At 46.2% G+C, this 283955-nt stretch overlaps 15 protein-coding genes and 1 long non-coding RNA gene across 23 annotated transcripts; 5 read left to right on the top strand and 11 right to left on the bottom strand.

The window, feature by feature from the left end:
- Positions 1-25606: 25606 nt before the first annotated feature.
- Positions 25607-33797, bottom strand: YTHDF1 (YTH N6-methyladenosine RNA binding protein F1). Of its 2 annotated transcripts, none has more exons than XM_053453291.1 (5): positions 33528-33797; positions 31801-31825; positions 30965-31083; positions 28805-30349; positions 25607-25687 (listed from the first exon to the last, which is right to left on the bottom strand). In XM_053453291.1, exons 1-5 carry the CDS (start codon positions 33555-33557, stop codon positions 25661-25663), a joined length of 1746 nt encoding a protein of 581 aa, XP_053309266.1. In that variant the 5' UTR covers positions 33558-33797; the 3' UTR covers positions 25607-25660. The 2 variants fall into 2 exon arrangements, with proteins under 2 accessions (XP_053309266.1, XP_053309267.1); XM_053453292.1 differs by having other exon boundaries at positions 30965-31044.
- A 3220-nt stretch (positions 33798-37017) lies between these two features.
- On the top strand, positions 37018-40903 carry BIRC7 (baculoviral IAP repeat containing 7). The gene is made up of 8 exons (XM_053452743.1): positions 37018-37777; positions 38321-38420; positions 38525-38606; positions 38743-38788; positions 39202-39396; positions 40099-40167; positions 40310-40521; positions 40643-40903. Exons 1-7 carry the CDS (start codon positions 37102-37104, stop codon positions 40507-40509), a joined length of 1368 nt encoding a protein of 455 aa, XP_053308718.1. The 5' UTR covers positions 37018-37101; the 3' UTR covers positions 40510-40521; positions 40643-40903.
- Positions 40904-42080: 1177 nt separating this feature from the next.
- NKAIN4 (sodium/potassium transporting ATPase interacting 4) lies at positions 42081-51867 on the bottom strand. Of its 2 annotated transcripts, XM_053453528.1 has the most exons (7): positions 51605-51867; positions 46969-47106; positions 46614-46694; positions 45550-45747; positions 43967-44027; positions 43370-43454; positions 42081-42299 (listed from the first exon to the last, which is right to left on the bottom strand). In XM_053453528.1, exons 1-7 carry the CDS (start codon positions 51656-51658, stop codon positions 42290-42292), a joined length of 627 nt encoding a protein of 208 aa, XP_053309503.1. In that variant the 5' UTR covers positions 51659-51867; the 3' UTR covers positions 42081-42289. The 2 variants fall into 2 exon arrangements, with proteins under 2 accessions (XP_053309503.1, XP_053309504.1); XM_053453529.1 differs by lacking the exon at positions 43370-43454.
- Positions 51868-55318: 3451 nt separating this feature from the next.
- Positions 55319-61707, top strand: ARFGAP1 (ADP ribosylation factor GTPase activating protein 1). 3 transcript variants are annotated; one of them, XM_053453340.1, is made up of 13 exons: positions 55319-55419; positions 56743-56807; positions 56908-57017; positions 57218-57389; positions 57501-57601; positions 57719-57808; positions 57940-58051; positions 58210-58266; positions 58424-58456; positions 59529-59585; positions 60171-60230; positions 60957-61030; positions 61161-61707. In XM_053453340.1, exons 2-13 carry the CDS (start codon positions 56748-56750, stop codon positions 61495-61497), a joined length of 1263 nt encoding a protein of 420 aa, XP_053309315.1. In that variant the 5' UTR covers positions 55319-55419; positions 56743-56747; the 3' UTR covers positions 61498-61707. The 3 variants fall into 3 exon arrangements, with proteins under 3 accessions (XP_053309315.1, XP_053309316.1, XP_053309317.1); XM_053453341.1 differs by lacking the exon at positions 59529-59585; XM_053453342.1 differs by lacking the exons at positions 59529-59585; positions 60171-60230 and having other exon boundaries at positions 60963-61030.
- A 2911-nt stretch (positions 61708-64618) lies between these two features.
- Positions 64619-68369, top strand: LOC128470883 (DEP domain-containing mTOR-interacting protein-like). Its single transcript, XM_053452742.1, has 9 exons — positions 64619-64704; positions 65456-65634; positions 65923-66046; positions 66274-66452; positions 66680-66865; positions 67424-67540; positions 67679-67749; positions 67991-68095; positions 68244-68369. Exons 1-9 carry the CDS (start codon positions 64619-64621, stop codon positions 68367-68369), a joined length of 1173 nt encoding a protein of 390 aa, XP_053308717.1.
- A 1587-nt stretch (positions 68370-69956) lies between these two features.
- On the top strand, positions 69957-92827 carry COL20A1 (collagen type XX alpha 1 chain). Its single transcript, XM_053453748.1, has 38 exons — positions 69957-70054; positions 70828-70913; positions 73826-73936; positions 74023-74166; positions 74406-74525; positions 74721-74888; positions 75391-75546; positions 75717-75836; positions 75983-76147; positions 76235-76399; positions 76651-76823; positions 77841-77970; positions 78181-78323; positions 78439-78562; positions 78645-78778; positions 79118-79250; positions 79885-80024; positions 80328-80460; positions 81116-81160; positions 81563-81610; positions 83513-83651; positions 85092-85234; positions 85323-85432; positions 85625-85783; positions 86868-86945; positions 87435-87521; positions 87641-87694; positions 88148-88243; positions 88389-88442; positions 88557-88610; positions 89393-89446; positions 89528-89599; positions 90174-90209; positions 90440-90506; positions 91524-91712; positions 91811-91888; positions 91991-92146; positions 92780-92827. The coding sequence occupies exons 2-38, from the start codon at positions 70838-70840 to the stop codon at positions 92800-92802; spliced, it is 4077 nt and encodes a 1358-aa protein (XP_053309723.1). The 5' UTR covers positions 69957-70054; positions 70828-70837; the 3' UTR covers positions 92803-92827.
- Positions 92828-94160: 1333 nt separating this feature from the next.
- CHRNA4 (cholinergic receptor nicotinic alpha 4 subunit) lies at positions 94161-108457 on the bottom strand. The gene is made up of 6 exons (XM_053453749.1): positions 108313-108457; positions 104417-104568; positions 101441-101485; positions 101137-101246; positions 95112-96492; positions 94161-94670 (listed from the first exon to the last, which is right to left on the bottom strand). Exons 1-6 carry the CDS (start codon positions 108410-108412, stop codon positions 94545-94547), a joined length of 1914 nt encoding a protein of 637 aa, XP_053309724.1. The 5' UTR covers positions 108413-108457; the 3' UTR covers positions 94161-94544.
- Positions 108458-133513: 25056 nt separating this feature from the next.
- KCNQ2 (potassium voltage-gated channel subfamily Q member 2) lies at positions 133514-154968 on the bottom strand. Of its 3 annotated transcripts, XM_053453564.1 has the most exons (16): positions 154570-154968; positions 148365-148455; positions 148146-148272; positions 147736-147911; positions 147256-147381; positions 146851-146961; positions 146453-146548; positions 145334-145428; positions 143390-143458; positions 142583-142612; positions 139824-140050; positions 139444-139549; positions 139054-139185; positions 137482-137589; positions 134910-135033; positions 133514-134651 (listed from the first exon to the last, which is right to left on the bottom strand). In XM_053453564.1, exons 1-16 carry the CDS (start codon positions 154860-154862, stop codon positions 133935-133937), a joined length of 2628 nt encoding a protein of 875 aa, XP_053309539.1. In that variant the 5' UTR covers positions 154863-154968; the 3' UTR covers positions 133514-133934. The 3 variants fall into 3 exon arrangements, with proteins under 3 accessions (XP_053309539.1, XP_053309540.1, XP_053309541.1); XM_053453565.1 differs by lacking the exon at positions 137482-137589; XM_053453566.1 differs by lacking the exons at positions 133514-134651; positions 134910-135033; positions 137482-137589; ... (3 more) ...; positions 142583-142612; positions 143390-143458 and adding an exon at positions 144893-145064.
- A 5158-nt stretch (positions 154969-160126) lies between these two features.
- On the bottom strand, positions 160127-167717 carry EEF1A2 (eukaryotic translation elongation factor 1 alpha 2). The gene is made up of 8 exons (XM_053453697.1): positions 167562-167717; positions 165313-165492; positions 163337-163516; positions 162891-163187; positions 161947-162097; positions 161375-161631; positions 160664-160898; positions 160127-160479 (listed from the first exon to the last, which is right to left on the bottom strand). Exons 2-8 carry the CDS (start codon positions 165454-165456, stop codon positions 160352-160354), a joined length of 1392 nt encoding a protein of 463 aa, XP_053309672.1. The 5' UTR covers positions 165457-165492; positions 167562-167717; the 3' UTR covers positions 160127-160351.
- A 3709-nt stretch (positions 167718-171426) lies between these two features.
- Positions 171427-176353, top strand: PPDPF (pancreatic progenitor cell differentiation and proliferation factor). Its single transcript, XM_053453028.1, has 5 exons — positions 171427-171566; positions 174925-175014; positions 175282-175359; positions 175547-175643; positions 176018-176353. The coding sequence occupies exons 2-5, from the start codon at positions 174960-174962 to the stop codon at positions 176124-176126; spliced, it is 339 nt and encodes a 112-aa protein (XP_053309003.1). The 5' UTR covers positions 171427-171566; positions 174925-174959; the 3' UTR covers positions 176127-176353.
- Positions 176354-178765: 2412 nt separating this feature from the next.
- On the bottom strand, positions 178766-182958 carry LOC128471402 (protein-tyrosine kinase 6-like). The gene is made up of 8 exons (XM_053453343.1): positions 182417-182958; positions 181423-181544; positions 181074-181237; positions 180561-180732; positions 180297-180455; positions 179912-180093; positions 179673-179826; positions 178766-179369 (listed from the first exon to the last, which is right to left on the bottom strand). The coding sequence occupies exons 1-8, from the start codon at positions 182650-182652 to the stop codon at positions 179140-179142; spliced, it is 1419 nt and encodes a 472-aa protein (XP_053309318.1). The 5' UTR covers positions 182653-182958; the 3' UTR covers positions 178766-179139.
- Positions 182959-185316: 2358 nt separating this feature from the next.
- On the bottom strand, positions 185317-191256 carry SRMS (src-related kinase lacking C-terminal regulatory tyrosine and N-terminal myristylation sites). The gene is made up of 8 exons (XM_053453462.1): positions 190843-191256; positions 189962-190083; positions 188195-188361; positions 187489-187630; positions 187237-187392; positions 186774-186955; positions 186242-186398; positions 185317-185997 (listed from the first exon to the last, which is right to left on the bottom strand). The coding sequence occupies exons 1-8, from the start codon at positions 191184-191186 to the stop codon at positions 185816-185818; spliced, it is 1452 nt and encodes a 483-aa protein (XP_053309437.1). The 5' UTR covers positions 191187-191256; the 3' UTR covers positions 185317-185815.
- A 3990-nt stretch (positions 191257-195246) lies between these two features.
- On the bottom strand, positions 195247-205992 carry LOC128470882 (peroxidasin homolog). The gene is made up of 21 exons (XM_053452741.1): positions 205724-205992; positions 202952-203023; positions 202721-202792; positions 202557-202628; positions 201970-202041; positions 201633-201704; positions 201362-201531; positions 201034-201151; positions 200614-200783; positions 200198-200470; positions 200017-200133; positions 199531-199689; positions 199344-199446; positions 198965-199122; positions 197224-198727; positions 196891-197025; positions 196263-196471; positions 196055-196169; positions 195890-195974; positions 195600-195688; positions 195247-195457 (listed from the first exon to the last, which is right to left on the bottom strand). Exons 1-20 carry the CDS (start codon positions 205990-205992, stop codon positions 195614-195616), a joined length of 4020 nt encoding a protein of 1339 aa, XP_053308716.1. The 3' UTR covers positions 195247-195457; positions 195600-195613.
- Positions 205993-207244: 1252 nt separating this feature from the next.
- PCMTD2 (protein-L-isoaspartate (D-aspartate) O-methyltransferase domain containing 2) lies at positions 207245-210360 on the bottom strand. Its single transcript, XM_053452907.1, has 6 exons — positions 210245-210360; positions 209082-209410; positions 208745-208847; positions 208198-208369; positions 207902-208025; positions 207245-207630 (listed from the first exon to the last, which is right to left on the bottom strand). The coding sequence occupies exons 2-6, from the start codon at positions 209386-209388 to the stop codon at positions 207245-207247; spliced, it is 1092 nt and encodes a 363-aa protein (XP_053308882.1). The 5' UTR covers positions 209389-209410; positions 210245-210360.
- Positions 210361-213740: 3380 nt separating this feature from the next.
- LOC128471065 (uncharacterized) lies at positions 213741-215924 on the bottom strand. Its single transcript, XR_008346089.1, has 2 exons — positions 215733-215924; positions 213741-215684 (listed from the first exon to the last, which is right to left on the bottom strand). It is a non-coding gene; the product is annotated as an uncharacterized LOC128471065 (long non-coding RNA).
- Positions 215925-216717: 793 nt separating this feature from the next.
- On the bottom strand, positions 216718-247752 carry MYT1 (myelin transcription factor 1). Of its 2 annotated transcripts, none has more exons than XM_053452905.1 (23): positions 247692-247752; positions 234179-234279; positions 233795-233849; positions 233042-233075; positions 229583-229839; positions 228668-229501; positions 227812-227946; positions 226954-227044; positions 226336-226446; positions 225433-225647; positions 224129-224337; positions 223651-223920; positions 223269-223423; positions 222562-222663; positions 221500-221562; positions 221310-221378; positions 220585-220647; positions 220141-220224; positions 218440-218661; positions 218164-218255; positions 217893-217996; positions 217439-217582; positions 216718-217009 (listed from the first exon to the last, which is right to left on the bottom strand). In XM_053452905.1, the coding sequence occupies exons 1-23, from the start codon at positions 247714-247716 to the stop codon at positions 216869-216871; spliced, it is 3576 nt and encodes a 1191-aa protein (XP_053308880.1). In that variant the 5' UTR covers positions 247717-247752; the 3' UTR covers positions 216718-216868. The 2 variants fall into 2 exon arrangements, with proteins under 2 accessions (XP_053308880.1, XP_053308881.1); XM_053452906.1 differs by lacking the exon at positions 247692-247752 and adding an exon at positions 244430-244666.
- Positions 247753-283955: the final 36203 nt, after the last annotated feature.

Raw genomic sequence — 283955 nt, 5'->3', positions numbered from 1 at the left:
GCCGCAGATTAATGACTGACACTTTGCCAAACGTGGAAAAAAAAAATGTTGCTAGGCAACCAGCCAAGGGTTGCTATGGCATTTTAAGTAGAGCGTTCGGGGCGATGGTGAGCGGCTGCGAGCTGCCGGCGGCTGACTGCGGAGTGAGCAGCTCCGATTCAGTTAAGGCATGCATGATACGGGACGCGTGCCGGCTGCGTGTATCCCCAGAGCACGGACCGGGACACATCAATATTCATTGGGCTAAGCAAAGAAAAGGCAATTAACTACCCCAGCGCATGGGTCTACTCATTAACCCTTTGCACCGACGGCTGCTAACCTGCCGCCAGCTCCGCACGCTCTCTTGGATGCGCAACTGGCAACAAATGGGTTAAACAGAACCCCACCCTGAACCTGGCTAATGAAAGAACTCCCTCATTGCCCCAAAAGCCCCCCGTCCCCCCGTTCTCTTTTTGATGCTGTATTTTTATGTCATAAAGGAGTAGTATCGGCCTCCGCACTCCGGACAGTCGGGGATCTTTGGCGTGGATATTTATTCTGCCCATCAATAAATATAAATACGCACATTCATGACGTAACTGCCCTTCTCGGGGCAAATTCTTAAGTACCGGGGTGAACAATGATCAAAAAGTCAATGATAATGTGTCACGAGCGCCCTGACGCTTAGCAGCGAGTCCTTAAACGCTCTTCCATTTTAGCGATCCGTTCTGCTTATGACACGTTTGTGATGTAATGTGTATAAAAGAAAGTACGTGTCTGTATGTCACGTTCCGCCCTGCGCACTCATATACACAGAACATACACGTGGTGCGTTCGCTTTCACCGCCCGTTCTTTGTATCCCCGTCTCTGCCTCGCCGATCGTCGTTATAGTCATCCTCGTTAATCACTGCAGCGAACATTCGTGTCCCCAAAGGATAACTTTTTTTTGAAAAAAAGAAGCATAAAGGACAATTCTCTGTTTTATGAGTAGAACGCAGATCGATACGTTAGAATTCTGTGAGTTCCGGGGGATAATTTTGCCGATGTTGCTGTATTGAGTGACATCATTGGTGACCTATGACATGTTTTTCAGGTGAAAGCTCCTAAAAGCGTCTTTGGGATAAAAGTCATTAGATCATAAAGCTGGGAGCAGATCCGATATATAAAGAGAAAGAGAGAAGGAAAAAGAGAGAGATAAGGAGAGAAAAAGAGAAAGAGGGAGAAAAGGAGAGAGAAAAAAAGAGAGAAAGAAAAAGAGAGAGCAGGAGAGAGAAAAAAAAGAGAGAGAAGGAGAAAGAGAGAAATATATATATAGAGAGAGAGAAAGATGGAGAGAGAAATAGAGAGAGAGAGAGAGAAATAGAGAGGGAGAGATAAAGAGAAAGAGGGGAAGAGAAAGGGAGAAAGGGAGAGGAAGAATGAAGGAAAAAGAGAGACAATGAGAGAAAGAAAAAGAGAGAGAAAGAAAGGAGAAAGAGTGAGAATAGCAGATTAATTCAACATCTGATTAGAATATTTGGGATTTGGAGGGGGACAGAATCATGAGATTAAAACGAGGAAAAAAATCCAAAATATTTAATTAAGAAAAGGTTTTGTTTGCCAACTTTAAAAATCAGCGCCATTTTCTAGAACCAATACCTGGTTATTCACGACCCATACATCCCAAGTGTCCCCGTTTATGTTTGCTAGTCCCTCTATTGGTTGCGCTTTGATCCCCTGATGTTTTTAGAGAGTGCGAGTATCCTGAGCACATTTACAAAGAATGAAAACCCGCCGCGTTTGCCCGCCTTGTGCACAGTTTTTTTTTTCTGTGTGTTTTAGGCCTGACCTAATTTCTTTAGTATTTCTACATTCTTGTAATAAAAAGCCTGTTTCTTGACCCAAATTGGTGAGTCGCCCCTGGCGCTCGCTCAGCTCGGTGGTGGGAGTTAGCTGCGTGCTGCTCTTGTGTTTCTGGGACAGGAATTGCCGTTTTTGGTGGATTTTATACAGAAACCAGGACATTATAACATGCGCGGGGTAAACGTTGCATATTAACCCCTTCCTGCCTGGAATCTTGTCTGTATCAGCTTCTCAGACTGGAGCCTCGCACCTTATCCGCTCATCCATGCGCATGATTGAGAAAACGGTCATTATTATGGGATGCCGTGTGCCTTGTATGTCTGTGCGTCAGACACATGCCCCTGTTAAAGACCCTTTTTTAATTACCCTATTTGCCCCACAATCATGCATTTTGCCCCTTTTTTGATTTGTTGGAGGACTTTAGGCAATATGTGCAAAAATTTAAATTTGACATTTTCAAAAAAAATCTATTAACAACTCAAAGTTAAAAAGAACCAGAAAGAGGGGGGCAGAATTCTGCCGGCGTGGGGGGGGTCTCCATGATGAAAGTAATTAATTATACGCGGTCCGTCAGGTTGGAATGATCCATTGAACATACACAGGTAGGTAACAGAAGGGGTTTGGTAGAGTCCAACTCAGTCCAGCTCCGCTATTACGACATATCGATCTTTATGGCTCTTGCCGCAGAACGTTGATCATTTAAGAGATCCTTTAAAAAGCAATATTTTTGCGCTTAGAAATAAATTAAAAATTAAATTTAAATAAAATTAAATTAAAAATGTAATTTTAAAAAATAAATTAAATTAAAACTTAAATAAAATTACTGAAATTAAAACGAAGTGAAATATACTCAATTTAGATGAATTACCAAATTAATCAGCAATCTCCCAAGACATGAATGGAGGGGGGTAAACTCTCCGCTCGGAGCAGATCTGAGGCCACGTCGGTCCACTACTGAGGACTACACGTGCCCGTCTTGTCATTGGATTTGCCTCTCAGCAGGTGACAAAGGGACAGTCCATCCAGAGGCACTTCTCGTCCCGGCCCCGAGGAGATGCAGAACGCCTCGTTAATCCCCCCTTCTCAGGAGAGGATCGGATTAGGGGGTGAGACCTTCCATCTGCTTCAGTAAACGCAGGTTGGAAGCAGCTACAGATGGGGCTGGGGGTCCCGGAGACCCTCTCTTCGCTCTTTATTTTTAGAATGTTCGTAGACCACTAACTCGTTCGGCCCTCAAATGAATCTCAGATATTTAATCCAACGATACAGCGCAGACCCGTGAGACGGTGGAGTGGGTGCCCGTTATTACCCCTCGGTGTGGGGAGGGAAAGAGGCACACAAGGGTTAAATAATATGAAACGGTCGGCCGAATTACACGCGGATTATGAATTTTCTCCCTTTTTTGTTGCAGGAAGTAAGTTTTATAGAAAGCGGGTAAACAGGGATGGAGGGAGAGACACCGAAAGAAAGAAAAAAAGGATCGACGTGGCCCTAAAACCGGTATAATTCCCGATCCACCCACTCTTACGGCAACAAACGGGCAATAAAAGGGATTCACAAAGTCAAAGCGGGCAAATAATTGGGTAACGTTATAGCCCCGGGGCCCAGGTGGGTGCACAGCGCCTGGGGGCCGACAGCAGAGGAGAAAGGGGCGCCAAGTGGCTCGGCGGTGAAAACATTTTAGCGACCGTCTCCTCGGCTCCTGGAAGAATGGCGGACGATGGTTTGGATGCCCTGTTCGATGACCTTTGTAACTGTATAGATTGTAAGCTCCTAGGAGCGGGGCCCCTCTTTCATATCGGTTACATTGTCAGTTTTAGTGTTATTGTTGACGGAATCTGCTGGCGCTATACAAATAAACGTCATATAATCAGTACAATCGGCCGTATTATTTCGCCGACACTCCTGTGGGGTCCGACAGAAAGTGGTGGGTAAAAGATAGACCGATTAAGCGTTCCAATGCCGCAGCGGCGAGCAGCGCATGACTTTGGCGCCAGCGACGTTATTCCGTGCCGAAGGTGCAGTTGAGGTCATTAACCTGGAGGTTTCGGCAAAGTTAGTGCATTATGGGGGTGAGACGAGGTGAAGCGGGGACGCTCTCATCCCTCTCTGACCTATTTTAAACCCATCACAGGATCGTACCGGGGATTGGAACGGCTCTGATTGGCTTCCAAATCCCCGGCCGCGAGCTGTCCGCGGTGCTGAAAGCCCGGGGCTGCAGGATAAGCTCTCTGTAACTCTTTGCTTGCTGGGGATTTCGTGGCACCCAGGTTTGCCCTTTTGTTAAGAAAGAGTTAATTGTTGGGTATGTTCCCTGTACCTTGGATTTCAAGAAACGGGTTTCTATTGGCAGCTTTCCAAGCAGCCAATGGATGTGCAAATACCTGCTTTACCACAGGCGCCAGCGGAACATTTATTACTTGACAGGACCCAGTATACCCCTTTACCCAATAGACTCCCTGCACCCAGTATACCCCCTTCACCCAGTGTACCCCCCTACACCCAGTGTGCCCACTATACCCAGTATACCCCTGTACCCAGTATGCCCCTTCACCCAGTGTGTCCCTTACACCCAGTATACCCCTGTACCCAGTATACCCCCCTTCACCCAGTATACCCCCTACAGTCTGCACCCAGTATACCCCTATACCCAATATTCCCCGGTACCCAGTATACCCACTGCACCCAGCATACCCCCTACACCCAGTATACTCCGGTACCCAGTATACCCCTGTACCCAGTATACCTCTTCACCCAGTGTACCCCCTACACCCAATGTACTCCCTGCACCCAGCATACCCCCTGCACTCAGTAAATCTGTCTATATGGCTAGAGGCAGCTAGCTGTGTGTGGGGCAGAAAGCTGTTTGGGGGGCAGATAGCTGTATGGGGGGCAGATAGCTCTGTGCATGGTGCAGGGGTATGTTAGGGCACATTCTTTGTGTAGAAACGTATCCTCAGAGTCAGCTTGGAGACAATAAGGGGAAGTTATTTCAGGAAAGTGAACATTTGGAGGTGTGGGGGCTGCGATGGGGGCGCATATACATTCACTGACAACTGACGGCTGCTGACTATATCCCAGGCTGTCAGAGGCATCTCCTGTAACCATAGCAACAGTCACCGTACTGCTTTTAACCCATTGTCGGCCAGGGGGTAGAAATATTCCCTTTTATCTCAGTTAATCAGTGTGACACGTGCAACGACTTCACACATCTCACGGAAACACCCCATAAAACGCAGCGTTTTAGTAAAAAAATATAATTTTCCTGAGTGAAAATCCCACACACACTCTCTCCCTCTCTATCCTTTCTCTCTCTCTCTCTCTCTCTCTCTCTCTCTCTCTCTCCTTCTTTCTCTCTCTCTCTTCCTCTCTCTCTTTCTCTGCCTCTCTCTATCCCTTCTCTCTGTCTCTCTCTCTTTCCTTCTTTCTCTCTCTCTTCCTCTGTCTCTCTTTCTCTGCCTCTCTCTATCCCTTCTCTCTGTCTCTCTCTCATACAGCTATATGGGGCAAGCATGTGGCTTCTCAAGCAGGCCCCATTTTAGGACAAAAATAGATTGCAAGCTCCTAGTATCAGGACCCTCCTCCCTTTCTATAACAGTTCATCTCAACGTGCATTCATCTTACTGTCCAATCGATATTGTCAGCTTTAATGTTATTGTTAATTATTACCGTCCCCTTAACAGCGCTACAGAATCTGCTGGCGCTACACAATTACAATGTAACGGAATGTTACTCTATCACAAAGATAGTGGGACTCTCAGCAATCAGATCTTCTAGAACGTTCTTCTCAGCTGTTTCCATCCATACAGTGAATATGAAACACATTTCAGTGTCATGAGAGAAACAGAAACATGGATAAAACCCCATGGCTGCTCACAAAGTAGGGCAATAGGGGTCAATTCCGTGAGCCGATTTTCCACCCTTTAATCCATAGCTATCGATGGCTTCAATGTGACTTTCACGGCTCACAAGGCATCGGGATCCTTTATAATGTTTAATGTCCGGGGATATCTTCCATGTCGTCTCTATGATTCTGTATTTGCCCCCCCCAAGGAAAAATTGCCAAGGGCAAAAAGCATGGGTTCCAGCTGAATGTGGAATGTGACGTATAGATCTATAGGTGCACATCGTACGATAATAATTACAGTATAGGCTGTGAAATGGCTCCTGTAAAGAGGATTTACTTGGTTGCCTTGGATACAGAATAAATCAGAAACTGCGGTTGAATAAATGTATAGATAGATAGATAGATAGATAGATAGATGATAGATAGATAGATAGATGGATAATGATGGATAAATAGGTAGATTGTTATGTCCTGTCTACCCATTGTACAGCGCTACGGAATTTGATGGCGCTATATAAAGCAATAAAAAATAATAATAGATATATATAATGTACATATATCACCCGTCCCTCACGTTTACAATATTTTATTTCTCCAGTTCCAAGCTTTACTGTTTTTTTTTAAAAAAAATCTTAATAAGCAAGAATAATGTTTCTGTTATTTTGTATAAAATTCTGACCCCCTACGTTAACCCGTGTCCGCTTTTCTCCCTGTTGCTGTCGTTTTATGGTCCTGCTATTGCAGAGGTTTTAGACAGAGGTCATATAGTCCATGAAGGTATATCTTCACAGCGATGGGGCCGATAAGACTTTGCTGTCCATAAATAAATTATGTTGTCCAAAAAAAAAGAGACCAAAACACTAAAATATTAGTAAAGAAAACATTCAAAAGCTATAAAGGCCCCCAAAATGCTGAAGCTCCATTTGGAATGTTGGTGATGATCCACTAATTAATGGAACCTTGGGTTGTATTTATTAGATTATTGTTCTTTAGAAGACTCAGGGGGTACTTGCACCCCTTTGCCTGCTTACCCTACAACCCCAAAGTGTTCTCATCCACCCTGCATCACTGATGTGCCATGGAAGTACCCCAGGTACCACAAGCTCTGTATGTACCCCCAGAAGAGCCCCCAGCCTCATTTGCACATTGGGGGCCACTGACCCCATGGCAGCTCCCAGACACCACTGGCTGCACATGGGACACAGTGAAAAGCTGTCCCTGGGGCTGACTGGGGAGGGGGCAGGCTGGGAGGGATGGGGCTGTTTGGGTTGGAGGGGGATGGAGAGTGAGGAGAAGCAGGGGGGTGTTGAGAGCCCTCATCAGGCTGGTTTTGTCACCATGTGAGAGGGGCCCCTCCATTGTCCACAAGCCTGACGGACCCTCCCAGATTGTTCTACTTTTTTGGGAGCTTTTCTGCCCCTTTCACTGCTGAGGGTCCTCAACTCACAGCTCTTCACAAAATGTTTGCAAAATCAGCACCGAGATGTTAGGATAAGGACAACATCATTCAATAGCCCCATGTGAAGGGGGAGAGGGGCAGATGGGGAGAACACAGAGACAGGCAGGGGCTGCTTCCTCATCACCCGGGACCCTCACCTGTAGCTAATGGGGGGTTCTTTGTTGTGTTGCAGTTGTGTTCCCTGTGTGTTGTTTTGCAGTGTGTGCTGCGTTGCAGTTGTGTTGCAGTGTGTGCTGTGTTGCAGTGTGTGCGGTGTTGCAGTTGTGTTGCAGTGTGTATTGTGTTGCAGTTGTGTTGCAGTGTGTGTTGTGTTGCAGTTGTGTTCCCTGTGTGTTGTTTTGCAGTGTGTGCTGTGTTGCAGTGTGTGTTGTTTTGTAGTGTATGCTGTGTTGCAGTTGTGTTGCAGTGTGTGTTGTGTTGCAGTTGTGTTCCCTGTGTGTTGTGTTGCAGTGTGTGTTGTGTTGCAGTGTGTGCTGTGTTGCTGTTGTGTTGCAGTGTGTATTATGTTGCAGTTGTGTTGCAGTGTGTGTTATGTTGCAGTTGTGTTGGCTGTGTGGTTGTGGGGCCTGTGATCTGCCTGCCGGGGGCAGTCTGTGCTGAGTGTGACCCCGTCTCACACGGGTGACTGAGTCCGGACCCCCGCTGGCTGAGCTCAGATTTCCAACAACATCTCAGAATTTGTTCTGATTTTCCTGGGAACCCGACGATCCCCGACCAACTGGCCCCAGACCCCCCAGGAACAATGCACCAGGGAGGGGGCCACATACCCCATAACTGCCAGGGTATATACATTGCCCCATCCCAGGACAATCACTGCTGGGGAATATACAGAATCAGCTGCCCCATCACAGTCACCGATGATATATGCACAGGATTATTTACCCTCTCTTTAATTACCTATATTTCTTCCCACCACAATTACAGATAAATAACTCTAAATACCGGCTGCAGATCAGATAAACAAAATTATTATTCTCTTTAAATTAATATTAAACATCAGGATAAATTCCCAAATCATTGTATATATATATATATATATACATATATATATATATATATATACATCCTTATAATTATAATATGATCCTTGTAGTTTACTAACATTATATCCAATATTGGGTATAGAATTGAAGTTTTAGATAAAATAGATTTACAGAATGCTAGAGAAATTCCCACAGGCAATTCTAATACTGATTGGGGTATTACTCCGAATATTACCCCTTCCCCTGTTCTGTAATAATAATATATTAAATATATAATTGAATTATTTAAATATACAGACCCAGAACCCATAATTATTACATTTAGGGATATGTTTACAATGATATATATATATATATATATATATATAGATATATATATATTACTAAGGTATAGAATGCCTTCTAAGATTAATATTGGCTATAAAGGATGTTCTCCTTATATATCTCTATTAACTCCATTGCTATCTATCTATCTATCTATCTATCTATCTATCTATCTATCTATCTATCTGTTTATCTGTATATTTTCTATATAGGCAACGATATGAAATGTGTCCATAAGAATAGGGGCTGTGTGTCTTATCCACCTTGGGAATAAGGACTGAACAGGGGGCTTCTGATACACTGGAGGGAGGCAAGAACCCCCTCTGAGTTACCCCCCCCCCCAACAACCTATGTCTCCTGGGGGGAGCAGGTTTGCTGTCAGGGGCCCCAAAGCTGCTACTGACCTTCCAGACATAGGGCTGGGTGAATAGATTTATGGGGCAGGTTTATAAATTAACCTTTTCCATTAGCTCATTTACAAACTGGGGGGCTGCCAGGCAGGTGGAGTGGTGGGGGTCCTGTCAATGTACATACCTACCCACCTAGAATTGTAATTATTGGAACATATGGATACACATATATAATTATTTCCTAGTTAAAAGAGATTCCTACAGCGAGTTTCAAATAAATAAGAAAAAAAAAACCCAAATATACTAAAAAAGCCTAAAACACAAAAAAAGACAATTATTTGGCATCTGGATTCGTTTCCTAAACATTTCCAGTAAATGATTGAATGGTTTTGATTGTATTTATCTAAATATATTTTATATGTTAGAATGTGTCGGTCTGTGTGTGCAATGTATATATAAGGAAAATTATACAAATGATAATAATAAATAAATAGAAACGAAATCAAATATTTTTAAATACATTTTATATCTAGTTGGTATTAATTGTAGATTTTTAAGGCGATATTCGGTAAATATTTGCTAAATTGGAGATTAGAAAAGCTGAGGCATTTTCTTCAATGTTCCCAATATTTGAGCTTTAGATGGTCTATAAAAACAGTGTGGGGGGGCAAAATAACTCCATATATAAAAGGAGAATCATTATCGGGCCATGTCGACGACATATAATGCACAGAGCAGGGCATTTCGTAAATCTATTTTTATTGGCCCTCCCCTGGGTCATATATTCAAATAGAATGCTTAGAAATTCCTAGAACACAAAAAGTATCTTATTTTAGAATGTTTCTAGTTTAAGAGATACATTAAAACTAACATTAAGGAAACAATATCACGATATTGGGAACGCTGGAGCTATATATATATATATGGTATATATATATACATTTATATATATATACATTTACTAAATGTAGATTTTAAATAAGAAAATACTTTTAAGGAACAGGTATATTTCTTATATAAAATATGAAAATGTTGACATTTTCATTGTCATAGAAATCGCTCCAGAATATATATATATACATATATATATATATATATATATATATATATATATATATATATATATATATATATATATATATATCAGTTGTGTTTAACCCTTTAATAGCCTTTCTAGCAAACGTTGCACCTGCTTTGGAGGTAAAAACACAATGTATGTTCCGCGAGGAAGGGGATGTGTTGCATCGAAACGTTGACTTTGCTGCAATGCACTTAGAGGATGAGTGAAAACTGATTTTAAAAAATCATCGAAAAAAATAGTTACAGAATCTCACTGAAAACACGAAATCTTAGCTTTTTCCAAAATGACATAGAGTTCCTTTTCTGATATATAAACCATTCCATGCCACTCAATGTTTCTCAGTGTGCTGCCCTCCTTCACCCCCCCGCCCCACTCACTGACTTTCTTAATCTTTTATATTTTTTTTTTATTATGCTTTTTACCTAAACCCAATTGCCCACTGCACCCCTACTTTTTGAAAACGATCCCCCTTCACTACAATGCAAGCCCAGGAGGGTGTGAACTTGTTTGCCCCCTTTGCCCAGGCAACATAGGGTTAATGCATACATGCTACATGGTGCCACTGGGAGATCCCCTGAAGGACTGGTCTGATTCAGTAACGGTTGGGCTGTGAACTTCATTCTTTGTGAGGGTTTGGGGGTGTGTGGGGAGGGAGCTATGACCCCCCCTCCAATACCCCCCACCACCCCCACCCCTCCTGATGCTGTAGGGTTGCTGTCTGTTAGAAGAAGGGATGAATAGATATAAATTAGATTGCAAATCAGTGGTCTCAGCCTCCTCCTAACTGCCCCCTCCCCTCCCCCAGTCCCCCCCTCTCTCCTTGTCCTCTAGAAGATGTGGGGGCAGCAGAGGCTGGACGAGAGGCACAGTTTGGCTGCAAACCCCACTGATCCCACACTCACCTTTTATTCCTCCATATCTTGGAGGGTCTCAAGCAACCAGGAAGACAAGAGCCTTTTAAACATTTGGATGGACCCCCCATCACCCAAAGAACCTGTGAGTTTTCTGCTGGATTTCAATATATTCTACAATTAGAGGTATTTGGCTTTTCTGTGTCATAATGACCATTTTTGTGTATGTTCTGTGTTAAGGGGTTCTGTGTATTTATTTATCTCTGATGTGATGGGGTTGCCCCAGTCTTGTCCCCCATTCAGTGTTTTCGTTAGGGGCAAGAGGGCAGCTTGATTTGGGTCATCAGACTGGGACAAAGAGCATCCTCCTGCAGATCTGGGCCCCTTAATGCAGACCTCACTCACCCCCTGCCTGGATCCTCTTCATACTGACCGAATTGGGGGGGGGGGTACATTCCTGAAAGGCATGGAAATTAGGTATATTCCTTAAAAAGGGGATTTTTGCACATTAATTTCTACTATCCCACTCTTGGATGAGCTGGGGGGCTCTTTGCAGCCCAATTCCCATTCATTTCACCTTCTGCTTTCTTTGTTTAAACCATTGTTTGGGGGTCTCTCCTTCTGGTCCTTTTTAAAATCACACGTAAGTATTTAAAATAATAATAATAAAATGTACGAAACATCCTCAAAATAAATACATTTTAAAAAGTGGCAACAAATACAGAGGGTTACCTTTATTGTTTGGCTTTAATTGTTAATATTTCGGTTTGATTTTCTTGCATGTCAGTTTCCTAGAATTTTTGTTTTTGTAAATTGCCCTTTTTTATTATTATTTATCCCCGAAATGATAAAAACAGAGGGGTGTCTCTATTATAACCTGGGATTTGCTGGGTGGTCCATAGAATTATTAACCCTTCCATATCCAGGTTGATCATCTGGTTTGAGACAATGTTTAAATGTTTCTATAATATTTTAAATAATGGAGCTATAGCTCATTTGAGTTCCTGAGGTTAAATTACTCTAACTCCCTTTTTAATCTTAAATGGGATTTGGGGTAAATACTAAAAAGGGGGGGTTTTTTAACAATGTACTGTTTTTGCCAGACATACTGTATGTCTGCCTGTGATGTAATGTGTGCAGACAGACCGAGGGACAGACAGACAGCTGGAAAATTACATGACATTCTATAAAATTAAACATTTCTTAGACATAGTAAGGACTGGGCAGTATGACCCCCTGGGGGGCAATGGAAGGGGGTAATTATTAGGCTCTAGAGGAATAGCCAAGTTTAACCCTGTCAGTCCCAGCAGTCATTGACATGGTGCTGCAGTAGAATTGATATTGTTGCTGGATCAGGGGAAAAGGACAGGGTTTTCTCTCATGTTAACGAATTAGATAGCTAAGTAAAACATATTTATTGGCTGATTAGACAGACAGAGACATCCAAGAGAGAGAGACAGTCTGATAATTTGTGGGGATTCGGTGAGTGGGAGATATTTTCTGTAATTTATGCAAAATTAAATAAATGCAGCTTTCAATACCCTGGACAGCGACAGATCAGCAATTTAGCATTTAAAGCCCACAGGCCCCTGACACCTGACTTCAAGCAGTTACTGGGGTCCCCCCTGCCTACAGGCCTCACACACACACACAGTGTGACACCCCATTATCACCAGGGTTAATCATGTCATTTAAAGGTTAAAGGGTTTCGGTTCCAGCTGCACCCCCTATATCTATATGTGTGCATGTAGCTACATGGAATAAATGCATGTTAATATGTATGGATTAGGACAGTATGCAAGGATTTGTGTGCATTAGATAAATGTGTAGGATTCACTTTAAATAACACATAGGAAATAGGTATAGAGCTAGTATAGAGCTGGGCTTTGCCCCTATATGTCTTTATATTATGGATAATGCATAATGACTAACACAGGCAGCCCAGGGGGGGGCATGTCTATAAGGCTTTATGGTATGCAGTCTGGGATTCAGCAGCCGATGTATACATCTATAGGGTTAATGTGTAAGAATAAAGCAGAATCCAGTAGGATACAATTATCTATTACATATTTAGATACATTATGTTGAGGTGTGTGTGGGGTTATAAAGAAAATGCACATATGGGCATAAATAGATTTATTAACACATATGTAATATGGCATGTAACATGTATGTGTATTGTGTGCGCCTGGAACGAAACGTTTCAGAATGTAGATGGAAATGGAAGAAATCCTTAATACCCTGCCCATAGACAGACAGACATCCTTAATACCCTAACCATAGACGGACAGACATCCTTAATACCCAACTCACAGACACCCTTATTGCCACAGAGAGACAGATAGATGGACACCCTTTGCCCCCTGCTTAAAGACAGATGGACAGTCTCTGCACTCAGACAGATGTTTGGGTGAGGGTTCTCTGTAGAGGGCACCATATGACATGAGTGCTGAGAGTAGCCCTGTGTGTGGGGGGGGGGGGGTTGGTATGAGCTGCCCCCACCTCCTGTACCAAGGACACATTTCTCTGATGGGATTTGGGATCCTGTCGGTGACGTCACCAGGTCCCAGTGTAATCCTCTCCTGGTCTGGTGGATGGCAGAGGAGGCTCTAATCCCTCAGATAGGATCAGCTGAAGCCTGGGAGCAGACCCCAGACCCCCTCTCTGGAAGGAAGATCAGGAGGAGAGGGATAAATTCTCTCAGACCCCTCCCAGTCTCTTTATAGAGGACAGCAGGGAGGCTGGATAGGAGGAGGAGGAAGAGGAGGCTGAAGCTCTGCAGACTCCTCTGACTCTCACCATGAGGAGACCTCAGTCCTTGGCTCCGCTTTGACTCTGGTTTCTGGGGATTTGACATTTGGCTCTTGGTGCAGAACTGATCATCTCAAGCGTGGATACATGACTGGACCTCCAGGCAGGACTCAGCAGGGGCAGATGGGGTATCTTCAAACCTCATCCAACGAGGTCTCTCTGATTCCATCTTCACATCTTTCCTTGTTTTCCCCTCACATTCCAATTCCCCCTCTCCTTTTCCTATTCCCCCATCGCTTATCCGTTCTTCCTATATTCTATACCTTCTTACCTCCTCTTCTGTCCCTTCTTACCTCCTCCTCTGCCCCTTCTTACCTCCTCCTCTGCCCCTTCTTATCCCCTTATCAGTCCCTTCTTACCTTCTCTTCTGTCCCTTCTTACCTCCTTTTCTGTCCCTTCTTACCCCCTTATCTGTCCCTTCTTACCTCCTTTTCTGTCCCTTCTTACCCCCTTATCTGTCCCTTCTTATCTCCTCTTCTCTCCCCTTGCCCCAATTCGTGTGCCCCAGTTCTTTATGTGCTTTTGGGGTCTCTCATCCAGGTTTCTGTGTTTTTTTTATGATAATTCTTGCTGTCTGTCCTCATTATATAATTCACTGATTGACATAAATGCTGGATGGGGAGCAGTGAGAGGATGGAGGAAAACGTCTGTTATTTATAATGTGTAGAAGAGGGAAAATATTTAGGATGCATTTCGTGGGACTTGTGACGTCATGAAGATGGTATGATGTAATACTAGCAGTATAAATATAAATATTACAATGTATATTGATTATTTTAACTATGTAACTTGTTCGTTAATACAAACATTGATGATGGTATGATGTAATACTAGTATGATGTAATATATATATATATATATATATACTGTATTTGGTTTTTTTCCCACTTACTTTTGCATTAATGTAAACATTGTATTGTAGGTCTGGATACCATTTAAAGCTGAGTTTATTATGTTTATCAGTAATGGGGGTCTGGTTTACTCTCTTGTTGATCAGAAATGGGTCTGTATAGTAACTGGAGGGGTTTCTGTTGCCCCGGGTGCATTGGGTCTATGTCAGCTCTGGTCACAGCATCCCCCGCATTGCACTAATCCTAATGCACATACTCTTTACCCCCACCTTACCAATATTTAAATAGCACCCACCCCAATGCAGAAGCCCTCCCTTCTCCCCACTAATCACTTGTATTTTGCCCCCTCCACTCCTTTATGTTCACCTGGATCCAGGACCACCTAAAATCTCTGCATCCACCATACTAGAACTTAATCTTCTTATTTTTCAGATGTGTTGCTGGAACCCAGAACAGCTGCCTCCTGTTCCCCCTCCCCACAATACCGAGCCCCCCTCTGCGTGTTCACAGCGGACCTTGATTTAATGTATATACAATTAAGGCACGCGGTGAATGCCAAGAGAGGAGCCTCTGAGCTGCTACTGGAGGGCCCTGGGGGGCTATTAGAAGGTTTCGATGGTCTGGCTTGATCCCTTATGTCACCCATTGGCCCTCATGTCTGGATATTACTGATCTGTGGAGATCTAGCAGTTGGTTCCTACAAAAACAACAGGAAAAATAACGAAGATCACCAGATTTCCAGGTCACCAACTCGCTGCTCCCTCTCTGAAAAAAAAAATGGTAGCTCTAAGAAAAAACTTCCCCCTTTCGGCCATTTTAAATGTTAGTCGGGCTGAAGGAATGCGGTGGAGCGACGGCAGGTCCCACTCTTGGTCTTGTGTCTTCCAGGAGGACCGTCCACCAGGGGATTTCAACATTCATCACGTAAACATCTTCACACATATAATAACACGTATGATTTAGGCTCTTCTAGATTTATCCCCTCAACCAAGAGTGTAGGTTGCGTTGCCGTTCACCATGACCGCCCCACCACACCGTCCTGGTCAGTGATGAATCCATCTCTGATTTATGACTGTTCCTCCAGCTGATGACCTCTGCAGACTTATGTCCTTCCACCTCCCGCGTGAAGTAGCCCCCCACCATTTTTATTTGTGTCATCAAGCAGAAGGGCCACCCACGAATGATGGGCCTGAAGTCTTTTGCGGAGATATGGGTTTCGGCTGTTTGGATGGTTGGTACATGGACGCGATGGAGGAAGCGGGGGGCTCTGCGAGACGTGGGAGTGCAGGATGCGTACATTATAGGACCGTTAGCGTGAGTGGTAGGAGCGTATATGTGGAAAAGAGAATGACTCAATACAAGATCTAGATCTTCGAGAGATGCTGGAAGAGGAAGCGTGTAAATTACACACATGTGCAATGTGTATGAATGTGTGATATGGAGATTCTGTGGACGGCGTGTAGGTCAGAGAGAGGGGTGTTGCAGACATGTTGGAGGCACAGAGCGTGTATGGGTGTTTGGTGCAGAGGCTTCTATAGAAGATAGATCAGAACACAGCTAGAGACCTTCACGTAGGATTTGGCCTCGGGGTATAAGTAGGATACCTTCAGAATCTTCTCAACAGAAGGCGACCATAAGGACTTAGTTGGATACATCATTTATGGTGGAGAAAGAGTCATATAGTTCAACTCTCTACATAATTAGCCCTTTACCGGGAACGGAAATTGCAGCCCCTTCAAAGTACCGGAACGTAGGAGGGACCATAGCGCCAGCTTGATGGAAACGTGTGGCCTTTTATGAGAGATTTGTGCCCATGTTGGCAGAACTGCCTGTAGAAATCGGCGTCATTGCTAATTTCACATGTTATATGCACAGGGTGACAGATGTTTGCACGAGTCCACAGGGGCCGGTTCATGGGTCTGCGTTGGGTTGGAGCTAGGACTAGCATGGTGTCTCCATATTCAGACACAACTTTACGTTCTCCTCTTAAATTTCTGACCTCAAGGACTTTGGACACAGTCCCGAGGAATGATAACAAGGGACAACATGCAAACTTAACCCCCCAACCAATAACCCCAAAATATGCCTTCCCATGACTAGAGCCCATTTACCCCCAACCTGCTAACATCCGTGGTACTAGACGCCGGTTCCAGGGAACAGTATCTTTCACAGTCATGCCAAACAAGGACAATCTTTTGGGGTCAATATCTGTGACGTGTCATAATCGCATGTATATTGTATGTATTACGCTTTGGCGTAACATGGTTAATGGTCCGGCTTTTGGTAGCCAATGCAAACATTTAGTGGAAATTGTAAGCAACAGAACACAATCCATATGCTCAACTTATGTTAATTACTCAGGGGTGGGGGAGGGCCCTTATATCCCCCCCCCCGATTCATTTTATGGAAGTGTTTTTCTCGCTTTCAGAGCCGTCACAATCTGTATTTTATTCAACATGTCTCCCCCCCCATGTGTCAGCTCCAGAAATAAACCTTCATTATGAACCACATTTTGTGCTGTGCAGGTGTTTTTATTTTTCTCTCTAATCTGGCTTTTCAGAAGACTTAAATATTCACGCTCCCCACTGATAATACGTATCACGGTATCGTGTCAAAACAGGCTGCGGCAGGGTTAAAACATACATCACATAATGCAACGCAGCACAGATATCAGGAGATGCGGCGGATCGGTTCTTCCACTGATATAATAAATTACAATATTCCTATATATATAAATTAGAATATCCCTATATATGTGTGTGTATATATATATAAATTAGAATATCTCTTGCTATATTTATATATATATATATAAATTAGAATATCCCTATAGATATAAATTAGAATATCCCTATATATGTGTGTGTGTATATATATATATAAATTAGAATATCTCTTGCTATATATATATATATATATATATAAATTAGAATATTCCTATAGATATAAATTAGAATATCCCCCCTCTCTCTATTTCTCTTTCTATATATTAGAATATTCCTATATATATATGTATAGAAATTAGACTATTCATATATATATACATAAATTAGAATATTCCCATATACTGTATATTAATTAGAATATTTTTATATATATATATTAATTAGAATATCCCTATATACCGGTATATATAAATTTGATTATTCCTGTATATATAAAATATAGTCCCATAGTTGGGCAGTTATAGAGGACATGAGACAAAGAGGAGCGAGTCTATTAGAAAGCAGACTCCACATAGGGGATAACCCTTTTCTTAGGGACAATTGGCAACATTTGGGGAAGTAAAGTCTCATTACTTTTAATAAAAGTTAGGTTTTTAACATTCTTTTCTTGTTGTGCGGCACACAGAGATGTTACTTCTCCAATTCTGGTAAATAGTTATAGGGGACTCATGAGATTATTCTGCCCGTCTTCATCATTGTCTCCGCCGTCTCCAGAACCCTTGGGCTCTGATTAAACATCTAGCCAAAGACAGCCCCACCATCCAGTAAGTCAAATCCATCTGTAACGAGAGCGAGGGGTCACCAGAGACTGCAGATTAGGAGACTTTGTGTGATGTGGTGGCCAGGGTCTTCATAAAGAACGCTAGAGGAACAACCCCAAGATTAGCCCAGAATGAATGAGTAGCGTTAGAGCCATCAGCTCATGTCCAACGAATCATAGGATAATGGGGAAGATTTGCAGGTCCTACAAGCCTTCATAGAAGAACGTTGTTGCTTTTTTAGTGGAAGAGCAGTAAAGATACGGAATTCACTATAAATTAAACAGGAATCTTCCTGAGAAGCCAGATAAAGTTATATCAGAATAATGCCGATTAACAGGATGAAACTGTGGCCAAGAATGATTGACCTGTCCCTCAACCATTCATGATGAAATTAGTTACATTTCTGAAAAAATGTAGCAAGAAGGGCCAGCTTGCCTCGTGTTGAAGGAGAAGCTCACCGAGGATGACCCTCCATAACACGGAGTGACTACTCCATCTCATCTAAACTTAGTGAATAAACCCACCAGGTACCCTTAGCACCTAAAACATATATATTAGGCATATAGCATAACGATAGTTCCGTCTGCTATGAGTATCAGCTTTGTCCTCACTTTGCGGCTCATCAGAAGACCCTCAGTAGACAAGGGACTGAAGAAGGTAATGGTGGGTGACGCTGGAAGACGTCTAGCATGACAAGCTCTTGAGTGAATTGTGCAATAAAGATGTCACTCAAAGTCACCACAAAATGAAACAAATCACGTTTTTGAGCGTGAACACAAATAAACATATTATGTGTCAAATATTACACATTAACACATTACGTGCAAAGCCGTACATCGGCCTCAGTGATGAAATAATAAAACCTATAAGGTGAATGCGACAGAAAATGGACCGTATAGAAGGAGCCATTATGGACCCAACGCTGGGGCTCCGACTGACATCTTGCTCCAGACACAGCACTCCTGCCACCCTGTGGCCATAAATGAGAATGCAAGTGAAAAAAAACTAGAGAGCCCAAATTCTTTACATTACCAGTTATTAATATTTTTTTTATTGTTTTATATAGCGCTGTCATATTCATCAGTGCTTTACAATGGGTAAACAGGACATAACAAGTAGTGTGTAACATAACACTTCTATGGCCCTATACTTCTATGGCCCCAATACTGTGTATAGAAGCAGCAGGAATTGTGTGGGGCTACAGCAACACCCATTAAATCAAAAGTGCCCCTCTTCGCACCACAGACGTAGCGGGGGGGGTTGTGTGTTTTATATCCCAGCATTAAACATTAAGACAGGCAGAGTGAGCCAATGGGGGCTTGTGTTGAAAGGGCAAGGATGGAGCAAGCAGCACAAACATCCCATTTGGTTGCTACAGTAATAAGACCTCTTGAATTGCTCTTTATGAATAAGATGCTTTCCGGTAAATACATAAATTCTGCACTAAAGCTTTATTTCCTTGGATCGAGGAGCTTGGCTTCCAGGTTCACCATTCACATGTTGGATCCATTGCTGGCCTCTGGCGCCCCCTGCTGGTAACTGGCGTGACTCACAACACAAAGGAACAGTTACACATTTTTACAAGAAAAATACAAACCTCACAGGTTTGTTGTTCAAAGAGCTTTGACACTTCTTTAATGTGTAGAGTCCCCCCCCCCAAGTCTTGTTCACATAAGTAACGGACGCACAAAAAGCGAGTTTGTTTCGGACCCTCCCCTTGATGTCTTTAGCCGGATGTGATACCTTTTATCGGGCCAACGGAAAACGATGTAGCCTCACATGAGCTTTCCAGACCTCACTGGTCTCTTTTTCAGATGTAATGAATAATCTGTGCATTGCGAGACTCAAGGCTTTTTTTGTACCATAGGAATTAGCTACTGATTATATATATTTTATATATATATATATATATACACACTGGTTCTAGACATATACCGTATATACCGTATTGGCTCGAATATAGGCCGCCCCCGTATATAGGCCGCACCCTAAAAGTTTGGTGCTTTTTTAAAGAAAATGTTTTTTTCTTTAAAAAAGCACCAATAAAACATGCTGCCACTCTGTCCCCCCCAAGATATGCTGCCATTTCCCCCCCCGAGATATGCTGCCACTGTCCCCCCCCGAGATATGCTGCCACTGTCCTCCCCCCCGAGATATGCTGCCACTGTCCCCCCCCCGAGATATGCTGCCACTGTCCTCCCCCCCCCCGAGATATGCTGCCACTCTGCCCCCCCGACTTACCAGAGCAGACTCCCGGGTGTCTTGCGGGGCCGGCGGGGGACATCTACGCAATACGCGTATACAACCTCCGGTGCCGGCACTCAGCGGATGTGCCGGCACCGGAAGTTGTATACGCGTATTGCGTAGATGTCCCCCGTCGGCCCCGCAAGACACCCGGGAGTCTGCTCTGGTAAGTCTTGGGGGCAGAGAGACTCCCCCCGTGGGAATTCCCGGCAAGGGAGATTGTTAAAGCACATCGTGCAGACGTGCCAGACCGTCCGCACGATGCGCTTAGACAACCTCCCGTGCCGGCACTCCCCCCCCGTGGAAAGTGCTGGCAGGGGAGGCTGTCTGAGCGTATCAGAGAGTAGGATGCAGGTCCCCTGCACCGCTGCGGGGGATCTGTATCCTAACCCCTCTGCCTGCCCGGCGCCCGGAACTGCATGTCCCGTGCGTCGGGCGCTAGACTCCGAATATAGGCCGCACCCCCACTTTAAAGACTTAAAGTGGGGGAAAAAAGTGCGGCCTATATTCGCGCCAATACGGTATATATATATATATATATATATATACACACACACACACAAGATGACAGCATAGGAGGATAAAGCAAATTAATTCTTTTTTTTTCTTCCACCATTTAAATGTTTTTTTTTTCTACATTAGTTATATTTTCTGAAAGCCAAGCAGTTTTCATAAAAAAAAAAAAAAAATCTTCTTGGAAAGTCAATGCCGCCCCCTGCTGGTGAACGAGACGTCCGACTTCCGCAAACCAGCCGTCTGTATTGAGAACATACGATTATTATTTATTGTTTTATATGGCACCATCATATTCCGTAGCGCTGTACACATGATTATTTATTGCACATAATGTATATATTGCCCCGACGGCTATTAAGAAATAATATGTGACCCTTTAACACTGGAAAAGGTGCCGATACCCGGGGCATTTTTATGTGGGGCAGACTTACCAGGCTGCCAGTCACCCGACTGAATCCTCTGAGGACAGCCATTACGCCAACAATGGTGTTCCTTAGAAGTTTAGAATTTAACCCAATAAAGTGTTTTCGGACAACTCAACAGCATAATGGAGGATATCGGGGTCCCCAACTTTATCCGAGGAGCATTCATGAGTCCTGGTTCCAGACTGACACACATACAGCCATCATACACACGCTTACACGCTAACACCCACACCACGGAGAGCGGTGCTGTACCGAGTCCTAACCCCTCAGTAGAGACATTTATTCCAAAATACTTTCTCTCCTTAACATCGTGAGCTGCTAAGCCATACTTTACACCCTGTAGCCGGCCCTCGGGGGCTTCCATGGACTGGAGTCTATTGATTAGGGGTGTAAGGATTAAATAAACATGTTTGGGATCTTGCCTGATTGTAAAGTGCGGCGGAATCTGCAGGCGCTTTGTAAATACCGTATTGGCTCGGATATAGGCCGCCCCCGTATATAGGCCGCACCCTAAAAGTTTGGTGCTTTTTTAAAGAAAAAGTTTTTTTTCTTTAAAAAAGCACCAAAAAACATGCTGCCACTCTGTCCTCTCCCCCTCCCCGAGATATGCTGCCATTCCCCCCCCCCGAGATATGCTGCCACTCTGTCCTCCCCCCCCTCGAGATACGCTGCCACTCTGTCCTCCCCGCGATATGCTGCCACTCTGTCCTCCCCGCGATATGCTGCCACTCTGTCCTCTCCCCCCCCCCCCGACTTACCAGAGCAGACTCCCGGGTGTCTTACGGGGCCGGAGGGGGACATCTATGCACATCATGTATACAACTCCCGGTGCCGGCACTCAGCAGAAGTGCCGGCACCGGAAGTTGTATACGCGTATTGCGTAGATGTCTTCTGCCGGCCCTGCAAGACACCCGGGAGTCTGCCCTGGTAAGTCGGGGGGGTTAGAATGCATCGTGCGCACGTTCACCGGCAACGGCGCATCGCCGCTGCCGGTGAACGTCCGTGCGATGCGCTTAGACAACCTCCCGTGCCGGTACTCCCCCCGTGGGAAGTGCTGGCAGGGGAGGCTGTCTGAGCGTATCGGGGAGTAGGATGCAGGTCCCCTGCACCGCTGCGGGGGATCTGTATCCTAACCCCGCTGCCTGCCCGACGCCCGGGGCGCTAGACCCCGAATATAGGCCGCACCCCCACTTTAAAGACTTAAAGTGGGGGAAAAAAGTGCGGCCTATATTCGGGCCAATACGGTAAATGTCATGTAATACAGAGCAGGGACCTAACGAATGCTGATACATGTAACCGGACGGTCACCCCCCCCCCAGCAGAGGCGGCTTCGGATAGCACCACACGAAGCTCCTGCTCATTGAGTGACCTTCATACTTCTACCAACAGCAGCAAATATCTGCCGAGTTCCTCATGGAGATCCGACCTGCGACGGACACCATTGTGATGACTTTCCTGGGGTAAGAAGCAGCTGGGGGCAGATCTGCAGGGGGGAGGGCTTCTTTTAGAGGATTATTAACACAGCCGCCCCCCCCCCTCCAAGATCACGACACTAAATATTATTTTTGGAATAGCGAATCGTGTGTTGAGTGCGAGTCCAGACAACCCCCTCCATTTTTATACTACACCCCCTTTCTGGCAGAGTTACCCCCAAGACCATTTCCGGCCCAGGACGGCCCCCCGACAGCAGATATTCCTTGCGTGCGGCGGCTGCCTCCCCAGATGGCCTACAGACCCTGGAAAAGCTTTGTACAAAACGCGGCCCCTCCGTGAAGCTCATTGACGCTGCTCCTCGGAAAGCATAGCGGGGTCCGTGGGGGTCTCACCTGTAACCTCGCAGCTTAGCGAATAAACCCTCTAAAATAAACCCCACGCCTTAAATGCGGGTTCCATTAAACACACATTAGCGCACAGTGTGTTAATAATCTATGAGGGGTCACAGCGTAGGGGTCTATTCACTAAATGGAGAATGCCAGAACTGAGGTTTTTAACTCTTTCACTTCACTACTCCTGATAAAGGGCCATCACACAAAGGGCTGAGCTGGCCAATGTATAATTCAATGGCTGATGAGACTTTCAAGATTTAGCTCTACATTAGCGAGGGACAACCAAGCTCTTCTACAGCAGAAGCTCATTGGTACTGGGCCTTCACAATGTATAGGGAAGCCAACACCCCTGCAAAGTCTCCTCTCTACCCACCCTTTTGTGAATAGACCTCGTGGATAACATTTACATGGGTCGGAGGACGAGGCTGATACGTAGACCTTTAACGCGGACCCCGCAAATAATTCAACCCGATGGAACCCAGTGTGCGAAACCCAAGGCCGGTAAAGTAAACAAGTTACTCGGCATTCACCCCCCCAATAAACAAAAGAAAGCAGGAAAAGGAATCACATTATTTAATATTTATTAGTCTACACAAGCAGAGCGGCCAGTGTGGGGCCGGCTGGAAACGTACGATGAAAACAAATCGGGAAAGAAAGATGCTTGTCGGCTACATTCAGAGTCAAAACTGAACCCCTCTTATAACCAGCGAGAGAGGGGAGCCCCCTACTGGCATCTCTGCGCCCCGGGGCAGCCCCACACGGAGACACCAGGAGGGTACAGATCCCTGCCGCGATGTGGTGATGGACGAGCATGCGCAGAAACGGAGGTGATCTGCAGCCGCGGAAGGCCTGATATGAAATGTCTTAACAGAAAAAAAAGTGGAATCAAGGGAGGGTTTGGGGAACGTGTCCTTCCAGCGGGTGAACTACAACTCCCATTATCCTCAGCCTTTACTTACACATTCCCCATCCCGGAATTAAGTTCTGCTGTAACCGGCGGAGCCGCTCCCCAGAAAACACTAATATTCCTACCGATAAAAGTGAAATAATCAACGCCAAGACCTCCCCGGGACTGACGGACAGGAGGAGGCCTCCGATCCGAGCCCTAGAAATATCCATTCGCTAAACCCGAAGGCTTCCTACTCCACGGCTGTCGCACTTTACATGGGAGAAACGAGTGCCCAAGACCCCCCACAAGCAGGAAACCCATGGGGGGGGGGTCTCCAGTGACCCCCATGTGTCTTAGAACACGTAACCTTACCCCCAAAAAAGCATCGATTGTGAAATATTAGGAATTGAAAGCCACCGCGGTCTCTAATTTGCGGTGGTTAGGTGTTCATGAGAACTTGTCCCCAACTTGAGTCACTTAGACCCCGGGTGACGCGATGCAAGCGGAACCTCCCTGTTTTTGTCCCAAAAGCTTCAGTAAGGAAAGTTGGTAACTTTAGACTTTTCTCTTTATTTTAGTACCGACGACCGGGGAACGCTGCCGCCGCGTGGCACCCGAGTAAGGAGCTCACTAACTAAAAGGCTGAGGTTAAACAGCAGACACAGCGGAGGGTTAAACAGAAGGACCAAAGGCTTTTATTCTGAAAGACATGGCATTAATATAGAGTCGAAGGCTGCACATGGAGGGGGTAATAAGGGGCAACTTTGGTTAAAGACAGACAGTGAGCAGTTATATCCCCACCTCTGTAACCAAAGCGCGTACGGGGTTAACATGCATGACGACGACTTACGTGACGTCTGGTGAGTATGTAGAGGGCAGATGGATGATTTGGATGCTGCAGACAGGAAGGTGTTAATCTTTCCCAACACTTAAGTATCTTCCTAACAAAACCGTACCAGACGCTATTGGATGGGCGACCGTCTCACCGGAGGGGCCTCTTGTACGTTACATGGAATCCGACAACACAGGCGCCGAAGGACCCAGTGACAACAGCCAATCAAAACGGACTCTTATAAGCGTCGTTCTGAAGGCGACCAATGGGATGCCACCTTGTTGGCTGGATTGTCACAAAATCCATCGGATTTAACCTTTCCAAGAGCCAGAAGGCGGCGTCAAAAGTACGTCGTCAGTCCTTTTGGCCTCAAAAGGTTAAGATCAAACCAAGCACAGGTAACAACGGATCCCTCAGACCCCCCCGGCCCTCCGGAACATGGTTTAAGAAAAAAATAAAATAAAACCAAAAAACGTGTAAATAGACAGAAGCCGTTACGGTTTAAGTGACATTGATTACGAGTATTTGGGGGGGGGGGTTGCAGAATTTGCATTTTTCTCATTTCACAGGATGACACAACGATCGTTTCTGTAATGAAGGGGATTCATTCAAAAAAAAACAGGGGGAAAAAATAAAAAGTATAATAAGTCCTCAATCTTTGGAGTACGTCCTGCTTATAATGGGGCAGTCTGACTTTTTTTGTGTTTTCAGGGCAAATACAGAGAGTACGGAGGGTAAGAGGGAAGGGAGTCGGGGGCCGAGTACACTTGTATAAACTACGGGTGTATAATGAGGGAAATTGATGTAAACTGGCCAGAATAATAAAAAAAGGGACAAAAAATAATAATGATGAGGGAGGGAGGGTGACAGGTTGCTTGTAGCCTGCGTTAGACGATACATAGATGCTCAAAGCTTCGATTCAGTCCCCAAGCCTACAGGCTGCACCACAAATTTGTTTTAAATCTTGAGTTCTTTTTATCACTCCCCAAAAGTTACTTTTTTTTTTCCTTTGTTTTTTTGTTTGTTTAGATCAGTTCTAATCATAAAGATGAAGCGGAATCCTTATTGTTTGCTTCGGGTCTGGCGTTCCTGCAAGGAGAGAAATGACAGGCCGTTAAGACAGGCGGACGCAGAGCATCGGGATAAAAGAACGGGTCCGAGAGACGGCGCGGGGGGGGGTCTTCAGGTGGAAGGGATATCTTTTGGAGAAAAACACAGGGGGTCCCATAAGCTTTCAGGACTCAGGAAGCCTCTTCTTTAAGAGGAACGAAGTCCCAAAGCTTATGTGATGATTCATACCAATGAAAAAGGTATCGCCTTCCACCAAAGACTCCATCGGAGGACAGACAAAACTATACGATGACAGCAACTCCAGGCGGGTAACAGCGGGACTCGATTCGTTATCCCCCCGATCATCCCCGATCATAACGGCTCTACAACCAGTACGATCACCAATTCACCGCATAAACTGGTTCCTCTTGCATGTACTCGCCTGTTACACGCAAACTACCCCCCCCACCCCCGTGTGATTGCAGCTCAAAAATGCATTGTACGCATACATGTTCCGATCTGCTGCATGTTTGGGCCCCCCGACAGCTTTCCCCTTATAAAATACAGCATTGAGGCTTTAAGAGACTTGGTTCCATCGCAGCTCGCTTCATTAATTAACCCGCAGCGGTCTGCGTTTCAGGGATAATAAGAATTAATCTCTAGGAAGGCGCATCTCTGCCCGTGGCAGAGCCAGCATTATCAGGTCATCTTACGGGCTGCCTGAACCGCTGAGTTTAACGTTAGCGGGGAGGAATAATCACACAGCACAGGAACCAAACACTTTTCTCTTTACACAGATAAGGTGTGATTATATGTTATATTTTATATGAAGCGTTTGGCTGCCAAGAACATCCGACCGCATTATCTCACATTTCTATTACAAAGCTTTATTTTTAATAGCTTTATATTTCTATAAATTCAACCGGCCCCCCCCAACTCCCAGCATGACATTTTTCTCATTGGTATAAAAAGCATTCGCGTGGTGTCTGTTACACGAGGAGGGGGGGGTTGGGTTGACCACCGTATATGCGGAAGGATTTGTGTAAATAGAAAAGTAACGGATTCTATAGACATTTGGTATTTGAAAGATTTATTTGCTAATTAACATATCGCATCAGAAGATCAGATTAACAGCGAATCTACCGACGGCCGCGGCAACGTTACTCCAAGAGCTCGCAGAACATCATTGAGCTGAAAGTTTATTGGGGGGACGTCACGTTCAATAGAAAGAAAATAGTAATTTGATGGAGACTTTAGGCAAAAGCCACCAATATAACATGAAGGAGAAAAAAAAAAAAAAACATTTTTAGATGGGGGGGGGTGAAGCTTTTTGACGGCAATTACCACCCGGCAGAGAACAGAGCCGCTTTCTTAACCAAGCCCTATGATAGAGGGTACGTGCCAAGCCCCGAAGAGGCCATTTATGTAAATCTGGGTCAGAAACACAAAATTTAGGAATAAGCAGACAAAATAATAAATAAGTCACGGATAAAATAAAAAGGTGGCGCTATGGCTCAATACTTCCAAGGAGTTTAACACATCGGGCGCAGGGGACTATCACATGCCACATCTAACATGCCACGCAAACGGGCTACCTGCCAATAATCCGGACGCCGGGGGCCGGAGAACAAAGAGCAAGACCCCCGAAAGCTCTGAAACTCATGCCAAGGAGTCACGTGACGCAACAGCTCAGCTGCCAAACCATACGTTTATTTTATAGGCTTTATTAATAAAAAAGGGGTACAGCTGACTTGGTTAACTCTTTCAGAGCCGGAAACAGACGATCTGGTTTCTCCGGAGGAGCTGCCGGCCTCGACCTACACTGAAGGCGTCGCGATCTCTCTAGTTCCGGCAGGATTTTTTCGGAGACCCCGACGCTTAATGCAAGAACAGCGACGCTTAATGTATTATTTCCTGTCCGCTCTGGATGTTGGGTGTACATCCGTCGTGTAAGCTCAGAGCTAAAAATTATAGTGGTAAAATGATAAACAGAGCAATATGTAAGTTATAGATTTTATTTTTTTGGTTATAAGTGTCTGGTGGTCTCATTGTATCGTTTGGGGGTCAGACCTCACACCCTGGCTGATAAAAACCCGATTATATAGGTTTTTCTAACAAAAAAAAAAATGGGGAATTTCACAATTAACTAGAAACAGAGAAGCCTGAAGATGTAGGAGAATGCAGGGTTTTCCCCGCTTAGGCTTCTGCGACAGCCTTTAAGAGAAAGAAAGTTACAGGAGTTCCACGGGGGGGGGTAAAAAAAAAAACAGCCAATCAGAACGCACCCAGAATGGAAACTACAAAGCTCAGGGATGGCAATACAATTAAAAGTCCCAGGATTTTCACCAACATATTTCATCATATGTTTAATAAAAAAAAAAGCCGGCCCTATATTTAAGGATTACTATCTTTATACAGGAGGGAACAGTTACAGTTTCAAATATCCACCTAAAAAATGTTGAGAAAAAAAAATAAATCACAAGGGAACGCAATACACAAAGGAGGAGTAAACACCGTCTACCTAGAAATATTCTGCTGATTTACTGCGCTACGACAGACACCATAAGAACAGCACTATTTATATTATATGCGTATCAGAGTCCATTTTGCATGGACAGCAGCGGATTTCACTGCATGAGAATTGGTGCCGCCGTTACTTCGTTATCTGGAGTCGGGAAACGAGACCCGTCTTACTTAGCCGCTCCCACAGCCGCCTCCGCCGGTACACTTCCTGCACGTGGCCAGCAGAACGTCCATTCTAGTCATGTGACCAGACAGCCAATCACATGTACTGATGTTTTGCTAGCGTACGTGTGATTGGCTGCTGTCTTGGTCTTCAATTAGAGTGCTGCTGAGCATGTGCAAAATAAGTGTGCAGTACAGACAGCTGGGAAAGGGTTTAAAAAAAAAAGTGAAATCTAATTTTTTAACAATAACAGAATGTTTTCTCCAATCTGCGGGTAGTAAGAACAGAGTCCATGCAAAATAGATGCCAATATGCATTAAAAAACAAACACAATTTGGGGGACTATATTGTTTCTTTAAGCAAAGATTTGTTTCCCGACCATATTCCCATTTCCCGTGAAGGAAAGAATTGGCACCGCGTTTCTCTGACACCAGAACCCATGCCTAGCAAGAGTCGGGTTTGGGAATTACCTTGCGCACGACCTCTTCCTCTTCTTGCCGTTTCTCATAATGAGAAAAGTCATCAAAGATGGAGGTCGTGTGCTTGTAAGTGGCAATGATTTTAAGCACCAGTTTTGCTTTTTCTAAGGGCACCTCCTGCGTGTCTCGGGAGTTTGTGACGGGTTTGTTGTCGTTGTTCTCAAGGCGGATGTGCCTGAGCTGGTTGTTGGGGACGTCCTTGACAAACAGCCACTTGACATCGAACTTGCCCTTCCACTTGTCCTGAGACCAGACGCCAGCACTGGTGCCATAGTCCACAGGAGACCTCATCTCTGCCACCCCACAGAAGTGTCCACTGCCGTTGACGCTAAAGAGCAGGTAGACAGGACCTTTGCCGTTCATGGAGCGAAAAGCGCTGTCCAGACGCTTGTTCCCGTGCTCCGTGCTACACCAGATCGAGTACTTGATGGAACGATGGATGTCATCCTCAGAATAACTCTTTATGATAAACACGCGGCCATTTTTCAGGTTCCAGTCGAAGTCCTTAGGGTTGTAGCTGTGGGCGGCTTTCAGCTTCTCCAGAACTGGGTGCGAATCGCTGCCAGGAACAGAGTGAGGCTGAGCACCACCCAACGGGTTCCCGTCGGAACCGCCACCTTGCCCATAGACAGCATTCCTGTTGCGAGGGGCAACCCAGCGGTTCTGCGGGGGCTGCGGCTGCTGAGGGGGTGGTGGAGGATTTTGGTAAGGGGGCTGAGAAAGTGGAGGGGGCTGAGCAGGGATGGGCTGCAACAGCTGTTGTTGCGGTTGAGGCTGAGAGATGGATTGAGGGGACGGTATTTGTTGAGGCATGGGGGGCTTAGTCACGGGCCCCTTGTTGTCCCAGGTACCTATGTCCATGTTATGTTTGATGGGAGGCGGTGGCAGGGCCCCTCCGATTATGGTCACGGGCTTAGTTTTTGTTTTGGGCTGTGGCTTGGCAGGTTTACTGGCTATGGCTGCCCAGGAGGTCGGTTTGGAGGGTGGCATACTTATACTGGTGCCCCCATTGCCAGTGAGGGCACTTGGCATCCCTACACTGTTGACCACAGATCCTAAAGTCTTCACCGCAGAAGCACTGACGTTGCTGCCAATCTTAAGACCCACCATGCCCTGCTCAATGCTGTTCATACCCGGAGCTTTATTGAGAGTCTCATTGTGAAACCCAGTCTGTCCATCGACTATTGTGCCCCCCAAGGAACTCGGTGGGTAGCTGTAGCTGCCCCCATAGGCAGAGTTTTGGGTCTGTTGTCCCTGAGAACCGCTAGTCCCCCAGGCAGAGAAGGCAGGGTTTTCCGGGAAGAAATTGAAGCGATGCTGGTAGATGTTGTTCCCCAGACCGCCTGGCTGGCCGAAAACGGCGTCATGCATGAAGTGATGGTCTCCATTGCTGAGTTGTCCATACGGGGTGAGGTACGGGATTGGAGGGTCTCCACCAGTTGACCACGGTGCCTCACTGAGGGAGTACGGGAAGCCAATAGACGGAGGATAGTAACTGGAGAGATACGGGTCCGTCATGGAAGGGTAGCTGTTACTCTGACGGGAAAAAATATATAAAGGATGGTCAACAGCTGTATGAACAAGATAAAGAATCAGGACAATGAGAAATATTAACGTCCATAAAAACAAAGATCCACCCATCACCCCCTCGGATCAATGAGCAGTCTAATGATTCCACTCAGCATTGGGCAAATTTATAAGCGAGAACGACAAAGGGTTAGGAGACAGCATCAAAAACCAATTGGTATCTGACCAAGCTTGCTACTAAAATTACTGTTCTCCCTAATTAACCAATGATCAGGTTCATAGAAATACATCCAGGAATCTAAGGCTCTGTCATGTAAACAGCATTTATAACGTACCCAGTAGTGTATAGCACAGAAGCGGCAGGGGTAGCAGCTCGAGGCTTTCAGCATGAATGAACTCCATGGTATTTATTTTTTTACAGGGCCGAAAATTAATTTCTCTCTTTGGGATCCTCAAGGACCGAGCTGAGGTCTCCTAATACAGTCTCTGCTAGCAGCGCATGCGGGGAAACCGGTTTAAATACGCGGATCGCAGGCAATGCTGTACACAAATTACTCTCCATCACAGGATTTGCAGAGCTGGGCGGCTAACCCGGCATTTAAAAACATAAGACAGAAGAAATACCTGGTTGGACTGTCCTGAGAGATACTGCTCGAAGTCATTATCATGGACGCTGTCCTTCTGGTGCAGGGATCCGTTTTGAACTGAAATAAGATCATTGTTTGAGCGCCCTAGTGGAAAAACTTTGGGGGGGGAGAAATTGAGTTTGCAAACTAACTCAGTGATAGCAATGCTTAATTTCACACAGAAGACCTGACCCTCAGTTTTTCACTAGAATACCCGCATCATGTGACTTAGTGACGCTCTGAACACCCCCTGTGTGTCAAACTACAGCGAAACGCGTGTTTAGATATTTACATTAAAGAAATAGGACCACCAAACATCGATATAGAGGCCGTTTCACGGGTCCATCTCTCCCACAGGAGCGGAGAAGGGCCCGTCGTGGAACATACGCATTAAAGAGCCTCTTGGGTTATGTTCCCTGCTAATTGGCAGCCATGCTCGATTTCTTGGTCTTATGCAAAGCAGTCCTGCCATTAAAAATAAAAATGCTGATCACAGTGGAAAATCCTATTAAACGTGACCGAACGTTTGAGCCGAAGCAGCCATCCATCACGCCGTACCCCGGACAGGTAACGTGCGCTTGCTATTGCTGAACGCCACATTTGAATATATGGAAATGAGAAACTGTTGATGCCTTCCAAGGATCTTTTTGTTAGTCGAATGAATAATGTATTACTTCCAAACCAATACAATATTTTTATAAACCCAGTATTCAACTATTTTAATGCCAAATTCCTGGACAATTAAAGGGCCCGCCATTTGCATGATAACTCGGTTTAGGGGTCTGCGGCTGGGGGTTTAAGGGGCATTATAGGGAGAGATGATCAAAGTCTTACCTTTACTGTCTTGTCCTTTTGGTCTCTGTTCAGACAAAAGGAAAAAATAAATTAGGTCAGCACTAGAGAAAATTCTCACAAATACCACAAGACAATTCCATGAAGAAATATATGTTTGTGCTGCGGCCGAAGAGCCAGGAATGAAGGAATAACAACGGAAGCAGGACTCTCATCCCCCGCCACGGAATGGTATATGGGGGGGGGCTGATAAAAGTGAGGCTAGTTGGGGCAGAAAGGATAACACTTGTTGGGTGCCCACCTTCTGACTACCGTCCAATCCTATCATTTACCTGCCCTTTGCCCCGCCCATCCAGTTTCTATTTGCTCTCCGGTCCTTCTAATTCTTTATTTGGCTCCTCAGTTACTATTCTCTCACCATACTCTATCGTTTGTCTCCCATGCTCTAATCACCTGAGTTTTGTGTCTCTTTCGGCTCTCCATCCCATACCCTTCCCACTCCCCTCCTGAGCCCTGTTTGTACTCTATGCCCCTCATCCATCCCATTCTTCCTCCATGTTTATTCCACTTCTGCACCCGCTACACCAGCTTCCGATCTGAACCTTAAAACTCGCTCATTCTCTGTCCATCCAGTTGCTATCTGCTTACGGCGATCCTCCCTTAAAAACACTCCATTCTTTCTTAAAACCCTCTATGCACTCTCTGGTCAGACCCATGTACCCTCGACACTCACAACTCCCCGAACACACGTCCCCTCGTCTACCGCATCCTCCCCCCCAAACCCATGTCCCCACGCACCCTGAACCCTCCGCCCCAAACGCCTGTCCTCTCCCACATCCTGCGCCCCGAACCCCCTGTCCCCTCCCACATCCTCTGCCCTGAACCCCCTGTCCCCTCCCACATCCCCCGCCCCGAACCCATCCCTTTGAATCCTCTGGACTGCTACCCTCTCACAACCCATGTTCCTGCCTCCTCTTAACTGACCCCATCTCCTACACTCAGACCCCCTCTACTCTCGAAGCCGCTGGTCGGACCCATCCTTCCCCCTTGTTCCTGCATCCTCTGGTCTGACCACATCCGCTCTCACACCCTCCCGCCCCCGGACGAACCCACTCGCTCCCTCATCCTCTGGTCGCCCTCTTCCTTTGTCCTCTATACTCCGACCGGACCCCTCTTTTCCTGCATAATCTCTATCCCACTATTCTTATAAAACAGGGAGACTAAAATAAAACTGGGGTGCAGAATGTGAGTGAGCAGAACCCCGCGTTAACAGAAGATAAACAGAACGCAGAAGAAAAGGGAGAACAGGGAGAGGAGCGAAAGGGCCGGCATGTCACCGGATAGGCATAAAAACCTGCGACTACCAAGCACCAGACCTGGGGAGACAATCAGGGGGAGGCACTCAGCACTGGGGCAGGTGCCAGCATGGGGCAGATAGTGACGTTACAGATGGGAGGCATTCTGGGCAAATATAGGCTTACCCCGGGAGGGGGGGCAGAGATGTGATGAGAAGGCGGCTCGGGGGGATATAAAGGGCAGGGGTCAGCTTAAAGCGGGTATCAGGGGCAGATGCGATGAGCAAGCCTCAGTTCGGGGTAGCCGGCTTGGCGGGGATGTAAAAATCACTTGCCGGCCTGTGGCAGATGTTGAAGGGAAGTAGAGAAAGGCCCAGGCTAGATACACGGGTGAAAAGCCGGCCTAAGGCAGATGTTTAATGGAAGCCGCCAGATGCACAGGGGCCGGGACTGCGGCGGATGTGGGGGCCTCACCTGCGGGTCCACGCTTGTGGCAGACATCATTCATGTAGAGAGGGGTGGGAGCGCTGGGCAGGCCGGGCTCCTGGCTGTAGGCCGCGGGCGGTGGCTGAGGGCAGGCGGCTGGAAGCTGTCGAGATGTGATTAACTGTGCCGGCTGTGGGAAGGCCGCGGTCCGCTGTGTGGGCTAGGGAAGGCCGTGGCCCGCTCTCTCGCTCGGTTCAGGCCCGGGACTTAGCAGGAACCACTCTCACCAATGGCGGCGAAGACTGGGTAGAGTGCGGCTGACGTCAGCGCCCGCGCAGTGCACGCCGGGAACGGAGAGGAGGACGCATGCGCCGTACAAGACAGCGGCCGTGTGCGCGGCATCTGAGCGGATGTGACGTACTCATGGGCGAGACCTACGAGTGTGGGGCGGGAAGTGACGCCATTAGAGGGCCCTGTCACATGGTGGCTGCTGAGCTCTGAAGCGGTGATCACCAGGCTCGTGTTACAACATAAATACGACAAAAAGCGGCCGCATACTATCATGTCGTTCCTGACACAATCAACCAACAATGTCTCCTTAACGTTCACTCCACATAAGAGCCCCACCATGGGCAAAGTGCCTTAATAACTGTGATATGATGGGGCAGATATGTAAATACCTCTGGGCAAGGTCCCCTTTGTCTGCTTTTCCTCATTGCTGTGCATAAAAGGCCCTGAGTGACTGTTACAGTAGGCAGGTGTGATCTAGAAGGCAGATATAATACCAATCCCAAGGGTCTCACTTTACAGCAGGTGCTGCAAAAAGAGAAGCGGGCGGCAGCCGAGTAATTGCTCCGTAGGAAATGCTGCACTTTATTGAATCGATAAATACGAATTGATAATGATGGCGCAGGCACAGCCAAGAAATGATTAGTCGGTGCTACATAAGTGGGGCTGTGGCTTTTACCCGGGGTCCCCACCCTACCAGCATTTTACTGACAATTGGGGGTGTGACGGCCCAGGGTTAATAAGTGCTGCCTGTAGTAGCTATTGTTTCATTAGTCTGTATGTGTGATTATTGTTGTGCTTTTTGTTCCCCTCATGTACTGCCCTGTCCATATTCCACATGCCCTGGCCACGGACTTTAACCCTGTATTGCCTGGACACCATCAACCCCACTGGAGCACCCCTTTCATGGAGTTAACCCACGGGGGGTGAGGTACAGACCAGGGGGGGTGGTTCGGAGAGGGGGACTCCTACAGATCCCCGGTTGCCGGGACTGCCAGGAGAGGGACGCACACCGGCTATCTCGCGGTCCGTCCAGGGGAAACTTTGAACTGTTGCCGCTCGGGGGCCCTTCGAGACGCTCTTTGGACATAATATGCCCAAGACCCTGAGCTATCCATCGGTACCCCGAGAACGACGGCTAAAGTTATACTAATACGGACATTGCGGGGCTCGGTGGCATAAATGTGGTGCTGGGTGGGGAGATGTGGACATGATTTATGGTTTGTTTCTCACCTAACCTATATATATAAGCCCATGTGTTTCCCAAATAAACAGTCCCTATTTTACCTCAAGCCTCGGTGCGGTAGAGCTCTGTATTGCTATACTTCTGTATACTACAGCGCCGCCGAGGTTCCTGAAGAGCTGTGGCTTGTGCTATGATCACTTATTGGCCTTTTCAGGACAATAGCCACCCTGTGTAGCTCTGCTCCGGCCAGCATCCTCTCTTCTGTAGTGCTGGTCTTGTCTGGTGGTGAAGGGGTTAATCACTGGTGGCCATGGGGCGGAGGAAGCAAGGTTTGGCGGGTGTACCCAGTTGGGGTACAGGTCGTTCCCATCACGGGGGGGGGTGATAAACTGTATAAAAGTTGGAAACCTCAGAATACTGAAATCCAAGCATATGAAATATACCATATTCGTTAACGTACATTATTAACTGGAGCCAATGTGCGAAATATTCTACAGGCCGTTGTATTTTTTTTAAAGCGACAGACACTAATTTTTTATTATCTATTTTTTTTGGGTTTATTTTTATCATTTAGCATTGCTCTGAGGCTCAATGGGGTTCAGTCCTCAGTCCTACCGCAAAAAAAAGAATGCCTCAGTGGGGTCCACATCATGCTGACTATCCCTTTAATACCCGCCTCGTCAAATCATTATTAATATTAAAGGGTTGGATGTTCCATATGCAGAACGTTAAGTATATCGCATTTTAATGTTCCAGCGCCCTGCGTGTTTGGGGATATTCTACTAGAATCTTAACGTTACTATGTCCGGAAAACGTCATGTGATTACGTCATTGGTTATGCATGTTCTGTCCCAGTAGAATAATCAAGAATGGCAGCCATCAGAGGGCAAAATCATTTACGTGGAGTGTCGTCGAGCAGCACGCTAAGCGCCGTCCTGAAAACCTGGTCTGTCCTTTGAGGACATGAATGTAGCAGCCCTGGTTTGGGAGTAAATGGACTGCAGCCAACATGGTCTCATGGGATAACGGTGTGAGCCTAGTGTGGACTGGGACCCCTTTTTCTGGCGCGCCCTGAAGTGATGGGTCCTCCGATTTGTATAAACGCTAGTACAGTTATCTATCGGTTTCTGGAGATAGTAAATGGACCCCTGGAGGCGAAGAGTTAATGGTGTCTAATTAAGGAATATATCACACATGGGTGTGCAAAGCTGATATAAGAGTCCTGTAAGGAGGGCAATTCCTATTCTACAAAGCGAGGGTTTGTATAGTCTGTTGTTGGGTGGTGTGGGGGGGCTGTTAGGTGCCTGCCTGGGAGTGGTGTGCGCGTTAAGGGTTGCTGTTTATTTGGTAGGTGGCGTTTGGTGCTTGTAAGGCAGAGGTATATTTGGCTGCCAACTAGGAGACCAGGATCTGTTTTTTTCCGCTCTGGCTTGAGGATTCTTGGTCTCTGCTGTATCAAAGCTGGGGGTTAATACGTTCTTCTGAGGGTATTGTTGGTCCGGCTGGGTTGGTTATGGTCCAGGTAGTTAATCTTTATTAAGTTTAGTACTTTCTGTGCAGGTTCTCGGTTTACTGGAAACTTGGAACCCGGTACATGCCAATCTCCTGCTAGCCGGTGCTGTATAACCCCTCCTTGTGCTGGTGAGTGTCCCCTTACGTGTAATACCCCATCCCTTGGTGTAATGATCATATCTGTGGGTGGGGGGTGCACAGCTTTTATGGCGTTATCTGGGAGCTCTGCAGCATAGATCACCACCTACCAATATTTAGTGTCTTAACCATTTGATTACTGCAAGTGGAGTGGTGAGATCTGTGCACTCAAGGCTTTCCAGTGGGATTCTGTGTTGGGTCACTTTTAAAAGTTCCCAGGTATGGTGGTCACTGTTCTGAACTTGCCCCAGCTGGGGTTTCACTAGCCTACCCTGATTGGTGCCACCATCCGGCTTGTTAGCTCTGGTTACTTGCCCTGATCACGCTGATGCACCCTTTTGTTTTCTGAACGTGATCCTGCCCCTCCCATCGCCCTGGGCTTTGTCACATTCTATCCCGTCTCTCGCGCTCTTTTAACCGTTCCGGGCCCCCTCCCCTGTCTCTTGTGACCCAGAGGTCGCCCCCCTCCCCTGTCTCTTGTGACCCTGATGTTGCCCAATGCCTGGTCTGTGTCCCCAGCTGCTGACTGTCTCCTGTCCTGTTCCAGAAGCCCCCGTGCTGCTGAGGATGAACCGCTGGGACCACCTGAGCAGACACAGAGCTCTGCCCAACCGCTGCCTCGGCACACTGACCATGTCCGGCGCGGAGGATGTGATCAGCAGGGTCCTGGACTCTTGGAGCCCCCCGGGGCTGCTCCCTGAGCCCCCAGCTCTGGCAACCCCCAGCATGCGCAGTGAAACAAGTAGATTACGGAGCTTCAGACTGTGGCCCGCGGGGGCCCCTCACCTGTCCCTGGCAGAGCTTGCCCGAGCTGGCTTCTATTACCTGGGTCCTGGGGATAGGGTGCAGTGCTTCTGCTGTGGTGGCGTGCTGAGAAGCTGGGAGCCTGAGGACCGACCCCACGCTGAGCACCGCAAGTTTTTTCCCAACTGCCCTTTTATCCATGGCATGGAGGTGGGTAATCTGCCCCAGATGGCGGGTGTGGACTCTGTGGATGGGCAGATCCTTGGACAGTTTCAGCACCTCTCTGAGGGGGAAGAGGATGAAGGGCCCTGGCAGGCGATATACCCTGAAATGATGGAGGAACGTGAGAGACTGGCTACCTACAGGGACTGGCCCCCCAATGCCGGGGTGACCCCTGATCAGCTGGCCCGGGCAGGTTTCTTCTACACAGGTAGGTAGTGGTCCCAAGAGCTTGCAATCTTGTACAGGGCACATCAATCGCCTGTGCTGCACCGAAAGGAGCGATTCCCCCCCCCCCCCCAAGGAGTCTCCTTGGTAAAGAAATATTGCCGAATACTTGTGTCTGGCTGTCGGCTCTCTGTGTGTGTCGTGAAAACACGTCGGCGTCCAGAGTCCCTGCGATGTGCGGCTTTTCGGCAGAATCCTCCGCCCTGCGCCGCCGGTTTATCGTTAATGACACAGAGTTGTGTTTGTAGCTGGAATTTACCCTGTAAGGTCGCTGTTGTCATTCGAGGTGCTGAGAAAATACCAGGCGGTGATCAGCTGGTGAATACAGAATAATCCCAGCTGTGTTGCTGGCTTGGAGAGAATGTAACAAGAATCCACCAGAACGGGGCAGGTGGGCTCTCGGCTCGCAGGACCCCTTCCTATCCTCCGCTTGAAGGCTGGGAGCCCCGAGAGGTGCTTTATCAGGCGTCAAAAAAGGAATTTAACCCGTGACTGGCTTGTTTCCCCCCCCCTGTGCTTTTTGCAGGTAACAGAGATAAAGTCAAGTGTTTCCATTGTGATGGGGGACTGTGGAACTGGGAGAGGGGGGATGACCCCTGGAGGGAGCACGCCAAGTGGTTTCCAAGGTAAGGCTCCGTAGGGATTTATTAAACTGATCCAGGAGGACGGTGGGTAAAAAGTGGTAGTTTTTTTTTTTTTCAAACAAACAATTGTTTGTTTTTTGTTTCAGATGTGAATTTCTCGTCCACTCCATGGGACAGGAGTATGTGCGCCGTGCACAAGAGTCTCATTTCAGTAGCCCCGAAGCTTCTGTGAGTCTTTTTATTTAAGTCTGTATTTATATTGATCAGAAGAGAACAAGCCCGGCTCTCGGCTGTTACGAGGTTTGGCCAATGCCGGGGGCCGCGGGACGGTATCTCTCGGCTAATTTATTTTTCTTTTCCACAGCCAGACTTCCAACACCCCTCCGTTTCGAGTCCTTCTTCGCTGGCTGGTGAGTTCTGTGTTTGCTGGGGGGGGGGGTATGGGGCACGAAGGCCAACGCTTTGCACTGGTGACGGCTCTTAACCCCTTCACTCCCCACACTCCAATCAAAAGCATGAGTGTGGTCTTATCTTCTCACTAGACTCGTATGCTAGTCCAGGCTGGTTGGTACAATGTCCTGGAATATGATATTCCTCGTGTTAAGGAACACTCTTAAATTCCCCACCTCTGCTGGAAGGCTCTTCCACTTGTTTCTGGTGGGGTCTGGATTTGCCCCCTTTGTGGCAGCACCTCTAACCCATAAAACAAAGTCTGGTCTGGACTCTCTCCCTGGGGGGGTCTCTAATAGTTCTATCGCTGCACCATAAGCTCCTTTCTAGCTGGGCTTTGGCCGACTGACCCCTCGCCTGCGGTACCTTGCAGATTCTCCTGACTGGGATGCCTTCCTTCGGTCGTCCATAGTTCAGGGTGCTCTACAGATGGGGTTTGATCAGAGCTTGGTGTCCAGTTTGGTGCAGAGCAGGGTCCTGCTGACCGGGACCCCATACAGCTCAGTGTCTGAACTCGTTACAGATCTAGTTCAGGCAGAAGAGGAGGCAGCTGCAGCGCACCGCGCAGGTACACAGAGCCTGAACTGTTCAAAGGGTTGGCCTGGGTGGGAGCTGGGACTTGGCTGTTGTATAGCTTAGCCCTGATCGTGGGTTCAAGGAGCCCTTACTGCATTCCTTCTTCGGCACAGGTGATCTAGCTTGATTTGTAAAGCCATAGTATCCTTTCCCGTTGCTTTTGTTGGGGTTCCTGGGGTGCTCTTTGAGTTGCATTATTGTTCCGTAACTTTTTTTCGTGGCTTTCTGTGATTAACTCCGCTCCACGTGTGGTGCTTAACCTGCAACGTTTAAAACTTTCTTGAACTTTGAGCAATCGCTTGATTTTAACTTTAATCCGAGGCTGCTGCAGTATTGGGGGGGTTTTGAGGCTGGTTATCTTTTAAGGTTACTTGACGGCTGTCAGGATTCCAAATGACCGCCTTAAACATCTGGAGGAACATCTGCAACTTTCAAAAAGCACTTGGATAGAACTTGTTGGAAATTATTCAACTTAGTCCTCGGTTCTTTAATATGTAAATATATAAAAGCTGAACCTTTCCGTAGAAGCGGATGTAGATTAGAACAAGTTCTTCATTCATGGACCGTCATTTAAGTTGATTTAAGACTATAGATGTGCAATAAACATGGCTGTCTGATCCCAATACCGAAGCACGTTACCGGGGTGGATGTTCACGCTCCCTGTAGCCGTTGTTTAAAGTCAGACTCTTTCCAGGACCTGCCAGGATTACTGACGTTCCGGCCCAGAGGGAACGATCCGATGTCCAGCGCCAAAAGGAACCAGGTAACTCTCCCGTAATACATTCCTAATTTACAGACCCTAGTAGACCACTGCCGTCTTCAATGGCGTAGGGGTGAGTGCGCACGTAACAGGGCTACTAGCCCTACCTGGATATCCACCGCTGCCTTATTCCGATTCCTTTCAGAGTCCTCTCAGAGTATGGAGGAGCAGCTTCGACGGTTGAAGGAGGAGAGGATGTGTAAAGTCTGCATGGACAAAGATGTGTCCATGGTTTTTGTGCCATGCGGGCACTTGGTGGTCTGCACAGACTGTGCCCCTAACCTAAGGCACTGCCCTATCTGCCGGGCTGTAATCCGGGGCAGCGTAAGAGCCTTCATGTCCTGATGCCCTCTACAGGTGTGTATTAGGTGGCCTTTCCAACAGGACCTCTTATAAAACACTTTTCCCCCAGTTACATGTCTGCTCCCATGTATCTTTGAATGCTGTGTATAATGAGCGTTTCTCTCCCTGTCCACAGATCACTGGGGCCGCTCTCTACGCAACTTCTTTTCGTACCATAGGTCGGAAATGGACACCCTGTGATCCTTCCATTTGGTGGAGTTTGACACTAAACCTGGCCAGCGAAGAGTCCCTGGCTGTTGCATCTCCACCCTTAGTGGTGGCTGGTTACAGTATTAAACTAAAATAAAAAAAAGAATCTAAGTTTAAGAAAATAAAAAATTTATATAAAAAATGTTGCTGTGGAATATTTTGAAATAAAGTATATTTTATTACGCTGCTTCTTGGAGTTTGTGATGATAGCCGTCTGTGTTGCAGTAGAAGTCCGGACTGTTAAAGGCAGGCAGCGGTAGTTGTGTAGAAGCTGCAATACACCACCATAGCCACAAGAGGGTGACACTGAGTGCAGAACAAGTCCATTGTATAACCCTGTTGATACCCCACATGGGGCTGCTACAAGAAATATGTAGGTCAAGCATTTAATAAATGTCTGGAGAGTTCAACTGCCCCCATTTATTACAATTTGCTTTTATGGCGGTTGCCTATGCTGTTGCTGCCTTTAAAACATCTTGTATACCTAGATATCTTTAGCAGAATGACATGTCTAATAGTTAATGTACATATCTGTAGGGGTATAATGCCCACCTCTACTACTTTTTACCCTCCACCCCATGCTCGGCAGAGTTTGAGGGGGTAAAATATATTGAAATATGTGCTCCCCCCCCCATGCCCTAAAAGAGAACACACAGGGGGAGACCTCCTGTCTGACGCCACCAAGAAATAAAAGTGAGTTTTTTCTTTCTTTTTTTTTTCTAACTTTTATTTACATATTTGAAAACTTCTAAATGTGCTTTTTAAACATAAGAACAATCTGTGTTAAAGTATTAATGTCCCTTTTGTCACTCAGGTACTGCAGACTCTGGCTCGTCCTCTCTCTCTCTCGTTCCACGGGTACATAGGTCTCACCAGTAGGTCTTCAGGATCGCCTCAACTCAACACCTGGAAAGTTATCTGAAGGATCCACGCTTGGTGGGGCTATTGTGGGCAACAGGAATGGAGTGTATATTTTGAGTATCAATAACCTGGGAGACGATGGCACCAAGGATAGGTGCGTTGAGTGCCTCTTTGATGTTCACCTATTGTTTGGTATAACTCAACTCTTTAACTCAACTCGTTTACCGTTCCTTGTCAGCACCTACAAGGTGGCTTTACCCTAGATCTAATGAACTTTATCAACATACAGTGAATGTGACCAGTAACCCCCCCCCCAAATACCGGCTCAGCTTAAGTCCCTGAATTTTTCCGGTGTAGTATGTGCCATGCCCTGCCGACTGGGAGACCTACCCTGCGTATCCTAAATATGTAAGTGAAGATCGCGCAGCTGCAGGGGCATGTACAGGCAGAGCTGGAGTGAGGAATTCCACGATGGGTTGAGTAAGGAGAGCCTATTAAGAGTTTTTTTTTTTATCCTTGAAGCTGTAGGCGTTCAAGGTTGAAATCTCCTGGTCACCGTCCTTCAATCCAAAGCGTTGTCCTCTGCTTCCCCTGATATGCGTTTGGTTCCTTGGGATGTTGGGTGAGGGTCTGTGAGGCATTTAAAGAAAGAGGTGAACCCTCCACCGGTCTGTAGGAACCTGCTTGAGCTGATGGACTCTCCTTCCGTCACTTACGCCGGCCTGAAGGTAGAGAGGTATGTAAACACCGGTGTAGTAACAGAAGCGTCTGCCATTGGGGTGCCCCGAATGTATTCTGTGACCTTAAATACGGACTACTGCCCCATTGCCTCATTTTAATTTAATGCTTTTAGTATTTGGGGCAGTCCCTAGGGGTGCTCAGTTCTATTCCGACTGTTTCTCCAGTCTAAGGCCGAATGTGACTGGCTCAATCCCTTTAAGCCCAAAATGTGGCTCGTTATGTCGGACTTGCCCACCCCAAGCTGCACAATGAGACACGTTGTCTCCTCATCTGACCTCACAATGTAAATCTAATCTGAACACAAAATCAATTCCCATTAATTAAAACTAATGAGCATCAAGCCCCATTCATCCGCTAACAAACAAAAGCCTCCCGTACGGTGCTTTTTCATTAAAATACTTCTCTAATGGGGGTCCAGCCAGCCCCCTTCTTCCACTTATATATTGTATACATCAGCAGGTCTCATTCAGGGCACCATATTCAATTTTAATTTTGAAAAGAGCCATTGGGTTCAACCCAACTTGAGATGAACCTGCTGGCACGTTCCTTCTCGTTTGGGTCTTTTTTTATTCCATGCATGGCTTGCTTACAGCCCAGTGTGGATCCTTTACATCATTAATTTCCCCAAGGAATAGGACAGATTTGCATATCACCCCGTAGGGGGAAGGAACCCCCACGCGTGACCACTATCTCCCTATGTGTTTATTAGTTTTACTTCCACTTCAATCTGCTGATTGATTTACAAAAGAAAAAAGAAACTGATTCAGATTGATTGTGGATTATAAATGCAGACAGATGGAGTGAAAGGCTCGTTAGTGACAATTAAAGGTGAGATCAATGTGTAATCTCCAAACAAGGGGCTCCTGATGGAGTAAGATAATGGAGGAAGAAGAGCTCCTATATAACATGAAGAAGCGGAGCTCCCGTATACTGAGAGTAAATGGAACTTCCGTATAACGCGAGGAAGCGGAGCTCCTGTATTATATGAGAAGCAGAGCTCCCGCATACTGTGAGCTCCTGGCGTTTCCTCTCAGGTCCTGCTCATACTTACAGGTAACTCTGCTTGAACAGCAGGTGGTTGGACTTTTCATTGACATGGTAGAGGGGAAATGGATCAAATCCACCAATGAAATCAACTGAAAGAAATAAATTCCCAAAAGAAAAGTATAAACAATGAGATGGAGGGATAACATGCAGGGAGTGGGGAGAGACCAAGTCACCGAATGCGCACGGGGGAGCTGGGGAGAGTGTACAGGGAGTGCATGAAGGTTCTGATGGAGGTAGGGAGGGCATTGGGTGGGGGCCCGGGGTATGATGTGTAGAACTGAAAAACATGCCTCATGATAAAAAAAGAAGAAGAAAACCTCAGTATTTCTGAACTGTAAGGTCCAGGGTATGTACCCCAAACTACCCCACTAACTAGATGAACAGTGCATTCCAGCAGTATGAGGGGGCAACTAAAGTACATGGGACTATGGAGGGTAAATACAGGGGCATTGCCCCCCAGAGTACTGAAGCTAAGGGCCCTGTGGCTAGTGTCATTGACCGAAAGACAGACAGGGTGAGACATCGTCCCCATCCACCAGGGGGAGCCCCGGAGCGACGCGGCACATATCCGTTGTATGCGTCACCCGGCGAGGATACTCACAGCTGTCCTCTTCCTCGGTGAACACGCTGGTGACGTAGCAGGCATATACAAACCCCAGGAGCTGCAAGAGAGAACATGGCATGTAACCAAGCCGGTACCGGGAAACCAAAGCCAGCGAGTTATCTCGCCACATAAAGGAGCCGGCTCGGTTACTCTTGGTGGAAAAACACATTGGGGGGGTCTTTCACCTTCCCAAACCCAGGCATCTTTTAATACACCATTCATAGTGTTTGTGTGCTAGAGTCACATAGTGTGTCGGGCCACGCATTCTCAACAGGTGCCGGGATGGGTTCTTGCACCACCCAGCCTATAAATGCTGCTTAGAAAATATTGCAAAACCTTAAATTCTTTTAACTTTATCGTAGAAGATGAACTCGGGCTCAGGGATCCCATAAAATAACATTTTGATTTTTTTAATGAAATTCTTGCTTCTGAACATAAGAGTTAAAAGATTATTCTATATTCTACAGCATTTTACTCGTCAGCAGAACACGCCGGGGCTTCAGAGATAAATAAATATTGCATGGTATGGGGTATTTTGGTTTCCAGGAACTCCCTTGACATTTAGAGGGGGGTTTTTCAGCCCCCTGCAGCCCGCCTGAGGGCTCCTGACCTCCGCACATCTGGACGTGGGTATGAAGGGGGGTATTAATTTCAGGAATTCTGCAGAGTCAGGCAGTATCAGGAGGCGAAGGTGGCTGCCTGGGAATACACGCGGGGGATATTTAATACGGAGCGCTCAAGCGATATAACAGCGAGTCACTTTGTACCATTCGACAGATGTTACTAACCCACCTGGCTCTGAATACTTAACAGATATATAAATTGCATGTGCAAGAGATTACCGGCCGCGTTATACACAATGCATATTTAATTACCCCTCTCCGTGGGCAATCATTTTTAGAAATATACAAACAGGTAAAGCTGTCTTTCACAGCTCTGTATCTGCATATTCAGAATTAGATTGTAAGTTCTTGGGAACAGACATGCAATTTTCTTTGTTGTATCCGGCATAACTTGGTGACGGCACATTGTACCAGTCAGGATCTGCTCTGGGCTTGGGGGTTTATACAGAAAAGGGCAATTTGCTAAGGGATGGGTGGGGGGGGGGGCAGGGAGTAATCAGACACAAAGGCAAGGAGGAGCAGGAGGGGGGAGTCCAGACAGAGGCTGCAATTCTAGGTCATTTATCTGTGAATAATTCAACAGCTGCAGACAAACAGAGAAGGGGGGGGGCATATAAACTGCACAAATCCAGAACAAAAATTAACCCCCTTCCCGCTAAAGGGGTGATTACGACATGCAGTCTCCTTCCTGATCCCCCAGTTATCTTACGCTGACCAATAAATGGTTAAAGAGTCATTCATAGTCCCTTGTGAGTCAGGGTAAGGCAGTTTATGGCCCAATTGTCAGGTCAGATAAGCCATTTGGTGTTGTTGGCTACTGACCAAGACCTCTGTAGTTACCCCTATACCCTTATGTACCCCCGAACCCCCCACCCCCGTGATGCTGTGAACTGATCAATCACATGGGTCCTAGTCTATGGGGCCATGTCTATTAACCCAGACATTGAGTGTACTCACCGCCAGTAGGATCTGAACAGCACTGTGCAACACCTCGATGTATTGATACTCCACGGCACAGCCGACCACCGACACATACGAGTGACTCTCCAGCCCGGCCATGCCTGAGATGGGTGCCTCCTTCCTGACACAGCCCGGTCCATGTTCGCTCCACCATGACTGATGCTGCGACACGTGGAAGGTTAGGAGGTCGCTCTCCTGTAACGAGTGAACACAGAATCCATCAGTGAGCAGATCGGACGCGTTTCAGGAGGTCTATGGCGTCGCTCAACCTCTAATCTCTCCGGTGGCCACCCAAAAATGTATATTTGGAGCTAAAGTATTGAACCTTGATACTTACCAACTCTGAAGTTCTATGGCTTAATGTTAATCATGCCCAAAGTAGCTGGACTTCTTTGCCCTACAAGCCCCCTCAGCAGCCACATCATCTCACAGTATTCCCAGTCTTGGAGAAGAACTCGGTAGTTTAGACCTTATTGTTATATCTGAAGAAGGTACCTTGGAAGGTCTTTGAAGCCCACAAGTCATCTGTGAATATGTTGCCTACTAGAAGGCATCACCAGCTATAAGGCCAATTCAAACTAAACTAATGCTCGGGATAGGACTCTGACCATTTTTATAGCCCCCTCGACAGTCTCTTCCACCTAAACAGGGTTAAGAAACTCTTTACTAAGTCGTAAGGACCAAAGTAGAGGAGAGGGACCTTCTGACACCTTTCCCGTCTGCCTCGGTCCTTGTTGGGTAAGGAGCAATCCTCGATTTTAGGCGTTCTCAGCATGGCAGATGGGAGAGTTTTGGTAAACAGTAGTAACGAGAACCAACTTCACCAACAAGCAGCACGATAAGTCTTGGTTAGTTTAGTTTATAACAGTGTCGATGATGAAGAATGATCTGATACATAATGTATCCAACAACAGGAAGGTAACAAAAATCTTAAGGAGAAAACAGGGGCCACCAGGACTGGTGCATTTACAAGCCACGTGTCTTCAAACAGGGTGGGATTTGGGGGTCATTCTATAGAATTTCCAACAACCCTTCGCTCCCCTGTCTCAGTCGTCACTTACCTTAGACAAGTCTCCCACTTCAAGGTAGAAACAGATAATGAAAACGTTCCACGTGACCCACACCGCTGCCCAAATCGCGTACTACCGCATACATGGAGAGAAAAGGTCTGTGTTACACGCAGTGACACCTCAGAAGATCATCTCAATCTAAATGCATCCAAATTTAAAGAAAGTCAAAGCTGTCTATTCAAGAGAAACTTCAGAACTTTCACCAAATTGAGAAAGTCTTCTCCAAACCCCTATAAAAGCCAATAAATGGTATGATGATGATGTAACTATTGAGCTAGATTGGTTTAGGTGGAACAATTGTAACAAGGAAAGAAGCCAACAAAGAAAGGACCCAAAGTCAACTTACCGCCACCACGTAGCGGGGTCTGTACTGCAGGGTCCCGAAAAGACCCAAGATTATGACGATGATGTGAAGGAAATTGGCCAGAATTGGAGCCCATTGGTAACCAAGAAAGTCAAACACTTGGCGCTCTAGAGCAAATATCTGGAGAGAGACAAAAAAAAGAAAGAGAATTAAGAAAAGAGTCAGGGATGAGGTGAGGAGGTTTCAAGTATCTGCGAAGAAGAGAGAGAGAGGAAAGAAGGACAGAGAGAGAGAGAGAAGGGAAGGAGAGGTGAAAACGAGGATGAAATGAAGGACGAGTAAAAGAAATGGGACGGAAGGGAAAGGAATCCTTTACGCCGTATTCATCAAGTCAAAACTTAGGGAACCAACACTAACGGCAAAGTACCGACCGATCGGCGGCTCCTGCAGAAAATGTCCTTCATTAATATGAAATGATACTTTTTCGGGGTAGATATGGTGTCGGGGGGATGGGAAATAATTTAATGGGGGTGGGGAATGATCATTTCCGTATAAAGCAGCTGCTCCAGACAGGCTCATTGTCCTTATTTGCGTGTTTTCTCCTTGATCAGCGCCGGGATCCGCCGCTCGGCGATGCTTCCAGTGTCCGGCTGGAGGTTGTGTCCCTGGACGCGTTCGCACATGATGGATGCCGTTTGCCCCGCACTATCCGTCTCTCTGACAGCTCCATCAATCTGTCCCCGTGCCCTTGTCCACATTCAGGGTAGATTCATCATACAGCTTTCACCCCCCGGGGTACAACACTCACACCACCCACCCGAGTCAGAGGAAGCTGCAGCCTGGCACTGCCACCCCCACCCTCTGCAAATGTGGCCGGAATACCAATGCATGGGCCTGGGTGGCAGTCCTGTACCTGCAAACTCTCCCGATATACACAGTGCTGTATCCGTACACTCTCTCTATATACACAGTGCTGTACATGCAAAACTCTCCCTATATTCACAGTCCTGTATCCGCAAACTCTCCCGATATACACAGTGCTGTACATGCAAAACTCTCCCTATATGCACAGGGCTGTATATGCAGAACTCTCTCTATACACAGTGCTGTACATGCAGAACTCTCTCTATATATCCACAGTGCTGTACCTTTGGTGTATACACTTTAATTGGTTTGTCACCCGCTGAGGTTGCTATGGTAACACTCACTTGGGGTCTTGCAATTTATAGATTTTTTCCCCAACACCCTCTCCAGGCTGCCGTTGTCACATGTGATGGATGCCCCGAGCTGAGTGCGCTTTAACTCCGTCCTGCAGGGGGCGCAGCTATCCCGGGGGGGGTATAAACTAATCTGATGCCCCTCTCCCCTCCCCTGGTAAATACTTTTCTTTCTTCCTCTAATGCCCCTCTTTTCCTCTGCTGATGTCCCTCTGTATTAGCAAGCGGCAGGCGGTAAACCACGTGATACACGTTATCGGTGTCATAGCGTGTGACCTTTCCACACCTCGTTAATCCTCTGCTCATGTTCTAGATACCAGCCCCCCCCCCGTACCACCTCCTTCCGACGCCGACTGAGATTTCTGCAAATCTTATTATATAAAGGCCGGCGTGTTAAAGGGGAACGCATGTATTCCAGAGACACGCCAAGCTCGTTAATACCGTGATCGAGGTCCGTGGCCCCCGTATTCAGATTCCTCGTCAAAGGGCTGACACTCTGCCCAGATAAAAGGCTTGCGGTGGTCAGAGTCTTTAACGCGATAAAGAGCCCACGCCGCTTCTTTGTGCTCGTTATATTTAAAATCAGGGGACCCTCAACCTTACGGAGAGAAAACCCCACCAGCCCCCCCCCAATCCCACTTTGCCCCTCTACATCTTTTGTTTCTGGAGCACCTGATTCCCAATTGATCACGTTGGAGCGACGAGACAGACGGCGAAAGGGAACCATCTGTTGGGGCGTCCATTTGCCGGATAGAATGGGCTATTTTGGAAGCTGTTTTCTCTGCTGCCCCCCCGTGCCCCCTCGTACACCCCACATGTTCCCCGGCGCTGTATAAATAGTTTTGTTTAAACAGGTTCTGTTTTGGAATGATTAGATTTCATCGTGGAAGTACCCTGCGGTACAGAGCTGCCGTCAATGGACCCCCGTCCCAACGGACCCCCGTCCCATCTGGAAACAATGAAATGTGTATTAATGACTTGGGAGACAGGCGGCTGCTCCCGGAGGGGCCAAGCAAATTATCGGGTCAGGCCGTGACCTTTGCAGTGACGGGGTTAATAAACTGCCAGAAATCTTACTTTTAATGATTTTCTTTTTTAATTTATCGCAGAAAGGGTGGGATACCCTCAGAGCCGAAGACCACCGTCAATGTAACATTGTAACATTTTTTTAGGGCCCCCATAGAGGTGGTAGGGCAAAAATTTAAAAAAGATAGTTGTAATAATCTGACTATTCTGGTTCTGATGTATCTGTACATGATAAAGAATACATTGTCATCACAAAGCATGGATACATTGTATATATATATATGTATATATATATATATGGAACATATATGGAACGTTATTGATTATATCGGAAGGTACTGAGCTGGCGTATTGTCAGAGCTTTCTGATGGGCTACAACCCCCCCCCTGCACACAGACCCCTATGGAACAATAAAAAGGGGGCAGCAGGGGGGTGTGCTTGTGTGGGGGGTTGTTGCTGTGTGGGGGCAGGGAGATCAGATTGTCCTTTTCCATGACAACCCATGGTGACTGCAAGCGGAGGGACCGGCAGATGAAGCCAACAGATCCCAAGAGCTTTGGCAGCGGAGACAAGCTGCAGCGTATAGCGGTACTGACGCCCAATGTACATCCACAGGCTCACTTTATTATAAAGGGTTTGGCGTATCCATAGTAACGGGGTCTTGCAAACAAAACCACTTACAATAAATAAGGTGGCATTCTATTCAAGTTCCATTCATATAGTAGAGAGCCTAGGATGCTGGAAGCAAAATGGTTGATGGCAACCCCTCCACTTTAATGTTCCCCCTGGAAGTCAACCTCCCAGAGCCCCCCATTCTCCTTACGCCTTCTCCAATACCCCCCATCCTCACCACCCAGAAGACAGGGTCTCCGGCGTCTCCGTGCAAACAATGGAGATGTCTAGAAACCGGGACCTTATCCCCTTCTCTTAAAATTACCTGATCAGCAAAATAAAATGAATGGAACCTCCACTGTACAGCGCTGCGGAATATGATGGCGCTATATAAAACAATAAACTAATAATAACAATAATAGATCTCCATGTGGTCTCCGGCCACCAAAACGCAGGTAGAACACGTGGAATCTAAGCTGCCGGCTGACATGGTAATTGTACTCCGCAGCAACCAGAACGCCAAAATTACAGGGAAGAGAGTGGTCTTTGCCAAAGGCCCCCCGTCCCACCATCAAGAACCTTGTGGCCCAGAAGACAACGCACAGAACCCTAAAACGTGACACGGAGAATGAATGCAGAGATCAGGAATATCATCCAGGGGGGCAGATGAAGCAGATTTACCCCTCAGTGGTGTTTCTGCAGAGATTTTAAGGTTTCACCCTAAACCACGTCAGCTGGACCCACATTATTATAAAGCCTAACATTTCTGTCGAGGGATGAAAATGCATTCTGACATTCCCCGCATGCCACGGATCTCCAGCTCATCCCTGGGAACGTGTCGCGTCTACCCCAGGAATGTTAGAATATTGTCTAACGCCACCTCCGGGAAGCCACTCCATGTATTAACCACCACGCGTAGATGGTCCTGTACGGTGATAAGCCCCTCGCCTTGGACCATATAGTTTTGTGTACCTATCATAGTTCACGGTGGTCTTTCTGACCCTAGCTGGGGTGAAGTCATTTTGGGTGGCCTTTTTGTGCACGTTAGGAGACCACCAGTTGTACTGCGCCGCGGAATATGACGGCGCTATATAAATCAATCAATTATAATAATAATATTGGAAGCGTACTTTTTAACCATTTGATGTCTTGCATTAGCCTAACCCCATTACTTAGCAGGGAGGTTTTTAAATGCCGGACTCGTCTAGCACGGATTATCTTCGGTGACCCCCCGGAATCAGCTGACGGTCACGAGACAGAGAAAACTAAACTGGGTCGCAAAGTTGTAAGAAGGGATCCCCTCCCCCCACGCGTCCTTATTGTCCCATTAAATAGATACGCGTGAAATTCTCCCAACGGTCCCGAGAAACCGGATTCCTCCGACCACCTAATACCCAGACGGGGTAATGGCATAAAAGCCCCCGGCGCAGCCCGACACACGCAACAAAAGAGAAATCACACAAAAAAGCAAAATTTTTTTTAAAATAACATTGAAAAAATGTAAATAAACTTCTGCTCTTTTATTTATTTTATTTCTTTTTGGCTCCGTCCCGCATTCAGGGACTGGTCTGATGTGGCCGTTCCCGGGCCGTTATCATCTCGCACCCACTTTTGAGTGTAAGCTCTGCAGGTTAGGGAGCGGAGCGTGTGGGTTTATGCAATTCTGGTGCAAAAAAGTGGTAAAAGTGGAGCAATCGGCAGAAGCCTTGCACTGGCTGCGGGGTTAAGCGGATCGAAGCCGCGTGTGTTGTTGGCAATGAAATGGTTAATAATAATAATAATAATAATAATAAAATAATAAAATAAGTACCCAGAAGACTCACCAGTTGTACAGCACAGAGCAGAATTAAGGTGCACCTCCCGGTACAGCATCCCATCCTCTTGCTGGGGGTACAGGGTATTATACGTACCCCCTTTCCCTAATTTGCAGGCTGTGAGTATGAGGGTCCGCCGTGGACCATGCTGGGTGCAAGCTGTGTGAACGGGCACTGATGGCTAAGGAGTAGTGGAGCCACAGACCAGCCTCCCTCCCTATGATGTGTAGGAACAGATGCTACACCGTCAATGAGAGCCACTGAACTACTACCCCCCCCCCATCATCACCAGTTCTCACCAGTAGACTCAGGAGGGAGGTGGTTGGTCTTAAAGGAGCCGCGTCTTAATTATCACAAAGAAAAGCTGGTCTGAGCTCAGACAGCCCAGTATCTCTCATATAGTCACCGAAAGGTTAAATTATACTACTATATGCTACTGTCATTTATACAGCACAGTCTGCAATCATGCTTATCTTGTAAAAGCCCTAATCTGCAGAGCTTGCCATCTAAAATCAAATGAATGAATTGGACGCCCACTTTTAAACCAGACTGTCCAGAAAGCGCATGTTCTGTTCTGATACATTGTATCTTATAGCCACAAGCAGTATTATAAAGCATCCAGCAACCCTAATAACCACCTCTGCTGGAAGGCTGTTCTATGCAACAATATCATTCCCTGTGAAAAATAGTACTGATTAATATTACCCATAACCTCCGAATACATTATGGTTTCCATGCAAGATGCCAACCCCGTGTTTAGTTTTGTTAACAATTTTGCTCACAATAAATATTGTTCCCTTCATTCGGGGTAACTTTATGACATGGGGTAATATCCAGACAGGGCAATAAAAATCAAGGACTACTTTTCTTCTATTATTTTATTTCTTGATTGTCCTATTTGCCTGTTGTAAAGTGCTACAGCATATGATGGCGCTATATAAAGCAATTACTAATGATAAAAGCCCTTATGGAATGGATCTGAAAAGACTTTTCTAAAAAACTTGGCTTTGATGAAGATTATATTGGGGCAATAATAACTACCCCAACTCTAGGGCAAAACTGCTAGGAATGCCTCTGTCTCTCAATAGGGGCACAAAGAGGTTGAAGATCTGGGCTGGACAGAGGTGGCCTCAGTCTGACAGTGTGCTCCAACATGCGCAGCCCTCTGCTGGCTGCTATGTATATGTGTCAGAAGTGCTGGCAGATGATGTACTAATGCCTCATAAATAATAATATAGCTAATGCCTTGTATATAATAATATAACTGATGACGCGTATATAATAATATAACTAATGCCTCGTATATAACAATATAACTATATATACACCGTAATAATATAACTAATGCCTCATATATAATAATATAACTAATGCCTTGTATACATACCGTAATATAACTAATGCCTCATATATAATAATATAACTAATGCCTCATATATAATAACATAACTAATGCCTCATATATAATAAAATAGTTAATGCTTCATATATTATAATATAGCTAATGCCTCGTATATAATAATATATCTAATGTCTCGTATATATACCGTAATAATGTAACTAATGCTTCATATATAATAATATAGCTAATGCCTTGTATATAGTAATATAGCTAATGCCTCGTATATAATAATATAACTAATGCCTCGTATATAATAATATAGCTAATGCCTCGTATATAATAATATAGCTAATGCCTCGTAAATAATAATATAACTAATGCCTCATACATAATAATATAACGAATGCCTCATATATAATAATATAGCTAATGCCTTGTATATAATAATATAACTAATGCCTCGTATATAATAATATAACGAATGCCTCGTATATATACCGTAATAATATAACGAATGCCTCATATATAATAATATAGCTAATGCCTTGTATATAATAATATAACTAATGCCTCGTATATAATAATATAACGAATGCCTCGTATATATACCGTAATAATATAACTAATGCCTCATATATAATAATATAGCTAATGCCTTGTATATAATAATATAACTAATGCCTCGTATATAATAATATAACTAATGCCTCGTATATATACCGTAATAATGTAACTAATGCCCCATGTATAATAATATAACTAATGCCTCATATATAATAACATAACTAATGCCTCATATATAATAATATAGCTAATGCCTCGTATATAATAATATAACTAATGCCTTGTATATAATAATAGAACTAATGCCTCGTATATATACCGTAATAATATAACTAATGCCTCATATATAATAATATAACTAATGCCTCATATATAATAATATAGCTAATGCCTCGTATATAATAATATAACTAATGCCTCATATATAATAATATAGCTAATGCCTCGTATATAATAATATAACTAATGCCTCGTGTAACAGACTTAACTCTGTCATTTATGTTATAATTTGTTGTATTCATGTTCTCATAGTTTTTGCAAGTTTTAAATGTGGATAGGGTTTACACTGTCCATGTTGCAAGGGGAATGTGTTTGGGGTAGGACTGTTACTCAGAAGGAAATGGTCTTGGGATATACTGGTCATAACAGTCATACTGGTCATAACTGTAATACAAGAGAGCCAGCATATCAACAAGAATTATCAGAGTCCATCCTCATATACAAGGTTGTTTAGCAAACCCCTGAAAAGGCATAAGGTCTGTATATTTTTTACTTTGTACTAGTAATATGCAAAAGATAGATAATTTAGGGATAAGTCATTAATGCATATTATTTGTATTTTGTTTAGCTCTTAAGGTGAATTTTTGGAGTTAAAGGAAAGTTTACAATAAAGCTTTTAAAAATCATCAGTAAAGTTTTGGCCATCATTCAGACGGGGTCTGCTACACCTCGTATATATATTATAACTAATGCCTCGTATATATACCGTAATAATATAACTAATGCCTCATATATAATAACATAACTAATGCCTTGTATATATAATAATATAACTAATGCCTCATATATAATAATATAACTAATGCCTCATATATAATTAAATAACTAATGGCTTGTATTCAATAATATAACTAATGCCTTGTATTCAATAACATAACTAATGCCTTGTATATAATAATCTAATGCCTCATATATAATAATATAGCTAATGCCGCGTATATAGTAATATAACTAATGTCTCGTATATACGGTAATAATATCACTAATGCCTCATATATATTAATATAGCTAATGCTTCATATATAATAACTAATGCCTCATATATAATAATATAGCTAATGCCTCATATATATAATAATATATATAATATATATAATAATATAACTAACGGCGCATATATAATAATATAACTAATGGCGCGTTTATTATAATAATAACCATAGGTCTGTATAAACCATATGCAATACACACTAATGACGCATATATATATTTATATATTTATATACATTTAATGAGTAATGTAAATAATGACACAGATAGATGGATATATGGACAGATAGATATAATGGGTAGACAGAGAGTGGGATGCATCTGATGTACTGAAGCTCGTGTGACCACACCCCCATATGACGTCATTCACGCAGAGCTTTGGCACACGTAGAGTTAAGGCTTCAGCGCTCCCATAACCCACTGCGAAGATGCAACGTAGCCGGAAGATGGCGGCGGAGTGAAGGGGAGCTGGACAGCGGCAACCGAGACACCGGGACCGAGGAGAGAGCGGCAACCGAGACACCGGGTCCGGGGAGACAGCGGCAACCGAAACACCGGGTCCGGGGAGACAGCTGCAACCGAAACACCGGGTCCGGGGAGCAGTAAACGAGGAGACCCCAGGCTGAGCGCTATCCGACCATAAGAGAAGGTACCGGCCGGAGAGAGATGCCATCGCCCCCCCCCCGCCGTGGCCATCGCCCCCCCCCCGCCGTGGCCATCGCCCCCCCCCCCGCCGTGGCCATCGCCCCCCCCCCCCGCCGTGGCCATCGCCCCCCCCCCCCGCCGTGGCCATCGCCCCCCCCCGCCGTGGCCATCGCCCCCCCCCCCCGCCGTGGCCATCGCCCCCCCCCACCGCCGTGGCCATCGTCCCCCCCACCGCCGTGGCCATCGTCCCCCCCCCCCCGCCGTGGCCATCGTCCCCCCCCCCCCGCCGTGGCCATCGTCCCCCCGCCGTGGCCATCGCCAGCCCCCTCCTGCCGTGGCCATCGCCAGCCCCCTCCTGCCGTGGCCATCGCCAGCCACCCCTGTGGCCAATGCCATGCTCCGCGGTCTCCAGTGGCCATTGCCACCCGCTGCTCTCTGCCGCCCCCCTCCTGTGGTGGCTGTCGCCGCCCTCTGCCGCCCCCCACGTGGTGGCTGTCGCCGCCCTCTGCCGCCCCCCCCCCCCCGTGGTGGCTGTCGCCGCCCTCTGCCGCCCCCCCCCCCCCGTGGTGGCTGTCGCCGCCCTCTGCCGCCCCCCCCCCCCGTGGTGGCTGTCGCCGCCCTCTGCCGCCCCCCCCCCGTGGTGGCTGTCGCCGCCCTCTGCCAGCCCCCCCCGTGGTGGCTGTCGCCGCCCTCTGCCGCCCCCCCCGTGGTGGCTGTCGCCGCCCTCTGCCGCCCCCCCCCCGTGGTGGCTGTCGCCGCCCTCTGCCGCCCCCCTCCTTTGGTGGCTGTCGCTGCCCCCTGCTGTGGTGGCTGTCGCCGCCCTCTGCCGGCCCCCTGCTGTGGTGGCTGTCGCCGCCCTCTGCCGGCCCCCTGCTGTGGTGGCTGTCGCCGCCCTCTGCCGGCCCCCTGCTGTGGTGGCTGTCGCCGCCCTCTGCCGGCCCCCTGCTGTGGTGGCTGTCGCCGCCCTCTGCCGGCCCCCTGCTGTGGTGGCTGTCGCCGCCCTCTGCCGGCCCCCTGCTGTGGTGGCTGTCGCCGCCCTCTGCCGGCCCCCTCCTGTGGTGGCTGTCGCCGCCCTCTGCCGTCCCCCTCCTGTGGTGGACGTCGCCGCCCTCTGCCGCCTCCCTCCCTCTGGAGGCCGTCGCCGTCCTCTGCCGCCTCCCTCCCTCTGGAGGCCATCGCCGCCCTCTGCCGCCTCCCCCCCTGTGGTGGCCGTCGCTTGCCGCCAAAGCGCCACCCTCCGCCGCACCATCCCTGTCCTCCGCCGTCGCCCCCTCGCCATTCCCTGTCGCATGGTGACAATCTGACGGAGGTTTTCGTTTTCTGGCAGTAGCGATGGCGAGCCCAAGGACCAGGAAGGTGCTGAAGGAAGTCCGAGTTCAGGATGAAAACAACGTAAGGGGCCGCTTTGTGCGCTCTAGTCACGTTTTCTAAGATGCTTTTACCAAAGCTGTGTAATTCAGTCCCGGATATTAACCTGGCTCTTCTCTTACAGACCTGCTTTGAATGTGGAGCTTTTAACCCTCAGTGGGTCAGCGTGACCTACGGAATCTGGATATGTCTGGAGTGCTCCGGGAAACACCGAGGACTTGGAGTTCATCTCAGGTGAGATTTACCTGCCAAGAACAATCTTGATCCCTGCCAAGTGGTCCTCTGATGGTTATCGCTGAGGCTTCTACCTTTCTGATTCCACAAGTCTCACCTGGACTTTATTTGGGAAATTAGGAAAAAGTCCACACCGGGCTCTCGCTGGTTTGTCTTGTGTTTGCTGTTCCCTCCATAAGTTTTGTCCCCCCCCTTCTCAGTTTCGTGCGTTCTGTGACAATGGACAAGTGGAAGGATGTCGAACTGGAGAAGATGAAGGTCGGAGGTAATGGAAAGTTCCGACAGTTCTTGGAGTCGCAGGATGACTATGACCCATGCTGGACCTTACAGGAAAAGTACAATAGCAGGGCTGCTGCTTTATATCGTGACCGGGTGAGTTCACATGGCTATACTTGCGTAAACATACGTGGTGGGGACGCCGTTTGGTTGCGGTGGACGCATCGATCGAAGCTCATAGAGTTGATTGGCTTCCTTGCTCTCCAGGTTGCTACGTTGTCTGAAGGACGGGAATGGTCTGTGGAGACCTCACAGGCTCGGAATTGGACTCCCCCTCAGCCAAAGATCCTGGGTGGTTCCTCTCACCGGTATGAGATGTTTTACCCCAACTCCCCACCATGTTCCTCAGCGGGTGATGCCTTGACAGGCACAGTGGAATGAAATTGGCCGAGCTGACGTTTTGCTAACGGTCATTCTCCTTGCAGCTCGGCCGTAGGATCTGGCCAGACGGGGGTGTCATCAGGCGATAAAGCTTTCGAGGACTGGCTGAACGATGATGTGAATTCCTATCAGAGGTAACTAGATAGTCTTCTGCGTTCTGAGAACAGTTATGGCCACCTCAACGAGCTTCAGTGGTGCAATAATAAGGGGGCTTAAGCAAGTTTGGCGTAGGCGATATGATGTGCTCAAACCTTTCTTATTCCAGTGGCGGAGGTACTGGGGGCCAGGAGAACAGATATGTGGGATTTGGGAACACAGTCAATCCCCCGAAAAAGGAAGAAGATTTTCTGAACAACGCAATGACTTCTTTATACTCGGTGAGAGCCTGAACGGACTCTTGGGTTCTAGCCCCCTGTCTGCCTGCTGCTCTGGCTACTGCTAGACCCGTCAGGTTGGCCTGCGTTGGTCATGAGTTATCCCTCGTTGGAGGCTTGCAGATGGTCTCGAGGTAACTGCGTCACGTTTTCTCTTCCAGGGTTGGAGCAGTTTCACAGTCGGGGCCAGTAAATTTGCGTCTGCGGCCAAGGAGAGCGTGAGTTATGCTCTTTGGGATAACTTGCTTTTTTTTGGTTGGTTTGGCCCATTTGTGCGATAAAACATACTTATGACCTATTCAGTCAGGAACACGTCTCCTATTCCATCAGATTCAATGACTTTTTTTTTTTTTTTTTTTTTTTTTTTTTTTTTAGGCAACCAAATTGGGATCCCAGGCATCACAAAAGGTAACGGCTTAGAGATTTCCTTATTTTGATTATTGTGGTGGTGGGGGGTTATTCGCAAAGTTTGGTTACACTGCAGTACTCTTTTTCTATATATAATATTTCTGCTGGGTATTAACTCATGTTGAAGATTCGGGGGCTGTTGGGGTCGTTTAGGAACCGGAGTTTTCTGCTGTAGAAATTGTTCCTGGTTACTGTGGTTTTGCGGAACCGTTTGAGGGGCTTCGCTGTCCCACAGCCCACCAATCTGATAACTGTACTCTAGATTTAAAGAGTCTTTTTAACCAATGAGGAAGAACATAGCCTGCGGTAAGAAGAGCCTTCAAAAAAGACTTTCTAACAGATTGTAAAAGCTTTTAATCAGGGCAAGTAAGCCCGGGTCACGTTATATGCAAACGGGTGGCCATTGGAAAGTTCTATAGCATCAATGAAACCCATGTTACCTGCTACACAGGAGCGCAAAGAGTTCACCCCCCATTCCTAACTAAAAAGTGATTTTTCTCCCCAAACTCTCCCTCGCTGCCCACGTGCAGTTTTGGGGAGGGAACAAGCACCCCCAGGACTCGGTAATAACTCTTGGTGTACCCCGCGTGCATGGTCCATGCGTGGTGGTCCGGTGCCGTTGTGACGTGGCAGCTGTTTCGTGGTTTTGTTGCGTCGTAGTTGTGATGCTTGGCGTAATCCCTGCCCCGGGAGTCCGTGCCGTCACGCTCCATCGTGTCATCCGATCATCACGCGCAGCTCGGTGTCCGGTGCATGGTGCTAGGAGGCTGAGAATCCCAACCAAAACTTTAACTACTCGACGTGCTTTACATGATTTCTAACCCAAACCTGTTAAAGGTCCGTACCTGGTCCCCCCCCCCGTTACCCCCGGCCCTCCCTGAAACGTCCTCTTTCCCTCTTTCACCTGAGCCTCCCCAGCCGGCTGTGTCTCGTTTCCACCATTGCCCGTGCTTTGACCTTCGCATGTTCTTAGTCCTCGTGAAGCTGAAATCCTATATATAAAAGTAAATCGAAGCCTTTGACTTATCTTGAGTCTTCTGAACCCTCTATTGTTCTTTTTTTTCCTGGATAGGCCTCTGAGATAGGTCAGACCCTTAATGAAACTGTTGTCAAACCAGCCCAAGAGAAGGTAACTTTGGCTCCATGCAGATCAATGAACTGACTACCGAGGTTAACGCTGTGGGTTTTACGGCTGGATTTTCCAACTAACCGCTTTCAGATCAATGCCTTCCTCCACGCACCGCGTCTTTAGTCTTAATTCAGTAGCAGCACATTCTGATTGTCTTTGTTGACTAATTTGGGAAAATACCTATGTAAATTTTTGGTGGATCCCCTCGCAATGTGCCCAGGATCTCATAAAGTATTGGAATGATCTGAAGGGTTTCCGCCAGCGTCATTTCCATTCTAGAGAAATTTCCCCGCCGTAGGGACGGTCAACCTACTTCTCTACCGTTCTTGAAAATCTACACCTGGGGGATAATGGGAACTGTAGTCTTTTAAAAAGGTGCTCCCCCCCCCCATTGTTAGAGCGCTCTTTGCTTGGCTCCTTTTTCCAGGCGTTTGCTCTGCCGTAATCACCGCGCATGTCGTACTCTTCACTGCTATTCTTGCGCACGCTACCTGTTGATTGACGGGTCCTTCACCCCGCTCCCTGTCATGATCTCGCCTCTGACCGCTGCTCCTCCATGTCTCCCCGTCTCCTCCTGCCCATCAGGTGAAAGAAGGGCGAATCTTGGAAGACGTCTCCAGTGGAGTATCCCAGCTGGCAGCCAAGGTAGGGGGACGCGCGGTGCGGCCGCTCTCCATACTCGACTCGATTGTGGGGGAAACCGGCACTATTTGCACAATGTGAACAGTCTCCGTAATGTATTTACGCCTGGTTAGCGATGAAGGTCCCGGCACTGGTTGGTTGCTGCTGGCAGGCGGGTAAAGGATTAAATACGTTGGAGGCTGCATAGACTGAGAGCCGCCGGTACCCCAATCTTGCCCTGTGGTATGGAGACGGCTGCCATGTTAAAATTGTGAAATTGTCTTGTAACAATGTTTTGTCTTTTTTTTTACCCCTCTTCCACATGCTGCCCTTTCTGGACAACGTGGGGTGAGTGGAAGCCACACCGCCTGGTCTCCAGTTAAATACCCATTGTACAGCGCTACGGCATAGGATGGCACTATATAAAACCATAAATACCTTTCTCAGAAAGCTTTGGAAAGGTCATATTGCCCACTAGTGGAGAATCCGTATATTACGCTCCATTTCTATGTGCCAAAATTCTTTTTACTGGTGGCTTTTATCCTGAAGAGATGGAAAGACCGTGGAGTCTGGCTCCCAGAAATTTATTGATGCCTGAAAATAAGCCAGATGGGCTCCTTTTAAATTAATTTTTTTTAATTTGAGCAGTTTTATAATAAATTATCCTAGCCCATGAATGGGAATCATGAATTTCTGAGTTTGTCTAATGAGATGTGACTGTTTAATGTAACCCCCTTCCTTTCCATTTAGGTGCAGGGAGCTGGTACTAAAAGCTGGAAGGATGTTACTACATTCTTCTCTGGCAGGAGTGAAGATACAGATGGGTGAGTGTGTGTGTGTGTCACTGTGTATCGCTGCGTTGAGTGTTTCTGTGGCAGGCGAGCGTGTCACTGTGTATCGCAGCAGGTGCGTGTATTTGTTAACAATGTGTGTCTCGCGTTGTCCTTTGCCCAGCTCTGCCCCAGGCGACGGCTTCCAGCAGACAAGTGGTGACGGCTACCAGAACGCTGGACCCCCCAAGAACTTCTGGGAAACATTCGGTAGCTCTGAGGACGTCCAAAAACCTTCCAAATCTCCGAGTGGGGACAGCTGGACCTTCCCGGAGAACTCCACCGGGCGGAAGAGCTCCGACAGCTGGGAGGTTTGGGGCTCCGGAACCACCTCCAACAACAAGAACAGCAACAGTGACAGCTGGGAAAATTGGGACAGTCACTGGGAGGGCGCGGAGGGTAAAGGCAAGAAAGGCCAAGCACCGGCCACCGATCCTGGGTGGGAAGACGCTAACTGGTAGGGTTGGGGGAGCTTGACTGAGCCAGACAGGGGTATGAGGGCAGGAGTCCCAGCTTCTAGTTGCCCGAACAGTCCTTGACCATTCTCCATTATATGTAAGCAGAGAGGTCCCTGTGCCAATGGATCTAGAGGTGGGAAATTTGCTTGGCTGTACGTTTCCCCCAGGGGGTGCCATGGTCCTGCGGACCTTTCCCAATATGTCTAAAGTCTGGCGGCAGCTCTTGCTCTATGATTAGTGGAGTCAGGAGGGACACGTCAGCCAAGTATCCCACTCGCTTAGGTTTGGGGCTGGCAGGGTCCGTTCGGGGGGGGATTCAGTGGGCACCTGCATCCTCAGGACTCCTCATCTGTCATCTTCTGCTTCATCTCACCCTGTCTGCCTTTCAACTATACATGACTCGCCCTCTTTCTCCAATATTTTAGTAGAAAGGGATTTGGCGGAAGCCTAAGGGTGCCCCTGCCCTACTCCTTCCCCCTCAGAGTATTGAAGTGCAGAGGTTTATCGGTGAGTCTGCTTCTGTATGCTATTGGCCAACGTATTTTTTTATTTTAAGAGAAGGTTAATGACTTTACTGCCCAAGGGGTAATATCCAGTGCCCCTTCTCTCTTTGGCATTGAGTTTACTAAGGTACCCCAGCTCCCCATATACCTCCAGAACAGCCTTCCACTCATCATGCTGCTGAATTGGATTACTGACCCTCCAGCCTGCTACAGCTGCAGTCCCACTGACTTCACTAAAATTTCAAACAGTCTGGCAGTATTGTGCAAAAGTATATATTTTAAGTAGGCAGTGACCGGCTAACGTGGTTGCCCCTAATTAATCATATTACATGCCCGTGATATTATTTGTATGAATATGGAGCAACCATGTTTTTGCTGTGATAAACAAACCCCTTTGTTACTGTGAATAATGCGAGACGTATTCAGTGGTAACGCACAGTACGCAGCGCAGGTTAGTGCCCCGTTTGGCTGCCCGTGTGAGGCATTGCCTCCTCGTCTGGCAAGCTGTGGGGTAGTTGTGGATCGCAGGTCGTGGAATGAGGGCAGATTTCCTTAAATGCTGTTTTATCTCTTAAGGGGTGTGTTGCGGAACGGGCTTTTCACCCCGGTCTTAAAAGCAAACAAACTTTTAAAATAGGTATTATCAAAGATGGATATTTTGATAGGATTAGCTAGGATATCACTCGTTTACAGAGTTAATGAAGTTTATTTTATGTTAATTATTTAGCCGTAGATAACGTTGCTTCTTAGAACATTCCGACAAAAGGCAGGTTTAAAGACCAAAAGGGTTTATGAGATGTGAAAAATATTACACATCGATAAGATCTTTTAATATGTGGCTTGTCTTAGACCCTTTGGGGTGTTAAATTCACCCCTAGGTGATATCATGCTAAAGGTTAAAGGTCCTGTTGTTTCATCCCTGATCACTGAAAGGGGAGTTGAAATGTTTTCATTCTCACTCCAGACCCTTATTTATTGACCCCCTTTGCTTATTTTATTGTGAAAGTGTTTGCGGGGTGGGTTCTGGCACTCACGATCCGTGTTCCTCTCCCTATCCGGTGCCTGAGTTTCCGTGTATGGCGTGCTGTATCATGTCCCTCTTTGTGATCCTTGTGCCGTCGCACGTCGAGTAGCCTGTTTCTAGGGATCATTACTTGGGGAAAATTAAAAACAATGGAAGAAGCTTTTCTTTTTGTCGTGTTTATTAAAACTCATACAGAAGCGTTCCTCGTCGTACATACACAGCGAAATTTCAGGCAATACCGTACATTTTACATGAAATCAATGAAGTTGATTAGAGTGTGCGAGCAGCATCTCTTGTACCGGCCCAGGGAAGCATATAGTTAACGTAAATAAAGCGGGCCCTCAGGAGTGCTGTACGCGTTATTATACCCTATCGCTGGGGTAACTGGGTGAAGCCGTCCATGAACACCCCATGATTTCATCGGGATGCTAACAGCCGTGACGCCAGCGATTACACGGTAAAGAAGAACCGGACGCTTCGCTCAACAGAGCCAAAAGATTCCAGCGGTATGAGGGGGTTACTGCGACTGCCCCCCAAACAACGCGGAGATCATTGCTTGGCCCCCGTCCAGCTCATACAGGTACTGGTACCAGTCACTACATGGGGGGGGGGGGTCTCTGGATTCGTTACACGGTGGGGGCAGAGACTTCTAGAATATCTCATGTGCCAATTAATATGGCGGGGGGGGGGGTTACTGGCTGTATGAAGGAGACACACGGTGACGCCTGCAGGTTCTGCTCACCCAAATTACAGCTAACCCCCCCTCCCCCCGGCCAATACCAGGCTGTACGGGCCACACACACTAACATACATACATATGTACACGCTAACATACACACACTAACACAGAAACATACATACACACGAATACAGTAACATACTTCTACGCTAAAATATTAACATACATGCACAATAACATCCACAGTAACACATACATACACACTAATACAGTAACATTCATAGACAGTAATGCACACACACAATAACATATTAACGTACATCCACACATACACGTTAATAAACCACACATTCACTGTTAATTAAGCGCCCCTCCCCCGGCCAGTGACAGCACTTCCGCGGGCCTCACGCGCGCTCAACGCCTGGGCGCCAGGAAATGACATCATATTCCTGGGCTGAGACTGAGGGAGTGCGGCTCCCGGGGATGGCGGGAGGCCTCGGTTACGCCGGTGCTGCCCCGGCTGTTATATCGGATTATAATACAGACCCTCCTCTGTCGGCAGGAAAAGGTGTGTCCTCTCCGTGTGGTTTGGGAATATGGGCGGGGAATACATTAGGGGCGGGTCCTGAGTATTTTGAGGGTGGGTGTGGTCCTGTATATTGAAATGGACTAATTACCGCTTAGGGTCAGGCCTGCTAACGCTGCTGGGAGGCTGATGCATGCTACAACCTGCTTGCTCCATTTGGAATCCCAAAATAGGCTTATTCCCAGAAAGCCTGCTATCTGAGTCCTCTTGCTGCCATCTGCTGACCTGGAGTCTTAGGCTTTGTAAATGTTTTGTTGCTCGGGTTTAGTAAGGTCCTCTTTGGTTAAAGTGTAGGGTGTAGTCTACCATCCCTGCTGGGTGGTGAGGACAAGATGGAACTCCTGAGTACCAGTTTAAAGAAGAAGGCTGAGGAGCACCAGCTTTGGGTGGAGGTCTGTGTAACTGGAGAGCAGCTCAGGTGAGTGGCCACAGCAGGAATCCAGGGGTTAATTACCTTCTTGGGTCTTCCCAGCCTATCTTGCTGACCCCATGAAGCCCCCATGCACTTGTAGGATTGTAAATCCTATTATCCTCAGCCATCTGCTGATGTTTATGTAGTGTGGGCTGTGGGAAGCCTGTCCTGCGTTACTTTACGTGGTGGAGGCTAATGTGAGGGTAACGTGGAGGCCGGGATTTCACATTCACCCTGCCTGATCACAGGTGAGTCAATCAACACGAGTTCTGCTGCCTGCCTTGGTGCTGGATTACCTAACAGACCCGTGATGACCTCTACGACGCTCCTGATTGTGCTTTATTATTATTATTATTATTATTTGTTTTCTATAGTGCCGTCATATTCTGTGGTGCTGTACAATGGATTAAACAGGACATGACAATTAGTGCACAACATAACAATTCGAGTTACAGAACTACAGGAGGGGCCTGTGCACAGGAGCTTACAATCTGGAGGGTTGAGACTGGTCTGCAGACCACAAAATATTTGCAACGGAACATGTTTTAGGCTGTGAAATGTTTTAATTTGTTGCCTAACAAATTGGAATTGGCTTCAACTTCCAAAGTATAGTTGTAAAAAAAAAAAAAATCTGCTTAAAACTGTACTCCCCTAATTTTTTTTTTTATTATTTATTTTTTTTACATTTTATTTGTTGCCGTCTTATATCCGGGTTCCCCACCGTGGCGGTTTCTGCCCAATCGTTTCCAATTCTCAGGCAGCGTTTGCACAACGCCAAACTGATCAAAGACCGCTGTAATCACATGCGCACCTACCCCAACTGCTTCGTGGCCAGCGAGCTCGTCGATTGGCTGCTGGAATGCAAGGAGGCGCCGGATAGAGAGACCGCCGTCACCATCATGCAGAAATTTGTGGATCATAATGTTATCCATCATGGTTAGTAGGATAGGGGGGGTTTGGGGGTATCTGGCATACTATTAACCTTTTCAGTTCTGGGTACAGGCATTAGACCCCCCAGCTTGGTGCCCCCATACTTGAGTTGTTGGGTGTAACTAACGTTAGCTGGTCCTGGGACATCAGGGCATTTCTGGCCTGTGGCCCCAGTCGATCCTGGCTGTGAATTTGCCCCCCCCGGGTACAGCAGGTTTTCTGGTAATGCCTCAGCGACGTGGTCACGTTTCGGACGCCTCTTCCCTCTCTGTTCCTCTCTCTTTCTGTCTTTAGTTTGTGACGAGTACTTGGTGTTTAAAGACGCCAGGCTGCTCTACCGCTTTCGGGATGATGACGGCACTCTGGCCCCCGACCGCCAAACCAAAGTGTTCAGGAGAGCCCAGCGCCTGTATGAAACGTGAGTGTTTCTGATTGGCCGAGGGAATGCTCCCCAAAAGTTATGTGGGTTCAGAAGACGTATATATTGGGGGGGGGGGTGCTCCTATAACACTTATACCTATACATCCGTGGTGATAACTGTCAGGCAGGACCACTTAAGGCTGAAGTTCAGTTTTCGAGGTCCTGCTGCATCCTGATAAGACTCTGTTGGATAATCTTGCCCCCCCCCCCCTCTGTCTCCATCAGGATGATGAACCAGGAAGACTCCATCCTGCAGATCCGAGAACACGGCGCTGAGCGGTACCGACGGGCATTCCTGGGCAGCCAGATGTTGGATTGGTTGGTCAAGAATCGGGAGGTGGCTTCCAGGGTAGACGGGGAGGAATTTTGCCGTGCGATGCTGGAATATGGAATCATACAACATGGTACCCTTAACAATGTACAGAGCTGCCGAATATGATGGCGATATAAAAAAAAAAAAAAAGCCCAAGTTTGCTATAGCTCTGTGTTTAACTGGATAACTTCATTAAATTGTCTCTAAAATACTGTTTTGCTTCTTTTTATACATTTTTATTAATATTTTGAGTTTCTATTCCGACCCGGGGAAGCTGCGGTCTGACACAGACGACCCCCCTTCTTCATTTCTCCTTAGTGGCCGGTCGCCATCACTTCTCCGACTCTGACCTGCTCTACCAGTTCATCATCAACTTTCGCCGTAAGAGGAGGCTGATGGAGGTCCTGGAGGTCCAGTCCATCGGACCCAAGAAAGACTCCCCCGACAGCCCTTTCTGCCTCCGAAAACTCAACGCTGAGCTCCCGCCGGGCAGCTTTGTGTGCGGTGAGAGCGGGATTATACCCTATTTAATATAGAATTACAAAAGAGTTTGGTCCGGAACCGCTCCGATGATTACAGGACTGGTTCTGCTCCCGAAGCCTCCCGCTGTACAGACAATATAAAGTCCTGCTCTTGGCCACTAGATGGCAGTGTTGCGATTACCATTTTGGGGTTTGTGCATTTAAAATAATATAAATTGTAAATTTAATTTAAAATGCTGTTACATAATTAATGGATAGAATGCAGGTACCGTCTTCATGTTTTAATAATCGTGATATAGCCACTAATTGGATTTACCTCTCTTGAAATCCCGATTGTGTGAACATTTCTATCTCTTGGTACGCCTAGAAGTGTTCACAAATGTAAGGCTCTGATCTGGTTCCAAAACTGCCCAATTCCTGCTTCTGAGAGATCATTCCCTCTCCTCTCTAACACAATTAGTGCAAACTGTTTTAGTAAACAGATATTTCCCATGTATTTCCCCCCCCCCCAAACATGTTTGGAAAGCACCCCCTGTGCATGCTGCATAATCCAAGCTGAACTCTATGAATTCACCCCCAGCTCCTGTGACTGACCCAAGGCCCCCAACTCTGATCCGGAGAAGCGGCAGTACCGGAGGGTCTGCTGCCAGCTACAATTACTATTCGCCCAACAAACCACTGCTGGGACCCCCTTCGGGTGAGTTTAAACAACCTATCCTACTCTCGGGGTAACGGAAACCCCTAGAGTAGGATACCCCTTCCGATACGGCGCGGGAATATACAGTTACGGACGCTGGGCATACACCAAATCTTTCCTTTCTTGATTCTTTCGCAGTTCTTAAGAGGCCGGTGTCTGTGGAGGAGCTGCTGGCGCCAGGAGCCCCCTATATTTCAAAGGTCCTAAACGTAAGAGGAGACGCTGAATGTGGCAGCGAGACCGGAAGGGGTTTATCTTTTTATATTTTATTTAAGACGAGGATAACCGATATGTCTTAACATTTCTCTAGGATGGTTATGGGATGACGTGGCTTTAGAAGCTACTTATTGAGGCTCTCGGCTTGCATACCTTTTGAGTGGGGGGCTTGTATAGGGGAGGGTTGGTATAAACTAATACGGAAGTCTGTCATCTCCCCGAATTCTTTCTCAGATTCTAGGAGATGATGTGGGTTGGGGGTTCGTGATCCGTGGAAGTGGTCCGTGTTATGTTCAGGCTGTGGACCCTGGTGGTCCAGCGGCGGCGGCTGGCATGAAGGCGAGTCCCATCTTATTTTTAATCTCTATTACTTAGAGGTGGTGGAGGATTTATGTTGCTGGGTCAGATCGAGTTGCTCAATCTGGTGGGATTTTCAGTTTCTGTTGATTTTAATATTTTTAACTAAAAATCTGCTCTTTCTCCCCAGACCCGCCAGTTTCTGCGAACGGTGAATGGACTCTGCTGCCTGCGAATCGATTATCAGACAATCAACAAACTCATCGTGGCCGGTCCTCGAAGACTCATCCTTGAGGTTCTGGAGCCTTTCGAGTGACCGCCCCATCCTCGTGTCCTTTTACTCTGCGGTGATGTATTGTCTGTCCGCCCGTGAGATTCTTCCTGACGTCTAAATGATTCTGTCTGTATGTCTGGCCGGCGTTCTCCACTCTGGGGGGGTACGAGGTCTTCCTCTACAAACTTATATAAAGCCCACCCAAAGAGCTGCCTCCCTCTCCTATCTGGAAGTTCTTCTTGTCGACTTGTAACTCCGTATACGGGTCCTGATTGTAAACGTTCTTAATTCAGTATTTTGTGGAATGAAACCCGTCGGTCGTGTTTTAATTGTTTTACTTGGGCGTCTGTCCGTTCATCTGTAGAAGATTCCCCGTGCCTGAGGTCTGTTGGAATATCTTGTAGATTCTTAATAAATAAAACATTGTTGGACTTTTCTTTCTGTGCAGTGACTCCATCTCCACCCCCCCCTCCAATTTGTCTTTAATTAAATAATAAATGAGTGGATAACGTATAGAAATAAATGGGAATTTTATGTTCAGGTCCTTTGTCTCGGGAATGGCTGCTCAATCATCTTATTCCTTGGTTTGACAATTCAGTGGCGGGTGGGGAGAGCTTCGCGTCACCGGTTTGGGTGAAGTCTTCGGTGTTTCTTACATGGACTGACCTTCAAGAATCCTCCCTTCCTCGGTCCATCCATCGCTCGGGCCCTTTATGTGCGGGCTGAGTTATTAATGTGTATGAGAACATTAAGGTATTCGTGGAGTTGGTTAAATGTCTGCATCTGCCTGGAGGTCATAAACACCGATGTAGTCTCAGCACCCCGGGTGGCACCAGAAGTCCAGGCAATTTTGGGGCTTAAGATGGACCCCCCCCACCTCTTATGCAGAACCTCATAAATAGCTGAGGAATGAGTTAAAGGGGTGGTATAAAATATATATGTAATTATAAACTAGTATTCAGCAAACTACAAGAGTCTGTGACGTTCTTTAGGTAAAGTAACTGTACTGAGAGGGTGGTAGATAAGTGGAGCAGCCTACCAGCAGAAGTGGTAGAGACTAATACATTGAGGGAATGCAAACAAGCATTGGATAGACGTATGGCTACGACAAGGACTGATCAAGGCTTTAGTATTTACAGAAGGAACTAGATGGGGCCCAATGGGGCTGATCTGCCGGCAAATACTATGTGAAGGGGTGAGAGTCATTTTGGTGTAGCATTAGCATGGAGTAGACTCCCAGAAGAAGAGGCAGGGGCTGGCAGAGTTGACAAATGCAAATATTTGGAGCATCAAATCAAGCGTGAAGGTACGTACTGCGGCTCTAGATCGATACAGCGTACATCCTGAGTGTTTTCATACCTGTCTGGTTAGTAAATCAGCATAAGCGTGTTCCCAGGGCAGAGCGATAAAACATTTATTACACTAATAAAAAGAATTTGCGCCAAAAAAAAAATACAGAAATTCCTAAAAGTAGAATGTTTTTGGACCCAGAATTCCAGTTTCTAAACTTAGTGATCTGCGTCTCTCTGTGTTCCGTGGAGTTATGGAGTGTGAATGATTTTGGGGACGGGCCGAGGGAGGTCTTCATAACCATCTGTTTCATCCGACTGACAGTCCCAGAGAGGAGCCTGGAAGCTGCAGGCGGCGGGTGACCCCCTGACATCATGTCATTCGGCTGAGACCCACCCCAGCGAGCTACCTGCGCGACACCCCAGATCCAGACGGAGGTAAGAACTCAACGCAGAACCCCCACAGAACGGGAGGAAGCCCAGAAACCATTCGTGTTCTATATCGCCATCGTATGCCGCGGCATGGTACAACGGGAAATAATAACTTTTTTGTTTTACTCTAAATGAAAACTAAAACAGGGGCTGTGGTACGGCACGGCTGTTTCTTCCTTGGGTTTTTAGACACCCTGCTCCAAGAAGGACGTGTTTCTGAAGCAGAAGGATCCTTAGACAAGCCCTAGACTTTTCTGTCTTTATCTTACTTATAAAAAGTAAAATCTATCTATAATGTTAGAGGACATCGTATAGAGGGTAAGAGGTTTAAATGTAATTTAAGGACTTTTTATTTTACAAAGAGAGAGGGAGATAAGCGGAACAGCCGCCCAGCAGAAGTGGTAGAGGGTAATACAGTGAGGGTATTAAACATGCATGGGATAGACATACGGCTCCTGAATCTAAGACGAGACCAACGACTGATTAAGGTTTGAATCTTTACAAAAATAAAAACGGCTCTGATTTGTAATAACCGCTATGTAGTTGGCGACCGTTACAATGCTGTCCAAGTTTTTATTCGGTATTTTTTAATTATTTTTTTTTGTGGGAAAAGATGACGGATGCGTCCAGTAAGAATGCTGGATTTTGTGAAGCCGAATTATGTCTTCCTTTTAGAGAGCCGGCCAGGTCTTCAATGCCTTTATACCTGATGCTGAGCACCGGCCCTCCATGGGTTAACCAGAAGTTAAATTCTTTATGTCTGTCGTCTGTCCCCGCAGATCCCTCACCATGAAGGTCACACGTTTCTCCACGATTATGTTTGCGGTGATTCTGACCCAAATCATCGGCCGGGTCCAAGCACAAGGTGAGAGGTTCCGGGAAGCCCCTGTCGGAATCTTACATTGTTCTTGTTTTCCGCTTTTTGGGGTGGAAGATTGGGTTTGAAATAATTAAGTTTTTTTTTTTATCTTTACACCTCCAGCATTTAAAATTAAGAATCGCTCGGCTCAGTACGTGGCCCAAAAGCAAAATCGAAAAATTTACATTTTTAACAGGTTTTTACAAAAAGGTTATAAAATTACACCGCTGGTATCCAGCTGGAACAGAGGAAGCATTTTTCTGTTGCACTTGCTCTCAAAATCCATCTGACCTGGGTTTTTTTTTTATTATTATTATTTTTTTTTATAACCATATCACCTTCACGTGAGACCACCAAACCCCCTCTTATGATGGTCTTTGCATAGATACCTGTATACAATGTCACTGGAAATTCAGGGATTATTCCTCCCCGGTTCTGTCTGCGTGATTTCACCAATTTTATGCTTAGCTTTGTTCTTCATTTGATGCTGATTGTTTGTTTTTATGCTGAAGTATCCCGCCACCCTTTGAGCGCCAGGGTTGTGCTCGGATCATTGCAGAGCAGCATGTGTTGTGATACATTCTTGCACCCAATGTGGTGGTGTCCACGGTAACGGGGGCGCAGGTTTTTGGGGACGGATGTGGGGGTCCCGTGAATTCGCTTGTTGTGGTTCTTGTGTCCTCTCTGATTTTGACCCCCTGGGCAGGGTCCTGCATGTGCACCCCAGCTGTGACACAGAGACCGCCGATTCCGCCCTGGGGATGAGACGTCGCTTTGTTCTAACCAGACACACAGTCCTTGTTCTGTGCCGAGGATCCTTGTCCTCGGAGGGTACGTAACGGAAATCCCTTGGCAGACGTACCCACCCCAGACACTCTGCGGACCCCCATACGCCACGGAACAAAAGACAGAAATAGAGCAAGTCTTTGCTGTGAGGCTTCCTGCAAATCAAAGGGTTAATCAAACAGAATGTCTCTCCGCAGACAATGGCTTCAGTCTGTCTCCAGAGATAGCAGGAAGGCCTTTGGGTGAAAAATCATTAAAAATAAGAGCCTCTGAGGGTTCATTTTTACGCATAAATAGATTTTTTTTAACCATCGCCTGTCTCCTAAGGCGCTGCAGAGTTTAACTCCTTCCTGACCCTCCGGCCATGAAAAGTTTAAGACAAGCCGGTAAGATGAAGTAATTAATTCACTGGTCCCGCTGCGTTCTTCAGGGGATACGGAATTTCCGCTTGGTCACTCCGCCGCTGTGCGAAAGAGACCCGAGATTGATGGGAGTGGAAGTCTAAGTTTAATTTCCCGCGGCGTCCTGTTTATCCGCCGGTCGCCCCAGGCATGCTCCACTATCTGAGTGATTCCCTCCTCCTCCTTGCCCTCCTCTCCGTCTCTCTATTTCAGGTGCACGTTTCTCGCCTCTGTCTGACGCTGTCATCACTCCTTATTCACGCCTCGCTTCACAGCTGGCGGCTGCGTCGTCCAAGCTGGAGACACTTGGCTGCGGGTCTGTGACTGTCTAAGTAACTCTCAATAACTATGTATCCGAGACCCAACACAGACACAAGGGTTTGTGTATCTGTGCGCGGCAAATACACAGGGGCGCAACCTCATTGTGTATGCAGCTAAACTCCTCTGCAGCCTGAGCTTCCGCGATGCGGTAAAGCAGATCGCGCACACAGGGGTCTGTATTGTTTCTCCTCTAGACTACAAATCTCTACCAAAGGGAGTTCCATCCATATTTTCTTACGACTCCTTGAAATGTGTTACTTACGTTTATTCAACCGCATTTCTTATATCTTGGCTCACAAATCTATTACTTCTAGCGACTATTTTTACAGCAACGAGTTCAATAAATATCTTCTTTTTCTGGCCCGACTACTGGATTCTAAATGCTTAAAATACTTGAACACTGAATATCGTTTCAAGACGGCGTTTTTTGAAACGATATTTAATGTTCAAGCATTTTAACCAAAATGTATTTTTAAATGTATTTTAACCCGGCTCGCTCTCACGATATGATTATTACAATATAAAGGAATGTTTTATATTATTATGATTATTAATTCTGTGCGTTCCAAATAGTTACATTTTTAAGGGATGATTTAATCTTTTCCTATTAAAGTTATTTAAATGTTTGATAGCCGCGTGTTTCACTTTTTTTTGTTTGCCGCAAGGAATACTTTTAAGATACTGAAGGTGCTTTTCAAAATAGGGCAATAAAAGTGATCTGGGGTTAAAAAAATAATAAAAAAAGGCACATGTCTCTCCCGTACCCCCTAATTTCCAGATTCCACTTTATCGCTGGCTCAAAATCTCACCTAAATGCCCTTTTTTGATACCAAGGATATCATTTTAAAGTACAGGGTCATTAAACCCCTACATTCCTGAACCTGCCTTCTGCAGGGCGACCACTAGGGGTCACAGCGGCTCCACGTTCACCCCGCGGGTCGTTCTAACACTCAGCGGGTGTGAAATTCCGCATGGAGCATCAAATGGGTTATGATGCATAAGAGTGGTTCTGGCTCAGTCTAAGTGTTCTTGTTACTATAGCAACCAATAGAATGGCCCAATGAATGAAAACATATAATTGGAATGTTTGGTTACGAACTTTGAGCCACAATCGCTTTTTATACCTATTCCCCGTATAGATTAATATTTAGGGGTGTTGGGGGGGGCGTGTGCTTTGTCGGGTGTTAAATACCTCGTCTAATTTTTTTTCCTGTAGAAAAGTTGACTTTAAAATATTCACAAGTTTGTGCTGACTTCTGTATCGGTTGTTGCTTATAATATGGTGCATGTTCTGCTGGTGGGTGGGGGGAACCTCCTAAGAGCCAGCCCGAGAGTATATTACTTCCCCCTACTTGTGATTTGATTGATCGAGGCCATGCGAGTGCCGCTGACCTCCGATTCCTCCTATAGGTTCTGGGCGGCTGAGACTTGCGGTCCTTTCAGAGGACCGAGTACAGATGAAGTGGAAGGAGTCTGAGGGACTCAGTAATGGCTACAAAGTGCTAGTGAAACCCATCGCAGGTGAGTATGAGGAGGTCGCTAGGTTGGTCCCTTAACTGATCTCCTACCGACATGCCTCTTTTTTTTTTTTTTTTTTTTTACCCCAGGGGACCCTGAGCAAGAGGTTATGCTGAAAACTAAAACCCCCAAGGTAACTGTTGGAGGACTGGACCCAGCGAAGGAATATATTTTGCAGATTCATGTGATTCAGGGGGCAAAAGACTCTTTGATTGCCAAGAGAAGATTTATCAGTGAGTAGTGGGCAGAATATGGGCATTTGGGGTCTTGCTTTGGTTTCACGAGTTCCAAATCTCTTGACTTTGTATCAAGTTTAGGTCAAAGCCAACGAGTAGCTCCAGAGATCCTTGTAGGAACCAAGATCCGCCATAAGTCGTAGAGCTGCTTTCTGGCAGTTCTTCCATCTAGGCAACAGCTATAACTAATCATCTATTAAAGTCTCCTGTGTGACTGTCTCTTTTTATCCCTGCAGTAGAGGATTTGAAAACCCAGACCAGAAATAGTAGGAAGAAACCTGATGAGGGGACCACTGAGTCCATGGCCAGTGATACGGAGCCCACCACGCCTTCAAACATCAGCTCAGACAGCACAGGTCTGTATGGGGAGTGCAGCCAGGTTAGGGTCTGTCTAAAGCCACAGCGAACTGCTATGGACCCTGTTAACCCTTCCCATAAATCATTGTGCGTCTGTGTTTAGTGGCTAATCCCATGTTCTGCCCCAAAATACATCACATTTGTAGTTAATTAATGTAATGCATGCAGGACTAACCCCAGTGCCTCTTTTCTAGAGAAGGGAGCTAAGGAGCAGCCTGTACCTTTTGGTACCAGTGGACCCCACGTGTCGGACACAAAGAGGTCTTATGCCCCACATGGCACCCTAGCACCCGGACCCTCCTACCGGAGTCCCTCAAAGATACCGAGAGCAGTTCCGTCAACTCCCAGCACCCCTAGAAAAGGTAAAGTTACACCGAGGCACGACGGGCAGGTTTCTCGTTTGATGGTCTCTTTATTCTCATTTCTTTTCTCTCTTGCTGATAAATCTTTCTTTCGCTGCCTCCATCCCCTTCATTGTTTTCTTGTTCCTTGTTTATTCTATTAATTTTAGTCCTTCCTCCCTTCTCTGTATTTCTATATCCCATTCTCTCTCTCTTGTTGCGTTTCTTGTTGTTTTTGTCCTTTGATCATTGTTTTGCTCTTTTTTTCCTTCTCTCTTTTCTTTTCTCTTCTTATCTATCTGCCCCCTAGTCTCTACTCTCTATCCCCTGCTTTATAGTTTGACTCGTCGTCTTCTCCATCTCATTGCTGTATATGCTTGTATCCTCCCTCCTTGTTTCGTCTTTGTTCTTCTTGCTCTCCCTCCCATGTTGTTGTTTCTCTTTTCTCCCTCTCCCTGTTATTTTTAGACTCTCCTCGTTGTTTGCGCTGTTACTCTTTGATCGTGTCCTCTCTGCGTTTTAGCCCCTTCGTATCACTGTGACACGACGTCTGAGTGGGACGTAATGTTGCTTGTGGACAGCTCGTGGAGTGTCGGCCGCTCCAATTTCCGGCTCGTGAAGAACTTCCTTGGAGGGATACTCGGCCCGTTCCACATCTCACGCGACAAGATCAGGATTGGTATACAGATCCGGCTTCATTTTGTGTGGTTTATATGAAGAAAGCTAAGATTTAAATAATATCTAGTAGGGTTTAATGTTAAGTACATGTGGGGCTGTATGTGTCTGTAATGCTACATGTATGTGCATATGACTTTTTACGTGTCAGCCTCCTCCTTTTTCCTCTTGCAGGTTTATCTCAATACAGCGGCGAACCCCAGACGGAGTGGGACCTCAATACGTTTACCACAAAGGCTGAAGTTTTTGAGGGCTTAAAAAGGTTAAAATACAAAGGAGGGAACACGTTTACAGGTACGTCCCGTGGGGGCTTCAAGTACACGTGTGTTACTAGAGTGAGGGGTGATGGTTCAGCTCCATGTGCTCTGTATGCTGGGGGTCCAGGCTTTATTTGGGGGGTCCTGTACGTCCGGTCACCGGTCCCCGATCACGTGTTGCAGGTCTGGCTCTAACCCATGTTCTGGAGGAAAATCTTCGGGCAGCGTCTGGAGCTCGCTCTCAGGCTGGCAAAGTCCTGATCCTCCTAACAGATGGGAAGTCGCAGGATGACGCCATAAGAGTGGCCCAAACGCTCAAAGAGGCCGGGATATATATATTTGCTATTGGTAATTACGCTAAAGCTCCGTGTTAGAGGGACCACCGACGTCTCTGAGCCCCCGACCCACTTAACATGCTTTTATGTTTTTCCCCAGGTGTTAAAAATGCAGACGAGTCCGAGTTAAGGGAGTTGGCATCGGAGCCCTTAGACCTGACTGTGCATATGGTCCCAGACTTCCCTATGCTCAGCTCTCTGGTGGGCGATGTCGCCCGGGCGCTTTGCATGAGACTGAAGGAGAAAAGAAAGCACCAGGAACTAGGTGGGTCCAAAACAAACTTAAGAGGTCTTTTGAGGGCCCACAGAACCCCCAATATCCCACAACCCCTGAACGTTTGACCCTATTGGCTCTTATGCTGAGAGCCTTAACCTTTTCCAGTTTTTCACTACAGGTGGGCTGTATCCCCCCCTCGTTGTACGATATTATGGAATAGGTTGGTGCTAAAAACCTATAGGGATCCTAATAAACTCATAATGATTAAAAAATGACCTTCTCTTTCTCTCTCTCTCCAGCAGCTCCGAATAAAGGTCTCCAGGATACCCTGGACCCCCACCCTAGCCCGACACACCTGGTGGTCTCTGACGTGACAGCCAAGAGCATGCGTCTTTCCTGGACTCACCCGCAGCAGCCTGTCCGCAAATACCGCATTGTGTATTACCCGTCTCGGGGTGGCAACCCCCAAGAGGTAGGACGTGGCCTGAAATCACCACCTCCTCCAGAGATGTCCTTGCTACAGATTATCAATTAGTAACTACCTGCAGTTATCTTTTCTGGCTGCAGTTCCGTGCATGGCCACAAGGCATCGTGGAGACATTGTTTGTGACATTCAAGGTAGTCCGCTGGGAAATATGATTTACCGCCTGGGTGGTCTTGCCCCGACTGGGGGCTTTATATTTCTGGTCCACCCCTGGTGGATACGTGGTTTACGTATTCTGAATTTTGGCAATGTCAATATCATGAAATGACTGATTTTCTATAATTACTGTCAGGGTGATGATCTATCCAGACGGTCACATTTAGACAAATTATCTCTGGTGTCTCTGGTGGAACACTTGGCTTTTTCTCTGAATCCGCCACATTCTTCACCTGAGTTCCTATCTCATAAATTTCAGATCCCATTCTCTCAGAAGACGGAGGAGGTATTGTGTGAAGAGAATAATTTGCTGCTGAAATAGAAGTCTCTGTAAAAGTTAGAATTTTAGTCAATCTCCGGGTTTCCTGAGATGTTTTATTCTGTGACCAGGGATTAAGGCCAATAATTCTGTATTAGAACCAGAGATTAAATGATGGATTTTGAGGTCCCAGAGCACCTTGGGTGTAGCACGTGGGAGTCTCTTGATATTTTGATGCCTTATTAACGGGGAAAGACCATTTTACCCAGGGGCAGAAAAGTAGAATTCTGCCCCTCCCTGGAGCGTAAACCAAAGTTAAGATGTTAAGGTCACCGGATGAGTATGATGCCCATTTCTTGCTTTCTTGGGATAACCCACCCACGTCCCGGCTCTGTTGCCATCCTCCATCCATCTGCTGTTCCCGCTTCGTCATCGTTTTGGTCATATTGCCCGGCTTCCATCCAGAACCAAAGAGGGATTTCCAGTTATTGTGGGAGCGCATCTCCCTGACTTGGCAGGCAAAGGATAATGGGAATTGTATTCCAAGGACATCTGCTTGTTAACATTATTGTCTCCCCTCGTGATTTTAGGTGGTGCTGGATGGCTCATCCTCATCGGCCGTCCTTACGAACCTGACTTCACGTACGGATTACCTCGTGTCCGTCTTCCCGATCTACAGCAGCGGCGTGGGCTCGGGGCTGCGTGGGATCACCTCGACTCGTGGGTATCTTCTTTCCTAATAATATGGCCTTTGTAATGATAATGTATACGTTCTTTATAATGCCTAAAGCTCGGCGGTGTCTCAAGTCCATCCGTCATGCCCTTTGGCGGAACCCAGACCTCTTTTATGACTTCTCTGCTGGAACCGGGGGCTTGTCTTGAGTTTCGGCTTTTATAATATCCGAATCCTCCTCTTGCTGTCCCATGCAGTGCCCCTCTCTGCGCCCCGCTCCTTGTCCGTGGATCAAGTAACAGATACGGCTATAGACTTGCGCTGGCAGCTGTCTGAAGGGGCCGCACAGTACCTGGTGGTCTACGCGGCAGAATCTGAACAAGAGGGGCCGGTGAAAGAGGTAACTTAAAGGGCGCGCATGTCACCGATGTCCCCTGTAGTTCTTTGGGTGTCTACTGTCTAGGGGGAAAGGTTTATCCCATGACCAGGCTGAGGGGGCTCTGATTGTCTTACAGGTTAAGGTTGGGGGCACGAGTGCCCACCTGTCCGGTTTGACCCCGAACACCCTGTATAGTTTGACCGTGTATGCTGTGTCTGGGAATGAAACCAGTGACCCTGCCACGCTGCAGCAGAAGACAGGTGAGCATCTTACAAAAACCCATTTACAAAACCCGAAGTCCATCAATAAATATTGTTGAGGCTCATTCTCGATCTCGCGTAGAACCCGCCATCACCCTTTGGAACCTGCACTTCACCGATGTGAGCCACAATAGCGTCACCGTGCGCTGGGAGGCATCGTCCCCTCACCCCGCAGCCCACCGCATCACCTACACGAGCAGCGCGAGCAGCGGAGAGGTTTGTATGTAGAGTGTTAGCTTTGTGACACCATCGCCTTCCCACGGCACTGTGAATATTTTCAGATTTATGCAAATGGAACTGAATGAAATGACACAAAAGCCCAACAGAGGCAGAAGGATAAAAACACAAGGGCCCCCGGGGACTTTGTCACATTTAATCCTAGGGAAGGCAGGCTTAGTGTTCCGACGTTATTCTTCCCCAAAGGTGATACTATTTATAATCTGAATCATGAGACCCGAGTGTCCCAGAAAGTGTAGACAAAAGTAGAAGTGAGTCCCAGGGGTCCCCGTACACCCCACTGAGTCACACTCTGCACCCACCGGCTCTCCGCTGCAGGTCGAAGTCCCGGGGGACGCTACATCTGTGACCTTGAAGACCTTGACCTCTGAGACTCGGTACACCGTCGGCGTAACCTGCCTGACGAGCGGAGCAAAGACTTCAGCCTCGCTGACTGGGAACGTTACCACCTGTAAGTAATATAAACCAGCGGCTTGTCCGGTGCTGGTGGGGTCGGTCCTGGGTGGTCTCAGCCAGAAGGTGACATTGTCCTCTTGGCTGCTGATGAAGTTATTTTTATTGTTTAATTTTGGGAGTCTTTGCCGCCGTATGTTTCTCAGTCTGAAGCTTCGGAGCTTAATTAGTGTTAATTACCAAATGGTAGAATGTCACATTTTAATGGCAAGTCCGGTGAGTGCAGATCAGCAGCAGATATTGACTTAATGTGGCAGCTGACGTACGGCTGTGTGTGTTTATCCCCGTCTGTGTGAGTATAATACGCATGTGAGCGCCGCTTTCCATGCGATGAAATAAAGCGGTGTACATATGCAAATGAGATACTTTCACATGCAGCATGCAATTTGCATGTGAGAGCAGGGGGGTGTCCGTTCTGCCCATCTCTACCTTTTCTCTCTGTATACCTCTTCTCCGTATTACTAAACCTTGTTTTTTTTGCTTACACTGCTGCCCTCTGTAGGTTGGGTTTATATTGCAGCCGGATATAAATAACGTGCAAAACGCATCGTGTCTCTGGGGATTTTTGAGTCCTTGTTGGCTTCCTGGGCCACCAATTAATGTCAGTTACTCTGTATCGCCTCCATTTCCAGCGAAGGTTCCGTCTCCAACCGGTCTGGAAGTGACCGATGTCTCCGGAGACAGCGCCAGCGCTACATGGGACCCCGGAGCCAACGATGTGTCGTCTTATCTGATCCGTTGGATCCCGCTGAACGGAGGAAGACTCAGCCAGGTGACGCGTTTATAGAGCGCGGCCTTCGCCTACAGACCTCACCCGAATCCAGACAAACTGGGATCCGGAAGGAGTTACTGGTTCTCCTCTATCGCCTCGTTCGTTAAAAGATATTCAGGGTTGGGGATCCCAGGAGATCTAACGCTTCGGGATATGAGATTCATTTCGGAGGGTCCCCAAAATGTCTTCACCAGTATTAGTGAAAATATATCCCCAGCGGTACAGGTTTCAAGAGGGCCGGGGGGGCAGGGGGTTGGTGTCGTGATTCTATTGATCAGAAGTTGGTTCTTCATCTCCCGGTAGATCTCCGTTTCTGGGTTGGAGCATAAAGCACTGCTGTCCGGGATGGTGTACAGCACCGAGTATCAGGTGTCCATCTCCGCGCGGTATGCAGATGGGGCGCAGAGCGACGCGTTGTCGGTGAGGTATAGAACAGGTGAGGACGCCGCTGATGGTGGGGGTGAAATAACAGAGAATAAGGAGAGAAATTAACTAAAATCAGGGGATTTTGGCATTGACCATGGAGCACGAAATAAATATCTTCAACAATGTCTCCCAACGTCGGGGGGGGGCTGATCTTTCCCCTCTGTGGGATTCCATTTGTGCTTCTACATACGTGTAACAATGTAACTGCGTCCTCTCCAGCGAGGTCACGTGGCTTCCAATCAATGAAGTGCGAGTCTTATCCCTCCATCTATTAGCCGTGCTCTGTGGGTAACGTAACTCCCCGGAGTATTCTTTCTTCGTTATCAAAAGCCTCCGCGGTGAATCTCATGTCTTCACTGACCCCGTTTTGAAGCTCCACGCCGGCCGTCCTTCGCTGAAGGTGAATCCGGCTTCTCCAGGGATTTTCCTTGTTTGATGGCAGCGTCACCGCCGGTGTTTGTTCGCTGACCTGGAATGCGTTCCCCGCAGCAAATGGGACAGTCGTGTAACAAGAAGTTGTAGATAATTGATCGTTTCTCCCCAGGAGTCTGACGTGACGTCCGACCTTGCGGGGAGTTGGGGGGGTTTCATTTAAATGGATAGGTAGGTTTTAAGATGCTGAGTTTATTGCTATGTGTGTGAAGTGTTGCGTGTTTGTGCTTTAGGTCTACCCCCAGCACGTGGTGGATTTTCACGGGGCAAGATGACGGGTGAGTATATCCCGTACATTTTACTGTCACACTCAGAACATGCGCCCTACACCTGATGGTCCCCACTCACACTCAGTTCGCACCCTTCACGCTAGACCTCAGATTTAGGATATTGTGAGAAGATGCTCTTGCTTGGTTGTAACATTCTCAAAGTTCCCAAAGACCCCGGTTTGCCGTTGGTTGATTAGATAGAGGTCAACACTATAAATAAGATCTATTCCCCAGAACCCAAATCCCTGAAACCCCGTCCCCGCTGTCCCGCTGTGTGATCGGCGACCCGCTCGTGTCTCGCTGGCTGGTACTAAATCCGTCACCCGCTGTGTTCGCTCTCGGTTGTATCGCCGATGACCGGGGAATCGATTCCTGTCCACCGTTGGCACCGACACGTGTTTTGTCCTGCAGGGACGTGTCCGCAGCTCGAGGCCACGGATGACGGAGACGCCGCGCTGGGTAAGGGGAAGCGGAGATCTTTCTGAGGTTTTCCGGATAACATCCAAAGGGATTGAAAGCAGAAGAGAACGTATCCTTACAACCACCAAACATTGGAAAGAAACAGAACTATGCGGGGCGTGTGTGCGATCAGAGGTACAGATATCTGCCCCGTGGGGGGTATCACTGCGCTGGGTGGGGGGGTTGGGTTGTAGTTCTTCAGGCAGGAGACCCGGATTATCATCCTTTTATTCACATTGTGTTACTTTCTTTTTCTCTTCTTTTCTTCATTGGCGTGACGGAATACAGTTTCAGTGTCGCCAAAGCTATATAAGGTATTTGAGGTATCTCTCTTTTCTCTCCTTCTTTTTACTCACTCTCTCTCTCTCTCTCTCTCTCTCTCTCTCTCTCTCTCTCTCTCTCTCTCTCTCTCTCTCTCTCTCTCTCTTTCTCTTTCTCTCTCAACCTTTTTTCTCTTTCACCCTCTTTTTCTCTTTTCTTCTTTTTTTTCCTCTCACCCTCTTTCTTTCTCTCACCATTTCTTTCTTTTCTCTCTTTCTTTCTCTTTTCTCTCTCATTTTTTCACTTTTTCTTTTTTTTTCCCTCCCTCTTTTCATGCTCTCTGACTCTCCTCTTGTCTCTCTCTCTCTCTCTCGGATCAAGAAATCAGACAAAACCATCCTTGGCAATAGTGTTTAATTTTGGGTAAAAAGGAGCAAAGCCAGCACCTACTGGATAAGTTCTTGTTGAAAGTTCTGCGATTGTCCTCTAAAGTTTGGAGAGGAGGCCACGCTCTGAGAGTCCGATCCTATTTTCTGATGTATTTTCTATATTCTCTGATGTAATTTATCGGCAGAAATAATTGTTTTATCTTCTTAGTCATCCTTTGGAAAAACACAGCCGTCCGTTCTTTTCTCTGATCAATTGTTCTCTGCTTGTTTTCCTATTTATTTGTTCAAGGACGGGAGACGGAGTAATATGAGAGAACGCGGTCGTCCGATCGCTCCGTAGTGGAATTTTTTTTAATTACGATTGAGTTTTATTAATTAACTTGTCTTTGGCTTAAGATGAATTCAAGAAGTCATTAGACGCCGTCCGGGCCTGAATTGCAGATCATGCTGGCAGCGAGTGGAATTGCTAAACGGGCAGGCGGTTTCATAAACCAGAGTTAACGTCATACATACAAGTCTTGTTTGGGAGACCTGGCCCGTTTCCCTGCTAGTATCGTGAGCTTCGGGGCTATTGGCAGCTTTTGATACCCCGAGTCTGAAAAGGTCGCTGAGCGTCATTAGGATTAAAGATTAGGGTTCTCGGGTCACTTGTCTAGCGACATCATGTATTGTGGATGGGTGGCCTCGTGTGTTATGTCTCATGGCCCTCATACATATAAGGTAAGTATATAGGTGAGTGCTGCACATGCGCAGTTAAGGTCCAAAGTATACCTCTGAGTGTGATCAGTTCTAATGGACCAGCGACATATTGTGACCTTTTGAACATCACAGATTTCCCTCGATGCTTCGGCCAAACATACCTCCGCTCCCCACGGGGCTAATTGATGCGGCGGCGCTTGAATTGAAAGGAAACGGAACCTATACACACAGATACGAGATACAGGACCTCTGGCAGGGAAGGGTTAAAGGGAATTATCGAGTAACCTGGCTGTGTGTATATTCTGTATATTATACCGATACTGGGACTAATATGTGTATGGATAACCACGTGCGTACCAGTCACTGCACGGCGATCGTGGGGATGAAGTGTTATCTGTCGCGTGCGGAGTGGCGTGTGTCTGGCGTACGCATGGCGTTGCACGTGTGAACTGGTTTGACTGTTGCCAGTCCCTGTAATCCCAGTATCAGATGCCCCGGGTGTCTGCTGCCCCATCTACTTCTTCCTAACACTCCTTGTGCTCCTCTCTGCCAGGCTACGACATGATGGCTGCTTTTGGCCTCAGCGAGAAGTATTACTCGTCTGTCAGCGGAGTCTCCATCGACGCCTTTGTACTGGGGAGAGCCAGGATTTTTACCGTTGCGGAGGACGCCCAGCTGACCATCTGGACCAGGTACCTGGCTGCGGGCCGGACACGTCCCATGTACTGGGAGCCTTTCCACAGAAGGGAGCCTGGAGCCGAGCCCAACGCTGTCTCTGGCTCTCTACCTCTGATCCCAGTCCAAACCCCCCGTTTTCCATTGAACTCCAACCTCCTTACACCGCGAGCCGCGTATGGACTACTCCTGAGACACGGACTGCTGGCCAAGACTTATAGTTACTTCTAAAACCGATTCTTCTATTGCTTGACAGCACGTCCAGGACTGAAATGAATTGCCCCTGTCGTACCACCCGGGAAAGTCCTCTTCTACGACAATAAAAAGTCCTGGCATATTATTTTTACACCCTGTACCTCGATTAGGGCCGGAGAAAACGGGGGAGAAATAATACGGTGCAACATTGTGATCTTATTACCATAGCAACCAATGTTCATGCTAATTGGACCCTTCCCATTGGTTTCTAAGGCAATAAGACTACTTTTCAAACCAGAATTGCTCATTATAAATAACTCCCAACGTTCCCTCTGATTGTTTAATATATTGCAGCCTCTCCCTCCTTCTTCTCCTTTTTTCCTTTTCACCCCTGTCTCTGCTCCTCTTTTTCGATCCGTCTCCTTCTCATCTGCTCTGACCCATCTTTTCCCCTCGTTTCCAGCTCGATGCGTTTTCGCTTTTCATCTGCCGAGAAGCTGAGAGCGTCTCGTTCTCTCGGCCCCGGCAGAGACCAGCTTCTTTCGGGAAAAGGAACTAATTGGGTGCGTGGGCTGCGAGACGTCTCGCTGAGGGGAGAGATTGGGGGGCAGCCTTTTTTCATTCCTTCCTCTTCATCCCACGAAGCCCGGATAATAATAGCAATAATCTCCTTTATTCGGGGAAATCTGCTAAAAACCTCCATTTTTGATTTGTGCAAATCTGTGACCTCTGTCCCCGGGTGCATCACGTATATTTGAGACATTACTCTGACTTTTAAATATTTAGATTACCAATAAGTTAACTATTTGAGGTATATGAGCAGAAGTCCTCCAAATCTGTTCTAAATCTTTAATCTAGAATGTTCTGGATCATGCTTCTCCCCATTGATGAAGACCAATAGCTCCCCAGAGTTTAAGGCATTATGATATAATTTAATTAACTTTGGAGCCCGAGAACCTGACCCAGGTACGTACAACATCTGATCTATGTGAACATCAACGTAAAGTATCTTCAAGGATCCGCAAGATTCCAGAGTTCTTTAAGAAGCTTCCATAATAATTTTGTAGACCCAGTAGACCCCACCACTGGCCTACTCCCTACTCAGCTCACCAAAGTGTGGGGTTGTGTAGTATGGGGGAGTCCGTAGGGGTATTTATTGTCTACATTCAAAGGTTTAGGGGCCGCAGACCTGCCGCCATCTTGAACTTGTATCTGTTGAATGGGACTTCTGACCATGGTATCTTTGTCCCGCTCTTCTCCAGGGAAATCCATCCAGACGGGATCCCAGCGGAGCACACGCTCAGTTTTCTTTTCCGTCTGCCCTCGCCCTCCGCTCAGGAGCCCTTCGCCATTTGGCAGGTGGTGGATGAAGATTTTCAGCCGGTGTTTGGGGTCATCCTGGACCGTAAGTTTCCGAGAAACCATATCTGAAAAGTTTTTGTTGCGCACCCCGTCCCGCTGATCGCAAGATGTTAACGTTTTATTTCTAACAGCAACTAAAAAAGTCTTGACCTATTTCAACCCCGACTACGAAGGAATCTTGCAGGAGGTCACCTTTAACCAAGAAGAAGTAGAAAAGTTATTCTTTGGCAGTTTTCACAAGGTATTTAATATTTTCACAGCTATTTCTTATAGGTTTGTTGCAAAACTAATTGAAAATGTTGGCTCCCGAACACCAAGGAGATGAGCGGTGGCCACAATAAGGGTCGGTGTCCTGGGACGACATTGGGGTTCTGTGGCTCTTTAAGTTGTCGTGATGGGTTTTTTGGGGTCATCTTCCACTTCTTGTCGGCAGGTACAGGTGTCCGTAAGCAGCGGGACCATCCGCCTCTATGTGGACTGCCTGCGGGTAGCTGAAAGACCCATCGGGGGCATGGGACGGGTGACGACCCAGGGGTTTGAGATTCTGGGGAAACTGACCAAAACCAGAGGACCGAGAAGCGGTTCAGCAGCAGTAAGTAGATCTCACATCTCCATCATCTCTGGATCATTTTTATTGTTCAAAGGTCCTCTGGCCTGATCGTAGCACATGGCTTATGACCATTAGACGCCAATTATGGTCCATTTTATCACCATGGTAACAACTTCTTTCCATGGTTCCAACCTCTGTTAGGGAAGAAGCATGCGCAAAATCCTCCAGCGTTTTGTTGAGTACCAGCGTGGCGAGCGCTACCCGATGACAACGCTTGTTAGGATGCATTGAAGGGGCTTCTGATTTGGTACCCTTCGGAGCCCGATAATGGGTTAAATTGACTCCCTTCTTGTAATTTCTTATCTTAAAAAAGCCAGAACAGTCTCTAATTTGTCTTTATAATACGTTGTCACCCCGGTGTCACCCGCGTCCGCTCGGAATATCTCACAGAAGACGGAGTGCCTCATTTTCATCAGTCATCAGGCTTTACTTAACTTGAGACACTTTAAATTTCCAGTGATCAATGGCTTTCATTTGGAACAGATCTGGCTCTCTGCATCTCGCGGAGCGGAGAAGAAAGACTCCGGCTCTCCAGAGGGCGTTTAAAGAGAGGCGATAACATCTCTCTATTTATAGCTGCGCGGGTCGGCCGAAGAGTTAGCTGCCGGGGACACAACCAGAGCTGCTAGTCAACTCAACGCGTTCGTCTAATTGTTAACCGTGGGATCCGCCTGAGGGATGCTTTCTGTCCCTAAATACGTTTGTATTGTGTGCCGGTGGATGCATCTGTAACCGGTTTTGTGCCAGGGCTTAGAAGCGGCGGTCCGCGGCCCGTGCGCCCGTTCGCTGCGATCAGGTGTCTTCGTGTTTTGGGGTACAGAGTTTCTCAGTCTTCCGTTTTGATCTTTAGAAGAGGTTCTTGTGCCCGGCGGCTCCTGGTGGCATGTGGAGTATACTGGTGGCACGCAGAGTATACTGGTGGCAAGCAGAGGATACTGGTGGCTCTGGCGGTCCCTGGGATTAAGTGAATTGAGCAGATAGTTTCATCTTCTATGCGTCTGAAGTGGATTTCTTGAGCTGCCCCCACAATATATGTTGGGTTAACTATTTGTTTCTTACCCTCCAGCTCCAGATCCAATCTTTCCAGATTCTGTGTGGTGGGGAATGGCCAGAGAAGGACACGTGCTGTGACGTTTTATCCAAGGTGACCGCTTGGCGGTGACTCTAATGCTACCTAGGCGGTTCACGTAATCCGCTGCTATTCCGGTGCTGTACATAGTACCGTTCACGTAATCCGCTGCTATTCCGGCGCTGTACATAGTACCGTTCACGTAATCCGCCGCTATTCCGGCGCTGTACATAGTACCGTTCACGTAATCCGCTGCTATTCCAGCGCTGTACATAGTACCGTTCACGTAATCCGCTGCTGTTCCGGCGCTGTACATAGTACCGTTCACGTAATCCGCTGCTATTCCGGCGCTGTACATAGTACCGTTCACGTAATCCGCTGCTATTCCGGCGCTGTACATAGTACCGTTCACACTGCACCTCCTGCACTCACCAATTGGGGCGCTGCAACCCTATCTTCTCTTCCGCACCATTGCACCTCTGTATCTATCACCCGTGCGGTAGTATGGCATTCTATGCCCGTCCTCAGCGAGTCCTCCATAACTCTCTCGTCTCCCCTCTCTAGAGACATGAAGACACCTGCCCTGCTCCACCCTCGGCCTGCGTTTGCAGCTCAGAAGTGCGAGGGCCGCCCGGGCCCCCAGGACCTCCTGTAAGACCCCCCTGCCCTGGTAGAGAGATTCCCCTATTTGGGTATATTATAACTGGTCTATACAAGTCCAGAGACTAACCCCAACCTGATAAAATATTGTTTTATCTTTATTTCAACAGGGGCCCTCTGGAGCTCGTGGGCCGAAAGGAGCCCAGGGAGAAACCGGACCCATGGTAACGATGCACAAAGCTGTTAATCCATCACTTTAATTAACTACTGACCTCTTTACTAATGGAATATCACACAACATCACACAAAGCCTCCAGCATGTGAGCCTTAAACGGTGTCCCCTCCAGATCCATCACCAACCCCCCCCGCCACAAATAGCACTTTCTGTTAAACTATTTTCTGAAGAAAAAGTTTTCCTAAAGTTCCGTTTTTTGTCGGATAGTCTCCCAAATGCTCGTTTAGTTACAAAACAAGATGGAAGTCACCCCGAGTGGCCCAACACAACGGGCAGGGGGGGGTTTTACATGTTTGTATTTAAAACGCTTGTTTTTTCAACCAAAATGGCAAATTCTGTATGCATTCCGCACATCAAATGTTTTGTCTGCCGGTTGCTGTGAAAGAAACGCCCGACGGACCGTTATTGTGAATGTTATCTCGGGCTTCTTCTCTTTCTGTAGGGTGAACCCGGACTTTCTGGGGCGTGGGGTCCGGAGGGGCTCAGTGGTCACACGGGGTCACCAGGAAAACGTGGACTGACAGTTACCGGACTGATGGTATTATACGCCACGTGGGGGGGGGGGTTCGGCGATAAAAGCCTCTGCTGTCGGCAATCTTAGGGTTAAATAGTCGTGTTTCTCGCCATGTTTAGTATCTCGCTTGTTGTTCTATATGATGCTGAAGCCCGTGATTTTGTTTCAGGGCCCCCCGGGAATGAAAGGAGAGAAGGGAGACGTCGGAAGTCCCGGCTTGCAGGTTGGTATTTTTGGGGCATTTAGAATGTTTCAGTCTTCCTACGTTTTGATACATTGTGCCAAACCCCATTTCAGAATTATTCTGACTTCACTAACCTTTCCTTCCCTGCTTTAGGGTCTTCCTGGTCCAGAGGGGACGCCAGGAAGAGATGGACTAGCCGGACCCAAGGTAACCAGCAACTAGTTACCAGACTGGGCTTGGTTATAACTTGGTGACAGAGGATCTGGCAAGGGGGCAACTTTTGTAATATTTTGTCAGATCCTGACACATTTCTCATTCCACCCATCCTGAGACCCCATTTACATCCTCGGTCCTACCTCGTTCCACCACATCCCACTGCCTCCCACCGCGTCCCATTACATCCCACCACCTCCCACCGCGTCCCATTACATCCCACCACGTCCCACTGCCTCCCACTGCGTCCCATTACCTCCCACCGCGTCCCATTACCTCCCACCGCGTCCCATTACATCCCACCACGTCCCACTGCCTCCCACCGCGTCCCATTACATCCCACCGCGTCCCACTGTCTCCCACCGTGTCCCATTACATCCCACCACGTCCCACTGCGTTTTGCACCGACTTCACCGTCTTTTCCGCGCCTCCATATCCAATTTCCCACGTCACCCACCCAGCCCTCCATTTGGTCATTCGTTTTCAGGCTCTTGATGCTTTAATCACTTGGATATTTTCTGCTCTCGGTTCCGCTTCGTTATCAGCGTTTGCAGATATTTTCCTGGCCCCTGACAGCTAATTATACTTCAGAAATTTGTCAGACAAATGTGACCTTTCAAAATTCACACGCATTTTTGCTTACTGCGGAGAAAAGGCATCCATCTGCTTAATACAACAGAAAGTCTTTGCGTGCAGACAGAGATCTTCTAACGCATTTGTACATGTCAAAGAAACATGGCGTTCAGAGACGTTTTCTCTCCCTTTTCTGTTTTCAGGGGATACGGGGTGTAGAGGGACCGTCGGGTCTTCCTGGAAATCCTGGACCGCGGGTAAGAAAAGGAACCAAACTGATAACACGTAGAAACACAAGAAACACATGAAAATAAAACCGTCGCAATTATTCCCTGCAGGGAACACAAGGAATTCCAGGGGTTAAAGGGGTCCCTGGGGACAGAGGTCCCGTAGGCGACGTGGGGCCAACGGTGAGTATCTTGCATCTTAAATTTCCGCAAAACCTTTTTATTCCCTTTTTGAAATGTCTTCCGATAGAGCGATGAAGCTGAAGTACAGACGGTGTCAATATGATGAAGGTGTAAGCGAGTGATGATGGTGGGTGGTTGGGTTTTTCAGGCTCTAATGGGTTAATTTATGTATAAAAAGGGATTCTGGTTTAGTTTTATTGGCCAGTGGTGGACCGATCTGATTGAAGGTCCATGTGGCCAACCGGTCCCATGTTGAGTAGCCTAATTCATCACTTTATTAGGGTCCCTTTGGACCCATTAGAGGTCCTGATTGGAACTGAAGTCGCCGGTAAACGGTACAAATGATTCCTCCCCAGTGAATTAGACATTCCCTCCCATGTACAACATCATTTACTGATCATTAGTAAACACGTAGAGGTCAATGTCTGCTCGCAAACCCATTTAACCGAGTGATGATTGAGTAACTATCCGTGTCCAGGCAGCGAAGCGGACTCGTCTTACATTTCAATTACCCCCCCCCAGGTATTTCTTATTCAATGATTTCTTCTTCTGTTTTAATCTCTCGACTTCTCAGGGTCTTCCGGGCACCCGAGGAGAGAAGGGGGAAAAGGTAAGTTGGGCACCTGCTTCATCTGGCGCTAATTGTATGCAGATGGATCGGAGAAAGATCCCCCCCGTCGGGTGCAGCCCCGTCATCCAGAAGGACAGAAAATCATTACGTCCCGAGCGGCCGGGAGCTGCGCATGACGCTAGCTGAATACTTAACGTTGTCCGGCGTAAGACTTTCAAGGACGGCAATCATTGCTCGGGCTGAAGGTCAAACCTTTCTTCTGCTTGTAGGGCGAGCCTCAGTCGGTAGCCGGAATTTATCATCTGGTGAATCAAGTGTGCGAACGACTCATTCAAGGTAAGAGAATCGCGCGACTTTCGTTCAAAGATAAACAAAATATAAAATAAGGAGGCGATTAATATGAGGAACGTGTACTCTCCCCCCGCGTGTATTCGGCACCAAAGTCACCGAGACGGGGCTCCAGGGGCCGTTCCCTTTGCGCTCGCACGCCGTCCTTCTTTCTTACTAAACATTAATCAGTGAAATTAGTTTTTTTTACCCTTTAGATTAAATTCTCTGCGTGCCATCGCTTTATCCTTTTGATAAATCACAATTTCAAAAGCACTAAAGGAAAAACTAGATGTTAAGCTTTTGAACAAACTTTTACTGCTTTCGCCGGGAGATACAGTGTAAGGAAGGGGGAACGTTGTGTCTCTGAATGCTCCTCACGGTGAGTGACTTTGCCGAGGGCAGCGGTGTTACTATGAAAGTCACTGTAATCAGGGGGCTAGAAGGCCCTGGTAGCCCCACGTCTTGGTGGTCTACTGCAAGAGGTCAGTTCAGAAAGAATATCTTCTCAAATGATTCTGTAATTGGTAGAAAGCGAGGAGACGGGGGTTACAGATTCATACCCTGGTGTCCTCGCGTTCAATCAATTATAAGGAGAGCTTCTGTGCACCGAGAATGCCGGGAGATTATGAGTGGAAAACGTGGGAATGTGTTCTTTTAACCATGAGTCACGACTAAGAATATATTCTAGTGATAGAAACAAGGTAACCGTTTCTTTTTCTGATTAAACCGCCCTTAACTCGTTCCATTGCCATCTAAATTCTATTATGGAAACACACGGGCTTCAGTAAATCGTTGTCAAGATTTAAATCCCAAGGCAGTTAATATTGAGGCGTTAGAAGGATAGAAACGGCTTCCACCATCATCACCCCCAAAAATTGGAACTGCGTAGAGTATCTTATGGGCTGTCTGGACATTTAAACCGAAGATGTTCTCTGTTGAGTTTGTCGTACTTTAGTACTTTTCTCTCCGTGTCTAGACAGGTTACAGACTCCTTGATCAATTGCCTTCTGTCTCCTTTGGCAGCTCACATGCTGAAGCTGGACGCAGTCCTTGGTGAGCGAGAGATGCATCCCGTTCCATTACGAGATACGGATAGAACGAGAGGGAAGCCTGGGGTCCCTGGGCCACCAGGGCCCCCCGGGGAGAAAGGAGAGCCTGGTATGAATGGTGGCCAGGGAGAACCAGGCAGGAGGGGATATCCAGGAGAGCGAGGTACGGATCCTGATGCATTTTACTGCTTTCCACATATTATGTCCCATTTACCCCCTTCGCTACAATATACACCATCCACCTTTTATATCCTCTCCTAGGAACAAGTGGACCTAAAGGAGATAAGGGAGGTCCGGGATTCAATCAAGAAGGTCTAACGGGGCCAACAGGAGTACCAGGTCCACCACATTCTTGGACCCATCTTTATCCTTTTCTCAGGTCTCTTCTTACCTGCTAGTAGTCTGTTCCTGCTCATAATTGTTCATTTTTGCTTCACTCAGGAGCTCCTGGAAAGGAGATGTTCGGGAATCCTGGTCCCTCCGGCTCTCCTGGACGTTCTGGTGTTTCTGGACCTCCTGGGATCCCTGGTCAGACAGGACCTCCTGGACTACCTGGGACATGTGAGCCATTTCCATGCAATGTGGCAAATGCTGGAGGTATGTACACAATGTGACACCCTGTCCATGGTCTATAATCACTCGTGGTTAACCATATGCGTATTTGGCCTTCTGAGCTTGCAATCAAGTTTACTTTACATGACTATGTAAGCAACTAGAGGAAGACGCTGATTACATCTACTATGTGAAGGGCTTATCTCAGCGTCTTCTACCCTAGTGTGATCCATCTCCAGGAACGTTTCATTCCAGAACCCTTTGACCATTTAGGAGGTCCTCGTAAAGGTTTGAATATTTCATCTTTCGGAGCTCTCTGTTCAATATGAAGGACCGGCCCCCGTGAGGGTCCTCGGCCACAAGAGTTGGGATGGCCCAGGAAGATCTCCCCGGGGTTGGCCCTCATAATCCTGAGTGATGTCCGTCACATGAAATGTTCATCCTGCAGCCTCCTGGGTTGGTGAATAAACACGTAGAGTCAGACTGTGCATATTCACAACACGCTTATCAAATGTGGTTGAATGGAGAGCCCTTTGAGTGATATGTAGGTAAGTAAGAAAGACCTGGCTTCGTGTTGTCCTGGAAACCCTTGTACCAAGATATTCAAATGGGATACAGTTATTTCACCCTAAAAAGTATCAGATCAGGTCTTCCACTGAAACATTTGTTTGATTCCAGGTGATCCAGAGATGATCCCCTGAAAAGCTCTTGAACCCCGACAAGTCTCCCTATAACCTCGACGAGAGGTCGCCCGTCTTGGAATCTCATTGACTGAATATTCTAGAGCGTTCCGCGTTGCTCGCCTCCAGAACCAATATGGGAAGACAGGTTGGTGGCCGTTACTGGGCATCATTTCTGCTCCGAAAAAGTCTTCCGGTAAACCCAAAATGCATCTGTGATAGATATATATATTATATATGCAACTTTCCCAAAGAGCTTTGATTTTTACCGTTGAATGTAAAGGTTTAACCCACTATGTGCCGATGCGATGCTTCCGTAAGTGGCACTTCATGGATTTAATACACCTGCGCGGTTATATCCAATGAATGAATAATTAATACGCGGCGCATTTGCAGAGTGTTCTTGCTGTTTATTACTTATTGCAAAAATAAAACCTGTTTTTTAATTATTTTAATATAAACACTCTGGTCCCTGTTTTCACGCGGAATGATGTAATTCACACTAAACCCTCCTGTGTGTTTCTATATCAGGAAAAATAATTCAGTGTGAAAATGGCCCGTTCTTGGCGTACGCTGACATGCTGTGGTCTAGACTGTGATGGTAACGCATTCTGTCACGAATTTAATGTTATTATACGTGCTGTCTTTGGGGGGGGCATTTTCGGTAGCGCACGACCTCCTAACCAGGAAGTTCCCGTACGCCTGCTGGAAGTGGAATAGTCCAACAAGGTATTTTTTCATGGATATATTTTTAAACATTATATAATCTGTGCTGTAAGGGAGATTTTTCTAATTTAATTTAGGTTTTGGCTACTTATTAGTTTTCTGCATCTTGTTACAAAGTGGATTTCTGGATTCTGATAGTAAATTCCCCAATCATGCTTCGCCCCATCGCAGGGTCCGGTATTTTGGGGTACAAAGCATCAGGAGCCCAGGCATCGTTTGTGTATCATGGCTCTCTTAATTGGCTAACGTTGGGTCTGGAAGGTAATGTCTATCTAGCAGTTTGAGGACAGCCGTGTATATATATATACACACATATATATATATATATATATATATATATATATATATAATATTATATACACACACACGGAGATGCGGTTAGTCACGAGGCTTCGCTTTGAATGTGTCTTTCACACCAGATGAGCTGCTTTCTGTACATTCTCTCCGCTGCTTATTAAAAAGAACAGCTCTGGGAGACCGGGGGCGAGACGCTCTGCATAGCAGGGGGTTTTATATATTTAAAGGGACGGCCACGTGTTATAGAGCGCAGGATGAGCGGGGACTTGGGAAAGGCTACGTAGTGAGACACGAGCCATCAGAACATCTTTACCTGTCAGACAGAACAGTGCGACGTACAGACGACAGACAGCTCGTTTCCAGCAGACCCAAATCATATTTATTTTCTGGTGCATGTTTCGGATACACACAGCGATACTCGTCTGCTAAAAAGAGAGGATTCGTGGCCTGGAAATCAGGATTCTGTCCTCGGGGAGACCCCTAGAGACCTGCAAACCCACTCATGCAAACCAAATGCAGACTTAAATATTTATAAATTGCAGGGACTGTCACATGCACCTCCCCACCCCAACACGCCCAGGGGCTTCTCTTCTCCCCGCAATCCCTATTTCTTTAGTCCTTTGGTTTCAGGTCTGTAGTTACATATCCTTCATTCACCGTCTGTGCTCATAGTTCTTTCGCTCGCTCCTTCCCGTTTACGCTGCCGGATATTAAACCTCTCTCTCCGGCAAATCGTTTCATTATATCATCCCTGCCAGCCAGGGCGGGAGAAACAGTCCAACCGTGCCAAGAAGGCAGACGATGATAAACATCCAGAGGAAGATTCGGTCAATCACCATCGCTACGTATTTCCAGTCCTGCTTCACCTATTGGAGAACAGACAGGGAATGAGTGAGAAATCCCGACACGAGACACGGGCCCTCTGCCGACACCCAGACGCCGGGACACAGGCCCTCTCACCCCCTCCTAATACCCAGACGCCGGGCCACCCGCCTCCTAATACCCAGACACCGGGACACATGCGCCCCTCTACTAATAACCCAGACACCCGCCTCACACCCCTCCTAATACACAGACATGTGCCCTGTAATACCCAGACACCAGGACACACACGCCCCTCTACTAATAACCCAGACACCCGCCTCTCACCCCTCATAATACACAGACATGTGCCCTCTAAGACCCAGACGCCAAGACACGCGCCTCTCACCCCTCCTACTACCGGCCTCTCTCACCCCCTTCTAGTACACTTATGCCCTTCTAATACACTTTATTAATGTAGCGCTTTAAGCTATTTTATTACTCACTGAGAAGTCGGCGTCTTCGGCTCTCAGATGGTCTGCAACATACTGGACTCCCTCTATGGCCAGCTTGAGAGATGGAGACATCAGCAGAACGTGCTGCTCTTTGGCACTGACAGTTTTGGCAATTTGGCTGGCGCCGGCCGGCTTGTCCGGGTTTTTAGGCTTACACTTGCACTGGGAAGGTTGGCTTCCCGACTGCCCCTCTTGCAAATGACCTCTTTGGGTTAGAGGGGAGCTGCTTGACTGTCCATTACTCTGGGAAGAGTCTTCATGAAGGTAGCCGTACTGGATGCTCCTGGAGCGGCACCGGATCGTAGCCTCATTTATTTCCTTGGGGCTGTACATCTGCTGGACACTTACAGACCGGATCTTGGGCATTAGGTTCGTTTGTCCATCTCCTAACAGGTGGGTCTGAGCCTGTGGTGAAGGACAGCTGGCTAGCGTAGATTCCTCACACAGCATGGAGTATTGTCCCGATGGGGACTTGCAGATCACTTGGGAGTTGACAGTTTGTTCCAGCTGGTGACAACAAGAAGATGTAGGAGATGGACGCTGGCTGGTGGGGCTAGCAGACGACGAACTGGGAAAATTTGGTTCCATCGCCGTCTCGGACCACATCCTAGGCGTCGGGCTGAGTCTTCGGATGTGCATGGACTCTATAAGCTTCTTGCAGTTGTCTTTAATTGGTCTTTTCATGAAAAGCACTCGAGGAACAACATCTAAGAAGATCCGACGAACCCAGGCAGGCATAGTGTGAGTGCGTGGGGAGCGGTGGTGCACATTCAGCACGAACACAGTGATGATGATGGAGAGCGTGACAAAGATCATGGTGAAGAGAAGGTACTCCCCGATCAATGGGATAACCAAGGAGGTGGATGGAATAATCTCCGTGATGAGAAGGAGGAAGACGGTCAAGGAAAGTAGGACCGAGATACAGAGGGTGATCTTCTCTCCGCACTCGGAAGGCAAGTAGAAAACCAACACTGTCAAGCAGGAGATCAGCAGGCACGGAATAATGAGGTTAATTGTGTAAAATAAAGGCAGTCTGCGAATGATAAAGGAATACGTGATGTCCGAGTAGATCTCCGTGCAGCATTCGTATTTTTTGATGTTGTAGTTGCCCACCGCGTTGACAATGACCCACTCGCCGCTTTCCCAGTAATCCAGCTGGTCTACATGGCTGTGCATGCTGATCAGGTCGATTTTAGCCCGGTCGTACGTCCACGACCCGAATTTCATGGTGCAGTTCTGTTGGTCGAAAGGGAAGAAGGTGACGTCGATACTGCACGAGCTCTTGTAAATGGCGGGGGGCATCCACTTTATCTGCCCGTCGTAGAAGAGGTGAGCTTTGGTCAGGTGGGTTACTGCAAAATCCCCATCAGCACTTGTGGGGGGGGGAGAAAAAGAAAATTGGTATACAAATGAAAACAGGTGAAAAAAATGGCCAATTTTCCACGACTAAATACATTTATAAGGAAAATTAACTAGAAGAAGACTTCTTTGATTATGTAGATACACCCAACAGCCTTTCAATGGACTCGAATATGGCTGGAACACTTGTGAGACTAGATACATGGAAAAGCTGAGTTTAACTAAAAGGACAAGGGGGCCGACGCTCTTAAAATGTAGCCCCCCCCCCAAGCTTACAGATAACACTCCATCCCTCATCAGACGTCATGGACAATGGACTGGATTCGTTCTGGGTCACCTACTGGATTATCTGGTCCACCAGTGACCACCATCCTTAAAACCCTAGACAAGTCTCTCCGAGGACGCCAGGAGGTAGGTCTCAGGATGCCGTCAAACTCCTGTTATTTGTGGCCTACGGGGTTAATTTAAACCATGCGCAGCAGAGACCTACCTGTTGGACTTCCTTACCTGGAGCATATTGTAATTAATCGCATTATTTCAGTTCTACAAATTTGACATTTTTAGCAGAATTAAAGACCCTGATTACGTCTGTAAGGAGATTAGCCGCAGTTGGTACCTGTGAGACCGACCGATTTAATGTCTTAATTTGAGGCTTAATTATTTATTAGCAGCTAAAATTAAATTGAATCAAACACTTTGTTCTTCCTCATCCTCCATGCAATTATCCCTGATCTGTGATAGCGGGACACGCTCTGATCTCCCTACAAATAATGATATGTTTATTTATTCCAAAAGTGTTTAAATCTATACCGACGCGGATACGTTCCCTTCGCACGAATGAATTAAAGAGGGGCAGCGGGGTAGAAAATGCAAGATTAGCAAATATTTCTTGCATGTAAAGGCATTTATTTGCTATATATTTATATATATATACGTAACCAAAGAAAAATGGGTCTTGAGAAAGGACCGGAGGTGGTCCGAAACGTTGGCCGTGCTGATTGAAATAAACTAGTGTTTAATGCACTTTACTACAAAGACCCGTGAGTGCCCATTTTTCTTTGGTTACGTATATCTGGCTATTTTTGGAGCATCGGGGCAAATAAAAGCCTGTGTATATTTACAATATTTCTGAGTGTGCAGCCGCTCCCTTTGGTTTGTGTATATTATATATAATTTATTTATTTATTTATTTTTTTACAAAAAACGTCATTACGAGTCCCCCAGGCCCGAGACGCGCGGAATATTCTGAACTAATTAGTTGGTTTTCATAGAAGGTTTTGCGATTCCCGTTGGATTTGAGTCGAGGCTTTGCATTCTGCGAATGTTACGATAAGCCCCGTCGATCCTTAGCTGTTGGCGTATTAAAGCTCTGACGGCCTTCCTTGTTTAAACAGTTCAATCCGAAGCTTCCAGTAACCCGGCGTGGGAAGACGACGCGCTCTTAGACCTTTTCACTCCTTGATAAAAGGTGAAGTCCGGCGCCGACCGCTCCTTTTAGCCGATTAACAGATAACTAATCGGAATAATAATAATTATTATGGAACCCTTGTAACAAAATATCCGGCTGATAAACCAAATGGTGGCAGAATTTACCCCCCAACCCCCTACGAGCCGACCGGGGGTCCCCAAATCATGAAAGGTCGTCTGCTTTAACCCTTTCAGTGCCTGTTGGGTGAGCAATCGCTTCAAGACCAATTAATCCCACAAATTTGACTTGAGCGTAAAACCAAACGATTTCTCGGAGGGAATACGGATTCAGTCGACGGTTTTGAGACTCACGGGGTCCTTCAGGCTCAGTATAAAAATTGATTTTGATGCCAAGTGGTCTTATCGCTATAGTAACCAATTTCCTAGGACTCTTTTCTTTGGTTGCTATGGCGAGAAGACTACTTTGCAAACTTTATCAGAAATTACTTTTTATACATAAAAATGTGTTCATGGAAGAGTCTAAGACAAATCTGTTAATTGTCTCCAGCCCGGTACGCAAATCAAGGTCACAGAGTTGGCGTACTGACAGCGTCCATCCATTTAACGAACCTGGGAAAAAAAAAAATCTTTCAAAATGTTTCCCAACAATACCAATTAGATTGTAAGCTCTGCTGGCAAAGCCTTTTGTCACCTAGAAGACCAGAACCCATTTTAGGTTGAGTCATGTTTCTTGTGCTGCGTTTCTCTGGCGCTACATGAAATATTAATAATAAATGTTATTTATAGAGCCGGCTGCAGTTTGTTTCTACCTTCTCTTCCTACCTGCGGATCAGTTCTGCCTTTAACCGAGGGATCTCTCTGTTCTTGTGCCAGACAGCTTGGCATTTTCCCTCCTCTCTCCATCAGCGCCCACATGAACCCGCTGACAGCTGTGAGCGCCGGGAGACCTGTCACCAGCAGCTTCCCTCATTTCCAATTAATGCATGCGCGGCCTCCAGCCCTGTGACTCCTAAATCAGCCCTTTCTTTTGGACCCCGGAAACCGGGTCTGCAAGTTCCCTGTCCTTTACATAGGCAAAGCAATGTCCAACAGTGCAACTCCTACTATGCTCAGCTATACTACCCCTCCGCCAGGCATACCAACCTCCTCTATAGCTGCCACTGCAGCCTCGTGGACTAAAGCCCCTATCATGCTCAGCCAGCCAAGTCTCCAATCAGCAGCAACTATCTCCAGCTGCTGCGAGATTCAACTCCCAGCATGCTCAGCCAGCCCAAAACCATAGTGAGTAAGTATTATACTATTAGGGTAACGAAACCCGTTATTTTTCTAACCTAGAACTCACATCAGGGAGCGACGCTTCCACTCACCTCTTATTACTTTCCAAGATGTTCCGCGAATCCGGAGCTTTATGGGTTAATCCCATATCGAAGTGAGTAGAAGCGGCAGGTATCGCGGCTTGGCGCTCTGCTCGGGGACAAGGAGAAAGCTTTCCATCCCGCGCCGGCCAAGCTCTTTAAAAGGTCCTTCAGATAATCGCACAAGCCTTGGCGATAAGTGCTAATTCCCTCGCTTACACTTATCAGAGCAGGCGGCCCTCCCTCCCCGCGTCCCCCACGTCTTCTTAGAGAGCCCGAGCAAAACTCCTTCCACTCCAGCTCTCGCGGTTTTAATTGAAACGCGCCTTCAATGGCTCAGGTGGTCTGAAAGATTATATTACGGGGTCTCGTGGGGGGGCTTGGCGTTGGCCCTGGTAGTAGGTGAATTACTGAAATAACTTTTGGTACGAATGGAAGCCAAGAGCAAGGAAAACTTGAAGGGAAACGTGCCGGCAGAACCAGCTACACAAGCAGCCGGCGAAACGCATCGACATCCAAACGCTGAATCCACCGTTCTGGTCCCAATAAAACCGCTCTTAAAATCTACCAATAAAACCCCCCATGAGAATTACAGCATCCAGTCAAGACCATCAAGAGTCCTGTTTTTATATATGATTTTATTTATTTATTCCGGGGTTTTTATTGGTCAATTTAAAGGGTCATTTAAAAATATTTTGCACATTAAATGAGAAACTAAATCTAAAAACTACCCAACTGTAAGTGCCAAAACACGCTCAACAACCCTAAAAGGTGGGTTACGGCCAATTCCAAATGACATTTATTACACGTTAAAAATATTTTAGCAAGCGGGAACGACGCTCGGATAACGGCTTCTCATGTGAAATGTCACAGATTAAATAAAAAGCACAGAAATCACTTAACATTTTTGGCTTTTCAGCGATCTAATGATTAAGGTAAAAACAATATTTACCCTATCCACACCAGCGGTCTTAAAACTGCCTTTAAAGAGTTTTTTAATGTTGCCGAAGCCTACAATGTACTACCAAATTCAGCCAAAACCAGCTATTTTTTCAGTTTAACTTGTCTGACCTCGCCCTCGACATATGAATGCCAAGCTTTGCTAAAATTATATTTTGGAAAATATATTATTTTGACAACTTTGTTTCTTCGAATAAACCCCAATTTCCCAAGAAATTGTTTCACTTTCCTATTAAAGGTCATTTTTAATTAAACACAAACTGTGCTGAATAATGTAACAACATTCGGCTCATTCCTCCACACATTCACAAAGCATAAGGGCAATAAATTGAGCCGTATATATAACGCCGTATACTGTTTGGCCGTTATTCGAGTCACATTTTGAATTCCGAGTGAATGGGTTGTCAAGGTGATTTTTGATACATTGTTGCTTCGGTATTCCCATCACATTTCTCATTCGCATTGTTTCCAGGCTGAATGTTAATTCATCGTATATTACGCGGTTGTTACATTATTCTAGAGACAAAAATAAAAAGTCGGGCAAAAGGAAACATGAAAAGAATAGGTTTAAGCTTTTTTTCCTGAACAGGATGATGTGTGAAATTTTCTGTACAATTTGTTAAATCGCAAGAGTTGTGTGAAATATGCGCGTTTTCCAAGGTGAGAAACGGCTGCTTTTTTTTTTTTTTCAGAATCTTTTTATTGACTTCATTGTTTAAGATGACCACGCGTTTTTCTTCGTTTATACGCGGCTACGTTGGATTATTGCCAAGTGAAACTTTTTACTTTTTGGGGTGTTTATTTAAATCTTTGGGCTGACGCTCTCTGTCAGGTCTTCGATATAATGTATCATTTCGACATCACTAAAGATTTGTTCTCCTCCAAAAACCCAAATGAAACGTTTATTGTCTTACTTGTTGTAGAGGACGATGTCCGGCCTCCAGATCAGCTCCGAGGGGATTCGAATCGATGTCACGTTCTCGTATTCTAGTGGATCCCAACGCAGTTTATAATCGTTCCATTCCTGGAATGCGGGGGGAAAGGGGTGAGAGAGGGAAGAGGGAAATAAAAGAAGTGAACAGTTGGGGGAGGGGATAAGAAAGACCTATAAACCCACCGCCCATTACCCCTTATAACCCCTCCCCAAAACTCCTATTACCCCTTATGACCCTGTTCTCTAACCCCCTTATTATTATTGCCCCCGTCTGCATAACCTACTTGTTTCACCCAAACGTTGGTCGTCATCATCTGGTTCTTCTCATCCTACAGAAACGAGGAAAAGTCAGCGTAAGATGAGCGACACGTTAATCGTCTCTCCGCACAGTTACCCCTCCCAGGGGCTCTCCGGGTCCCCCCAATTCTCTGTCTATTCTGTAATTACTTTTAATTTAGGAGTAAATGCTGTGTGAACATTTCAAGAAGCCAACGGGTCTCTCTATGCGATAAGCAGAGCAGCTCTTCTAAAACTGATGTTTTTTTAAAGCAAAAAAAAGTGTAAAAAAAATTATGAAACATTTACCCAGACCCGGCCGTCGTGGCTTCTGATGCAAGAAGCAAAAGGTTCTATATCAGAACCTCTCGTGAAACGTGTTTGCTAAACACGTCTCCCATTTCTGAGCAGGAAGAGTGAGATTTAGTTGTGGGAAGTTCTAATCCGGGTTATGGAAATCATCAGCGCCTGCACGGGATTTAGTTATTGTCTCTGGTAAACCCGTCGTTCTGGTGGCAACATTAATTTGCCCCCCTATAAAAGAAATTAATGTGCCTCCATCCCAGCCCCTCCGCCCGTCCCATGCATCTCATCCTCCATGTGTCCTGAAGCGGCCCTCTCGGATATTTGGTGCAGCGAGTGGATTTGTTGCCAGCGGAAGCCGCGGTGAGAAATAAAGCTGCGTCTCTGTGCTCCGTGCCAACCCGGCATAGAAATAACGGATTATCCGGATAAAACAAATAATGGAAAACATACACGGTGCCGGGGGCAGCGTTAATACCATTAGCGGCTCTTCACTACCACTATCAATAATTAAGGGAAACAAACATCGTATATAACGGTTCTAAGACGGCTCATCCTCTCAACAAAGGGAATGCAGACCATTAGACTTCTTATGGAGGGTTCTATGGGGTTCTCTATTGGTTACGATGGGGACTCCAGGGTTCTCTATTGGTCACGCCGGGCACTCTAGGGTTCTTTATTGGGTACGATGGGTTCTCTATTGGTTACGCCAGGCACTCTAGGGTTCTCTATTGGTTACGCCGGGCACTCTAGGGTTCTCTATTGGTTACGCCGGGTACTTTAGGTTTCTCTATTGGTTACAACGGGTACTCTAGGGTTCTCTATTGGGTACGATTGGTTCTCTATTGGTTACGCAGGTACTCTAGGGTTCTCTTTTGGTTATGACGGGTTCTCTATTGGTTATGACGGGTTCCATTGGGCTCTTGCTTACTTATGAAGGGTTCCATAGGGTTCTCCATTGGTTACAACGGGCACTCTAGGGTTCTTTATTGGGTACGACGGGTTCTCTATTAGTTACGATGGGCACTCTAGGGTTCTCTATTGGTTATGACGGGTTCCATTGGGCTCTTGCTTACTTATGAAGGGTTCCATAGGGTTCTCTATTGGGTACGATGGGCACTCTAGGGTTCTCTATTGTTTCTGAAGGGTCCTGTATGTTTCCGTGGTCATTACAGAGACCCTACAAGCAGATCTTGCCTTAGAGCAGCTCTGACGAAGGCTCGCAATGCTCAGGATATATTGACGTTTCTCTTCACATATTGTATAAAAGGGCTGGTCTGTAAAATCCTGAAACGGTTACTTTTTATACCGATACGGAATTCTTCCAGCCCCAGAGCTCTCCGCGGTACAGATACAGAAAGCCATTAAATAATGAGACAAACAGCATCATGCGGAAGGCGGATAGTTACGTTCTTATTACTGCTCGCTTACGGAATTGCAGAGAAGGATTTAAATACCCGATCTACGGATGGAGTCGCGGGGATCGGGGCTCAGGTGGCAGATTATTTTTGGGGCTCAGAACGAAACGATTGCTCGCTTGTCGTAATTGCAGACGCATCGTAACGAGCCTCTAAGCGCCTGCTGAGATCCTGGCTGCTCGCACCTGCCTTGATGATGATGTTGATTAACCGTTAAGGAGTCACGGATTCTGCAAGAAATTATAGAGCTGGGATTTGGCAAAACGCACCAAAAAAAGTTGTAATTCTTGACCGAATTTGACTGCATCTACAGAGCCGCATCGCGCTGCGACGAGAGGCAGGAGAGCGCTGGGGGCGATGGGGGCTCGGAGGGCGTTAAGCCCACCTGCAGCCGAAGAAAGATTACGAGAGCGACTCGACCTCTTACATACCGAGATTAAATATGTAGAGGAAAGCAAATGGAAATGAATAATTAAAGCGATTGCTGGGCGAGCGCCGCGCGCGCTCCGTCTCGTGTCCCCCGGCTTAGAATGGGCTCTGCATGGATTTACATTCTATTGAATTAAGGGCTACAGAGACGCGGGGAGCAGAATAAACATTGAGGGAGCGTCACTCACGCGAGACACGTGCGATTCGATGGCTGATATAAAGGAATTGTCAGAGCGGCAAAATCAGGACTGTCCCGCGCAAAGTGGGACAGTTGGGAGGCATGTGTTTGGGAGGCAGCGAGTCAGCACTTACTGGAGGAAGATTTATTTAGGGGGCCAACAAGTAGTTTTTGAAATCCAATCAGGAGATCGGCCGCGGCAGAGGAAATCATAGCGAATGGATTGACGCGGCTGTTTTAATTACCCCGCGCTGCTGCTAATTACGGCCCCGGGGGGCAGTTTCCAAATCTTCTTAAACAAAAAAAGAGCAGATTTTTTTGTTGCGAGCGGATGGGGGGGTTTGGTTTTCCGCGGACGGCAGGTGCCGTGACTGGTCTGCGAAGGAATTAACGGGGTTAATTAAGTCTGAAAAAACTCCAGGGAAATGCGAGACAATCCTAATTCTGTTTACGGAATGCGACAATTGATCCGACGTTTAACCTCCGGGCCGAGGTGACGCGAGGAAATATATTATTGGAATAAAAAAAAAAAACTCATTCTGGGGCTGAGATTAAAGGTTTTAAATTCCTGTAGAGATGTTTTATTTTATTTAAATATTATTATTATTAATAATAACAATAATAATAGAATTAATTCATCAAAATGGTTTACTTACCACATCTATGAGCTGGGCTATGGAAAGTCCAAACCGAACTAGAACGGCATCTGAGATGTTGGCCACGGGGCGAGACCACTTGTTGTAACCCTTGAAAAGTCTCTTGAGAAGTCTCTCCTCTGCATGCGCACGGGTCTCCGCGTGACAACAGCCTGTGGGACGCAACAAAAAGAATAAATCACGTCAACATATGTCTGGACGGTACATTCATCCAAAGATCCGGGAAGGAGGAGTCCATTCAAAGTCGGAATAGGAAACATGGGATTACGGACCGGTGAGTCTGACCTCAACTGCAATAAGCTTTTATGAGATCGTTTTTCTGAAAAATGTATTTAATAAACCGACGCCCGGCAGCATTGCAGCCGCTGAGGACGGAGAGCGACCCCTCCGAGCCAACAGACCCGAGAAATCCTCCAACCGCATAACAGAATGTGCAGAAATACAGCTTTTTATAATTCATTTTATTTAGGAGATTCTGGGTCTGATTCTCCCGGGTGGGATTTTATTGTAGAACGCGATCATTTTAAGACCACGGAGGAGGCGAAGGCCGAGTCTCCGGTAATCTCCGCAGCCCATACTCCTTCGTATCTGTACCGCGGCTGGGGAGCGCAGGCTGCAAATGTTTATTAAAATTACCGACGCGTTTCAGACCGAGATTACGTTACAAATAAGCATCTTTATAGCCGCCTTTAATGTTTTAATGTCTTCAGCAGGTTATTTACACGGATCGACCACGGCTGCTCGTCACGCGTTCCTCAGGCAGAACATTTTACCCCGCGGTGGGGAGGTATAGGTGAAAGAGCAGTTATGGTTGCCGAGGGGGTATTTACTAGGAAGGGCTCTGGGCTTCATCGGGGGTATCAGAAGTCATCCGAAAGCAGATAAGCTGGCGGTTTGGAGAGGGGTGTAATTTAAATCTTAATTTAAACGCTTGCCTACTTTGAAGAAAAGAAACAGAACGTTTCCAATCAACACTCAGCGGAAGCGCAACGTTCAGCGGGATTTACATCACAACAGAGCCGGGGATTTATCATCTAAGGAAGGAAACAGCAAACAATGTAACAAGACAGCTGGATCGGATAACAGAATGCAGGCATGATTAGCGAGGAAAGAGGTAGTAGCACCACTTACAGAAGACTGATGAGAGGGGGGTGGAAAGAGGCTAACTTGAGAGGATGGTAGATCAGTGGAACAGCCTCCCAGTAGAAGTGGTAGAGGGTAATACAGCTAGGGGATTAAACATGCATGGGGTAGACATACGGCTCCTGAATCGAAGACGAGACCAACGACTGATTAAGGTTTGAGTCTTTGCGGAAAAATAGCAGAAAAAGTACATAAACTCGAAAACTGGTCAAAGATTCAAAAAGTTCCAATTCCACAAAATATAATCAGGATTTAATTTACGTCAAAAAGTAAAAAATGATGCAATTTTAGGTCTCGCGGGGAAGATCGAGGCTTTTTGCCCCAATGACCCCCGTTTGCGGCAGCTTCCGTTTGCATGGATTTCTACAGATTACGACCTCTTTGCGATATCGTACAGAATGTGTGTGATTTATCCCGGTGTTCTGCATAGCAACTACAAATATGATTTCCATAGCGATCGCGCAGGGAGCACCGGGGTCCGACTCGAGCAGAGATACAGAATAACCAGCGGCGAGGGTTACATACGCCCGACGATACGATCCAGAACTCCGTGAGTGAGCGGGGACGGAGGCGGAATGTATCAGGAACAGACACGGGACAATCTTTGATCAAAGGCTTGCGTAAAACCCCGGACCCTCTAATGATTAATCGATTAAAGCGTATGACTTACCGGTCCGCAAACACCAGTCAACTTAAAACCAAATGAGAATCACCAGAATATCCATCACCTATAAATTTTATATATATATATATATATATATATATATATATATACACACACACACACACACACACACATATATATATACACACACACACACACACACAGCAATTCCTACTATACATTTTTGACATTCTGCAGGATATCCGAGCAGCTTCAGGCAACGTGAAGCAAAATCAACACTCCGAGGAACCTTTTTAATTCCAAACACAGACCGCTTATAAAAAAGCTGGAATTAGGAGGTGTTTTTTGTATTATTTGGCTTAGCCATAGGACTGCATAAAATTGTAGGGGGGGGGGTCCTATGGCTAAGCCAAATAATACAAAAAACACCTCCTAATTCCAGCTTTTTTATAAGCGGTCTGTGTTTGGAATTAAAAAGGTTCCTCGGAGTGTTGATTTTGCTTCACGTTGCCTGAAGCTGCTCGGATATCCTGCAGAATGTCAAAAATGTATAGTAGGAATTATTTATACGGAATATTTATGTATATACCTCGGTTATTCCTCCAGGTCAATAATGAATTGGAATTCTTGAGCTTGACGGATCCCTGTCTTATCCCCCAAAGCCTCGTCATCATTCACTAAACCCCCAGCTCATTCCATTACTAGAATTTCAATGTATTTTTTGGATTTACAATTTCTCCTTAGGTGAAGATTAAATAATTTCTGGCTGGACAGGGTGTCCCCCAACGGGCAAGACGTCTTTAACCCTCTTGGTGCTGGGGTTTGGGGTGAGGCCGATATACCCTCATTTAGGACTTTATTATCATAACTGTCACTAAAACACTTGTGTCTGTACTGCGTCTATGCGCATGCATCACACACTATATATGTTACATACAGTATGGGGGGCGTATAATAAATCACAGAGTGGGTTTGGGGAGTCAGCCCGTGGTCCCCATATGGGTAGGAGGGGCATTGAATCTCTAACGCCATCTGCCCCAAGAGAAGAACATCTGAAATGAATTGCCCCAGGGGGGGGGGTGGAGATGCCAAGCAGGAAAATAACTGCATCATGACACTATGAGTGGGAGCCCCCCCAGCCATAAGGCGATCTGAGAAGCCCCCCAGCCACACACTAGCTCCAGCGGTGACATGGTAAAGATACACTGTAACCCTCGCCTCGCCAGTGCTGTTACGGGTCGGGCTGACACCGTACACATTTATCACTGGAGTTTGCAGAAGTTTATAAAACAATCATTTATCCTAATCACCCAATGATATACCATGTGGGGCAGAACTGTGCCAATTCCAGTAAGTAGGAGGGTTTAGGGTTAAGTATAAACTCTACCCTCCTGTCTGCACATTATCTAATCACACCATACTCTCCTCATCTGCCCTAAATCCACTGCAGGTGGCATCTCCTGCCCATACACTGTCATGAACATGCATTATCTGTACATTAGAGACACGTCCTATGCATGTATGTCCATCACATCTGTCCAATCACCCCAGTCGGCAGACTGATCTACCCCTGGATTCTCAGGGAGCCCCTTATTGGGGCAGGTTGGCACATGGATCTTGCTAGGAGGCATTGCAATGATGGGGGGGTCCTGAAGACCGCTGATGACACTTTTTCTGCCCGTTTAATTCTATGTCACATTTTTCATGAACTAAAGTAAAAATGCCTGCTTTATTTATCTGCCCTGCTCTATTGCCCCATCCCTCCTCAGCCTCGAATGCCCTTTTTTTCTACCGCACTCAATCTTCACCATCATCTTTGTGCCCCTGATGTACCAGTATCTGCTCATTTAACTGCCCCAGCCCGGGTCAGACCCCCTCCCACAGGATCCTATTATGCCGGACGGGAGCTGTCCGTGGTGCTGAACGGACTCGCTGACCACAGCGGACTCCCAGACCACAGCGCAGCAAGAGTCCGGACACCCCGGGGCTGATTGAAGGGGCGGTGGGGGGGTCTCTTCCACCATTCGGCATGTCTAAACAGAAGGGTTTTTATAACTTACCCTGATAGAAGTTTAACCTCCCATGTCCCATAGCCAGTGCACTGAGAGGGGCAATTAAATTCACTCACCTGGGGTCACAGAGGATCCCACGAGGATCAGGACCGTCACTGCAAACCCACAGCATATCATGGTGGCATTTCCACGAGTCTGGCTTCCCCTGCGTGTCATCCTGCCGTCCTCACCCTCAGACCTTCTCGTTGCCCCCTCTGTGGGCTGTCAGGGCAATAAGTAGGGCAAACTTCCTCTGTGTGCTGGATGCCTCCATGTGCTGCCGTCTCCTCTGTGCCTCCTCCTCTCCAGTTTGCATTTCACATGCTCAGCGAGTATTGCCCCTCTGCCTCTGCCCCTGGGTGTTCTGCCTGCCCCTGGGTGGGTGGTTATGGTGCCAGCTCCCTGCCAGATGCTGGTGTTAACTGCTCCAGGCAGGGAAGGGGGCAGAATATTTACCCTGCAAGACCTGCCCACCCAGCACAGAGAGAGGGGAGGGGTGGGGTGGGCTGGACCACCCTTTACATGCCACCCACTCCCACAGTCACTCCTGTGGATCCACTCCATAAACTGTATTTGCTGTGTAATTAAATTGCAGGGGGGGGGGGATAGGTGTGCATTAGGGGCTATTCACAATACCCCCAATAACAACAACTGCAATCCTTCCCTGGCCTTTATTAAAAGTCTTAATAGGTAACCAACCCCCCGCCCCCCGCAGTGAATAAACTGCATTATTACCACCTGGACACGTTGTAGTAACATAGAAACAGACGGGGCAAATTGTGCAGGGGCAGATCAGGCGTCTCTGTCCCCGATACCATGGAAACGGAGGGCAGAAAAGAACCATTCAGCCCGTTTCCATTATTATTATTTCTATAGCGACATCACACACTGCAGCGCTGTACAACAGATCTAGGCTGCTCATTTAAAGACTCGAGGTCCTTGGTCTCTCTCGTCTTAAATTCAGGAGCCGTATGTCGATCCTATGCATGTTTAATACCGTCACTGTATTACCCTCTACCACCTCTGCTGGGAGGCTTTTCCACTTATCCACCACCTTCTCAGTAAAGTAAATATGCTTAAAGAAAAGATGTGCAGGTTTTGAAAGCATCTAAAGAAGTCATGAATTTATGATGTTTTTTGCCCGGAGCAGAATATCTCCGGAACGGCTGCCAAATGCCCACAGAGACCCCGGGGGGTATTAGATTATATTGTATTAGAGACGGAGAGTCTGACGTGGAAAACACTTCTTTCCTAATGAAAAATACATGCTTTGGGTTCCCTTAGAATTCATGTAAATAGGAAGTATTATCACCAAAGCATCATAACAGGGGGGGGCTGGTAGAGCGACAGGATGGGGGCCACAGGGGCCCATCTTGGGGATCACTTTATGTCTGGGGCAGATAGAGGGTCAGGGACTTCTATGTTTGCTTCTGATTTGTGTTTCGGGGGTCAACAGGAGAGGCAGTGAAAACGTGGGGTAAATATGGGAGGGGGGTGGATGGGGCAGGAAAAGAAAAGCCCTGAAATGCAAAGAAAGTGGTGTTACAGAGAGAGGGAGAGAGAGAAAAAGAGATGAGGAGAAGAGGCAACTGGGCAATGAGAGAGGGAACAGAGAGAGGAGAGGCAATGAGATGGGGCAGCAGAGAGAGGGAGGAGAGAGAGAGGAGAGGCAATGAGAGAAGGAAAAGGTGAGGAGAGAAATACACAGGTTGGGGATAAAGAAAGGAGAGAGGAGTCGGGAGGAGAAAGAAAAACGGGAGTAATCGTGACACAATCAGAAAACATTCCATCTCTTGTTGCCATGGTGACTGCTCTAAATGTAGCCCCTTTCTGCCCCATGATGGTGATCATTGTGTGTAGAGGGGAGATGGGGGCATCTGACTATTCCCACCCCACCAGGACCCACCACCTGCTGCCCCCTAAGATGTCTGATGGGACAATAGTATCTATAATACAAGAGAGACCCAAGGGACCGGTCCGGCTGAGCTCTTTGAGAGCTGCCCGTGTGCCGTGGATTGGGTTTTCTGGGGGGGAGGTGTTGTGAATGATCCGCCACCCAGTAGCCTCAGTCATCACAATCATTCCCCTCAATCTCATCCCTTATCATTCTGCTGAACGACATCTCAGAAAGTCTCATTACTCACGGACGTGACATCTCCGAGACACGCCGGAGACACACGCAGCATCGATGCTCAGAGAAAGAGCTGCCATAAGACGGGGGTACGAGGGGCTGCAGGGTGGGGGAATCGGCGTGTTCGGGAGCTGTAGGGACGGTGAGGCGGGTATAAAGGTGGGGGTAACTTACATGGGGGGAGAATAGAGCCTCATTTTCTGTCTCAGCAAAGTTTGGGTTGGTTCTCGTTATATTGGTCGGGGGGGGCAGTTTAGAATTGGGGGTACACGCTTATACCACTCCTTCACCGCTGGCACGGGGTACCACGGGAAGACAGAAAGAGTTAATCCTCACATCCCCCGCTAACCGTCACATCACACAACATCCCCAAATCCCACTGTTTCCTACGTGCGCCATATACATATTAGAGTGTAAGCTCTGCAGACAATTCCCCCACACTGCAGATGTACGTTCACGGACGTCGCACGAAGCCGCAGTGGAAACGCCGACACATTTACGGAAGGCCTTTCATGGCGGTTGGCGTCGGTGTTCTGGGACGGAACGCTGTGGAACGTCAGGCGGGTTCCGGAGGAGACATCGGACCCCGAATGGTAATGAGGAGAACCGATTGACGCCATCGCTAATCCGCCTTAATCTCTTTATCCGTCGGCGTGTGGAATCTGACAAGTTTGGGGTAAGAAGTCAGTAAAGCAAAACTGATTTGTATCTACAGACCGCGGATTAATTAACCCCCGGGAGCCGGGATCGTAATAAATTATTGAGGATAGGCAAAAAAAAAAAAAAAAAAAAAAAAAATCAGCTTCTGCGTCACGTCACCAAATCGCATCAATTTTACAATTTCTATCTTTTTTCCGCCCCTGCCCCAAAATGGATTTTTTTTTTACATACTGTGATAATGCTCATAATCATCCTTCCTCCCCCAAAACCATAAATATTTAAAGCCTATAGTTCATTGAGATTATTGCGCATCAATAACATCTATTTTTCATTAGTTTTTTAAAAAAAATTATGGATTGGTCTCTTTCATACGTCAAAAAACTTTTTTTTTTTTAAAAAGTGATTTTTTTTCCCCTACAAATTTTGAATAAATCCATTAAAAATAATGAATTGAAATAATATTCTCACTGGACGCTACAATTCAAGGTTCCGTCTTCGTACAGAAACAGTGAATTAGGACAATAAATCTATTTGGGGCTGATGGAGACGAGGAAAGAAAACGGGCTCAGAGCCGGGAACAGCAGCGGGGAGGAAATATTCAGCAGCCTCACCTCTCCATGAGTACTTAACGTGCATTCTTTAAAGGGTTAATTCCTTAAAAGCTCCCAGCCTCTTCCATAGTCTGACAATTCTTACTGCTGGAAGGGAGGGCTTTCCGTGCATACGCACAGGTGGTCATTAGACCCCCCCAAAAGTGATGTTTGCCAAGCCAGTACTGGAGCTGATGGGGGGGGGTGAGTATGTCACATGTCCTGTGGCTGCGGGGTGCTGTCAAAGGGACAAATTCCTATGGGGTATTCTGCAAGGGGGGCACTAAATTTAAAGGGTCCATTAAAGTCCGTATGATGCCTGGAGACCCCCTGAAACAATGAAAAATTGCAATTATAAGATATTTGGGATAAGAAACGAGTCCCCCCCACAGGGCGCTTTAGATAGTTAATCATCTTGATAACTGTTGGCGTCGATACAGTAATTACCCCCCCCCCATCCTGACGGGAGATCCGCGATGTTCCTGCACAAGAAGCAATTCGGTCCGCCGGAGATCGTTTGTCATTTCGGAAGAGTTCTCTCTCATTAATGTATCCGCGACTCCGTATATCGAGGCCAGCAGCCTCCTCTGCCAGCGCCTCTCGCCCGTACATGCGCCTGCCAGATCACTTAGCGGTGCCAGGCGTCCCGATAACTGCAAAAACACCCTGCGGCAGCGGCATTGGAGACCACGCAGCGAGGGGAACCACGCAGAACGGGGGGCGGCGTACATTTATAATCCATTGTACAGCACTACGGAATATGATGGCGCTATATAAAACAATAGCAGCAGCCAACGGTGTGCTCCGATGAACCTTTAGGTTGTGAGTTCACAAAGACAGATCGGAGGCCAATCCGGCGACCGTCTATTTAGAACAAATGTAGGCGCCGCCAAATATCTGATTGATTTCGTCCATTCTACACTATACATGGTCTGGTGTTTGGGGTGACGCGGGGAGACAATAGCCTAGTGTCTGCCCTTCTCCATTATACGCCCATCACCACCATCACACCTCCATCACCACCATCACCACCATGTTGGGTATTGATAGTGAATATATAGCTCGACATTCTGTCCGGATCATTAGTTGCGGATGAAGTTACAATGTATCTTTGGGTAACCAGGCTGAAGTCCTCTAAGAACACGCATGGCCTGCTGCTGGGAAGAGGGACCATGGCCTGTATGAAACACGCGTGTCCCCCGTTCTGTGTTCTTGATCTTCCTTTGACGTGTGTTAGAAGGTGAGGGAGCGGTTCGTTGGGCTCAGAGCTCTCGGCGTGTCATTCTTTGTGATCCCGGGATGCTGACAGCTGCATCCGGGCTCCGAACCGATCACACAGCGACGTAATTATGGCTACAAAGGAACATCTTCCAAAGCATCCTGCACCTGATAAGCCCCCTCTCCCCGGTCTTCTCCCTCCTCTTCTCTCCCCCTCCCCTCCTCTCCTCTCCCCCTCTCACTGCATTTTGCTGATCTAGGGCTTTTTACTCGCAGTTCCTACCATTTAAATAGAAAAACTGAAATAAACCGACCGAGTCGGAACTCGCAGAAAGAGATTGAATCACAGAAACAGCCGGGCTGCGTCGGACGGGTAGGAAGGGTTAATAGCTTGATCCTGGGGGCCCCAAGTCAGAGCCACTTATCCTTACTATTGTTTCCAACTTTTTATTTACAAGACATTAGAGGATCCAGTAAGGGGTCACTATTGACATTGGAAGAACATACGTGTGACATCACTGGCCGCTGAAACACACAGACCGCTGGCGAGTAGACATTATAATACCGGACTAGGGGTCCGTACCGGCACATCCCACCACGACCCTCCCATGCATGTTTAATACCCTCACTGTATTATCCTCTACCACCTCTGTTGGGAGGCTGTTCCACTTATCTACCACCCTCTCAGTAAAATGTAAGTGCAGCAGAGATATCACAGAAACAGAAAGTCATAGACAACCATAAAAATAAAATTGGGTTGACTGTTTTCTGCACCTAATGGACTTGGACACCCGTGGCGCATGTTAGTTTGAATATTCTCTGTCCTGCCATATCAGCTCAGTGCCTCCGTTAAAAGGAACCCCCGCCTGGATATCAGTGCTTTTTATTTATATCTATACGATACATTCTCCTGTAAAGCTGCCCCCACTCCCCTCTGCGGCACTCGTCTGGCCCCCCGGACTGATAATGAATCTGGCTCGCGTCTGATCCCCCGGCGTCGCTTCGCACGTACGATGTCCCCTTTCTCCCACCAGATGAAAGGACTGTCTGGAAGTGTCCCTCCGAGTCACATTTCTCCGTGTCACCAGCCTTTTATCATTCAAGCTGCAACAAGACAGAAGCCACCGCGGTCACCCACTCATCGAGATCAGACCGTGTGACAGAATCAGCCGCGGGGGCAGCGTGCGCGGAGTGGGGCAGCTTCTGCATGTGCAGCTCCCCGGACCCCGGCACAAGCAGAAGCTTTTAAACGCAGACTCTGCATTTAGTCTCAGCCTCCGGCATAGTGATGGAGAGGCAGCCACCGGGACTCAATTTAAGTCTCTGCCAGCGACTCCTTTTACAGCACGCCACATCTGGCTCCTATACGACCGGAGACAATAACCACCGAGGGTTTACTTTCTAAAGAAAAAATCTTACGTTAAAAACAGGGGAAAAAATGAGAATAAAAAAACATATTCTGTAATGTAACTATTTTATTTCTACAAAAGAAAATTTAAAAAATTCTAAAATAAATAAAAATAAAAAATATATATTCTGTATGTAACAATTTATTTTATTTCTACAAGAGGAAACGAAAAAAATTCTAAAATAAATATAAATAAAAAAAATATATTCTGTTATGTAACAATTTATTTATTTCTACGAAAAAAAACTTTAAAAAAATTCTAAAATAAATAAAAAATATATATTCTGTTATGTAACAATTTATTTATTTCTACAAAAGAATACTAAAAAAAAAAAAAAAAAAAAAAAAAATTATAAAATAAATAAAAAAAATTCCAATAAATGTTGCTTTCTATGTCAATTGGAGCCGCCGGCATTTGCAGCATCAATAAACCGATCAATAAACTTTACATTAAGACTCAAAACTGAGAATGTTCCGAAATCCTTAATAATATCAATTTGTCTTATTTAATAAGGCAGATTGACGGGAAATATTTCTTCTCCAATCCCTGGTGACCTCGGTTAATTTAAAATGGCTAGAAAAACTTTTTTAACCCAAATAATATTTCTGCAGGGCATTTTTTTTATTATTATTATTATTATTCATTTGACATAAAAAATTGAGATTCTAGGAAAAAAATCAATTATTTATTTGTAGTTCATATATATATATATAATTTTTAAGAAGAATATTAAAAAAAAAAAAAAAAAAAAAAAAAAAACAGCCCGGAGACCTAAAGCAGTTTTCTCCTCCATCATCTCGGTCTTGAAAGGTTTCATGAACTATATGGTTCTTCGATAAATCTGGAAAGTTTTAAGAAAAAATTCAACCAAACTTTACTGAAATTGAGATTTGAGATTGTTTTTGACATTTTCCCCCTTGTAAAAAAAGTAAATTATTAATATTTTTTAAATGTTTTTAAATTTATAAAAATTATGCCGAATGCCTCCGTTGATCTGAATTTGCCCCTATCCCGAGTATTTACAATCACCGCTTACATTTTTCATAAATAAATAAAAAAAATGAACAACATTACATCACATCACAATCACATTTTTGGATCGCAGGTTAGAAAAGTAAAGTTTCTGAGCTAAATTTAGATGCGCGAGACACGTGGCGAAAACACCGTGGCTTAGAAGTAAAGGGCGCCCTTCACGCCGATCGTGATTAAAAGGTGAAGACGTCGGGCAATTACGATGCCTGAAGGGTGTAAATCACACGATAAAGAGGCATTTTCCGGTTGAATGATTTGTACACAGCCCCCGCGGCGCGTCCGACGTTCCCGCCATCCCTCATTCATCTCTCGGTTACGGTTATCGAGTCGCCGAGCGGCACACACGCGACTGAAGTCATTCCGGCTTTTTGCCGACGCGCATCGATCGCCCCCGAAAGGCACCTTACTCATTCACAGCCGGGGCCACAAATAAAACGCCATATCCATGGCAGCATAGGGCCACCTTTAACCCTTCTAGGTACTTAAACAAGATAAGCATTGGCGGGTTTACTTAGTAGAGAGGAAGAGGCTCCAGCTGCTGCCGACTACAAAGCCCAAGGAGACCCAGTAATGGGATACGGCGATGAAAATTATCCAAAACGGTTAAAATTAGCAGAAAAAGTAAAAAAAATGTAATTTAGATAGAGATACTCCGATACATTTTGCCGGCTCCCATTTAAAGGCCCATAGACGTTAGGCAGGGGTATTCAGGGCCTGCGTTACTCTGATAGCTCAAGGTTAGGAATGGTCTTTGCACTTCCCGCATTAACTAGCGAGCGATGACATCATAAAACGTTCGGCTTCCTATCGACATCAGACATTCATCCTTTCGCCCCAGACGCAGAGTCGGTAAGAAGCCGGATGCTTCGCGTCTCAGGGTAACTTTCATTTACCCCCCGTGACATCCAGCGTTATGTTACGGAAGATTTCTAAATATAAAGCTCCCCGGCGCTGAAAGCAAACAGGGCACCTTGGCACAGATCGCACGCGGCCCCCGCGGACGGGGACATGTCTGGGAGACGCAGAACTGAACAACCAACATTCATATTTATTATTGAGAAATGAACGAAAGGTTCTTATCTGATGTCAAATGTTGCTATTATTTTATTTTAACCCCTCGTGGGTACACGTGTGGATTGGAGACGTAGACTTGATACATTTTAACTATTTGGAATCAGGAGGTTTTTAGCTCCCCGGTGACTTATGTCATTATCGCAGGGTATTTGTGTAACCGAGCGGGGTATTTAGAAGAATAATGGGGTTTATTTGCCCCGTTTAATTTATAAAGCCGTTTCCTGCTGTTTCTATGCACATTATCGGGGCTTTTAGGGCTGTAGAACCCTGCGATTCCCTCATACCCAGCAAACATTCTGACCTCCTAGAAAAGAGGGGCATCGGGGGGGGGGGACTGGACAAAGTAAATATGGACATATGGGGGTAATTGGCAGAGATTTGTCTTGGGCCATGTTGGATTAGAGGGCACCCAGGGGGGCAGCGATTAGCCCACCACATCACCTTGAAGTTATATACTCGTGTGGAGTGAAAATCGTTGCGTTCCTTTGGACCCGCCACTTGTAATGGATTCTAGGAGGGGGCAGCAAAGCGAGAATCCATTGATTGCTCTTCTGTCCCCCGAGGGAGACCTCGATAATCAAACATCTGACTCTCTGAAAGCGGCTCCGGCTTATAGAGAGACAAGAGCTTTGTTCTAAATTGATTTCTGTACTCGCTATTAATATACGTTACAGCTTGTCCGGGTGACGGAGAACCAGTTAGCAAGAATTGCCCGACTCCTAGAAGGGAATGCGCAGGCCGTCCAGTGATAAAGAGGCTAATGATACCCCACCTGGGCCTGCGCGGAGCTCCCCTCACCTTCTCCTCTGATCAAGGGTATTTACACCAGGTGTTTAATAAATCTTAGGGGCAACCCCAAGATACAAAAAGACTAGCAAGGCATTTGTTACAATGTTTGACAAAATTCTATTTATTTGGCTCTGTAGACCCCCCCCCCCCCGAGTCACCAAAGGTATTACCCACCGACACCAACTGGCGGCTGTAAGTCCGTCCGGTACAGTAAGGTGTGATGGTTCATACGAAACCAATAAGAAATCTTCATCGCGCTCATCTCTCATTGGCAGCTCGGTGATCTAATTGTGACAACACAGACCCTTCTGATAAGACGTACGTGGACACAAGTCGGACAACCCCTACAAACAGGACACAAGATACCCTCGGCCCCTTAATAATTAAATTGTGTTATAACACCACGAGTGCGGGGCTTCTGACGCACGCCGCCGTCTCTCCCACTTGAGCACGGATGGAATTATCTGCGGTTTTGGCGAGTCAGGAGCAGCCATCTGCGCTCGCTTTGGAGAAAGGACAATCGAGCTCTGAGGGTGTAAGCGGGGGCCGCGCAGGTGTTCAAATGATTTCATCTCTGCTCCGACCCGTCACAATCTGGCAGAGGAATTCACATCGAAATGGATCAGAGGACAGCTCTCCCGGCGTCAAAATAATTGGCCAGATTGTGGTTTGTTACAGTATCGACTCGCGGCCTTTCAATAGATTGCGGGGAATGCGGTTGGAGCCGTCGAATATAAGATGTCACAGATAAATTACCGAAAAATTATTAAAAAAACAACAAAAAAAAAGTTGTACCTATTGTAGATATAACGGGATGCCACTACTTCATAATGCCTGGAACTTATAGGGTTAAAATTATAAGCCTTCTGCTTTTAGTTTCTCAAGCCATCTACAAAAAATAAACAAATAAAAATGTTGGGACTTGTTGGTAAGAAGGGGGGGGTTAAAAAAAAAATTGAATGAAAAAAATCCACAAAAATTTGAAAGAAATTCCTAGATTTTACAGGAAATATATAAAAATATTTTTTTTTTATTATTATTATTTAAAATACATTTCTTACTTGTTTCTTACTCTGTGTAAAGATGGTTAAAGGCATCCGCCACCCCCCGGTCCTATTATCTCTTCTGTCAAAGATTTTGTTTTAAACTGAAATTGCTCATAAAAAGTAACGCGAAACAGAAAGCGAGACTTTTATGCCAAATTCTGCTGCAGAAACATATAATTTGACGACAGATTGAAAAATCAAACCTATCTTTTTCTCCCCGTTCTCCATCGAGCTCGGATTCTGTGGTCAACTCAACACTAAGTCCTATTATGTCTTTTAAAATGATTGCATCTGCAATGCCGCTTCAACTGGGTGGCTATTCCAGACACCAACCACCACATACAAAAATATAAAAAAACGTTTAAACCCTTTGACCCCAGATGTTTTAGAGTTCTACAAATCGTTCCATGGTGGACCCCGAGCATGAGTCCGTATTCACAACACCATAAAGCATTCCCTTTATGATGAATTATAGGGTATTGTACATGTGTGGCTCCTGATACGCTCTGGTGCATGGCCATCAATGGGTTAAGGCAAGCTGCATAGTTACAATGTTACCTCATATACAGGTATTTTGGGGTCGAGACAAATTAACCAATCAACCTCCCTTCGGATTGGGATTTTAGCTGCAAGGAACAACCCAGGGGCCCCTCATACAGGAACCATCCAATGGCTGATTGGATATCCAAACGTGGGGGTCCCGAGGCAGAAAACATCATTAACCCCCCCCCCCGGCTGTAACAAGACGAGAAGAAGCAAATCTTTAACCAGTTATTGGAGAGTCCTCGGGGCCGGTGTAACGGTAAATAACGAAGCTAGATATGCGGGGAGCGAAGCGCGTTGGGGTTGTCCTGCGGCAGCCTCATCGCGATCACATTTTCCAAACAGGCTTCATTTTCGGGGCAACAACTCAAGAAGCACTATTACAATAAAAAGCTATTCCTTAATGCCACAGCCAGGAATGGAGCTTCCATAACAGACCAGGGCCTATTAGGTCCCCAAATCCCTGTGCTCCTTTCCTCCCCTGATGCCCCTCTTTTCTAGGAGGTCAGAATGTTTGCTGGGTATGAGGGTATCGTAGGTTCTACAGCCCTAAAAGCCCCGATAATGTGTATAGAAACATCAGGAAACGGCTTTATAAATTAAACGGGGTAAATAAACCCAGTTATTCTTCTAATAAATACCCCGCCCAGTTACACAAATACCTCGCACTAGGGCACAAAGTCACAGAAAGCGAGAGCGCGCGCTAGAGATATCTGGGTCAAGAAAATGTAATATACACTTTCAAAATGCAGATCTATAGGACTCCTGCCCCCCGTCCTGAAATCTCCGCTTCTTACCCCAGCATGTGATTACATATAATATATACAGCATATATCATATATTACAGATCTGGGGCCGCTGGATAAATGAGGAGACATCTCCGTACCGTTGCCAAGTCACATTACCGAGCTCACGCGTGACATGGTGACACGGGACCCAAGGCCAGCTCTCACAACCAATTAGCCGGCATCGGAGCGCGAGCGGCCAGCTCGATCCGCGTCCCGTCTGCGGAGGCATCGCTGGCAGACGGTGTGGAGACAAAACAGACTGTGGACGTTGCTTTCAATTAGTAACAACTAGGAGCCGACGGCGGAATAAACAAAATAAGAAAACAGAACATCCCGGAACCGTTCCTTCCTCGTCTATAAATGTATTTTTTAAAAATAAGTATAAATATTGTAAGTAACTTTGTAACTATTAGGCGATTACGAATGATTTAATATCAGATACGTGCCTTTTCAGGCTTCGTGTAACTCTAACCATTCTTGACCCGACGTTCCTCCTCCAGAAATCTTACATGAAAGAAAGATAAAGATAAAGAAATTTATGAATAAAAGTTATTTTTGAGGAATAAATCAGATATCGAGTCAAACTTCCAGAAAGGTGAGAATTTAAGATAATGAGAGTTCCGGCAATGGCCAACATGGATAAGAAAGAACCGCGTGAAGACCATGAGGATGATGAGTTTGTATCTCCTTTATACGGATCGTCTTTATTTTTGGCAATTAAACCTAAAAGACAAACTGAAGGTTTTACCAGAAATTAAGATTTTGTGGCGTTCTGGAAGAAATAGATGAAGAAATTTAGAACGACTTGCTGAGCCGAGCGGAGGACGTGGAGCCTTCAAGTTGAGGTTGTGGTGGCCCCGTTGGTGAACCTGGTTGTCGGGGTAGACGTCGGGTTAATTAACAAAAAAGACAAGGTGAGGAGGATCGCAAGACGTCACTCATCCGCCAACCGAGTGACAAGTTGTCACCAACAGAGCCGGCTCTCTCCAGTCTGCGCTCTGATACACCATCTTCATTGTTATTCAACGCGTCACCAAGCTGAAGAAAGTGGCAGCAGAGAGGACACCCGGAGAGATGATTTATAGGGGGATATTAATGGGTCTTTACCTGCCTTAGTGCTGGGGTTGTCTGCGAACACAATGCTGACCAACGAAGGTCACAAAAGTAATTCCAATTACTTTAAAAACCAACTTCAAGAAACGCTTCCCGCCAGGCGAGCAACAAACAATTTCCCGCCATCAAACCCGTCCTTTATATAATTCCGAGTATTTTAGAACGGTTTAGGGACGGTTTCAACCGCAAGAGACCACAATCTATACGCCAAGAAGAGGACATTGCGGAGATTGTTTGATTGACTGGGGGCAAAGAACGACGACGGCTCATCCACCCCAAGTGATTCTGAATGAGGCTCAGATAAGGATGCGGAGAGATTTGTTCCAATGCTGACACGCGGTTGACCGTGGATTTAGACTATTTTTTAATATAACCTCGTGGATCTGTGTGGAGAACATATGGGTTCTGTTTTATTTAAGTCCCATTAGGTTCAGCTGAAGGGTCCCCCTTGGACCCAACTGGAGAAAGGTGGCCAGATCTGCGAGATGCTCGGTATCTATCCGTATCCGGTCTGCGACGGCACAAATTATAACTAAACCGTAGCCAAGGCAATCGAATTGCGGACTGGATCCTTTTTGATCACTGATAGCCATGGGAACTCTGCAGGGGGGGGGCATTAAAACATTGACAGGAATTTTACATGTTTGGTAACATTGTAGCTACACTTTCGATCACTAGATCTATCCCGGATCATGCTTTATTTTTCTTAATATTGCTTTCCTTTCCGGAACCAACTCCAGTAACTGACCATTGCGTACACCGACCCTTCCCCCAAACCCGACGGCCTTTGCCTTACAGTTACCAAAACCATGCCGGTGTTTGTCTGGAAAGAGTCGGTTCTTCGGGTTCCCCTGTCCTCCGCGCGCCGCCACCTCCGCTGAATTAGTATTCCGGACCACAGAGGGATTCTCCAGGTGGAAAGGAGATAATTTGAACCTCTATCCCGTCCTCAGCGGGGTCCGAGCGCCTCCATTCCCAGTGAATTTCACCTCATGCAGAGCGCCGGTGCTTATCCTGACGGAACAGCCAACAAGGCGAGGAAGATCTTTATTTATTACTCTTTTCTGGCTCTACTTATTATCTATTCCTGCATCTCTCAATTTACCGGTTTCTCCCTTATTTAGACTTTTTGTTGACATGTGATGGTGGGGGGGCTTAGGGGTCTCAGCAAGTCTCCAGTGTTTGGGCAGAACCGGTCCCTCGTCTCCCGTTTAATTGTCTCTTCTACAGCGTCCAAAACATTCTGACGTCGATCTACATTCTAGGAACACGCATTCTTTTAACCCATTATGATCCAGACGCATTTTATTTTGTTGCTATAGAACAAGAGGAACAGTCGTAACATTTTCCGTGACCTCGGAGGTCTCTCAGTTGAGAATCTTTGCCTTTGTTTGAGATTATTGTATGGATTTTCCCCCGGAACACGGACATTCTTTATTAATAAACGATAACATTAATAATATAAACCCAGGTGGACTTCGCAGGAGAGGCAGATATGATAAAAGGTGTGGGGGGGGAGTGATATTATTGGCGTTATTTCATGAAACGGACACAAAGTCTGTTTCCTCCAGATACCCAAATCCAATTTTTTTTTCTTCTTCCAGAATTCATACAAATTCAGAATCGGAGATTGTAGCCGGTGGGAGAGAAGAAGACGCCTCGAGCATGAAACTGCCCCAGAAAAAGGACACGATTTTATATTTCTAATAAAAAACGATTTATTATTTTTATTGCTCAAAATAAAGTGCGGAGCGAGTACTAAATACCTTGGAATTTGGGTCTAAATAAATAAATAATAATAAAAAATATTAAAAAAGAGCCGTTTGTCTTTTTAGTGCCCCCGGTACACGAGTTACACATCGGGCTTCAGCCTCGGGGCAAATATTAGAGTCTGATTACCATGGAGAATATTAATCAGGGTATAACTGGAGCTGCGTGGGGGTAAAACCCGGATTTACTAAATAAATAAATCGGTGGAATTCTGGTAAATATTTTGTTTTCTCCAATAATTAGAATGCACGTGTCTGGAGATATAGGTGACCGAAGGGAGGAGGAAAGACATATAGACGGGTAGTTAGTTATACCGGTGGGTAGTTATTTTGGAACCAGCTCGGTAAATAAATGGGTAGTTAAGTCATGCAGGCGATGGCTATGCAGAGAGACCGGTAGCCGGCGATGCAGACTGGTAGCCATGTTGCTAGTTAGGCGGGAAGGTACGTGTTAATGTTCAGTAACAGATGTGCTCTCGCATCCTAAATCCTCAGATTAATTACCCGCATCACGGGCTGTTAGTTGGTGGGAGTCTGACTTTGATTAATGAGACGTGTCTGCCCCCCCACCCACCGCCGTCACACCGAGCCGGTGAAAGCTTCCATCACTCCTAAAAAACAAAAAAAATCGTCCTGCGCTAGCGAGACGCCGGCCGGGCTGCCCTGACGGTGAGAAATGGGAGACGGGGCAACAGTGTGACCCCCACCACATTACACGGCAGCACCCCCTGCTGGATCACCCTGTAGCACTGGGCAGGGCACCCCCTATGGGCAACACTGGGCACAGCACCCCCCATAACACTGGGCACAGCACCCCCCACAGGGCAACTAAATAAAACTGGGCATGGCACCCCCTATGGGCAACACTTGGCACAGCACCCCCTACAGGATGACTTCATAATACTGTCAAACTACATCATCATTTTCCGACGACCCAGCGATACGGTACACAGCGCCTCATAAACCTGTAACCCGCTACGTGTAAATACTACATCTTTAGGCTGGTTTTATATCAGAGGCGGCGGCTCGGAAACAGAATTAACAGAAGTCATATTGCGCATGAAATCTGCATTTTAACCGTCTGTATGCCAGATGAATGTGCAGACACTGAACCCAATGAAAGATTTCCAGCAAGCAGGAGAGACGCAGCGGCAGAATGCGCTCCACAGACCCCTCCGCCCGGCTTTCCACATCCCACGGAATGCTAATCGCGGCTAATCACGGCTAGATAATCATCCGGGGCCCGTCACGGCGGAGACTATGAACAGACCTGACACTCAGCCCCGAGGGGACACGCTTTGCCGCGCGTGCGCGTCAGGGAGCTCCGTGCAAAGTCATTTCCAGGAGTCTCCAGTACGATATCTCGCTAGAAGGTCCATAATCGGGGAGGAAATAGTCCTCTGCATTTAATCTTCTTAAAGAAGAGTAAGAAAAACAGCCACACGTACATTTCTTATTATATATGAGAAAACGTACATTATAGATAACGCTTTATATAGGAGAGTGCGGCATTTTAACCCCCCCACACCAGGTTTCTGGGGTCTTTTAATGTTACGGTGGGGGGGGGTTCAGGCTTCAAAGAAGTTGTTGGATACAGTGTATATATCTCATTAACCATGATGGGGAGACATGCGCTCGTCAGGTTACCAAGGAGATGCTACACGAAAATACTTCAATCACAAAAGGAACGGAGCCGGGGGGGGGGTATAGCGGGACTGAAGCAGAAGTGCCTCCACCATACCTGAGAGCGATCTCAATGAGAACCCAGGGGTATTGTCGTGGTGGCAGCAAAATGGCTTTAATAACGGTCGTTATGGAAACCATGACTTGTCAGGAGGTAAATGTTTTCTGAATTAAGTCACCTGTGTTCAAGCAGAGATTACAGCTTTGATAGAGCAGGGAGAAAAGCACCAATATCATTTAATCAGAGGAGACTGTGTGACCCCCAGAACCTACCCCTTCACCCCAAGACTGGGGTTAAAACCCTGAGAATCTGCCCATTTACAGGGCAGGTAACGAGCCGCCCCACAAACACCACACTCCCACTTCCACTCACAGCAACAGAATTAACGAGTCTGATTTCAGCTTAATTACCACAGTTTTTATCAAAAAACTACAAAATGAAATTTTTCCTACCTTCTCCTGGGGGTCGGTTCAGTGAGCAGTTTGGGTATCAAATCTTCCTTAATGCGGCAGAAACAGCCCCTTCGATCTCCCCTGGGGAGGGGTAATTAATTTTTAGGTGGAGACGCAGGGCCTCTAGATCCAGCCAGGGCTTTAGCCTGCATTTCCACCACAACTAGAGTTTTTGTAAGGTCCTTCCATGTCCCACAACAGCCACTGACCAGTAGTTTCATGGTGTACTGGTGGAGATAGTCAGGACTGCTGGCAGCTATGACATAATCCATTCTTGGCGGGGAGTTTTTGTGATTTTAGTAAATATTTCCACGGTTTGGGGGTTATTCTTGGGGTCGGCTTTAGGGTCCTTCTCACCGAATTCTCTAATTGTTGTAACATGCGGAGTATCCCCTGAAACCCCCATTATATCCAGATCTCACCCGAACAAAGACTTTGAACTGAGGCTTTTCCTGAAATTGGGGCCAAGCCGTGCAATCATTGTCATGTGCCCCGGGGGGATCTGCCCCTTAACCCTTTACTAGCCTATATGTGAATGTATGCCTGAGCTTAAAGGGGTAATTCCTATTTTCTAATTGATTCCTGAGTATATGTATCCCGGGTGTCAGCCAGTCGGGGATGAATTTGATAATCTCTGGCTAATGAAAGTCTATGGAGGAGCGGACTTCATTAGCATTGCCGTAAAGCATCAGCTCAGTGTGGTGTTTGAGCCAGGAAAGTCACCCAAAATATCACTTATTAGATAAAACCAGACATTACTGTATACAGCGCTGGAGGTTATATTACTGTATACAGTGCTGGGGGTCAGTAGCGTACCTAGCGGGGGGCGGGGGGGGGCGGTCCGCACCGGGTGCCGCTCATCAGGGGGGTGCCAACTTGCCGGCACCCGGCACCCGGCACCCCTCCAGAGACGGACAGTAATGTCCGCCGCTGGAGGAGAAGGCTCGCGAGGGAGCGGTATCGGAGGTCTTTAACAGACCTCCGGCTCCCTTGAGTGATTTTAAGCCGGTTCCCTTGAACCGGCTTAAAATCACTCAAGGGAGCCGGAGGTCTGTTAAAGACCTCCGATACCGCTCCCTCGCGATCCGCGCGGCAACTGCTGCTGAAGCAACAGTGAAGCCGCGCCCACCGCCGTCCGTGCCCTCTGAACCGGAAGAAGACAGAAGAAGAGGAGCGAAGAGGAAGAAAAGGAGCTGACTGCTGTAAGAAGAAAAGAGGAAAGGTAGGAAATCATTCAGTGAGTGTGGATTGGTATGTGTGGAATATGTGGATTGGTAAATGTGGATTGGTATGTGTGGAATCTGTGGATTGGTATGTGTGGATTGGTATGTGTGGAATCTGTGGATTGGTATGTGTGGAATCTGTGGATTGGTATGTGTGGATTGGTATGTGTGGAATCTGTGGATTGGTATGTGTGGAATCTGTGGATTGGTATGTGTGGAATCTGTGGATTGGTATGTGTGGATTGGTATGTGTGGAATCTGTGGATTGGTATGTGTGGAATCTGTGGATTGGTATGTGTGGAATCTGTGGATTGGTATGTGTGGATTGGTAAATGTGGATTGGTATGTGTGGAATCTGTGGATTGGTATGTGTGGATTGGTATGTGTGGAATCTGGATTGGTATGTGTGGAATCTGTGGATTGGTAAGTGTGGATTGGTATGTGTGGAATCTGTGGATTGGTATGTGTGGAATCTGTGGATTGGTATGTGTGGATTGGTATGTGTGGAATCTGTGGATTGGTATGTGTGGAATCTGTGGATTGGTAAGTGTGGATTGGTATGTGTGGAATCTGTGGATTGGTATGTGTGGAATCTGTGGATTGGTATGTGTGGATTGGTATGTGTGGGAAGTGTGGATTGGTATGTGTGGGAAGTGTGGATTGGTATGTGTGGTAAGTGTGGATTGGTATGTGTGGAATCTGTGGATTGGTATGTGCGGAATCTGTGGATTGGTATGTGTGGAATCTGTGGAATGGTAAGTGTGGATTGGTAAATGTGTGAGAGTGATGGGTGTTATGCTGTACCATTTCCAATGTCTTTTTCATTATATAATTATGCTCTAAAGTACATCATAACTCCCATCACTCTATACTGTTCCATACAGTGGCAGAGCTGGGAGGCAGAGGCCTTGCACCCCCACCACAGGACTCCTGAAAGCTAAGTGAACTTCAAAGGGGGGAGAGGGTAGATAGTTAGGAGGGGTTAGATAGGGAGAAGAGAGTGAGACGGGGGGATAGGGGGTAGATAGGGAGAAGGGCGTGAGAAGGGATAGATAGGGCAGAAGGGGGTGAGAATGGGTAGATAGGGAGAAAGGAGGGTAGCAAGAATATTGAAATAAAGAGTCAGAATGAGAGCGAAAATGAATGGATTAATGTGTGGATGAATTGTGTGAATGAGTGAGAGAATTAATGAATTTGTGAGAATGCATCAATGAATATGTGTAAATAATTTGTGTGAAAGAATAAATGATTGTGTGAATGAAAATGAATTAGTGAGTGACTAAAAAGTGTTTGTGTTAATCATAGGTGTATAGTTGATTTGTCAAAAAGGCAAAGATGGTATAAGCAGGGTGTTTATGGGACAAAAATGGCACAGGCAGGGTGTTTATGAGACAAAGATGGCACAGGTAGTGTGTTCATGGGACAAAGATGGCGTACACTCGGCTGTTTGGGAACAATGCTGACTCATGCTGGGCTGTTTGGGGGCAAAGATGGCACGTCCTATGTGTGTGTAATTTGGGTGCTGGTCAGGTTCTATGTGGGCAATGTGGACGCTGTTTTTTTTGGAGGGTTATTAAAGAAAGCGCTATTATATGTTCAGTAAATGTTATTTAAACATATTTATTTTACTTATAAGTTATTAATTTATTTTTTTCAGATTTCTTGTTGCTTACAGTTGACATACAGTTTACAAATTGGTGCAATAAATATTCTTGCCAACATAATTTTGTAGATGTCTTTACATTTGGGGGGGGGGTGCCACTTACAGGATCCGCCCCTGCTGGGGGTTATATTACTGTATACAGCGCTGGGGGGTTATATTACTGTATACAGCGCTGGGGGTTATATTACTGTATACAGCGCTGGGGGTTATATTACTGTATATAGCACTGGGGGGGTTATATTACTGTATACAGCGCTGGGGGTTATATTACTGTATACAGCACTGGGGGTTATATTACTGTATACAGCGCTGGGGGGTTATATTAGTTTGTACAGTGCTGAGGGGTTATATTACTGTATACAGCACTGGGGGTTACATTACTGTATACAGCACTGTGGGGTTATATTACTGTATACAGTCGTGGGGGGTATATTACGGTATACAGCGTTGGGGGGTTATATTACTGTATACAGCGGTGGGGGGTTATATTACTGTATACAGCGCTAGGGGTTATTCTGAAGGAGAGAAATATCTCTTTCGCGTCTCCTTTCATCCTCCTCAGAAGCCGCTTCTCTCATATAAAGGGTTTGGTCACCGTTTCTGTCCTCGCGCTGCTGGAAGGAATAGGAGCCGTGGAGATAGACGCAGCGTTAAGGAGATGAGACACTCTCTGCGCTCCCTCCGCCTGTAAAATGTAGAAAGCTCAGTGACCCGGTCGCCATCTCCAGATCATACGTCACCGGCTCCCATGGGGTATATGGGGGGGTACCAGAGATTCAGCAGCTCTCTGCGTGGAGCGGACGCTCAGCCGATTAACGCCTTTTGCCGCTTCCGTGAGAGCAGAGGAATTTCTTCAATAAACCGTAAAATAATCTCAGGTATTTACCTCATCCTGTCACATTCCATACCATCCCTGGCCCTGATTTTCACACCTGTGTGCAATCAGGGGGATAACGTACCATTTTTTCAGATATTCATTTTAAAAAGTTCCCTGTTGAGCTGTAAGCGGGAGCCGCCATCTTGCTGCCCCATCACAGGGTATAAATTGCCCGTCGCCCTGAGATATCTGTGATAATAGTGTTACAGAGGGAGCTGCTGCGGCTGGAAACAATCTCTAGCACTAGAGGCTCATGCGCCGTCCGCTAAAACAACGCGGGGAGAGAACAGGAAGCAGCTTCCAACTTCCTGCTCGGGCTGGCGGGAGGGAGAGAACAGGAAGTGGCTTCCAACTTCCTGCTCGGGCTGACGGAGGGAGAGAACAGGAAGCAGCTTCAAGCTGGAAAATTGTGTAGTTTTTTTTTACTTTCCACCAAATAGAGATCTTTCAGTCAGCATGAACTTTTACTTCGTTGCTATAGTGATAAGACCATTTTCTTCCCCACTCTCCCATCAGTACCCTCCTTTACCTCCCCTCCTCTTTTTATATCCCCCTGTATGCATTTACTTTTTTACTTGCCGCTCCTGCTTTTTCCATTCCCCTCTCCCCAAATTCCTTCTGCCATCCGCTCTCCTTCGTCCTCCCTCCACCCCCACCAGCCTCCATCTCTTTCATGTCGGTCCCTTTTTTTTTTTTTTAACCTCTTTCAGAGCTTTTTACAGTAATTTGCGCGAAAGTAGAAATGTTCCTTTTTGAGAGGTAACCCTTCCTCCCTCCCACGTCATTTCACCTCCCGAGGGAAGATTACCGGAAAAATACAAAATTAAAAAGACACTCGTCCTCGACGGGACCACCGGACCGTCCGGAACGAAAGCGGATAACTGCTTCTAGAGAGAGGCTCGTCTATACCCCGCCTGAGATTATAGAGACAGGTGGATTGGGGAGATATCTACTAAGCTATGATATGCCGCAGACTTTTCACTCCAGCGAGAGGAGACCCTCCAGCTACGATATAATAGTATGACATTGATAGGTTCTAGAAAACTTCAGAACTCGGGGTTCTACCAGAGCTTAGCTTCTCTTGTGTCCGGACAGTTGTCGGAGAGGTGGGAACGAGGGCGAGTTCAGACAGTTAGGAAAAACGGTGCAAAAGGACCCTAAATATCTAGAGATTGTCCCCGGCCACCACTTTCTTTTCTCCCTTCGGTTCTACGGCATTGGGTTTCTCTGACCTAGTTAGACAGAGGACGTAGGAGAGGGCAATAAAATCCAGAACCACCGTCAAGTGGCCAACAAGCCCTCTTTGTAATATTGACGAGGTCAAGTCTGTTGTCTTTGCTCTGAATGGCGTGACGGGCCGGCTGCCGAGCTCATTACGAACCCAGGACGCGGAGCAAACATGTGATCCGGCTGCTTAATGTGCATGTTCTGGAGCTCAGAGCTCTTTAAATATGCAGGAGCCGGTCTGAGCGTCTGGTGCTCGCCCTCCCGGGTCGGTTCCTGAGCGTTAACCAATTCATTCCTTGTTACTACCATATCCCTCTATGTTCTATAGCATCTAGACGGACTGTAGGCATCTCACCAGCCTTACACGAGCCTTTCATATTTACCAACCACCCACCATAAATAACAGATCCCCCAGCATTGGCCGGCTGGTTATTATTTGCGCCGGATCTGCCTCTGACAACCTGAAAAGGCAAATGAATGTATCATCACAAATTGCCATTTGTCATTGATTTATAGGAGAGAGGGGAACGGAATGTCATGTTGTCATCCCCCCCCCCCCCGATGCCATTGTCCTTTTTTTTTTTTTTTTTTTCAGGCAATTGGTTTTAATTTATTTCAGAAAAAACTATCTTCCATTTTTGCTTTTAAAGCACAAATAGAGTACAGAAGTCATGCATGGGCAGGCTGGGCGTCCCTGGTGGTAGATAAATTGATTTACAATTTCTGTTTCAACCCCATACAATAGATTTGAACGGTTTGCTGGCTCAACAGTGAGGTTGAACTGTGGGTCTTTTTCCAACCTAAATGACTAAGTTACTACGTAACACCTTCCGTTTATTCTTTGAAAATCCTTGGCTTCATTGTAACAGCGGAGGGCTCGGCGAGGGTCCGACCACCACAACTCCTATCTCTACCTATGGCCTCCTGGAGATCTACTCCATAAAACCAGACACAATGTTTCAGAACATTCCAGATGTGGCAAGCCCTACAGGCAACCAATTCCCATACAACTGGGTCATATATGTGCCTCTTCTCTGGTTTTCACGAGAAGACCCTTCTAAAGAGTTTAAGAAACGAGTTCTCAGCACCAGCCAATATTATTCGAAGATTTGTCTGCCAAATTAGCTGTCTTTGGATTTCCGCTCGCTGGAAACATCTCAAGTAAACAATTTGTCCGTTTTGCCGCTGAGTAAACAAAAACATTCGGCGTAATTTTATTTTTTCTGTGCCTCCTGGCAGCGACCCACCAAGCCCTCCTCCTGTCACATTCTAATATTATTGCTTTTTTTGGCAGAGATTCTCACCGCTTTCTGAATTTTGCTGCCTCAAGGCAGAATTTAGTTTTTTTTTTTGCCCCAGAAATTCAAGTAAACAATGCTAGAAGTTTAATCAGATTCTGGAAGAAAATTCAATTGAAGTCATAAAAATCTACAGCAGAACAAGCTGACGATCGAGGAAACCGTTCACGCTTTAAAGGAGTTAAAAGGACAGAGTCTAGGTATGTAAAGTAATGTGCTTAAAGAGGAGCCTCTCAGAATAGAATTCTCCTGCCCCCAAGTGGACATTAACTGGTACTGCACAACCTAATATTTAAAGGGCAAAGTCCCACTTAGTAAATGTTTAATTATATATTAATTGTATTATAATTCATACATGCAGACATTTATAATGGTGCTTTTTAGAATTGTAATTGTGCATTTGGGGAAAAACATGTTTCCTTTTCTCTATTTAAATATTTATATCCATATCTAGATTATTAAGCAGAGTATGTCTAACATACTGATTTATGTTTTAAGGCTTGCAACATACTTACTGACTCCAGGGCCTACCATTGGCTCTATATGAGTTCCATCTCAATTTCTTGGCACAATTACCCAGGACCTCAGGGGTGGGGTTATCCCTAGCCACACCCTCTTGCCTTTCATTGCAGAGCTAAAGTGACCAATGAGAATTAACAGTTACTATAAATCTTGATTTTCTGGGCTTAAATACCAACGTCCCCCCAGAACAGTTTAGCCACCAACCTTCAGATCTCTTCCTGGGTGAAAGAAATACAAGAGACATTGAATCGTATAAACCATGTTTAATGTCTTCCTGCTAGGGGATAGCAGCCTCTCTGCGTGAGAAAGGCACTCTACAAGGCTTTGGAACTTAATTTCACTTTGCTTAGGGGCAAATGTAGCCTCCTCAAAATCCTGCTGGCACTGGAGGGTTAAACAAGCATCACCCCCCCTTGGACTAGGAGAATAGCCATTGTCCCAACATTATGAACTGCCATTCACAGGGGTAATCGAAACTCTTTAAAAGGGACACGTAATACCCTTAACATTATGCTAGACAGGTTGACCGTACCGGACACTAACAATACCCTTAACTTAGCTTTTGTAACATGCTAGCGATTGGGGTGCACGTTGTACCTATGGCTTTCCGTGACTATACCGAGCGCACTCCGGGTGCGTATAGCTAAACATGCAGCTGACTCAGCACCTATATTTCCGGATAACATCTTCATATCGACAGGTTAAACTTTTGTCACTATATACAATTTCACCTATACGTCTGCAAGAAAACCGGCTAGCATAACACACGCGTCTCTACAACGTCCGTAAAGTGCCGCCAGCTTTTTTGGATAGCTGCCGGTTTACTTCAGCCCAGTAACGTTTTATTAATCCGTATATCCAGAGAGGGTAAAGGTCTGACGGGTTTTCGACACTAAATCTAAGAGTGGAAGTCGGCGGGCTAGTGATGCCCGCAAACGGACTAATAAAAGCTTACTGAATTGGAGTAACTTTGTATCTTTTTTGGGATCGGGTCGTTAATGCCTCATCCCTGAAAACCATTATAGTGAAGGAAGGGGCAGAGTTTCTGCTGCATAAATAAAAAAATGGGGTAAATTAATAACTTGATTTATTAGTTTTTAGTTGATTTATTAAATTACTTCCCAAGCCTTACGAAGACATTTTCCTCGCTAGCATTTAACCAACTTTTCAGGTTCACAAAACTTTGCCCAGAGCTCCGGACCTCCCTGGTAGTTTAAAGGGTTAAAGAAGATTTTTTACATTTTATTTTGATTGCCATTAACCATTTCCTTGCTATAAAGGTTGGCAAGGTGCCGCTTAGATGTTGCATGCATTCCTGGCAGGCATTGAATTAAGGCAGACAAATCACAACGAAGAACAAAAAAATAAAAATAAAATAATGGATTTGCGAGCACGTCATCGCTCTGTCTTTCGCAGGCTGCAGAACATCGCACATTACAGCCATGCAGAAGGTGCAAAAAATCCAAGATGCGGAAAGCGTGGCATCACCAAAACGGACCTTCTCCGCCAAGAGGGAGACGCGCGCCCAGACGCTTAGCAGAAGTTGAATTAAAGGCATTATCATTTAGAAAGTTTCTTTGGAGAGCAGAAGTGCAGCTGAAGCCAAGGCCAAAAATAAAAATAAAATGCAAAAGAAATCCAGGCAAAGCCGATGGGCTGGCTCGAGATGTGGCAAAGGCCCATGGTAAATATCAACCCAGTTCTTCCCTGCCGTCCCATTAATCACTGAAACGCTAAGAAAAAAAATCAATGCGTGAAGATTCCCAAACAGTTAAAAAAAAGCAGAAGATTTAGTGTCTGAACCTTCAGGGGCGACCTGGCATTCCTCTAAAAGAGCCAACCGCAGAGTGGCAGCAAGCACACCCAACAGATCTTAGTCCCGAATTCTCCAAAGATGAGATGGAAGGTTCCACGAGAATTACTCCATGTGATGACCGCAAATTATTTTACGTCAAAAAAACACCTCTAACGCAGGACGGTAGGGGATCCGGATCTGGCCGAGAACAAAGGCATAGGACATCTGTCAGAGAGATATCTCGCCAGAAGATATGGCTTTATCATTACAGTTTTGAGAGGTGATTTTGGAACAGAATACCAAGATGTAGGGTCAAGATAAAAAAATTTAAAACAAAAAAACCAGCATTTTGCAATATAAAATTATAAAAAAAGGTAGGTGGTCTTCGGATTTATTCTGAAATTGTTGACGAATGACAGCCGCTAGGTTTACGTCATTAGGTTTCGAGTTTGGGAAAGATTGAGTGATACAAAAAATGGTACTGCTTGGTCTAAAGGTTTTTTTTTTTTCCTTTCTGGAGATCAGTATTTTTTGTTTTGGACCATTTGATTTTTTTTTTGCGTTCAAGAGTTTGCAAATGTAACATTTCAACAAGAAGTCCACAGCACTCACTGGAGCTGTAAGTGATCGGATCATACCCGCCCACGAGGAACACACATCTGCTTCAAGCCTTCTTTGGAGGGGTCGCTCCTTCGGAAGAGGTCATAGATGGACAACCCCTTATCTTAAGGTGGAACTGCATCTGTGGCTATTTGCCAGTGTCTTCACATGTAACATAAACACCACCGACAACAGATTACTTGCTGCCTGACCACCCCAACTCACCGTAAGGTCCCTCGCCCGTGGCTGACTTAGGAGGTGGACCACAAGGGGTGCAGAGATCAGAGTCCGTGTCTGACTCCCCCTCAGCTATGTAAGGACGGACTTTGCTGGGCCCAGGAACTGCAACTGCCCCATTATTCAGAACATCAAGGTTTTCCTTGGACTGAGAGATGCTGAAGCCACTGAACGAACGCTCCAGCTCTTCGTGGTCAACAGATGGGATTGATATGGATGTATCACTATCTCTCAGGCCCGCCGCGTCCCGATGCTTAACTGAACCTTCCTCGACTCCCCCTGATCTACTCCCCCCATACGCAAAGAACGAACGTTCATGGGATGGAGGTGGAGGAATTCTCACCATGTTGCCTGGATCACCCACCGGGGAAGAGCCATGACTATGCCGGTGATATGGTTGTTGGTGCCACGATGTGGACGGAGGGCAATGAGTGGGCGCTGTCCCTTGGGCAGGAGGAGCACTAAAGTTCTTGTGACCCACAGAACTGGTGGAGCGGACAATCTTGGTAATGCAGAGGTTTTTTTCAGGGTCGCGGCTGTCCTCTGGGCTGTGGTATGGGGGAGCAGGCTCAGGGTCCTTGGCAACAAAATACGCCTGTGTTTCTGAAGGTGGGATTCCCATTCTCTGCATGTAGATGTTGACAAGAAAGTCAAGCTTCTTCTCCATGGACAGCACCTGGGAAGGGAGAAACATTAAAAGTCAAACTGTTGTAAGCCACACGAACTGGTTAGTTTAACATGAATAGGAGACGGTTTACAATTTAAACAACGGGGATACTCCGTCTCCGAAACATAATTGTGATCCATATGACTTGAGATGCACCTGAAACTTCTGTTCCAGGCCAGTTAGTTACGTTGTATCTTTTTATTTGTTGTAAGACGATGGCGACAAGGCGCTTTAGCTGCTGAGGACCCTGCTTTTTGCACGTCTCACCTGTTTCTCCACCTTCCCGAGCCGACCCATCATGCTTGGGTCCTCTGGCATCTCCACTTCAGCAGAGCCTTTGGCCCTATCTTTTTCGGTGATGGAACCGCCTCTTCCAACAATCTGGTCCACTCTAGCAGGAACACAATCACACCCCGAGACGCTAAAGGTTAGTCGCATGCCACTGAGCACAATACTAATACTGCTGCTGGAGCCGTTGAACCCACGAACAGGTCCAATACCAAAATAATTTTAGCTCTAGAACCTCTATATTAAAGCTGCAGCAAAGTGTCATCGGAATGGACCTGGAGTCCAAAACCCAAGTGATGTGTGAGTTTGCGAGGGGGATCCCAGGTTAGCTGCGAAGAGTTAAACATGAGCAAACAGCCCCAGAGCCATAGTGAAGGGTCCTAGCAAGATGGCGGCTCAAAAGGCAGGTACCAATAATCTCTCTTATACCGTCGACAGGGCATCGTGGCATCCATGTCTTAAGACAGAATTTAGAACCTGGTGCAACAGAGAAGCCACCAAGTAATAATGTATCATTAAATACGTTTTTTATCAATCTCAGCTCTGTAACGGGTGAGCAGCAGCTCATGGGTAACTCTTCCGTGGCCTGCACCGGGCAGTAGATGGTGTCTGTGCAAACCATTCCACGTTCATGGTCGCCTTGCAATGTTTCGAATGTCTGTGCCGCGCTCGGATGCAGCTCGGCTTCCAACCAGCCGGCGTAAGGCGCAATGTGGACACGTGCATTTAATGGAGAAGAGGGAGATGCGGGATGGAGAGGACACGGACAGACACGTTGACAGCGATGGGAATGATAGCCAGGATACTGCAAGGCAGAAAGCGACAGCCTACGGCAACCGTCTGGGCTCCAATAAGGACAGAGAAGATTAAGATCTTAAGGGTAGTATAGAGCGAGACGTAGGTTTTGAATCACATCAGCCTTTACCTGTGGTGGCCCACAGTCTTTCATAGGTAAAGGTTATCAACCTACCCTATGGGGGGGGCATGGGAGACCCCAAATTTAAGAGAGGAAAGTTGTTTTTAATATGTCTGCATTAACCAATTGTTACATTTCTTCCTGAGACGTTTTAGCAGATAAACCAATTTCTGTGCTTCTACTTCCCACGTCACAGAGAACTCAAGTTCTGACCAAAAAGACCTTAAAGAAATATCGCAGGGTTGCATGACGCCCGTGTCCAGTCCGCCAAGACCTCCAGCTCTCAGGAAGCAGAAGCACAAGCGTTGTTTTAGATGCTAAAAGAAACCACCCCAGAAAGCAAATGCACAGAAGATAATTTATTTAAAAAGGGGGGGGGGGGAATAAATCTATGCACTGATGTCTTAAAGACCTATAGGTAAAAAAAAAAAAAAAAAAGCCATGGGGCAATACAGATACTGCCGGCATCGGCATTAGCTTCCCTTTGCTGCCCCCTGCTGGCATATTTAATAAAAACTGGATCGAGTCCATTTATCATATTACACCAGAAATCAAATTATTCTTTTTGTTACTTTTTGGAGTCAGTAATGGTTTAGGTGACAGAGAAGTCTTGTTGGTACCAGGTAAAAGTGTCCTCTCCCCCCGGAGTAACAATAACCCCGGGTCAGTCACCTCTTTAGGGGTGCATTGGGCTGTTTTGGAGAAATAGGACCTACGTATTTGTGGGATCGGGAGATCTTTTTGTCGGAAGTCTGCGGCTAAAAGTAAACATGACATTATTGCTCGTCAGCTACGATGCCAGCTCTTGTCATGCTGCATTTTTATTTCCACATGCGGGCATGCAAAACAGACCATCCAAGAGCCGAAAACGACCATCACCAGACGGCTAGCAAACAAAGAAAAGAAAGGATGCTTTGCCTTTGCCTCTCGGTAGAGCTCTGTACAATCCAGCAAACCCCTTTCACCCACGTGTGATGGACACTTACCTCCTGCGCAGGTCACCTTTGTAAGGCAGAAACTGACTGAACTAGCGGGGTCTCGATCTAAGAGTCAGATGATGGCGTGGCCAAGAGATTTTCATTTGTGATTATTTTTTCTGTTAGTACCCTAATTCTTCATGTCGCTAATTCTCTTCTAATCTGCTGCTTCCCTCGACACGAGGATAAACGGGAAAACACCTACGAATAAAGCGCTAAATTTCAACGAACACTTTGTTACTTTCTTGGTTAAAAGGTAACCAGAGGGTCTCCAGACGTTCCGATAAAGAAAAGTAACCTTGTGCACGTTTTTAAAAGGAATAGCAAAATACCCAGAAGACGGAATGTTGATATTCGTATAATTCTACATCAGAACGGAGCTGGGATCGAGGAGCTACTGACCCTCTAAGATTAAGATTATCGTAATCTGGAGTTCCAAACCAGATTGTCTTCTCTGGTATGGACCAGGTGGACCACGAGAAGCTACTTCTAACCTTCCAGACTGGTTGGTCATCTCTTATAAGCATTGGTCTCCCTGCCAAAGGTTTGCGCGCCTTCGAGCAGCCATCACATGCCGTGGATTGGAAGGGGTTCGCCTTCAAATAAAATAAAATTTTAAAAAAGTCCAGACAAATAGGCGATTTTGGTAAATCCTAACCTAGGAGAGTATTGGGGTGATTCTTTGGTGGAGTGCATTGATCCTTTGCTTTGGAGCTTCTTATGCCGGGGTGTTGAAGGGGGTGGGGGACCCACAATCATATCTATCCTGGCAAAAGTAAATAGAAAAAGAAAAAACAAAAAAAAACAAAAAAAAAAACAGCGAAATGCATAATGAAGCAACGTGGGGAAAAAAAGGAAAGGAAGTTTTAGAGTCTGAAAATATATTCCATTTTGCTGAATTCAATGTGTAGGCTGCTGCAGGAGCATGTGTGGCGGCATGGCACGCGGGAATATATTTGCATGTAAATAAATATATATACGTGGCAATATCCTGGTTGGAGAAGTGGATATAGATCGACATATATTCCTATGGTTAGCGGTGAAGGAAACACACATTATACAGGGTTTGTCTGTTATGGTGTAGGGAGGACGAAGACACACGGAGTACTAATATAGTCACGAGCGATGGACTGTTCATCATGTGAGCATGTCAGTGTGCGGCGAAACGCGTCGTGACCTGTGCTCCAGAATCAAGCTAATTATATCTAATGCTCCATGGATCGGCAGAGCTACTGCCGCGCAAGGACAGTGGTTTGACTTCTTTCCTCTGCTTTGATTTACTCGCTACCAATAAGGATGGAGTTATTGATACTGGCTGCCTTCCTATTGGCTATTTCAGGCGAGATTCCATTCTTCCAGCTGTTAAAGGCATAAAAGAGCTCTTGCTATTGGGTGCTTTTAGGGATATCCGAGCTCTTGCCATTGGGTGCTACCCAACCACTTTGTTTGGGCTTATGTGCCCAAAGCGCCCCAAGTCAGATGCGTATAATCTTATGTTATGTAAAGAACCTAAAAATTACTAAAATATCTTAATGTCTGAGCTTTTCATACAGCGTTGGCAGATAAATAGTTTACTGATGGAAGTGAAGATCTTTAGGCGACAGCTACAGTTGGAAATATTAGGACTGTTTTTAAGATCACACCAATCCTCCTTATTCACACACGAGGAGGGTCTAACGTTTCTATGACTTGCTCCATCTTGTGAGAGGAGACCCTAAGGAAGACCTACCCAACTGGTGGGTCCAAGAAGGCGTTTGGTGCGATAGCTCAGTGTCTGGGTGATGGGATCCCTTTCTAGTTTTGTTTAACATATTGCTATACCTCCTGAACCCCTTCTGGGATTGCTCGTGTTCCGCTCCACACTGACACGCAAACACACAACGACTCGTATGAAGGACTCATCATGACGGTCTGCAAAACCCTTTTGCGTTGAGGGTTGCGCGGTCTTATCGGCCTCTACCGAAACATAGCAAAGCATTCTGGGAGATGCACCACAGGCACACTATTTGGTCCAGATATGCCCTGCTGCATTTCAGCATCAGCTACCATACGTCAAGTATAAACCCATACTGTCCACCCGTAAGTATGGAAGGTCAGCCTGGCCGGCTATGTTATTACAGTTAAAGAATTGACAATTTCCGATTGTCATGAGAAGGGTCAGACATGTGGTCACCCTCGTTGGAGCGTATCTGCATGTGTGCATGTTACCCAGCCTGGGAGTATGCCTTGCCTTGACTGCAGGTTTTTGATCCGGGCGAGCATGTCTAAATGTCCGGCCGAATACTGCTCGATCACGTCCATCACGTCGTAAGGTCTGAGGCTTTCTTTGAACTTCCGTTTGGACACCAAAAACCGCATTATGCTGACAGAAGAAAAGACATTCAAACGCATACCCAATAATCCCACCGCCTCATCCACCCATCCCAGATCAAAGCTTTCATCTTCTAAGATCGTCCTAATGACCCTCAAATAACGTTACAGCTCAGTACAGATTGATACATTGTTTCAGACGCTTCGTACAGTCATCATACTGCCTTCAAGATGTGAATCAAACGGAAATTACTAAGCGCCTGCAAAGAACGTTTAATTAATCCGGCATAAAAAGCTCCTTTTGACTCACCACACGGCTCGAATGGAAGCCTTCAGTCCCGGGGTCAGGTCATCAGCCAGAAATTCGCAATTACAGTTCCTGTTTTCATCTGCGACATCTTCTCCGGGAAGACTTACTTCTAGGGGGAGATACCTCCCATTTATAAGTTTAAGGTTCATTCTTATTAGGACTTCAGTGCTGTGAGCAATTACACCAACCCGGCTTCATCTGGGGGTTTGTAACACCATTAATTCAAAACAGAATTTATTAGCTGCCCCTGCGATTTATAATTTCATATCTACCCCCCCACTCTGGGTTTATTGTACTGGAAAACTAAGGGGCAAATAATAACGCTTCACATGCGCCAGGTGGGCCAGGGTTGTGGCTCATTGCTACATGGTCTCTCTCACCTTCAGAGTTTTGCCGTGATGCTGAACCCTTAATGCGGAAGGCCTGGCGCGTACGACCTCTGTCTCCAAAGCTCCAGCTCTTGGGCACCTTGCTGGGACTCTCCTCCATGCTTTGGTCCGCGCTGGGAGATCGTCGCACACCTTGGGACTGGGGGGAGCCTTTGCCCTTGGAGGCCACTCCTCTGGGACTGGAGAAGACCCTCTCTTTTAGGCTCACTTTCTGGCTGCTAACAAACAAAAACAGGAGAAACACTAACCAACAGAGCCAAGTCCGTTAGAAGTAAAAAAAAAAAAAAAAAAAGTCATGGAGGCAATAGGGACGCCGTGAGTCAAGAGGTCACCACGATGGAGAAAAGCTTGACCAACACATTCACCATGAGTCTAGGCTTGGCCTTCGCTGAGCAAAGGAGGAAAAAGACATGAGGCCAAGAGGTCTCCATAAGACTGTTCAAAACTCTGACGGTAACTACAGATATGACAAAAAACAACCTAGAAGACCAAAAGTAACTGGAAGGACCCCAACATTTTGTAAACAGATATTTGATCTATTTGACTCTAAACTCCCTTCCCCAGAGCCTAAAGTAAACATTTTATGCCAAGGATGTTTCTGGAGAGCGAAATCGCGCACTCCATTCTCCCTCACGTTAGAGGAGAAGCTGCCACACAGTCTGCCGGCAAGCAGTGGAACCTGACCGGGGTGCACTTTGATAGCAATGTTTGGATCAATAATCTCAGGTTACAAGCCAAAGATTATGGTCAGTGCATGGCCGCTACAGTGGAGATGCAGGGACATGCACCGGCTTCATCATGCTGGTAAGAGATACGCTTTTTCACATGCATAAAAACAAGGAAGCGCATTTGTTGACTGACAAATTGCACACACGGGCATTAACAGAAAAAGCTGGACAGAGACATAGCCAGAAATTAGACAGACGATAAAACAAATTTCACACACGGACAGATCAGAGAGCGAGATGAGATTAACCCTTACAGCATTAAGCTAAATCTAAAGTTTGGCTCTGAAGCAAATGCATTTTCAAGAACGTTTCTGTTCTCGAGCTGCCTTTGGGGGTCTACAGGCAGTTTTCCGAAACCCTCAGGATTAAAAAAAAAAAAAAAAAAAAAAAAAAAAAAGCAGTGCATGAGGTAAAATGTGGAAATAAGCAAGGACGGTGCTCAAGCAGAACATGCAATAAAATGTATTAATTAGGATTTTCACACCACATTCATGGGTTCTGCGCATCCATATCGTTATCTCGTTGACTAAAGTGACATACTGATCACCAGTTAGGGGCAACGCATGTACTGGTTAGAGATGGGACCGGTTAGTGAGCTCAGTGGAGCTGCCAGAAGCCACATGTACGTACCCCCCCAAAAAAAACAGCATGTGATTCACCCTCCTTACGCTTCGCGGCACTTGTTGGGGCTACAATGACCTGCGCTGCGTGTCGCAAAATTATTTTTACCGTAAATATTCATTTCAACAATAAAGAGACTCTTAGGGTTCTGTGTCAAAGAGCGTCCATGGTGACTTCTGACAATGCTACGGAGCACTAAGTGTGCGCTATTAGTGTTATTAGAGGGTTCGGGGGAGGCTCTGGACATGCAGCCGGGAGATGGCCTGGTGACGTCTGTACCTATTTTCACCAGTGCAGCAGCTGCAGAGGGTTTTCCCTTTACTGGAAATCAGGGAGAGTGAGAAATTAGTCTGGAGGTCGGGGGAAAAGACAGCAAAATATAAAAAGCTAAGAGACCCGGGTAACGGAGGCCTCGTCTAATGTCAGGAGACCCCAAGGTTCACGCGACCCACAAAGGGGCACTGTTCTTCAAACCTCAATCACACGACCATCTGACCTTATAACCGAATCAACCCGACCCTACCCTATATTTAGAAGAATAATGGGGTTTATTTACCCGTTTAATTTATAAAGCCGTTTCTATACACATTATCGGGGCTTTTAGGGCTGTAGAACCCTGCGATACCCTCATACCCAGCAAACATTATGACCTCCTAGAAAAGAGAGGTATCAGGGGAGGAGAGAGGGGCATCAGGAGAGGAGAGAGGGACTGTCCACATTGAAGTAGAACACTTGGCAGGTATGAAATTTGTAATAACTCTTCAGTATCTATATACATTTAGTAGTATTAGTATACATATTATATAGTATACATATAATAGAAACACACATTTGGATATCACCTATGATTAGGATTTAAATTCCTCTCCTCCAGACACCACAATCCAGGCCCGGCACCCAACGCATCTAATTCTAATCCGGAGTAAAATATTTGTATCTACTTTATAAATGCGGTTTCCATCCGACTGTGGAAATAACTTGGGTGAGTGCGGTAAGAGTGATGACATCACAAGACACGGTAAAGCTTTACTAAACTCGGGTCAGTGCGGTAAGAGTGATGACATCACAAGACAAGGTAAAGGCTTAATAAAATCATGGGTCAGTGCGGTAAGAGTGATGACATCACAAGACAAGGTAAAGGCTTAATAAAATCATGGGTCAGAGCGATGACATCACACAAGTCAGAAATGACAGTAAGTACGCGCGGAGGTGTCCTGTCGGGTATAGTTATAAGCGGAGGAGCCGGTGATGATTAGGAATGAAGGTTACGGAAGGCGACAGCTGGAGCGTGTTAGCGGGTAACATACCCAGCGTTTGAATTAGTTGTAGGTTAATGTGAAGGGGGCTGGGTGAGATGGAAGATGGTGGGGTATATGAAGGAGGCATTCCATAGATACCCACCTCTGCGGAGGCTCTGCCTGCTGCTCCTTCCTTAAAACAAGAAGCAATATCGTGTTAGATGTGATGTCATGAGATGACGCATTCTCTGTTAATACAGTTAGACCTGCGACTGAGCTACAGGCAGACATAAGCCAGGCAGACAGCATGGGGACGGGGGAGGGGCTGGGAGATGACATCATGAGGCCTTATATGGTCAATGCTGTGCTAATAGCTTAATTAACCTAAATATGTCGCATATAGTATCTCATTTCTCATTATCAACATTTCTCTCATAGAGTCTCATTAAAATGTGTCTTAAATTAAATATCCAAAGAGAAATACATTTATTACAGTTATTATAATTATATATTTATAAATCTACTATAATTATTGTAATTATTATAAATGCATCAATCGCTTCTGCCCTCGATTAAAAATTACGGCATTAGTAAGTCCGCGCGTTATGAATCGGCCCCCTATTTACCGCTTTGTATTCACATCACAAATCGGAAAAAATATAGAGAGATGAGTCACAGCGGGAGAAAGACATAGTCATGGAAACAGCAATAAATGGTAGTTATGGTAACCACACGGAACTTCAACAACAAAAATTCTACGATCTAATATTGAGAGCGGCAGCTCGGAGGGGTCACAAATCACCCATCGGAGAAAAGCTTTTTGCCCCTTATACTAAGTGGACGCGGGTGGCTTTTCATAGAGTTTTTACATAAACTTCCAGATTATTTCTCTTGCATTTTTTCAGCATTCTTTGCGGATACAAACATTCCGGATTCTATAATAAACCCCGCCCATATTGGCACATCTGACCTGAAAGCGAGTCCCGATTTGCTCTTTAGGTTCCTCAGAAGATCCAATTGGTTGAGAGGCGGGATCAGTCTATGACAAACAAATGAAATTATCGTTAGGCGCAGAATATATACGGGATCCGAGATTCATGGCAATAGAACCCTCTATCATCACCGTGCGTTGTATCGATATATATAAATTGTTCGTAGAACTTTATAATAACTGAAATCCCGTGGCCCCTCGTGACGTTATGATGTCATGTTCATCATAGAATCAAACTGGGGAGAAATGTGAAAATGTAAAATAAAACAGAGTTTCAGATTTTCAAGGATTGGGGCTTTGAATAAATAAAGCCTAAATAACGAGGGAAATGAATTCCTTGGCAGACACTTCGGAGGTGAAATGAGTTGGGATCCTCAACCATGAAAAGAAAATAAAGTCCTTCATTACAATCAAAACCACAACTAGCAGCCCACGAACACAACATGACGAGAACGAACAACCCACAATAACACCTTACACAACACGGCAAGCGAGACGCCACAACACTGAAGCGACACTGAAAGGGCTTCCATTACTAGCGTTAGGACCGGTTCGGCTTCTTGGGGCTGATAAAAGGTCACTCGGATCATCTCTCCTGCCTCTCTTCTTGCTCCAGGGGGCAGCCATATTTGTTTCTGGCAGACCTCTTAAGAGGCATTTAAAAAAAATTCTCCAGCCCAAAGTTAAGGCTATTTTCCCGAAATCCCTCCCAAAGGACCAGGGGTAGCTGTGGGGTTACCCTTTCACTACACACCTGAGATAATGGTAAGAGGGGCAGTTTGTGTATCAGTTACAATGACACATACGAACACGAATTACAACAACACCACAAGTTTGCAAAGACAAGGCCATCATTGTGATCGCACCCGGTCATGTCTCCAGTGGGGGGGGGGGCACACACATATAACAGCGTACCTGGAGGCACCATAAGTCTGGGAGCTGCTCACCAAACCGTATCAGGGAGGAAAGAGTATCGAGAGAAGAGACAAAGAGAGCAGAATGAGGATTTGGCGATGAGTGGAATTCTGGGCCACGGATACATCGACGTGGCTCATTAACAGACTTCACGCTCTTGTATGTTTGTATCACATCTTTGCTCATAAAAACAGAGAGGCTGACTTATCACACCATAGTACATCTCGCATATGGACGCAGACCCCATTCCTTCATTTCTAATCTACAGAGCTCACAAAACCTCGTTGACCCGACCTGGAACGTTCTAAACGTATATATATCTGCAAATGTAGGCAACCAAGACAATGTGTGAAACAAAGTTCCTAGGTGATAAGTCGGAAAATAGAACCTCTAAGATCCTAAGATTCCGTATTGACCAATTCAAATTCTTAGTTTGGCCGACCAATGGGAGACGAGCAGAGCAGGGATTTCTCATCTCATTGGCTGCACCGTTGGCCAGTATAGTTTAGCAACACACAACGGCGAGATCAGTTCATCTCTTTCATACTTCCGTTCTTTGTAAATGTATTGTATTTGCTCCTTTTTAATATATATTAACGCACATCACCCTCCTCCTCTGGATTTGGGCAAATCACACTCCACACGCACACACATACCCCATTACTTGATGGGAAGTTACCATGGATCCACTGGGGGGGGTCTGTGCCATCTTCAGGTGTAGATATGAAACAATACATTGCTACAGGCATTGAGGAGAAATGGAGGGGGGGCGGATGTGAGACAAACACAAAAAAGGGTAAATAAAAAAGGAAAAAAGAAACACAAAAAAAGAAAAATTAATGCAACGTTATGAGGAAGTTATAAAGGACGCAACAAAACTCATGAATTCAAAATAAAACCAACTTAAATAGTGAAGCAGCGAAGCTCCGGTGCAACTCAGCGTAAGAATGGATTTCCGGGGGGGGTGGATGATGTCATGGATAGGGGGGATGATGTCATTGAAGATACCTGTACATGGGCACAGTGACGGCGCGTTCGTAATACTGCCAAGTGGAGTGAAGGTCTAAGCGGGACAGGTTGGTGGCGTAGAACCTCCAGGCGCACTGAGCAGAGAGACAGCAAGAACAACAACAATGGCTCCGACTTACATCACACAATAAACTTGATACAATTCGCTATACAAAGTATTGAGTACACATTAGCCAGGGGACCATGGCTTGGTCCTTTAAACTTTGGAATCTGTCAAATTATTTGGACCATAAAACATCCTCTACATCCCCAAAAACATATGTTAAAAAAAAGGGGGAAATCTACCCAAAATAATGACCTTTAATGTATGTTTAAGCTATAAATATTAATTTTTTTTTGCTCCGATTTGTGTTTGGGAGAAGTTTTCCTTGTGTGGGATATGAAGTGCGACTTTGCCCTACCCTTAGGAGGTGCTAGAAGACGATGGGTCGGCCAGCCTGAGCGTGGCTCGAGTGTAGTGCCACCGGTCGATATGTGGCTTTGACTAAAAGCCAGCTAAAGGGGATGAGCCGCACGCGTCTAGAAAATATTCTGATCGGATATCGTGAGCGAGAAAGGCAATTCCCTACGGCTCCGATATCCCATCTCCTCTCAGCCATAAAGACCATCTGCCCCGGATTCCCCCCCTCTCAGGAATCGCGCAGAAAGTCCACCTACACAACTCAACTGAAATATGGGTCATCGATGCTGCTGTATAAACCACAGACGCGTTCTATAATAACAGAACCTTTCCTTTAGTTTCTGGGTTGCACTCTAATTCTAGAACCATAAAATTCGAGACTTAGGGAATCCCTAACATACATAGAGACAGCGACACAAAGCTTCATGAGACACCAGGGGCAGACTGAGACCGTCTGGTTTATTTTTTACCCGTCTCTTTAAATTTCCATTCCTACCTACATGAAACTCCCCTGAGGCCATCTGTTTCCAAACCTTGCTTCCACAGATGACGTCTGTTCCCTGACACTAGTGGGCAGATTTACGGTGTAAAAATACGACACCTCCCACACCCTGCCTAAAACACATCCCGCCTGGAGGGGGGGTTACGTAACCACCAGAGTCGTCGGAGACTTCATTAAAATACCTGCTTCGTCTTACCTGAATTAGCCCCGCTGCCGGATTGCGCCTCTTCTCAAAGTGCTTCTGCCTGTGCTGCTCCTGGACTTTAAGGGCAAATCCAGATCCGAGGATTCCCTATAAGCAAACACCCAAGAGGACATGACACCCAAGAGACCCCATGCGTACCATCGAATGTAGGACAATATATACTTTGTAACAAAAACACATTCTTGTAACATTTTATGGTCATAACCAGCATTCTAATTATCCACGCTTGCAACATTTTTTTCTCCTTCACGTTCGCAAATTATTCACAAACTCTCAAAATCGATAACATGGCTCAGAGAGGGAAAGGTCAGGGAATTTCACAAACGTTTGGCCCCCGTAGGTTGACCCAGGGTGGTATGACAGTAACACCCGGGGACAACAAAACTTACAGCAGGAAGAGCAAAGAAGGAGACGCCAATGAGGGTGAAGGTAGCAGCGAGGAGGCGCCCGTTCCACGTCTGAGGATACTTATCTCCATAACCAATGGTGGTGAGAGTGATCTGAAGGAGAAATAACCAACCTTTAACGTCTTCACATCTAGAACAACCTCAACAGAACAATGGAGGAATGTCGGAGTTGGCGTGTGCATGTATGAGAAAAAAAACACAGAGATCAACAACACACAAACTGTGGTTGATCGACAACTTTGGAGGACCAGCTTGGAGATCGCAATCTTTGAGGAGACGGACAATTATCTCTGGAGAAAGAAACCGTCTAAGATCAAGACGCAATAAAACCTGGGTTGTCAAAGGCTTATAGGGAGGGGCTTATTTATATGTGTCTAGAAAACTCACCAGCCCCCACCATAAGGCATCTGCATAGGTATCGAACATGCTGTTCTCTTCTTTCTCTGCCAAGTATACCAGGAAAGAAGCTAGTATAAGGCACAGAAAGCCAATGTACCACGCCGTTATCAGCTCCTGCAGGCGAGAGGACAAGCGGAAAGGTTGGTCATCAAACTGAAAGCGTCGGAAACCCCTTTCCCATACAATCAGAAACAAGACCTAAAAGAAAGGCGCTGGACAGGAGAGTAAAATCCCAGGCATGGAGGGTATTCAGATCGAGAACCAATACTGACCGCTCTACAGAGTACGGCTTACTGAGAAGATGCCTACCTGAAGGACGCACCAGACGTTCTCCTTTCAGATCCCCAGAATCTCCAACACGGCCCAAATTTAACTTTGACACACAGGAAGAACACCACAAAGCCCAAAATATGTGGCCTATCAAACCTAGGGTTTTGTTATTGTGCGCACATGTTCATGGGGGGTTACCTTGCTGTGTGCATAAACCACAGATCCCAGAAGTTTCCACGTGCCTCCCCTCCGGTCCATCCTTATCATGCGCAATATCTGCAGAAACCTCAGGCTTCTGAGAGCTGACGTGGCAAAGACATTTCCTTGTGACCCCGCAGCCAGAACCGCGATGGATGCTATGAGGACCATGATGTCTGCAGGAAGAACACAAGACGACTGTCACCATTCCACACGTCTATCAACTCAAGAGCCTGCAAAGTGACTTTGAAGTCAATGCGTTTATAACGGGCTTTTTTACCTCAAATAAATGTGCCTGTATTTGTATTTTTACATGGCTATGTCACGTTAGTGGTCTGTATCTCCATGTGACCTTCATATGCTACATTTGTACACTAAATACAGTCAGTAATAATGTTTCAGTTAGTTACCGATCACACAGAACGGCTTGCGGGCAAACTTCAACCTGCCCCTCCAGCCGCGGTAACGACAGCAACACCCGGCTGCCCAGATTCGCACGAAGTACTCCACTCCGAACACGACAATGGTCACTATTTCCTGGGGGGGGGGTAAAAGTGAGTTTCATGAGTTTCTTTGGAGGCTCCAGACACAATCACTATCGGGAAAGACATACAGTGCTTGATACATACCAGAATATACAAAGCCCCCTCGGAACTGCTCTCATAGTCTTTAATGGTGGAGAAGACAGACAGGACGAGGCATGAGAAAACCAGAAGGAACCTAATAGAAAAGGAAGGACACATGTGATGAGAGGAGTGCCTAATACACAGCCGCCAGGACACGCGCCCCCTCCCAATACACAGCCACCGGGACACGCGCCCCCCCCCTCAATACACAGCCACCGGGACACGCGCTCCCTCCCAATACACAGCCACCGGGACACGCGCCCCCCCCCCTCAATACACAGCCACCGGGACACGCGCTCCCTCCCAATACACAGCCACCGGGACACGCGCCCCCTCCCAATACACAGCCACCGGGACACGCGCCCCCGCCCAATACACAGCCACCGGGACACGCGCCCCCTCCCAATACACAGCCACCGGGACACGCGCCCCCGCCCAATACACAGCCACCGGGACACGCGCCCCCTCCCAATACACAGCCACCGGGACACGCGCCCCCGCCCAATACACAGCCACCGGGACACGCGCCCCCGCCCAATACACAGCCACCGGGACACGCGCCCCCGCCCAATACACAGCCACCGGGACACGCGCCCCCGCCCAATACACAGCCACCGGGACACGCGCCCCCGCCCAATACACAGCCACCGGGACACGCGTCCCCGCCCAATACACAGCCACGGGGACACGCGCCCCCGCCCAATACACAGCCACGGGGACACGCGCCCCCGCCCCCGCCCAATACACAGCCACCGGGACACGCGCCCCCGCCCAATACACAGCCACCGGGACACGCGCCCCCGCCCAATACACAGCCACCGGGACACGCGCCCCCGCCCAATACACAGCCACCGCCACACGCACCCCCTCCCAATACACAGCCACCGCGACACGCGCCCCCTCCCAATACACAGCCACCACGACACGCGCCCCCTCCCAATACACAGCCACCGCGGCACGCGCCCCCTCCCAATACACAGCCACCGGGACACGCGCCCCCGCCCAATACACAGACACCGGGACACGCGCCCCCGCCCAATACACAGCCACCGCGACACGCGCCCCCTCCCAATACACAGCCACCGGGACACGCGCCCCCGCCCAATACACAGACACCGGGACACGTGCCCCCGCCCAATACACAGACACCGGGACACGCGCCCCCTACCAATACACAGACACCTCTCAGCCACTAATTCCTTAAAGGCATTCTGTATACAGAGAAGGCTCTCAGCCGCCTGGATCCCATGAGAATCTCCAGCTATTAGCGCAACAGAAACATTTTCCTCGCCCAACAAAGAAAGCCCCCTCCAATTATAAAATAATGAATTTGGTTTGAAATTAATTTGTGGTTTTAGAAACTCAGCGTTAAGAATCTCCACTTGGTGTTTCACGTCGGCTGATTAATTGTCAGGAGAAGTAGAGAGAACGTCAATACGAGCCGATACACCCAGGAGGGGCACGTGGCAAAAACAGATGCCCCTGATCTGCAGGGGTGGGGAATGCTCAGGGAGACGAGACGTGCGACCAACAATCGCTTCCCCCACCCAGAAAACCAGCCTTTTCAGATATGGCTCTATTATCCTTTACGTTCCTTTTGATACGTTTGTGATTTTGCGTTTTCAGGTTCTTTATGGTAGAACATCATATATTAGGAATCCCTAGGACCATTTTGTGCGGGCGCTAGAAAAATTAAATTAAACACAGATTACGTTGGAAAATTAAACCCAACGGTCTAATTGAAACAGCAGCGTTACAGAAACATGTCTGCCAAATCAGCTGCAATTCATTCATTTAGAGCTTTTAACAGATGAAACCGAAACCGTCCTCGTCGGATGCGGGGACATTTCTGCTGATCCGAAGGTTCCTTTGGCAGAGATCCTTAACGAGAACATAATATGAATCCGCTTGCTGTAGGCGTCGCGGGCGGTAGAAGGCATCGTGTTTGTTGAGTTTTGGACATTGTTCCTTGTGGGTCCCTCAATCGTCGAAGAGACTCGGTGGAAAAGAACGGCATAAAAACATCACCCCGGCTGACATCAAAACCTAAATCCCCCAAATTCTCCGTCCCCTAAAATATTAGTTGTGGCGTAGAGACACCCACCGCAGGCAGTATCGGTTTGGGGTATTCTGATGGACCAGGAGGTTCTCTGTACCAAAAGAAAGGATCTAAGGGCGGCAACAGCGAGAGAGCGTAGCTGAGCGGAGGGTTCCGAAGGACGATCCAAAATTCTAAACTGAGAACCCCAGACGAAGAAATCCCACCCAAACGGTCCGAACTTCCTCGAAGAACAACCCAAGAAACCAGCTTTAAACTGATACAGGTGCGCCTGTGAATGCGTGTTGACTGTCTGCATCTGACGTGACACTAAGACACCATCGGACGCACAAACTGTGCGACACAATCCATTGTCGCCTAAGTTGTTTCAATGGGAAGAGCGATCTAATTAATAGAAAATATTTTTTTCCTGCCCCTCTCCACCCCAAGAAAAAGAAAAAAAATGGACAATCTGCATCCAGGCTTAATCAATAAATCTTTAAAGACAACTTACCTTTAAGGAAGCTTGAGTTCGGTTATTGATCGCATGCAAACCATAGTAACCCCTGACCGCATCAGATCAGAAAACGACGATGTCAGCGGGTTTTGCAAAGTGCACTTTATATCTTTTGTATGACCCTAGGGAGGCAAGATCTATACGGAGTCTACCCGTCCTCCCATTTAGTCTGACATACAGAAACACCCGAGCTGCTGAAGAGCCTCTGAACCAATTCCTTTCCACCGTCAGCGACCGCTACTAAAATTACAGCAAAGCAATCAGGACCAACTCCGCTCCCCATCATCCCAGACCCCATGAAATATTAACCAGCATCTGTAAAACCGACGAGCATTCACAAGACACAGACCTGGAGTTTGCTTCCAGATTAAAATTATTTTCTGAAACTAAGATTTTTTTTATTATTATTATTTTTTATTTTACATAGAACATAATTTCTAAAAATATTTTTAATATATTTCAATTTAATAAAGTTGATATTTAATAAAACAAGTACAAAAAAAATAAAATAAACAGTAAATATATTTTGTTCTGCCTTCTTTTCACTAAGTAGACCACAAGGTGAAAGCCAGGATTTTATTTGTAGATTTTTTTTATTTTTATTTATTTTTTTTATGCAAAAACAAAAATAAAATAAATAAAATAAAAAAAAAAATTCTTGCACGCTTCTTCTCAAAAACCTGCTCTTCTGCTAAAGCTCCCTAACAATCCACTGAATTTTTCATGCGCGGAAAGTACATTTTCTGCTGTCTGGGGACGTTTTTTTACACTTCCTGTAATCGAGTTAAATCGGTAATTGTGTGGGATTAGGGAAACGGGAAATTGATAATACAACATTTGGGGGCATCTGGGATTTAAGAAAGATAAACGATCAAGAACATTGTGTTTTTATTCAATTTATTTTATTTAATCAATTTTAATTTAATTCCTCATTCGCAAAATTAAGTCCAAAAAAAAAAAAAAAAATAGATTTCATTGGGCCGCCAGAGGCATTAGGTCGGTCGCCACCATACCGTGTCCAGGGGTAATTTGGTTTTTAGTCTGGAATCAAACCCGCTTTGGCCACGTTGAGAGTCGTGCAATGCACTTTGTGAACAATAAACAATGTTTCCATTTGAGGTCACAAACACTCTTTCTCGTCAGTACCGGGGGCCGGTGGGATATATAGATGGGGTTTCAGGAGGAACCCTCGCGGTTAGGGGGTCTACAAGACCTCGTAATGTCTAGAAGCGTTTAAAGGCACAGGAAGGTGGTCCGTCCCGCCAACACATCAACCTAGTGAAAGAATAGACACAACCTACATTAAGGGCAGCGAGCAGCAAACTACGAGGAGGCCAAAGTTTAAGCTGGGGTAGAAAGCCCCTTCCCCGGGGCAGTTATTGTACCTGGGTTAGGGTACATTGCCTGTATGCCAATATATGCTGTTGTGGGTAATAATAGGCACTAAAGCCCCCCCTATTCATGCCGGGTGCTCTGAAGCTCCAGAAAACGAAGCGAGAAAATTTCCTGGTGAATAAATAATCAGCCGGGGATTTCCTCTGGAGCTTTGTTAATAAATGTATCCCCCCCCTTTGCGGGAAATTTCTCTGAATTCCCCCGGTTTGTGGTTATCGGAGGAACGGGATTTACGTACGGTAATTCCGCTGTTCCCCTCGGCAGTGGGGGGTCGGATCAGCACCGGGAGCTGTCCACAACCTCAGCAGCGAGCAGAGAACATCTCAATATTACTTATTTAATAGTAACAATTATTAAGAATATCAATATTAAAAATAGTCCGGAATCTTCAGAGCGTCGACAAAAGTCCAACAGACCCAAGGCTAAAGGTGCCCTGCATGCAAACAGGTGAGTTCACTGCCCATTTACAGAAATCAGCCTAAACAAACAGATGCAAGATTTTCCCCCCTTATTTTAAATACCAAATATGTACTTTTTACACAATAAATAAAAAATATAATTCTGACCCCTATTATCGCTCTAATCTGAAACGGGAAAAGGACTGGACCAGAGACATCATCAATCAGGTGATCAGAACAAAGGAGGAACAATAAAATGTGTCTTTAGAAAAGAGTAAATATTTACTTAGTCAAGGATACAATGTAACGAGAGCTCGAAGATTCTAAACATACAGAAACCGGGCTGAAGCATGAAAGAATAGCAAGTATTTATAGTAGTGAGTGCACGGAAACGCGGCCCAGCAGAGGTAAAATAATTAAAGATCATGAATAATTTTTGGATGGATTTGTTTATCCGGAGCAGACGTCAGCGTCTCTAGATGTAGAGGGAAAAGCTGGATTCTCCATGAAACGCGCCGTCTAGACTGTTCCAAGAACATACCGCCACAGACGAGATTTGCATTGTCTGCGGTTTGAGCATGCCGGATTTTTTTTGGCATTTTCTGCCCAAATTCTTCCTTTCTGTCCGTTACAAAGCAGGCGGATCCGGCGTGCGTCCGTGGGAACCGGCAGACAGTGAATGGATTTCTCTCTTTTGTGTCTGTAGTGGGATGCGCCGGCTCAATGAACACGCGTTAGTCCCTTACGAGCACACGGAGGAGCCATGTATCTGTAAACATGAGCTTATGGCTCAGAAGCGAGGCTCCGTGGCTAGTGTGGGGGGTTTACAGGACGGCAGGGTACTAAACCCGTTGCTATAGAAACTGCACCAGACATGGTCAGAAACATGCCATTCCTGGCCGATAGAACCCAAACGATCGCTACACGCGTGTGGGGCAGTCACGGTACATATAGCCGCATCCGCCCTATATTGTATCATTAGCATCAATCACTACAGGGGGGTGCAGAGCCAGGTGGGCGGGGCTTTAAGCCATCCATTAAAATGAATGACAGGCGCGGTAGTTTGCAGCTCACACGTACATGTATGTTGGAATTCAATGTATAAGATGACATTTAGAGCAAACGACGGCTCTCAGAGTTCATTGAGCGGCCACCTGGCTCGTTGTGATGGGAGCCGGAGTGCAGTTCCCACGGGGATAAAGAGCACAGGTAAAGCTATTGAAACTCAGCAGGGAGTGGAGTAAAGATCTGCAGGGATCACAGAACATTCCGGGGTTGTTATGTATACAGGGGCAATTTATACCCCATTAATTACAAATTAAGATTATGTGTTAAATTACATATGCAGTTTTAACCCTTTATTGGCTCTGTGATCCCAATCATAACACAGGAGATATACAATTAGGGGAAAGTCAATGCCTATTGGTGGCTGTGAGGGTCTTGGATACCCCACCGGGGCACTTCCCTGTATCACCGACACGCTCAGGCATATCACACCTCTTACAGGGGCCCTGTGGCCCCATACACCACTGACACACAGTGTAGCAATTATATTACTGTGGCCCCTAGTATCCCAGTTAGGGGAATCCCAGCATAGAGTGCCCCGAGTATGGCATATCCAATACTGGGGGCCCACAAAGCCTATTAAGATAATCACACTAGTGGGGTCCACAGCAACTCACACATAGGCATGGTAGATAAGTGCCTCAGCCCCAGGGTACTCACAGTTAGGCATGGTAGATAAATGGCCCCCAGCCCCCGGGTACTCACACATAGGCATGGTAGATAAATGCCCCCCAGCCCCCGGGTACTCACACATAGGCATGGTAGATAAATGCCCCCCAGCCCCCGGGTACTCACACATAGGCATGGTAGATAAATGCCCAGCCCCGGGGTCTCTCCAGCACATTGTAGAGGAAATTCTGCAGCTTGCGGTAGAAGGCGTTGCGTTTGGGGGGCTTCCCGGTCCCACAGACCCCCGACCTGGGCTTGCTGAGGATGCTGCCCCTCTTCAGCTCTGCCCCATCAATGAGGAGGGCCCCGTCCCTGCTGGATTCCGGGGCTCCTGGGTCCAACCCCACAAAGCCCACCTTCAGCTTCTTCTCTGCGGTGGGGCCGGGGTAGACCCCTCCATTGCGGGATTTCTGCACCATGCTGGGGCGGTCTCACCTCAGCTCCATGCCCTGGTCTGGGGGGCTTTCCGCCACTGGGGGGCTCATGGCCGGGGCAGGCGGTCAGGTAGCGGGGCAGGAAGCTCGCTCCTCGGATGCTGAACGCAATTGAAGGGGTGGGGGGGCGGTAGAGCTCTGCAGCATTCTGGGCACCCGGTCCCGCCCAGTCCGGAGAGGCACCGCCCACCATTCCCACTTAACACATCACTGTCCGGCACGCAGGAGAGGCTGGTATATCGGGGGTCGTGAAATAAAGAAGCCTAACAATTGTAAAAGGGGAAAAGGTTCTGCAGCTGCAAGGCATCTGACACCCTGACATGGGGGTTCTGTCCAGCTATAACCCAAGATAAAGGGGTCCACACGACCCCCAACCAGGAGACCCCCGACTAATAAGACCAGCAGCCATGTTTCTTTAAGGCACAGGTACCCAGGGGGTCCTGCGAGAGGGTATTTAGAGACATACCCCAGAGGGCAAGGGACATCATTCAGGCCGCCCTGACGGGCATTAGTGCAGTCCTTACCCCCTGGAACTGGCTGCCCAGTGTTGTTTATGGGGACTGCTAGGGGGGACTGTACTCGTTGCGGGGGGGGGGGCTGTACTTGTTGCCTATGGCCCCACTTGCAGTGAAATTGCAGTGTCTGGGAGTCCAGCACCAGTTGCTGCCCATTCAGCACCACTCAACTACCATCTGCCCTGCTGGGGTAATTTGTCACAATAATCATTACAGAGCGATGTCTGATTATACCCGGAGGCCCGTCGGTTGGGAGGAGGTCCCCGTCCTCGGGGTAATCAGTTCCATCTTTAATTTGTGTTATTAGTAAAACACCAAGAAGTCATCACCAGCCTCCGGCTCCTTTATCATTTACGGCCTTTTTCACACAAATTTAAATGTTATATAAATCCACGCCGAGCGACACCCGTGGGCCCCGGCTGGCATCTGAAGTAGGCATTCCCTGCTCGATGAGGGGGCTCCGGCCTCCCCTATAACACCATATATCACTATATTCTCATTGTAAAAAATACAAAACGTGGTATATTATTAAGACATGGCCGATTACCCCCTCTCCCCTTCCTCCACAGGTTAACCTCAGCTGATCTTTGGGGGCTGCAGGAGGATCAGTACCTCCTATAGATATAACACTTCCAGGCAGCTGTCCGCCGAGCACCCTTACTGTTTTATATAGCGCCATCATATTCCGTAGCACTGTACTATGGGTATTGATTAGGGCTTGTGAATTCAGACCTGTTGGTCCAGCAGTTTCCATGGTTACATCATCAATACTTCTGTCTGTCTATGTCCGTGACTCTGCATCTGTCTGTCCCCACCGACAGCCGCCCTTTCAGAAGGTTGTCTCTGTAATAAGTGGATAGATAGTAGATAGATCTATTTGGACTAATTAGATTCCGGAAAAGCCAATGCTTCTACTGCGTGGCTCCACGCTCCAACTACTTCTCTTTCATCTGAATTAACAACAGAATTTGATATTTTGACTGAAGGCAGATTGAAGCCCGAGATCTGAGCGCAGACTTTGTGACCGACCTGTAGTTATTAACCTTTAAATACAAAATGACTGCAAGTAGACAGAGGAGGGAGACGGGAGGAGATGGAAGGAGGTTTTTGGAGGGACTGGCACCAGGTCCTTGGGGTACCAATCCGTGTAACTGCCCACAGGTGTAATGTCTCCAAAGCACGAGTCGACTTGATGGAAGCTCTTATGGATTCAATTAACTCTGGCCCTGTCATGTGGTACAAGACAAGTACACTGAATGGCTGAAAAATGTTACTGCCATAGCAGCAGAAAGCACAAATGTATGGTGGATGACCTGTAGACCTGGAGAGGACCTTCCATGTACCTGACTGACCGCATAGTTTAATTGCATGTTCTGGTGACAAATGTTCTTTATCCTGCCCTGACGCTAGAACTGGAACTCTGACTCCATCAATATTCTTGATCCTGCCCTGACACTAGAACTGGAACGCTGCCTCCATCAACATTCTTCATCCTGCCCTGACACCACAACTGGAATGCTGCCTCCATCAACATTCTTTATCCTGCCCTGACACTAGAACTGGAACGCTGCCTCTATCAACATTGTTCATCCTGCCCTGACACTATAAATGGAACGCTGCCTCCATCAACATTCTTTATCCTGCCCTGACACTAAAACTCTGCCTCTATCAACATTCTTTATCCTGCTCTGACACTAAAAATGGAACTTTGACTCCATCAATATTCTTTATCCTGCCCTGACACTAAAACTGGAACCTGCCTCCATCAACATTCTTTATCCTGCCCTGACCTTTTCTTACCTTCTTACGTTGCGTCGAGTTGCTCATACTTTATTACCGAAAAAATAACCGTTAATCAAAATGTATTCTTTTGTGGAAAAGAAAATCAACCACAAAGTAAACCTTTCTGCCCCCGCTCCATCCTTTCAATAAATGCATCTCATCAGTAGCTTCGTGCGCTGAACCCTTCTCTTCAGGTTTTGTGTATACGCTCCCCCCGAGTTGAGCAAGGCGGTCTCTTTGGATCCCCTCTCCCTCTCCATATACGTCCACCTGGTTTTTTTTCTCTGTTTCCTGGATCTCTAATTGGTCCCATTAGCTTTCAGCCCCTGGAGCTTTCGCTTAACAACCAGACATAAAAAAACTGCACCGTCACGGGCATTTAACACATCCCCTGCTGGAAAGGAACCGGTACGGCTCCCGCCGCGCCATTAAGAGATTAGCACCCTAAACACGGCCGGTTTATCCTCTGTTAACCGGAATAAATTGAAGGCATCTCCCGTCGGAGGCCGGTGTCTCTGAATGAGACCGCTCTGCGTGTTAAGGTTCATTATTAATGACTGAGGTCTCTTCGCGCTCTCACGGCTCGTCTTATGTATTTTTGGAGACACCAATTTGCAGAGTCTGATCCTAATTACACGGTTTTCACGCATCAGATGTGTCCGTCCGCGTAGTGTTAAAACACGGAAATAAATGAACGATTCAGCGACTAGAAAGAAAAAGGCAATTCACTAAAAATTAAAACTGGACACCAGAACACAACATTTTTAGATTGATTTTACGACCGTTTGCCCCAAAAATGAACACCTTCCTAGTGACATCAGGTGGCAGCCACAACGCGAGTCCCCAGCCGGTATTTAATAGGGAAATAACGTTACTCACATCGATAGAACCCAAAAATGGGGAAAATAAATGGAAACGCTGGTCCGGTTAACCTGTGGTTTGGGGCAAACATCCCTCCGTGTAAAATGATAGCAGAAATAAACTTTGTTTCCGTCTCTGGTTAGCAGCACTTTTGAAGGGGCGGCACTTTGCCGCCCCAAGCCCTTTTTTTTTTTTTTTAAAGCGAGAGAGAGAGAGGGTGCCGAGTGGTTTTCGCTTACCAATTTGTCAGTACCCGCTCGGCGCCCCTCTCTCTCTCCTCTGCCCTCTTGCTCAGTCTCGGTGCCGGTTTGTAATGCTGAGCGCCGGAAGCTGACGTCATTTCCAGCGCTCAGCATTACAAGCCGGCACCGAGACCGAGCAGGGAGACTCGCCGCAGGACTGCTGAAAGGTAAGTACAGGGGGTGGGGGTAGATAATAGGGAGGGAGAGGAAGGGTAGATAATGGGGGGCAACAATTTCAGCTTTGCCCCAGGCGGCATTTTATCTTGGGCCGGCCCTGCTGGTTAGAATCCTAAACCTTACATAACTTTCCTCCAATCCTTGGTTTTAGCAGGAAATGTATTAATGAAACCTTGCAGAATGGAGAAATTTCATTATTGATGTTCATCTGCACCAAATATTAATATTAAATGGACACGGGACCCCTTTGTGTGTCCAGTTACCCCGTTAAGGCAACTCCATGACTTGCCCCCATAAGGCAGGACCCCGCTACTCTAAACCTTAATCAGTCATTGGCTTCGTCTTGAATTCAGGAGCCATATGCATGTTTAATACCCTCACTGTATTACCCTCTACCACTTCTGCTGGGAGGCTGTTCCATTCATCTACCACCCTCTCATAAAATAGGAGGGTTATGTCTGGCCCTTGTAACTTCTAGTAAATATTCTTTTTTTTTCTCTCCGCCTATCACCCTCTGCCGACATGTGTCGTGGTTTGTGAGCCAAAATTGAACAATGTGTAATCATATTCTCTTTTATTTCAGGAGGGCCACTAATCAGAATTAGGGACTCTCTCCATTGGTGACACCAAGTCCAGCCGATGATGAGCAGGAGACAGAAGCCTCTCTCCAATGTTTGATGTAACCCCTGTGCCGAAGCGCTTTACACCATATGTCAGAATTTTACCGTAAGAGCTCTCCTACTCGTCGTACTTTGGTGCGCGTGACCTGACTCTTTACAGCAACGCAGCGTGAGATCCAGCTATTGAAAATGTTGGGACGTTCTAGAGAAAGGGCAGGTTTACCTCCTGGGTAGAGGGTAGACCGTCCTTCTTCTGCACCCAAACTGTGCCTCCTCCCCGAGAGTTCTCCAAATGACGTTCGTAGATACTTTTTGAGAGGCAGGGTCTCATAAGTTGGCCCCCAGGATACCAGTCCCACCATGATTGCTGGAATCTATAACCCATGCATGGTGATCTGTCTCGCAAATAGACAGCCTGTCACCCTGGCTTAGACATCAGTAGAAAGATGAGCGGCTGCTGTCTACACCAAGAAGCAGACCTTGCGTGACATGACCTGGTCTTCATCGCAGCTGCTCTGCTGGGAACCAGGCAGGACTGAGCGAGTTCCTCAAGGGCGAATGTTGCTATGTCTACAATTTAACATCTTTGTGGGCAAAAGCAGGGACCACGTGGGGTCTGAAGAAACCATTATAGACCAAAAAGTGAAATATTGTGGTCTGCTATGGGAATATTTTGGCTTCCCAAACCTTTTATTGACCAAATTGTGGTATTTACAGGGCACCCATAGGCGAGGAGATTACTTTAATATTTAATATTTAATTTAAAATGATTAAATATTTATATCTCCCCAAAAAAACGTGGCAGCAACAGCCGGATATGTGAGATGTTAAGATATGTGTTTGTAATTATTACTCGACCGCCAGGGACCTTCTAAATACTGGAGTATGTCTGACCAGCCTGGCCAGACTCTTGGTCTGGTTGAGTATGAAGAGAATTTTAGCCCAACACAATCTGGAGAGATGGGGTTACAGCCCATGTGGAGTACAACTGAGATGGGACTATATCTACCCCAAGCTTGTCTCCAACAAAAAGAAACCACTACAGTCTCACGTCACAGATGCTGCACCAGTTTAATTGGTGGAATGGACACTATGGGTCACATAGTGGGGACATGCTTTTTCCTCTTAAAGAACTTCCACTGGACTTTAATGGTAAGCATCCAGTCGTTAACGTACAGGCTTTTACAAGCAGATGGGCTGACGTGCACCTCGAAGGGAAGGGGTCCGACCCTCTCGGAGTGGCAGGGCTTGTGTGCCGGATGCAGGGAGCCTGCGATTCATTTACCAGCTTTCTGAGCTTTTTGTGCAGACTTGGTGACCTTGCCGGCTCCTCCGACCTTCTTCTCTACATTCTTGATGACACCAACGGCCACCGTCTGCCTCATGTCCCGCACGGCAAAGCGCCCTGAAAGAGAGATTGGAGGTATATTAGATACTCGCTTGGTCCAGCACCAAAAGAAAAAAAATCGCAAAAAAAACACCACTTTTCTCCCAATTCTGTGCTGATACGCCTGGTTCCTGCTCCTCGCAGGCTTTTGCCCTAACCAAAAGCATTGTCTGGTTCTTGTATGAAGGACGTGGCTCCTTACCAAGAGGTGGGTACTGAGAGAAGCTTTCTACACACATGGGCTTTCCAGGAACCATCTCCACAATAGCTGCGTCTCCAGATTTCAGAGCCTTGGGATTGTCCTCCAGCTTTTTCCCGGAACGCCGATCAATCTTTTCTTTTAGCTCTGCAAACTTGCAGGCGATGTGTGCGGTGTGGCAATCAATAACTGGAGAGTAACCAGCGCTGATCTGGCCAGGGTGGTTTAAGATGATCACCTAAAGACATCAAGAACATTTTTGATGGTGTCTGACAAGCACTTTGGTATAATATTCATTTTTTTAATTAACACAATTGTTAAATTACTTTGCATTCCTCAAGACTACCCAATAGAAGGAAAAGACCTCATCCCTGGAAACAAAAAGTTCCTAAAAGCTTTCATGGTGGAAATACATTGCTAAATTGTCCATCTATAGGAAGAAAGGACCCCCAAACCCCAAGGTCCATCTGAAGGACCCCAAAACCTTTTTTTAAAGAAAGAGTGAGCTCTAAGAAATCTCTCAGGAGAAGACATATTCTGTCAGAATCCAAAAACAAGAACCTGTCTATAAAATGCAGGACTCAAGGTTGAGGTTCTACCCATGGGACGAGATCCCTCAGCCCTTTTACTGGATGCTTAATCTAATTTCTTCATATTTTTAGTGTCACCTCGGGGACATAAGAGGAAAATGTCATGTTCTCTTTGATTCCTAACCTGGGAGGTGAAGTGAGCTGCTTCCTGGGGTGGGTCAGCTTTGCTGTCCCCACATACGTTGCCTCTGCGGATGTCTTTGACAGACACGTTCTTTACGTTGAACCCTACGTTGTCTCCGGGAAGGGCTTCGCTCAGAGCCTCGTGGTGCATCTCCACAGACTTCACCTCGGTTGTGATGTTCACTGGAGCGAAGGTCACCACCATCCCTGGTTTCAGAATACCGGTCTCAACGCGGCCTACTGGGACAGTGCCGATGCCTGCCAAAAATAAATAAATTCCATAAGTACGTGAGGAAAGGTGGGACGAAAGCCAACTAGAGAAAGCCAAGAGTGAAGGGAACCAACTTTATATAACTACAGACTGTACTGCCTCCATGATAACTTATCATGAGAACTCTCTTAGTGTTCTTGTATCTTTGAATGCCTCTGAGTCTTTATAGAAGAGATATGGAATATCGCCAAATGCGAGCGTTTGTCCAATGAGTCTGCGTGATGTGAAAATATTATATCATCCAATGGCCATATGGCTCGTAACCTTGGATTCAGAAGAAGACATCACAAGTTTCTTCTCACCTCCAATTTTGTAGACATCCTGAAGGGGGAGCCGCAGAGGTTTATCTGTTGGACGAGTTGGAGGGAGTATGGTGTCTAGAGCTTCCAGAAGGGAGACTCCGCTGGCGTTTCCTTCCTTCCTCTCCACCTTCCACCCCTTGAACCAAGGCATCTAACAGAGGAGCATTGGGGACAAAATCATTACGTTTAATTTTTTATTTTATTTCGATATTTGGATAACACTATCTTAATTCATCGGGGCAATTCCCTTCCTCCAAGCATCAGAAATAGCCCCGCAGACCAGCCTGATACGACTAACATTCTAAGAAACTATAAAAACCCATTCAGAGGACCTTGAATCAAAGGCTATGTTTGGTTGGCCGGAGCTGGGTTGGTTGGCACCAAGCCTCGGTCTTTTTATAACAGGGATCTGATGACCGAGAAATGTCCTAGACCGTCCAGAGTCATTCTGATGAGTCAGGAGCAAGCAGAAAAGGAAAAGATAGAAGTGGAAAAATGTCGTGCAACACGAACCCATGGACAGCCACTCATGGAGGCACACCTGGGCAACCACTTCAATTACAAAAGATATGGCATTGCATTTATTGGTTAATGGGCTAGAGCAAGCCATGACCCTTAGTAACACATACAGATTACATTATTAATTTGCTTATTCATTACGGTTCTCCCCTAACACTAGTTTTATGGACTATGGTATGTTTTATGCATGGTTGAGAGATCTTCCTGCCAAATTTTTGCCTCTACATTACACAACCATGTGACTCCCTCGGGGAGGGGGAGTTGCCAACCCGCCATGGTTTGTAGTTAATATATATTGCTATATGTAGTAGGCATTTCGCTGTCAATGGGTCAACAAAACGTGAGAGGGCCACGTAGACATCAGACCTGGTCCATGGTGGGATCCAAGACTGACGTTCCTGTGGCCTCCAGATAATGCCACTTACATTGGGAGATGGTTCCAGCATGTTGTCCCCGTGCCAGCCAGAGATCGGCACAAAGGGCACCGTGGCTGGGTTGTATCCGATCTTTTTGATGTAAGCACTAACTTCTTTGACGATTTCATCGTAACGCTTTTCGCTGTAAGGGGGCTCGGTGGAGTCCATTTTGTTGATGCCCACGATGAGCTGCTTCACCCCCAGTGTGTAGGCCAATAGGGCATGTTCTCGGGTCTGCCCGTTCTTGGAGATGCCAGCTTCGAATTCACCAACACCGGCCGCCACGATCAGTACGGCGCAGTCTGCCTGCGGGGAGAACATGGTACAGATGGGGAGCCTGGCTGTAACTCAGAGGACAAGGACCACCAAAGAGAAATGTAACATGAAAGGGTTATAGAGACGGGGATCTAAAATACATTTCTCTGGGGCCATCACGAGAAGGCTCCGAATATCACCTGTGAGGTGCCGGTAATCATGTTCTTGATGAAGTCACGATGTCCCGGAGCGTCAATGATTGTGATGTAATATTTGGTGGTCTCAAACTTCCACAAAGAGATATCAATGGTGATTCCTCTCTCCCGCTCGGCCTTCAGTTTGTCCAAGACCCAGGCGTACTTAAAGGAGCCTTTCCCCATCTGCCAAAGAAAACATGTGAATGTGTATGGCCCTTTAATTGCATTTATTACTTTCCAAGCCATCACGGTAAAGTTAGGGCCACCGGCACTCCCACATCCCTCAGTGGGTTAAATGCCTTTTATTTTGGAATTAAATTTGATTTATTGCTTATTTTGTGCTAAATAATAATATTACGACCCAAGTTTCTGGAATTTTTGTAAAATTGGGCATATATAAATGAATATGGAGGAATTATTGGCGGTTACGTCTCCGTGAATGTATCCTTTCACCATTCGCATCTCCGGAGAGGTCTCTCCACAGCGCGGGAAGGGTTAATGCCCCCCGGCAGGGTGCCCTTACCCCCCTCCCTCTACTGATCGCCATTTGCCAGCGGTGGTGCTGATAGGACGGCGTGCCCTCTGCATGCACACAGAAAATGGAGCCTGCCAGCTTAGAACGGCTATAATTAAACCCTGGCAGAGACCGAGATGCCTGCGGCCTCCGCTCCCAGCTGCCTGTAGCCATCAGCGTGCCCCTCAGTCTGCCGCAGATCCCCAAAAGCAATCCCCATCAATGCAATAATATACTACCAAGCTTGGGTTAAGAATACACCTGCTTGAGCACAGGTGTATAAAGAACAGTCCTCTTATTCCAATGGCCATTCTTGGGTCCCGGTATAAATACTTTCAAAGATGGTCTGTCAAGAGCTTTTGTAGTTTATTTTCAAATCCTGCATACTTGACAGGGAGAGTAATGAGACCTCATCCAGGGCAGGGCAAATGAACTTTTGGGGTTCCGAGTAGTTATACAGAGCAGGCTGTTGGCTCAGTAAGGAAGATTAGGGATGGGAGCCCTTTAGGCGTAAAGACCTGAGGTTGAGCGGTGGGGTGGAATGGGCCTTTGGGTCTATATAGGGGCTACAGAGAATGGGTTCTAATGAGCAGATATGGGGTCTGTATGGGTTCTAATGAGCTGGCATTTGGTCTGTGTGGGTTTTAAGGAGCTGATATGGGGTCTGTGTGGGTTCTTATGAGCAGATATGGGGTCTTTATGGGTTCTAAGGAGCTGGTATGGGGTCTGTGTGGGTTCTTATGAGCTGATATGGGGTCTCTATGGGTTCTTATGAGCTGGTATGGGGTCTGTGTGGGTTCTTATGAGCTGATATGGGGTCTCTATGAGTTCTAAGGAGCTGGTATGGGGTCTTTATGGGTTCTAAGGAGCTGGTATGGGGTCTGTGTGGGTTCTAAGGAGCTGGTATGGGGTCTGTGTGGGTTATAAGGAGCTGGTATGGGGTCTATGTGGGTTCTTATGAGCTGATATGGGGTCTCTATGGGTTCTTATGAGCTAGTATGGGGTCTGTGTGAGTTATAAGGAGCTGGTATGGGTCTGTGGGTTCTTATGAGCGGATATGGGGTCTTTATGGGTTCTAAGGAGTTGGTATGGGGTCTGTGCGGGTTCTTGTGAGCTGATATGGGGTTTCTATGAGTTCTAAGGAGCTGGTATGGGGTCTTTGTTGGTTCTTATGAGCTGATATGGGGTCTTTATGGGTTATAAGGAGCTGGTATGGGGTCTGTGTGGGTTCTTATGAGCTGGTATGGTGTATGTGTGGGTTATAAGGTGCTGGTATGGGGTCTGTGTGGGTTCTTATAAGCTGATATGGGGTCTGTGTGGGTTCTTATGAGCTGGTATGGTGTATGTGTGGGTTATAAGGAGCTGGTATGAGGTCTGTGTGGGTTCTTATAAGCTGATATGGGGTCTGTATGGGATCCAATGTGGTTTATGGTTTATAAGGTCCATACTGGTCTCGGGATCTCACCTCAGCTGCTTCCTTCTCAAACTTCTCTATTGTCCTCTTGTCGATGCCTCCACACTTGTAGATAAGATGGCCGGTGGTGGTGGATTTGCCGGAGTCCACATGGCCGATGACCACGATATTAATGTGTGTTTTCTCTTTCCCCATCCTGTTGGGGCGATGCAGCAAGTTGGGTGAAGATGTCTGTGGAGAAAACAACAAAACGAAAAGTCACCTCTGAACCCTCAGCTGCATCAATGACGGGAACCCAACAGGGGACCGCTGAGTCCTCCAGCACCAAGAAGCTATAGAATCCTGGAGCATTACCATATCATAGCCCATACTACATACATAACTACATCATATAATCACATTTACTTCATAAAGACAGCTGCCATTACTTTATCTTTAGAATTTCAATACACGATGGGAAAGTGGGGTTGCTAATTGTCCTGAAGGAATACACCTCAGCGTTTTGGGGGTTCGGATTTGCCCCCCCCAGTGCACACAGCCATACCCTTACGCTGAGATGAGTATAAACTCACAGTCCTCCAAAGCGGTGGGCAATCAGACCGGCAAGGGTCACAAATACCCAATTCAATGTTTCCAAACCATATTCCATAGAAAGGGTTAAAGTTGAGGATCTGGGTTGTTCTAGATGCGAAAAAAACTGATATTTTTCAGATCCGTCGCTTTTCTATATTAATGCAATCCGGGACTTATCTATCCAAATGCAGAATTTTAAGATCTGTTACGTAGTGAACGGGGAGGAATAACCCCGCATTCTGATTTTTTATTTTCTGTAAATAGATACTCATTTGCACGGGTTGGTTTGCCCATTTAATAAACGGAGAGACCAGTCAGTGACCAGTTCGCCCCAGTTTGCTCTCCCGTTTTGTATTTAGGGGGTGACGTCATTTCTTTCTCCGGCTATTAACCTGCGTGAGTCCACAGGAAGGGAATTCACATTTCTGCGCATGGGCTGCCAGAAATCAATATATATATATATAAAACCCTTTAAGTGCCAGAAAGTTGAGTAAACCCTCGGTTTGATGGGCCAAGTCCTAGAGACGTGGGAATGAGCTCGGGCCCCTGGACATCTTAAGGGGTTAACCCTTTCCCAAAAAACGGGAGCCAACGTAGCATTTTTTTGTTGCCTATTTGCCGTCGGGAGCGTTAAGGGCCAACGAATGTCTGTTTAGAAGGCGGTCTCTGTCCTAATGTCTGTCCCCTCGGGTCTCTCAGGTGAGGACGGGGTCTGAGGCAGGTGCACGGAGGGGGGCGAGAAGGGGCATCTGCAAGGGCATTCGATGAGACGGGAGGGTTCCGGATCGCAGCACAATACAGAGGGCTCGCTGGCACCAGATGGTTGGCGGACACGTGAGATGACGCTGCAGATACAGATGCAAAACAAGTATCGAGTACCCAAAGCTCCGTCCGTCTGTCTGTCTCCCGGGCGCTCGTCGGTCTGTCTCTTAGAGCGCTGTACCCCTGGGTGTCTTTTAATCCATTTGTAGGTCGATTACAGATTGGTCCCCTGTCTGTCTGTCTGTCCGGGTTGTTGGCAGTGTGTCTGTCTGTCTGTCTCCTGCCGTTGTGTGATTCCGTCTGTCTGTCAGGACTGGATGTAGCTGTCTCTATCCTGCTTTCTGTATACCTCCGTCTGTCTTTCTCTTAGCCCTGCGTGTAGTTCTGTCCGTCTGATGCTTTATTTATCAGATCAGCCCCCACCCCTCGTCGGATTTCATGTAACGCCACAAAAACAACACGTATCGTATCTTCTTGGCCACAAACAGGAGGCTGTCCGACCTCCGATCCTTTTTAAGCCCCCCGAAACACTCCTAGGACCCCAATTTTGGGGGTCAGCAGATGCAAAAATGTTTATGGAGAGGGCATTTCGGGGGGTACGCAGGTCTGACTTTGGGGGGGTGCGGGGTGGAAAAGAGGCAAAAAGAAAGGTCAATCGGGGGTAAAGGAATAGATTGGGGGCAACATAAAGAGAGAGGGGCGACAAGGAGTCATGGATGTTCTAGATGATTCGGGAGCTTCTGGCAAAGAGAGAGGGGGCATCAGACAGCGAAAGGGGCATCGGGGAGGGAGAACGCGATGAAGCGGGCATTGCGAGGGGCAGCGGGCAGAGAAAAGGGCAGCAGAAGGGGATAGGGCAAAGAGAGAGGGGTAGCGGGCACAGCAGGAGGAGAGAGGGGCAACTTGCAGAGAGAGTGACAGGGGGCAGAAGGCAGTGAGAGGGGCAGCAGACACGGAGCTCTTACCTGTTAGCTGGGCTCTCAGACAGCAGGGGCTGCTGGTACCCGGGCAGGCAGTTTTATTTCTCCAGGAGGGGTCCACCTATTGACGGCCCCAGCGCAATGCAGTCACCCCTGCAGCACAGCAATGCGGTACCGGGCTGAGAGAGAGGGAGGGAGAGGATGGCAGAGGAAGGAGGGATCACAGACGAGGGAGGGATGGCAGCGCTTCGCAAAACACAGAGAGGAGAGGAGGGAGATGATGCCCAGGGAGGGAAGAGAGGATGAGATAATGTTACAGGCAATGGGGTGAAATCCAACCTGAATTCATCTGATGGAGCTGAGAAGGTGAGGGAGGGAGAGAGAGGACAGAGAGAGAGATACAGAGAGGGGGGTAACAGACGGGGTGCGGTGGGGAGTCCCTGAAATATTATATGTTGGGGGCTGAATTCGAAAAGTAAAAACAATTCTTATGACGTCACCAACGCTGGCCAACAATTATATATATGCATACATGTGTGACGTCAGCGCGGCCCACCACAGAGCCCAAAGGACATGACGGACCTGGGGGGCACTTGTCACTTGTATTAGCGATGGGTCCCCCAAATCATTTCACTTGGATGGAGAAGCCGCCACATATCCCAAAGCTTTAATTTAATGGAACTCGGTGATAAATAAACACACAACATTTTTGGAATTAAACATTTCCAGACATTCCGATTTATATAATATCAGGATAAAGTGATCGCCTTCCCGCGTCCTGCCGAGTCCTGCACCAGTCATGGAACACATGTCAGATCACGTAGCGGCAAAAGAAACAGACAAAGACGATGCGATCTGTTTATTGAAAGGATCGTAATTTGTTTTCCAAAGAAAACAATAAGAAAAACAAAGTTTATAAACATTCCGATTGTTGGCATTGTTCCTATGACAACGTTTACAATGGGTGGAAAAGAAGAGAGATTAAAATAATACGGATCAGGGAGGGAGAGAGGGGCATCAGGGAGGAGAGAGGGGCATCAGGGAGGGAGAGGGGGCATGGGGGGAAGAAAGAGGGTTATTGAGGGAGGAGAGTGGGGCATTAGGAGATGTAAGAGGGGCACAGTGGTTTGGTAGAGGAATTGGACAATCTTAAAATTGCTGAATGATTTTGGAAAATATTAATCCATTAGACAGAAGTAGTTTTGGTTTTTTTGGGTCAATTTCCAACTTATTCTGAAATTAAAGCAAAACACTCAAGAATACATTTTTCAGTTTTATGTAATATTTCAATTGTTAATATTTGGTTTCAATTGTTTTTGAGATTAAATCTGTGATTTCTGGTAGGGTGTTTCCCCAACATGAACAGCAGGGGGCAGCAACAGCCAGTTTTAGAGTTACCTAAATTATGCTGCCCCGAATTATATAAGAGATCGTCAGGGGGCAAATTTACCTGAACATTATGGGGCATCTCTACTCATATATACCCCGAACAAAACACATCGTTATGAATGGACGCAGCCCCTCTGCTTCGCTCTAACCCCCCTTAAACCCTTAATAGATTGTAAGCTCCTGGGACTAGAGCCCGCCTTTCGTTCTGTACCAGTTATCTGATTGTGTCGTTTTATTGCTAATTTGTATTCCTCATCATTGTATCTACTGGAGCTCCATGGATACAATGTAATAATGATGATATTAAGCAAAGTATTCCGCTGGGAGGCGGATCTGGACAGAGTTATGCAGACAGGATCCAATTACTTTATGATTTCTATAGATCCCCCGGGAAGCCAGTATTCTATGAAATGAGGTTCTTAATGGGATATACATTGGTGGATTCCCTATGCACCAAAAACACCAAATTAATGTCCCCTTTATACGTCACATACCCGTCTCTCATCCAGTAAACTCCATAAACAGAGGGGAAATCAGGCCTGGGGGCAGCTAGATTGTTAGCTCTGTGGGCCAGAAAACTCTTTTATACCCAAACCCATTGAATAAATTGAATAAGTTCCCATTGAGCCCTGCAGATATTCTCATATTCTATATATCTATGTTTAAAATGTTAATACAAAAAAAGAATAAATATATATAGTTTTTATCTAAAATAATATTTTTGTTAGATGTGGTGCCTTTTAAATATTTATGTTTTGACCCTCTAAAAAAAAACTAAAAGCCCCCCTCCCCAAGCCATGCCCTCCGGCTGAAGGAAGGAAAAGATGGTTCGGGGGATAAAAGTCCTGATTGTGTAAGAAACTCTTAATTAAGATTCCAGATCCTGTAACTCCAAGAGTGCATCACCCACCGGCCCCTGGCGATCTATAGGTCTGATGACGCTATCTATATAGACCAATTAATAAGAAGAATTATGGGTTCTTCTAAATAGTTAATAATTATTAGGATTTGGGGGGGTACGTAATATTTTTTCCCAGTGACTTCTGTTTAATGGGTTTCCAGGAAAAGGTTTCTGGAGAAGTAACAGGGAGTCTCGGAGACGTCTTGTACCTGATCTCAAGGTGCGTCTTTCTCAGGTTCCCGGCAGCTTCCTGGAGGCTGATGTAACTCGTCTTACCTGTTACCAGCTCTGATGAAAGCCGTAATGGCGTAAACTGGGAATTAACCCGGAATCCCAACGGTCTGAACCCCTGCCAAACAACCCGATGGGCAGAAACCCCCCCCCTCCAGTTTCAGGGTCTCGGGGTAAATGGGCAGATTCTCAGGGTTTTTACCAGTCTCAGGATAAATGGGGCAGATTCTCAGGGTCACACATTGTGGAGCCGACTCCTTCATATTCTCCTCTGATTAACTGATATCTGAGCTTCACGATTGGTGCTTTTCTCCCTGCTCTATCACAGCTGGAATCCCTGCTTGAATACAGGTGACTCCATTCAAAATATATCTTTACCTCCTGACCAGTAACTGTTTCCATAAAGACAGTTAGCTGGGCCATTTGGTTGCCATCATTAGCCAGTCACTGCAATAGGATCCATGTGATTGCCCTTTAAAGAGTTAAGTGTGAGCGTCAGCTGATTTAGAGATCCCTCAGGTAAGCGAGATACAGGTATGGACGCTATGACATCATACCATGCCCTGAAGGGTATTGACTCTCAGCCCCAAATCTCTCCCCATATCTCAGCCCCGCTCCCCCAGCCCCTCCGTGAATCGGTTCCCTCTCATGGCTCAGAGAGCAGCTGTTTCATTAGTTCCCCTCGGATGATCCCAATTCTGAGTCCTCCTATATTTAGGTCACGTCGCCCCCCATTAGTCTGACGCGGCGATTTGGATTCGCTCAAATGACCCAATTTTCCGAAATATATTTTGGATCATTACAAAAAAAAAAACAAGACAAACTGGTGGAGCGCAGAACCCCCTAAAGCATAAAAGTCATAAACATTCAGATTCCCGGACCGGCGTCAGAACCCGAGGAGGAAAATTTACTTTCAGAAACGTCGAGGTCTCGTTTTGTTTATTTCATCAAACGCCGATTCTCCACGTCGGCCCAAAGACGGCGCCGCCTGCCGCGGAAAAAAGCAGCAGGGTGACCGGGAAACGGGCCAATCATATCGCATCGTGACGGTAAATCATCGCTTACATTTGGGAGAATTTGGAAAGAAGAAACATTTGATTTAAGTAAAAGTTTTGATGGTTTTTCGTCGTCATCACAATTTGTTTCTATGGGGAAGAGAGGCAAGTCCTACCCCCCCCCGCCAACACGTTTAGACCCCCAGGGCAAGAAGAAGCTCCGTCTTAGATATTTTGTTTTACTGAATTTCTCCTCTTTTCTCACTATCCCCCCCTCCCCCAGCTCCTTCTTTCTCAAGTCTTTACATGTTAGTACTGGCTCCTCCCCTGACCCCTCCCAATATCCCTCAAACCCCGCCCCCAGCCCCAGCTATATAAAGCCGAGCTCCACATCTCTTTCTCATAATACATTCAGTGATAAAATCTCTGGTCGTGGAGAAAACTCCCAGCTTCTCCTTTTCAAATGGGCCCCGTCGCCTAGCGTCTGATCCCCCTAGAGCCAGGCTCCCGAGGACACAGCAAGTCGGAAAACAGGTAACTAATAATAATTATAATAATAATAATAATCACCATAATATCTATTTTTATTATTTTTATAAAAACTTTATCGTGATCACAGCTCAGGGTCGATTCACGTTTATGCTCTAATTGTTTTATAATTCTTAATGAGAGTGTAAGCTCCTTTGTCTAGTTATCATTTATTTTTATTTTTTTTTTTACAAAAAAATAACATTTTACATTATACAATGTGTCCAATAGCAGACTGTGTGCATTAATGGGATAGTGTGTGATATTTGTAAAATCATTAGATATATCGGTTTATATTAACCTTCTAAGTGCCAGTGGCCTCTCGCCTGTTTGAGACTCAACAGGTTAAACTTTCCATCCCCCCCCCCACTACTTGTTTGAAACTCCAAGCCTTTATATTAACTGTTTAATGCCAGTACAGTAAGGCTTCCGTTACCGGCCTGGCAGTCATGGGGTTAATCCGAGTGATACAATGTGGCCAGAAACTGTTTTTGTAACAGGAAAGACACAATGGGTGTGAGCGGGATACTGGTGGGGACTGGTTTCCAGTGTACAGTCTGACTGCATGTGTCATAGAGCCAAGTATGATTAACCCTTTGGGTGCTGCACATGTAAGAAATACATTCAGAGGGCTAAAGATTCCGCGGCGGCTCAGCCTTCTTTCCATTTACGACCAAATTTCTTTTCCACATAACCATCCGTGTGTTATTCCTGCTAGCCGCATGGCGACCTATTCCGTGGCGCTGTTCAAAGCGAACCACTGCCTCTGGTCTCCTTGGCGTAGAGCCTCCTGACATTTTAGCTAAGACTGTAAGCTCCTTGGCCCAGATCCCACTTTCATTGCAGATTCCTGAGCTGCTATTTAAAGATATTACTCCCTTCTGGTCAGTGCAAGGGTTAATCTTAGCAGCCCCTGCCTTTGTTTGCTGCCATGGAGGGGGGTAAATGGATGAATGTGCCTCATCCAGTCTGAACCGGTTTCACGGCTGCTGCTGAAAGCGGCCAAATCCCAGCTAACCCTTTAATCCCTGGAGCAGCTGATGGCTTCTCTCACAGACCGGATATATATAATTATATGTTCTGCTCGTCGAGCGTTAAATGTAAATATTCTCAGCGGTTACATTTTGTTTTTAAGGTTTTGTGACAATAACAAAATGTCCTCGTTGTGGAGCGGGGGCCTCCTCCTTAAAGGCCAGGAAGACGGGACTTATTCAACCGAAAAAATCAATGGATTAATGCTGGGTTTGGGTTTTTTTTATTACTTTATTATTTTTCGGGTCCCGGCTTCGAGGACCATGTATTGGGAAGTCTCCAGGTCGCGTTTTTAGGGGTCCAACTGAAGTCTTACGAAAGACTCTGCCGTTTACAACCTCGGCGATTCATATTTCGTGAGTCTCATCGGACTCTACCCCGAATGTCATTAACGAGGACTTTCTCAGCGGGGTCCAAACCGACCGGCTCCAGGAACCGGCTGAATTAACGTTGCCCAATAAACTCGCGGTTTAGTGAATAAGCGCACTGACCCCTCCAAATGCTTCTGGGGTCCCCATATGGTCAACCGAGTCCCTTGATGGACTGGCTGACCATAGATGCCAAAAACGATCAGAAATTGTCAAAGGCCACGGTGGCTTCAGTCTGGGGTGGGGGGGCACCGTGGCTTCTTCTTGGGGGGGCCACTGTGGCTCTAGCTCGGGCAATATCTGACCTGTTGGAGTAACATAATCCAAACATAAGGAGATGAGGTAACTGATCTCTTTATGTAACAGGCAGATCAGCTTTCCAGGTAAGCAGTTTGTGGCGTGACGAGGAGCGCTCAGCCTCCTTCCCTCCGTCGGCTGTTAGGAGAATGGACCTCAACGCGCGTCCTCAGGACAAACACGTCCAGGGATTTATCTGGATTCTCCCCGCAGTCTTCTTGGGCTTCCCGGAAAGTTTTGTGTAAAATCTCGTAGAGACGTTTCTGTATCGGAAACGTGACACAAACGCCGGAAATTCAATAAATCTGGTGTCCCCGGAAACCGTCTCAGGTCCCCGAACACGAAAAGTGGCTTCTGACTTCCGCTCCGGAAATGGGGTCGATGAGTTCTGTGGGGAGGAACGGGGGAACATTAGACGTTGCCCATCCACCCGAAGTGGTCCTTATCATGCCAAGATCCTCGGCCCCCAAATGTATTCCTTGGAAAAGAAGGAGGGGGGGTACCTAAATTGGAAAAGTTTTCTCCAAGGTTTAGACTTCACTTATCTGCCGGGAGAAGTTATTTATACTCGAAGCGAGTTGGGTACAGTTGGTGAGGATGGCGGACGGGCCGGAAGCGGAAACCCTGAGCCCCCCCGGCAGATCGGCCCCATCCGGCCCCCGTCTAGTCGCCCTTTTCTCCTGCCGTAAAGACTCAAACCTTAATCAGTAGTTGGTCTCGTCTTAGATTCAGGAGCCGTATGTCTATCGCATGCATGTTTCACACGTTCCACTTAACTACAACCCTCTCTTTATTACCCAAAAGACAAACTATTTCTGCACCTGTCAAGCACCCCCCCCCATCCATTAAACTTGTCTATTTCTTACCCTTCCTCTGTGTGTTGGAAGCCGCGTGGGCGACCCGTGACCCCGTGTGCTTGTGTAAGCCTGAGATAAAGACACGTGCAGAAAACCAGATAAAAAGTGTCTAATTTTAGTGAAAAAATCTGACTGTTTTCCATGGAGCCTTCAGATACGTTCCTCGTCCTCAAGGGCGTTTGGGATGATAGGGCTCCTGAGTCCATGATAAAAACTAATCTTGTACGCAGAGCTTGCAATCTAGCGGGTATCTGCGTATCTAGAGTTTATGTTGCAATCCTTTGGCACGTGGCATGATCACGTGGCCTCTGTTTTGTTACTGGCGAGATCCCGCTGTTATTATCGGGGTTGGTTAAGGGGATGGGCGAAGGCGTCGGGGGAATCGCCCAATGGCCGGCTCCGTGTCGGCGCACCTGGTTCGCACCTTGATCTCATGCGTTAGCGATTAATAACTGGCTAATAATTAATGAATCTTGTAAATAGTGGCTATTATGGGGGGGGCATAAACCGCAGGGTGGCAGAACCTCCCCCGGAATCCGAAGACTTTTGCATAATAAACATTGAAACGTTCTGTGAATTTTTAGTGAAATCACTCTTTTAGGTTATGGCCGGTGGTGGAACGTACTCTATATTTTTTCCATATCGTGGACTTGTCTCCATATTGACCGTAACGGCGTTCTCTCACCTGAGGACGCCGGGTCTGCTGCTGATTTCTGGAACATCTCATTCGGCATTAACTGTCCAGTTGGGTTCTCGGTGGCTTTGTCTCCAGATCATGTGGTGAATCTTCTTCTTTCTTCTGTCTTCCAGGGTTAACATTTTAAATAAGGAACAAGACCTGAACCATGGCCTCTATTCCATCCAGTGGCTCTCTCGTTGCAACACATGACTATTACCGAAGTGAGTGCACTCAGTGTTCCTGGCCGAGCCAGGTGGACGTGGGGTGGTTGGAGAAGACATTTTCAGGCCAGCTACCGTAATTATCTGGGGAATATGAGCGGAGTTGGAGGATAAACCATGAGGTGGCCACGGTTACTGCTGGGGGATCTAAATTCATACCCTGGTTACTTATTTAGAATCCCCACACGGGTCAACGGGGACCTCGAGGTCAAAAATAAGGTCCTTCTAATGTATGTGATTTACGTTTTGCTTCTTCTTTGTCGGCAGGACGCCTGGGATCCACATCTAGCAACAGCTCTTGTGGGAGTGTGGATTACTCTGGCGAGGTGATCCCTCACCACCCAGGTGAGTGCCGCCACCATGGAGGACCACATAGCTGGTGGCTTTTGTCATCGGGGGGGGGTGGTGTCGGGTCAATCTTGTCTTAAAACTCAACGGATATAAAGGTCCTTCTGCTTCATGTCGATACAGAGAATCCAGATGACCGGCCTTAAAACTGAATCCAAAAACTCATCCCTCTGTCTTCCTGCAGGTCTTCCCAAGTCAGATCCTGGTCACTGGTGGGCCAGCTTCTTCTTCGGAAAGACCACCTATCCGGTAATGACTACGCTTTCGGAATCCCCAGAGAAGTGAGTGTCTGTTGGTTACGTGGCTTCCGCGCGTTCCCGATTGCTTTACTTCACTTGTTTCCTTAGTAACCGTTTAAGAAAACAACCAGTAACGGGGCCAGATAATTGTAACTATTTATAATTGTTTTTATTAATAATAATGCATAATTATTCATAATCTACCAATGGTAAAACAGGCTTTATAGGGGATGTGATGAAAAATACAAAGTTCAAGAGAAGAAATGTTAGAACAAGAAGCCGTAATCCACAATCCTTTCCTGAAAGGGTGGTAGATAAGTGGAACAGCCTCCCAGCAGAGTTTAATACAATGATGGAATTAGTTTTTTTTTGAATGTCGGAAGTCGGCTCTGATGGATTCTTTGTCTCTCTTGCAGCTCAGGAAACTTCCGTGTGACCAACGGCCTTATCCCCTGCGGCCTGACTCAGGAGACCTCGAGGAAGCCGTCTCCTCCTGAGCCCTCCATGCATTCCCCTCCTCACTAGGACGACGCTAGGCGGCGGAGCCCTCCCTGTCCGCCCCCCACCCCCCGGACTGCCCATCGTTTAACTGTAGTCTTTTAATTTCATGTTTTTAATACAAAAAAAATAACAAAAAAAGCGCTTTGTATCACATGGGTAACACTGAAACATTCTTAATTGTCTGTTTGATATCCTGCCTTAAAAGGCTTTGCTACTTTTCACTTGTGAAATAAACACGGGCAGTCCCTAAACCACGTCGGGGCTCATTTCATCCACGTTGACCCTCCACCTTAAATAAAATGTACCCCAAAAAGACCGGGAATGTACCCCAGGCTGTCGCCTATCTGCCCTTCCCAGGCAGAGTTTGTTTCCAAAGCCCCTTGATAGGACTGGGGCTGCTTTCTCCCTTTGCCAATGAGGTCATCTGACAGGAGTCCATGATGTCATAACCGTCATACACCTCACCTCTGTACCACAGGTCATAACAAGCAGGGCAGTGCTGTATTTACCTGTGGGGTCTTCCTAGGCTCAATCCAGAGCAGTCCCCCAGCATCCACCCCCCTCTGAACGGAGCGCCGGGGTGTGACGTCTCTGGTGGTCTCCGGAGTGGAAATCGGGCAGTTGGGGCCATCAAAGATCTCTTATAACCAGGACACAGGGGGGGCCATCTGGTCCATGGTATTATACTGGGGAATCTGCCTCAACCCCCCCCTGCCCAGACCTGCCAGGATACGCCTCTGAAGTAGGGCATCGTATGGCAATTTAGACACAAGGGTAAGAAGGGCTCTGCTCAAAGGAGCTTACAATCTAGAAAGCTGATACATCTGGAAGCGTTGGGCTGTTATAGACTCGTCCGCCTGGCCTCCGGTTATTATTATTATTATCTTTTATTTATATAGCGCCAACAATTTACACGCTTCTGGCCTCACACTGCCCTTGGCAATCAGTTTCTGGGCACCAGGCAGAGAACCTGATCCAGAACAAAGAGTGCCACAGGTTTGAGGCGTTCATGCAACCCGTGTGGGACTGTTGGAGATGCGAGTCCTCGAGGCACGTTGCGGTCACCGGGGTTCTAGATGGTCCTTCGTCGTTTGTGATGAGTAACACGGAACCTTTCCAAACCCAGACAGTCGCCCACACGTGTAGCCACAGGATACCATGGAGAGGCGGCCACTTATCCTGAATCCTAAGAGTGACTCCCACTCAGCCACGTGGCCCCCAAAAGCCCAGCAAGACCCCCATGCAGCCACATGGCCTCCTGAAACCAGAGGGAACTGGAAGCTTCTCAATGACTAAAACATGATCCACAGTTGCTTTTGTAAAGCAGAATATAAACGAGCTTCCCCAGAAATCCCTGCTTCGGCACAGGTGCACTCAGAATTCTTGAAAGTTTTTTTCCAGCCATGCTGTTCTTTGTGGGAATTATCATAGATGTGCGGCGCCCCCACGCATCCCACGCAGAGATTTTATCATGATGAGGAACAGTTCCAAAGAAACGGGTTAATTTTGGGTAAAAAAAAAAAACGTTTTCAAACCAAGGAGAGCCCAGAACGGGAAATACATTTCCAAAAAAGTGTTACTTTGTATCCAAATTATTGGGTAGTAAGAGAAGGAACTGCCTGTAATTTTTTGGGTTTCCATGGAAACTTATAAATACACAGTTTGGATATATTATATGGAGATATTATTCCAAGTTTTTTTTAAACTAATATTTATTTCTTATTTGCATCAAGGGATACTTTAACAAAGGTGTTCTACATACCTGGGGCTTTTTTACCTCACAAAAAATACCCCCCCCCCCCTCGACCAAGCGAAACCCTTTGGGTGCTAGAATGCTTGGCAACAAATGTGCAAAATTCTTACGATTTCAGATAAAAAGAAGTTAATGATGTCATATTTTTTTCCCATGTAAATTATTTACAATTTGTGTCTTTATTGCAAGAACATTTCTAAAAACAAAACGTACAGTCAGCTCGCGGACCTCCTGTTCCCAGAACGGGTCATTAATGAACAACAAGGTGAGCAGGCTGGCTCATCGCTGCTTAGTAGACATGGGCCGAAGCCTCTCCCAGCCCTGCAGGGTGTTGGAACCAAATGAACTTTAGCCTACTTTTCTAGAGCACGTTTCCTGCACATGTTACAGGCAGGGGCGCTTCAGGGACTTTGTGATATACTTCGAACTGCCTCCTAGGGGTAACTTAGGGGGTTTTTTTTAAACCCCCCCCCTTTGTAAGGGCAGTTGCATAACCTCGCAGTAGAACGAATGGAATACCCGGGTCTAATTAAATCCCTCGGACCCGGGATAAATCCCTCCACGGGATGGAAATAGAATGCGTGTATGTGTGTAATGTTATGTATAGAATTAGGAAAAATAGAGAAAAGCCATTAAATATTTATAGTTATTTTCTAAACACTTAAATAATTTGATAAATAAAATCTATTTTTGGGGAGGAGATAAGAGCCTCGGAATAGCAAACGGAGGCTGAAACATGAAAAAAGAGAGAGAGAAAAAAGGAAAGTGGTAGAAATGGATGTTTTCAGTCAGCTAAGTCTGGGGTTCGGCTCAGTTGAGGAACCGGCGTTGTTCGGCGGGGTCCGCTGGGTCTTCTGGTGTGTCCTGATCTCCTGGGGAAAGGGGCATCCGCCGTGTTTTTTTTCTGTTATCTCACCCGTAGGTTGTTCATAGGTTTCCCTGCAAGGCCCGGTTCTTCTGGCTGCTTTGATACCGTCACCTTAGTCTCCTTTTCTCTTCCACGGGTTCCCCAGGCAGTAAACCGGATAAGCGCAAGGACTAGGCCCCCAAGAGCTGGGCTTGTAGGCATAGTCTGCATGAAGAAATGTCTTCTGGGCCACCATATTTCTTGGTCAGCCATGTCTATCGATGTAAAGGTTGGCGTCCTGAGCCTTTCCGGAGGTCTTTATGGATTTCCATATGATCTGGTGGTCTCCATAGCTTTCGTTATACGCTCTCCGGACTGGTTCCTATGAAGTTCTCGTCTTTGAGGCGACGCATTGACCTCATGGGTCTCCATCGGCCTCACATGCTAAATTTACCTTTGAACTTGGCCATTTTCGGAAGGCCGTCCGTAAAGTCATAATGAATTAGGTTCTCCAGGGCCACCTTGAGGTCACCGAAGCTCGGCCTGTCCTTAGGGCTTGCGCTCCAACAATCCAGCATGACCTGGTAGGTTTTTTTTGAGCAGATCCTGGGAGCTTCCATCCGGTAGCCCTGATTGAGGAACTGCAGCAGCTCAGCGGTGGCAATTCCTATGAAGTATAGGGAGGGAGATAAAATGAAAATCAGAAAAGTTGGCGCCCATAGGCAACATCTAACAGGTCCCTTCGCCCCCTCCGGGCCTATCTAGTCGGCCGCTTCAAACACTCCAAACTAAGTCAGTCGTTGGTCTTCTCTTAGATTCAGGAGGCATATGTCTATCCCATGCATGTTTAATACCCTCACCGTATTACCCTCTACCATTTCTGCTGGGAGGTTGTTTCACATATCTACCACCCTTTCAGTGAAGTAAAAAAAAAAAACGGGTATCATTTGGTTAAAATACCCGGCATTACCTGGATATGGTGTCATCCCCAGGGACATGATTTCATGCAAAAGGACCCCAAATGACCAAACGTCGGATTTCGTGGTGTAACATCCATGAGAAAGAGCCTCGGGAGCTGTCCACTTGTAAGGGATTTTATTGGACAAGGACATGTAGCAGTCGTCCTATGAGAGAAGAAAATGTAAAGAGAGAAGCGAGGGGTATAATATAAAGCGGGGAGAATCTGAAATGCCCGGGAGGAGGTCCCACCTTGATGATCCTGGCCATGCCAAAGTCGGCGATCTTGCAGAGGTTGTTCTGCCCCAGAAGGACGTTTCTGGCCGCCAGGTCTCGGTGGACGCAGTTTCTGGACTCCAGGTAACACATGCCGTCCACCACCTGCATGGCGATGTCCAGAAGAGTGTCTATGAACGTCGTGTCCTCCTCACAGCCTACAAGCCACACAGGGGGAAGCTCTAGTTACTAAACCGGGACAATTAGTCTTCATTGGCTTCCAATTAGACTCTGCTGGGAAGATTGTGAGGCCCCCATCTGCAAGCCACAGCGCATGCTGCCGGAATCAGTGCATGCTGCCGGGTTCAGCGCATGCTGCCAGGTCCAGTGCATGCTGCCGATCTGTCTCTCCCGCACTCACCTTGCAGATAGCTCAGAAGGTCTCCTCTTGGCATGAGCTCTGTGACAATGTAATAAGGATCTCCCACCGAGCAGACCGCGTACAACGACAGCAGGTTCCGATGGCGGAGGGTCTTCAGAAAAGCCGTCTCCTTCATGAATATTTCCTGGTTGGTCACGTCTAAACCAAATCGGGCAGCGTTAAGGAGAGTAGTCGCAACACATCTGTAAACCATATTTAATGAATAAGCCCCCCAGATATAAAAGACATAAATTATCCACTCACCTTTTTTTATCATCTTGACGGCTACTTTGATTTTGATGCTCTCGTTCCAGTATCCCTCGTAAACCTGCGAAAAGTTCCCCATTCCCAGTTTGCGGACGAGAGTGAACTCCTCTCTTGGCCTTTCCCACTCGTCCAGGGGAACTGGGCTCAGCTCGCTGGCCACTGGTTCATGCTGGGGAGAAGAGTCTGCCGTTAGATTGTGTCGCCCCCTAGTGGCGCGACGAGAAAATGCGGGAATGCTGAGTAACAGCCCCTGGTACAGAGCCAGCGATTAACCCTTTCTATGTGAAATCGATCGCCCATGTTCTATAACCGCAGCAGGAAGCGTTAACGGGGAGGTGAAAAGTAGAGACGTTAGAAGCCCCGCTTACAGATAATGCCCCCTTCTGCCCGGCTCTGCCGCCCATGACATCAACCAACCGTCCTACGTTATTATGGCCCTGTCTGGTTGACACGGGCCGGCTTGTTCTTGTTCTTTGGTCGCTGTCTGAGACCGCCCAGTTTCCTGCTCACCTTCACACACGGCTTGGTGAGTGTCAGCCCTTGTGCCAAGGGCTTCACGTAGTATGTAGAGATCAGCTGAGTGAGGTCAGGAAAAGAGCTCTCTTTAGTCAAATAAAACTCTCCTCGGCTGTTCTGGAGGATTTTGAAGTGTTTGACGCTGTCCTGGCTCCGCACTGAGGAAGAAGAGCGGAAATCATGCGAATAATATAATTATACCCCAAACAAACTATTCACTAAACTAAAACACGGATATATCATATATTACAGGAGTCTGCAGTGAGGGAGGGAGGAACGCGAGGAGCAGCAGGTTACATGGAGCTGCCGCCGGGTGGCAGAGGGTGGCAGAGGTCCACATTACCTGACAGGGCGTACTTGAAGCCACCTTTGTCACTGACCCGGATGAGGTAGGATCCAGGATGGTTCCCGTCTTTCATCAGCAGGGTCACAGCTTCTGTGCGGGAGAGTTCTCCGAAAAACCACCTGCAACGATGGCCCCAGATCAGGATATTTGAACACAAGAGCTTGCAATCTAATCCCTCACTCCTTGGAACTTTGGGATGGAACGTATAAAGTTACAAACGTATGCGGGGTTTTGTCTTTACCAAAAGCCCCATCTTTCCCCAAAGTATCATTCCAAAGGGTCAACATTCTGTAAAGTTACCGTGAAAACAAAAATCGCCGTTTTAGGCTTCTTCATTCTGAACAAAGTCACGTTTATTGGTAAGTATATATAAAACGCTCCCGTATACTGACGGCTTTATATATACAGATTTCTAGGAGGTCAGAATGTTTGCTGGGTATGAGGGCATCACAGGGTTAAACAGCCCTAAAAACCCCAATAATGTTTATAGTAAAATAAATAAAGAGCTCAAAGTGACCTTCTTTTCACACCGACTAAAAAACATTCAACTTCCTTTTAAAGAAACCATACTACAAAAAAAGAACATAAAAATAATAAAAGTAACATTTTTGTAATCTAAAAAAGGGTTTAATAAAAAATATCAAATAATAATAATAATAAAATGTATAAAATAAAAGTAAAATGAAAAAACTGTAATTTGTACACAGAATCTTTTTAAAAAAAATTTACAATAAAACACTAAATAAAAAAATAAAACATTTCTAAAATTTTCTAAAAATCATAAAAAAAAAAATTAAAGAAAGTTCATAAACAAAAAATCTACACAGTAACACGGTTTGGATATTTAGTCCAAGCGAGTGGATTTTGTTCTGCTTTACTGCCGAGTCTCCAAAACACATCAGAAAAAAAAAAATGTAATCAAAGAGGCTATAATCGGACGAGGCTGGCGTGGTGTGGGGTGGGATTCGTTTGCCCCGGGTGTGTTACTTACGACTGCTCCTCCACGGTGCCCTCCTCGGCCAGGTAGTTGTACGGCACGAAGCCCTTATTGCCGACCCTACAGCCCTGGGCGTTGAGTTTCACGGCCGTCCACCAATCCCCCGACTTATCCAGGATGTGGAAACGATCCCCAGCCTTGAAGCTCAGTTGATCCGGGGTAGAAGCCTCAAAGTCCCATTGGCTGACGTAGACCTGGGACCATTGGTTCATCACGACGTATTCATCCATTGTGCCGGGGACAAGTTTTTTTTTTTTGGATTTTCTTTGGATTTTATTTCTCCCCTGTGTCGCCCAAAACCCAGGAAGGGACTGTTGTGTCTATCAGGATTTTCCAGTTTTGGAGTCAAGGCATTTGTGTGCGGCGGGCGGAGGGTGTGGGGACAGAATTCTGGATTCCAGAAGGTCACATGGATGAACGCGGCACGGGACTGACCCACCGTGATCGCAGGTAAATGGGAGTAGAGCGAAAGCTTCCTTATTGCTGGGATTGCGTCATCGCTCATGAATTCAGTAACACCTTTTCAGAAAGACGGAACCAACAGGTTTACAGGAGAGGAGGAGGAAACGTGGGAGGACGAAAGGGGAAGAAACCTGAGAGATTTATGGCAGATTTATTTGTAACAGTTGGGATGGAATGTAAAGAAGTTTTACTTTACTGAGAAGGTGGTAGATAAGTGGAACTGCCTCCCACAGAAGTGGTAGAGGGTAATACAGTGAGGGTATTAAACATGCATGGGATAGACATACGGCTCCTGAATCTAAGACGAGACCAACGACTGATTAAGGTTTGAGTCTTTGCAGCAGGAGAAACGGGTGAAAATGTATCGAGCCGGGATGTAGGAATTCCTTTTGATCCAATGGAGGGATGTTTGAAGGTCCCCCCCTGCCAATCACCTGCAGTGGTGGAGAGAGAAATAACTTCATTGGGTCGGACAGGCAATAAAAACATCAAAAAATCATAAAGCCTGTACTTTCAGCCCAAGATTAACAGGCCTTTGATGCGGCTTCTCTTCATATCTAAATGATAAAACTCAGCTGGTCATAGAAGGTTATAGTAGGCTGCAGATACCATGTAGGTCCTGCATGTGGCGCTGGCAGACTACTACCCCAACACTTCTCCAAGATGTCCTGCAGAGGGCGGTGTTGCACCTTTAGTCCTTATTTAAATACAGGTGACGGGGCTTTGTTGAAAGTAACCAAATATTGCCGGTCCAAATCCAGAACAAACCGAGACAGGACCACAACTGATGAAGGTTTCAATCTTTAAAGCTGGAGAGACCGGCAGATGAGACAATATAGTTTTACACCCAATGAGATTTGGCCTTACAATGTAGAGAAAGATGGAGTTATGTGGGTTCTTATTTATTATTAGTTTTATTATTATTATTATTTTTTTTTTATTATTGAATATGTATTTTTATTATATTTATCATTATTTTTTTGTATTTAATATTTATTATTATTCTCATTATTATTATTATTATTATTATTTTTTATTGAATATTTATTTTTATTATATTTATCATTATTTTTTTGTATTTAATATTTATTATTATTCTCATTATTATTATTATTTTTTTATTGAATATGTATTTTTATTATATTTATCATTATTTTTTGTATTTAATATTTATTATTATTATTATTATTATTATTATTAATCATTTGCTACTTTGGTTTGTTCCGCTGATAATACTTAGGACACTTAGAATGTTCAGTAATGAATCTGGAATCTGGAGCTGCTTCAGTTTCTTTCAACCCTCATCCCGTCTGCTTTTGGAATAGAAATCAAATATCAATTCAACATTTTGTGGGGTTTTGTGTCTTTTGGTTGATGAAAAACAATGTTTTGTGTATAAACCCGGGTGACCACCCTCTCTGTCGGATTATGCTTCTGGAAAAACACGCACATTCTTAAAGTTGCAGATTGTGAATGAGCCAGCTATTATAACGAATAGTTCGTTATTTATTCATGCACTGGCTATGAAACGCATTCGGAGATCATGATTTCTCTGTGTTATTAATAAAAAAAAATTCTTATTGTTACTCCAACGTCTTTATTAGTATTATCTGTGGCGGCCCCATGGACTGTATTGTTAACCACAGAAGGTACCCCAGCTCTTCCTGCAAACTCTGGAGGAAAGACTGTTCTTAAGGTGACTCTATATGGCCAGAATAAGTGGTACCAGGGAAGAGGGCACTTCTGGACATACCTTGCCAAGGATGACCCCATATTGGAGGCTTTAGATGGATTTCTTGAGCCCCCCGGATCTCCAAAAATGAATCTGAAACATGTTTGACGGCATCTAGAAAAGGACAGGGAAGTGCACAGATTCTGCCGATAAACGTCGTGGAATGAAACATGTTTAGGTTAAGGAGCAGAACTGGGTGATAAGTCAGATTTTCAAGTATTTGTGAAATGTCTTGTTGTTTTGACTCTACTCACCTGAAATATCTGGTTTTCCTCCATTTTCAGAATATGGAAACATTTTCACCCACCGCCAAAGCTTTGTCCATTTTAGTCTCATCTGCTCGTTATCTCCCTATTTTTATTGAAGGGGTTCTTTTGCACCCCTGTCTTCATTTTCTGCCTCCCCCTGTCTTCATTTTCTGCCTCCCCCTGTCTTCGTTTTCTGCCTCCCCCTGTCCTCCTCATTTTCTGCCTCCCCCTGTCTTCGTTTTCTGCCTCACCTATCTTCGTTTTCTGCCTCCCCGTCTTTGTTTTCTGCCACCCCCTGTCCTCGCTTTCTGCCTCCCCCTGTCTTTGTTTTCTACCTCCCCATCTTCGTTTTCTGCCTCCCCCTGTCTTCGTTTTCTGCCTTCCCCTATTCAAAACCATAAACCCTTCCAAAGTCAACAGATTCATACTTGTCCCACAAAGCTAAACACGTATGACGGGCAACATATCATTTGTTTTCATTAGTAATTTACAACATACAGCGCAGAACGTCCACGTTGAAGAAAGTTACAGTCGTTGCGGAACGATCGCTCTCTCTAAGAGTCACTTCAATCTGCACCAGTAATTGTGATTTAGAATCATCACCAAATCACCAAAATGTTTTCTTCTTCCATACCAAGCCATGGAGACTCGGACATTTTCTCATCACCAGAGGATATGCCGCAGAGGGACCTCTGTCCCATGGTTTGGAGAGAGATGTCTCTTTCTGCCGGCACAGCAGAAACAGTCTATACACCAGCTTTTTACTGGAACGGGGTCTCGTCGAACCGGTCCCTTCGCATCTTGTAGGATTTTAAGAGACGGGTCCCTAACGTCTTCCACCGTCGTCTTCGAGGAACAGGATGGTCGTTGAGGTTCCTTGGTCCAGAACATCTCGATAAAGTGCAAACACTGCAAATCAGAGCAGATACCGTATGGAAAAATGCCGGCGATTCATCGGCTGGAATGGTTCATAACATAAAGTTTCCGTGCCAGATCTTTGAAGCTCGGTCTGTCTTGGGGCTTCGTCTTCCAGCATTCCAGCATTAGATTGTACATCTCCCTGCTGCACTGGGTCGGTTGGGGCAGTCGGTAGCCCACTTTGATTTTAGCCATAGCTTCTTGGTTAGTCATACCTATGGGGAGGTGGGGGCAGGACAACAATTAATTTATTTCAGGACGCGCTCCCCCTCCAAAAAGTAAAAGAGTCACTGCACTCCTTTACCAATCATCCATTCCGAGCTTCCATACCAAACATCGGTGCCAAGCAAGGATACGACGTTTCCAAAAGAATCACATCTCGTAAGACACCCAACTGTATTAATCGCAGACGCGAGCAAAGTAACTGTTTTATTTTCAAGCTTTTCTAGAAGTTCCTACCTGGGTACGGAGGCTGCCCCAAAGTGAATACTTCGTATATTAGAATCCCAAATGACCACACGTCCGATTTGGTTGAGTATTTGGAATGCGTCAGGGCTTCTGGAGCCGTCCATTTGACTGCTACAGTGTAACTGCCCTGCGGAGAGTAGACGTCCTCCTGTGAAAAAACAAAAAATAGTTTTTAAGATGAAAAGCTGTAATTATGTATCACCGAGAATCAAAGATTGGACAGGTCACCCTACATTGGGGGCTTTAACTTAACCAAGATGGATTTCTCAAAAATGTTGGAAGCCACATGACCCTTGGACCTCCAAAACTGAATCTCAAACTTGTTTGACGGTATCCAGAAAAGTGGGCAGGTATTGATGATTAACGTCATGGTTGAAGACCCTGCTTAAACACGGTTGAGTAAATAAAGGACGATTCTAGGTTTTGACCATTTAAAGAACTTAATGGTTGGTAGCGTTTTGGAAAGCCCCCGCCCACTAAAGAACAGAATATTTTAAAAGTTCTATGGATGAAAACGGCCGACCTTCAGCAGTCTGGCTAATCCAAAATCAGCAATTTTGCAGACGAGATTATCCCCCACCAGGACGTTGCGGGTGGCCAGGTCTCGATGGACTAAATGTTTCGTCTCCAGGTAGACCATACCGTCCGCCACCTGGCAAACAATGTGCATGAAGTCGTCGTGATTTAACCTTGCGCCCTCCTCACCTGCGGAGAACGAGAGACTCGTGTTATAGAGAAACCTAGAACCTGTCGGCAGATCAGCCCCATCTAGTCTGCCATCCCTGTATTAGCCTCTCCCACGTCTGCTGAGAGGCTGTTCCATTTATCTCCCACCCTCTCAGTAAAATAAAAGGTTTATACACTTTGGGAAGGTGGTGGACAAGCAAGAGGGTTCTACACGCAGCCCAAAGACCTTCTGCCGTGTGTGATATGTATGGGCGGTCCTCGGAAGACCAAGGTCTGAACCAGACACAACCATTTCTTACTTTTCAAATAATTGTTCAGGTTTCCCTTGGGCATGAACTCCATGACAATAAAAAACGGTTCCCCGGAGGAGCAGACGGCGCAGAGCTGGATCAGGTTGGGGTGCGAGAGGTTCTTCAGGGCACTGATTTCCTTTTCAAATTCACTTTGGATATTCTCTAAAAAAAAAAAAAAAAAAAAAAAAGGACATATGAACAGAGAAACCTCCGATAAACTGGGATACGCTTCTCACGCCGACGACTCCCAACACTCACCTTGCTTGAAGGTCTTTATGGCGACTCTCTTGATATCATTCCAGAGACCTTCCCAAACCTCCCCGAAATTACCTTCCCCGATTTTACTGATCAGCTTAAACTCACAGCGGGGCCTTTCCCAGCTACCCTCCGTGATGAGAGACTGAAAAATACATATATCATAATAAAAATACATGCGCTAGACCCAAAAAGGAAGCCAATATTCGAGATCAGTTTGCATAACAGGTTCCCCGGTCAGTGGGGAGCAGATTCATCGCAACACTCGCCAAAGGCGGACAATTGGATTTTTAAGGGTTTGGTTAGCAATGTACCTTTGGATAGAGGGGGTTACAGAGGATTTTAGCAATTAGGGTAACAGAGTGGGGCATTTTGAAGAAGAATAATGGTGGGTTTCATTTACCCTGTTTAATTTATAAAGCCGTTCCCTGCTGTTTCTATGCACATTATCGGGGCTTTTAGGGCTGTTGAACCCTGCGATTCCCTCGTACCCAGCAAACATTCTGACCTCCTAGAAAAGAGGGGCATCAGGGGAGGAGAGAGGGGCATCATGGGAGGAGAGAGGGGCATCAGAGGAAGAAAGAAACATCATGGCTTTGGGGGTACAGGTAGGAAAGAGGGGCATCAGGGAGAAGAATGAGACAAAGGGGAAGAAAGAAAGACAAAGGGGAGGAAAGAGGGAGAAAGGGGAGGAAAGAAGGGCACTCACCTGTTGGATGCAAGGCTGCAGGAGACGAGACTTAAGAAGTTTCCAGTTGGCTTTATGGAACAGGATAAGCTCCGGGATTGTGGGGAAGACTTTGTCCTCATTAACATAATATTCGCCGCGGTCATTTTGTCTAATGAGGAAATGGTTGACTGTTTCTTCGTGCCTCACTGCGTAGAACATAAAGGAAGCAACGATGAGGACGTGGACCAGATTAACCCATTCCGTCCGTCTCCAACATAGACACCCCCCACCGATCACCCCCAAAATACTGACAATAAAGTAACCAAATCATTCATTCGGTCGACATCATTCTTTTCTTTTGTAAGAAGAAGTCACGTGGGGCAAAGAAAAGACATGCAATAGAAACAGATCAGACGGCAGATCGGCCCCATTCAGCCCCCGTCTAGTCACCCATTTCTCCTTCTGGAAAGACTCAAACCTTAATCAGTCGTTGGTCTCGTCTTAAATTCAAGGGCCATATGCCTATCCCATGCATGTTATTACCCTCTACCACATCTGCTGGGAGGCTGTTCCACTTTATTAGATAAGAACTTGACGCAGGTATAAACCTCCAACACGGCAGCCAGAAACACCGGACAATCTGGAGAACTGTTTTTCACTAAATATTATTGTTATTATTAGCAATAACTAAGCCCACGGAGTTCCATGGGAACTGAAAATGTTTTGTAAACTGGTGTGTAAAGACCTCATCTGGAATGCTGCTTATTGCCATAAACATATAGATCCTGATAAAAAAAAAAGGGACAGATTGTAAGCTCTTGGGCACTGATAGCATTTAGCCCAGAAGTGAGATTATTGCCTGCGGAGAAACTTTGTATTGTATGAGGACGCTGATAATTCTGTTTACAAAACCGACCTTTAGACCTAAAAATTCCCCAGGAGCAGCCGTATCGCCTCTGGATCAGCAGCGCATGAGCTTTTAACTATTTAATTCCCTCCCTGAGACTCAGCAAAGGTTTGGCTCTCATGAGCCCAAAACAAGGCAGGGTTTCAGGATGACCCTGAAGGAGCGCAGGTGGGGCAGGCAGAGCGTCACACCGGGGCCTGGTAACCCATCGCATTGGGGTTAGGGCAAGACTGGAGTGATCCCTGGTGTCATTGGTAATAAAAATGGAAGGGGTTGCTTGTGACGGAAGGGTCTTTATCTTTTCCCAACCGAGGTCCAAAATATAGGAGACCCTGTATAAGTTGGTGGTCTCTATTTTGTTAATGTGATGTCCCTTCAGATCAGATCCTGTCCCTGGCCAAACCAGAATGAGATCTGGGAGAGACACACGCTCAGGAATGTCCAATTGCCGGGAGCAGCAACTCCTACTATGCCCAGGCAGCCATGCAATCTTCATCTTGATTCACCCGCCATTAAAGTGGTGACCCAGTGACCCCGTTCATTGGTGGCATTCCTTTAAATGTACCTGGAGCTTTAAATGCCATGAAAGGTATTTCCCGTAATCAATGTCATTATAATAATCCCCAGCAGCCTAATTATACAATTCCTGATTTATTATTCACACACGTCCCTTTATTATGGATACATTTGTTTTTTATTCCGCATGATACTTTGTATCCTTCCTGCTGCTCATGTTGGAATCAAATTGGAATCATTGAGAAAGTCCCCCCAGGGTCAGTTACCCCGCGGTTATTAAAACTGTTGTTGTAGCAGTAGCGTAGTACATCTCCCATCCTGTTAAGGGCACAGAGTAACCCATAAAGGTTAAAGAATCCCCCCCAACCCCACGTCAAACTCACCGGATAGTGAATACAGGCCATGGTGGCTGTCGCTGGGACGGACGAGGTAAGAGCCGCTCTTATTTTGGGGAGAGAGGAGCAGCTGCTCTGCCTCCGACCGACTTACAGATTCCATGTAACTTCTGTAACAAGAAGCCAGGAGTTTCCATATTAGCATTAATGAGCAATCAGAAATCAACAGCTTAATACCCCGGGGCAAGGGGTCAAAATGATCCACGGCATAGCCTGGCAAGGAGAACAGGACGATGGCTAATATACGTCATATCTAAAGGGGTCCAGAACATAAAGAACCAAATCAGTCCGGACTATTCGTTGGAGGGATGGTGTTGGTGATCAGACGGCGTGAGCCCCCCTGATGTTACTGATAAACTAGTCTGGGATTTGAAGGGGAAATATGGCAGAATGGAGAAGGCTGGGTGGGATTGTCTTTGACCACCAAATGCAGATATACCTCCAAAAGTCCCCTCGCGACTGGATTTAAACTCCGCCGTTCGCCGCATCATTATACACCTTATAGAGACACTTGCCAAACGGACTAGATGGGCCGAGTGGTTCTGCCATCAAGTTCTATGTTTCTATGAGCTAGAACCGGTCTCTCTGTGTCACCCCTGGGGAATTCGGAGATGCGGGTCACTTTGAGACAGATAATGAAAAGGTTTGGCTATGACTTCAGGTTCTACGGGGAGATGTGAGTCTTGGACTTCGGCGGAGTGGCCGGTGACTGGGGCAGAAGAGACAGATGGCCAGGGACCCATTAGTGCTTCACCCAATATGCAAAAAGCAGGTCTCCACTAACTCCATGGGGGCCAACACCACACACTGAGTCACCTGTGGGGTAAACTGGAAAGGGGCATCTGAAGAGACATGAGGGAGACACTCACGGTTCGTCAATGGCCGTGGGACACACCACAGGTGCTGACGGAGGGTAGAAAGTCACATAGTTTGCAGGAACCAAGCCTACTTCCATGTTACCGGTCAACTTCCTGGCCATGATGTAGTCCCCTTCATTACTGATTCTGCAGATTTGTTCCCCCTCTTGGATACTCAGCTCATCCGTGTTCCGGGCATTGAATTTGTACAACGCCACCACAATGTCTGCCTGTGGCCCTGTAGTCACAGGCGGAACTATAAATTCCGGTGGCTTCGGGGGACCTGGTGGTGGAGGCCAAATCATGTCCCATAGGCAGTGAAACCAGCTCAGGTGATTCTTAAGGAAGGACTCCATGGTGGGGATAGCCAAGTGTCAGCATCACCAGCCTGAAGCCATTACACTCATCCAGCTGGTGAGTATAAAAAAGTGACTGGGATTTTCTTCGCTCGCCGACTTCCTGATCACCTTCAGCTCGCAGGAAGGAGGTGTGTCAGGAATGCAGAGAAACTGGCCGCTCGACATAATCACACATACTTTTTCTGGGAAGACATGATTGTGGGTATTCACTGGCCAGACCCAGTTCCTCATATAAAGACACATTCAAGGGTCACCGTTATCTCTAAAATTTACCGTAAACGCGCAAAATAAAAATAAATCAAGCCAATTTCAAAAACTTTATTTTTCAATTTATTCAAAAATAAGGGAGGCTAATAATTATCATAAATCGCCCACAGAAATGGTTTATCGGGTTGCATAGGGTTAAATGTCTGCCCATTTTCAATTTGGGATTTTTTAAAGATTTTTAAAAAGTACAAACCTTTGGTACCATAGGTGAGAAAAATGACCCATCCTCCCCTCTCTACCTCTATCTGTCACAGCGCTGCGCTATATAAATCAATAAATAATAATGAATTGAATAATAAAAATGTTAGTAATATTATCAGCTACATAAATAATAGCGGGAACCACAGCATATATTATATTATCGTGATTTATATATTTATATTACATGTTTATATATTACAAATGTATTATTATTATTATTATTCTGTTACATATTATTGTTATTTATTTTTTATATATTATTTATATATATATATTATTATTTATATATATATATATTATTTATTATTATACATATTATTATTTCTTATTTTATATATTAAGTAACATACTGTTTTATATGTATAAATATATTTACCAATTTAGAAAATATACAACAGAATCAGAGACAAAAAAATCAAATTGCTCTACTGATATTTTTATTAAAATGTAATTGTTCTTCGGTTATCAGTCCCGGCGACAATCATTTTAGTCTCTAATCTTTTTTGGCACCGCACCCAATTACCCCCCCCCCCCGAGTCCTTATCTTTATTTATGCAAATTTACAGTTTTCTTGCTAAGCATTGCGATTTCGTTAAAAATCGAGAATGTTTCCTGGAAACATTGTTTGGTACGAGGGTTTAAACCACGTGAAGAAGTGACCTCAGTGTCTTGGAGGCAGGAACTAAATAACGTGTCGTCGGGGAAAAGCCATTAAAAGTATCATATTTTTCCATCAGTCTAGGTTTCCACTTGGGTTTTTGTCCGGCGTTTTTTTCTTGATGAAAAACGCCAGGAAAACTGCCAAGAAAACTGCCACTGCATTTAGCTGCGTTTTGGCGTTTTTTCTGCAGTTTTTTCTGGCGTTTTAGCCTTTCTGTGGAAATTGCTTTTTTTGACCTTAGGCAGTTTTTCCAGCCTTTACAAGTTAGAAGTTTCACCCAGCTAAAGGGATTAGGATAAATGGCAAGTATCTGCCCTCTCCTGATGTCATTTACTTGGTAGACCCTTTTGTCTCTTTTCTGTGGTTTGTAAGGCTTTATTTCGAATGTCTGCTCCTCTGGGAAGATTGGCCCCAAATGATGGTGCAAATTGTTTGCTGTTGCTTTTGGCACGCAGGATCCGGTCGCGTATGTTTGTTTGTAATGGCATGTTTGTTCCAAATGGTGTAAAATTCAATATGAACCAGTCCAGGACTTTGTTTTGTGTGAAACTGTTTGTTTTCAGCCTATTTCTCGTAGGACACACAGATACTGGGTCCATCCTCTGCATTGTAACTGTGGAAAAAACGCCATAAAAAACGCCAAGGCAATAAACCCACATGGCTTTTTCAGGCTAGGTTTCCACTTGGGTTTTTTTAGCTAAAAACGCCTATAAAAACGCCAATAGCGCCACCTGGCGTTTTTTTGTGAAAAACGCATGCAGCCAGATGTTAGCTGTAATTCAATGGGAAATCGCAAAATGCCATTTCCACTTGGCGTTTTTCTGTTTGGCGTTTTTTCAGTCCTCTTTGGCGTTTTTCTGCTTTTTTGGGCTCTGTGGCAGTTTTTCAAAACTGCAGCATGTTGACACTCTGGCGTTTTTTGCAAGAAATCTTGGCTTTTTTTCTCCAATAGAAGTCTATGGGAGAGAAAAAACGCCATGAAAAAGCCATGTGGGTTTATTGCCTTGGCGTTTTTTATGGCGTTTTTTCCACAGTTACAATGCAGAGGATGGACCCAGTATCTGTGTGTCCTACGAGAAATAGGCTGAAAACAAACAGTTTCACACAAAACAAAGTCCTGGACTGGTTCATATTGAATTTTACACCATTTGGAACAAACATGCCATTACAAACAAACATACGCGACCAGATCCTGCGTGCCAAAAGCAACAGCAAACAATTTGCACCATCATTTGGGGCCAATCTTCCCAGAGGAGCAGACATTCGGAATAAAGCATGCCTTACAAACCACAGAAAAGAGACAAAAGGGTCTACCAAGTAAATGACATCAGGAGAGGGCAGATACTTGCCATTTATCCTAATCCCTTTTAGCTGGGTGAAACTTCTAACTTGTAAAGGCTGGAAAAACTGCCTAAGGTCAAAAAAAGCAATTTCCACAGAAAGGCTAAAACGCCAGAAAAAACTGCAGAAAAAACGCCAAAACGCAGGTAAATGCAGTGGCAGTTTTCTTGGCAGTTTTCCTGGCGTTTTTCATCAAGAAAAAAACGCCGGACAAAAACCCAAGTGGAAACCTAGCCTCATGGCGTTTTTTCTCTCCCATAGACTTCTATTGGAGAAAAAAAGCCAAGATTTCTTGCAAAAAACGCCAGAGTGTCAACATGCTGCAGTTTTGAAAAACTGCCACAGAGCCCAAAAAAGCAGAAAAACGCCAAAGAGGACTGAAAAAACGCCAAACAGAAAAACTCCAAGTGGAAATGGCATTTTGCGATTTCCTATTGAATTACAGCTAACATCTGGCTGCAGCCGTTTTTCACAAAAAAACGCCAGGTGGCGCTATTGGCGTTTTTATAGGCGTTTTTAGCAAAAAAAAAACCCAATGGAAACCAAGCCTCACTGTTGCGATTTCTTTATTATCACTAATTACATTAACTTCTGTCTTAAAATGGGCAAAGACGTAGACAAGCAGACTATAAATATCATCCATCTTTCCTGATGTTTAATCTGTTCAGTCCCTATTTGATCCCCAAACCCCTCATATGCCCCTCTTTCCTCCATTAATGACCCTTTTTCCTCCCCTGATGCCCCATTTTTCTAGGAGGTCAGAATGTTTGCTGGGTATGAGGGTATCGCAGGGTTCCACAGCCCTAAAAGCCCCGATAATGTGTATAGAAACAGCAGGAAACGGCTTCATAAATTAAACGGGGCAAATAAACCCCGTTATTCTTCTTCTAAATACCCCACTCAGTTATACAAATACCCAGCCTTTCGGCATTTGGGGGGTCTGCTACCCCCAAAAGTGTGTGTGAATGTATGGCAGAATCACCCACTAAAAATGCAATCTTTAACCAATTTAGACGCGGGGTATCAGTAAGAACCCCTGAGCCGGACGGAACTTTGGAACAAAGAAAATGTCAGCAAAATAACTGTAAACATTGAGAAATAATAGAGATTTGTTAATTTTATTAGATAGGATAAAATATGTTTCGGTAATAATTTCTATTTTATTATTTTTACCCCGGTTTAGGGTAATCCCCGCTCTTGGTGTTTGAAGTCATTTTTAACCTATTAACAAGTCCATATCCTTCCTCTTCTTACAGTACCGGGGGATCTCGAGGAATGAGTCGCCCTGAGAATGATTAGAAAAATCATAGCACCAAAAAAAGAGGCAAACTCACCAAAACCATACCCCATACAATGCACCCCTTTAAACCAAAACTCGGCTTTTAAAGTGGTTTTGTCGCCGTCCACGCCGCTAATTTATGTGACCGTTCTTTTAGGGTCATTTAAATGCCTTCGAGTCCTGAAGATCATCCTATCAGAGAGAAGGGCTGGAGTGCATCTACGGTTATAACAAGCCGTACGCCCCTTATCATAAAGTCATTAACGCAAATTACAAAACATACCCAGAAGGGGCTTTTAATTTCATTCCAGGCACCAAAGGGGGGCTAGTTAATATAACGTGTGGAATGGTGATGCCAATAGGTCGTTAACGTGCAGCAAACCGAGGATGCACTCAGAAGTGAGGAGCCGTGCAGGGGATGCGGGGATGTGGACCCCGAGTCCTTTGTGGACTTCTCTCCTCTTATAGGGATGGATTCTTGTTGTAGCCAAAAGGAGGATGAGATGACAAAGAGAGGTCCTGGGGAAAGAAAAAAGCAGGGAAACCATAGAGATGTCGGCTTTTAGTTGTTTACATTATAATTGTTTTAGCTGGATTATTGTATTGTCCTGTCTACAAGACAAGAGTAAGCCATTGGCTTCTGGCATTATGAAGGACTCACCTCTGTCAATGGCGTTAATTTGGGGATTGTCCACCTGCATCCTGGGACGTTTTCTGTGTCCTTCTCACTCGCGCTTCGAGTTCTCTAACCTGCATGAGAACAAGAAGTTGGACTTTTCAACACCAAGCTCGGTCTCCAAGGGACTTAGAAAGTATCGACCTCCCCCCAAAAAGAGCACAGCTCTCCAGCCACATTGAACCCCAACACCAATTCTGCATACAAGGAGGTTTATCCGGCCGGATCTAAGGGAACTCATTGTTATACGGAGCATTTGTTGCCCCTCTGGATACCTTGCTCTGTAGGACACCAATAGTTCTTTGGATCTGAGATATAACGGATTCCACGCCAGCACCATCTTGAGAGGCTTCTTCTGATCTGCAGACAAAACAGATTTAATGTAACCAGTTGATAAAAAGTATCCATAAAGACGACAAAAACAACCCCAATGACATCACCTGGAATATTCTGCCACAGACATGGATGGATTGTCCGCACTGTAGCTGAATTGCGCTGACCTCACGGCACGTAAATGCCCGGACAGGGTATCTCTCTGGCCCCGGGATGGGCAGTCTGTACGAGAAATCAATCGGTTATTTAAATCCAAATAAGTTGAAGATACACTAATAAAGATAAAATCTAACCAAAGGTAAGGGACCTTCTCACCATCACAACATTCTTGCCAGAGACGAAGGTCTACAACGGGCAGGTCCTCACAGCTGCGCATGTCCTGGGGGAAGGTAGCTACTTGGAAGACGTCCTCTTGGACATGTTCGATGTTGTCTCCGTTATCACACAGGACACGTGCCAGAGAAGACTGCCTAATCTGGACCAGTTGGGCGGGAGTGAACACTTCAGGGCTGCTATACCAAAATCTGTACGAGTGAGCAGTCCATTAGAAGGTCACCAGCTTTTAGAGAGACACCAAAAACACGTTTGTTTGGGTTCCAAGAGGAGAAAGCTAAATATAACATAGAATGAGACCACCATGCAGTCTCATTTGATACATTTATTGAGACAATTTGCGAGAGAACCATCAAAAAGGTGAGGACCTCCGGCTCAAGTGAAGATCTGAGATCATTTGTCTTTCTCTGTTTAGATAGGAGAATTTCAAGCTAAATCAGGATTGGAGGAAGCACGACAAGACCCTGTTTTCAGCAAATTCTCGGATTTGTTGGTGGGTTCTTAGATCTTTTTGGAAGGAGCTGAGATGCTGGACTTCTATAGCTAGAGGAGGCAACGTATACATCATCCAGAAGGATAGACACGACGTAACACATTTGCCGTCACCTACCTGTCTCCATCTCGGATTCTTTTGAACTGGGCTACTAAAAGACACATCAAGGTGGGTCCAACCCTGGTCCCTGGGATCAAGTCTTCCACCATCAAAGCTGGGAACAGGTCCACATTTTTCGGAGTCCCATATAAACTGCAAGACGGGAAGAAGAATTTAAGAAAGCAGCTACTTCAGCTAGAAACAAAAGAAGTGGAAGAGAGCTTTGAAAGTGAAGAATATTTTCACACTAGGGGACCTTGGGCTCGGAAACTCCTCAATCTGAATAAGCTAATATTAGGTTCTAGGTTCTGGATTTCAGGAGGAGGTTGACCTGCTTTGATGGTCACTGACCTACGGAGCTTCTCTCTGATTTCTTGGTTCTGAATCTCCTCCTTTAAATCTTCAAAGTCCTGGGCAGAGGTCAGATTACAGAAGACCCGGTAGTCGTTGTAAGGTGGGATTCCATGGTCACGTCCACGTTGGATGTTTATGGCAGCCAAGTCCAGAGAAACTGAATGAACAGCTGAGAAAAGCTTCTCGGTCAGTTCCGTGTTGAGGAGCTCCGTGGGCACCCTCATTTTTCCAGGAACCCCAAAGAGGCCACGTAGTATGGGATCGATCCCTCCCTCCTGGAGGAGTCTATGAGGACTGAAGAAGGCCTTGTGCAGGGGAAGATGTCCTTCTCGAATGGGTTGGAAAGATTCGTTCAGACGATAGAGGATGGGGTTGATTAAAGTGTGGCCAAATCGAAACGCAGCAGTGGCAAAGGCATTGAAGATGCCACCATTAAGGTTGGGGTTATAGCCGTCATAATCTCCCAGCATCTTCATTCCGGCTTCTCCAAGAATTTTGGGGAGCCAGTGAGAATAGGTGATGTGGTGCATTTGGGCGCCCACCAGTTTCCGGGCCTCGTGGTAGATTTTGTTTCCATCCCAGTGCGGATTAAGCTTCAGAAGCTGGTCCGCGAGGCGGTTGTGTTCACGAAACCACAGCGTGTGCATTGACGTGAGCCCCAGTTGCTCATTAGCCCGGTGATCTCCGGCTAGGAAACACGGCACGGAGCTCTCGTTCTCATCACGCATGCATTCGGTGGGTGGACCGCTGGCAAAAGGCAACAGATGCTTTCCTGAGCTGGAAACCACACGGCCAACCCTCAGCATCCCGCTCTGGCCTCCAAAGTCCCTTAATTCTCCAGCTTCTTGTTCCGAGCTGCCGTAAACGTTGGAGGCGTCCAGGTAAGAAGTGAGCATATTAACCTGCTCGCGAGAATAGAGCGAGTCCATGAGAAGCGAGGTGACCCCGCTGCCGCACACCGGACTGGATCGGGCAAAGAACATACAACGTCCGCTCCTCGCGCGGGGATCATTCTCTGGGATCATAATGGAAAAGCAGGGAGGGTCATTAGAACACACCTGACTGCAAGGAGCTCCATCTGTGAATCTGGACATTCCGATGGCTGGCACCGTCTGGTCTAAGTCATGGTCCAGGAACTGGCCCCATTGCATGAGCATGTGGGTGAACTGGTCGTCTGGGGTTATCGTTTCTGTACCTATCATGGAAGTGGAAACCAAGCGGGGGAGGGGTAGAGGCAGCAGTCCAGGGTCTTCGGTGACTCCGAGACCCCTAGGGAGGTTTAAACCATTCTGGTAAGCTGGCCTAAGTAGGCGCGTGAAGGCGGTGTGCGAGGCGCCCCACGTAGGATGCTGAAGGTTGTTGCAAGAGCTGTCGTGGGTTCGGTAACGCTGGTGGAAGCACATGTCAGAGCAGTTGGGGGTCTGCCGGTGGGCTGAGCAGCCAGAGGCATTGGCGATCATGCTGATGTAACGAGGGGAGATCAAGTCGCTGTAATGGTAACCTGTGCCAAGAATTAACAGGACACGGCAGGTTATTTTATCCATTCATCGACACCTTTAAACACATCCTTCATAATGTTCTTTTTCTGCTGCTATGGCAACACAGAGATCTAGCCTATTAACATTTAGCTGATTCTACATTTAACTTTGTAACATTTCATTCTGGTGGCCCCCAGTTTATCGGAGCCAGGGGTTTGGGAGCCACGGATGAAAGTCACGACCCTCCTCAGGTGACGCACTTGGGCTGTCGAGACCCTCGGCTAGTCCATTCTGCACATGTTCTTCAATAAGCCCCAGGGTCCGTTCCAGGATTTCTGCTGCTCTGGCCGCACTGATCACATGAGGGTCCCGGGGGTAACGCGCCAGAGCCAGGAGGTCACTGGGTGTTTTGGGGAGCCTGTAAATAATAAAAGAATGCAAGCCTTGGGGTTCATTATAACAATGGCTGCCAGAGGGGGGGATGAGACCTCTGCGCATATATATACGTCAGGAGACCTTATGGGTGGAAACCCCAGATGAGGGCAGGTGTAGGGGATGGATGGGTTATCTGACCACTGGGGGGCGCTGACCACCTGATGAGTGTGTAGATGAGAGAGCTGAGGGTGAGTGCGAACTTACGCGCTGAACAGCTTCTTCTGAGTGAGCTCAATGCTGTTGTTCACGCCTCGAATAGCCTCTCGCAATGACGTCTCCACGAAAGCGTCTCCAACATGCGCAGCGTCTGCGGGGACAGAGCGGGGGTTTGATGATTGGTGCGCAGCGCCCGTTTCACGGACCCCCGATGTCCCCGTTTGGAAGACCCTACCGTGCGGCTGGACGTAGAGCTGTACGGCTACCGAGCTGACGCCAAGCGAGCTGACCGCGCGGCACTCGTACCGCCCGGCGTCCCTCGCCTCCACCTTAGTCACCTGAAGCCATCCAGACGCCAAAACCTTGTGTCGTCCGTCAGCGGGCAGCTCCCTACCTAGTGACCCCAGAGGGCTGCAATTAGGAAGACACTCGCAGGAATGGCTGCTTTTCCTCTAAACCCTCCGACTTCTCTAAATAAATTTGGCCGTTTTAAGCTTTTATTGTTGGGACAACCGGATTTTCCAACTGCTGGAAGGTCAACCCATCTACTACCACTCCCTTATATGAGAATACAGATGTTGAAAAGATCAAGAACCATCCAGATGTTCATCCTAAGCACAGAAATGCATAACAGGGATCCCGGAAAACCATGCTGACCCTAAAATAATGCCCCCCTCTTCCAACTGCCCCTACTAGGAACCCGGCCGCGGCTATGCCAGACCTGCTTTGGTCCAAGAGATCACAGGCGTCGGGGATCCTTCTGCGGAACACGGAAATTCTACGTCCCGGCTCTCGGCCACTGTCTGGTCACCGGGAACGGCCGTGAATTTCGGGGTATCTGGAGTGGAGAAGGTCATTATTCACTCGATAAAGCGCCGGCCGCGTGCCCCCCCACCATATACCCTGCACGATGATCAGCGCCGAAGCCTGCAGAGACCCCTCGCTGTTGCTGGCGTGGCAGCGGTACGGCCCCCGCTCGGAGAAGGTGACATTCTGGATATAAAGACCCCCGGAGCTGGTGATGGTGAAACGTTCATTGTTAGTGAGCGGCTGGCCGGCGTCTGAGGTCCACGTGACGGTCGGCTGAGGGTCTCCGGATACCCCGCACTCCAGGGTAACGCTGCCCCCCAGCAGAACCTCCGTGTTCTGGGGCTGGATGATAAAGACGGGTTTAGCTGCGAACAGAAACGAGTTAAATCATCATTTTCCTCCCCATAAAAACGAAGGTAAAACGGCCTAAATATGTCATTCTGCCAACGCGTTTCGGCTCTTCAGCTGACATGGTCTCAGATTACGAGGGGCCGAACCCGACACTCACCCCTGCTGCCCGTGTACCGTAGGACAGCCTCCTGCGTTCGCACCTCGCCTGCGGCATTTTTGGCTGCGCACTGGTACACCCCCTTATCAGACTCCCTGGTGTCCTGAATCATCAGCGTCCCGTCGTGAAGAAGGTTTAGGCGCCCATCAAAACGCGTGTCAATCTCATTGCTGCAAGGAGAGGTTAACAGAGAGATACTAATTAGTACGGGGGGGGGTGGTAGATAAGTGGAGCAGCCGCCCAGCAGAAGTGGTAGAGGGTAATACAGTGAGGGGATTGAACATGCATGGGATAGACATACGGCTCCTGAATCTAAGACGAGACCAACGACTGATTAAGGTTTCAGTCTTTACAGCAGGAGAAACGGGCGAATAGACGGAGCCGCCGGGGGCCGATCTGCCGGCGGGTTCTACAACTCACCTGTTGTGTAACCAAGTGATGTGAGGCTTGGGGTTACCCTCCGCCCGGCAGGTGAGGTAAACCGTGTTCCCCAATGCGATGTCGGCATCTCGCGGTTCGGACACGAAGCGGGGGATCTCTGCCAAATCAAACCCGCGTGTTACCTTCTTTATTCCGGAGCTAGAAGCGGGCCCTTGGGAACCACATTTGCCTCCCCTGCGTCCACCCGTTGTCTTCTGCCCCTCGGGGTAACTCGCTCTCCATCTAATTAATTGCTTGTGGGGAAAAAATAAACATAGAGCGTTTGGGGCATTTCATGTGTTTTTATAGCGGGGTAAGAGGCTCTCACCGCATGTGAACACGTCGGGGGGCAGGGAGGTCACGGATTTGCCCCTCAGGGGGGCAGGGAGTTCACAGGTGGCTGCGGTCTGAGCGCTGCTCCTTTCCGTGTAACTCCGCAAGAGATCCGCCAGCCACGACAGCTCGCAGTCGCAATACAACGGGTTCGAATCCAGGCGTCTGGAATAAAAATTATAGTTTCCGGTTACGGTTTCGGGGAAAAATGTATCAAAAAACACAAAAACTCTATTTCCCCCCCAAAAAAACAGTTTTTCACTCACAGGCGGGTGAGGGAGGGGAGGCGCGAGAACGTCTCGGGATGGATCCGGGAGATTCGGTTATTGTGTAGAAACCTGGAGAGAGACACTCGGTGATCTACACGGCACGGCAGGGGTTAATGGCAATAAAGTGCTCGCTGAGATCTTTCTAGAATTATTCCTAACTATCCGAGGGCCGGATAAACTAAATAGCGGCCAAAGGACAAGTCTAAGAGGGCTGTCCTGTACACGGCGGTAAAAGTGTAGCAATCGCTATAGCAACGGCCTTGCCCCCTCTTGCTCCACTTTTATCGCCGTGCAGCAGGAGCGGACGCCTCGGTTAGTAGATCGGGGCTCGTACAGTCTCTCCAGATGCGGCAGATGCCCGAACGTGTCCGAGTCCAGAGTCTCCACATCATTGAAGTGCAGATATCTGAGCCGAGGAAGTGAGAAAAGGGTTAAAAATTATCAGACGGGTGAAAAAAAAAATGCATTTAACACAAATTCTTTCTTTTCTCTTTTCTCCCCCCTCTCTCTCTCTCTCTCTTCCATCCCCTCACTCTCCTCTCTCCCCCTTCTCCCATCCCCTCTTTCTTCTCTCCCCATCTCTCTCTCCCTTTCATCCCCTCTCTCTCTCTCTTACCCCCCTCGTCTCTCTCCCATCCTCTCTCTTTCTTCTCCCCATCTCTCCCCGTCTCTCTCCTATTCGCTCCCATCTCTCTTTTCTCCCTGTCTCTCTCTCTCCCATCCCCTCCGTCTCTCTTCTCTCCCATCCTCTCTCTTATCCCCGTCTCTCTCATTATCTCCTCCCCCCGTCTCTCTCTCCCATCCTCTCTCTTATCCCCCCCCCGTCTCTCTGTCTCCCATCCTCTCTCTTCTCTCCTCCAATGTATCAAGGAGTCCCACGGTGGTCCTAAGGATGCAGCCCCCCCCGGACCTCCAACTCACAGCTGCTCCAGCGACTGCAGCCCCCGGAAAGCGCCCGTCTCTACCCTCCGGATGTCATTCTTATAAAGGTAACTGCGAGAGGAGGAGAGAGTCCGTGTCACGATCTACAACTCGCTGCTTAGTGAATAACCGCCGGGGCAGGAGGCATCGCCGAGGGTACTCACAGGTGCTTGAGACGGTCCAGGCCGTGAAACGCGTCGTGGTTAATACCCCGGATGCGGTTGTTGTTCAGAAGCCTGTTGTGGAAAATGGGTATTTTTGTTTATGAGCCCAGGAGTAGGCGTGGCTGCACAGTCGCATATTTAAATGATCATTTGCATATGGGGGCACAATCCTTGATCAATACTAATAATATGAATGAATATTAACGCCGGGCGGGCGAAGTCTTCACTTACAGCGTCTCCAGATTCTTCAGCCTCAGGAGCTGCTCGGAGTTTATCTCTCGGATGCGATTAAAGCGCAAATCCCTGGGGAGGAAAAACGGGGGATCAGGCGTAAATCTTATAGAGGGGGAGGGGGGAAATTTCAGGGTTTATTAACCCTTTACATACAGAAGAAAAACAGTACCCCCTCTCCAATATAGCAGGAGGGGGGCCGCTGTTACCCCCCAGCTTCTCGTTTCACCCCATGAAGAAGTCGCACAAATTCCGCCCCTTTATATAAAAAAAAACTTAGGTAGTAAAAAGTCATGTTTTTTTAATTCATTGCACGATGTGATGATGTAATCCGGCCGAGCGTCCAAACAATGATTTTATTTATGTTTATTTGATGCCGAAGACAGTCCAAGAGAGTGTCCGGCGGCCCCCAGGGGCCCCTACAGCTGGGGTTAGTCATGGTTGTTGTCTGCGATGCATTTGGTGTGGGATACGGGGCAGTAACGCAGGGCTCTGAACCTGGAATTCTGACACCCGAAGGCACGGAAGGAGTGCGCATGTGCGGCCCCTGAACAGGCATTTCCTTATATATCCGCGCAGAGACCTTCAGACAGTCCGGGAAACGGCCTAGTAATGACGTGACTCGACATGGAAATCAGCGAGCCGGGGCCCCTGTATAATGTATAGTTAAATCAGCAAGCCGGGGCCCCTGTATAATGTATAGTTAAATCAGTGAGCCAGCCCCCTGTATAATGTATAGTTAAATCGGTGACCTGCCCCTGTATAATGTATAGTTACATCAGTCACCGGCCCCTGTATAATGTATAGTTACATCAGTCACCGGCCCCCTGTATAATGTATAGTTAAATCAGTGACCGGCCCCTGTATAATGTATAGTTAAATCAGTGACTGGCCCCTGTATATTGTATAGTTAAATCAGTGACCGGCCCCTGTATAATGTATAGTTAAATCAGTTGAATGAGATGATAATTAATGCTGCCGTCAGATTTTCTGTTCAAGAAAAGTTAAAAAACATCTAGAAAAACAAACAGTTGATTTCCGTTGGATGAATTTTAATGAAACGGGGTATTAACCCTTCCAGTCCCAGGTACTTGGCCCACCTTCTAGAACATCCCCGCCAACCCTCATCGGATCTCGTCCCCCGACTAGAAACTGAAGTCCGTTTTCTCACCATTTACTGTAAAAGCCCTAAAAGGTCTGGGACGCTTTTCAGGCTGCGGACGGCTTCAGTTCCGTGACCCATTCTGCCGCCTGACTGGGCACATCGGCAGCAATTAGCAAAAGCCTGGGGGGGGGGAGCTGGCAGGAGAAAGGGGTCTGGGAACCGGTGCATGTCTAGGAGAGATAAGGGCGCAAGATCCAAAAAAATAAAAGACGAGAACCGAGATCTGAGAACATAAAAAAAAGCGATGAAAAGAGAACAAATTAAACAAAATACAAGCAGGACCGACGCTGCGTGCGATGAACTGGCGGGGGGCAAATCGAGGTTTCTTTACATATGTTGTGGATGCAGAAAAGAGCCGCCGGACCCCCAATCCACTCTGGACGCTGGAGAACCTAGAACCGAAGTAACGAATTCCTGCGCACAAGCTGCCGCGTTCTAGGTATACAAATACTGGGTAACATTACGAATTCGTAGTTTGTGTTTTGGGGTCCCCAGCATTTTAGGGGGTCTCTAGCTGGACTTCAATGGTTTGTAAGCTTCGACTCCCCGTGTAACTTCACTCTGGATCTTTTCCTAGAAAAACACAGAATTTCTCTGGAATCACCCAAAATCTTTCCTCCAGTTACACGCCATCACTCATGTTCGGGCGGCTGGCGTGTAAAGGAGATAAGCCAGACACATTGGGACCAGACGTTCCCAGACTCCGCGCGTCACCGGCTCCAACGCCATTTGGCTCCTTCGTAGAAATGCAGGGAAAATACTTTCGTGTGATCTGGATTTCCAGCCACCGGGGACCAAAATGTTAGTTTGATTAGATCATCAGGCTTTAGAACATTGCTGTTTAGCGTTTTAATGGGCGAGAAGGAGATCCCGGGAAGCTCCGGACAAAAGGATATACAAGTGACGCGATACGGCAGAAGTAATCACTTCCTCGAAGGTCTTTCACGAGGTTGGCCGAAGACATTCCTCGCTCCGGGATCCTTCCAACCCAGATAAGAACTTAAGATAAAAAGATATGAGAAGAGCTCTAATGACCTCCTCGATGATGATGAGATCGATAGAAGTGACCATTAATGATCTCCAAGCCGATTATCGATGACTGGTGGCACCAGTAAGATCTCAGAAGGTTCCTGTCCAGCCTGGGCTTGGTTTGGCGTTAAGGTTCTGAGAGCCGGAACGTTCTGTTAGTTTTGTTGCACGCGTATCTTGGCTCTTTTAGACTATAAACCCATTGATGATACATTGTTTCCCGACTCCCGTTATAATGACAGCTACACGGACATCACACAGAGACCTTCAACCCTGCAGGACGTGATCAATGAGACGAGTAGACCTTTGATACTATTTTGAAAGGAGGATCTCTCATTCGATACAACGTTCTTTCTTTGGTTACATTTATAAATAACGATAAATTGTTATAATCACAAAATAAATAATACATTTTTGATTTAGAAAAAAAACCCCAGAGGGCTTCAAGAATTAACTTCTGGTTAAACTTCATAGGCATGCAGACGCGCTCCTTAACACGCATTGTCAGAACACGTGAACCCTACAGCCCCAGGATACCGTAATCTCCCAGTATATGTTGCCGACAGTCTCGGACTTACAGTATGCTGGTCTGTGCCGGGGATGCCGGGATGGTCTCCAGCATCAGATGCATGCACCTCACAGTGGTCCTGAAGCACAAGCAGCGCGGGGGACAGCTGGCCGCCCGATCCAACGCCAGGAGAACGAGGGGCAGACCCAGCAGCAGCGCAGCTCCCAACATCATGTTTCCAAGCGGGTGTCTGTGCAAGCAGGGAGCCGATGGAGCCTCCAAAAGCTCTCCAGCTCTGTAGGAGGGTCCCAGAAACATGTGTTTCTTATTAATATCCATCTTTCACACCCCTCTGCCCAAAAACAAACTCCCACCCCCCCTCCCCGCATGTTTCACCAAATGCTTAACGCTCTGCTCCTCTCCAAATCTTTCTAATTGGACCAAAGTCAAACATGTAACGGCCGCCCCTCGCTCCGAGCCCTATCGCTCCGAAGGAGAAACGGAACGCACCTGATGAGGAACCTGCTTGGCAGGAGATTACCCAACAGGAGAAACCCAAAGACCGCACACAACGAGGACTTTATATGAAACACTTTAATTACAGAATATAACAATAAACAGACAAAAACACCTTAATTCTCTCAAAGATTTTCTTATCAGGAGGAAAAGATCGCATCCTACTTGGATCCCTCTTTGACCAACATCTCGTAAAAGGTCTTTCAAGTTTCATGGCACCGGCTTTCCCCAGTCTAGACATCTCCAGGTCTCTTGAGGACTTCAAAACGATCTTGGATTTGGTCTTAGAAAACAAAACTGGCCATCGGACAACTGCTGTTTTTTCCCAATTATTCGACTCAAACTGTAGAGCTAGCGTCGCCGTTTAAAGACATCGTTGGTTCGGCGCAAAGGATCCGGACGATGGTCATCAAAAAGCAAGTTAGTGGAAAAAAAAAAACAAACTACATGAAACTGAATCGACAGAGAAAAAAAAAGTATAAATAACAGAATGATGACATCGTCTCGGCTTTCGTTACATGGTTAAATCCACTAAGCAATCTAGGCTTAGAGCCACGGTCCCCAAATGATAAATGCGGAGATTAGTATTGTCCTCGAGCCCTTACTGAGAAGCCATTACTGCAAAAGGGTCTTTAGACCCCACAAGCACCGAGGCTTAATACGTGGCAGGAAAAGAACGAGAGATCCCCAAAAACATAAAAGTCTCTTTAGACGGTAAATATAAAAGTTTGTGGCCAACTAGCGAGGCTGAGAACGGCCCCTCCTACTGTTACAGCCAAGACTTGCAGGGCATTGAGCCGATGACCCGACACACAGGAAAGTGACGGCTCGGCTGCGGTTCCCGGTGAACGATGTGTTGGGAGCCAGATGGAAGAAGCACCAAAAGTCCTTCCTACCCCCCCGAGAAACTATAACTCAGAGCAATGAATGTGCTGGCAGATCCAGGACAATAAGAAAAGGTCCCCCCGGGAGAGAGAGCTGGGTGGAGGTCATCCATGCATCACCCCGACCCCAAAGCCATGGCCGCCCACCCAAACCACGTGGAAAGCAGGACAGGGTGCGCAGATAGGAGAGGTCACTTCTCTCGGTAGTAGAGCAGGTAGCACTTCAGAGGGTCGGGTAACGGAAGACTCAGGATCTTCTCCCGCAGGTGGTTGGCCGGCGGCTCGGCTTTGGCTTTGCTCGTCGCTCTTTCATCATCTTCCTCTTTGTGGGCCTCGTCTTCGAAGTTGTTGTTGTTGTCGTCGAACACATTCGGGGACAGCCTCGCCAGAACCTCCTTGTCTAGGAAGACAACGGTCTCCATGCGGCGCCCGTGCAGCCGTCGGCGTTTGTAGCGCAGCGGCTTCTTCAGGACGCCACCGGCGCCTCGGCAGCCGGGCTCTTGGCTCATCACCTTCTTGATGCGGCCCCTGATGGCGATGCGCGCCAAATCCTGCAGCGTTCGTGCGTTGGGAAGGGCTGCGCAGAGCAAAATAAAAGAAAGCGTGAGGTCGGAGGCCAGATCAGTCTAGTCAGGAGCCATATGTCTATCCCCATGCATGTATTACCCTCTACCACTTCTGCTGGGAGGCTGTACCACTGATCTACCACCCTCGCTGTAAACTAAGTATAGCTCCTGTGCATTCCTAGTCAAACAAACCGAAATGTTTCCTCCGTGTGCGAATATGGAATCTATACGTCCCTGAGAGCCGTTCCCACCAGGCCACACGAGACAGAACGCTTCACTCACGCAGGTGGAGGCTCCTCGACTTGACGGGATCCCCTTTGCCGGGTTGGACGAGAGGAGCGAAGGACACGGCGAGGATCTTCTTTGTCTCCCAGGTGCTGGGGCCGGTGCGGGTTATCTTGGTGAGCTGCGCGAACGGAGACAAGCAGTGAATATACAGACCTCCCCTTGGCTCGCATTATTGATCCGCAGGAGGTCTGGGGTATTTTTTTTTTTTTTTGAATGACTAAATATTTTTGTACCGGAAGACCCGGCGTCAACCAATCAGCAGCGACGGAATGCTCTTTAGCATTCATTACCTTCTCCTCCAGCGGCATCACGAGGATCCCCCCGACTTTCAGAAGGTTCTTCATGTATTCCTCGTGTTCCTTCTGCACCCCCGCTCCGCAATAGACGCGGTCGTACGCTGAGGAGCCCAGAGAAATGTCTAAACAGTTTCCGCCAACGAAACAGGGCTCACAAAACTCAAACCTGCGGGACGACGAGGCGGAAGGGCAGAGAATTAGAAACCCAGAACCCGCCGGCAGATCGGGCCCAACCGGCCCCCGGCTAGTCTGCCCGTTTCTCCTGCTGTAAAGACTCAAACCTTAATCAGTTGTTGGTCTCGTCTTAGATTCAGGAGCCGTATGCCTAACCCATGCATGTTTAATCCCCTCACTGTATTACCCTCTACCACCCCTGCTGGGAGGCTGTTCCACTTATCTACCTCTGGCCTCTTCTACATAATTACAGAGACCACCAGGCATTCACAAAATTCCAGAAACATATTTGTATTTAAAGAGCCCCTGAGGGGTCCATCCAAATGCCTCATCATCCCACCTCTGGGTGGCGGGTCCAGGATCTCACCGGTCAAAGCTGTCATTGGTGCGAACGAACAGGTCCAGCTTGTGCTTGGCGTACTCTATGACGTCCGCGTGGAGCTCCACGCCGTGGTTAACGCCGAACGGTCCTGTTCATAAAAAGGTAAATACATTTAAAGAGACGTCTCGGCCGCGGGAGGAAGTGGCGGGCAGCCCTTCAAATAATCCCATAGCTCAGTTATACGTAAGGAGGGTGAGGAGACCTTATTCCAGATTCAGAGCGCATGCCGCGTTACTGGGCTGGATCTGGGCCGTTGCCCGGCACAGAACGACTTGCGTGGGGCATTAAACAGGTAGAGGGGCACTTTGTGCACTGCACTCACCCAGGATCAGCCCCACCATGGTACTGAGGTAGCCGGTTCCACTGCCCAGGTTGAGGAAGGAGAGTCCTGGCTGGAGCTCCAAAGCCTCCATGACCTCAGAGTAGATGCAGGGGGCAGACAGGTGGAGGTTGCCGTGTTTCCAGGCCAGGTCTTTGTACGCGTTCTTCTTAAACTCCTCCAGGTAGTAGTGTGCGCGGTCGATGGCGCGGAAGGCCTGCTCCACGGCGTCCGTCCGGATGTACTGCGCCTCCTTCAGGTTGTCTATCAGCTCGTCGTTGTCCTCCCCGGCGCTCACTGCTCCCCCCATCGCGGCAACACGTCCGGTCCGGCTGCAGAAACATCCAGGAGGACGATACGTTATTTACATGGAACTGGGACCGGGGGGCCCTGGATGTCATTGTACTCTGGGCACTGGGAGTCTGGGCAGGCACGGTACTGGGGGCACTGGGAGTCTGGGCAGGCACGGTACTGGGGGCACTTGGAGTCTGGCAGGCATGGTACTGGGGCACTTGGAGTCTGGCAGGCATGGTACTGGGGGCACTGGGAGTCTGGGCAGGTACGGTACTGGGGGCACTGGGAGTCTGGGCAGGCACGGTAATGTAGGTACTGGGAGTCTGGGCAGGCACGGTAATGTAGGTACTGGGAGTCTGGGCAGGCACGGTAATGTAGGTACTGGGAGTCTGGGCAGGCACTGTACTGGGGGCACTGGGAGTCTGGGCAGGCACGGTACTGGGAGTCTGGGCAGGCACGGTACTGGGAGTCTGGGCAGGCACGGTACTGGGGGCACTGGGAGTCTGGGCAGGTACGGTACTGGGAGTCTGGGCAGGTACGGTACTGGGAGTCTGGGCAGGCACGGTACTGGGAGTCTGGGCAGGCACGGTACTGGGAGTCTGGGCAGGCACGGTACTGGGAGTCTGGGCAGGCACGGTACTGGGAGTCTGGGCAGGCACGGTACTGGGAGTCTGGGCAGGCACGGTACTGGGAGTCTGGGCAGGCACGGTACTGGGAGTCTGGGCAGGCACGGTACTGGGAGTCTGGGCAGGCACGGTACTGGGAGCCTGGGCAGGCACGGTACTGGGGATACTGGGAGTCTGGTATAACCCCAACACCTACCATTACCTCCCGGAGCAGGCCCTGATATATTCCCCAATCACCAGCATTACCTCCCGGTGCAGGCTCTGGTTTAACCCCCGATACCTGGTATTTCACCTCCCGGTAAAGGCCCCGGTACAACCTGGTTCTTAGTTATGTGGCTCCACCCCCAGCATTCGTTGTAAACACTACACCAGCTGACAGCGAGTTATACAATGGGCGTGGTCTGACTTTAGCCCGCCCTCTTCCCGCGCTATAAAATACGGTAGCGCCAGTAGGGCTCCGACAACATGGCCGCGCAGCGAGCGCTGTAAGTGTGGCGTGCCGGCTGGCTTGCAGGCCTCGGGCCGAACGAGACCTAATAGATCCGACTGGGCCTTGTATGCACATATAATATATGCGATACATGTATGTAACATGGCAGCAGAATGCATGCAACGAGCTAACAATCTATGCTATGGACGGAACATATAACAGGGTCATGTATGCTACAGGAATAGGCTGTTACAGGGAGCAAGGACATGTGATACGCATGGCGAGGATGCATGTAAACACATTATGGGGTCTAAAACATGCAAATGGCACGTATGGTAGTAAAGGTAACAGTCCGAGGAAAATGTTACATGCAAACGGCATGAACTGTAAACAGACCAGGAAGTATGTGGTGTAGAATGTGTAAACCACACGTTAAGGTGTATGTAACGTGATGGACATACGTGTGACGTGTAAAAAGTTAATAGCAATAAATGTGTAACTTATTTATAACGGAGAAAAGGGAAAGTCACGCTAAACATATGTACATGCCGGCGGGATTCGAGGATTTTTACTCAGGAAATGAGCAAACTTTCCAAAAAGAACAGAAAGTTACGTGTTCTGAGCTTAGAATGTGTGTGGTACCAGAGCGGACCGGGGTAATAACACCCAATGATACCCCATCCCCCCAATGCATGAACAATGAAGGCGTTTCGCACCAGGTGGGGTCGCTCTGTAAAGCCGAGGATGGGGTATCGATTGTAGTTACCAAGTGGTACTTCAGCTTTACGTCTTATTTACCCTCCGGATCCTATACAACACTATATATGAATTACCCCCCCGCCATGGATTATTACTCCCTGTTATGTTATCTCTCCCTTAATGTTAAGTGTCAGGACAGCAAATAGATCAGCTGATGCGGGTTCTGCCACAGGCTGCCACCGATCTGCCTGACCTCAGCATCCCGGAAGTTAACCCTTAAACAGCCAGCACCGGCTACAGGTTGCTCTAATAATCAAATCTAATTTTATTAAAAAAAACTTTTAATTCTGGATCATACAAACATGATATTGTGAACTGTAATGAACGTAAAAGAACGCAAGGTGCCCACAAAATATCTGTTCTTGGGGAGGGGTTTATTCAATTTTTACAGCAGATGGGCTAAACGTCACAAAGGAGACTTTTTTATTCTTTTAATTATTTTTTGCGTAAGTATCTCTTCATTATTAAAAGTATTTGCTCCCAGAGAGATGGCGGGGGATGGTACCCTACTCCTCCTTATATTATTATATATTGTATATATCATTTTTATTATCAATTATTATTTTAGAATAAAATTTACAGAATATGCAAAAAAAAAAATAATTTAAAAAATAAAATAATAGGTTGTCTCTTCATTTGCGTGAGTTCACAAATGAGTTTAATCCCTTAGAAAAACTTTTCCAGGAGTAAAATGCAATAAAAGAGTCCCTTTTGTAGCTTTCCATCTGTCGCGTTATTCCGGAGGGCCCTATTAACATAATAACTGAACCGGCTTAGTGCGAGTGAAAGACAGAGGGTGTCCGGTTTCCCACCCCCCCTGCGCGGTAACCCCGCTTTGTATTGTTATCTATCAATCCACTCGCGGAATCAGTTCATTAAAAATAAACCCAGAATCTAGCGGAAAAGGTGCTGAAACATGACATGTTTTATTCAATTCCATTTCCGACTAGTAGTTAAATATCCTCTGTCGTTACGCGCTGTTAGAACATCAGATTTTTAACCTTGTTTCTAAATAGCATAATTGTTCTTCCAAAAAAAGTATTTTTCATGTTTGTTATTGTTTTTTTTATTAATTCAGATTTTTTTATTTTATTTATTTCTAATTTTTAGTTGTTTTTTTTTTTATTATTACTCACAATGCCTATTGTACAGTAATAAGCCTGCACAACAGGTTCTGCCATGGACTGGTGCCAAATTATCCCTTAAAAAGGGGTGTTTTTAAGCAGTTATACGGTGTAAAAACTCCGAGAGTGTCTCTTCACACGATACAAAAATTAAATATTAATTTTCAAGCAAAATAATTTAAAAAATATTCAAAATCTGACCAATTAAGGCTTTTAAAACGTAAGGGACTCTTACAGATATGAGGTGGTAAGGTTTGTTTTCAGTATAGCACATAATTTTGGAAGAATTATTGTTATAAAATGAAACTTTTTGGGTGGGTCGGATGAATTTTTTGTAATTCTCGATTTGTCCAGCAGGTGTCGCCGCTGTTGTGCCCAGCTCCACAATATCCTTCCCAGCAACGGCCAACCGCATGCATCATACTCCGCTGACAGTTTCTTGCCCCAGTAGCCCTCCCCGCACTCCCTTGAGTTACCCCCGGTGAGGTCACCACAAGCATATGCAAATTATTGATCATCGTCATGCCACATTCATTTTTTATTATTATTAGGATTATTTTTTCCTTTTCCCCGCTGATGTGAAATTGGAATAGAAAGCGCACCCGTCACTAATGTGAAATCTGGGCTTCTGTACAGAAACATATATGTCATCCTGAAAACACCGCATCGGCCTTTCTAGTTTCCATAGTTACTGACATTTTTTTTGATAGAACAAGCATTTTATGTGATGCATTAGATATTCTTGTGGCAACAGCCCATTGTGATTAATTTATATAATAATTCAGTAGCTTCTGTTGTGTGACTCGAAGAACAAACAGCGTTAGGAAACACATGATTGGAACGGCCTTCGATTACATGGGGGTATACAAAATTCTAGATATTTATATCGGGGTACAAAAAATATAAAATATATTAAAAATAATTTTTAAAAAAATGAATTCAAGAATAATCTGGATTTTCATGTTATTACATTTTAAAACATGTTTTTTTTGTAACCCAAGGCAGCCTCCTACCCACCATATCTAATTTTATGACATTTGGCAGAGAAAATTTACTGAAAAATTTATGAAAAAGCATGTAGTAAAGCTCATTTCAGGCCTTAATGTGTCCAAATTTAATGGTAAAAAATAAATAGATTTTAATTTTCTCTACTCAAATTCCTGGCTTCATTTCTACTGTTGATTTTTTTATTTGAAAATAATAAAAAAATATTTTAAAAAATAAATAAAACCTTGCTAGGCATAGGTAAATCACCCAATCACTTTATTCCATTGTTCCATATTTCCTGTCTATACTCAATGTTTCAACAATCTATATTTTAATTTATTCGTATATTTCCATAAACATTACATTCACTGGGTTTCATACAAATAAGACATTTTTGAGCAACAAAAATAAAATAAAAAATAAATAAAAAAAAAGACAGACATTCACAAGTAGAATTTGAATTTTATTTCTGAAGTGTTGTCAGGTTGGTTTTGTATATTCCCTGAGGCCGGAATCACAGTATCTGAGAGATTAGCACGTAACAGCTAGTCCGCATCAGCCTTCAAAGCAACCTTTTTTTACTTTTTATTTTTTAATTTTTTTTTTTAATTTTAAATATTAACAGGATTTCTTCACGTAAACAATCACGTAACAGACTCACGAACAGGACAAAATAAATATACAATGTTTTCACAAGTTCATTTTACTTAAATAATTATTAAATAAATACAGCATTTTTTTTTAATATACTGTCATCAGTGCCTGAAACATAGTATATCCCAATTTTGGGGACAGAAAAGCCTATGGTGATTTTGCGTAAATTTCACCACCGGCATTTCCAGCACCAAAGATTTGCACAAAAAATGTAAGAAAAAAAAAAATTAAACAGAAACAAAAATATTTTTTTTTCACCTACCCCAATAAAATAAAAAGAAACAAAAAATATCAAAACTCCTCCTTTATAAAATATATTTTAAAAAAATTCCCGCTGTTTAAAAGAATAAATAACAAAAATTTATAAAAAATAACTAGGTTTCATCAAAACTATCAGCTGTAGATAACATTTTTTTTCCCAGTGGAATATAATTTATTGTCAAAAAAGGTTATTTATTTATTTTTTTAATATTTTGTCTTTCCTCCCTATTATCGTGTGTCCAGATAAAATAAGCCAAACATGAATAAATTAACGTAACAATTTAAATAAATAGTAAAAAGATCACATACGGTTTTTATGAATAAATTATAACAGAACTTGTTGAAATTAAATAATTTACAAGATAATTAAACTAATAATGTTAATATGTGGAAGTGCGGCTGTTCTACTGATAAGACTAGTTGTTTTTTTTATTCACATTTGTATCAAACTTTATGTACAAGGACGTGTGTTGGTTTTTTTTGACACTTTCCTTTTTTTTTTTTGATTATTTGCACCGTGACCTAGACGGGTGACATAGATTTAAATTACGAGATGTCTTTTGCTACTTTAACCTTTATGGAAATTGGAAAGGTCACCGATGCCTTCCTGGCGCGAGTTATTAAGCGTTAAAGTCTACCCCCCTTTTGTGTATTAGCCGGATTAAGGGCCGCCGTCGGAAATCGGCGTTGTACCCCATGCTCCTCCCACTGCCCCGCCTCATGCTCCTCCTACTGCCCGCCCATGCTCACATTAGGGCCACCAGGCTCTAAGGCTCACAGTGGAACCAGTAGGCCCCAAAGTCCGAAAAGGGGCCACCAGGAAGGCTCCCCAAAGCCTGCGAGAGGCCAGACATAGGTAGCTGGCCGCAAAGGGACCACTAGGGGGCCCCGTGACAGTCCAGGAGGCCAGAGCTCGTACATGGGTACTAATCGTACCCCTGATGGCGGGACTGACCGGATGTATAGATTCTGATGGCGGGACTGACCGGATGTATAGATTCTCCAATCAGGAATCCTCACTAGCGACGGGGGGCAATTAAATTCCTTTGATAAGCCTCTAGCCGCACTAATAGATATCTCTCTCTGTACAGTATATAACTCTTTGCACCTAGAACTTTCTAGAGCTCAAGCAGATCTTAAAGTGCACAGTGACCGCGTGTAATATCTGCTCGAAACCCCTCTGTGCTTTACGCGCAAAATCTCATTACAGGCCCAAGGAGCCATAAGACAGAAAGACTGGAGATGCTACAGGACGAGCAGCACGGGCTACAAAGACATCTCCGGGGGTCTTAGAACTTCTCAGCCCTTCGCTGGTGCTGAACCACGAAGACCTTGGTGTCCAAACTAATTGAAAATATATTTAATGGCAAAAAAATAATTCTGTGAAATTCATTGTTACTTTGAAGATATTTCCTCACCAGCGGTTGTGTACACGGCTACTAGAGACCCTATGGGGGGGCTATCGATGGGGCTCTAACATCTCACTTGGCGTTAAGTTCCCTGTAATAAAGAGGACAACGCTACGACTCTACATGTCAGAGGGTTCCCCAGATCTACTGCTCTGCTTCTTAAAATCAATTAAGGGAAAAGCGAATAAATATATTAAAATCTAACAGGTAAACGCACAGGAAGTGGCCGAAATCCCACTTTTTTTTACCCCTTTTCCGTAGGGTATATTTGTAATATGAAGCAAGTAAGCATTCTACGTGTACCTGTGTAACCGAGACTTCCAGAATACAAAGTTACAGACGCTGGATACAAATAGCTGACCCTCACACACACGCGCACACATGCACGCGCACACACACACGCTCGCCACGACACCAGTCACCAGCTTGTTCTGGCAGCGAAACGCATCGGTTAATGGAAGCCCCTTAACCGCTAGAAGGGGCCGAAGAAACATTGTAACACGTGACGTGACCCGAACATCACCTTCCTCGAAACTACGCCAGGCAGCAAGATAGTTAAGACACAAAAATGGAGAAAAAAAAACAAAACAATAAATTAATGCAGTTGTAACCCCAAAAGCTTATCCCTGAGAACCTTTAACCCTTTGCGCTTCGGCAGAAATTACAGAACTGCTCTTTTAAATGTTTCCTGTGGAAAATAAAAAATAAAGAAGATTTTTTTTTTCCTCACGTATAATACTTGTCTTTTTTTCTTTTTTTTTTTTTCTCCTGTCGTTCTCAAAAAAATAAAATAATACAAAATAAAAATCCTGATGGCCCAGAGAGCTTGTCAGTAGAGTTAAATCTCTTGTTTTGGCTTCTGGTTGAATTTGGTCCGTGAACAAACCCCAGGGTGTTTGCTTATATAAGCGTCTCCGAGTTCTGACCCAACTCCTTCCCCGGTCACTTTGTCTGTTATAATCGATCCTCATATCCAGGTAAATGGAACCTGGTCTTCTTCCAAAAGTCAGGGGCGACACATTTGAGGAAAAAAAGTTTCATTTCTCCTTTTTTTTTTTTTCCCAACGGGTACGGAAGAGAAAAAAATCCTCATCCTTTTTTTTCATATTATTTTCATTTAATTTAAATTCATTTGGTCCATTTTTAGTTTTTGTTTTTGTTTTTTTTTTATATATTTTTATTCAACACACAAACCGATTGGCTCGTTGACCTGAATACTCGACCGGATGTCGTCCTCCTTTATAAATTAAACCTGAATCCCTTTGACGGCCTGCTTGATACTTTCTAACAGAGCTTTGTTCTCGGGGTTGTGGTAGCATTCCTGATTGGTGTACATGTCAGTAAGTTTATTCACATAGGCGTCGAAATTCTGCTCACTGATTGGCTCCTGCAAGAAAAGATAAAAATACGATATAAGACCACCCTCTACCGTCATTGATGTAAAGGATATATACACATGTCCGATTCTTTTGTATTTTTAAATTTATTTTTTTTGTTCCAATTTATATTTTGTCCCTAATTAAACCACTAATAAAATAAAAAAACACATTGTCAGGGCTCTTTTAATTTTTGGGGGGCCACTCAGCTCAAAGGCAAAAAAAGGGTTATTGGGTCGTGCTGGTCAATTGCCTGGAGGTTCTTCCATGAAATACAGCATATCAACCCACACGATATATGACAAGATGTCTCTGCTTCGTTAAAGGTGGATTCTTTTATCGTTTTGTCCCATCAACAGACTGGGTTAGTACTGGAAGACAGGTCATTACTCCATTGGGGTAATCTAACGCCACCCCATGCTGGGTCTGGAATTACGTACCATGTGTGGAAGGCGGATATTGGTAAGACTTCGGATAAGGGCCTGGCTTAGCCCGGAAAGCTCCACAAACAGGGCCTCGTTCTGCTCTTCAATTACTTTATTTTCTTCTTCCATGTTCTTCAGGTTCTTCTCCATTGATGTGATCTGTAACCAAGAGATGGAAGAAGATATTACTAAAAACGAGCAACAAAATACCTCTAAAGACTAAAACTCAGCCTTGAAACACATCTAGCCTTTTACATATGGCCTCATGGGCCATCGTCCATATGACAAGACATGACTTATGGTGGCCAATGAGACGCTTGGACTATGTTGGGTTTGTCTGGATGAGCCGAATGTTCACTTTAAGCAAAAACTCATCCCAAGTCCTCCTGAAAAGCACCAGCTTGCCCCTACATGCAAACATGTCTGGTGACCATCTAATAACAGGCCATAAGACTCGGCAACCACTGACCTGAGTGTGGAGGTTCACCATGTCGGCCTCCATCTCTGAGTTGGACTCGTTCAGGTCATTGATCTCCTTGTTCAGCTGCTTAATTTCTTCATCGTTTTCCAAGACTGTAGGAAGTAGACGGCCATCGTTAGCTCATTAGAAGACAGTAACCTATGGCACATTCTTCAGATAGATTGTGCTTTGAAGGTCTGACTCATAATCATTTCAATTTCCTATGCCATAATTAGATATCTATTAATAACCTTTGGAGACATACAATGCCACCACTTACCGTCGCTGGTCTTGAATTTTGTGCCTAAAATATCATCTCCTGAGAGTTTCCCTTTCTTCCCAGCATAAGAAGCTCTTGGACAGCCTGACAAACTGGGGAGAAGACAAGACAGCTCTGTCAATATGTCCTACCAGAGTAATTAAGGCAGTTTCCAGTATAACCAGTATAATCAGGGCTGCATGGTGACCGCCACCCAATCCATTCCTAATGGTTTGTGCTCCTCCAGATTATAAAACGTAGACAACACGGTTCTAGATCAACAAAGTCTGTTCGTACCTCCTGTGGGTGAGGAAGCTTCCGTTGGCGTGACCTGAGCCGTCGCACCCCGGGGTGGGACAAGTGGGACCCTCGTTCTTCAAGGTTTTCCATGAAAAGGCAGAGCCATTCAGAGCCCCCTCCTTCTGCCGACGGGCCGCCAGCGGACAGCCTGACGCGCTGCGATGAGATGCATATTTCCCGCTGATGTGTCCAAGCCCGTCACAGCCTGGCACAGGGCACCTGAGTACAGAAAGAGAGGGTTAAACCAGGAGAAAAGACATTACGGAGCATTAAAATGCGACCTCCACCGCCTCCACTACCCAGCCTCCTCTCTGCTTGGCCACCCTTATTGGTCACCATGTTGTCAAATGACCCAATAGAAGCAGAACAATGGTTAGAAGAAAGGTAATTGGCTGTTTGGAACTGGAATGAGTTGCACCTTTTTCCTGTATTTTTCTGATGCTCCATAGTTTTATTATGTTTTTTTTAAAATATAATTTTACATAACCCCCCCCCAAAAAAAACGCTAATTCTCATTGTAATTTCCTTCAAACTGTGCTGTTTGGATGCTGGATGAAGCTTCATCGATGTGTTTTTTGGTTAATTTTAAAAAAATGCTAATGCTGATTGTAATTGGCTGGAAATGCAGAACAATGTGTTTGTAATATCAGCGCCAGCGGGAAGCTTGGAAATCTCCGAGAAAAATGATCAAATCCCTCAGAACTGAGAAAAAAATATTTACAATCGCACCTCGTGCTTATGGATGCCAACCAATCAGCATCATCGACCTGGCGCACTTTGGAAAGGTTTGGGGGGGGGTGGACTAAAGCTTCCTATGCATTAGGTTGGTTGGAAATTGCCCTTGTTACCCCCCCCCCCCGGCACTCCTAGAGTTACGATAAAAGCGCAGGAATTGGAATTTGGGAGAAACGTCAAGTCATAGACGTCGGTTTAAAGCCCCGGCTGCCAATGGTTTATTAGAAAGACGGCAGCGATTTTCTATCTCATGTATATTCATTAACTTGAAGAATAGTTAATAAAGAGAACAGCTCTGCCCTCAGCAGGGAAGGAAACTTAAGACGTCTTCCGAGGATCCATTATGGGAATGATGGAATAGATTTCATGCCAGGAGTCTTATCCCAAGTGCTGGGCACCGCTATTGATGGAAGCGCGGTACACCGCCGCCTGGGGACCATACGCACTCGGAAGCCACGGGAGGTTATAAATATATATGGTTATTCCATAGGACGCCGTCTATTCCGCGGCCGTGACTCCAGAAACCTGTAAATCATTCCCTACGAGATCTCATGGAACCGGTGAGGGTAACAGCCCAACGCTGCTGCTCCTCGCTGGCCATTAGAGACGAGCGAGACTCAACGCAGGAGACGTAGAAAGTTTTCTGACCCGAAGAAAAAACTCTCTGCCGTCCGATGATTTTATTTAAGAAAGGCCCGACCCAGAAACCGTATATATTTTACATAAATATAGGTTGAAACTTTGTATCCAAACGGAACGGTACAGACGGAAGTGTCATGCAGCCCAAGGCTGAAGACTCTTTTTTGAGGGGAAAGGGTGTGGAGGTTAAAGTTTGAGACATTGGGAGCTGGAGCTCCGCTTCTCGCCTCTAATGCTCTAACCTTTTTCTTGTAGTTTCTGTTATTTAACTATTCTAGGCGTAATTATCTGCACCCCCCCCCCCAGTCTCCAGTCTCTACTCACTTCATTAGCTCGGGGTCGTCCTTGTCATCCTTTGTCGGCGTAACTTTGATTCCGCTTTTCTTGGCACGGGGGCAGCCTGACAAGCTGTAAATTCACAGATAAAAGATTATCGTCACACATTCCGCTCCGAGGCTTCCCGTTCCGACGTCGGTTGCCGGAACGAGCTGGGAACAGGTTTTGGGAAGGATCGCGGGTTTACTCTTGTAACGAATGAGGTACACAAACGATCCAGCGATAGGCTGTACTGGCAGAGTGAAAACATCAGCAAGAATATTCCATTGGTTCCCATGGGTATTATATTTAATCAAAATCATGAATCCTGCAGGTCGCAAACATATCCCGAAAGAGCCAAGAATACCCTGTCCTGTGTGACCTAACCCCATTAATCAGAACGTTGGCCCAAGCAACGGGTCAGACTCTAGAATGATTTCCCACGGAACTTACCTCCGATGAGAAGCATAATTCCCTGTAATGTGTCCGGAGCCATCACAGCCAGGAGTTGGGCACCTGGAGGAACGTAAGAGCATCAGACGTTAGAGCCCATGAGCCCACCAGGAAATCTATCGCCAACCTCTAGCCTAGAACCGATCTAGAGCACATCAAACCCTCATACAATGTATCACTGTCAATGTATCTACCCGTTCATGGAATAAATGCCCCGTTACACATATAAAATAGATGTTATTATCTTTCAGGAAGTTTAGTTTCGTAAATGTTACTGAAAAGACACTAAATGGACCTTTGTAGGGTCTCGTGGAAACCAAACCCGGGTTCCCAGCTCGAAGAACCTTCTTTCTCTTTTAAAGCATCTACATCTTCACCATCAGGAGCAATGATGGTTTGTAATACATGTCTGATATTCCGTGTTGTTGCAAATGATAAAAAAGCAAGGCATGCAGAGGGCAAGGGTTAGCTTAGCTCGGAAGGGAAACACGAAATCTGCTGAAAGCTCAAACGACCGTCGGACCGGACAGTTATGGAGCCATTGGTCACATCCATCGAAGCGTCAATGGCTTTTTATATATATATAAGTTACAATATTATTTGGTAAGTCATTTAGCCTTTATAGCCTCAGCAGATTTCGGTAAGCGGGGGAGAGGGGAGACAGGGTTGAAGGGAGAGGCAGTTTTAGGGGAAAGAGGGGTAGGTACAGTTCAGCGCAGACATACTTGAGATCAGCAGAGTGGGCAGCCATGAGATTTCTGAGACTCTTGTCAGCAAGAGGACAACCAGAAAGGCTGTAAGAGAACAGATAGAGATCTGGATAAGCCAAAAAAAGCAGGAGTGCGGGACAGTACCAACCATAAATTAAAAAGCTAGCAAGCCAGAGCGGAAAGAGGAGTCCAGGAGGGGTCTAACCTGCGGTGAGAGGCGTAATTCCCTGTAATGTGTCCGCTTCCGTCGCAGCCTGGGGTAGGGCAGCTGTGAGGACAAAACGTCAAAGGTTACAAACCAGACGCAGCACAAAGAAAGTAAGCATTTAGTTATAAAAGGCGATCAATGATCCAGTGAAACGGGGACATCCTATTGGCTGCTGACCATTTCTAGAACCCAGAATAAACCCCCCAGTGCTAGTGACGTGTGTCATTATAATAGATCCCTTAATATTTATGAACTACAATTCCCAGCATGCTTAGCGAGTTGGGGCCATGGTGGGATTTGTAGTCCATAAATGCCGGAGAGAGCAATTTACAAATCCATTGGAGAACCTAAGAACCCGTAATAGGTTTTAGGTGCGTCCGCTTCACATCTCACCCCATTCTGCGCACCAGTAAGACCAACACAAGCGCAAAACTATACGCTTTGTGCAACTGGAGAGCAAACTGGCCTCCTGCTGGATCAATAACGCAGTGAGGACGCAGGGTTTTACACAAAGGAGACGCATCGAGGAGGGAGAATGTCTACTCATGAAAGGAGGGCAGGTGGCGTTCGATCGATAAAAACCCAAATCACCCTTTCCAAAAACTGCATGTTCTAACATTTATCCTGAAAATTATCTTTCTGTAAACCCTATGAAACAAAATCTCACATTCACTGATTGTTTAAAACTGTTAAGAATAAACCATAGTCTAGGACGACTTATCTGTATCAACATTCAATACTCATCATCCTTATATCCTTAACCAGGACCCTTATTCATGGTCCTCAAGTCTACTTCTGGACTGAAAATAAATATTTTGGAAAAAGACGACTCTAAAGCTATCTGGAAAATCCTGGTATTGGTGACTATTACATGAGGACGCCGTAGGGCATGAACGACCTCACTGTGCGATTGAAGATAACTCAGAATTCTGAAGACCACAACTCTGACCCTTCAGAAACCAGCAAGAACCATTCCAGCCTCAGCGGTCTCTTGCTGCAACGAGACCGACCCTCATATTCATTTCCATTTCTACAGTAGAGTTTTTGTGCAGAACTTACTCATTCATGAGGGTTGCTGCCTTTTTTCCTCCTTCGCCCCCTTTTGGACTTGCGCACCCCCCATCGCGTACTGGCTGAAATTCCCGTTGTGCAGAAAAGTATCTAGGAGAATAGTGGTTTCATGTGAGTCCAACGGGAGGCGCGTGTTCCGCCAGTCTGAATGCAGGGGGTACGTCTGGGCAAAAAATGGGGACCCTACTTCTAGGTCTCGGATAAACAACAGGGGTATAAAAAATGGCGGTACCTACGCCTCTGGAGAGCGGGGTCCAGATTTTCCAACCAACTTAATGCCATAGTAGGAGGACATTACTGTCCAGAAGCCTAGCGCCTCTATACACGTTAAACTTCCTTTCCCCGAAGGAGTATGTTATATGTTTTCGGCAGCAGAGTTAAGGATTTGGGTGGATCAAATAAGACTAAAGGGAAGTGAACGCCATGGTTGCCAAATCATCCACTTACCTGCCCTCCCAACAAGAGTATTTTAAGAGGATAAGGTGGCAAAGGGCCTCTTCTCAAAGTAGACTTATCATGTCATGCATTACAGACCCTTCTACCTTCCAAGAGTATTTGTGACTGATACGTGAGCTTAGCTACTGTTGCCACTTGAATTATGCTACCTTTATAACCCTTTCGAGCTGAGCTGTGTGCCCCGGTGCCGAGTATTAAGTACTCAAAGCCTCCGCTTGGCTTCGCTTCATTTAACTTACGTCAGAAGCTCCTTCTTGCTGTCCTTGGAGAGAAATTTCAGTTTAAAATTGGTCAGCGTGACATCTCCGGGGTATTTCCGATCCTCAAAGTTTTCCTCCTGCATCTCTTGGTCATCGGCTTCGGAAGAAGCGAAAGATGCCCCCGCAGGCTCCGACTTAAAAAAAAAAACAACAGAGGACATGGTTTCAGTCTTGGTCTGATCTACTCACCTGGTCTAAAAGTCTCAAAACATAACGTGGGCCCCGTTAACAGACGACCTGGAGCTGACCACGGACGTTGGCCGCAAAGCTTGGGTGAACTCGGTAAAGACCCAGAAGGGGACTCTTCCGACCCATTCTGAAAAGGTTATCACGTATCTCATCACGTTCCCCAAACACCCACCTCCTCCGGCTCCTCTTCGCGGTGGCGATTCGGCTTGGTGTAATCAATGGGTCCGTCCCAGTCATCTTGCCGAGAGGTCTGGCTGGATTGGGGTGAGGTCATGGTGCTGCTTGTGGCACTGGGGCAGTTTTGGCGTTGAGACGGGTCCGGGGATTTCATGCTGGGGCTACTGCTGCAGCTGCTGCTGGAAGGAAAGGCGTTATCCCTTTTCCGGTGTTTGTTCATACTTAAGTCTAAGGTCCCGTTTTCATCCACTTCAATGTCCATGGACTGCAAGACGAAGACAAGAACACCTTAATGCCACCGCTGGTTTTCTGAATATACCCCCACAGACATTCAATTAACCCTATAAGTGTCAGAGGGGTCTACACAATGTGTTGCTTACCCTGCGGTCACTTAGTGGGCTGAGAACTTTTAGAAGATATGACTTTAAATCCTCCGACTCACTTAATATTATTAATATTGCATTCTGACTCACTTTATTGGGGAGATCCTGCTGTTTGGTGCTAAGATTCTCCGGCATCTCCCAGCATCTGGTCGAAAGGTTCAAAATGGCGGTGGCGGCCATGTGAGCGGCCTCGGCATCGTGAGTGTAATCAAAGCCGGAGGAGGACGATGAGGAAGTGCTTTTCACATAACTGCCGGACGGGCTGTCGCTGGGAGAAGAGGTCTTTGCAAAAGGTTTGGCTGCAAGAGGTGGGAAGAATGAGTAGATAAACACGGAACATTGTATGGAACATGTAACATATCCGGGAGTTTCACCCCGTACAAGAACCAAAGCCCTTCACCCAACCGCACTGCAAGATCTTCGTAACCATACTCTTATAAAAATGGGGAATGGTTCGCAGGATAAAAATGTTCGGCTTGGAGGGGAGAAAATAGAGAGAGAGACGGGGAGGGAAGAGAGAGAGAAGATGGGAAAGAGGGAGAGAAGAGAGAGGGGGGATGGGAGAGAGAGGTGGGGGAGAGAAGAGATACCTGGAGAGAAGAGAAGGAGAGAGGAGAGAGGGGATGGGAGAGAAGAGAGACTGAGAGAGGGGAGAGACCAGGAGAGAAGAGACAGAGAAGGAATGGGAGAGAGGGGATAGGAGAGAGACGAGGGGAGAAAGACAAGGAAGAGAAAGGGGTTGGGAGAGAGAGACGGGGAGAGAAGAGATGGGATGGGAGAGAGATATATTTAAAACCATCAGGAATCTAACACTAGAGGGTCAGAGGCTGAGATGGAGTAGAAGGAAGTTTTACTTTACTGAGGGGGGGGCACAGCCTCCCGGCAGAATGGCTTCATGTTGTAAATGATCCTATTCAGCAAATGATTTATTATTATTTTCAATCATTTTTGCTTCTTTTGCAGTAACAAATACATTTTCCATCAGCTCTAACCCAGGCTGACACCTTTGACCCCCGACGGTGACGTCGCCGCATCCCGCGCATGTTTCTAATCACGCTATTATAACTGGGCCTCTCTCAGCTTTGCTCGGAGCAGCTGGGCGCGGATTACGCCAGGATTTCAGGAAGGAGGATTAGTTACGCGGACGGAGACACGTGGCTGGTCTCCTAAACCACTTTCTTCTATAGACTGTCCATAATCTAAACGACAGACTCCATTTGATCTCCATTGAGCCATGGTTTGGTTTATGCCCATGCATTACTAAACAGATTGTAAGCTCTTGTGAGCCGGCATGTTTGAAGTCATACCCCCGGAGTTTAAGTATAAAAAAAAATAAAAAATGGAGTGGCCATGATGGATCTCACTCCACGTCCACATGGGGACCTTCTACTTACATTTAAAGGCTTTGGGTGAGGTTTCGCTTGTCTGAATCTTTGGGGCAAGCAAGCGTTTGCCGAAAACCTGAGCGTCGAAACTTGCATAATCGAAGGTGACCTTGGAGTATTTCTCTAGCTCCTTGGCGAGATTGGCCCTGGGGGTCGCGGGAACCATGTTGGGTCTGTAGCTGCCGTACTGGGGAATCTCTAATTGCTTCACGAAGCACATGGGCCTGTCGGACACACAGGGTGAATGTTAGGGCGCAGTTTGTTACCTGGATGTTTTTGTTCTCCCTCTAATCCATATTCCACTTTATAGAGACCCATCCATACCTGAGAACTTTCTGGAATTTACCCGGAGACTCCTGGTGAAGCGCCGGGTCTCCGGGTCACTACAGGCAATCTCCGGGTCACGGCACGCCCCACTCCCCGCCCACTTCCCCTCCAACAATTGTGTCCGTCCCGAGAAGTCAGCGGGACTGCCCACTCGCATCAGCAGGGCCGCCCACTCATATCAGCAGGACCGCCCTCTCACAACAGCAGGACCGCCTACTCCCATCAGCAGTACCTCCTTCTCGCTTTCTGGGCTCCAGGTTGCTGGAGCCAAAGAGTTCCCAGGTATGGACCCACCACTGGACTCTACCGAAGCCCAGCAAAGATTACGCAATGGGGGCCCTAAAACCAGCGGGGTGAGCGGTCAGTCGTTGAGATAACTGGAGATGCATCTCACTTTCTGCAGGGTGGCGCAGAAAGTTGATAAATGACATCATATCCCACCGCATCCTGTGAGAGACCCCGCCCACCTGTCGACCCTGAGAATGGAGCCTAAGGAGGGCTTAGTACTGTAATGAGGGCCCCACGGACTCTTCATCAGCTCAGTTTCAGCAGTTGGGATGACCGGCCCCGTGTTTGCCGACGTACCTGAGTATTCTGTCTGAGTTCGAGCTGCTTTTGGAGAGGTCGCCGGGCGACTGTTGCTTTTCATGAGATCTGGCTAACTTTTCGGCGGCAGCAATCGGGCACCCGGATAAACTGCAAGAATCAGAAAATAACTCCTTTACCACTGAGTCCATCGACAGAAAAATGAGAGACCTCCCGTGGATCTGGAGAAAACGGCACTCTCGTATTCCGCTCCTCCGAGGAAGGTATCGATCCCGAATTTCAAAACGTTAAAGGCCGTGAGATCCCTGCATCCGACTCATCAATCACCCAAACCGTTGGGACGGACCAACTGCTCTTTAAACTGCTTAGTTACATTGACCAATCAGAGAGCCAGATTGCAATACTGATGGTATGTAATATCTGGATAGGTTTGGCCCTCACAGATACCCTTACAATCAGCTTAACCCCTTCGGCCACACAGCTCGGGGAGAGAATCTTACCCAGATGAGCATAATGCTCCTCTATCTGATAGCCGACCCCTAACTAGACTACAACTCCCACAATCCCTTGCAACACTGATCTTCAGCAAAGCTAGTCCCTCCCACCAGGATCCCCACATCCCTGCAGCAGCTGCCCGCCGGGCCCTTAATGTTTTACCTCCTGTGGGTGTTCCGGTTACTGTTGACATGACCCTGCCCGGTGCACCCCGGCGTCGGACACTTCAGTACATTCTCGTGCATCGCCAGAACTGAGCCGCGGAAAGAAACAAAAACCACCAGTTTATCATCAAAGCTTTATTACCTCATAGAATAAATTTCAGTGGCGGCCTTCAAATAAACGGAATAATTGTCAGCGCCCCATCCAGACCTTTATTTTTTTTATTATGATTATTATGCTCGGAATGATCCGCCATACTGGTTTGAATTGGGAAAGTGGATGAGTTATTGGTATCCAGACCAGCCAAGGAATAAGAGGCCAAATGCACCCTGGGAATATCAGGACTAGAACATTCTAGATCTGTAATTCTAGATAGTAACCGAACATTTTAATTCTGGGTTAAATCTATGGAAATAGAGAGCGATGAATACGTGCGAAACCCGTGGGGCTTTGTTCTTATTTTATAGGATTTATTTAAGAATAATGACTGCGTTTGCTACAACTATCTGGATTTTGTTACTTTGTTTCCATAGGAACCCAACAACCTTTTCATGAGTTTACACTAAACAGAGAACTAACTCTTACATTATTAGAGCTCCGTAACTATAAAAGCGAAGCCAGGCTCAGATACCGACTTCACATCGGCCGCCGCTGACTGAGATATTACCGTCGGAAGACGTGAGAAGATCGTTGGCTTCCATGCAGCGATCCAAACATTGCATGAAAAATACGCCCCCCGGGAGCCCGTGAGACGCCTTCCAATTACCCCCCCTGAGGTGCCAGCCTGGGGTTAGCAGGTGTGGATGATGTAACACAAGCCCGACTCCCACTAAACACACAGATTCTTATTATACTCACTCTCCGGAGGGATCCTGTCCTTGTGAGGACATCCTGAGAGGCTTCGGTGATGAGGATACAGCCCTGTAACATGACCCGTGCCGTCGCAGCCAGGTGTGGGGCATTTAATCTCTCGCTTCTCCGGTCTCGCGGCATCTGGCAAATCCAAACGACTCACATGAGAAAAAAGCTACTTGGGGGGCAACTGATGTTTAATGAAAGGGTCGGCATAACGAACTACCACCTGCGTGTCCAACAGATCATAACCCCAGACGGGTCAAACACAGCAGGCTTTGCTTTAATTCTTTGCTTATATTCTAAGCAGTAGAAAGGAGATAAAGGTCCTTCCTTAAAGCTGCTGAACTGTTTAACCCAAATCAATTTTTTAAAAGAATTCCTTTAGGTGACAATTTTCAGCATGTAAAGTCATCGCGTTAATGGTATATATATAGAGAGAGATATATATGTGTGTCCTCCGAGTCGGCACAATAACACGGTAACACAATACGGATCTCACTGTAACCCACAAGCCAAGCTGAAAACGACACCGGGGAATCGATGGGAGAGCGCAAGCTTTTCCATTTGCCGTGCGCTAATCTGCTTCCGGAGATTACATTACACTTTCTCAATCATCCAGAGGAAAAGGCTGATCAGTTATATCGTATCGCCTTTCAAACGGGCGAGAGAGGAAGCCGCCTCGATGCGATGCTTAGAAAGCAAGAAAGAGGTGGGCGGTGTTTACAGCCGCCAAACGAACGGGGAGACAAATCGCTTCTCGCTCGGAAAGTCTCCCTTGTCGTTGGTTTAATGATACATTGTATCGGGGGGGGTTATATTTCAATGTATATTATGAAACAAATAAAAGAAAGAAATTTACCGTAGAAGTTTTTCCTCATGGTGTCTATGGACTTATTTTGTTTATCATCCGGCTGGAAATTCTTAGCGACGTCCCCTGAGGATCGACTCGGCTCCCGAACGGCTTTCACCTGTTCTGCTTTGAGGGCGATCGCTTGTTCCAAGAGACCCAGGTTCCCTCGAGTCATCATGTCGTACATTTCGGACTCATCCGTCACGGACGACTTCTGAGAATGGCTGTCGTCGTCTTTGTCGTCGTCCGACCTAACCTCCACGATGACGGAGTATTCGGGTTTAGGACTGAACCGTCCTTCACAGTGGATTTTAGGGGAGTCCTGAGAAACACGAGGCGCATCTTGGTTGACCATCTCAGAGGAACACTCTTCTTCTTCCTCTTCCTCTTCGTCCAGATCATCAACATCATCCTCGTCAAGGTCATCATCGTCATCTTCTTCTTCTTCTTCCTCTTCATCTGCGTCTTTCTGCAGCTTACAGGCGTTGACGTCGCAGTTGACGTCGTCCCTGGGCTCCAGACACACCTCGCTGCTCCTTTCACTGGTGACCTCGATGACCTCTTCGGCATCTTCAGTCTGAATGATGATCTCCTTGTCACACACGTCCTCCACCAAGGCTTCTTCGACCTCCTCCTGGACTAGCTCTACCACGCCAGAACTCGGTTTGGGAGAGTCCAGCTCGCTTTCTGCCAAATGCCCCTCTGACACCAGCGCCTGCTTGGCTATATGCCCCAGGTTCAACAGAGAATTGGCAATGATTTCCTGGTAGCTGCTGTAGCCGGGTTTTGCAGGAGAGCTGCTTTCAGCGTTGGCCGTCTCTTCTCCATATGTAGCTTTTTCAGCTTAAAAAAAAGAACCGAAACAAGTTAATCTCTATCCTACCTGGAACTTCTCATACATGGATCTTGAAACAATTGTATCACCTTCTGCGGGGTCTGGGCTGGGGGTATCTTTTGGTTCTGTCGCTTCCGAATCCTCCTCTGTCTCTTCTAGCGTTCCCTCGGAATCCTCCGACCCGGACTCCTCCTGCTTCATCTCGGTCTCCTCGCTCCCATCGCTGTCCACGTTGTACCCTTCGTCCAGCGCCAACTTGAGCGGGTGCGATTTCCTTTTGGACGATGAGGTCTCTGTTTCCGCGTCCTGCAGCTTGCGTTTCCGCGCTAAGGGGCAGCTTTGTAAACTGTCGTGAGACAAAAAGACGCGCACTTGGTCAATACGTCACTTTTTATCCTTTATATTCAGTAAATTAGGGGGGGAATCTATTTCTGTGTTTTAATAGCTAAAAACCTCCATTCCCGGAGGAAATATTCATCGCAAGTAATATCTTTATTCCGAAGACAAATATAAATGCATATTATCTATTGTTACAAATTCCAGAGATTTTCATAAACAGCCCGGTAATTTGATCTTTCGGAATATAAGACTTTATCCCAGAGGGACGTTTTTCATTATATTTCACGTTCTCCAGCCCTCTCCTTCGGGGAGTAATCATTTTCTTCATACCTCGGCAATAAAAAGAGCCACTGTCTTTTCTCGAGGAACGCGTTCTAGGAAATCTCCGATGACACGGAAACGCCGCGTAACGTAGTTATCCTTCAACAAACTGTCTCTTGATGCTTAGAAATATTCTTTCTAATTTGATCACATATTTCTGAGCCGAAATTAGATATTCAGCAACGTGTTTAAGGCCCCGGACTGTAACAACCAGCAGATACCGAACGGTCGATACGAACTAACGGTCCTATTGTGGCTGCTTGCGTTTAGATCGGGGTATTGAGCGACATTAAGCCGTCCTTTTAATCTATTTCGCTACGAGTGGGTTTCAGAGGATGAACCCCTTTAATGGAACTTCTATGTCTTGCATGCTTTCCGCTTGTGTGTCCTGAGCCAATGCAGCCTGGAGTGGGGCAGCTAAAAGGCAAAAATATAAATAAAACCCCCGCTCGTGTCCCCCAAGCAGGCCCGGACTGGCCATCGGGCACACCGGGCATTTGCCCGGTGGGCCGGGCCACGGCAGGGCCGCATTGACTTAGGGGCTGATGGAGCTGCAGCTCCAGGCCCCTACCCTACCTACGGCCGCATTAACGCAGGGCATAAGGGGCACCTGCCCCTTAAGCCCGCCGCAACAGCGACCTGGTCCGCCACTCTAAGGGGGCGGAAAGTCCCCATCAAGGCCGGCCTTACGGGTCTGCGGCCGCACAGGGTTGAGATTAAAACATCGGGTTTTTTTTAAACTTTATTTAACATCCTCCTTGTTAAATAAAGTTTTTTTTAACTTTATTTAACATGGAGGATGTTAAATAAAGTTGAAAAAAAACCCCCGGTGGTGGGGCTTCCCGGCCCCTTAGAGCAGGGCCGACCTTTGGGGTGTGCGACCGCACAGGGCGCCACACTCCAGGGGGCGGCGGCGGGGGGCGGTCCGCACCGGGTGCCGCTCATCAGAGGGTGCCAACTTGCGGCACCCGGCACCCCTCCAGAGACGGACAGTAATGTCCGCCGCTGGAGGAGCAGGCTCGCAAGGGAGCGGTATCGGAGGTCTTTAACAGACCTCCGGTTCCCTTGAGTGATTTTAAGCCGGGTTCAACCCGGCTTAAAATCACTCAAGGGAGCCGGAGGTCTGTTAAAGACCTCCGATACCGCTCCCTTGTGATCCGCCCGGCAACAGCTGCTGTGCGCCGGGGTTTGTTGTAAGATCCCGGCGCACAGCACTGAAGCCGCGCCCACCGCTGTCCGTGCCCTCTGACCCGGAAGAAGACAGAGAAGACAGAAGAACTGAAGAAGAGGAAAAGAAGCTGAAAGAAGAAAGGAAAGGTAGGAAAGCATTAAGTGAGAGTGGATTGCTATATGTGTGGATTGGTATATATGTGTGTGGATTGGTATATATGTGTGTGGATTGGTATATATATGTGGATTAGTATATGTGTGTGGATTAGTATATGTGTGTGGATTAGTATATATGTGTGGATTGGTATGCGTGTGGATTGGTATGCGTGTGGATTGGTATATATGTGTGGATTGGTATGCGTGTGGATTGGTATGCGTGTGGATTGGTATATATGTGTGGATTGGTATACGTGTGGATTGGTATGTGTGTGTGGATTGGTATATGTGTGGATTGGTAAGTGTGTGAGAGTGATGGGTGTTATGCTGTACCATTTCCAATGTCTTTTTCATGATCTAATCATGCTCTAAAAGTACATCATAACTCCCATCACTCTATACTGTTCCATACAGTGGCAGAGCTGGGAGGCAGAGGCCTTGCACCCCCACCGCAGGACTCCTGAAAGGTAAGTGAACTTCAAAGAGGGAGAGGGTAGATAGTTAGGAGGGGGTAGTTGCGGCGGGCTTAAGGGGCTCTGCGTTAATGCGGCCATATAGGACCAGTCAGTCCGGTCCTGACTGGGCCTATTTTAAGGTGGGGGCCTGGAGCTGCAGCTCCATCAGCCCCTAAGTCAATCCTGCCCTGCCACAGGCGCGGTCGCAGTTGCTGCTTGCTCCGGCAACAAGGTAAGTAGGGTGAGGGAGGGGGGTGCAGTGAGAAGGGGCAGAGGGGGGTTAGATAGTGAGAAAGGGGGAGAGGGGATAGATAGAGGCGGTACATATTGAGAAGTGGGGAAGGGGGTAACATAGTGAAAAGGGGGAACATAGTGAGAAGGGGCAGATAAGATGAAGAGAGGGGGTAGTGTGAATGCGTATGAGAATGAATGAATGTGTGGATGAATTGTGTGAATGCGTATGACAATGAATTCATGTGAGGATGAATTGCTTGAATGATTTGTGAGACTGCATTAATGAATGTGTTAATGATTTGTGTGAATGATTAAATGCAAAGATGGTACATGAAGGGTGGGCTTTAACAATAAATAAATAAATAAATAAGGGCTGCTCAGGCTTAAATGCCCGGGCCTATTTTTTGTCCCAGTCCGGGCCTGCCCCCAAGCCCCCCTGCTCACACACCTATCAGGTGTAATAGCCACATGCCCGGCATGAGCCGGCGGGCCCGACCGTCAGCTCTCAGGCTGATCGCCGTGCTGAATTCTAGATCCGCTTTAATGAAAAGATTGACCTCCGTCTAATTAATTGAGAGCTTCATTACGGCTTTATGGTTATGCTTAATTAAAGATTTGCATGCGCACAATACAACGTTCAAGGACTGTTGGTGATGAATTTTAACACTTTGAGTGCTGCAGGGCACCCATAGGTTTTTTTTGGAACTTGTGCCAGCAGTTAGATCCCTGCTCTAGAACACCTTCAATGCTCAACGAGGTTCCAGAGCTATCAAAGTGCTACATGACTTCCCATGTCTGTCCAGCGGTTGTAGACAAAGGGAGATCGATTGTTATAAGGTATGGCGGAGTTCCATGCGGCGAATGGGTTCTTACCTCACTTCCTGTCCCACAAGATCTGCTGGGATCACTGGGGAGAGATCCAAAAAGATTCCGCATTAGAATGACAGAGATTTACGAATGAGAAAATACCCTTTACTATTTCCAGGTCTTAGTAACTCATAGGGATCTCCTTTTTTCCCCCTTCTCTGGGGATTTTGATGATGTCACTTACTGATGCTGATGATGTCACTAGTCTACAAGAATGATTTGTGCTTAAAAAAAAAGTAATTAAAATATAACTCGGGTTCAATAAGTAGCGAAGTTAGAATAAGATCCCCGAGAGAGGCAATTACATCATAATCTGTTCACGCAATCTGAAAATGTTGGGGAAAAGGGTAATAGTTACTTTTATCCACCATTTTTATGACGAATTCTAGAACCCCTCATACTAATTAATGCTGCTTGATGTCGCGTCTTCAAACATCGCAACGTAAGCGATTTGCTGGAAGACGAGCCGGGTCTTCACTACTCCCGAGCCGGCGTGTGTGTCCCGGCTTCTCAGCTTTTAGCTGCGCCCCTCAGGGAGCTCCCTCGCATGGCGTGGCGCAGCCGGCAACGCCGCAAACCAACGCTTGGAAGTAACTAAGAGATTTCCAAAGTTGCGAAGGAATGAATTGTAAATCTCGGTGGGTTACGAGAGCCGCCAGTATTGGCTTTTTTGTGAATGAGTCTAACGATCTGAGATTATACGAGGAGAACCTTCGTCTCCGCGGTGGAGAACGGGAGAGCTGCAGACGGCGAGCTTACCTCTGATGGATTTGGATCGTGTGCGAGTTCTTTTATCTTCAATGTCTACATTCATCTGCAATTGGATTGGAAGCGGCATTAATGAGAGGAGCGTTTAGGAGATAGCTGAAGGTTGGAGAAAAGGCGCGGGGATCTTGGGGGTATTTATCCCAGCGTCGGGGCGAATGGGCAGATTGTCAGGGTTTTTTTACCCCCGTCTCAGGGTGAATGGGCAGATTGCTCTATCACAGATGGAATCCCTGCTTGAATACAGGTGACTCAATTCAGAATATCTTTTACCGCTTGACAAGTCATGGTTTTCCGTTAGTCGGTCTCTAAAATAGGATCTGTAAGGTGGGCTATTAAAGGGTTAACTTGTGGCCCTCTCTGGGCTCCTGGGCTCACCTTGGCCTCCCGGCTGTTTAGTTTTTGTCTTGTTTCACAGCTGCTGATCCTCTCGCCTCGAGTCCACCTTTGGTTTAGCAGCTCCCCCCGGAATTCATTCTCTGTCGATACCAAGAATAGAAGAAGATGGGGTTAAAGGAGAGAGTGAGAGACGGTGCCCATTAACACCCTCGCTGACCATTAATACCCCCGCTGACCATTAATACTTGTCCAGGTCCTGAAAACCACATCAAAACCTTACTTTTGGGACTGACCTCTCATCAGCGTTCATTGAGGTTTCTACCCCATCTTACAGAAAATGGTTCAAAACCAATAGATTCTTAAACTTATGACCCCCCCCCAACACCCCAAATGGCAGAATGGGTTTTATTCACCCCGTTTAATTTATAAAGCCGTTTCCTGCTGTTTCTATACACATTATCGGGGCTTTTAGGGCAGTAGAACCCTGCGATACCCTCATACCCAGCAAACATTCTGACCTCCTTGAAAAGAGGGGCATCAGGGGGAGGAGAGAGGGGTAGCTAAAGCTTTATAGTAATAAATACGGGTTATCGGGACGCACATAAATACTACAAAGCGAAACACAGTAATGAGATGCAAAGAGCGGGGCTGTTTGATGTAAAGCGGCCATTTGTCTGGCACTTAGCGGTGCACACGTGACATCACGCCTTCATGCGTGTTCCTGGTCTCCATATATCTACACATTACATCTGCAGCAATAAACACGGCCCCTCGCCGTGATATTGCCACTCGCTGCGGCCCCTGTGGGGGAGGTTGGTTGTCAGCAGTACTGAGTGATACGCAGAGATTTGCTCCCAGTCCCTCCGCAGTAACATTTACGAGGCTTGATGGATGGTTGGGGAGCGGAGGGGGGGGAGCGTTGCTTTTATTCTCCCTCTGCCCTCCATCCTTCATTCATTATCATTCACGGTCACAAACCTCACCTGCCGTTAAATAATGTCATTTTCTGACAACCTGCCCAGCGTCGAGACCCCCTCCTGGCAGAGAGACCCCCCTCCCGACAGCGAGACCCCCTTCTCCAGCCTTACGGGCCCTGCTAACCTGGGAAGATGCCCTTCAGAAACATGACCTCCAAATAATTATCCAGAGGCACATTTTTAGTTAAAAACAATATTTTTCCATTTAAATATCCCATCACAAATGCATGTAACTCTTTCCATGCCTGCAATGACATAACTATATTTAGGAAGACTAGGGGAAGCCATTTCGCTGCGCACACTTGACTTCCTCCTAAACCGTAAATCAACTTCCTGTACTTTATTAAGCTAAAAGGTTATCGACGTCCTAAAATGGTTTCCAGAAGCTTCAATGAGAACCGGGAGACCAGGGGCCAAGAGTTAACTCTTTGAGGTGCAGAGGGGTGCGCGTGGACCCCCGAGAATTACCAACCCCCGGCACAAGAGTTCCTGACATCATTATTTTAATTCACATTAAACTTCCATCAAAATGAGAACATAATCTACCCGTTATAAAGAGACATACGTCGCCGTGACGGCGGCCATGCGTGTGTTGGTGGGCATGTGAACAAAGCGGTAGCAATCCCTGCAGGGGAGGAATTACTAGCAATATTTACATTGTAACCATTAACAGCGGAGAATAATTTGCACGTCGTTGTGTGACAAAAGTATTGACAGATTTCAGGTTACACAGACAAGTATTTGCATAATGAGCAAGACCTTCGTCACCTGCATGCAAATAAGGCTCCGCCCCCTTAGCCTGTGTGCCTGTTCATTGTTTTCCTGTCTATTCATCCGATTTTGACTCAATCCTACAAATACTATTTTTTTAATGACTAAAAAAAAATTCAGATGCAAATATAACACTTATATGCAAATATAACTCCTCCCTTAAGCACTTTCATGCAAAATATCTCCACCCTTAAATCTTTATGCAGCTTTAACTATTAAAATGGCAAAAGAAATCCTTGATAAATAACAACCCGGCAAATATAGGGTCAAGGTCATAAAAAAAAGTATAAGTTAATCTCTGACTAGCCATGCCCCCCAACCACGCCCACAAAAACGACCCCATTTGGAAATATGTCTCATTTTCTTGACTCCGCGTGATCGCCGCAACCATAAGTTCTGGCTAAAAAGATGTAAAGCACAACTACGAGCAAATGTATAGATCAAGCAAAAAAAAAAAACTATAGCCCCGCCCACTTATTGGCGCAAGCGTTTTTTCCCATTATGGGTAATTTGCATATGACATCACAATTTTTATTTTAAACTTTTTGCACAATGAATAGATCTGAACGGTGTCACTGTGGGGAGCGTCATGTGACCCCCACGCTCGTCGTGTGTCAGGTGTCCGTATAAATATTACATCACCTCGGTGTCCGTTTCCTGGTTTATTTAAAAGGGTGAGATCAACGCAATAGGTTTCTATGTGGGTCACAGTGACAGTACGAGGACTCCTGAGTCCTGCACCAGTTATGCAAAGATTTACAGATATGCTAATTAGTTAACTGTTAGGAGGAGGGCTCGGGTGCTCAGGGGTACTTTTTAAGGGGTGTGGCTGGGGAAGATGAATGGGCTTTATTTGCCCGTTTAATTTATAAAGCCGTTTCCTGCTGTTTCTATACACATTATCGGGGCTTTTAGGGCTGAAGAACCCTACGATACCCTCATACCCAACAAACATTCTGACCTCCTAGAAAAGAGGGGCATCAGGGAAGGAGAGAGGGGGGCATCAGGGGAGATAAGAGGGGCAGAAGGGAGGGACTGGACAAGCTAAACAGTGACATACGTCATAAAGCAAATAAAAATGTTGACATATTGAAATCCAGTCCCTACACGCATGAAGCAGGCGGATCAGGCGGTATTCCATATATTTATCCAGCCAGGGATAGCGGGAGCCGAATGCAGCCTCCGGAGGCCAAAAAATTAATCATGAAAATGGGAAGCTGGAGGTTGTCAGCCCCCTCCGCGCATCCCTCCTTCTAATGCAACGAGTTTAACCCCCTCTGCTGTGTCACGGCTCCATGCACAGCACAATAACACAATGCGGGACGCAGTCAACGAGCCAATAGGAGGCCAGGGGGCGGGGACATATTACATTCTCGCACATTGTTACAATAACTACCCCCCACCCCCAGCCCCCATGTAATATGTGCGGCTTGCGGATAAATTATATCAAAAATGCAATGTTGGCACATAGGAGCCATTACCCTCCGCGCTTCGCACATTCCAGAACCTTCGCCTGCGTCATATGACACGTCGTGATAGATGCCTTTGGCCCTTAAGGGCCAGACGCAAAAAAACCCTTAAAAACACTTAAGATGAAGAATAACTAACAGCGTTTATTCACCTGACGCTGAGCGTAACGCATGCATTTTAACTAAATTCAGTTATTTGTCCCCGAATCACGTTCCTTGATTTCACGTTGACGCGTTTTATTATTCCTCGTATTCACGGAGTTTCCGTTTATAACAATTTGGATTTTAAAGAAATACAACTTTTTTACCCCAATAATAAGCGCAAAAAAACCCCCTTGTTTTCAGAAATGGTCCGGAAGCGTTAATTGCAGAAATTAGCCGGAACAAGGAATGAACGCTGATCGGACTCAGGCACTGAAGGGGTTAAATTACACTTATGTATTTCCAAAGGATTTTATTCCACTCCAACGATGGCAAAACTTTTGATTTCTCCCCGTTTCATCTAAATGATTAAAAAAAAAATGCACCAACTTCCCAAAAATGCCCCATTTAACCCCCGCTGCAGAGAAACGCGTCGGAGCCCAGAGCCAATCAGTCAGCTGCAATGTATCAAACGGTTGGAAATGAGACAAATATATATAAACCTGATTGTGCAGCTCGGGGTCTTTGTGTAACCCTTTGATTGCCAGCGAGGGGTAAAAAAAACCTTTTAACCCTTCCTGCTACCATCCCCCACGCAGGGTTTCATTAAACAATTTCCAGTTATGTTTTGGACCAAAAACGCGCCTTCGCAGTTTTGTGTTCCTTTTCCTCGGTCTTGGTGATCAGTTGCCTCCATCAGGGGTACTTTTGCCCCCTCTTTATGAAGAGTAAGAGTCTGGGGCTGGGGGGTCTCGGGTCTGGGTCGAGTCTCCTTATCTCCATCGCTGTAACCCGGTAGGAGACGTCCATCTGTCACCCGAAGGCGCGGCTCGTCCCTCTGTTGGCTCCATTTTATTTGCCCTTCTGTCAGCGCCTCACCTACCCTACCTGGCTTGTTTATCTGCCCTCCCCCGGGGGGGGGGGGTCGCCGTCCATCTGTCGGCCTCCATACAGAAGGGTTTGTGTGGAATCAGCACAGATGGGTTCCTAGGAAACGTTCAGAACGTCGAACTGCGTCGGCCACAAAAACACAAATCCCACGATCCACGGAATATCCAGAAATCCGGCCGAGGGGCAGATAACAGGGGGGGGATAACTGGGGGGCCTAAGAGGTGTAGAACCAGCTGGGAACCTCATGGTGGCATCAGCCTGCGTTACATACCCCGGGGTATCAGGAGGTTGCGATAGGGCAGTAACACCGTATACTTACCCCGATCTACACCTATTCCCAGCTCCACACAGCGAGAGTCCTAAAACCTACTTACCCCTTAATGCCCTACATCGTGCCATAATGGCCGTCCAAGGACCCCCATCGGCAAAGACTCAAACCTTAATCAGTCATTGGTCTTGTCTTAGATTCAGGAGCCTTATGCCTATCCCATGCATGTTTAATACCCTCACTGTATTACCCTCTACCACCTCTGTTGGGATGCTGTTCCACTTATCTACCGCACATTTTATTGGCTGTATGGTTCAGCCCCGAGCTGAAGGTTACGGAGGTGCCGTATTTTTCTGTATTTTTCTGTTTTCACATCTCTTTTTTTTCCAGTAATAACCAAATACAAGCTGCGCTCTTTAATCTTTCAAACACTAACCCACTGCTGTGAAAATCATACATGCCGACCTCCCCGCATCACGCCGCTGCTCTCCTCTTTTTTCCATTTATATGCAAATGTTGACCTTTCACCCCAGCTGGCGAGAAGAAGAATATTTTTCCTAAAAATGCAAATAAAAGGAGGCAGCCATTTCAGCCTCCGATGTTTTCGCTCCTTCTTAAACCGAGTGCGGCTGTGAAATGCAAACCATGTGCGGCAGGAGTAATTATACGGCGTGTGGGGTGGGTACTGGGATCAGCAGCCCTGCTGATGGGGAACAAGTCCTTGTGTTTGCTTTGGGGAGATGAGCGCAGGTTTATTTAATAAGATGGGCCTCCCGTTAACAAGCGAGACTCAAGCATTTACAATATTTTACCCGGAGATAAAGGCAGCAAATTATCAACAATAAAGGCAGAACAGCCTCCCGGCAGAGCTGGTAGAGGGTAATACAGTGAGTGGATGAAACATGCATGGGATAGACATACGGCTCCTGAATCTAAAACGAGACCAACAACTGATTAAGGTTTGAGTCTTTACAGCAGGAGAAACGGGCGACTAGGCGGGGGGCCGCCAGGGGCCGATCTGCTGGCAGGACTTCCAAGTATTGAAAATGAATGACCATACAGACAATACCCTTGAGGGCAGATGCCACTTCCTGTTACTGAGCTATGACATCACAGGGATTATGTCGTTGTCATCATTATTCTGATTCTGTATGGAAATTAATTTTATTTTTCCAGATTTCGGGATTAATCAGTTACAATAAAAAAACGTATCAGCAAAAGTTTGACCGGAACCTGATAAGAAGAGTTATCGAGGGGCACTTTTGTTTTGTGGGTGTGGTTAGAGGCATGGCTGGGGCGGGGTATTTAAGAGCGACCTGCCCCCCCGCTCGGATTTCAAAAATAAAGAAAAAAAAACAGAAATGCCCCTCAATTGTTACAATTGTAATAGTTTCCAGGTTATTTCATAATATGTTCTCATTTGTTTATTTGTGGCGCAAAAATAAAATGATTGTAATTGATGTCATGTTTGTTTGTTTAAAAATGTGCTTTATGTGGAATTCTGTTGCTACAGTAACAAGTTCAATGTTGTGACATCTTTATGACATCATTGTTACAGTTTCTAGAAGAGAAAGTTACTTTTTAATGAATATCCCCAGCTTGTAATGTATATACGCCATGTGAACACCTTTAACCCTCGGGTATCCATGGTTTCATTCAGGAGCTGTATACCTATCCCATGCCTATTTAATACCCTCACTGTTTTTTACCCTCTGCCACTTCTGCTGGGAGGCTGTTCCACTTATCTACCACCCTCTTAGTAAAGTAAATCTTCCTTCCATTCCATCTCAGCCTCTGACCCTCTAGTGTTAGATTCGCTCTCTTGTTGTAACTTTTCTCTTGTCCTTTATTAACCCATTTATGTGTTTAAATGTTTAACCCCTTCCTGACATACACCCTGTCCCGGTTCTTGCTACTAGTTTTTACCCCTGAAACCATCTCCTGGGCCTTCGCTGAAGGCAATGAGGGGTTAATGTTTAAAGGGACTCTGTAGAGCCACCTGCTTGACGATCGCTTACTTTCCGCGGACGCGTTGCAAGCAGCTCGTATTTATCTGCTCTGCAGAACGCGATCCCCGCCTGCGCATGGGGGTAAAAACCCTCCGCACCCCACCCCCCGGGGCGCGTGTCACTGCGGCTGAATTATGAGCTCATACAGAAATGTCACTCGGAGGTGTATTTATCGCATGTATCGCCCCCCGCCCCATCTCGCTCACCGTGTTGCTTGGAAAGCGCTGACAGGGGGATTTTCGGGGTGATTTATACCTTTTGCTCTCAGAATCAATAACCTGGCTGCTTTAACACAGATAGTTATCAGGCTCTGCTTACATGCACTCAGGTGGGCGAGCCAGTTGGGGATAACAGGCCACTTGATGGACATGTAATAAGAAGCTGAATGCCTGGACTGCAGACACTGGTGAGAATGTATGTGTTATTTCTGTAGACAAGTGGTAGATAAGTGGAATGGCCTCCTGACCGAAGTGGTAGAAGGTAATACAGTGAGGGAATTTAAGCATGCATGGGATAGGCATACGGTTCCAACGACTGGTCTGAGCTCTTCCAGTGGGAATAATGGGCCCGGGGGCAGCTCAGGGGCCCCTACTCACTGGCTGAAAGCCCCCATAGCTGTGCGTCTGTGGCAAGGAGAGGGTCTCGTCTGGAGGAAGGGTTGCTAGTCTTTCATTCCATCAGAAGTATCCGCCGGCCTCGCAGTAACGGCCTCCACCGGGCCTCCGCTCTGTCATTCGGCTAATTACGGCTTGTTTGAAGTGACTGCTTCGGACTTGTTGGGCCCCCCGTCCCCCCGCGGACCCCCGTAACCTCCAGTCGGATGACTGGCCGTGAAAATCGAGTTCATTTGTAAAACAATTCAGAGCAAAGCCCTCGGCAGCCATAAAACCCCCATGAATCTGTCGGCCAACAAAGAGAGGGCGCCGCTGCTGCGCACGTCCTTTATCTGAGCACAATAAACACGCAAATTGGGCCCCCAGGAAACATGTTTAACCAGCGCAGTGCCGCAGGGGTCATCACATCCCCTTCACCGCCTAAAACACGGCCAATGGCTGGAGTACATGCACCCCAAACTCTCAGAAGAGCATGATGGGAGTTGTGGTCCGACCACAGTTAGAACGCCATAAGTGGTCTGTCGACTTCTCACCGACTGAGAAAGTCCTACAGAGCGTGGAGTGATCCCCTTAATACCCGACATCCACCACACAGTAACAGCCCCGGTAACGGCCCCAGCAACAGCCCTGGTAACGACGGGCCATTATTACAACAAAATTGACCATTGGGCAGAGGCTCACAGGACAGCCGGCCACCAAGGCCCCTCCCCCTGTGCGGAAACCTTTATACAAACAGTTAATTATCAAATTAATTAAACTCTTTTGGTGCTAAAGGGGGGCAAAACCATCAAATAAAATACAAAATAATTACCCCCTGTGCCCCTCAGACCACCCCAATGACCCCCAAAGAATGTGGGGCAGGATGGATGCAGCTTCCGGAAGGTGCCCATGTTGTTGTTGTGTTTACTGCGAATTCATGTGCGGCAGCGGCTTGAATATCTATAAATGGCACGGCTCTGCTGCGGCCCCCGGGGGCTGTTACTAGAAAGCTTCGGGTACCCGAGAAACGCGTCAGGTCTCCGCGCACGCAGAGCTCGCCACGCGGCACGAACCCCCTCTTAGCGGGGGCTTTATTTATTTACAGAATCGTCACAATGGATCGAAATCTAAAAATTCTTCTGTGTTTTTATTACAGAGGAATTCTGGGGAAACAGCAGCATCGACCCAGTGGTTGTTATGGCGACTGCACCTCTTTTACAACTTTGCACCAAAATAGCACATAATAACCCAAAGACTCGGTTAACGAGCAGAGTGCGTACGTGAAGCTCGCTGGGGGGGGGGTTAATCACTGATATGACCCGATCCCATCCGCCGATCACTTTATGGTCTTTCATTTGTTGAACTTTTCCACAAACTTCTTACCCGGAGGTTTTGCCATACCAGCAGCTTTCACAGGGTTAACTCTGTCAGCCTATGTGCATTGGTCGTTACTGACACATATACATATATACTGAACCATATATATACTGATACATATATATACTGATACATATATATAATATACTGATACATATACATATATACTGATATATATTAAATACTGATACATATATATACTGATCCATATATACATATATACTGATACATATATATGCATATATAATATACTGATCCATAAACATATATAAACCTATACTGATCCATATATATACATACATATACTGATCCATATATACTTATGCATATATATACACTGATACATATATACATATACTGATCCATATACATATATATGCATATACTGATCCATACACATATACATATACTAATGCACATATATAATATACTGATACATATATACATATACTGATCCATATACATATATACATATGCTGATACATATATACATATTCTAATGCACATATATAATATACTGATACATATATCTACATATACTAATCCATATATATACTGATCCATATATACATATACTGATCCACATAACTGTGTAACGCATATTCACACAAAAACATACAAGGGATATAAAGGAAAATGAAATGAATATATAAACATAAACGTAATTATGTCTACAAAATATACATGTTTACGAGATAAATGTTACTTATACAAAGGCGCCCAATGTTCTCTATATCCAGTATATATGTGCCGTTGGTAGATAAATGACATATAATACATGCGCGTTATAGCGCGTTCCAGCGGGGTGTGGACGGGGGTGTGTTACCCCTACCCAGGGCAGGCACTTTACTTTGTGTTCTCGCACATACCCACCGAGTGCGCAGACAAAGCGCCTGAGCGGGGGGCTGCTGTGCTGTTTCTATGACAGCCATTGCTGCTCCTGCCCTTTGTTTGTCATTAATTAAAGTGACCATATGGAAGGAGCTGATAAAGGCAGCAGATGAGCCTCACAGAAAAGGAATAACCCGTCTCAAAGGTTTTTTCTTTGAAATCCAGCCCTTTATGGATGTGAATAGGAGCCTGACGAGGCGAATATCTGATTGTACTGTAGGAAGGTGTACTCAGAGACTCCCAGCCTGGTAACTACTACTCCGGCGTAACAGAAACAAAGATACACAACTCCCGTAGCAAAGAGCGCCACGCATTTAGGACAATGGTGAATTATCTACCCCCAAAGTGACACCCGGCTCTGAAAAACACCCCAATTCCATAACGTAACCCCACCAGGTTCTACAAAAAGAACTTTATTTCACTTTTTTTGCCCTCCGGAGGTTATTTTTCCACCAAATTCAATTTCACTTAAAAGCAAAGAGCCCACCGAGGACCCTCGATAACCAACAACTCGCAATACAGTCCGCAAACCCACCAGCAAACCAACCAATCTGCCTTCAAATCCCCCAAAAACGGGACACAGAGCTAAATTCATTCATTTCTAATATAACCTCACCTCCAAAAACTAACAACAATCCACCTCGACCTCACGGGAGGCACTCCAATGCCCATCATCCAACCAGGCCACAAACACGACCGAGCGTCCTTTACTCCAACTCATAGAGTTTATGCCTCTAAAAAGTCCACCTTTATAAGTGGAACAATTGCCCCCAGGGGCAGAGTTGGGGGGGGGGAGTGTAAAAGCCTAGTTTCCTTATTTCAACCAGCTGCAGAGGAAAGCCCTTGGCTCGCTGTCCGAGGTGCTGAACCGGCCCGTCTATTCAAGGGACTCCATGGACTTACCTCATTCTGCTATTGTTTGCCCTTCCTCACAATGGCATCAGGAGATGAGCTCCGTCATGAGATGCTCATGGCTGAAAGAGGGCGTGATGGGGGGCAGTCTGTAGTTATCACCCCGTTTCTCGCTCCCGGTTGAAGGCTTTTTTCCTCCCCACGCCTTCCTGTAGAGCAGTCCCGGTGGCTTCGGCCAAGGACTTCACTTAAGAAGAAGGTTCCTCGGCAGGAGAAGCTCGGAGGTGGTGAGGACCCGCCGTTAGAATGTTACTCCTGAGGTCCAGCCTTGAAATGTATCTGTTTACTCCCGGAGGTGAAACAATGTTACAGTACGGCATCAAAAAAATAAAGATGGAGCGGCTCACTTCCTCCGGGGAGAGAGAGAGGGCCGGACCCTTCTTGTCACATCGACCTATTATTGTCTCTGCTCCAGTCAACAGAAGGTGGCCGGCCGAGCCAAGCTGATTAATAATTAATATGCGAGATCGTTGGACGTTCTTCAATGGGGAGGTTACAAAAGGCTGCGCACGTTACAACTGTCATCGTAATCCCACCCCTGCATTGTCAGCTGTTGGTACAGTCCAATAATTTCCTAAGAGCAACACCCAGAGAATGACAGATGCCCCCGAGTGGGCAGATCCGAGGGGGGAAAGTTCCACTCCTCGGCCATTTCTGGTCGGAAGGGCGACCCTTTTTTTTTTTTTTGATTCTCCCCTTTAAATCCGAAGGCGAGTCAACGAGCGCAGCTTCACGAAACCTCCTAAGGCTCTCCTGGGATCTGATCGTGTTCAGTAAACAGGAGCACATGCCATCAACTGCAGGAAAATGGAGCATTTAACCCACCGGTGGCCAGCCTGCTACCAACCAGCCATATTCTGCTCCCACGACCATTTTATCAATGCCCGAGTCCACCATATCAGCCTCGAAACATTCTGCGTCTCACTTCCATAATCTCCAGGGGCGGAAAAAAAAGGCAGCGCATGCGATTACCTAATGATTCTATTTTCTGAGATCCAAATAACTGAAAGTTTATGGGGGGTTTTTAGTGTCATTTTATGTCTTTTTTCACTAATAAACGGCATGAAACTATCTTATTTCAAAAATGGAGTAAAAAAAAAAGATGCAGTCTACTGTTAACCCCTTCTCCACCACCCAAAACAACGACAAAAACAGAAACGCACACAATTAAAAGCTGATGACGCAAAGAACTAAACTCATGAAACACATAAAATGTCTTTTTATCACACTTAACACAAATAGTTTGTAACAAAAATCTCCGCAAAAATCACACATTTCACACCAAATTCTGCTGACATCACGAAATAATACAGAGATTTTTCAGGCAACCAAAATAATACTTTTTCTGTTTATATACCACAGTAAATCCCGGTGATGTTTTTGGCTATTTTTGACCCAAATATAAAACACATTTTTCATATAATTGCAACTAATGCTTTTCATTTGTGAGGCCGCTGAAATAAAATTAAAGTTTTCTGAATAATGTGAGTCAGGAGCAGGCAGAGAACCAGACCCTCTCTCAACCGAGTCCAGACCCTGAGTTTTATATCCAGAGAATCAGCACCAGGGGCATGGACAGCTCCCCCCGGGCAGCCCAGTAACAGCCAGCGCAAGCCCCAACACATTCACCGCAACACGTTAGCGAAATACATCTCACAGTATAAGTGTAAGCTCTGTGGCCACAAATATCCTGCAACTGTGCACAACGACATCATTATTGTTTAATTATTCTAAAAAATATTAATACAAAAAAATGGTTATTAAAAGCGTTTCTGCGTGTGTGCGTGTGCGCGTGTGCGCGTGTGCGCGTGTGCGCGTGTGCGCGTGTGTGCGTGTGAAATCCGAATGCTGCGACCCGAGCAAATACAAATAAATATAAATTATCTGAATATTTCTTTTTCTCCAAAATATCCAAAACAAAGTTGTGCCAAAACCCAAAAAGTATTTAATTTTTTTTTTTTTAACTATATAAACTTTTTTATATATTTAATTGTGGAAAAACTGTGAAAATTAAAAAAAATAATAATACTTTGCTGATGATATTAAATATTAAATATTTATTATGCGTGATGGAATTACCTATTTTCTCTTTGTTTTTAATTCGTTTTAATAGAGAGTCTGTCGCAAAAATTTCCTTAAAAATAATAATTCTCCAATTCTCCAAAGTAATTTTTTTTTTAATATAAACTTCTGCCGGTGATTTGCGAGGGTCCTAATTGGGCGCGTTTCGCAGCTGGGCCAAGTTTGCTTCTCCCTACAATTAACGCTCCCGTATTCTCGCCATTTAAATGCGTTTGCATTAATATTGTATATGGAACAGCTGAAGTCTTGGGTAATACCGGCAGAGGGGAGACCCCGGCAGATGGAGAAAACAAAACAAAAAAAAAAGTTTTAATAAGCCCCGGGGGCCTGACATTGTCATAATGCCCCCTCCCCCCCTCCAATACCCCAGCCTTTAGGACATGCTTTGTCTTGAGTCAGGAGTTCGCTTTGTGACAGATTTCAATTGAACTTTTTTCAAGTTAAGTAAATTCAGGGATTTTTTTTTTTTTTTTTGGTGTTTCGATCAAATTTAACAGCTTTGAAGAGTTTTTCTTTTTTTTTTTCTTCATTTTTTTTAATAAGAAGTCCTTGAGCGGGCACAATTAGGTAGAGGTGGTAATTTAAGTCAAAATAAAAGAACATTTTTGCCCAGAACCCCTATATATATATATAAATATTGACGTATAGATTTTTGGTGTAACTTATTATAAAGTTGGAAATTAGAATTATAGATTTTCAGTCTCTTGTGCTTTTTTTCTTTCATAATTAAGGATATTAACCCTTTCTGCTTAACCTTTTCTAACTCTTTGAGATTCTGGTATTAAGCTTTTTTCTCGCCGGCGTCAGCGGAGACGTTTCATTCATTAGCTTAAACGCGTTAAGGTCTGGCACCTCCGCTGGGAAACCATTCCTATCTTGCCAATACCGACGGATGATGGGAATTATAGTTAACAGCAATGGGAAAAAGTCTTGAACTTTTTCTGGTAGAAAAAAAGTAGTTTTTGTTAAAACAAAATTGGCATTTTGTGCCAGCCGATAACTTCAAACCCAAAGTTCCCAACATATGGATACGAAGAATAATATGACAGGTCGGAACCGAGCCAGAATATTAAATCTGCCCCGGCCGCCCCCCCCGCGGATCACAGAATAATCGACAATGTAACAAATTGCTAAAAATCAGTAAATTACATTAAAAAGGAGATTTACTGACCGAGGAACGTTTCGCACAGTTTCATCTTTGCTGCTTGTCTTGGAGACACTTCACGCCGAACTTAACTTCATTCCTAGAAAAGTTGTTGCAAGTTCCAAAAGCTTATGTGTTGGAGAGGTCGATGCGAGCCCCGAGCCGGCCAATCACAGCCCTGCCTGCGATAATTACCCAACAATGGGGCCGTGGGCAGCCAATCCAGGCCAACAGCCCTGTGTGCTAAAAACAATGGCTTATAGACGAGGAAGACAAAGAGAACCTGCTCCCCCCTCTGATACTTTGCCTGCTGGAACTTGGGACAATCCCCCCCCCACCCAACACACACGCATGACACATTGTATCAGATAACAGCAGTGACTTCCTTACACGTTACGTTTACTTTACGGAGAGAGTGGTAGATAAGTGGAACAGCCTCCCAGCAGAAGTGGTAGCGGGTAATACAGTAAGGGTACTAAACATACATGGGATAGACATACGGCTCCTGAATCTAAGACGAGACCAACGACTAGACGGGGGCCGAATGGGGCCGATCTGCCGGCGGGTTCTGGGTTTCTACGGATGTATATAAGCCCCTCTCTGTGAGCCCACCGGATAAAGCTGAAGGATTTTCTTATTATCTCTGCCGCGCATTGAGGTTACATAAAAATGACGTAACCACACAATTTACCCAGAGTATTACACAACAAGGAAGGATTCATCTTACTAAAGAACCTGTCATGATTGTGGGGCTTGAGGACTGGGTGGGTTGTACAACCCCCCCCCCCCCCCGGGTCATCTATGAAACTGAAAGGGTTAACAGCAGAGATAAAAACTTTTAAAGGTTTTGCTAAAACTATGAAGAATCCGTGAAAATGTCCTTCGCGAGGCCGATGCGGAGATCGTGTCCGGAGACCCCAGGCTGCGGATCCCCCCCGCCGGCAGATGGGATCCATTGTCCTCTGGGATCCATCAACACAGAAATGCCCCGTCATTCGGCAAACTTTAGCTGCATTTCCCCGTTTCTGGTCGTTTGACTGGCAATCTGCTTTTTTTTTTTTTTTTTTTTAACTCCAACTTCTGATTCAAACAAAGACCCGAGCGGCAGCTGCTCCGGAGCCTCCAGAAAGCATTTGGAAATTACATTACTGCCGACGACCGGCAGATGACTTACTGCGAGGCTCATCTCTCTAATCTAATAGAAGCCCTAAAAACATTACGCTTTCCATTAACTGTCCTGATAAAGTCCGCTAAAGAGAAACATTTTGTTCTGAACCCCAAGAAAGGAAAAGTACTTATTTTGCGCTCAGATTTTTTTTTCTTGGCTAAATACCATTTATTGATCTTTATGGCTTGGATTCTGTTGAGCTTTTATATGGGGGGGTTTTGATGCCTCAATCTAGAAATGTTGCCAAATCGACTTGGTGGTTTTTTTGTTTCTTTTTAATGACGATAGAGCCAGAAGGTTTCCAAAAATTCCCACTTCCCGCGAAGGGTTAATTCCTGGCTCAAAAATAATATGAATTTCCCAAATGGCACCAAACTATCCATTAATACAGGGAAAATCAGGCTCACAAATGTCATCTTTAAAAAAAAACACCCGGCTAGCTCTGGGTGCTAAATATTACATTTAAAAAGAATATATTTACTGGAAAATTCATTTGTTAAAAAGTTTTATTTTCAGTTGCTGAATAAATGCAAAACCTAAACCTGCCAAAAATGACATTTTCATACAAAATTTATTTTTTTTATTTCACTTCTAGTTTCCCTGATAAAACACTTTATCTCCTCCACCTGCCAAAGAAAAGATTCCCCAAATAAGCTTTTCTTTTTCATAAAACAATAATATTTTTAATGTAATCCGATAAAATTTCAGAAGCCCAAATAAACCGTTTGTTTCTTCAACCCACCATAGAAAACTTCTGAAAAAGTTTCCCAAAATATGTCTATTTTATAAAACAAAATATTTTTTAAGTCTTCTTTAAATAAATAAACCCGTCATCCCCTCGACCCGCCAAATAAAAGTTTCCCAAAAACTTTCCCAAAATAAATGTATTTTTTTATACAAAGAAAATAATATTTTTTATGTTATCTGACCAAATTTCAGAAGCCCCAATAAACCGTTTATCTATTTAACCCACTATAGAAAACTTCAGAAAAAGTTTCCCAAACTATGTGTTTTTTTTATTAAATAAAATATTTTCTCAAAAAATTGTTAATTTTAGCAGCCTTAATTAACCCCAACTTTTCCAAAATTGCAATCATATATATTACGTCCTTAAGTTAATGATGTCATACTTTGAGGGTCAATACAGCAAGTGAGATGCTATCCGGTTTGTGATAAAATGCGACGTGGAGTCGGGGGGGGGGTTTCTTTTTTTGTTTTTTTTTAAATTGAAAATCAAAAGTAGGTTGATTTGTCCTTAGAATTGAAAAGGGAAAATCTGCTTTGAGGAGGGCAGATGGAAACAGAGCCAAACATTGATCCCAGCTGGGGCGGACGAGCTAAAATTCTATGAGAACCACTTTCTCCAGCCTCCCATATGGAGAATGAGCTGGGGGGGGGTTACTTAAGAAAGCACTGAACAAAGACCCCAACTTGGTACTATTCAAAAGGCTAAACTTGTCCATTTGTTAAAATTCAACGATTATTATTAATTCAGTACATTACAGCCGGACGAAATTAAACCAAAACATATTTATAATTATTTATTTGAAAAAAAAAATTGGATAAATAAAAAGTTTGTAGAATACTAAATTTATTGGTTATTTTTTATATTTTTTTTTTTATTATGTGTTATTTATGTCTTCTGGGTAGACGTCACAGGGATTTGAATGATTTGAGAGAAAAAAAAAATGGTAAATTGATTTTTTTGTAATAAATGTAAAAAAAAAATTGGATGAAAATGACGTGAAATAATGAAATTCAATTACTTTTGATTGTTTTCTAAAACGGAGTAATTTTAGAATTGGAGGAAATATTCAAAAAGAGCATTTTATTTTTTTTAAAAACTAAATGTAGAGTCCCGCGGTGGGAATGGCTTGTAGGGACGGCAGATAACAATGTCTGCAAATGGGGAGGCTGTTCTGCTGATAAAACGGGGGGAGAAAGAAACTTTTTAGTTATTATCGGGAGGACAGGTGGCAGAAGTAATGGGTTATAGGAACAAAGTTGGCCATTAGTGTAAGAATAGGGTTTGGCCCAGCTGGATGGCAGAAGCCGTTGCTGAAAGACGATCAGCAGATAATGGGCGGCGGGCAAAGCGAAGTCTACGATAAGACAACCTTCCTTTCTTCTCCTCCTGTTGGGATTGGGCTCAGTCTCAACTTTTTGGTTCATTTGGGAAATAATCAGATTATTAAACGGCCGATGCCCCTGCCTGCGCCTCTACTTTTGTTGGTCTTCATTCCCACCATCTTCTTCCAAATTCCGTTGGAGCTCCAGAGACCATGGAGTGCCGGGGAAGATGTGAGCCAGGCAGGGCCGGCCCTACAATGGAGCCGACTGGGGCAATTGCCCCAGGCGGCACTTTTGAAGGGGCGGCACTTTGCCGCCCCAAGCGCTTTTTTTTTTAAGCGGATGATAGAGAGGGGCGCCGAGTGGTTTTCGCTTACCCGCTCAGCGCCCCTCTCTCTCTCTCTCCTCTGCGGCGAGTCTCCGTGCTCTGTCACGGTGCCGGCTTGTAATGCTGAGCGCCGGAAGTGACGTCAATTTACGGTGCTCAGCATTACAAGCCGGCATCGTGGCAGAGCAAGGAGACTCGCCGCAGGACTGTTTAAAGGTAAGTACCGGGGGGGGGCGGGGGGCGTGTGTGGTTAGGGTAGATAATGGCGTCGGCGAAGATTAAAATGCCGGCGTCGGCGGGGGGGCGGCATTTTAAACTTCGCCCCAGGCGGCATTAAGTCTTGGGCCGGCCCTGGAGCGAGGCCCATAGGCAATTGCTGTATTGGGGCATCGGTGCAACTCGACGGGATCAACTTTAAGCCACACCTACCCAACAGCACCATCTGTTGCCCCTTGGGCTACATTCTCCCCCAAATTTCAAAGATTTTTTTTGGAAAATGTGTATGTTTTTTTGGTGATAGGAAAGTCAGAACGATTTTTATGGAACGTTTGATGAATTTTGGAATATTTGGGAAAAAATGGTTCCCCGCATAACAGTTGAAGATACCCGTCGCTGACACTTACTCATTGTTTTAGAAACAATGTATTTTGGACGTGTTCCACAGAGAATGACCATCTGTGACCGTTCCACCCCCTCCCATTCTTCTTATGTTTGCAAAATAGATTTGTTTTATTCCGCTTTATTGGTGGATAAGAGGAGCGGCTTTCCACAGAATGCAATTTTCTTTAATAATTACGAGCGCTGGCAATTTCAAAGATAAAAAATGAACGTTACTGTGTGTTTTGCCGAAGCCTCCCGCGGATTTAATGAGGAACAATAAAGTGGTCCCTACACGGTGATTTCCACCGAAACATCACTTACCAGTCTGAAAATGTAATGTGTACAAATTACACTCGCTGCTCATTACTGGATCAGAAAGGATGCTGGGAATTTGGGCAACGCTGATGAATCCCTTGGCTTCCTCGAACCAACCGGTTCCCACTTTCTACCACGTCGCGGTATATGGTGGCCGATATGAAGACCACCGTGCAAACACCCAACTATTCAGTAGACATGGTGATGAGCCAGCGTTCTTCTAGCAGTCTATCTGTTGGAAATCTTGGGTATCCATCAAAGGCTTGACTAGAAGGTGGATGGGGGCGGATCCTAAACAGTTTTGGGGGTCTGGTGTTTACCCCCTTGCAGGACAGGGCTGATCTGAGGATAATACCCCTAGCGGTTTGATGGGTTCATTAATTCATGTTGAGTGCAGAGAGCAGAGACTTTGGGAACTATGATATCACAGATTGACCTCACTTACTAGCAGAGGAACATGATTTAGGAAAACCCAAGGGGCCCTTAGAACTGAAGCCAACAAGGGCCACACCACTGCTTCAACCTATGATGACTACCAGGGCACCAAAACCTTTGAGACTTTTCAGCTAATAAAATGAGATAAATGAGGGGAGTGATGGGTACATAAAATCCCGAGGGGTCTCCGCTAAGGTCGGCCATGTTGGGGCATTAGTAGCTAAACCCCAAGGCCGGTGCGATAATATGTTTTCTGGGTACGTTTCATCCTCTCTGTTCCATGGGGTGATTGTGATAACAGGGAGCGATTTGCCATGAAGGAGGGATTAGCCGCCATACATCTGCCTGCCAGGAACTGATCACACGCTGCCAAGGCTGCCGGCGGAGGCTTCTGGGTGCGAACTGACAATTTTCTGTTAAATGAAGAAAAAAAGAAAAAAAAAACCTCGACCCTGAAAACAGGTTCCATATTAACGAGCTCTTCCTCTCAAAACATTTACATTTCAGCTGACAGCGGCGTTATCTCAGCAGAAACAGCAATGCTGACTCCGGGAAGCCAGAGCTCGCCGCCGTTATTCGCACAATCAGAGGTTATTCGCACCGGCTGACGGCCGACATACGGCCAACGCTCGCAAAATGAATAATCAAACAGGGTGCCGCTGACGCCCCAGCACAATCTGTTTTACAAGAGACACCGGCACCAGCAATTGGCGAGAAACGGCAAATTCACTGATCCAAATTTAATGATCCAAAAAACGTATAACGCGGGATCCGGCCAACCACTACCACTTACCCCCGTGCCGCCATCAACCACGCTGAGCGCTGGAGGGGGCCCACGAGGGCCAAACTAGTCCAGAGTCATACACCGTACACAAGTACTTGTGCGGTGACACCAGCGTCCAGTGAAAAGTTTAACCCTTTATCCGTCTAACCCCAACGGAACGATCCTCACAGCTCAATGTGAGCCGCCTGCAGAGAGTCGCCGCCGAAGAAATCATTAAGAAAATATTAAACATTCATTCTATTTTAAATAAACGCTATCTTTTACACGGCACGCGCCTTACGCAAATCCTGGCAGATCCTAAAATGGCAAAATTTGTAATTCTCGCCCAAAGGTGTGTTTTTTGCCATTTTCTATCAATCTACGTGTATTTAAATCGAAAAAAAATAAGTTGGCTCCTCCTCTCCTTGAGACGGTAAATACTCTTCTTGGTAAGTAGATATCATTTGCGCTTCCTGAGCAGGAAGTGGCGGTGTGACATCACAGGAAGTAGTGAGTGCAAAGTTAAACTGCTTTCCCCAGCACAATGAAATGACGCAATTTCCGGGTCATATGTCTTCTTTTACGTCCTTTTAAGTTGTGTTTCGGAGGGAGCTTATAGGCCGACTCCTTATAGCGTCTTTTCTTCCCATGGCCCGGGCGACGGTTACAAGACGTGTAACGCAGCCATTAGAAGCTGTAAGTCATTAGAGCTCTCAGCTGGGCTTCCACGCTCAACAACCAGAAAGTCGCCCTGGAGTGTGCGATAAGATTCACGCACGGCTTCGGGGAGGGATAATTACCCAGCGGAAGCAAGGGACGCTAATTACTACAAGTCTGAAGTGTCAGGGCGTGCGGAGTACAAGCAAACGGCGAGCGCTCTAGGGACAGAGAGGACTCGGCTCTTACTGCGGATCTGCCGCTTTCCCCAAATCCTCTATAATAAGCAAAAATATCTATAAGAAACCCACCATGGGGGCCGCCATCTTAACTTCCTGTTCCCAAGACCTACACGATTATTCCTCTCCATTCAGTTATCTTTCCTCTATGGTGCAACCATCGGGGAAACAAAATTGGTTGTTATGGTGATAAGACCACCAGCGGGATGAATTTAATACAGATTCCAGACCAAACAAAAAAAAAACAGCCAAAAGGATGAAAGCATCCCGAAGCTCCAATTTTGGGGACAAACTACGATTCTTAACACAACTTGGAATCAATCGATTCTGTGTCCGTCACTCAATAAACTCCCTCTTTCCGTCACACAGACGCTTTGTCCTGGAAAGAAAGACTTCCACACAGCGGTTTATGAGCCAAGCAGAGGAGGAAGCCGCCATTATTCAAAGTTGTCGGCGGCCGCAGTGAATGGACAAACTCAAAGTTTCCTTCCAAGGATGGATGAGACATGTGTGCATGAATGGAGGCGGATGAATGGGGAACGGGGTCTCGTCACTCGCAATTATGCAGAATGTTTTCAGGGCCGACCAGGGGCCACTTCCTTCCTTCCTAGAGGAGGCTGTCTGTTGCCACCGGTCCGGGTCAGAAGAAGACCTTTGTTTGGGGAGACGGCAGGTGCTCCCGGGTGGCACAGAGAGTCCTTTCTAAATGCCATCCCTGCCTTATCTCAGCTCCCGAGACATTTTCTATTAGAAGTTGGGATGGAGAGACCAGAGAGAGATAAAAGAGAGCGTTTTTTTTTTTATGCGGGTAGAAGAAAGAGACACTGAAGCCTCGTACACGTGACTCCCCGGCCCGAAGGGTTGGACAACGTGAAATGGCCTCCCCTGTGATGGGTACGATCTGCGGCCTCTTTATCTCGGGGCCTCGGGGCACGCGAGCCAATCGGAGGGTTTCGCTGATACAGAATGGGGTCAACAGCTGCTCTCTAACGTAAAAGCGGCACGCGAGACGTAGTTCCCATAACCAACATCTCCAATACACGGATAGGGGAGATCACCACATCTACATCTGAACCGGGACTGCGGGCTATCTGTCTAACTGTATCACTGATACATGGATCAGCCTACTGGCCAAGGTGGTAGCGCAGCCATAACAAAGGATTCCATGAGGTTCCGAGAATAAAGAAAGTGTAACAATTACCAGAATAATTACTTCCATGTTCTTGAAGGTCAACACCCCCCCAACCATCCAGCTCGAAGGTAACCCCTAATTTCCGTTTGTACTCACCCCGTGCGCTCCCTGGGACCCCGGCCTCCCTGATCACTAATAGCAGATCTATTCTCTGTTTATGATCATCCCCATCCCAGAGAACTCATGCAAAGCGACATGAAAATGAGGTCCGCACCCCCGCCGGACACCTGCCTCTCTCCGATGGAAGCCTCTAGGCACGGAGCCGCCATGCAAATATCGCCCTCGCCGACTACATCTACGATCATCCACGCATTAACCCCGTGCGGCCCAGACTACTGCACTAATGGGTTAATCATCTGGATACTCAGCAAAGAAAAAAAAATACTTCTGATAAATATTGAATGGAATACCAGCAGGGTTGGTAAATCCTATGGTATTCTATGAAGCTTCAGTGTGGTTATGCCAAGTTTGTGCCGCAAAATGCACCGGGAGTATAAAGAGAAGTATATAATTATTATATCATTATTAAATATATTAATATTATTAGAATTACATGTGTTGTTTTTTGCATAATAATAATAATAAATATAATGATAATAATAATAATAATTATTATTTTTATTATTATTATTATTGGTTTCAGTTTATCAGCCATATGCCTATCCTATACATTTTTAAAGTCCCTCACTCTATAAGCCTCTACCACTTCTGCTGGGACACTGTTCCACTTATCTACCACCCTCTCAGTAAAGTAAAACGTCCTTCCATTCCATCTCAGTCTCGGACCCTCTAGTGTTAGATTCCGGTCTCTCGTTGTAACTCCCGTCCTCTGTTACATTGTTTCTGATCCGCATTGGAAAGAAAGCCGTGTTTGCTGTTGGCTTATGAAGCACTCTGGCATTTATAGTGTTAAACAGATCTGTCACTTTCCGAAGCCCACCTTACGCGATACCGCGGGGGCCGCCATCTTAACTTCCCGTTCTCCAGATCTACATGATTATTCCTCCCCATTAAGTTATCGTTCCATGTCGTTACATTACTGGTTGCTGAAATCGATTAGATAATGCTGGGTCTGCCACAGGCTACCCCTGACATTAAAAACACAGATTTCCAAAACAATGACAATTAATTACAAAACAATCAATCGTTTGGTGATTTTAAGACTCCTGGTTTATTGATAAAGGATATCGCCCACTCGAGGTGTAGCGCAGCGCAGAGACATGGGAGGAAGGGATGAGGCTGGAGCGGGGCTCGCTCCCGGCAGATGGCTCTGTAGATAATGATGGTTGAGCCGCAAGCGAGTCGCTCCTCCTCTCCCCCCATTACGGAGCGTTGCCATGGCAACCCCCGAGCTGAAATGGATTCTGCTTAATACGTTTATTGACTCAGAGAATGGAATCTGTTCAAACAAAATAATAATAATAAAAGAGTCCGGGCCGTCCCCGCCGCCCGGCTGCCGTTATCGCGCATGGTCAGGTATCGCCGGCTCTTGGTCCTCCCCAGGCCTCCTTTTGTGCCTCTGAAGATCGTCAATAGAAGCCTTTTTATCAGACTCCACACACCACAAAACTGACACTAAAATGTTAATTTAACCCGAGACCCCCATAAAGGAATATTACGGCCCCAAATCACAAACCCCCCCCCCTTATCACACGTACCAAATATATTATAATCTTTTTTGGCGTGTGGGGGCCCTGTGCACCGGCTGTATCGGATGTGGCCAGTAATTGGGGGAGTACGAGGGGGTGTTCTGCTCCCTCTGTGTAATCGGACATCGATTCACGGTATATTTTTGGGATATTTTCTGATTTGGCAATTTTGGTAATAAAACCCGGGATTTTAGTGATGAGCATTTTGGGCGAGCCAGCTTTCATTTATCGCACTCATTTCCAGAAATTTTCAGGACTTTCTTTACTACTGGACAGATTAACTACGCCCCCTGTATAATGTATAGATAAATCAGTGACTGGCCACTGTATAATGTATAGATAAATCAGTGAGGCGGCCCCCGTATAATGTATAGATAAATCAGTGACTGGCCACTGTATAATGTATAGATAAATCAGTGAGCCGGCCCCTGTATAATGTATAGTTAAATCAGTGAGCCGGCCCCCTGTATAATGTATAGTTAAATCAGTGAGCCGGCCCCCTGTATAATGTATAGTTAAATCAGTGACCCGGCCCCTGTATAATGTATAGCATCAGCTCCCAGTTTCATGAATGAAGCCCCAGGCTGGCAGACAGGGTCTCTCCTGCGCATGGTCTGACTCCGTGACAAAGGGCCGGTCACACTTCTGGGAGGCGTCCCGTTCCGGGCTGCAGCCTCATTAACTGCTGAAGGGCTCTGCTAATAAGCTTTGTACACAGGCCACGGCAGCAGGGCGGCCGTCCCAGCTGTCACCCAACTAAACAGCTCAAACTACAGGAAGAAAAGAATTAACCCCTTCAGCCGAGGCGACAAACACAATTTAAAAAACAAAATATTATTTGGACGCGGATAAAAAAAATATAATTTAACTAAAAATTCTCCATTTTTTTTGTTTTTATTTCTGTTTCCAAGGCAACCTCTCTTTTTGTATAATACGTCACCGTAAAGTCGCCTTCCGTCCGCATCCAAGCTTATTATTACATTTTTTATTTTATATATATATATTTTTTTTTAAACGATTAAATCCCATTACTCTACGGAATCAGTCGGGTAAAAAAGTTCAGCAATTTTGGGTTTCATACAATTTTTACAAAAATGAGATTTGCTCCAAAATATGGGCCCGGCATGAGTTACGCCGTTTGGGCAACAGAATTTTTTTTTCTATTTTGGTTTTTTAAACGGCAAAAAAAATCATCGTTTTCGTCATCAGACCCGTCGTCGGAGAATCGTTAATTTTCCAAATTTTTTGGGTAAATATGAAGGATTTTGGTTAGTGACGATCCGAACATCACTAAAATTCCAAGAAACCCAACAAAACTTTTTTTTTTCAGTATTTTCTCTCCGAATATCCAGGGTGGGGGGGACCTTTTGGGAATAATGGCCCCTGTGAATAGCTATTGTGAAGCCACCTGGGGTCTCGTGGCTCGGCCGGCCGGCATTGGATGGGGATTTTGGGTGGTCACGTGTTCTCATTCACCCAAAAGCTCTGCTTCTCTTTTTATCACCCCCTCCCCCACCCTCAGCCCGACATGATTTCTCAAACATCTGTATGCAAATCCAGTTACATTAGGGGCTTGGAGGGCCAGCCGGGGGTGATTTATTGGGGGGCTTCAGAAATCCCGGACAGCTGGTGTAAAATGTGCAGGACCGCGGGCCGTGCCAAGCATGTCGCATACCTGCCCTGACTACCCCGGGGGCCAAAGTGTCCAGCAATTTACAGAAGGGAACGGATGCTTTGTATCAGCTGGGAACAACCCATTCTTAAAACACATCAAATAGATTGCAAGCTCCCAGGGACAGGGGCTTCTTCTCCTTCTATACTGGTACATCTTACATATTAATACAAATTTAATAATAATAATTCTATATTTGTATTATTATTATTATTATTATTATTATTATTATTATTATGCAAAAAAACAACACATGTAATTCTAATAATATTCATATGATAATAATGATATAATAATTATATACTTTTCTTTATACTCCTGGTGTATTTAGCTCCACAAACTTGGCAATTATTATTATTGTATCATATTAATAAAATCTAATACAAATTCTATATTATTATATTATTATATCATATTATTTCATATTAAGAAAATATTATAATAATAATAATAATAATAATACGAAGAACAAGAAGAATAAATACAAATAAAATGTAATAATTCTACATTATTATTAAATCATATCAATAAAATGTAATACTACAAATTCTATATTATATTATTATATCATATTTCATATTAATAAAATATAATAATAATATTAAATCTATATTATTAATAATAATTATTTATTATTATTAATAATAACGTATAATAGTATTATTTGTTTTATAGAATATTGGATAAAAGTCTCATTTGGGTTTCTTGATATTGATGGACTTTTTCTTTCTCTTTTTTTCGACTTACTTAACTATGAGTTTGAGGAGGGAAGAGATGCCCCTAATTTGCCCCTTTTCCCTGCGATGTGGGCCGATCGGGCGTATAATGTGCGCTGCACGGGGCTTCTGCCTGTAATTACCCCTATAGACACTCTCCCCTATTCATGTTTTTCTCCATAAACTGCTCCTGCCTGGGGGTAAGTGCGGCTGCAGCTGCCCCTCTCAATGAACAAAGCTGTGATTTGCCTAATTACGCTCCAATTTGCAGGGAAGCGGACGGACCTGTCTGTCACCCCGTGCCTGCTCTCTGCCTTCAAACATTCTGCAGCCAATTGGAAGTAAGGTAGGTCGAGAGCTCTTCTCCCATTGGCTAGTGTCGCACCTTATTCCGTCTTTAATCCCTCTCTTCCAGTAAGTGAGCCGGAGGTCTCCGTATATTGCAACCCAATCCAGCCAATGGGAGAGAAGCAGAACGTGGCCTGTGTCTCTCATTGGCTGCATGCACCTCAGTCCATGGAACCATCTTCCCCGCTGAATCTCCCGCAGTCCTGTTATGCGGTGAAAGTTGCGCATGCGCCCAGGTGGTGACACTGCACCGTGCCTCATTGGCCTGGGGGGGCTTATGGCGTCTCTGTACATGCACTAAAACCTCCCTGTGGCTGGATGGCATGATGGGAGTTGTAGTTGACAGATCATCCTATATTTAGATTCTGATTTCTCCTGAATGTCTCCGTTCTGCTAGCGATGCCGGACCCCCATTATCTCCCCGCGGAAACCCCCCCGCCTCCCCTCCTTGGTGCGCGAGGCTGAGAACCCCATTCAGAGTAATCTCGTTATATATTCCGCTAATGGACTTTCAGGCACAAAGTTGTTATTTTCGCGTAATGCTCGCTGTTTTTCCTCCCCTTTAACAAGCCACAATACAGAGAGCGGAAAATTACAGCAATCAGCCGGCCGCCATTAGAGCATCTGGGGCCGCGCTTTACAGAAGACTGGATCCTTTTCCCCAAGCAATTAGGTGCGCTAATGAGCGAGCCGGGGCTGGAAATGAGTCCGTGCCATTCATCGAGCGACCCCCTCCAACCCATAAAGAGGGGCTTCAGATACGGGGCAGGACAGACCGGGGGGTGAAGGGGAGCCTTTAGTGCGATACGCTTAGTTGTTTAGTATTTAAGCCCCAAACCCCGACAATCGTCTGCTTAATTCACAAAGAGTGCGCCCCGCATCACCCCCAATTCCACTGAATTACACAAAGAAATCATTTAGGAATCCAGTAAATTAATGAATAACCAGTAAAAAAAAATCCTAAAATCTACCTTTTTGGTGAAATTTATTTTATTATTTATTTAGAGGAGAAATTATCAGATAATGTCCTGAATGAAAATAAGTTTTTTCCTCCGAAGTCTGATCCGCGGGACGTTTTAGGAAACCGAGTCCAAGTGTACAGCGCGCCAGTATATGTTGAGGCCAGAATCTAACACTAGGGGGTCAGAGGTCTTTACTGGGAGGATGGTAGATAAGTGGAACAGCCTCCCAGCAGAGGTGGTAGAGGGTAATACAGTGAGGGTATTAAACATGCATGGGATAGACACACGGCTCCTGAATCTAAGACGAGACCAACAACTGATTAGGGTTTGAGTCTTTACAGCAGGGACTAGTTTGACCCGTCAATGAGTTGTACGACTTCTCCTGGGTGGCTGTTCCACTTATCCACCACTTATTCTCAGTAAAGTATAACTTCCTAAGATTATGTTTCACACGAGCTGCGGCCGGGGGGCGACGCTGGTGAATCTCGTTAACTCACAGCGAGTCCTCCACCTGCCTGCGCGGGGTCTGTCCGTCTCTTGCCCCGGGGGTAATCGCAGCTCCCTGAGGCAGCTGCCGCACAGACCTGTCCTTCAACCTGCCTTTTGTGTTCCATAAAATCCTTTAAACAAACCCTTTTGTTCTCACCCCAAATACGAGTGGGGAGGACAAATCCGAGCGGGGAGGACATTTCCTTCTCGCTAATCGTTTTATCATCAAACAGTTCAACTCCGAAACAAAAGGCCGCCGCTTCACACCTGCCCTGAGTATTTACCCCGGCTTCAGGTGCCTCGTCTAGGGCTGCAGCTGCCTCAGAACCTCTCGTGGAGACTTAACCTTCTCACTGCTGTCCAACCCAACAGAACCTTCTAGATCCAGCTGAATGCACACCCAGGCCATGGACCACCCCCTTCTGCCCCCTGTCCACCTGCGGCACCTAAAATAGTTTATTGCCTCCATGTCACGTGACCCGGGTGTGGGGGGGCAACCATGTGCCACGTTCTGCTTCCACAAGGTGTTGTCGTGTTACCCCCTCTCAAAACCCCTATTTGCCCCCCACATTATTGAGTGGTGGGAGGAGCATGTACTGCGGGCCCCGGCCTGGTATGTGCGAGCCCCCCACACCTGCTACAATAATATATGAGAGAGGAGATTGTGGCTCCAGGTGACCTGGGAGCATGCGGAGAGGCAGGGGGCTCCTCGTAGACCATCCCCCACTTACCCCACGTCTGCACTCACAATACCGGCAGCTGCCGGGGAGCGGGGGCTAAAAGCCACTCGCATTTATTTACTCCACACAATGGGCTGTTTGAACAGCCTCTCGTACCCTGTGGTCGGGGGTATCGCAACCTCGCGAGCAGAGAGGGGCAAGAAAAGCCCCCCCGGGGGTAATAAGCCAGCACTACCTGGCAGAAGGTACGCAACAGAGCGCGTCCAAATGCAACCTGCGCCGCTGCACAGCGGCTCAACGACTAAAATGCACAATCGCACACGTCTTGCACGTGGAACACACAGTAACACGTGACACGGACACGTGTTACCCGTACAACCATGTCAGGCATCGCATGCTCAACTCCGTCCCTTTAATGCACTTTTGGTTCAGGCACCTGAGGAGTTGCGGGACCTTCTGTTCTATAGAAACCCTCTTTAGAAGCCATTGTTCTCTTTGTGAGGGAGCCGCTCCAGGCACACGCACGCGCACGCACGCACATTCACACTTTATTATCCCAACAGCTGTGATACAACAGCTCCACAAACACCCAAAAAAGATTACCAACCAATCACCGACCCAAGAGAGAGCGACACAGGGGCCACTGAGCCGGAAAAGAGACACAAGAAGGGGTTCATCCGACACGTTTGGGAGAAATTCCAGGATTCCGGAATCTCACAAAGGAAAAAGTGAGCATTTTTGGACAGCTGAGCTGTGACCCCAAAATCAGCCCCATTCGACCCCCGTCTAGTCGCCGGTTTCTCCTGCTGTAAAGACTCAAACCTTAATCAGTCGTTGGTCTCGTCTTAGATTCAGAAGCCATATGTCTATCCAATGCGTGTTTAATCCCCTCACTGTATTACCCTCTAGCACCTCTGCTGGGAGTCTGTTCCACTTATCTACCACCCTCTCAGTAAAGTCAAACTTCCTTCCATTCCATCTCAGTCTCTGATCCTCTAGTGTTAGATTCAGGTCTCTTTATCCCTTTATGTATTTAAATGCCCCCCCCCCCCGGTCTCTCTCCCATCTCCCCTCTCCCTCTCCTCCAACCTATAAGGACTGGAAAGGGCAGGTTAATCATCACATTTGCCATCGTTTCTTTTTTTTAGTTTATACAGATTTTACAAAAGTGTTAAAAGTTGCTGGTTTGGGGTTAATCTCCAGACACAGATGTCTCGCTCGCTAACAAAGCTCGGGTTTGTCTTAAATAAACTCCCCGACTGACTGATCTCTCTCCTGGAGACAGGGCAAAGTCCTCCAGCAGCCGAGTTCCCTGCGAAATCTGCCCCTTGGAAAAGTTTCTCGTCCCGTCGGCTTCCGAGGCGCGTGAAATGAAGCCGACATATTCATTGCCGTCGCGCATTCAGATGAACAAGAGGGATTAATGCAACGCCGGAGCTTCCCCAGTCTGTCTCTTCGCTCACATGAACATATGGCGTGAGGCTAATCTCCTCAACCCCTGTCAGGGAATTGCCCCTGGGTTAATTAGCCGGTCTGGGAGCGTCTCGGCATTCTCCTCCTGTGAGCGGATCCTGCCGGGGTCCGCGGACCTTTAAAGGGGAATTCACGCGGTTTTAGAACGCTTTGTAAACCGTCCCTTTGTTAAATACGATTCTAATAATGTCCGATGGTGGGAATTCCTTGCATAACCTGTTACATTTATTTACTGCCCAAAAAATGAAGCATTTGGTCAAACTGCACCCAGAGGGTCCGGACTCTGGGACCCTGATAACCTTAAAGCCAAATGCATAGAATGATGCCGTAAGGGCTCGAAGGAACGTTTGGTCAGTCGAGTTCCGCTTTATTGGGCCGGCGTGGGAAAAGATGTCAAGTTCTATAAGCCTTCAGGACCTCGGAGCTCTCGTCGCCAGATGGCAGAACCCTTTTTTTTGTCTTTCTGGTGATTATATGACCTGCCTGCGTTAAGCTCTTCCACATCTGCTAAAAGGCCATTCCATGCACCCATCACCCATTTAGTTTTCTAGCATGTCTTCAACTTCTATCTGCGTAGCTCAGTGGGCTCCAGGATAGACCTCTTCTACACTACGCCCCAAAAATGGCTTGTCAGAGCAGATGGTGGCATCCAACGCAGATTACAAACTGACTTCAAGTTCTTATGTCTGCCCAGGAAAGGGTGGAAGGATTTTTGTGCAAACTTCTTGGGTGGTAGGACGTTGGTGGCAGCTGTGGGGTTCCCTGTATTTTATTAAACGAGGGGTTCCCTGTATTACAGGGCGATTGGTGGCCCCATAATGGTCAATAATCCAATATACAAATGTTAAAGTTTAGAGCGTACGAGGAGTGACGTGGAGAACGTAACGCTCTAAGGGACACTTTAAAGAGCTATGTGAGAAGGCCAATGATTGAGGCTCTAATTAAACATATTTATATATTTTAGGAGAAAGGTTTTATAGGCAAACGTTTTCGCCCTGCCTAGAATTTCACAGCTCTGGAGTCAGACGATCTTCCAGCCGGGGGATCAGCCAGAGGTCCTCTTTGTCCCCTCATTCGATGGTCCTTTATGGTCCTATCCCAATTTGTATTGAATTTTGGTCCAGGATATTCTCACTTTCCTGTGGCCCTGAGATAAGAACAAGGAGCTGTTAATTTCTACATTAGAAAGTTTATTACTCCTTCTGGGGACTCCTGATGTTAGGAGCTGCTGACATTTCAGTCTGGAGTCTGTTCGCAGCGATTTATAACATCGAGTTGAGCTAAAAGGGCAGCAGAGGAAAGAAATGTGTCCCTTGATCGCTGACCCTGGGGTCAGGGGGCAAAGGGGCAGAATGCTATTGTGTCTGGAGGGACACACACCTGCTTCTGGAAGTATAGCTGGGCTGCGGGACTCCTAGCAGATCATGCTGCCACCTAGTGCCCCACATGGGAACAGTACCTCCACAATACAAATTCTTCAAGTTTTTTTTCGGAATTGGTGAATATTGTCAAACTTTGTGCTTCTTGTAGTGATAATTCTAGCTCAATTCTCTTTACTGGGACCGATTTGCATATTCAAAAATGTAACAAAATACCAGATACCCTCATCTATATATATTGTGTGAGTCGTACTTTGGACAAAGAACTCCCTGTTTTGGGGGTCTCTGGGATACCTCAACAATGACAAGACAGGAAGATCCTTTGGTCCCTTCTTCCCACGGTTGTTGGTTTTAGAAAACCTGCGGCCGCCTCAAACTAACCCACAAAGTAAAGTTTGTGGCTTCTTACAAAGAGGCCTCAGTATGCCCCCTCCAGATGTACCGGCCGAGGGTCCGGGAAGACCACCCTCTGTGTTTTTTCAGATAATTCACAATTTGGACCCTTTCATGGAATGGCCAGACTGTGATTTTCACTCTCAGTCAATTAATTTTTATTCGGTAGAGTTCCATGTCTATTTAGTGAACTGAATCAAATTTAAGGCAAGTTTGCGATAACTTGTTTAGAATTACTAGTCCCAGAAAAACGAGCGCCAGTGGGAAACAGTGTAATTTTTAATTAACAGATTGTTTTAGTGATAGTTGAGACTAAGTTCTTCTTTCCTCCCCTGATGCCCCTCTTTCTTCCCTTCTTCCTCTGTTTCCTCCCCTTGTTGCCCCACATTCCTCCCCTGTTGCCCCTCTTTTCTAGGAGGTCAGAATGTTTGCTGGGTATGAGGGTATCGCAGGGTTCTACAGCCCTAAAAGCCCGATAATGTGTATAGAAACAGCAGGAAACGGCTTTATAAATGAAACGGGTAAATACAATCCGTTATTCTTCTTCTAAATACCCTGGCCAGTTATGTAAATACCCCCCCATAACCACACCTCTAACCCCACACCCTAAATCAAAATGGCTCCTCATTGGCCAGAAACAGACCCTATTAATGTGAATTTGGTATTTTGATAATTTAATGTAGAGTCTAAATTAACCAGCAAAATAAAGTTTTTGGTTCAGGTCCTGAACACCCACTCCCCCCCCCCTTCATCGCATACATTGAGAACTCCGCCAGGGGACGATGTTCAGATTTCTTCACATAAAATGTTTTTCTGACCAAACTAACCATGCGATTATTCAAATATATCCTTATCTATGCAATAATGTAACCTTTCTCGATAAATCACATTCTGGGAAAAAAGCTGAGAAATATGTATTTTTTAAGCAAAGGGAAGCAGAAATCCCTATATTTAGTGTAAAGCAGTCGTCCCCCGCTGTACATGCGCGCCCCCTGGTGGAAATGTGATGGACTGGAAAGTGGAGTGTAAAAATTGTTAGAAAACATATCCATATGGAGTATTATGTAAGGTATTGATGAAGCCGCCTGTAGGTGGCGCCGAATGCTGTAATGAGGGGTAAGTGACATTCTGGCCAAAAGTGGCAATAAAAAAAGCTAAACAGCTAGAATGACGCTGACTGAAACTGTCCCTGCTTCTCATTATTCTACAGGTATGCAAAACTGTTTAAATTATAGCATTTTAACTAAAACTGATATGGAAGAGATTCATAATGGCTCATTAATGGTGTATGTTCAGTTAAAAGCAAGTATTGAGCAAAGCAAGGTGTACAAGTTCTCCAAGCTTAAAAATAAGTTCAAAAGTTGTTATATCGTTAAAAATATAGGCTCAAACTAACAGATGCACAAATATGATATGTCAAGTATATCTTTGCTGGATTAATATGTTAGGCCTCATGCTGAGTTATAGTGATGAATGTATTTTGCCGTGTGGTGCGCTGGTATGTAAAATGGCGGTTAGCAGCCGTGTAGCATGAAAGAGGTAAAGAAACAGTAATGCAGATTAGTTTAAATCTGTGCTGAATTGGTGTATATAATGGTGTAAAAACACAGGACACTTATTTGGATATGTTTATTGCAGGGGTGTCCAACCTGTGGCCCCCCAGCTGCTGCAGGACTACATCTCCCATACGCCTCAGCCAGCCTCTTAGCTGAAAGAGCATTATGGGAGATGTAGTCCTGCAGCAGCTGGAGGGCCGCAGGTTGGACACCCCTGGTCTATTGGAATGGTCCAGTGAAAAACATTCCAGATGTATAAGGAAAAACACTGTTTTGTATGTTGTTATGAGCAGAACGCATGCTGACAGACACAGTAGTGTGAATTGTGGATCTACTGAAGTAAATTGAACAGATTGAGCATCTGAAATTGTGAATATGCACACTGATAGCACTGATCTGTGAACCTAGAAAAAAAAATATGTCATTAATGTTAAAAATATTATGCTCGCCTAAAATGAAAAAGTCGTAATAAAAAAGGCCAAAAGCTAGAATGACACTGACTGCTGCTGCTCCTGCTGCTCCTGCTGCTCATTATTCTACAATTGCTGCCTCTTATTCCGCCATGTTTGAAACCGCTAACAGAAAAGCTGTTTAATTGAAGCTGGAACTCCATAAAATAACCACAAAAAAATAATTTGTTTCTTCCACACGTTATTTCTTTTACTTTATGGATGTTTTGGTATTATTTTTCAGTTAAACCATAAACCACGGAGTGTTTCTGAAAGATTTCAAAGCGGTCTAACCATAAAAAAATGTATCGATACATAAGCAAGTTGCGGGGGCCGCTGGCCAGGGTCATCCCGGGTCAATGTCCTGTTCACAGCTGATGATATGGGATCCGTCTTTCTTCATTCTGTAGAACGAGGCAAGGGGGTAACAACGATAGGTTTCCCCAACTCGGTGACGGTCCTGGTTAAGGGGACTGGGTGCCACTGGGATCTATAAACTCACTGATAGCCCCTCGAAATAAATAAATGAAGGGGACCCCTGGAATATGTCTTGTGGTTCGGAACGGGAGAGTCGAGATCCCAACATTCCAAAGGTTTGTAGGAAATATTTGTGGGCCGATAAAAATATTAAATAGATTACGTCGTCCTCAAAGGATCCAGAATCTTTCCTATTGACTTTTTTCAGAGCCCATAGACCCAAATTTTAATTCCACCTCAAAGCTCAGGGCTCCCGTGGCAACATCACGAGGGAACGTCTTCTGCTCATCACTTCGGCCCTTGGAACTTCGTATCCAATGGGATGATGAGATATTTACAGCGCAATAAACTATTCACATGAACATTGAGTCCGCCAGCAGATGGTGGTGTCCGTACACAAATCAACGAACACTCCTTCACGAGAACGGCACAGAGGATGGCTGCCTGCTTTGATTTAGGAGTTCGCTCCTTTATGACTCGGGTTAGATTCTGACTTTTCTCATTGGCTCAAAGAGACGATTCCTTGGTGGAGACTCGGGGGTCTTTTGACAGCCCAACTCATAAATGTCTCTAAGACATGAACATTTTAGATCTTAGCCAAGTAGCCATTGCACTTTATTTCAACCCATACTGTGTTATAATAACCTCGTTATGCTGCGTTTAAGTGTTTGGGAAATTCTCTGAAGGCAAGGACATAATTGTGGCAGATGGTGGCTCCGATACAGCAGAGAAGGTCCGTGTGCGGATTGAGCCCAGATGGTAACCGGCTCCTGATGTTTCTTGCCTCTGTCTTCCGGGTTTTGTCGGCTTATGGCGCGCATGTACAGTGATGATGGTGGTGAATGGTGCTGTTAATATTGACTGTCTCTCCTCGGATGGTGTGGAGAGTGGTTTGGTATTGTTTGGTCCCACAAAGGAGAAGTCTTGCATCCCGGCAGCTGGTACCAATGTTCTGATCACATGGCGTAGGGCGGCCACCGAAAACATTTCTGTTTTTCTTTCTTGGAGGTCTCTCCTGCCGAGCTCTGTCCATGTTGTTGGAGGTTTTCTTGCACCAATTACCGGGGGGGAGTTCTCGCAGACCAAGATCTGACACCCATCGCATCTTCTGACATATTCCTTCCTTCTGACGTTCCTCCAGCTCCATGTTTTGAGTCGGCAAAAACTTTCTGCAGATGAAGCAGAGATGTTCCTCACAGATGTTCTGTTGAAAAATATTTAAAAGTTTTTCCAAAATCCTACTCTTTAGCTCCTGTGTGTCCTAGAAACCACCATCTTAACTTCTCCGGAAAATAAAAATGTCTTCCCACTGATCTGTGATAACCAGTTCAACTTCTTCTCCAACGGGCTATGCCAAAATATTTTAGAATTCAGTTTATCCAGGTTCAATCCGACTCACCTTAGAAAAACTCTTATCATATGGCAAAAAATACTTAATAAAATACCTCTTCACGATCAATTAATGGAACAGTCTCATAATAAATAATACTCAGTCTTCCATGTTGCCTTCCAGACACTTAGTGGGATTCCCCGTAACTCATTTATCTTCCTGGTTTTACGGATAACGGTCCGACGAATCCAATCGAAGGATTACCCCATCGCGCCCCAAGCCGAAATAATGAAAATTCTCTTATAAAGTGGTGGCAAAAGGTAGACAGGAGACTACAAACCAGATAATGGATTATGCCCTGAAGGTCTCGTCTCCAGAGCTGGACTATCTCACTCAGCTATAATAACACCGGTCTGTCCTCGGGGCGGCCGACAGATTAAATATTCCGCGCTCTGATCCCACGGTGTCTTCCAACCACGTCTCCATTCCACGAGGCTTGTCTCCGTGTAGTAAATAGATTAATTTGCTTTGACAAAGCTGTTCTGACATTGAATCCAGAGACATCACAGGCTCGGGTTGATATGAAGAAGATTGTGTGATCTGATGCGGATGTATATCAGATTAAGGTGGCGGGAGGCGGTTATTATCTGGGTAACATATTCTCATGATGGAGATGGAATATGTGTCTCCTCTCATCTCCTTCACAACCTGCCAGCCTTTCAATCATCTTAGAAAGTCATCACGACTCGGTCATGCTGGGCCAGCTTCGGTCCTCTTAATAAGCTGGGATGATTGGCTCGTAGGCTCCGTGCGTCCACCATGACTGCCAAACGTTCTGACGGGGACCTGATGGACCAACTGGTTGCCAACTGGACAGCAAAGTCCAGGTTCCAACACTTTGCTGTTGGGTGTTGAATGACACATGTCTTGGGGTGTTTAAGATGTACGCGCCCATGAGATGTATGTACTTGATACTTGTATATATTAACTACGGGTGCATTTTGAAGCTTATGGAGTCTCAAGAGGGAGATGTTTGGGTGAAGAATCCATGGAGTCTTATATCTGCTGATTATTCGATATCTCAGAGAGGTGATAGCGGATACTTTAATTTATCAATAAGATGTTTGTTTCCAAAAAAAGCAACTGATTATAAAACCCACTCGCCCCCAACATGAGGATCAGCTCATCAATCTGTCTTTTTTCCTCCCCTCTCCAATGTCTTAAATCCTCTATCAAGCGTCATCAGCGAGATTAGACATTCATTCGGCAATTTTCCCAATTTCTTGTCATCACCGGACGCTTCCTCTAAACTCCGCTGATCGCTGCAATCACAGAACCTAAACTCCTTCATCTCTTCGTTGGAAACCCCAGGGCGCATAGTCCGTCCGGCTGCCGCTGGTCTCCGGTCGCGCATGTATCGTCAGTAAATGCCAAATCTGAAGGCTTCTGAGGCAGAACAAGAACATGAAGAGGCAGGTAGATCCCCTAGGGGGGCACGCGAGCTCTACAGCTAAACTGGCTTTTGATGAATACACCGGAAGGCCCTCGCTGGTGGTCGGATCGATGATTCGCTACGAGGTTACCGTCCGGCGTTCGGTTTGTTTTCGTTCGGTTTAATTTCCCTGAGGAGCCGCAGAATATGCTTTGTCTTCTGATACAACCCAAAAATGGCTACTAAAGAATAGAGTTATTTAATTGGGCTGAGAAAAGATACTGATCCGAGATAAACAGAGCCAGACGAGGTTGTAAGCTCCCGTTTAGATCATAAGCCCCTGTAGATCGTAAACTTGCGTTTAAATTGTAAGCTCCTATGAACAGACTGTACTTCTGATATTTGGCCTCTCTTTATGGCTGTGCTCTGCGTGTCGCGGTATTTATGAACCAATTATTGGAGATCAAAGTGTCAGCCAGGTCATTAAGACAGTGTCATCTATAATGTGTGACCTCAGATAACGCAAGTTAATTAATCCCACATTAACCGTCTGGCATCTGGATGGTAGTTTATTAAACACCACGTTATACCTCTGTGAGGCCAGAAGCCGTCTGTCTGTCTGTCCCCGTCTGCCGGGGTTCTAACCACTGGTTTATGGTCCATTTAAAAACCGGAAGACCCCCCAGTCACCATCTTCTTCACAACTTTGATCTGCCGGTGGTCGCAACCATCGCACCCTCTGCTTCCTCAAAGTTAAATAATGTCTAATTGCCCAAATTCCAGGGGAGGAGGGGAAATCTACTCATTAAACTGCCCCCTCTGTTTGGAGTATCCAGGTCTATAGAAGAACAGCTTGAAGATGAATCCTTCGCCATAACATGAAGCCGTACCCTGCGGGTAACCAGGAGGGTCTGTTCTCTTCTTCCAAGGGTCTTAACATTCCCCCGACTCATATCACATAGGTTTGGGTATCGAAACCCAGAAGATCGGCCCCATCCGGCCCCTGTTTCTCCTGCTTCAAAGACTCAAGCCTTAATCAGTCGTTGGTCTCGTCTTAGATTCAGGAGCCGTATGTCTATCCCATGCATGTTTAGTACCCTCACTGTAATACCCTCTACCACTTCTGCTGAGAGGCTGTTCCACTTACCTACCGCCCTCTCAGTAAAGTAAAATTTCCCTACATGTTGTTAGGTTTAGCGTAGGTTCGCCACAACGTTAAAAGCTTTCATAAGGTGCCCCGTTTTCCTATAATCCTCACCCCAGCAGCTTACATTCGCCCCTCAACACAACAAAACTACGTACGCGAAGTGCGTCAGGCCCCACGCCGCTCCGTTAATTGACGTAATTGCGGAGCCCTGGTGATGGCGGCCGCGCATGAAGCTCGGAGAGCCAAACATCTCTTTCTTGATAACACTTAATAATAAAAAGCCAAGCCTGTTTCTATTAGAATGTTAATTCCATGGAGAATACGTCTTACGACAACCTGTTATCATGGCAACCGATTCCCGTCACGGTGAAAAACACGCAGGTTCCTCAGGTTGGGTGAGGCTTAAATCCTAAACCTGATGAAAAAAAACCCCAAAACAACAAAAACAAGCAAAAAAGCTAAAAAAAAGAAAGAACGAATGTATTTTCCGTGTTCTAGAATTCTATAGAATTACATATCTAATACGTGCTCAAACTCCCTCGCCGTATTACCCTCTACCTCTTTGGTTAGAAGGCTGTTCCACTTATCTACCACCCTCTCAGTAAAGTAAAAGTTTAGAAACATGTTACTATGTAGGTCGACGGAAAATGGAACTAAGGAATTCTAATGGTACCTGGCGCCCCCCCCCGACACCCCTCTGGCGATGAGGATCATGCCTCTGATGGGACAATTTGCCCCAGGGCATTAAGAAATCCCCAGCAGGGGGCAGCACATAACCAGTCAGCATTCGTTTCTCCAGGTTATTTCCCAAAATATATAAACCCTTTAGGAGCCAGAAAGGCGGCGATGCATTCGGAGGGTTAATAGTAAACGTATCACAGCCTTTACATTAACCCTTTATGGGATGTAATAACGAGCAAGCTTCTGGTCCCCAAATGGTTAAATAGTTTCCAGTTCCTTTTTTTCTCCCCCCTCTCCTGATGTGAATCCCCTCTCCCCGCTCCCCACCATCTCCAGGTTCGGTTAATCGCTGGATTAGTGGCGGAAGATTTTTTCGTGTCATGCTTTCAGAGCGCTCATGAATTATCCCCCCCCCATTCTCCGCTGCCTTCTCTTACTTACCGCTAAACAAACACCCACGTCTGCGTTATAAGACGGGCTCCTGGTGCTCGTGTCTGGTGCTTTAAAATGCATGGCATTGGGGCTGTGTCTACTAAGCGAAGTTAAAACACCTTTTGCCTTTTCCCTGCCTGTTGCCGTCGCTTCCGGAAGTAGCTGAGATCTGTTTGGCTAGAGGTTTTACTAACGGCTCCTTCATCGTGTTTAAAAGGAACCGTTGCGGCTATTAACATAACCAAATTCATGTACCCAACCCCCTCGACCCATCGTCGTCCTTTCCCTCCGTCCTCGTACGCCTCAGTGAGTGACGTGGGGCATCAGGAGGTGACTTTGTGCCCCGGTGTCCCCACTGATCCTTTACAGGCAAAAAGATTTCAGGAGTTTCCTATCTCCAGAGTGAATTCTAGGAATGGCATGATGATAAAATGCGTTACATTACATTTATCCACGTGGAGCCACCCACCGTAATCAGTACGAGGGCCGCATCTCATTCCTCCCCGACTCATTACCGCGCCCTGCTGTCTACACGGCGACAAAGACTGTCACGTTTTGGGCTGTTATATCTAAAAAGTGTCTATCTTTTACTGCAGCCAATAGAAAGTTCGTGATTTATTTACTTTGTCGATTTAAATTCTGTTAATCATCTGCTGGTCGAGCGGAAAACCCGCAAACTGCGCTCTGTGATTTATTATTCATTTTGCGTCCACGGATTTCCCATTAAAGCCGATAATTGACTCAAAACAATTAACCTTAAAAAAGTAGCTACGAGTCTCCATATGATCCAAAATTCTTTAATTATACATCATACGGGGCTCCCTGCTACGCAGTCGCGCAACGTCCAGCCCCCCCTGCTGAGCTTTCATCTGGCGCTGGGGCTATTAACGGCCTGGAGAGTCTCTCGGAGGGGTCTTGGAACAGCTTCTCCGGCTAAAATCCTGTTTTTGGGGTTTTTAGGCTTAAAAAAATGTGTTAGGAAATTCTAGAGTCTCCTGAAAATTCTGACGGGTAAACCCAGTTTCTTCGAGAGTCGCCCACTTATTCTGAGAAATGACTGTAATGACTCGCACCCGCAGGCCTCCCTTAATCGCATCTCGAGCGGCAACGCGAACCTCTAAGTGCAGCCATTATCAGCTAATTCGCTGTCGCTCCGGCAGCACAGTTTGCCGAACGTGGCTGGGGGGCTCCGCTAATCACCCGACAGCCGCCATTATTATGTTTGTTCGTAGAGAAAGCTTAACGGCTGCAATGAATCACATGTTGTTATGCGAAACGTGTCAGGGGAAACAAAAATGGCCTCCCAGCAGAGGTGGTAGAAGGTAATACAGTGAGGGGATTAAACATGCATGGCATAGGGATACGGCTCCTGAATCTAAGATGAGACCAGCGACTGATTAAGGTTTGAGACCCCATGGTTCGTGCCCCCCGTGGGGCAGCGTGGGTGTCCCTAGCAGCTGGGACACACACACTCTATATGCTCTATGTGTGTGAAATGCGCGCCCTACCTGTTACTATCACACAGCTGCGGAGCTCTTTAGCATAATCTCCAATTACCCTCTCCACCGGCTGATATAATTACCGGAGAACGTGCCTTTTAATCAGTCATTCTCTAATAAACAAACCCACGCATTCCCGCGGTAAACACCAGAGCCGGGACGTGCCGCCATGTTATCCCCACACCAACCCACGCCGGCCGCGATTCTCTGCACTCATCGCTGTTTAGCCACCGACATCCGGGTTTCCCCGAGATGCATTGTTGCAGCTCCTATAAAATACACACGTTTACCCGACGCAGTTTGTTTAAACGTAGCGCCGCATCGCGCGATCGGGAGACAACTCCAACAAGAGTGGCCACGCTGATTGCAAGCTTCTCGGGTGACCGACTCCTATTCAATAAAGTCTGGTCCACCTCGTGGCTTTGAGACATGGTTCAGAGGCAGACATAGGGTGAAAGCGTTACGCGTCGGCACGTCCCGTACACGTTTTACACGTGGATATTAAATGGACCTTTTCTGCTGTTACTCCACGCCTTGGCGGACCCACCATCTCCCTTCGCCGTCCGCAGACCTTTCCGCAATCCCCTCCCCCCCGTCCTTCATATCGACTTGTTAAAAGGCAGCTGGATCTGGTGACCTTTGAAGGTAAAACCCAAAACGCCGAGAGCGGAATTAAGAAGACGGGCAACGCAGGAGATGACTCACTGGGCAAATATCTTCAAGACGTCTGCTGGATACAGAGCCCCCAACCCGGCGATCACGTTCCAGGGTTATAAACCAAAGCGTTCCGAATTATATATCCTAAATCCCCATAAAATATTCACAGATTCAATAAAAAATGGGATTTCTCAGGCTTTATGACCGAAGACATTGCTCTAAAGGCGACAGACGCCTTTCACATGAAGACTTATTTAGAAGGCGTGTAGAAGTTAGGTTTTATGGCCCAGTCTGGGCTAAAAGTGCGATTTTCTGTTTTTAAACTTTAGATCAAAAATTTTTGCCCACGGGGGCTGTGAGCGTTAAGGCGTTAAGCCCCCCGACCATGACAGACTGTCTAGCGTGATAATAACCTGGCCGCGGGGGGCGCGCAGGCGGCACCCTTCAAACAATTCATAATTATAATTCTGAACTTACTGATGAATTAATAATCTGTTCTATCTAGAAGACTCGGGGAATGTTCGTAACAAGCAGGACTCATCAATTATGAATCAGATGAAAAGTCATTGGGAAAATTCTCTGGTTTTGTTTTTTTTTTTCGTGCCGTCGTTAGGAGGTCCTGATGAAGAAGCCACCAAAGAGGTCTCCAAAACGCTCGAGTTATAATGAGAGACAACGTCCATTAAAGGACGACGCGGAATGTAAAGGGTCAAAGAACGCTCTTCATAAAAGTTCCAATTCACAAAAAGACGTAGAACCCAACGGGGGATGGATAAACGCCGGCTAATCTAGAGCCTCTTGGGAAGACAAATACAGAGGGTAGGAATAGGATGCCGCATATATATATATATATATATATATATATATAGGACATCATACATCAGACCCCCAAATCGGGCCAGACCCCCAAACCCGGAGGCTTCCCCAAAAGATCCACAGGAAGAATTGAGATGACCTGGGCTAGTACTGGGCTAGTACTGAACTTCATGGCATCTGTAGCGGTTTTCCATAGAAGTCCATGATCTGAAGGACTCCATTCATAAGCAAATGGATTTAGTATGATGAATTCCTGATGGCGGATCATCTAGGATGAAGAGAGGTTGGAAAAACAATCCCGGACGTTGAACTAAATACAATCGTCTTGACGCGTTGTGGGGATGAATGAGTGGAAATAGTTCTGCTCCTGGAGATGCGCGGCTGCCATGCGTCGAGCCATCACTACAAGTGGCTTTTCAGCTAATCGCCAGATATCGTGCGAGAGCCATCTTGACTTTGTACCCCTCTCTCTTGGGGCCGGAGAGTTTAATTTGGGTGGGAATGGCTCCAGTCCCCGAGCATACGGTGAAGCCTCCTGCCGGCCGACGAACAGCTGGTAGCAGAAATGAGCTCGTTGTGGATTAAAGCTCGTTAATTGGCACATTATCTGTAACCGATTCTCCGACAACAAGTGCCGGCGACCTTGGAAATCCATATAATGGGTAATAAATGCGGAGGGACAGCGAGGTCCCAGAGCAGAGTTCGGGTACATTGTAAGCAGTGTGACCCAGCAGCATACTCTGCACTGTACATAGCTCTGTCATGGTTACAGCACACGGTAACTACCAACCCAGGAGATAATGGAAAGTTATATCTCATTTCCACACCAATAAAAGAATAGCGCCTGAACCCAAGAGATTACAATCTAGTGAGTGCTATATGGATTACCTCCGAACATTGAATCATAAACCCTTTTTTCAATTGGAACAGGGTTCTAGAGCACCTAGGTTTTCGAACTGTCTGATTATATCACATTTTCCATGGTTGACCAGCTTACCACACAGAAGAAACTTTACCCAACAAACTTGCCCAATGAGTTTACAATCTAGTGCAGTCGTTTAGGGGGATACTCTTCAAGGGTAAGAAGTTTGCCCGATCCTACACATCGTGGGGTCTGCGGCTCTGGAATTCATGTTTAGAAGACGTGGACATGTGCTGAAGACGTCTCCCAGCCTTTCCCGAGGGCATCTTCAGAGGGAGGAGAGACCCTTAGAATCTGGCAGCCCCTAATTAATAATCTGCCTGAATAACGCTGGGGTCCCGGAGCTGGAATGTTGTTATTCTCTTAATGATGGAAATCAAACTTGCAGCTAAACACCTGTCAGACATAATGCAAGGTAATCGCTTCATTGTGAAGACTAGCTGCTGAGTATTACAAGGGGGTTATTACAGGGGGTATTACTAGGGGATGCGACTCTGGATCAAGGGATCACATATGGGGTAGGAGAGCAGATCAGGTTGAAGTATTATTTACCCCACTCTGGTGCACCGAGTACTGGTGGTATACTGTTAAACGATTACGTTTTTGTTTTTTGTTTTTTTATCTGGTACAAAAAAGTAGTATTTTAACCAGTTTTGGTCAATTTATAGATTTTCAGTTTTTAACTGAAATAAAGAAATCCATTTCTGTTACTTAATTATATAGAAATAAAAACGATGGGATTTATAGACTTTGCCTGACTGTTAATTGCACGGATATGCCAAATAATTTAAAAAAAAAACCTCTCCATGGGTGCAGTCCCTAAAACCCCAGGCCTCTCGGCATCTCCCCTGGAAGACCTGTCAAAGTCTCCAGAAGTGAGTGATAATCCCTGAAGCACAAAGGTAATTTTCTGTGTCAGCCGCCTGTGAAAATCTTGGCGCGTTATCACTAATTATCTCTCCGACATCTACAGGATTATCCGGCAGGAGCGAGATCGCGCATCGACTCCTTACAGTGATGTCTCAGTCAGAGACCGGGGCCGTTTCAATCCTACTATACGTTGTGAACAAAATACATTCGCTTCTGAGACTCTGTACTAATACCCCAGCCTGTTATTGATTGCGCATGTGCTTTCTCATGTAAATCAGACATCTTTACAAGTCACCAAATTCATAACCTTACATTTTTTGATGTGGTTTTCTTTGATCACATATCTGCAAATAATTCCGCGTTATTCTTTAAAGGATATATCAGGAGTTAAAGGTCCATAAGAGCGACTCTATTGGTCGTTGCCCTTCATTGGTTAATGCCAGAGGAGCTGCAATGGAGTCGCTCTTAAGGACCTTTAACTCCGGCCCCCCGAAACTTGGCCTGCGGGAAACAATTGGCTTCCGCGTCAGGGGGCCTCCTCTGGCATCAACCAATGAAGGGCAATGGACCTTTTATTCCTGGGGTGACCTTTAACTCCTGAAAACGAAGATTCTTTATAAATATAACACTTCACTCACCGGAGACCCTGTTTTAATCTCTATGCAAAACTTTCTTAATGTAAAGAAATGACTATAGATAATGTGCCTTAAATTATTAAATCCTTTTTTTATTATTGGGCTCAATTAATAATCCAACTATCACAATCTTGGGAACGCTTCAGTTAAAAGTTCTGCTCGTTTTTATGAGAATCCGTGTTCTTGACCCATGCTTGCCCTCTTTACACCCTTACACTTCAATCATTCATCTCCCTGCATCATCCTGAACAATAAAATGATCCTCATCTTGGAAAGATTAGAGTATTTTATAATAACAAAAATGTATCAATATTTCAATCACATATTTCTGGTAATTATAGGGCTGGAGACTCCTGTTATGCGGAGTTATTGTCATTTAACGTCTATCGCCAGCCTAGTTTGATGTCAGAACTCCGAGAACCCGTTATACAAGATCAGCTTCCTACATAAGGTATTGATCAGCGTAACAGCCGTCCTCCCAACACCTCAATGTTCTCCGGGGAGTGCTGCATGGTTATATAACACCGACACTTTGTTGACCGTTCAGGTTTCTCGTTAGCCGGGAAAGTTTACAATAGTAATAGTGTTTGGTGCAAGGACCCAAGGTTCACGGAATCTCAATAAAGAAGAAATCAGAAGATCAGATAATGAAAAAAATCATCATCAGAAGATCAGATAATGAAAAAATCATCAAGAGATCAGATAATAAAAAAATCATCAAGAGATCAGATAATGAAAAAATCATCATTAGGAGATCAGAGAGTGAAAAAATCATCATCAAGAGATCAGATAATGAAAAAATCATCAAGAGATCAGATAATGAAAAAATCATCATCAAGAGATCAGATAATGAAAAAATCATCAAGAGATCAGATAATGAAAAAATCATCATTAGGAGATCAGATAATGAAAAAATCACCATTAGGAGATCAGAGAGTGAAAAAATCATCATCAAGAGATCAGATAATGAAAAAATTATTATCAAGAGATCAGATAATGAAAAAATCATAATTAGGGGATCAAATAGTGAAAAACATCATCATTAGGACCACAGATCTTTCTTACCACCAATCCATCTTCCTTTCATACGTTTCATAGGCTCGACTATCCCTCCAACTAGGGAGCAGGACACCCGCCTGTCCCCAAATCCTCACCGCAGCCATCCTCATCCCTCCCTGGTGGTCTAGAGGTCATGCAAACCCTTTTCTAGAGCGACATGATGGCTGGAAATGTGACTCTGAAGTCTGGAGTTTTTTGCTCCCGACTTCTTATGCGTTCTTCGACTCCGACAAGCACCTGTTCTGGGTTCACCGAGAGGCAGGCAAATGAATAATGAAATATCTCTCTAGATAATTATTCTCCGTGGGATAACAGCATTTGGAGTGATTGCCTCACTTCTCGCAGCGCTCTTTCCTCGCACCGAACATTTGGTGCTGGATAATTGCTGGTAGCGTGACGTATCAGCCGTATAAAAGACGCCCGCTTTATCTTCTTCTGGTTTTTATTCCTATTTTCTGATCATAAATATACTTTATTACGTGAAAACACACAATTAGTATAAATGTATGCCGCGGAGAACCTGAAGAAGCAGAACTCCATCAGTCATTATCACGTCTTAAGCCCTAATTCGGCCCAACGCATCTCCCGCCTGGCAATTAGGGGTAAAGGGGCAGATGGAGTGTATTCTGCAGAATTCTAAGGGGGTCAACAAAACTTGAAAGGGGCCACTGAGCTGTCATACGTTATAGCGTCTATTAACGGCTGGAGTGTCCCCTTAACCATGGAGTGTGTGTCACTCATCCTGCTCTAGATACAGTTACAAAACATTTTCTCGGTGGCTTGGGTGATGAGAGTGATAGTCCACAGCCGCTGAAGTGGTGAGAGGCTGCCCGTCTTTGGAGGACTATAACACCGACGGAGGCTTCCCTCTCCTGCAGCTTTTTTTACTCTTCTACATTATTTTTTAACCAAAAACACAATTTTCTTGCCTGGTGTTCGTGATGCTCCGATGCACACATTCTCCTCCGAGAATCAGCAATTTATGATAAAAGTTACCGTTACAAAATATTCATCTATATTTCAGCTATTTGAGGCCCCTTGTGTTTTCTCTTGTGACCCTTACTTCACTTTATATTCATGAGAGGGGCCACGGGCTGCGTGTACCAAACATACACAATAACACAAGAAGAACAGATCTGTATCTCCATGGCCTCTTATAATTAGAAACAAACCCAACCTTCATCTTCTAGATTCAAGGGGCCATAAGCGTATCTCATGCATGTTTAAATTCCCTCACTGTATTACCCTCTGCCACTTCTGCTGGGAGGCTGTTCCACTCATCCACTACCCTCTCAGTAAAGCAAAACATCCTCCCATCCAATTTCATGGGATTGGGGTCCGTCTTCTCCGCCATCGATTTGTTTCCTCGTGACTCAGGGATTATCAGAGGCCGTCGGCTCTTTAACCGCTCGCCACACGTCTTCCATCCAGGTTCTTCTCACATCCCATGCTGGGCTTTTCAGAAAGGTCATGTGTGTTTTTAGAACCGTTTTATTGCAGAGATTGTATCAGAAATCCATGCGGTTACAGAGCACCTGACATTAAGAGTTAGGAGATACATTGTAGCAAAGTGAAGGTAGGTTGGCTCCGATGGAAACTTATAACCATTTCTATAAATCCTAATAGAAAAAAACAGATTCTTCCAAATTCTGTTTAATGAGCATCTGATTTTTGCAGGAAGTCTTAACCCCCGGTCTGTGACCCGACGCGCTCCGCTGTCTCTTTACTCATTACATAAGAATTGAAATCTCTTTCCGGAACATAGGGGTGATAGCTGTCCTTCTAGTGCCAGACCCATGTGACTCGGGAAGTTTGCCCCGCTTGTCTCCTTATCTGCCCCGGGCATTTAAAAAGCTTACTGTTAACATTTGTGTTGGAAGATAACAATTCTTTGAAGAAAAAGAAGGATTTGCTCGCAAAAGGGATTACCCAGCGCACTTTGATTGGAATGAGGACCCCACGTCAGTAAATCCAATATGTCAGCTGGAGATAGGAAACAAAGAACATAATGAAAGCATTGCAGTCGCCACCAAAAAGAAGGAACTTTACCCACAAAGAGACACCTGCATGTAAGTAGGAGCACAGGTAGGATGTTTGGGGAGCAAAGATGGCACAGGCAGGCTGTTTGGTGGACTGACAAGCTGCTTGGAGGCAAAGATGGCACAGGCAAGCTGCTTGGAGGCAAAGATGGCACAGGCAAGCTGCTTGGAGGCAAAGATGGCACAGGCAAGCTGCTTGGAGGCAAAGATGGCACAGGCAAGCTGTTGGGACTAAGATGGCACTGTAGGACATGTTGTTTGATGAAGTCGGGGAGCCCCTGCCGGTGTCTACGGATACATTGTTACAAGACGCTATGATTGTCTTCTCGCTGTGATACAGTGTAAGGTGATACATCAAAACGTTTTTAATTTCAGAATTTTATTCACAATTTCCTGAGTAATTAAATTTTTTTATTACGACAGCTAATTTCATGTGTATTACCAAACACGTCTCTTATTACCACTGGAAACCTTTAAATTCAAATGTTTTCCCCAAATAATTCAACATAATTAGTCACCTGACATCAAATCAATAATTTCATAATAAATCATCTGAAAAATGTAGGGTTTTCAATTAAAGCAGAACCATCACAAAAAATAAACTTTTATATGAGATTTTTTTATGGATTTTTATATATGGATTTTTTTTTGTGCAGAAAGAAACATCCAGTATTTGCATTCTTTATATATATTTCTTTAATAATCCCGAATATAACAGTTAATTCGCACTTTATGATCGTGGGCGCTGTATTTAAACGCTGATTGAAGACTTTAATGTCCCGAACCAATAAACCCCAATGATGGCAATTTATTTAGTGTCAGGGAATGATGGAGGATTTCCTCGCTCTGACGGAGAAGCATCGGCTGTAATAAAATCCATACGATGAGCCCCATTACCCCGCGACACATTACAGCCAATATTTAAAATTAGCTCTCGGCTCAAAAAAAAAAAAAAAAATTAAATAAAATGCAAAATTGAGTTCACTTTTCTGTATTCCGCAGGCATAGAGTGATAGGAATGGTCAGGACTGCATAATATTTCCATTGGGCAATGGGGCTGGCTGTGGCCCTAAAACACTTTGTGGTTTTTAGTCAATCTTGTAAAGGAGCTCGATTTGGGGAGCGGGGATTAGAAGGAAGGGTCTACCCGGAAATGATTGTAAGCTCTCTGGTCAATTCACTTCTCACCAACAGACTTAAGAGTAAAGAATTTGTTTCACAATCACCAGACTCCTAAAAGCAGGCAGATCGGCCCCATCCAAGCCGCCTGTTTCTCCTGCTGTAAAAATTCAAACCTTAGTCGTTGCTCTCGTCTTAGATTCAGGAGCCACATGTTTATTCCATGTTTAATACCCTCACTGCATTACCCTCTACCACTTCTGCTGGGGAGCTGTTCCACTTATCTATCACTGAGGCTTCATCAGAACAGTCATCTACATTCTGCTCCCAAGAGCTGGCAATCTAAACATGACACTTCCTAATTGCCGGTGACACTGGGGGTAACTGATATATTTAGCTCTGCAGGCGGCCGGAGATAAACCAAGAGCTGGCAATCATCTGTCTGACGGCTTCCTTAAGAACTATTGTATATGAGGCCCCTCCAGCAGAGAGCCAGAAATGACCTGTCCGCGCTGCTCTGCCACACCGCTGACGCTTCCCACCCATCAGAGATCCATCAGAGCCGAGCCTTCCACAGAATGAAATCATCAGGATGAGCTGAGAGTAGGAAATGGTTTTAGTACCTGTAGGACATGAGCGGAAATACTCACATTAAAGAGCAGCTCTCCCGGGGTATTGGAAATGTCAGGAGGCTGATTGTCTAATGATGAGTTTGGATTGGATGATCAGGACGCTAGAGATGCTAACCAATACCAAGCTGTGAGATTACATCAGTACAAAAGACATAAATATCCTTAATTGCTTAAACTTTTTAAAATCTTATTGACATTTCAACAATTAAAGAAAAAAAAGAAACCTCAGAGGTCTCCTCTTCAGATGGAATTTCCCCTTATGAAGCCTTTGAGGTTCCTAAAAACTTATGTGACTTCCATCTTGTCTGGAAACAATACAATTTATCACAAGGTTATTAAAGCTGTCTTCCTCTGGAGAGGCACTCGGGGGGTTAGAGACCCCCCGCCATGTATTGATGGCTGGAATCCATTCACTTGGGTTTAATTACATTTTCCATCTTCGCTGAGACCGCGTTCCGCCTGCAGATCTCTGACATAAACGTTTACAAAATGCCACCATTTTTTGATTGAAAAATTGGTCTGGGAGCCTCTTACAGGACAGACCGGAGCCCACCAGCGGAGCGCGATGGAGGCCGACACCACGCAACACACAGAGATGTCAACTTCACAGCATCAAAATGTGACCGCGCTGTATGTACCGAGATTATGATCTCCGGATTGCTTCTTTAGAACATATCCGTGATTTTAGGAGAATCACAAACACTAAATGAGTGTTTTACTGACTGAGGCTGTCGACACTTATGTTCTGAGGCCTCCCTGCATCTCGACTGATGGGGATTTGAAGCTGGTGACCATGGACCGTGGCCACGTGCTTCCCTCTCTGGTTAATGACTCCTGATGCTCACCATGGGGTCACATCTGGTGCGTAATCCCCTCAAGGGCTTGTTCCTCCCCTGTGTAACCCGTTCCCTGAGCCACTGCCCTTGAGTGTTGGCCTGAATGTGACTGTGATCCAGTTCCACCAACCCAACCTCTATTAAGCATTAAGACCTGTTACTGTCACTTAGTCTT

Source organism: Spea bombifrons, chromosome 13 (assembly GCF_027358695.1).
Source record: "Spea bombifrons isolate aSpeBom1 chromosome 13, aSpeBom1.2.pri, whole genome shotgun sequence".
Taxonomy (NCBI): domain Eukaryota; kingdom Metazoa; phylum Chordata; class Amphibia; order Anura; family Pelobatidae; genus Spea; species Spea bombifrons.
Note: the sequence above shows the minus strand (reverse complement) of the source record. Positions and strands in the feature narration are given on the sequence as shown.

Coding starts and splice junctions, on each gene's coding strand:
- YTHDF1 (XM_053453291.1), bottom strand. CDS start 33,557: ATGATGTCTGCCACAAGCGTGGACCCGCAG. Junction 31,826..33,527: donor CCACAAGCGTGGACCCGCAG/GTGAGGCCCCCA, acceptor TTGTCTGAACAG/AGACCAAAAGGACAAGACAG. Junction 31,084..31,800: donor AAAAGGACAAGACAGTAAAG/GTAAGACTTTGA, acceptor CCCCCCCCAAAG/TTTTTCCACTAGGGCGCTCA.
- BIRC7 (XM_053452743.1), top strand. CDS start 37,102: ATGCCTGGTCTGTGTCCCCAGCTGCTGACTGTCTCCTGTCCTGTTCCA. Junction 38,607..38,742: donor TCAGTAGCCCCGAAGCTTCT/GTGAGTCTTTTT, acceptor TCTTTTCCACAG/CCAGACTTCCAACACCCCTC. Junction 40,168..40,309: donor CCAGCGCCAAAAGGAACCAG/GTAACTCTCCCG, acceptor GATTCCTTTCAG/AGTCCTCTCAGAGTATGGAG.
- NKAIN4 (XM_053453528.1), bottom strand. CDS start 51,658: ATGGGATGCTGTACCGGGAGGTGCACCTTAATTCTGCTCTGTGCTGTA. Junction 46,695..46,968: donor GACCCCGCTACGTGGTGGCG/GTAAGTTGACTT, acceptor TGTATGCGGTAG/TACGCGATTTGGGCAGCGGT. Junction 45,748..46,613: donor AAGTGGGAGACTTGTCTAAG/GTAAGTGACGAC, acceptor CACTCGTTACAG/GAGAGCGACCTCCTAACCTT.
- ARFGAP1 (XM_053453340.1), top strand. CDS start 56,748: ATGGCGAGCCCAAGGACCAGGAAGGTGCTGAAGGAAGTCCGAGTTCAG. Junction 57,018..57,217: donor GGACTTGGAGTTCATCTCAG/GTGAGATTTACC, acceptor CCCCCTTCTCAG/TTTCGTGCGTTCTGTGACAA. Junction 58,267..58,423: donor CGTCTGCGGCCAAGGAGAGC/GTGAGTTATGCT, acceptor TTTTTTTTTTAG/GCAACCAAATTGGGATCCCA.
- LOC128470883 (XM_053452742.1), top strand. CDS start 64,619: ATGGAACTCCTGAGTACCAGTTTAAAGAAGAAGGCTGAGGAGCACCAG. Junction 67,541..67,678: donor ACTGCTGGGACCCCCTTCGG/GTGAGTTTAAAC, acceptor ATTCTTTCGCAG/TTCTTAAGAGGCCGGTGTCT. Junction 68,096..68,243: donor CGGCGGCGGCTGGCATGAAG/GCGAGTCCCATC, acceptor CTTTCTCCCCAG/ACCCGCCAGTTTCTGCGAAC.
- COL20A1 (XM_053453748.1), top strand. CDS start 70,838: ATGAAGGTCACACGTTTCTCCACGATTATGTTTGCGGTGATTCTGACC. Junction 78,324..78,438: donor AAGAGGGGCCGGTGAAAGAG/GTAACTTAAAGG, acceptor ATTGTCTTACAG/GTTAAGGTTGGGGGCACGAG. Junction 79,251..79,884: donor GACTGGGAACGTTACCACCT/GTAAGTAATATA, acceptor CTCCATTTCCAG/CGAAGGTTCCGTCTCCAACC.
- CHRNA4 (XM_053453749.1), bottom strand. CDS start 108,412: ATGACACGCAGGGGAAGCCAGACTCGTGGAAATGCCACCATGATATGC. Junction 104,569..108,312: donor GGGATCCTCTGTGACCCCAG/GTGAGTGAATTT, acceptor TGCGTCCCACAG/GCTGTTGTCACGCGGAGACC. Junction 101,247..101,440: donor CCAACGTTTGGGTGAAACAA/GTAGGTTATGCA, acceptor CCCGCATTCCAG/GAATGGAACGATTATAAACT.
- KCNQ2 (XM_053453564.1), bottom strand. CDS start 154,862: ATGGTGCAGAAATCCCGCAATGGAGGGGTCTACCCCGGCCCCACCGCA. Junction 146,962..147,255: donor ATGCCTTATGGTGGGGGCTG/GTGAGTTTTCTA, acceptor TTTCTCCTTCAG/ATCACTCTCACCACCATTGG. Junction 142,613..143,389: donor AAATCGGGACTCGCTTTCAG/GTCAGATGTGCC, acceptor TCTTGTTTTAAG/GAAGGAGCAGCAGGCAGAGC.
- EEF1A2 (XM_053453697.1), bottom strand. CDS start 165,456: ATGGGGAAAGAGAAAACACACATTAATATCGTGGTCATCGGCCATGTG. Junction 160,899..161,374: donor CAGCTCACTTCACCTCCCAG/GTTAGGAATCAA, acceptor TGATGTCTTTAG/GTGATCATCTTAAACCACCC. Junction 160,480..160,663: donor CTCTCAGTACCCACCTCTTG/GTAAGGAGCCAC, acceptor TCTCTCTTTCAG/GGCGCTTTGCCGTGCGGGAC.
- PPDPF (XM_053453028.1), top strand. CDS start 174,960: ATGGCCTCTATTCCATCCAGTGGCTCTCTCGTTGCAACACATGACTAT. Junction 175,015..175,281: donor AACACATGACTATTACCGAA/GTGAGTGCACTC, acceptor CTTTGTCGGCAG/GACGCCTGGGATCCACATCT. Junction 175,360..175,546: donor GGTGATCCCTCACCACCCAG/GTGAGTGCCGCC, acceptor GTCTTCCTGCAG/GTCTTCCCAAGTCAGATCCT.
- LOC128471402 (XM_053453343.1), bottom strand. CDS start 182,652: ATGGATGAATACGTCGTGATGAACCAATGGTCCCAGGTCTACGTCAGC. Junction 181,545..182,416: donor GGCACCGTGGAGGAGCAGTC/GTAAGTAACACA, acceptor CCATCGTTGCAG/GTGGTTTTTCGGAGAACTCT. Junction 180,094..180,296: donor CCTTCTGAGCTATCTGCAAG/GTGAGTGCGGGA, acceptor TGTGGCTTGTAG/GCTGTGAGGAGGACACGACG.
- SRMS (XM_053453462.1), bottom strand. CDS start 191,186: ATGGAGTCCTTCCTTAAGAATCACCTGAGCTGGTTTCACTGCCTATGG. Junction 187,631..188,194: donor TGCAGCCTTGCATCCAACAG/GTGAGTGCCCTT, acceptor TGTATTTTTCAG/TCTCTCATCACGGAGGGTAG. Junction 186,399..186,773: donor GATTAGCCAGACTGCTGAAG/GTCGGCCGTTTT, acceptor GTTTTTTCACAG/GAGGACGTCTACTCTCCGCA.
- LOC128470882 (XM_053452741.1), bottom strand. CDS start 205,992: ATGGATATTAATAAGAAACACATGTTTCTGGGACCCTCCTACAGAGCT. Junction 199,447..199,530: donor GCTCTACGTCCAGCCGCACG/GTAGGGTCTTCC, acceptor CTGTCCCCGCAG/ACGCTGCGCATGTTGGAGAC. Junction 196,472..196,890: donor AGAATCCGAGATGGAGACAG/GTAGGTGACGGC, acceptor TCACTCGTACAG/ATTTTGGTATAGCAGCCCTG.
- PCMTD2 (XM_053452907.1), bottom strand. CDS start 209,388: ATGGGGGGAGCAGTGAGCGCCGGGGAGGACAACGACGAGCTGATAGAC. Junction 208,370..208,744: donor ACCAATGACAGCTTTGACCG/GTGAGATCCTGG, acceptor GTCGTCCCGCAG/GTTTGAGTTTTGTGAGCCCT. Junction 207,631..207,901: donor GTCGAGGAGCCTCCACCTGC/GTGAGTGAAGCG, acceptor TGCTCTGCGCAG/CCCTTCCCAACGCACGAACG.
- MYT1 (XM_053452905.1), bottom strand. CDS start 247,716: ATGAAACTGTGCGAAACGTTCCTCG. Junction 233,850..234,178: donor TAAACAGCCGGGAGGCCAAG/GTGAGCCCAGGA, acceptor ATCCAATTGCAG/ATGAATGTAGACATTGAAGA. Junction 227,947..228,667: donor CATGAGGAAAAACTTCTACG/GTAAATTTCTTT, acceptor TGGATTTGCCAG/ATGCCGCGAGACCGGAGAAG.